The sequence below is a fragment of the Hyperoodon ampullatus genome, assembly GCF_949752795.1.
Source record: "Hyperoodon ampullatus genome assembly, chromosome: 3".
Classification (NCBI taxonomy): domain Eukaryota; kingdom Metazoa; phylum Chordata; class Mammalia; order Artiodactyla; family Ziphiidae; genus Hyperoodon; species Hyperoodon ampullatus.
Genome location: NC_136916.1, coordinates 56,457,705 through 56,729,157, shown reverse-complemented (window position 1 = coordinate 56,729,157; position 271,453 = coordinate 56,457,705). Strand labels below are relative to the sequence as shown.

General features: G+C 45.9%; 6 protein-coding genes across 9 annotated transcripts; 3 read left to right on the top strand and 3 right to left on the bottom strand.

Annotated features, from left to right (window-relative positions):
• Positions 1-120,513: 120,513 nt before the first annotated feature.
• Positions 120,514-132,666, top strand: LCTL (lactase like; the record flags this gene model as incomplete). 3 transcript variants are annotated; one of them, XM_079700498.1, is made up of 13 exons in its annotated part: positions 120,514-120,667; positions 121,078-121,241; positions 121,842-121,929; positions 122,239-122,348; positions 122,999-123,127; positions 123,231-123,326; positions 124,698-124,752; positions 124,848-125,009; positions 128,213-128,487; positions 129,171-129,297; positions 129,471-129,670; positions 130,546-130,609; positions 132,540-132,666. In XM_079700498.1, 13 exons carry the CDS (start codon positions 120,514-120,516, stop codon positions 132,653-132,655), a joined length of 1,740 nt encoding a protein of 579 aa, XP_079556624.1. In that variant the 3' UTR covers positions 132,656-132,666. The 3 variants fall into 3 exon arrangements, with proteins under 3 accessions (XP_079556624.1, XP_079556625.1, XP_079556626.1); XM_079700499.1 differs by lacking the exons at positions 120,514-120,667; positions 121,078-121,241; positions 121,842-121,929; ... (1 more) ...; positions 129,471-129,670; positions 130,546-130,609 and having other exon boundaries at positions 123,038-123,127; XM_079700500.1 differs by lacking the exons at positions 120,514-120,667; positions 121,078-121,241; positions 121,842-121,929; ... (2 more) ...; positions 129,471-129,670; positions 130,546-130,609 and having other exon boundaries at positions 123,038-123,127.
• A 25-nt stretch (positions 132,667-132,691) lies between these two features.
• On the bottom strand, positions 132,692-171,281 carry ZWILCH (zwilch kinetochore protein; the record flags this gene model as incomplete). Its single annotated transcript, XM_079700497.1, has 19 exons — positions 132,692-132,827; positions 133,939-134,053; positions 137,171-137,283; positions 141,546-141,641; positions 142,672-142,808; positions 146,935-146,963; positions 147,476-147,632; positions 148,823-148,902; positions 149,433-149,538; positions 150,194-150,243; positions 150,755-150,848; positions 155,182-155,253; positions 156,543-156,698; positions 157,363-157,433; positions 157,959-158,158; positions 161,757-161,875; positions 164,693-164,788; positions 167,969-168,020; positions 171,229-171,281. 18 exons carry the CDS (start codon positions 171,279-171,281, stop codon positions 133,965-133,967), a joined length of 1,770 nt encoding a protein of 589 aa, XP_079556623.1. The 3' UTR covers positions 132,692-132,827; positions 133,939-133,964.
• Positions 171,282-171,807: 526 nt separating this feature from the next.
• RPL4 (ribosomal protein L4) lies at positions 171,808-176,651 on the top strand. The gene is made up of 10 exons (XM_079700405.1): positions 171,808-171,832; positions 173,214-173,385; positions 173,577-173,683; positions 174,045-174,183; positions 174,656-174,780; positions 175,055-175,184; positions 175,441-175,597; positions 175,888-175,971; positions 176,081-176,201; positions 176,286-176,651. The coding sequence occupies exons 1-10, from the start codon at positions 171,830-171,832 to the stop codon at positions 176,559-176,561; spliced, it is 1,314 nt and encodes a 437-aa protein (XP_079556531.1). The 5' UTR covers positions 171,808-171,829; the 3' UTR covers positions 176,562-176,651.
• Positions 176,652-177,871: 1,220 nt separating this feature from the next.
• On the top strand, positions 177,872-185,265 carry SNAPC5 (small nuclear RNA activating complex polypeptide 5; the record flags this gene model as incomplete). Its single annotated transcript, XM_079700320.1, has 4 exons — positions 177,872-177,961; positions 179,241-179,330; positions 180,093-180,226; positions 185,054-185,265. 3 exons carry the CDS (start codon positions 177,872-177,874, stop codon positions 180,207-180,209), a joined length of 297 nt encoding a protein of 98 aa, XP_079556446.1. The 3' UTR covers positions 180,210-180,226; positions 185,054-185,265.
• On the bottom strand, positions 183,801-260,317 carry MAP2K1 (mitogen-activated protein kinase kinase 1; the record flags this gene model as incomplete). 2 transcript variants are annotated; one of them, XM_079700318.1, is made up of 12 exons in its annotated part: positions 259,973-260,317; positions 236,560-236,631; positions 226,706-226,916; positions 224,945-225,091; positions 217,344-217,421; positions 216,712-216,763; positions 192,276-192,400; positions 189,393-189,594; positions 188,073-188,137; positions 185,025-185,086; positions 184,574-184,619; positions 183,801-183,914 (listed from the first exon to the last, which is right to left on the bottom strand). In XM_079700318.1, exons 1-12 carry the CDS (start codon positions 260,050-260,052, stop codon positions 183,801-183,803), a joined length of 1,254 nt encoding a protein of 417 aa, XP_079556444.1. In that variant the 5' UTR covers positions 260,053-260,317. The 2 variants fall into 2 exon arrangements, with proteins under 2 accessions (XP_079556444.1, XP_079556445.1); XM_079700319.1 differs by lacking the exon at positions 236,560-236,631.
• Positions 260,318-266,959: 6,642 nt separating this feature from the next.
• On the bottom strand, positions 266,960-267,515 carry LOC307050875 (peptidyl-prolyl cis-trans isomerase A). Its single transcript, XM_079701121.1, has one exon. The coding sequence runs from the start codon at positions 267,481-267,483 to the stop codon at positions 266,989-266,991; it is 495 nt and encodes a 164-aa protein (XP_079557247.1). The 5' UTR covers positions 267,484-267,515; the 3' UTR covers positions 266,960-266,988.
• Positions 267,516-271,453: the final 3,938 nt, after the last annotated feature.

The following is a 271,453-nucleotide window of genomic DNA, read 5'->3' as shown; positions in this document are numbered from 1 at the left end:
CCCGGGCAGCTCAGCAACTCCAGCCCCGGCTCTTTAGAGGGACTGCAGACTGCGCGCCGCCAGCAAGACCCCGCATGGGCCAGAGAGCCTTCAAAAGTTATGGGGCTGGTCCATGAGCACAAAGCGCTCGCGCCGAACCCCCCAAATGTGTCTGGGAAGCCCTGCCTTTAAAACCCAAGCACTTCACTACATGGGCTTTTCCTGCAGGATCCGAAAGGCAGGCTTGTTGATACCCTCGGCTTCCTTCTTACTCCCTGCAGAAAGATAAAAAGAGAAAGAAAAAAAGGAAAGAAAGAAAAAGAAACCCCAAACAAAACCAAAATCCCTGGAATTGCATGCATGAAAAGCCAACTCCGTCTCAGGTCCCAGGCGCTAGATGCACTTGGAGCGAATTTCTCCTGAACGCGGGTGTCAACACATGAGTGGAAACTGTAAAAATCCCAAAGAGCTGCTGGGAATCCTTAATTAAAAATGCAATCCACCGAGGCAGAGGTCGTAGCCCGCCCCACGCTGCGCTCGGACGCCCCGGACGCTGCGGCTGCAGAGGTCGCCCCCCTCCCCCCTCCACAAAAAGTGCCTCCCGGTGGCCCCGTGGTCCCGGCGAGGTCTGGCGAGGCAGCGCCCGGCGGCTCTTTCTCTCGGCTCGTCTCCCTCGCTCGCTCCCCCGCTCGGCTCTCTCTTTTTTGTTCTCCTCAAACGCACACTGAGGGCCCCCGGAGGAGCGCCGCGGAGTCATTGGCTGCCTCCCATCATATGCCAGTCTAGACACTTTGGCGGCTCCGCGGCGCTGATTGTTGCGCAAACAAGGTTTCAAGTTTCTTAACTCTTAAAGGAGAACACGTCCCATTGCAGGGCCCGAGGCTCCGAGGGGCCGGCTCCCGGGGCGGGCCGAGCCCCGGCCCCCGCCCCACGCTTGCCCCAGCCCCCCCGCCCCGGGCCTGACAGCGCCCACGGCCTGCTCTCTGGCTCGCGTGCGCCGCGGGCACGGATGCGAGCGCGCGCTCGCGCACACACACACACACACACACACACACACACACGCGGTTACACAAACCACGGGCGGGCTGCTCGAGGGCTCGGCGGACTCACTAAGACTAGGACGCAAACGGGGCGCTTTGCCTCTCCCTGGCTTGTGCACAAACTTACAAACACACATTGCACTTTAGAATTGGTACAAACCCCCATCCCAGGGAAGGCTAATAAAAATGGGTGTGCGTGTATGCTTTCCTGGCTTGCGTCTCTTGGGAGCAGGGGGCGGCTGATTTGTTGGAGTAGCGGGAGCTAGCGTGATAGCACGAGGTTTCCACACCCCCTGCGCAAAGTCAGGGGTTGGCCGCCGGGCCAACCGGGGGCCGTGGAATGCCTCGCGCAGCGGGACTCTAGGCTTACTCGAGGTAGGGGAGTTTCAGAGGGTGGGGTAGAGGCGGGGAAGGTCTTCTCTCGGGCCCCTCTCGGTCGCCAAGTCTCTTTACCTCGGAGCTAGGCGGGCCGCCAGCCGTCCCGGGGTTGGGGGACTCCTCCACCCCCTTCCCTTCCCCAGTTTATTCTCTGCACCACGGAGAGGGATGTGGGTAGGGCTCGTGATTTCCCCAGCGACGTTTCACCATGGCAATGGGGGTGGGTTGGGGGCCGGGTCCCGCCTGATCCGGGGCGAGCTGGTGGGAGCGCGGCGGCAGCAGCGAGCCGCCCGGCGAGGTAAGGGTTAAGGCCGCTCTTGCCCCTGGAGCCGGCGCGGCGGGGTACCTCCTCGGGCGCTCTTGCTAGTCCGAGGGTGGCAAAAGTTCAAGCTTGTAAAGTCAGGATTGGCCCCGCGCGGAGGGAAAAAAGGCCTGGTCCCCCCTCCCACCCCGGGCGCGGCGCCGATTGGCCGGGCCACTGAGCGGGCACCGCCCTCTCCCCGGCGCTTGGCGGCCCCGCCCCCGGCGTGGTGTCCCGCCCCTTTCCGGGCAAGAACTAGACCCGCACTGAATGAAAGAAATTCCGCTACTCTCATTGGCCCAGGGCTGGACGCCATTCCCCCCCGCCCGGGCCGAGGGGTTGCAGGCGCGCGGGTCTCCCTCGGGAGTTCCCACGTGTGGGACTGGCCTTGTGAGCGTGCTGCGGTGCTAGTCCCCGGGCGGGCCCGAGTTGTGTGTGCGCTGGCGGAAGGCCGGTGTTTGCAGGAAGGACTTAGAACCCTTTGCTGAGCTTTACCTGGAGCCAGGTACCGTTCGCTCTGCTCCCTCTGGGAGAGGCGGTTACTCTCGCGAATGGTGGGCCGGGCTTAGAAGCTTCCCATCCTTCATCCCCTTCTTCTTTGGCCCAATCAAAATAGATGTCTTGGCCTCCGTTTGAAAAACGGAGATGATGATGCCTGCCCTGCGTTCTTCACAGAAACATGAGGATCCTAGGAGACAGTGCCTTTTAAGTGCACAAATCGTAAGCAAACAGGGTGAATTTTCACAAGTGAACAAAACACCTGTGTAAGCAACACCTAGAGGACAACGGATCTTGTGGCCCCTTTTCAGTCACTTCTGACCCCTGGGGAAATGAATGCATCTTAAAATGCAAGGAGAAACTTAATGTGATGTAAAGTGTTTTCTTTCATCAGGGTATCTGCTGGTTTGGCTGTGGATTACAATAGCTTGTGCTTACTATGGGCAAGGCCATGTTCCAAGCAAGCATTACAAGCAAGCATTACAAAGATTTAGTCATTCTCACAACAATCCTATTAGTATTATTACCTCCATTTCACAGATGAGGAAACTGAGGAACAGGAACTTACTTATTTAATTTGCCACTGAAATGAAGATAGTCTTGAAACTGCTAAGATACTAAAACCAGAGAGGCATAAACCAGTATGTACTCTCACCCCAACAGCTAGAAAGTGGTGTGGGTCTGTGTTGCCAGAGCACACCCTTCAGGACAGTGCTTTCCAAAATGTGGTCCACTGGACCTGCTGAATCAAAGTGTTGTGGGGTGAGGCCCCAGACTCCATATAACAACACTTTGGGGGTAGGCATGGTTATTCACCACTACTTTACATTAAAGGACACTGAGGCACAAAGACCTTAAGTAACTTGCACAAGCTTGTAGTTAGTGGCAGAGGTTGGATTTGAACCCAGCCAATTTGGCTGGGGGAAGAGGTATGTGTGTGTGAGGGGAAGCAAAAGGAAAAGGATAGCAGGTGGATGGATTACCCCTCAGGGCTTCCACAAATGCTCAGCACCCCGGATGCAAATCTGTGAACTGTGACTCCTTCCCCCTCCATTCCCCCATACCTCCCTAAGGTACCAGGGCATCCCTTTCTGCAGGGTTCCTGGTGCAGCACCCTGAGGGATGTCAGGCCTGTGCTTGGGGCCTCAGGCTGAGGAGAGACTGAAGTAGGAACCTTCCTGAGGAGGGCTGCCTTCTTCCCTGGGCAGTAATTTGGACAAAGTTTGCCTTCTGCTCCTGCTCACCCAGAGATGTGGCATTGAGGGTGGGGTGCCATTAGGTGCCAGCTGGATGACACCTGAAGAGCATGGAAACCAGAGTCTAGTACGCCTGAGTTCAGTACTGACCCTACTTAACCTCCCTCACCTCTATAAGCCTCGGGGTTCTCATCTGTAAAATGGGAATAGGAATCATGCTACAGGTGGTTACCAAAGTTAAATGACATGAGGTCCCGGAGTCATCCCTCATTCCAGGAAGACCAAGTCTCAATGGAGATAGTATCAGGAAGAGAAGGATGGTGACAGTCAGTCCCACTCTCCTTGGATTCCAGGGCCCATCCAGCCTAGCGCCTGCCTGTGCTGTGACCACTAGAGGGTGTGTGTGGCAGTGCCCAGAGGGCAGGGCCTCAGAGCTTCAGCCTAGGGCACCCTCCTAAACTGCCCCTCTGGAGAACAAGCTCAAATTCCCTGAGGGTGCAGGAAAGGAGAAAGGTAGGGTCCCAGCTGCTGCTCCTCAGGTCTCTGCAGCCAGGTTATTCACAAAGTAACTCACAAAGAAATAACTCTAACCCCTGAGATTTAAATCTGCCCCCTCCCCATTATTCTAATATTCCCCAAAGTACCTTGTGTTTTCTCACAGTTCATAAACCCATGCAACCCCGTGTCCATTCTCCTCTGCCTCTGGAATGTAAGCCCCACGTGGTTAGAGATGGTGAAACTGTCAGGCACAGGCCACCCACAGACCCACTGAGCGAGTCAGAAACAGGCCATTTGATGCCACTCTGTCTGCACCATCAAAGAAGCTAATTCACACAAGACAGCACCTGCCCCATTTCTTCTCCCCAGTCCCTAGCATAACACCTGTCACATAGCAGGCACTTAATATTTGTGACATGATTGGACTAAAACCCCTCACTTCACCAAGCTCCATGCTCATCATCATCCCATACCAAACACTTATATGCACTATCTCATCAAATCCCCCCAACAGCATAATGAGGAAGTTCTTATTCTTAAAAAATCCCTTTTTTTAGAGAAGGAAACAGAGAGGTTAAGTAATTTGTCTTTGGTCACACAGCCAACAAGTGGCAGAGATGGGACTTTAACCCCGGGCTGCTTGAGTTGAATGTTCATCTTCTGAATATCTGGCCCTAGAAAAGAAAACATGGTCTTTTGCCCTTGGGATGTTTCCACATTAGCTGGGAATTCACAAGGCATGAAACAGCAGAAATAATACAAGGCAGAACTTGCTTCTTGGTGGTGGGAAGAGGCAGGCTCTAGGGGCCACTGCTTATGAACAGAGGCTTTACAGAGGGAGTCTGGGCCACCTCTTGCTATGGTGAGATGAACTGGCAGGGAGACTGACTCATCCTAGCCCACTTCACAGAAAACTAATGGATAAACCATTATCACTTATTAACTCTCAGGAGAAAAACTATAGGCCCAACTGGCTAAGTGGTATTGTCTGCCCCTTTAGAAAGTAAATCTAATTGGCCAACATGGTCCCAAATGGGGGAGCTGGGGTACCCTTTGGTGGTAGACAACCCGTCTGAGACTTTGATGAATGCTTTGGACCCTTTCTCTCTTGAAAAATGCACATGTGCACGAATGGAACTTTGAATTCACCCACATGACATGTACTCATCGAGCTCCTACTGGGTGCCAAGCCATGTTCTAGGTGCTAGGGATCCTGCAGTAATCAAAACACAAAAATTCCCGAACTCAAGGAGTCTAGTGGGAGGACAGACAGACCATAAACAAAATAATCAGGTATCCAGCATCTTGGAAGATAAAGATGCCAAGGTTAGAAATGGAACAGAGAAGAGGAGACAGAAATGCCAGGAGAGGGTAGATGTGGTTCAGAAAAAGTGGTCAGGGAATGCTTCTCTGGGAAGGTGACATTTGAGCAAGGTCTTGATGGTGAAGGGAACCTCTCTGACACTATCTGGGGGAAGAATGTTCCAGGCTCAGAGAACAGCAAGTGCAAGGGTCCTGAGGTGGTAGCATGCTTGGCATGTCCCAGGACCATCAAAGAGGTGATGAGATGGGAGAAATACTAGGGGGAGGGGGCGTGCAGATTATAGGGTCACACAGGCCATTGGTGGGTCTTTGGCTTGTTCTCTGAGCTGGGAGGCCCTGGAGGTTCTGAGAGCGGGAGGGACATATCTGCCTTCTGTTTTAACTGGCTCCCCCTAGTTGCCATATGGAAAACAGACTGTAGGGGCAGGGCGGGGAGCGGGGTCTGGTGGGAGACTGTTGCAGTGGCCCAGGAGCGGCCATGCTGGCGTGGGGAGAAGAGGTCAGATCCTGGACATATTGAAGATAGAACCAGCATGACTAGCATTACATATTTGAGAGTGCGAAAGAACATCTGAACAGTGTAGACATGTTATTGACGCTTATTTGCTTAATTTTTAAAATCAGTTCACCACTTTTATTTAGCCTTGTCATAACCAGTAATAGCCATGGAGTCACAGATGTGCTAGTTATATTTATCACTTTTAAATAAATACATAAAATAGGAAGTTTTTCTGTGTATCGCCTGAAATTATCCTAATATCCACCTGGATACATGCAATGTTGGGAACACCAGTTTAACCAATACCTACCCTCACCCACTTTTAGGCTTTTTTGTTTGTTTGCTTTTTCCTACACTCTCTCAGAGACAAGGATTTTTCCTGGTTCTGTCTATAATTATGGGCCGTATTACCATAGCCCCTATGAATCAAATGCCGATTTTTACTATTGCCACTCCAGGCAGCCTGTGCTTGGGTAGCACAGAGTAATGGTTCTTAACCATCACTTTATTGAACCAAACAGACCTTGGTGCAAATCCTGTTCAGCTACCTCTTAGCTGTGTGACCTTGGGCAACTTCCTTAATTTCCTACAACAACCCCCAATAGGGGCCTATTATTATTCCCAGGTTATGGGGAGCCTGAGACTTAACTGGTAATAATAATATTGGGAGACTGTTCTGAAGATTCAAATGCTTAGCCCAGTGTCTGGCACCTAATAAGTGCTCAGTAAATGGGAGCTATTATTGGTGAAATAAGCAAGGAGTTAGTTGTTACCAGGTTAAGCCACTCAAACAACAACCAACTATTTAACCTCAGGGAGACTCAGTTTCCTCATCCATAAAATGGACCTGCTTGGGGACTTGCCTGGCGGTCCGGTGGTTAAGACTCTGCGCTTCCAATGCAGGGGGTGTGAGTTCAATCCCTGGCTTGGGAACTAAGATCCCACATGCTGCACAGCCAAAGTTTTTAAAATAAATAAATAATTTAAAAATTAAAAATAAAAAAGGACCTGCTCGACCCTGGTGGGAGTTAAATGAGTAAGGTCCTGGCACACTGTAGGACTCAGCAGCTCCAGAGAATCGAGAGAAACTTCCCTGCTCAATGCTATTGGTCACACCCCTTGGGCTGCACTTAACCCTCCACTATCTAAATAGCCTAAATAGCTCAAAGCAGAATAGGGCAGGGAGGGGGGCCAGGGCAGATTCTAGAACCAGGAAAGGAGGGTGATTTGCCCAAGATCACAGTGCCGCTTGGAGGGAGCCGGAAGTTGATCTGAGGTTTTCCAGCTCCCAGGGCTCTTTGCCTCTTATCCCAGTGCTTAAGGCTTCTCAGCCCAACTGCGCAGTGTACACAGTACAGGAGGTAAAAGGGCAGCCTTGGGGTCAGACTGCCTAGTCTTAATCCTGGCTCTGCTGCTTCTAGGGTGGCCTCTGTCACTTTACCTTTAACTCCTCTCTGAGTTTCAGTTTCCCCGTCTGTAAAATGGGTTTAATAACAATAGTACGTACCTCAAAGGGTCATTGTATTGATTGAGATCATATATGCAAAGCATTTAGAGCTGCTACTGTTATTCTGCTCCTTGTGGATGTCATAGGAGAGGGCAACGCCCTGCACATTATCAGGTTTCAGAAATACCAGGTGAATGAATGAACAGAGGCGTGAATGAGTGAAGTGCAGCAAGTCTTCTGGTTGTTAAGAGGGCCGAAGGCAGTTACACAGAGACCAGGGTGAGGACTGTAGCTTTGCTGCAGTGAAACTGGATTGCCTGCATCCATCCTTCTCAAACTGGGCAGACCCCTCGAAATCAAAGGATTTTTCTGGAGGGCTAATTTGACTCAAAGATGTTAGAAAAACTTACTTTAAAAAAAAAATTAGGGCTTCCCTGGTGGCGCAGTGGTTGAGAGCCCGCCTGCCGATGCAGGGGACACGGGTTCGTGCCCCGGTCCGGGAAGATCCCACGTGCCGCGGAGCGGCTGGGCCCGTGAGCCATGGCCGTTGAGCCTGCGCGTCCAGAGCCTGTGCTCCACAACGGGAGAAGGCCACCACAGCGCGAGGCCCACATACCGAAAAAAAAAAAATTTTTTTAATATTTATTTATTTATTTATTTTTGGCTGCGTTGGGTCTTCGTTGCTGCGTGCGGGCTTTCTCTAGTTGCGGCGAGTGAGGGCTACTCTTCGTTGCGGTGCACGGGCTTCTCATTGCAGTGGCTTCTCTTTGTTGCGGAGCACAGGCCCTAGAGCACATGGGCTTCAGTAGTTGTGGCACACGGGCTCAGTTGCTCCGCAGCGTGTGGGATCTTCCCGTGTCCCCTGCATTAGCAGGCGGATTCTTTTTTTTTTTTTTTTTTTTTTTTTTTTGCGGTATGCGGGCCTCTGTTGTGGCCTCTCCCGTTTCGGAGCACAGGATCCGGACGCGCAGACTCAGCAGCCATGGCTCACGGGCCCAGCCACTCCACAGCATGTGGGATCTTCCCGGACCGGGGCACGAACCCGTGTCCCCTGCATCGGCAGGCGGATTCTCAACCACTGCGCCACTAGGGAAGTCCCGAGAAACTTACTTTATATTATATTTGTAATACATCCCATTTTAATGTTAAAGCTAACCTAGATATATCAGGGAATAGTATGCAAAATGGAGGCTTTTTTTTTTTTTTTTTTTGCGGTACGTGGGCCTCTCACTGTTGTGGCCTCTCCCGTTGCGGAGCACAGCCTCCGGACGCGCAGGCTCAGCAGCCATGGCTCATGGGCCCAGCCACTCCGCGGCATGGGGGATCTTCCCGGACTGGGGCACGAACCCACGTCCCCTGCATCGGCAGGCGGACTCTCAACCACTGCGCCACCAGGGAAGCCCGGAGGCATTTTTTTGAACACAGATGAGAGACTTCTAAAGAATGTCACAGTCATTGTGAGCAGCATCAGATCATGAGCCCAGACCTGAGCCCCGGCCTGAGCCCAGGCCTCCTGGAGGAAGCTCACAACCCTCAGCCTTCAGGGGAATACAGGAGCCCTCACTTCAGAGACAATGCCAGGGAATATGGCTCAGTTTGGTTCTTGGCTATAATTCAACTGCCTGTTTCTACACTTGCTATGGGCTAAAGGCTTTTAGTGCAGGGAGCCTGTCCTTCAGGGACTGGGAGTTTACTGGAAGAAACATTGGCATTCAATCATTCTTCCACACCACAGCCAGAGAGAGGCTTCTAGCATTTCTCTCACCATGAGGCTACCAGATTGAGAACCCTTCAATGGAGCCCCATGACCAACAGATTAAAGGGTCACTTCCCAGCCCTGTTAGGTGCAGGTTCCATCTCATTTCCCCTCCCACCACATGGACCCTGAACAAGAAAAGGCCTGCTCCCCAGAACACCCCCAAAGTTCCCCTGTGATACCTGGCCTTTGCACATGCTGGTTCACCTACCTTCAGTGCCCTTCCTTCTTTTCCTCCCAGCAAACATTTTTTTCCTCTCTCCTGAGTGACAGGCTCATGGCTGTCTTCCTTGCACTGCCCTGGCATCTTAACAGCCCTCCTTCTCAGGGCTGCAAGTGATCTGTCCCAATCTGAGAGCCCCCGAAGAGAAAAGCCTGAGTGCTCCTCACCTCTGTACCCCTAGCCCAGCACCCAGGAGGTGGTCCAGAAATTGTTTGGGGAGGAGGAATTTAATTTAGATAAATATGGCCACATTGGCCTCCCCATGGAGGTTGTACCAACTTCCCCTCCCTGCACAATGCCCACATCTCTTGACGCTGTGATTCCATTCTAAACAGACATACAGATGTGCTTGCACATAGTGAAAAAAGTATACATACAGTTACTTAATGCACAACTGGAGGAGTGGGGAGTTATGCTCCATAAGGTTACTTTATAACAGAGATTGGAAACAAACTTATCAATAGAGGATCTAGTTAAATCAATTATGGTATATCATCCAGCTGTTGAAAAAGAATGAGGCAGCCCTCAGTATGAAAAGATCAAAATATTGAAGTGACTAAAAACAACTCAGTGAAAAAATGGGCAGAAGACCTAAATACACATTTCTCCAAAGAAGACATCCAGATGGCCAACAGGCACACGAAAAGATGCTCAACGTCGCAAGTTATTAGAGAAATGCAAATCAAAACCACAAAGAGGCTATCGTCAAATGGCCATCATCAAAAAATCTACAAATAATAAATGCTGGAGAGGGTCTGGAGAAAAGGGAGCCCTCCTACACTGTTGGTGGGAATGTAAATTGGTACAGACACTATGGAGGACAGTATGAAGGTTCCTTAAAAAACTATAAATAGAACTACCATATGATCCAACAATCCCACTCCTGGGCATATATTTGGAAAAGATGAAAACTCTAATTCAAAAAGATACATGCACCCCAATGTTCATAGCAGCACTATTTACGATAGCCAAGACATGGGAACAACCCAAGTGCCCATCAACAGATGACTGGTTTAAGATGTGATGTATGTACACACACACACACACACACACACACACACACACACACACACACACAATGGAATATTACTCAGCCATAAAAAAGAAAGAAATATTGCCATTTATATCAACATGTATAGACCTAGAGAATATCATACTAAGTGCGGTCAGACAGAGAAAGACAAATTTTATATGATATCACTTACATGTGGAGTCTAAAAAATAACACAAATGAATCTATATACAAAACAGAAACAGACTCACAGACATAGAAAACAAACATGGTTACCAAAGGGGAAAGGGAGAGGGGAGGGATAAATTAGGAGTCTGGGATTAACAGATACAAACTACTGTACATAAAAGAGATAAGCAACAGGATTTACTGTATAGCACAGGGAACTATCAATATATTAAATATCTTATAATAAAGGGAAATAATCTCAAAAACATATATATATATGTTATATATATATAAAACTGGGAAGGGCTTCCCTGGTGGCGCAGTGGTTGAGAGTCCGCCTGCCGATGCAGGGGACGCGGGTTCGTGCCCCGATCCGGGAGGATCCCACATGCTGCGGAGCGTCTGGGTCCGTGAGCCATGGCCGCTGAGCCTGCGCGTCCGGAGCCTGTGCTCCGCAACGGGAGAGGCCACAACAGTGAGGGGCCCGCGTAAAAGCAAAAAAAAAAAAAAAAAAAAAACTGGGAAAAACAACCTTAAGTGACTAACAACGTGTACAGTGTGCTACAATTTGGGTAAATGTTTTAAAAAACATATATGCTTGTATATGCATAAAATGTCTTTGGAAAGATACATGGTAAGCTGGGAAAGTTGGTTGTCTCTGGGGTGGTGGGAGTGACAGGGAAGCTGGAAACTGGGTAAGAGGGAGATTAACTTTTCAACACATACCTGTTTGGAGTTTTGTTTGCTTGTTTGTTTTCAGCCATTCTATTAGATAGGTAATGCTTGCACATGGCACAAACTAAACAGGACCAAAGGTTCAGCACAAAAGAAACCTCCCTCTCTCCCCTGCCTTCAGCCTTCTTCAGTACCTTCTGAATTTCTGCACCATGGGCTGAATTACCCATTCAATTAAATTGGACAATTACATCCAATATTTTAAAATAAGAAATATATTATTAAAATAGTAATTTTTTGTTGAAGAAAGGAAAAAAATCCACAAAAGAATAGTTGATTGAAGCATTAAATAGATGAAACAGTTCAATAACCTGCAAAGCAGGACATAACTAAGTGACGAATAAAATGACAAAAATAAGAAGAGATAGAAGGGACTTCCCTGGTGGCGCAGTGGTTGGGAGTCCGCCTGCCAATGTAGGGGACATGGGTTCGAGCCCTGGTCCGAGAGGATCCCACATGCTGTGGAGCAGCTAAGCCCGTGTGCCACAACTACTGAGCCTGCACTCTAGAGCTCGCGAGCCACAACTACTGAGCCCACGTGCTGCAACTACAAAAGCCCACGTGCCTAGAACCCATGCTCCGCAACAAGAGAAGCCACCGCAATGAGAAGCCCGAGCACTGCAATGAAGAGGAGCCCCGACTCGCCACAACTAGAGAAAGTCCACGTGCAGCAACCAAGACCCAACGCAGCCAAAAAGAATAAGAAGAAGAGATAGAAGTAAGAACTGGCCACACTGGGAAAAAGCGTGCTGTCTTGTCCTGCTCTTGGTTTCCTGTGTGTACGTCGTCTCTTCCCAGCCAGACCAGGACACACCTGTTGCTCGTTTACTTCCCAGAGCTCCCAGCATGCAGAGGTGTGTAATAAACATTTCTTGCCTCAATCCCCACTAGCACTGGCTGTGCTCTGGGAAGGGCTGGGGGACACAATGGTCAGTGCCTTCCAGGGCCCAGGACTGTGTGCAGGGCTGCATTGCGAATTCCATAGTCCCTAGACACTTTTGTCTTCATGGGTCCCTTCTTCCATTAAAAAAAATATTAAATAATATATTTTACAAGTATATTAGCATAAAGACAAGTGTAATCCAGGCTGGATTCATTGTTGTATGTTTATCATTATTATTTCTTTTCTTCTGATTTCAAACAAAATGAAAATTAAAGCATTTTGTAGGCCCCCTAAAATTACCGTGGGCCTTAGACACTGTGTCTGCTGTGCCTAATGGATAAATGGGCCCCAGGCCTGTGCCCTGGGCATGGCTGGTGCTCAGTAAAAAGGCACTGCTTCCAGGAGAAGCCTGGCCAGGGAAATGCATGTGGGCTTTGAAGCCCTAAAGGCCTGGGTGTGATCCCAGCTCCAGCACTTACCCACTGAGGCTCTGAAGGCAATTACTAAGGCTTCCTGAGTTCTGTTTCCCTCCCTCCTGCTAAAATGCAGTGTTGCCATGAGGATTAGAAATAACATTAGATGCTTAATAAATGCCCAATATTATTAGTTGATTTGTCCCCGGGATGGAGCGGGTGCTGTGAAGGTGGACCAGGGACATGGCTGGCGTGGATGCCACCAACCCCAGCCAGGAGTCCTGGCCCCTTCAGAAGAAAAGGCAGAAGGAAGGCAGTGGGAGGAGGTGCAGCCACCTGGCCTTATGTATACTCTTAGTATATATGTACTCTTAGTATAAGTCTGGAGCAGATAAAGAAAGATTCAAATTCAGAGCCAGGCCTCTGCTCAGGTATTCTCGGCCTTGACTGTGCATTAGAATCACCTGGGAGCTTAAAAAAATACTAAATCTCAATCCCTACCCCAGATCAATTAAATCAGAATATCTGATGTGGGGCTGGGTATTTTTTTTTAAGCATCCCCAGGTGATTCTAATCCGGAGCAGGGCTGAGCATCCCCGTGGCCATTTCTGCGGAATGAAGGAGTGAGCTGGGGAATGATGTCCCGTCCAGCAGACGACTTCTCACCCTGACAACATCTAAGGCCATGAACTCTTAGTGGTTGCCAGAGGTGGATTGAAAGTAGGGTAAAATTCACTTGTAGGAGGTCCTTCCAAGGCCCCTCACCCAACAGAGTGTTCTTTTTCTCTGGGACAGCCTCCCAAATCGCCTAGCTTCAGGCTGCACCAGCCTGGATCCACCCCTGTGGATGCCACTCTCGGCCCAGAACCTTGCTGGGTACTGAGACGAAGGGAGCAGAGCATGCCCCCATCTGACAGGGGGATAACAAAGGAGACAGGGGACCTACCCCAGCAAGCACTGAGTGCATTTCTCCAAGGGTGGGCTGCAGACCTCCTCCACCTGAAGACCTGAGTGCTGTTCATCTGCCATCCTGGGCCACCCAAGACCCACTGAATCAGCATCTCTGGGTTAGGCCAGAGGCTGCATTTTTCACATTCTCCAGAGGGGATTCGCATGCACAGGAACGCTTCTGAGTTAAGAGAGGACCTATATTCCATATCTTGATTTGGGAGAGGGTTACACAGTGCACACATAGGTAAAAAATCACCAAGTTTGGGCTTTCCTGGTGGCGCAGTGGTTGAGAGTCCACCTGCCGATGCAGGGGACATGGGTTCGTGCCCCGGTCCGGGAAGATCCCACATGCCGCAGAGCAGCTGGGCCCGTGAGCCATGGCCGCTGAGCCTGCGCGTCCGGAGCCTGTGCTACGCGACGGGAGAGGCCACAACAGTGAGAGGCCCGCGTACAACAACAACAACAACAAATCACCGAGCTTTACACTTAAGATGTGTACTTTATGTGCCCAACTCAAGAACAAAAACAAAAGAGAACTAACCTACCATGTGCCTGGAGCTTTAGGAAGAAAAATCAGGGGAGGCTGCCTGGAAGAGGGCCTCTTTGAGGTAGGCCTAGACAGGGAGAAGAACAGGGAACAGGGCAGAGGGAGTTGGGAGGCCCACTGGGGAAGAGACTCTTGTAGCCACAGCAGTGGGGGAGGCAGGTAGGAATGGGAAAAGGGTTGTTTCTGAGGCCTTTTCAGGCAGCTGCCTCATCCCCACCCAGCAACAGGGTGTCCTTAGAGGCCCACAGGCTGCTGTGGTCAGCATAGGTAGCCCATGTAAACTCCCAACTTGCCTCCAAGTGCATCCAGGTCTTTCTCCCCAACAAGACAGCATTGTTTGGGGTTCCAATGGAGGGCAAGGAAAACAGAGAGCCCAACTGTCCCTGTCATAATGGTATATAATTTATAATAATGTCAGCTATTAAAGGATTTTTAGTAATTAACTGACAGTGGTGTGCTATTTCACTGCATTTTTGCCTGTCATAATGATCTTGAACTTTGCAAGACGGTTTTGAACTTGCTCAAAATAAGTCCTGAATACAAAGAAGGGCGAGATCATTCCAAATAAGGGGTAAGAGACATTGGACAAAATGGGGCTGTTCTCTCCCCAGGAAGAGGGGTGAGCTGTACAGAACCAGGAAGATCTCAGGCCCACTGTCTTCCCAGGGAGCTATACAACCAGTAAAACGCCTGCCAGGCCACAGTGGTGAGTAAAGCAAGTCAGCTGTTTCAAAAGAGTGTATTAAGTTGCATTTTTTTCAATATACCTTGTTTGCATGATACACAGCTAAGAATATTTTCCTCTTCCCCAGAGAAATATGCTTCCACTCTCATTTTTCTTGAAGCGCATGATTCTCTTGGTGTATTTTTTACTCTTTTGATTTTTAACAGAGACATAGTATAGGAAATATTTCTTTCTCCTCTTAATTCCACTAAGAAAAATAAAAAAGTCAACACAAGCCCAGTGATAATTGACATGGAGTGCTGGAGAGGCATCAGGGAGTGGTGGGGTCTGTGGGAAACTCATGAGCTCAGGCCCAGTGTGAGTGAGGCATCTGCTACTCCACTCCAGACAATCAGGACTGCAGGCCCCTGGCAGAGGCTGTTAAGTGCCAATGGCAACCTCGATTCTTCCCCTTTCTCTTTAATAGCAGAAAGATGATTTAATTTTAGCTGGGCAAATTTCATCCTGGGGAAAAAGGCTACTTTGGCTTGAGCATAGTCACATGACTATGTCTATCCTCCCTTGCTCTTGGTATAGCCATGTGACTATCTAGACAATAAGTTGTAAGTAGAAGCTTTGTGCAGGAATTCTGGGAAGGCTGCATAAAGAGAGCTGACTCCCTTTTTGCCTTCAACTTTTCCTTCTCTGGCCTAGAGTGTGAATGTGATGGCTGGAGCCCTGGAAGCCACCATGGGCCACGAAGCAACCTTTGCAAATGAGAGCTATACACTGAAAACAACAGAGCCAAGAGAGAAGCCTAAGCCCCTGATGGCTTTTTGAACCTATCTACCCAGTCCTGGGCTGCCTACTTACCTCCTGGCTCCTTTTTTTGTTTGTTTGGTTTTTTTTGTTTGGTTGGTTTTTTTTTTTTTGCAGTACACGGGCCTCTCACTATTGCGGCCTCTCCCATTGCGGAGCACAGGCTCCGGACGCGCAGGCTCCGGACGCGCAGGCTCAGCGGCCATGGCTCACCGGCTCAGCCGCTCCACGGCATGTGGGATCTTCCCAGACCGGGGCACGAACCCATGTCCTCTGCAACGGCAGGCGGACTCTCAACCACTGCGCCACCAGGGAAGCCCCTCCTGGCTCCTTTTATATGAGAAAGAAACATGTATCTTATTTAAGCTACTGTTATTTTGACATTTTCTGTTATAATCTGCCCAACTTAATCCTAATTAATACACCTGGGCTCACTGTCACCAGATAGTTCAACCTTTCAAATTTAGCCAGATTATACAGATTTGTATATGGCATAGATTGATGTCATACCTGTTGGAAACCTTATAAAATTATTTAAAATACTGAACAGGCTAAACAAATCATGTCTGAGCTGCATTCAGCCCAAGCCCTGCTCTGGCCTATACCATTGATGGTAGGTATTAACATGGAGCTTCCTACACAGCTGGATGGTTGAGTGACTTTGAAGAACAGACCACCCTGATAACTCACCATGTAGTACCTAAACATGGTTGTTGTAAAGCCACTGGAATTTGGGGGATGTTTGTTACCACAGCATTATTTAGCTTATCCTGACTGATCTGCCATCTGCACCATAGATATTGATCAGTGGAATTTTACGAAGCCCTCCTTCAACCTTTTTTCTCTGTGGCTGAAATTTCCCCATTTTTTTAGCCCTCTTACTCATTCTTTTTCTTTCATTTATTCTTTCATTCATTCATACATTTATACATCAAACACTGGGGGGGGGGGGATGCCCTCTATGTGGCAAGTCAAGTCACTGCTATCTGGGAGCTCACATTCTTCCTTTGATTGGGTTGCTCCTCTTGCCAATATCCCTTTGGACCCTTCCCAACCTCCCTCACACACAATCCAGAGGTGGAAAGGGATAGGAAGGGAGAGAGATGAAGTCCTTTGAGGGCAGCCTCTCAGGTCTAGGATTTGCATTAGTGTTTTCTGTTTTCCTTTTATCTAATTCAAACCTTAACACATCCAGTGAGAAAACCAAGTCTCAGAGAGGTTAATTAACTTGCCCAAAGTCACACAGTTAGAAAGCAGCAGACCTAGACCTGAAGCCAGTTCTGACAACCTGCAAGGCCTATGCCATCCAGCTACCCTATACCACCTGCCTCCATGGAAGTCTCTCTACTGTGGTCATTGCTACCACCAGGAGCCATCTGTAGCTACAGGGCAGCATAGCAGATAACAGCCCATTCCCCACTTCTGACTCTTTCTTTCATCACAGACTGAAAAGCATTTGAGGGCTTCCCTAGTGGCGCAGTGGTTAAGAATCCGCCTGCCAATGTAGGGGACACAGGTTTGAGCCCTGGTCCGGGAAGATCCCACATGCCACGGAGCAACTAAGCCTGTGCACCACAACTACTGAGCCTGCACTCTAGAGCCTGCAAGCCCCAACTACTGAGCCCGTGTGCCACAACTACTGAAGCCCACACCTAAAGCCCGTGCTCCACAACAAGAGAAGACACCGCAATGAGAAGCCCGTGCACCACAACAAAGAGTAGCCCCTGGGGCTTCCCTGGTGGCGCAGTGGTTGAGAGTCTGCCTGCCGATGCAGGGGACACGGGTTCGTGCCCCGGTCTGGGAAGATCCCACATGCCGCGGAGCAACTGGGCCCGTGAGCCAAAATTACTGAGCCTGCGCGTCTGGAGCCTGTGCTCCGCAACAAGAGAGGCCGCGATAGTGAGAGGCCCGCGCACCGCCATGAAGAGTGGCCCCCGCTCTCCACAACTAGAGAAAGCCCTCGCACAGAAACGAAGACCCAACACAGCCCAAAATAAATAAATAAATAAAGCAAACTGTCAACAAGTAAAAATAAACACTATAAAAAAAAAAAAAAAAAAGAGTAGCCCCTGCTTGCCACAACTAGAGAAAGCCTGTGCGCAGCAATGAAGACCCAATGCAGCCAAAAATAAATAAATAAATAAATAAATAAGATTTATTTAACAAAAAAAGAAAAGCATTTGAAACTCTATTGAATCTGATGCACACAGTATAAGCCTGTGGTCAGCAGAGGAAAACAGGAGGGTTTGTCCTGCAGTCTGTGGGAGCCAAGAATGCTTGCACACAGGCTTGGAGATGGTAGATGGCAGCTGTGTCTATTAGGAAGCCTTGGGCTGCAAGTAACTGGAAAGCCAACTAAAAGTGGTTCAAACAATAAGAATCCTTATTATTTCATTAAAAAAAAAAACAGAGATAGAACAGATTCTCACAGCAGCTCTGCAATGTCATCAAGGACCCACTTCTTTCCATCTCTTTTCTCTTCTACCCTCTGTAGGTCAGTTTTGCCTTAGACTGGTTTCCCTCACAGTTGCAAGATAGCTGCTGCAGTTCCAGGCATCATGTCAGACACAGTGAGAAACAGCTCTCTTCTTGTCTTCTTCCTAAAATTAAGGAACCTTTCTCCAGAAATTCCCTAGCAGATTCCCCTCAAATTTCATTTGCCAGAACGGAGTCACTGATTGACTTAAAGTAGAGAAATTTCATTTGCTATACTTCAACAAATTTTTTTTAAAAAGAAAGAAATTTCAACTGATAGGTGGCTGGATATCTTCCATTCATCCTTCCCCTTCTCCACCTGCTCTGTGTCCTGGGAGGTTGATGTGTCTGGGCTGCATCGACAGGCAACCTTGCTCTCTGACTTCAGGTTGGACCCAGCCAATAATGGACACCAGAAAGTGCTCCCAGAACAGGAAGAGGGAGTAGTCCGGGTATTTAATCCCCTGTGTCCTCCTTTCTCGGTCATCTGCATCTTCTACCAGAGCCCACAGCTCCTGCAATGCAGCCCTCTCCATACCACACACTCTCCTGGTTCTGGTTCCTGCTCCCTCCCTTGGGGTCTTCTCAGTCCTAGGGGGTGATAACAGCTCCCCACCATTGCTAGCCTCAGGCTACTTCACTACTCCTCTCACAATACCAAACCCTTCATGCACCTTTGTAAATAGTCCTTTATCCATCTCTCTTGATTGCCCAGTCTGAATGTGCTATCCTCTACCTTTCCCTAGAGTTGATGATACACTGGGCTGGGGATAAATCTCCCTTTGCAGTATTGAATCACTGTCTCTGGGCCTCTTACCAGAAGGTCTTTTTAGCACTTGACCCTCTGTTCATCCCAAATAGCATGCATCTCCTTACCCCCCATGCTGACTTCCCCATCTCTGTCAATAGCACCACCAACCATTCAGTCACCCAGGATCAAAACCTGGGTGTTGACTCCCACTTTCCCATTGCCCTGCCCCCAACCTAATCCAGAACAGGTTCCATTGATTCTACCTCTGCTGTCTCCCATTCCTCACCCCTACCCAATTTCAGGCCTATCGCTGCTCATCTGCTCACTGACAGCAGCCTCCTAATGACCCCCTGCCTCCGATTCATGCCATTCCCTGCTGCCACAGGAAACTTCCTTAACCACAGCTCTGATCGTCTTAATCTTCTGCTCAGAAACCTGCTCCTGTTGCCTGCAAATTAACATCAAATCCCTCCTCATTCAGGCCCCTACCCAGCTTCTCAGCCTCAGTTCCTACTACATCCATAACCCACTGGCAATACAGGTTACATCAGTCAGCTATTGCTGGGTAAAAAAAAAAAAAAAAAAAAATCACCCCAAGACTCAGTAGCTTAAAACAACAATGTCTATTATTGCTAACAAGTCTAAGGTCAGCAGAACTTCTTCTGATCTGGACCAGGGTCGGCTGATCTTGGCTTGGCTCACTCACATGTCTGCAAGCAGCAAACAGGTTGGCTGGGGACTAGCTGATCTGGGACAGCCTCGCTCACATGCCTGGTGGTTGTATGGCTGTTGGCTGGGTGAAAGGAGGTGACTGGGCCTGATGTCACTCAATCCAGCAGACTAGCCTAGTGGTATATTAGTTATCTGTTGCGGCATAACAAATTACACAGCTAAAACCAACAAACCTTTATTTTCTCAGTTTCTGTGGGTCAGGAATCCAAGTGCCACTTAGCTGGGTGTCTTTGACCCAGGGCCTCTCACAAGGCTACAGGCAAGGTATCAACTAGGACTTCAGTCATCTCAAGGCTCAAATAGGGGAGGATCTGCTTCTCAGCTCACTCACGTGACTTTGGCTGGTCTCGGGTCCTCGCTGGCTATTGACCAGAGACATCATATCCATGCCGTGTGGGCTCCTCCACAGGGCACTCACAGCATGGTGGCTGGATTCCCTCAAAGCAAGCCAGCAGGAGAGTAAGAAAAGGAGAGCAAGATGGAAGTCACACAGTCTTTTCATAACCTAATAGCAGAAGTGCCAACCCATCTCTTTTGCTGTATTCTACTCATTAGAAGCAAGGCACTAGGCCCAGCCAACACTGTGGAATTACACAGGGCATTAATCCCAGGAGGTGGAGATTCTTGGGAGCCATTTTAGGGGCTGCCTGTCACACCTGGGCTTGGTCATAAACTGGTGGCAGGGTTCCAAGGACAGCAAGGTGAGTCCAGAAGTGTGCAAGGCTTCTTGAGGCCCAGGCTTGGAACCTGCATATGTTTGATCAAAGCAAGTCATAAGGCCAAGCGCAGATTCAAGGGATGGGGAAGTAGACTCCAACTCTTGATGGGGAGAGCTGCCTAGTTACACTTCCAAGGGGATATGGGCTAGGATGGAGAACTGTGTCTGTTTTTGCAAAGAACCACACAGGTTTTCCCACTGAACACAAAAATGCCTTGTGCTTTCTAGGCTAAAGGCCACTGGGTGTAGTTTCCTCTTCCTGTGTGTCCTAGCCCCACCTCTGCCTATAACATCCTGCCAGTCTTCAAGGACCAACTCACTGTATCAGTTTCCTTTTGCTGCTATAACAAATTACCACAAACTTAGTGGCTTAAAACAACTCAAATTTTATTACCTTCTAGTTCAGGACGTCTGAACCAGAACGGGTGTCACTGGGCTAAAATTAGAGCACTGGCAGGGCTGCATACCTTCTGGAAGCTCTAAGGGAGAATCCATTTTCTTGCCTTTTCCAGCTTCTAGAGGCAGCCCACATTCCTTGGTTCATGGCCCCTTCATCCATCTTCAAAGCCAAGAATGGCTGGTGGAGTCTTTGTCACTCACATCACTCTGACAATGACTCTCTCTCCCTCCTTCCTCCACTTATAAGGACTCTTGCGATGACATTGGCCCTACTGTGATAATCCAGGATAATCTCCCCATCTCAAGGTCAGCTGATTAGCAACCTTAATTCCACCAGCAACCTGAATTCCCCTGTGTCACGTAATCTAACACAGTCACAGGTTGCAGGGATTAGGACATGGACATCTTTGGTCTGGGGGAGCATTATTCTGTCTACCACTCCCTCTCCCACCCCCAGGAGCAATAATGGCAGCAGTATTTATTGAGCACTTACCATGTACCTGTCAGTGCACCCACCGCTTCTTTTCCTGAACAATCTCATCCACTCTTTACAACCCTATAAGGAAAGTTCTATTAGTGGTCTCATTTTACAGACTCAAAGAAGTTAAGCAATTCTACAAGTCTACCCAGCAAGTAAGGGCTGGATACTGGAATTTGAACTCAAGTCTGTCCAACTCTGAAGCCAGAGTCCCAACCATATGTGCGTCCTGTGAAGCCACCCAATCCCCTCCTCTGTGTTCCCATAGCTGAGTGGTCGGGCCTCTCTTTTTAAATTATACTCCGCTAAAGTTTCAACTTTGGGCAGGCCACCTCCCCACCTCAGCTGTCACAGTAATAAGAGTAGTTATTTAACGAAAATCTACCATGTCTCAGACCCTTCACATACAACATCTCTGACACCCACTGCTAAGGCCGGTCCTGTTTCCACTTTCCACAGAAGGAAGCTGAGACTCAGAGACGCGAGGGTCAGCCTCAGGGATCATTAATGTCTGTTCTGGAAGTTGAACACAGGCCTAATTCCAAAGCCAGTTCCTGCCTCAGCCAGGCCACCTTTGCAGTTGTAAATGCCTGCTGCCTTTGTAAGCAGGGTAGAGACATATACATATCATTAGCTGGCTTTAAGCTGGCAGTGTAGTCCAGTGGTTAAATTGGAGATGCTGGAGTCATACTGCTGGGGTTCCCAGCCCTCCCACTTTCTGCCTGTGTGACTTATGCAAGTCACTTAACCTGTGTCTGCCTCAATTTCCTCATCTGTAAAATGTATAATGATAGTACCTACCTCATAAGGGCTGTTGTGAAGATTAAATGAGTTAACATATCTCAAGTGCTTTTGAGAGTCACTGCCACACAGCAAGCGCTATGTAAGTGGTGGCTTTTACTGTGGGGTGACCTGGTCAGCTGAGGGTCATGCAGAGCCCCTGCCCCAATGTCTGGTCATGTCATTGGCCCTCTGCTCCAGTCTTGTTAGGCATCTTTCTTCTGTGAAACTTTATGACCCCAAACTACCTAAATGGAAGGTTATCTGGAAGACCAAAAAAGATAAATGTTGAGAAAATACTTTATAAACTGTAGAGAGAAATGCCCATGTTGGCTATCATTGACCTTTATGAAGTGCTCAACAATCAGACCAGGAAACCATAGACCCACCGGAAGACCCAGTGTCAGCCTTCTCAGCGTGGGCCCCAGGGGAACAGAGGGCCAGCAGCTGTCATATGTCCTCCTCCCTCCCATCTCCACACCCCATCCCGCCCTCATCCATCCTGGGGCTGTAGGAATGCGATGGTATCTCAGCAAACAGACAGTCTGTTCCCAGAGGAGATGGGGCCGCCCCCAGGAGGCCCCACTCTCCCAGCCACTGTAAACACAAGGGTCTGTCCTCTTTATCAGCTTGGCTCAGCAGCAGCGGAGACAGTCTGCCCACTGGAGAGTCACTGCGCAGCGATAAGCCGCCGGGCCCCTTGTTGGCTGCCCTCCTGGGGCTGCAGCCGAGCTGTGCCAGAATAGGAATCTTGGGGCTGTCCTGGCTTGGGGCCTAAACACCTCGTCCAGGGCTGGGGGCTAAGGATGGGGGGCTGGATGCCTGTGCTCTGAGGATGTTAGCCACTCAGAGGAAGGAAGCAAAGGCCCAGAGTTGCCAAGGGGCCAGGGCACACAGTCTGCAAAGCCCCCAGGAGCTCCAAGACTGCTGACTCTGTTAATTACATTGCTTTGCAAGATATCTTTATCCTCCTCCTCCCTCATCACTGTCATCTTTACAGACCATACATATTGATGATAGTTTTCCCCATGTTTTCCAATCCACACTCCAGTCAAAGAATTAATGCACATGAAGCACTTAGCACTGGGCTTGGTAAGGGCTCAGAGAAAGTCACCTTGCCTAGGCACAGTGTAGTAGCGTTCTTGTGGTTCAGGCAACCCCCGGTCCCTTAAAATAATAACAGCTAATTTTTTTTTTTTTTTTTTTTGCAGTACGCGGGCCTCTCACTGTCGTGGCCTTTCCTGTTGCGGAGCACAGGCTCCAGATGCGCAGGCTCAGTGGCCATGGCTCACAGGCCCAGCTGCTCCGTGTCATGTGGGATCTTCCCGGACCGGGGCACGAACCCGTGTCCCCTGCATCAGCAGGCAGACTCTCAACCACTGCGCCACCAGGGAAGCCCATAACAGCTAATTTTATCCGGGACAGTCATACCCATTATTCCTCAGTTTCTCCACTGACTGGATGTAGGGAATACTGGTATGAACATCATTCCCATATGACAAAGGAGGGAACTAAAGGGCCCAGAGAGGTGAAGTGATTTGCCTAAGCTGCACAGTCAGGACATGGCACAGCTGGGACCAGCCCCAAGCCCAGTCCAAGGAGTCAGGGTAGAATCCTGGGAGCCCCAGGGGCTGGGGGCTGGGGGCTAAGGCCGCTCTCACTGAGTCTACAATCCAGCCACCACCATCACCATCACAGGGACTTCTGCTGCCTTCTCCCTTCTAAAGGCACCCACTGCACCCCAACAGGTACCCTCTCCTAGCCAAGGGACCTCCAGGTGGCCTTTGATTCTCATGAATGGGTCCACCATCACCTTCTCCACAAACCAGCTGGGCCCTCGAACCTCCCCTCCCCCACACCAACAGGCTCTGATTCTCAGGGTGACAGAGGAAAGGGATGGACACTGAGCTGGAAGTTGGGACATACAGAATGGCCCCCCATGGGCTTCCCTGGTGGCGCAGTGGTTGAGAGTCCTCCTGCCGATGCAGGGGACACGGGTTCGTGCCCTGGTCTGGGAGGATCCTACATGCCGCGTGGAGTGGCTGGGCCCGTGAGCCATGGCCGCTGGGCCTGCACGTCCGGAGCCTGTGCTCCGCAACGGGAGAGGCCACAGCAGTGAGAGGCCCATGTATGGCAAAAAAAACCACACACACACACAATACCAGAATGGCTCCCCAGATGTCTCAAGTTTCCTCCAGGCCATGTCTTCTCCCTGTGCCCGCCGGAGTGTCCCGCCTCCACCACCGACATGTCCACCAGATCCCACATCACAAGGTGGCCCTTTAGTCCACTGCTGTAGCCTCAGACATCCGGCTACTGCCCCAGGCAAGGCCATGGCCCCTCTGCCACCTCCCCCAAACACCCAGCCTATCACCACCTTACTCACGGATACTTACTGAGTGTCTTCTCTGCACCAAGTACTCTTCCAGGCACTGGGGGGACAGCAGTGAACAAAACAGACAGGGTCCCTTCCCTCACAGAGCTTTCACTCTAATGAAGGAAGTGAGGGAAACAGACAGTTAAACAAAACAAATGAGTAAACTATAGGGCATTTTAAGTAAGTTTTATTATAGATAACTTTACTATCATTGAAAATAAGGGGGCTTCCCTGGTGGCGCAGTGGTTGGGAGTCCGCCTGCCGATGCAGGGGATGCGGGTTCGTGCCCCGGTCTGGGAGGATCCCACATGCCGCGGAGCGGTTGGGCCCGTGGGCCATGGCCGTTGAGCCTGCGCGTCCGGAGCCTGTGCTCCGCAGCGGGAGAGGCCACAACAGTGAGAGGCCCACGTACAGCAAAAAAAAAAAAAAAAAAAGAAAGAAAATAAGGGCTTTGGTTAAAGAAAAAAAAGAGATGGGTTTGGGGAGTGTGGGGTGGAGTTGCTGTTTAAATGGGGTGGTCGGGCTTCCCTGGTGGCGCAGTGGTTGAGAGTCCGCCTGCCGATGCAGGGGACACGGGTTCGTGCCCCGGTCCGGGAAGATCCCACATTCTGCGGAGCGGCTGGGCCTGTGAGACATGGCCGCTTAGCCTGCGCGTCTGGAGCCTGCGCTACACAACGGGAGAGGCCACAACAGTGAGAGGCCCACGTACCGCAAAAAAAAAAAAAAAAAAGATAATGGGGTGGTCATGTAGGCCCCCTTGAGAAGGTGACATTTGCTCAAAAAGTTGAAGGAGGTAAGGGGGTCGACCTTAAGGATTCCGAGGAAGAGCATTCCAAGCGAAGGGAACAGCCAGGGTGAAGGCCCCTGTTTGAATTCATGTTGCCTTTTCTGTGCACCTACATTTTTCATCCCTTTATTTGGCCCTGAGCAGAGTTCAGGAGCATCAAAGGAAGTTGTTCACTTGGCCACCCGTCCTGCTGTACCAGGAGCTCCTTGGGGCAGGGACCCTGTAACGGTCAAGTTCACAGTCACCTCAGACCCCACCCTGATATGTCCAGACACACGCACACACCCAGACCCAGACCCTCATGCCCAGACATACACACCCGAATTTGTATACAGAGATCCACACACTATGCCAATAGAGAAGGCCTCAGTGATTGTCTATTGAGATGAAATGAGTGAAGAGGAAATCATAATTAAGTACACCCAGCCCCATCTAGTTTACAAAGGTCTCCCTTGTGCCTACTCTTTGAGCTTGAGAACTGGGTGGTTAAATAAAGTGAGGCTCAGAGAGACCAAGGTGAACGGGCTTCTCACTGGTATTTGCAATACTGGAACCCAGCTCTTCTGATTACCATCTAATATGTTTTCATTAAAAAAACAAAAAACAGGGCTTCCCTGGTGGCGCAGTGGTTGAGAGTCCGCCTGCCGATGCAGGGGAAACGGGTTCGTGCCCCGGTCCGGGAAGATCCCACATGCCGCGGAGTGGCTGGGCCCATGAGCCATGGCTGCTGAGCCTGCGCGTCCGGAGGCTGTGCTCCGCAACGGGAGAGGCCACAACAGTGAGAGGCCTGCGTACAGCAAAAAAAACAAAAAAAAACAAAAAAATAGGTCAGATGTGAACATAGTACAAAATTCAAAATGTCCATAGAGGCAAGTGTCCCTCTTCTCCCTGCCATCCCCACACCCCCGCTTGGCACACAGCTTCCTCCCTATAGAGTCAGAGTGCACTTACCAATTTACTTCCAAGGGAGACTTTGGCTCTCCTCTCTCTGTGAAGAGAATCTGCTTTGCACATACATCTGACATTATGAAAACAGGCCAGGAGTTCCCACTCTGGAAGCATCTCCTCTTTGCTCCTAGAACTTAGGTTGTCTGGAGCCAGGCTTGGCATCCACTTGGTTTCCCCAAACCCACAAGCCTCTTGGATCCATGACATGGTCACTGAATAGTTCACATCTTCGTCCCTGGGGATGATCCACTCATCATGAGGAACGCTTTGTCCGCAGAGAGAGGAAACAGGGACTGAGGGAGAAGAGGGAAGGAGTAGGAAGGGGCTTGGGAGGGGGATGTTGGGCACTGCAGGAAATCACACTGTGCTGCAGTTTCTTTAAAAGTAGGCCCCCATTTAAGGACCTCTGGATTCTTCCCCAGAGGTTTCAAAGCTGATGGACCCTAAGTTCCCCATGAAAAGCATGGGGCTGGAGTCACTGGATGACCACCCCAACTGAACCCTAGCACAGGGCCCCAAACGCACTCAACTACAACTGTGGTGTCCAGTGCATGCCTTGCCTTTACTAGGAGCAGATGAAAATGCATCAGCCGTGGGCCTGCTGCTAGGAGCTTATGGCCTAGGGGAGACACACACATACATCCCAGTGGGACAGTGCTCAGCGAGCCTTGGGGGACCAAAGGATGCTGCTTCTCCTGGAATGAGTGAAGGAGAGAGAAGAAGGAATACACAGGAACCCCAGCAGAGGGGCCGACATATACAAAGAGCAGGGACACTTAAGAAATGCTAAGGGGAATTCTGGTTTTGGGTGGCAGAGTTCAAACAGGAAGGCTCAGTGGGGGCGGGTCAGAAGCAAAGGGCCTGGATGTCAAGCAGATGTGTTTGATTTTATTTTCTTAAGTGGAGGTTTTCAAGCAGGGTTATGGCAGGATCTGACTTGTGTATTATCTGGATCTCTCACAAACTGTGAGCAGTGTAGAGGATGGGGTGGAGGCTTCCAGGGCATGGGATATGAAGGTATGATTAAAGTTGAGCAGAGAAAATGTATTTATAATGCTTTATTTCTTAAATAGGGTGATGGAGACATTGTTTCTACTTGTTTATATGTCTGAAATAGTTCACAATGAAAAGGAAATTTTAAATTAAAAAGTGGATTTTAAAAAGTCAGTGAATAAGCTCCAAGAGGGTGCAGATAACAACAGCTAATAATGAAGCTTGTTATGCTCTTAATAAGAGTGCTTAATAGGCACAATTTCCAGGACTTTCTAAGTATACAGTCATTTAACCCTCACAACCCTAGGAGGTGGGTGTTTTACTCCCCAGTTACAGATGAGGATAGGGAAATATAAAGAAGCCGAGTATCTTGTCCAAAGTCACCCAGTCAGTAGGATGGAAAGCAGCAATTCAGGGATCCATCACACTCTTCACCAAGGCTTGTATTACCACATGGCTCCTGGTCACTACCACATCCCCAGCACCTGGCACCTGGTCTGTAGTAAATTTTCGTTGAATGCATGCAGCCCAGAGAGGTTCAGCAAGTTGCCTTAGACCACACAGCAGAGCCCTTCAAGATTATGCCCCCATGGGGAGCCCGGTTGTCCGGCTTCTGGTCCAGCGATCCTTCCCCGACCTGGCCGCACCCCTTTCTCCCTCTCCTGTTCCTCCTCGCAGTCTCCAGCCCCAGCCATCCTGGGTCAGTATACCGGCGGCAGCCTAAGCCTGGCTCAGCCAGACCAGCGGAGCGGGAGCCGCGTAGGACGAAGCTGCGGGGGGGCGGGGCCATCAGTGGGCGGGGCTACGTGGGGGCAGGACCTGGGTGGGCGGGGTTAGGAGGGCTGTGCCGACGCCGGGCAGGGGCAGAACAATCCTGAGCAGACAGGAAAGCGCGGTCCTCTTATTCTGTCGGCAGTGCCTAGCTGTCACTCGCTCGCTCTAAGAGACCCCATTATGTGGAGCCTGTCTTCCAACCCCAAATGGCTGTGCTCTCTCAAGGTTCTAGGCCGGGTGGACCGGGAGGAGGTACCCAAGGAACCTTTAGGTGCAGAGCGCTGGGTGCCATGGAAATGGAGGGCCAACTGGGGAGCCATGGCAGGCTTCTGAGCAGTAAGGGGGTCGACAAACTTGAACCTGGACGATGACCGGCCGTGGAGGGACGGCAGGAAGCTGCCTCAGCCTACCCATACCCCTGCCTTCATAACTCCATCCCTTGCCACACTTCCCTTGTTTACTCCTGACCTTCTTGCTCTTCTTGGAATATTACAAGCCCTTTCCCACCTCACGGCCTTTACCCTTGCTGTTCTCTTTGCTGGAAAAGTAGAAGGAGAAGAAGCAAACACTTGCAGCCCTTACTAACGTGCCAGGCACTTTCTAGGCACTTCACATGTATTAACTCATTTAATCCTCTCCACAACCCTATAGGTAGATACTATTCTTATCCCTATTGTGCAGGTGAGCAAACTGAGGCATAGAGAGAAGTGGCTTGTTCAAGGCCTCATGGTAGTGGCAGAGCTAGGACATGAAACTCTGGGATTCAACTCTTATTCCATTCGAATGGTTTGCCCGTCCCTTCACCATCCAGTATAAAAAAGCTTTCTGTGCAAACCTCCCACCAATGCTTACCCTCTGTGGTTTTCATCATGGCATTTGTGTCCCCTTGACATTCTGCATTTCTTTCTTGGTCTCTGTTATCTGAGTTGTCCATCAGATTGTGAGGTCTGCTGTGTGAAGGCAGGACTTTGTCTCATTCACAGCTGTAACCCTCGCTCCCAGCACAGTGCCTGGGACATAGAGGAATTCATTAAAGGTTTGTTGAATGACTGAAGGAACAGGAGTGTGGATGTGAGATGGAGAAACTCAGCTCAAACCTCCGTGGACCTCTATCCTTTCCTGAACCCCCGATCCCAAGAGAAAGGATCCCTCCTTCCTGCTTTGTGTTCCCCATCCCATCCTTGCACTTGTTAGCTCACACAAGTGTGTCTTCCCACTGGATTGTTCACCACCTAAAGACAGCAACTATGTCATAATCATCTGAACAAAAATAATACTAATGATAACTCGCATTTTCTTTTTTTTTTTTTTGGTTGCACCGGGTCTTAGTTGTGGCAGGCGGGCTCCTTAGTTGTGGCATGCATGTGGGATCTAGTTCCCTGACCAGGGATCGAACCCAGGCCCCCTGCATTGGGAGGGCAGAGTCCTATCCACTGCGCTACAAGGAAAGTCCCAATAACTCACATTTTTTTGAGCTTTTATTAGGTGTCAGGCACTGTTCTAAGCATTTTACCTGTGTGAACTCATTTAATCTTTCTAATAATCTTATAAGGCATGTACCACTCTCCCCATTTTACAGATAAGGAAACTGAAGCAGCAGAAGGTTACGTGTCTTGCCCACAGTCACACACTTAGTAAAAGGCAAATTCAGGATTTGGATTCAGGTCCTCCAGACTCCAAAGCCAGTGCTCTTTTCCCCATGCAGCAGCTGGCAGGCCTGCTCCCCACTAGGCCCTGAGTAGAACTCTGGCCTCCCCATGGGCTGGCCAGAAATCTCTTCCCAATTACCCACAGGCCTACAGGGCCTCAGAGTGAGCACACGGAGCACTAGTGGACTTGAAGCCTGGCATATGGAGTCCGTGCCTCTGAATCCGCTGGGGTTTCCAGTACAGGGGAGAGAACTGGCAGGGCAGGAGCTTCTGGGATATATTAGTTTCCTGTTGCTGCCATGACAAATTGCTGCAAACTTAGTGGCTTTAAATAACACAAATTATTATGTTACAGTAGGTCAGGAGTCTGACACAGGTCTCTAAAATCAAGGTGTTCCTTCTGGGCACACTGGGGGAGAAGTCACTTCCATACCTTTCCTAGCTTCTAGAGGCCTCCTGTATTCCTTGGCTGATGTCCTCTTCCTCCATCTTCAAAGCCAGCAACAGCAGACCCAGTCCTCCGGCACTGCACCACCCTGACTCTGCTTCCTTCTTCGTATCTCTTTCTCTGACTCTCTTCTGCCTCCCTCCTCCCCTTGTAAGGACTCTTGTGACGACACTGGGCCCATCCAGATAATTGAGAATAATCTTCCCATCTTAAAGTTAGCTGCTAGTAACCATAATTCCATCTGCAACCTTGATTCCCCATTTCCTTGTAACCCAACAGATTAATAGGTCCTGGGGATCAGGACATGGACATTTTGTGGGAGAGGGGGTTTTATTCTGCCTACCTCACAGATGTTTCTCAGATTGTTCCTCAAAATTTCTCATCCCTGGAGCCCGTGCACCGCTCGCCGCAACTAGAGAAAAGCCCACCCGCAGCAATGAAGACCCAATGCAGCCAAATAAATAAATAAACAAATAATTAACAAAACAAAACAAAACATGTTGTAAACCGATGTGCTCTCATGGCTTTCTTTTTCCATTTATAAAGCACAGACAGGGTAGGAAAAAAAAAAACTTCTCATCCCTAAATATCTGTAAAATTATTGGAGCAGCCCCCAAAGTCTGCACAGCGGGACAGCCTGAGCCCCAGTTCCTTCAAAGTCTCCAGTGATGGGGCGGGGGGCCTGGGCCTCCCTAAGAGAAGCCCCTCACAACCCACAAAGAGGAGACACATGGGGGTCAGCTGAGGGCTTGCTAGTGGACCACGTGACAGGAAGAGAGCCGCCCCTCAGAGCATTTCCACCTGTTATCAATCGCTCACTAATCCCCAGTGGGAGGCCATGAAGAGATTCACATCCCCATTTTAAAGTGCAGGAAAGTGAGGCTTGAAAAGTAAGGTGGCTGGCCCAGCATCTCACATGCAACCTACATGCACGTGCTCTGAGTCTGTGCTCATTCTCCTGCAACCTTGCTTCTCACAGTGGGGTATCTGCCTCATCCAGGTGGCCACAATTCTGGAAATCAGATAAATATGACCCTTCTCCCCCACTATAATGCTTTGTTGAGCATAAGTTACCTAAAATAGGCCTTCTTTATTAAAATAGCACAAATATTATTAGGTAAAATCAATAAAATAAAATAAATAAAATTAAGGAAAAGCCATTTGAATTATTTTTAAAAAGATAGACCAAGAGAGACTACGGGGTTTGCATGGGTCAATTCTGCCAAATCTTGGTGTTTGCTTTTCGGCTTCCCAGTCTTGAGGGGTATTTCAGAGAAGCAAGGTGCTACATGTGCCAACACAACACTATATGTACACACACACACACACACACACATATTGCCACCCTCCCAAGAGACACGGAAAAGTCTGTGGTCCACTGCAGCCAACTGGATTCTTCCTTTCCAATATGGATGCTTTTTATTTCTTTTTCTTGCGTGACAACACTAGCTAGAACCTCTAGTACAATAGTGAATAGAAATGGTGACAGCAGACAGCCTCATCCTGACTTAGGGATCTTAGGGAGAAAGCATTCAGTCTTTCACTATTAAGATATTAGCTGTGGATTTTTCATAGATGCCCTTTATCAGGATGAGAAGTTCCCATCTATTCCTAATTTATTTAGAGTTTTTATCAGGAGAGGATGTCAGATTTTGTCAAATGCTTTTTCTGCACTTATTAAGATGATCACATGATTTTTTACTTTTAGTCTGTTAATATGGTGAATTACATTGATTTCTTAATAGTACACCAACGTTGCATTCCTGGGATTAAACTGCCCTTGATATAATGTATTATCATTTCCATATATTGCTACATTCAATTGCTAAAATTTTGCTATTAATTTTTACATCTATGTTCATGAGGAATATTGGTCTGTAGTTTTCTTTTTCTTGTAATGTCTTGGGTTTTTGTAAGACAGTAATACTGGCCTAATAGAATGGGTTAGGAAGTAAGCCCTCCTCTTCAGTTTCCTAGGAGACTTTGTGTATAATTATATGCTTTCTTCCTTAAATGTCTGGTAGAATTCATCAGTGAAGCCACCTGGGCCTAGAGTTTTCTTTGTGAGAAGGTTTTTCGCTACAAATTCAATGTCTTTAATACATACTGGGCTATTAAGATTATCTATTTCTTCTTGAATGAGTTTTGGAAGTTTGTGTCTCTCAAAAAAATTTGTCCATTTCATCTAAGTTGTCAAGTGTATTGTCACATATTGTACATAACATTCCCTTATTATCCTTTTAATATGTGTAGAATTTGTGATGCTCATTTCTAGTATTGATCATTTTTAATCTATTGTTTTTCTGTTTATTTCATTGGTTTTTGTTCCAATCCTTATTATTTTCCTTCTTCTACTTTGAGTTTCATTTGTTCTTCTCTTCTAGTTCTTTAAGGTAAACACTGAGGTAATAGATTGAGGGCATTTTCTTCCTAATAGAGGCATTTTAGTGCTATAAAATTTCCTCTGTATACTGCCTTAGATACATCCCACAAATTTGGATATGTTGTGTTTTCATTTACATTCAGTTCAAAATACTTTTTAATTTCCCTTTGCTTTCTTCTTTGACCCATGGTTCATTTAGAAGTATGTTACTTAGTTTCTAATAATTGGATTTTCCAGAGATCTTTCTGTTGTTGATTTCTAATTACAGTTAACCCTTGAACAATGCAGGGGTAAGGGGTGACAATCCTCTACATAGTCAAAAATCTACATGTAACTATACAGTCAGCTCTCTGTATCCACAATTCTGCATCCACAGATTCAACCGACCACAGATCATGTAGTACTTTAGCATTTACAATTGAAAAACATCCATTTATAAGTGGACTTGCACAATTCAAATCCCTGCGGTCCAAGGGTCAACTGTACTTCCACTGTGATCAGAGAACATACTTGGTATGACTTGAGTCATTTTAAATTCATTGAGTCTTGTTTAATGGCTAAGAGTGTGGTGTGTCTGGATAAATGTCCTGTATGTACTTGAAACGAATGTGTATTCTGCAGTTGTTGGATATATTGCTTTAGAAATTTCAATTAGGTCAAGTTAGTCGGTAGTGCTGTTAAAAACTTCTGTATCATTCTATATCACTGATTTTCTGTCAACTTGTTCTATGAATTATTGAAAGAGGAGTGTTGGCATCTGTTTATAACTGTGGATTTGTCTTTATCTTCTTGCAGTTCTACTATTTCCTTCATGTATTTTGAAATGTGGTTATTAGATGCCTAAACATTTAAGACTGTTATGTTACTGTGATGAATTGACCTCTTTATCATTATGAAGTGAACTTCCTTATCCCTCGTATTTGTTTTGCTCTGATATCTACTTTGTTTGATATTAACATAGCCACTTCAGTTTTCTTTGGATTAGAATTAGCATGGTGTGTGTGTGTGTGTGTGTGTGTTTTGGCCACACAGCATGTGGGATCTTAGTTCCCCAACCAGGGATCAAACCCATGCTCTTGCAGTGGAAGCGCAGAGTCTTAACCACTGGACCGCAAGGGAAGTCCCAGTATATATTTTTCTATCCTTTTACTTTAAAAAAAAAAAAAAAAATTTATTTATTTATTTATTTGGTTGTGCTGGTCTTAGTTGCAGCAGGCAGGCTCCTTAGTTGCAGCTCACAGGCAGGCTTCTTAGTTGTGGTTTGTCAGCTCCTTAGTTGTGGCATGCAAACTCTTAGTTGCAGCATGCATGTGGGATCTAGTTCCCTGATTAGGGATTGAAACCGGGCCCCCTGCATTGGGAGTGCAGAGTCTTAACCACTGCACCACCAGGGAAGTTTCTACCCTTTTACTTTTAAGCTATTTTTTTCTTTATATTTAAAGTGGGTTTCTTGTAGGCAGCAGATGGTTGGGTCTTGCTCTTTCTTTTCTTATTTTTAAAAAATTTAAACAGGGCTTCCCTGGTGGCGCAGTGGTTGAGAATCTGCCTGCTAATGCAGGGGACACGGGTTCGAGCCCTGGTCTGGGAGGATCCCACATGCCGCGGAGCAACTAGGCCCGTGAGCCACAACTACTGAGCCTGCGCGTCTGGAGCCTGTGCTCCTGCAACAAGAGAGGCCGCAATAGTGAGAGGGCTGCGCACCACGATGAAGAGTGGCCCCCACTTGCCACAACTAGAGAAAGCCCTCGCACAGAAACGAAGACCCAACACAGCAAAAATAAATAAATTAATTAATAAACTCCTACCAACAACATCTTCTTTAAAAAAAAAAAAAAAAAATTTAAACAGTGATATTTTATGTTAAAATTAAATAATAAAAGTAGTTGGGGTAACAAACATAGTTTGGGGGGTCTTTCTCTTTTATCCAATCTCTAGTTTTATTTGGGGTGTTCACATTTAATCACATTCAATGTGACTATTGATAGGGTTGGGTTTAAACCTGTCATTTTGCTATTTGTTTTCTAATTGTCCCAACTCTTACTTCTTCCCCTTTTTCCCCTTTTCTGTTTGTTTGCTTTTTTTTTTTGTATTAACTAAGTAGTTTTTTATGGTTCTATTTTATCTCCTTTGCTAGCTTATTAGATGTAACTCTTTCTGTGTGACGTTTCAGTGGTTTCTTTGGTGTACCTCTTATTTATCACAGTCTACCTTCAAATAATACTGTACCACTTTAGAGTACACAAGTCTTATAATAGTATAATTACATTTGTCCAAGCCTTTGTGCTACTGTTGTCAGATATTTTGTTTAAATTTGTTACAAATTCAACAATACGTTGTAATTATTTTTCCTCTTAATATTCAATTATATTTTAAATATATTAAGCAGTAATAATTGTAGTTACCATTTACAGTGTTCTTTATCCTTTGTGTAGATCTAGGTATCCGTCAGGCATCATTTTCCGTCTCTTGAAAAATTCTTGTAGGACAGATATAACTGGTGATGAATTCTTTTTACTTTTATATGTCATAAAAAGTCTTCCCTTCATTTTTATTTTTGAAAGATGTTTCTGCTGGGTAGAGTTTTTTTTCTTTTTTCTTTTGATACTTTGAGGATGCTCCTCTGTTTTCTATCTTGCATCATTCATAATTTAATATCTGCTGTAATCCTTAGCTTTGTTTCTCTGCATGTAATATGTCTTTTTTTCCTCTGGCTGCTTATAAATTTTTCCCTAATCACTGGTTTTAAGGAATTTGATTCTGATGTGCTTTGGTTCAGTTTTCTTTATGTTTCTTTTGCTGGACTTTCTTGAACTTCTTGGATCTCTAGGTTTAGAGTTTTCATCATATTTGGAAATTTTTCAGACTTTTTTTTTTGCGGTACACGAGCCTCTCACTGTTGTGGCCTCTCCCGTTGTGGAGCACAGGCTCCGGACACACAGGCTCAGCGGCCATGGCTCACGGGCCCAGCTGCTCCACGACATGTGGGATCTTCCTGGACCGGGGCACAAACCCATGTCCCCTGCATCGGCAGGCGGACTCTCAACCACTGCGCCACCAGGGAGGCCCTCAGACATTATTTTTAAAAATCAGTTATCAGTCTCCTTCTCTATTCTCCTTCAGAAATTTCAGTTGCATGTATATCTGGCTTCTTGAAATCACCCCCACAGTTCACTGATGCTCCATTTATTGTTCTTAATTCTTTTTCTTGCTGTGTTTCATTTTGGATAGTTTCCTTAACTATGTCTTCAAATTCACTATTCTATAACATCCATCTAATCTATCCTTAATCTTACGCAGTACTTTTCTCATCTCACACATTGTGGTTTTCATCTTTAGAAATTTGATTTGGATTTTTTTTGTCCTATATGTCTCTAATTAACATGTTCAATCGTTAGCTTCTTGAACTTATGGTATATCAGTATAATACCTGTTTTTATATGCTTTCTTCATTATGCATTAATGACCCTCTCTTTGTTTTTGTTTTTTTGTGGTTTTGTTTTGTTTGGGGTTTTTTTTGTTTGTTTGGTTGGTTTTTTTGCCACACCGTGCAGCATGCAGGATCTTAGATCATGCATGGATCAAACCCATGCCCCCTGCATTGGGAGTGTGCAGTCTTAACTACTGGACTTCCAGGGAAGTCCCGTGACCTTCTCTTCATTGTGTGTTGGATTTTCCTTCTTTGTATGCCTGGTAATTTTGATGAGATGTTAAGCATTGTGACTTTTACCTTTTGGGGTAAAATCCTTTTGTATTTCTAAAATTATTCTTGAGATTAGTTCTGGGACATGGTTAAGTTACTTGGAAAGTTACTTGTGGCATGAGGGCTTAGTTGCCCCGCGGCATGTGGGATCTTAGTTCCCCGGCCAAGGATCAAACCCGTGTCCCCTGCATTGGAAGGTGGATTCTTTACCACTGGACCACCAGGGAAGTCCCCGGTAAAAGTCTGAAGAGTTTTGGGCTTCCCTGGTGGCGTAGTGGTTGAGAGTCCGCCTGCCGATGCAGGGGACGCGGGTTCGTGCCCCGGTCCGGGAAGATCCCACATGCCGCGGAGCGGCTGAGCCCGTGAGCCATGGCCGCTGAGCCTGCGCGTCCGGAGCCTGTGCTCCGCAACGGGAGAGGCCGCAACAATGAGAGGCCCGCATACCGCCAAAAAAAAAAAAAAAAAGTCTGAAGAGTTTTTAGGTTTTGATTTTAAGCTTCATTAGGCAGGACAGAAGTAGCATTTAGTCCAGGGTTAAGTGTCCCCACTACTGAGATGCCACCTTCCACAGCACTCTAACTGATGTCCGGTTATGGGCATCTCATGATCTTTTATACTCTGAATTTTGGAAACAGGCACTATTCTGAGCCCTGTAGAGCTCCAGGTACTGCTCTCTCTAACCTTTTGGGGTTCTTTTCTGGCCTTGGGTAGCTTTCTCACACTGAATACTACAGGGAACTCTGACTTCTCTCCCTATGTAGCTTTCTCCTCTCTAGTATTTTTCCCTGCGAATTCTAGCTACCTTGGCTTTTTTGGACTCTCAGCTCCATCTTCTCAAGATGACTTCTGGGCTCTACATGAGTCACTCTCCCTTTGCTGTGGATGGAAATGCTCTCCAGGAAGTAAGCTAGGGCAATCATAGCTCATCTCATTTGTTTTCCATCACTGTTCTCTATTGCCTTATATCCAACATCTTGAGAGTCATTGTTTTCTATACTTTGTCTGGTTTTTTGGTTGTTTCAGATGGCAGGGTAAATTCAGTTCCTGGATTTTTTTTTTTTTTTAAGTGAAAGTGTCAATAATTGGAATTTAAAATTGAAAACAAAAACAATACTACTTAAAATAGCGTTTAAGGGAATTCCCTGGCAGTCCAGTGGTTAGGACTCTTTGCTCTCACTGCTGAGGGCCCAGGTTCAATCCCTAGTTGAGGAACTAACGATAAAATCCCACAAGCTGCGCAGCGCGGCCAAGAAAGAAAGAAAGAAATATAAATAAAATAAAATAGTGTTTAAACATTCTCTGACATAAATCGTGCCAATGTTTTCTTAGGTCAGTCTCCCAAGGCAACAGAAATAAAAACAAAAATAAACAAATAGGACCTAATCAAACTTACAAGCTTTTGCACAGCAAAGGAAACCATAAAAAAATGAAAAGGCAACCTATGGAATGGGAGAAAATATTTGCAAATGATGAGACAGACAAGGGCTTAATCTCCAAAATATCCAAACAGCTCATACAACTTAACAACAAAAAAAACAAAAAAACCCAATCGAAAAATGGTCAGAAGACCTAAATAGACATTTCTCCAAAGAAGACATACAGATGGACAGTAGGCACATGAAAAGAGGCTCAACATCACTAATTATTAGAGAAATACAAATCAAAACTACAATGAGGTATCACCTCACGCCAGTCAGAATGGCCATCATTAAAAAGTCTACAAATAACAAATGCTGGAGAGGGTGTGGAGAAAAGGGAACCCTCCTACATTGTTGGTAGGAATGTAAGTTGGTGCAGCCACTGTGGAAAACAGTATGGAGGTTCCTCAGAAAACTAAAAATAGAATTACCATATGATCCAGCAATCCCACTCCTGGGCACACACCTGGACAAAACTATAATTCAAAAAGATACGTGCACCCCAATGTTCATAGCAGCATTATTCACAATAGCCAAGATATGGAAACAACCTAAACGTCCATCAACTGATGAATGGATAAAGAAGTTGTGGTACATATATACAATGGAATACTACTCAGCCATAAAAAAGAACAAAATAATGGCATTTGCAGCAACATGGATGCAACTAGAAGCTATCATACTAAGTGAAGTAAGTCAGAAAGAGAAAGACAAATACCATATGACATTACTTATATGTGGAATCTAAAATATGGTACAAATGAACCTATCTACAAAACAGAAACAGACTCACAGACATAGAGAACAGACTTGTGGTTGTCAAGGGGGAAGGGAGTAGGGGAGGGAAGGACTGGGAGTTTGGGATTAGCAGATGTAAACTATTATATACATAGGATGGATAAACAACAAGGTCCTACTGTATAGCACAGGGAACTATATTCAGTATCCTGAGATAAACCATAACGGAAAGAATATTAAAAAAAAGAACGTGGGGCTTCCCTGGTGGCGCAGTGGTTGAGAGTCCGCCTGCCGGTGCGGGGGACACGGGTTCGTGCCCCGATCCCGGAAGATCCCACATGCCGCGGAGCGGCTGGGCCCGCGAGCCATGGCCGCGGAGCCTGTGTGTGTCCGGAGCCTGTGCTCCGCAACGGGAGAGGCCACAGCAGTGAGAGGCCCACGTACAGAAAAAAAAAAAAAAAAAAAAAAAAAAAAAAAAAAAAAAAGAACGTCTGTATGTGTATAACTGAGTTGCTTTGCTGTAGGGCAGAGACTGGCACAACACTATAAATCAATTAAACTTCAATTAAAATTTTTTTTAATTAAACATAAAACAGCATTTAAAAATATGAAATACAGATAAATCTGACAAAATCTGTGCAAGATCCGTAGAGTGAAAAATGCAAAACATTGCTAAGAGGAAATTAAAGCATATATAAACAAATGGAGAGCTATACCATCTTCATGCATCAGAAGACTCAACATTTCTAAGATGTCAATTCTATCCAAATTGACATATATTCAATGCAATCCCAATCAAAATTCTAGCAGGCATTTTTTTGTTGAAATTGACAAGCTGATTCTAAAATTCATACGGAAATGCAAAGGATCTAAAATAGCCAAGACAATTTTGAAAAAGAAAACAAAGTTGGAGGATTTACACTGCCTTCCCTCAAGACTTATTGCACAGTAATCAATACAGTGTAGCATTGCCCTCAAGATAGAGATCAGTGAAACAGAATAGAATCCAGAAATAGACCTCATGTAAACAATCAACTGATCTTTTGACAAATGTTCCAAGATAATTCAATGGGGAAACAAGAGTCTTTTCAACAAATGGTACCGGAATAAATGGATATCTATATGCCAAAATAAAAACAGAACTTTAATCCATACCTTGCACCATATATAAAAACTAACTCAAAATGGATCATAGACCTAAATGTAAAACTTAATACTATAAAACTTTAGAAGAAAACATACGAGAAAATCTTTGCGACCTTAGATTAGGCATAGATTTCTTAGATACTCATTAAAAACACAATTGATACAAGAAAAAATGATAAGTGGAACTTCATCAATGTAAGAACTTCTGCTCTTTGAAAGGCACTGGTAAGAGAATGAAAAGATAAGCCACAGCCTGGGAGAAAACACTTGCAAATCAGATATTTGATAAAAGACTTATACCCAGAACATATATAGAACTCTCAAAACTCAATAATGAGAACATAAACAACCCAATTTAAAAATTGGCAAATGATCTTAACAGACAGTTCACCAAAGAAGATATGCAGATAGCAAATAAGCAAGTGAAAAGATGCTCAATATCATTAGTCACTAGGGAAATGTAAATTAAAACCACAATGAGATATCACTACACACCTATTAGAAAGTCTAAAACAAAAAAGACAAAGTGTTGGCAAGGATGTGGAACAACTGGGATTCTCTTTACACTGCTGGTTGGAATGAAAATTGTACAACCTCAGTGGAAAATAGTTAGGCAGTTTCTTTAAAAAGTTGAACATACATCTACTGTATGACTTAGCTTTCCATTCCTTGGGTATTTACCCAAGAGTAATGAAAGCTTATGTTCATACAAAGACTTGAACACAAATGTTCACAGAAGTTTTATTTATAAGAGTAAAAACGTGGAAACATCCCAAATGCCCATCAGCAGATGGATTAACAAATTGTGGGAATGGAACACTCAACAATAAAAAGGAATGAACGACTGGTATACACACAATATAGATGAGTCTCAAAATACTTGTGCTGAGTGGAAGAAGCCTTACACACAAGAATACATACTGTCTGACTCCATTTACATACAATTCTTGAAAATGCAAACTAATGTAAGTGACTTGAAGCAGATCAGTGGTTGCCTGGGGACTGAGGTAGGGGGTGGGGAGAGAGGGAGAGTGGGAAGGATTACCAAGTGGCAGGAGGAAACATTTGGCAGTGATGGACATGTTCATTTTCTTGATTATGGTGATGGTTTCATGACTGTAAACATATGTCAAAACTTATCACGTTGTACCCTGTAAGTACATGCAATTTCTTGCATGTGAACCACATCTCAACAGAGCTGTTTTTAAAACATGAAAGAAAGAAACACAGAGATAAGTCTGACCTGGACTCTGCTTCTAGCACCCTGATGGGGAGGGGGAGGAGGGCTGTGCATTGTAACCTAATCAAAGCCTGAGGCTGGAGGGTGAAGCTGGAAGGGCGGAGTTTAAGCACAGAGCAAGGGCGGGAATCTGAGCTGGAGACACAGAGCCTTCTGAGTTCCTGAAGTCACCCTCCCATGTGAGAGGCTGGCTCTGCCTTATCTCGAATGCCTTCTCCTCCAACATTCTTTCATCCTAAGATGTTTCCAGCCAAGAAAGACTTCCTGGAATTGGGCAGGGCAGCCTGAGGAGGCAGAAACAATAGCGGAGCCCCAACTATGTGGCCAGGCTCTCTTGCACACTTTATCGTGTTTAGCCCTCCCATCACCCCAGTATGAGCTAGTTATCGCAGTCCTATTTTACTAATAAAGAAACTGGGGCGGGGTGGGGATGGGAAGCAGAGGCTGAGAAAGGTGAAATGACTACTGCTCTGAGGATAAGAGCTGACATCATCCCCCTCCCCCGAGGCACAGCACGCTCGTGGGTGTTACACACACACACATACACACACGAGGACCAGTGGTTGAGGGGCTCTTTGAAGCCTTTTCTCAACCCCAGGCACTCTTATTTTGGAAATCCCACCCCACTCCATATAAGGCACAGTAAATCAATAGATCCTATAGTGATTATGATTTTTAGTGTGCTTATTTATTTTATTTGCAGTGTTTTGTTGCATTTGAGAGCCAAGATATGTTCTTTTCCCCAGTTTCTAACATTTTCTTAAGCTCTAAGTTCTAAGGGTAAAGTGGCCCTATTTGTTGGGGGCGTGATGAGGGCAGTAGCTTTGTGGAGGTGAAGACCCAGGAAGAGGCCCTGGGCTCCAGTACAGGCGTGCCTGGCTCCTGGGGACAGCGGGGGCAGTGGGGGCAGTGCTGCCAGGAAGCCTGGCTTGGCACGCAAGCTCTGGAGTCAGTTGTCTGGTGCACATCCTGGCTCCACTGCCACTCCTGTGTGACCTGGGCAATGTCATCTTACCTCTCTGAGCCTCACTTTCTTCTTCTGTGAAGTTGTGATCCTAATACCTACCCAACAGGGTCAATGACTGTAACATGTCTGGTTGGATGGTATTCAAGGTCCTTTGCTGTGTGGAGACATGTGAGGACTCAAGAACTAATGTCTGAACAGGTGCCAGAAATCTTGTTCTCTCGGCCATTTAGGCACCCCCTGGACTCCGGCTGATTTCCTTTGGAGTCATCTTACCTTATCAAGTCACAAGTCCCTGACTCACCCCCAGCCCTGCGGCCAGCTCCCCGGCTGTCCCTGCCATGCTTCCTGTGGCTCTCCTCCGCCCACCCCATATTGTTCCTTGCCCCACCACATTCAGGGACGTTTTGTCTCCCTGGGCCTGGCGACTGTGAGCCGCTGGGAACAGGAACTGCTTAGAGGCCCCTGGTCATTCCCAGGAAGTCCACGTGGAATGCAAGTGGACGTGTCCAGCGGCAGGCCTGTCTGCTCAGCCTGGCCTCCAGCTTCTAGCCACTGCCTCCCCACCCCTGGCCCCCATGCCAGAGGGTGGTTACAAGATCAGAACAAGGGACACCAGCCTGGCCTTGGGCCCCCCTCTGAGACTTTAGAGTCACAATGTCACCCACCATTCTATCAGGGTCCTGGATGTGCCATTAAGGTTTCTGGATCTGAGAGGTCTAAGGGCTGGGGGAGGGGCCAGGCAGCCTGAGCACTGGAGGGAAGGGGACCATATGTATTTGCAACACATATATAAGTGCATCAAAATTTTAACCACTGGTATGGCCATGCCCACACAAGGCAGCTGAAGGTCAGCCCTGCAGGTTCAATCCCCTCTGCCTACTCAAGGTGACACCCCTTCCAGGAAGTCCTCTCTGACTACACCAGCCAGTATTAGGGGCCCTTTCCAATGGCCGTGCTTACCCCTATTGTGGCACTTGTCACATCATGACCCCCAACACCTATTCCCTTATCTGTCTGTCCCTTGAGATATCCTGGGGAGAGGGGTTCAGGCTGTCTTTCCCATCTTTACCTCAATGAAAAGGGCTGCACTTTTATGTTAAATGAATAAAAGGCATTATATATGTCCAGAACCGGTCAGGGCTGGGTTTACATCCCTGCCGCCCCCTCATAGTTATGTGCTCTTTGGTCTCTGTAAACCACCTTGTGCCTCAATTTCCTCCTCTGACAAATGGGGTTACCAGTGGCTGCCTAAAGCATCAGTTGGAACCATTTGGGTAAGGTGTCCATCTTTCTCTTTTTACTAACCCTTAGATGAAGCTTGAGCGGCTACCTGTCACAGGCCCAGACAGAGAGGTAGCTTTGGCTTTCTGGTTAGAGGTCTCCTGAGAGACCTCACCTGAACTTGGCTGCTGCCCAACCCCCTCTCCCTCTGCTAAATGCAAGACCCATGCCCCCTTTGTGAACTCCCAGGCCTTGAATTGTGCCACTGACGTATGTGCTACACTGTCATCATCATGGGAACAACTTACATTTACAAGAGCTTTGGGAGTCACAAATCCGATCTTTATCTCCACAAGCACCTTGTAACATCAATCATAGGAGTCTCCCATTGTACAGATGAGAAAACTGAGGATCCCAGAGTCCCACAGCACGAACTACGTGTAGATAACTAAGAGTGCTCAAAGACCCTGCTCACACGCCTTTGCATTTTGACCTGACGGAAAGCCCAAAGTAAATGGAATGATTCGCTAATGGCAGGATTTCAGGCCAAAAAGGTGGGAGAGGAAATTGAGGGATGGCAAGGGGGTTTTCCCAGGCTTTTGAAACCCTATCCCACAGGTGATCCCGCCCTCTCTACCTGTAGTTAGACCTGGAAAAGCAAACAAACATCTCTCCCTTGCTGCCTCCCTGGCCACGGCAGGATGCAGGGAGAAACTTGGCCCTGGGTCTGTACCGAGCTGGCTCTCCACCCTTCGTTTTTATAAGTTCAGGCAGAAGAAGGGGCTGGGAGAAAAATCTGCTACTAATAAGGAAATCAATTAGCTGGTGTGCGTGTCACGAAATGCTTCAATAAAAATCTGCCTTTCGGGGATTTTTTCCTCCCCCTTTAGTTTTTTCCCCCAAAGAGACCTGGCTGGGGCCAGAATGTGTTTCCAGTGCCCTCCCATCAGAGGTCGGTGACGCTGCTGCGTCTGGAGCTGATTACAAGAGGGATATGCTCTGGTGCCACGCTGGCATCATGGGTGCCTATGGGGTCCCCTCCTCTACCTGGCCCGACTACACCCATGGGCGGTCAAGGAGGAGGTGTCGTACCCACCCCGCGTGCTGATCAACCAGGCTTAGTAGAGGCTTCATGGCCCTCCAATACACACAATGACACACACACAGTCATTCCAGATCTCTCACACATACACACACACACACACACGTCCACATACACACATAAATCTCTCACAGTAACATACTCACAGACACACAAATTGCACCCAGACCCACGTATCACAACCCACATACATGCACACACACAATTACACACATCCACTCACCCCCGAATACACATATACACATACATAATCCCACACAGACACACACACTCCAATCACACACACCCACAGACACAATCATGCACACATAATCCATCTACTCTCACACATGCAGTTATACCCACATACTCACCATCCCCCACATCCAGTCACACACCTAACCACACACAGCCACTCACATAATCACACACACACACACCTAATTGCCTACAGTCATGCACACAATCACATGCATATACTTGACGTGAGAATCCAAGAATATCTGAGCTAGGATGGAACGTCCAAGTCCTCATTTCCAACCTCCCCTCACATTACCAGTGGGGAAACTGAGGCCCAGAGAGAAAGCATGAATTGCACAAATGTGCCTCTCTATGCTTTCCCACCTGGTGAAAGATGTCTTGGGATGAGAAATATTGACCAGGGGATCCAAGGCTGAGAGAAGGCAGGAAAGAGAAACTCATAGGGAGCCCAGCCCCCAAAGAACATCAGCCAAATCTTCTAATAAGGAAATGTAAAAATAATAATCAGGAAGGAATCCACACAGCCCCATCATTCCCCTGAGCCCTGCCCAGCCTGGAGAATAGCAAGTGCTAAGATCGCGGGCTTACTGGGGAGACAGATCAGGCTTCCTGAAACAGTCTCTAAATGGCTGTGCCATTCATTTGCTAGGTGGCCTAGGGCAAGATAATTCACCTCTCTGAGCCTCAGTTTTCTCAATTATAAAATGGGAATAAAACTGACCTCAAAGAGTTGGAGGAAGGAATAATAAGTTAATGTCTCCAGAGCATCGAGCACTGTGCCTGGCAGGTAGCAGGTACTCAATCCATCCTACTTCCTTTACTCAGACCACATTACTGCCATGTGATCTGTGTGAGTCCCTTCCCTTTCTAGCCTCCCCATCTAAAGGGATCTCTAAGGCCAAATAGTAATGAGCTTCTTGGCTGAGCAGAGCAGGCCTAGGTGGTAACCCAGGCGATGGTCTGGAACTTGCCCCTGAGACCCCCGGCCTCCAGGTTCGAGGGGAGCAGGACTATTGCCCTTCAGACAGAAGGCTCTGAGGGGAACTCAGCCTTTGTCAGACCCTGCCTGGGGAGGCTGGTATTTGAAATATTCTTCTGAACAGTTGAGAGACGCTGGGAGGTCTCAGGGTAAGCTGGGAGGAGGGATGCAGTTGCCTAGGAAACCATGTGTTTTCACTTTTCTGAGAGAGGGGGCGCCGAAGAGGAAGGGCCTGGGGTGCACACAAGTGGAGGGGAATGGGGGGTAAGCTGAGGGGGAAGGGAGGAAGCCAGCCGACAAGGGGCTCAGTGAGAGGCTTGAGGGAAACATTTATGGGTCCCAAATGCCTGTGGGCAAACGGCAGACCCAGAACCACCAAAATGATCGCCAAAAATACAGATTCCTAGGCCCTGCCTAGGACTCACTAAGTAGGAGGGCAGGAAGTTGGACAGGGAGATGAAAGTCTGCCTTATTAACCAGCTCCTGGATTGGGAACATCAGGAGGATATCAGGGGTGTCAAAATAGGAAGAAGGACCACGGGGCTAAGCCTGGCCCCTCTAGGACCTGGGTGTTCTCATTCATAAAAATAGGGCGGGAGGAGAGCAGGACAAACAGAATCAAAGGCCTCTCCATAACTCCAATCCCTGGAGGCTCTGGCGGGAAGGCAGCAGCCTAGGCTTTTGCAACGGATGGTCTGGGTTCAAATTCCGGTTCTCCCAGTTACTGATGCGGTCTTGCCCCAGTCATTTGCCTGAGCTGCTGTTTGCTTGACTATAAGATGGGTATAAACCTACTATTATTATTTATCTTTTTTGTGTGTGGTAATGTAACAGTCGTGTAATATGAAACCTGTTCTTCTGTCCTTGCCTTGGGGTGTAAGAACCTCCTCAATCTGGCTCCTTTCATCTCTACCTCCCCCAGCCCCCCTCCATCTTTCCACTGCTGGGCCTCCAGGTCTTTGCCTGTGCTGGGACCTCTGCCTTCCTCCTCTCTACTGTCTTCCTTTTAACCACCCCAGGTGTTCCCTAGCTTCTCTCCCCCCACCCACCCACCCCAGACTCCACAATGCCTGCTCCATCCCTGCTCGAATTCTTCACCACTGCCTCTCAGCTCTGCATGCCCCTGGTTGACACATGGCGTTGGCAGTGGGCAGGGGGTCCGTTGTTGGCTGCATGGAATCTGTACTCAGACTCTCCTTCAGGTGTCCCCTGCAGGGCTGACCTCACTTACAGCCCCAGAGAGCAGGTTAGACCACCTGCCCCCATCCCAAGTGTCTTTACCTGCAACCTCCTGGGTTACTTCGGATGCCTGCAGCAGGGAGGGGGCAGAGAGGTGCCTTCTTGTTCTGCTTTCATGTGTAAGGTTCCAGTCCCCCCATCACCTAGGGACCAAAGGTGGTCTTGGGTGGCACCTTAGAGAGACAGGAGGATTTCTGTAAGCTAAGATGAAGAGGGCATTCTAAGCAGAGGAAGCAACCGGAGCAAGAGGGTGGGTGTGCTGAGAACAGAAAGACCTGCTAGGAGAGGGGACCCAGCTGTCTCCATCCCCACTGCTGAAAGAACCCAGCCATTTTTGCTGTCAGGGCCTGGGCCCCCGCAGACCTCACTGGCGGTTGGCACACTGCGGGGCTCAGCTGGCCCTGCCTCTTTGCCATTGGCACCCAGCCACTGGGAGAGGAATGACTTTCTAGACCCGGTATGGGGAAGATCGTGATGGGGGTCGTGGGAGTGGCTTTGGCCAGTTGTGTTCTCTGGGCCCCAAGTATCTCTTCTATAAAATGGGGATGGGGCAATCTCCCAAAAAGCCCCTCCCGGCTCCAAGTTGGCCAGTTCCTCCCACATCCGCTGCCAAGGGGGCGTTTAGGGCCTCCCTGCCCGCTCAGAGGCCCCTCCACCCAGCAGCAGCCCCATCTCCCATACCCTCCCCAGGCCCAAGGGGCTGGGGGCAGGCCGGGCCCCCTGCTCTGCTCTGCGGGACACCGCCACCCCAGCTTTGCCCTCGGGGAGCCCAAAGGGACCGGCCCGCCAGTGTGGAGCCGGGAGAGCGGGAGCCGGTGGGGGGGAGAGGCCGGCCAGCCCGGGGCCGACGGCGGGAGACAGCGCGGAGACAGGGCGCGATAAAGCGGCGGCTCCGCGGGCGGCCCCTCCCCGGCCCCGCCGGGTCAAGAAAACCGAACTCCAGCGTCCGGCGGCGGCGGCGGGCAGGCGGGCAGGCGGGCAGGCGGGCAGGCAGGCGCGGGGAGGGCCGGCAGGGCGGGAGGCTGGGCGGGTGCGGTGCACAGGATTCCCTCAGTGGTCTCACCCTGTTAGGACCCTGCCCCTGCCTCTGAGGCTGGGGGGTCCACCCTACAGCATCCCACTGGGACAGGCCGGGGACAGGGGTCTCACTCTTGCGGAGGGTGGGGTCCAGGAACTAGGGCGGGCAGGGGTCGCAGGGAACTTTGAATGGAGGGGCCCGAAGCCAGGAGGCCCTAGCACCCCACGGCCAGCAGGCTGTCCTCAACTGGGGGAAGGAGGGACTGGGGTCGAGAGAGCAGTCAGATTGGGGTGGGAGTCGGGAGTGGACTCCTTCTGCCCTGGGGGACTCCCCATCCTGAAATGATGCTCGATGGGACCTCCCCCAACCCAGTAGGGGTGCACTTTAAGACTGTGGAGGTTGGCAAATGTCTGGTTATCAGCACTCACTGACCACACACTGTGGCCAGCAGTTATTATCATCATTAACCTTTGAAACAGACTGAGAGACATGGCTTGACGAAGGCCCCTGTCCCCTCCAAGGATCACGCTCCATCCTTGTACAAGTTCTTGATCAATAGGCTGCTCTTGCTTCATATCTTTCTTTTCATCCTTTTGTATGTATTTTCATTCATTAATACACATTCATTCAAATTTACCAGGCACTTACTCCATGCCAGGCACTGTGCCTGGTGTCGCAATTTATGGAGGACACAGCAGAACTGGCCTCTGCCCCCCACAGTACTTCACATTCTAAAGAGAAAGACAGATAAAGAGCACAATTAAGAACGTATTTGGAGCTGTGAGGAGTATTTCGCAGTGGGGTACAGTGTATACAAAACAGGAGAACTGCCCTACTTTGGAGCGGGGTGAGGGTGTCAGGGACACTTCCTTTAGAAAGCAGTTTGCCCAGAGATCTGACGACTGGGCAGACCCAGGAGAAGAGGGCAAGGGTGTGGGCCGTGGGGGTCTCCCGTGTGGAGGTGCTGAAGCTGGGGTGGGGGACCTCAAAGGTCGGAGAAACTTGAACCATGCCCCCTTTTCAGAGCAGGGGCCCCAAACATGAATGGGGAGGGGGCAGAGGCCAAAAGGCATCAAAGACTGGTGGTCCGTGGTCAGGACGGTGATGGGACGGCAGAGAGCATTAGAAACCTGGGAGCGCCATGGCTTGGGTGTGTTTTTAAGAGTGCTTTGGCCACCGTGTGGTGAATGAACTCGAGGGGCGAGGACAGAGGAGGGAGACCAGACAGGAGGCTGCGGTAGGTGCCCATGAAAGAGATGCCAGGGGCTTGGCCTCAGCTGGTCCATCCAGCTTCTGCCTCATCTCTCCACTGAATTGCTTTTGACAGGTTCATAGGTGACCTCGACATAGCCAAACCCTACATGGTCCTCTGTGCTGGCCACTCCCTCCCTGAATGCTTCCCCTGGGCATCCTGACACGCTGGCTTCAGGCTCACCTCCCTCTCCCCGCTCTGTCAGGGTCACCGCACCCATGCTCACGGACTCAACCACCCCCTGGACACAAATGACTTTCATACATTTTCCCCCTCAGCTCCAGATACCTTAGTCTGCTGCACAGTAGACACCCCACCTGGCTTTCCTTGGTCTCCCTGAAGGCATCCTGCCCCCAGAGGACCTGTTTCAATTCTCCTGCATCCCCCCCAGACAGACAGCCAGAAACTGAGTCCTCCTTGACCCCTCTCTCTCTCAATATCTCTCTCTCTCTCTCTCTCTCAGACACACACACACACACACACACACACACACACGACCCCACCCATCCCCCTCCTATCTCAAATTCATCCACTCCTCTCCTTCTCCGTAGTAACTGCTTTTCTAAAACACAGATCTGTCCCCAGCTCTCCTCTCTGTGCAGGTTCTCTGGTTCCCCATCAGCCTCAGAACAAGCCCAGGTTTCCTGGCACAGCTTCCATGGTCTCCAAGGTCCAGAACTTACAGTCCCATCTCCGGCCAGCCCTCCACATCCCTCACACTGCCATTCTCTAGACACACATTTGCACAAGCTCTTTCTTCTGCGTGGTGATTGGCAGACTTTGCTCAGAGACCCCCTCCTCCAGGAAGCTTCCTCTGACTCCTGGCTCTGCTTGCTCCCTGTATTTCTCCAACTTGGTGTTGGTGGTGGATGGGAAAGACAGAACTTTCCCCTTCCTATATGGTCAGGACTACCATGAGGAAGAGGGAGTCATGGTCACAGAAAGATGGGACATCAGGGACAGACAGAGAATAAGTAGCATAGCCCTAGGCTAGACCAGCAGGATGATTGCAATGGGAGCCTGTTTAAAGATGGAGACATCCCCATTGGCCCAGACCCCTTCATGCCAGCTGGACTGGCTTACACGGAGGTGCTGTGGGAAACACAAGAAGACATCCTGCATTGCCTGTCCCTCATCCCGAAAATCCCCTTAGATCTCCACTCCTTTCTGATAAGCATTGTCCTCCTACATTCCCTGATCAACTGCAAACCATCCAAGAAGGGATATATACATGGAACAGCCACTTCGTGCTAGATCCCCCTTAGAGATCAACCCCCCAAGACATAGCATCGAAACCCGATAAGCTGGTGAGCAGTCTAGGGCTGTATTGTAGGAGGGTATTCATGTTTCAATCTTCTATGTACACAAAGCAGGACCCTGAGGAACTCTGCATTCACAAACACACATTAAAGGGATTACCTAGTGGGCTGTTACCCAGGGCAAGTGGCCTGCTTTGCTCTGCGGGTAGCTTGGCGGAGAAAGTTATTTGAAATTCCTACTGTTAGAGAGACTGGGATAACTCAGGGTGCCTGAGTCTCTGCCTTGGCTCTGGGGTTGACAGGACACTCCTCCAACAGGGCTGTAGGGGCGTGAAGGTCCTCAGAGCTCACTTGGCACTTTGACAGATGGAGAAACTGAGGCCCAGAACTGGATAAGGGCTTGCTCAGGGCTACAGAGCAGGGTGATGGGCCAGAGCTCAGGATCCTGGGTTCCCAGGCCAGGGTTCTCCCTATTGCCTTGGCACCCGGGTGTGAAAACTTTCAGAATTAAGTGGGAGCTGTGTTTTCAAAAGGCACCAGTGACTTTACAGATGGTTAAGTTGTGGGGAGGGAAGACTGAAGGGCCTCTCTCTAATAACTTTTGGAGGGGGGCTGCTACTTAAAGGATGATACATCTGGCCTGGAGGAGGGTTTACAGAGATGCCCACAGACACTCAGAACTGCAGAAATTCCCTGTTATTAGTTTAAAATCACTAAAACACACTTAAACACACACACATACACAACTGCTGTTTTCATTTAGCTGATTATTATACAAGTATTTCATAGTCATTGAAGCAAAATTAGAAAATACATATCAACAAAAATCAAGCAATGTAATTCAGCCACAAGTTCACCTTGAGCAACAAAGAGGCAATATTGCCAAGTGGTCAGGGGTGCAAGCACATGAGTCTACCTAGATCTGAATTCAGTCCTGGTTGTACTGCTTAGCAGCTGTGTGACCTTCAGCAGGTTTCTGAACTTCTCTGAGCCACAGTTTCCTCACTTATAAAATAGACTCTATTCTAGAAGTGGGGCACTTAGCCTCATGCCTGACATGTAACAACCACAAGACAAAAGGCAGTTATGATGATACTCTCCTGATGTGCGGTTTTCCAGACACCATCCTCATTTTTTGAGACAAATGTTGAGAGAAAGAATTCATAGAATTGGACCAAGTAACCTTTGAGATCCTGTGCCTTTCAGTTTCTATGATTCCAACATGTCAATGGGTTCTGGGGCAGGGAACTTCTTGCCTCCAGGCCTCAGTTTCCATGTCTGTATTCTAAGCTCAGGGCTGAAGCAGTTGCTCTCAGAGTCATTTTTGTCTGCAGGCGAGGCCTGGTGGCCTCCAGCATCAGCTAGACCATCTCTGTGCCCTGGCCCCCAGAGACATGCGGGATGGCCAGGAGGCCAGCCCAGGTTGCTGGTGACCCGGGCAGCTGAGCGCAGTCAGAATCTCTAGACCATGGTAAGCCTTTCCCATCCCACTTCCCCAGGCCCCCATGAGCTTTTCTAGACTAAGGCAGCATTGTGCACCGCAGCAGGCTAGCCAAGCCAAATAAACGGGTGCACCCAGCCCTCCCAGCTGAGCCACATCAAATACCAACTATAGGCCAATTACACCAAGATGCTGAGACACAGGCAGTGGGGGAGGCTTTCCAGGCCACAGACCCTTAGGGGCTGGGGAAGGAGGTACATAGGGATTCATCCACTTACTGAGTCACTCACTCATTCACTGCTTCACTCATTCAGTAAACTCACAGAGCATTGTCTAAATGTCAGGCATTGTGCTAGTGCTGGAGATTCAGACTGAGCAAAACAGCCCCTGCTTTCAGTTTGCTCCTGGGTTGGCAAGGGCATAAATCCCAGAGGTGCTGTCAAGATTCCAGCACTGCAAGGTGAGATCCAGAATAAAGCATGAACCCTTCTAGCTTGGGAGATCAGGGAAGACTTCCCCAAAGCAGTGGCCTTTGAAGAAGGCTATGAAGGGTGGGTAGGAGCCGGTCAGACAGAAAAGACAGGTGGGGCATCCGTGGCAGAGGGTACAGCATGAACAAAAGCTGTGATTGGTGAGTTGATCACTGAAATCACAGAGTGAGCACTGGAAAAAGACAAAGAGATAAATTAGTCCCATCCCCTCATGTTACAGGGGGAGACTGAGGCCTGGGCAGAGCCCAAGTGCAGCTGGCAATGCTTTGCAGGGGGGAGGGACCTGAAACCTTTGCTATGGATGATGTGAATCATCAGGCTTAGCTGTCCAGAGGTTTGAGGTTCAGGGGCAACTGAAGATAGGTGTCCCAGGCAAAGCCTGGCTCTTCCCAAGGGACCTGCAAGGAATCATTGGTGTGTCTGGTTTTTTTATGCCCCCTTTATTTGGTTAGTTAGTTATCTTTACTAATATAATAAGTACCCAGAAACCTGGAGCTCTATTCTACTTTTAGGTGGCACAGAGGGCAGGAGAAAAATATGCTCGAGCTTCCACAAGAGAGCTTTAGGGCAGATGTGAGGAAGAACTTCCTGAGGGTGGACTAAGTCAGGCAGTGGAACTAAGACCAGAGAAGAGGCCCCCACAGGACCCAATTCTCTCCCCACCCTGAGCTCCCTCTGCAGGCCCACCATGGTGCCCACCCTGCTACCCCTAAGGGAGCTCTGTGTCCGTGTCAATCATGAGAAGGGCTCTGACCTCTGGGGGCTCTTCTGGGGCCCACAGTGGTACAGATTTGGGACATGGACCTGTTTGGGAGTCTAATAAAGGCTGTCGACCCTGTCCCAGAAACTCTCCACCTGTCCAGATTTCATCTGCAGTGTCAGCCATTCCTGGAGCCCCGAGACCTGTCTGTGGACCCTCGTGCAGAGGGAGGAAGTTCAGAGGCCTGAGTTCCAACAAGGGGTCCCACCACTCACCAGCTGTGTGACCTTGAGTCACTTGACAGCTCTGGGCCTCAGTTTCCCCGTTGTGAAAAGGGGAAGTAAGACCACCCTCCCCACAGTGTGTGGCAGGAAATTGATTAATGCATGGAAAGCACTGGACACAGAGAGGCAGAGGGTGCCTGTGTGTGTCCTCCCCTCCCTACTGAAGGGCAGGCTCTTCAGAGATAGCAAGAGACATAAAGAAAGAAGAAACACCTGCAAAAATTCCCTCCAAAGTGGAAGACCGGGGCTTCTGTTCACTCTTCAAGGCTTTCCAACCTTTCTACAAAGAACACATGTCACTCGTATATAGAAAGGATATTGCAGGGGAGAAGAAGAACCAAAGAGGAATTATGAATAAGGTTGCCGCATGAAGCCACACTAGGTGTGGTGGTTCCCCAACCCCTGACACCTCTTTGTGATGGCTCCTGTCCCATGCACAGCCCTCACTCTCACTTTTGTATCTTTGTTCAGGTTGTTTCCTCTACCTGGCACTTCCTTCTGCTCTTTTCCTCTTGAGAAACTCCTACACATCCATCAAAGCCCACCCCAAATGCCCCCTCTTCTCTTAGTTGGACAAGTTTGCCACCCTAGCTAGCCTGCCCACAGGGCTTTGGTCTCCCTTCAGTCCAGGCTATACATTGCCCTGCCATTTGCCCTGTTTGTTGAGAGCCGAAACCAGGGTCATTGCCACCTTGCACCCTGCTCTGAGGTGCAGCTTTGTGACCTCGGGCAAATGTCAAATGGATGAATGAATGGGCAAATGAGTGAGTTTTCAATGTCAAAACTTGGGTGAGGGCTTCCCTGGTGGCGCAGTGGTTGAGAGTCCGCCTGCCAATGCAGGGGACGCGGGTTCGTGCCCCGGTCTGGGAGGATCCCACGTGCTGCGGAGCGGCTGGGCCCGTGAGCCATGGCCGCTGGGCCTGTGCGTCCGGAGCCTGTGCTCCGCGGCGGGAGAGGCCACGGCAGTGAGAGGCCCGCGTACCGCAAAAAAAAAAAAAAAAAAAAAAAAAAAAAAAAAAAAAAAAAAAAAAAACTTGGGTGATCCCACTGCTCATTCTCAGGAGTTTTTGAGAAGATGAGCATAACCTGATTCCTTATCTTACTGTAAAGCCTGTGCTGGGCAGCACCAGCGAAAGAAGAGAGGAAGAGGCTGAGCAGAGGGACAAACTAACTAACTCAATTCTAACTGGAAGTGGCAGTGCTTCTGAACCTTTATTTCATTATCGCTCCCACCCTCCAGGATCCTTTATAGACAGTTTTTCCCAATCCCTTCCCACGAAAACATTGTAATACCCCAGATATACTGTATGTCTGTTTAAGTACTGCACGTATATCCATAATTCAAGATTTTTTCATATGTTCTCCCTGAGCCAGTTTTTATCCCCTGGAGGGCAATATGGCCCCTATGGGAATGCCTGCTCTAGGGTGGGCAGTTATCTGTATTATCGCCTCTAGCCTTTAAAACAGCCTGTGGGGCCGGCACCACTATCCCCATTGTACAGACTTGTAAACTGAGGCACAGGTGTTAGTTGTGAGTGGCGGGGCTGGGATGCCCAGCCAGGACTTTCAGGACACAGATTCCTTGACTTGCCTGTTGCCTTGAGGGAGATGACCGGCAGCTGCGTGCTGGTTGGAGCCCTAAGCTGGGAGTCAGATCCTCCAGGCACTTCCTGCTTCTGGGCCTCAGTTTCCTCCTTCTAAAGTAAGGAGGAGGGGCCTCAGTGTATCCTAAGCACCCCTGAGGCTTCAAGCCTCTGAAAGGGAGGCTTTGGAAGCCAGGGACACTGGGTGGCCTCCCCCATGCTGGGAGAGGTCCTATCTGCCAGGTGGGAGCTGCTGGGGTCAGGCAGAGGGAGGGGATGGCTGAGCTGCCGGCCCCAGAGACAGAGCCGTCTGCTGTGCTCCCGGCTGGCGGCTTCCCAGGGGGTGCACGGCTGGGAGCCTGGCTGGCCCCAGCTTTCCCCAGGGCCTGATAAACCAGAAAAAAGAAAGCATGCTGTGAAGGGAAGGAAGCACCAGCAGACAAAGGAGGGAAGGGCACGCTGATTCCATCGGCTCCAAACCCTCAGCCACCCTGGCGGGCTGGGCAGGGCAGGACGTGCAGACAGGGGGCCTGGGGAGCTGGCGGCAGGATGCTGGGAGCCGGCTGCCTGGTGATCACTGTGCCTGCCTCTCCTAGTGTCCAAGCTGGCTGGGGTGGGGACTGGGGCCAGGCCAGTGGGGACAGGCCCCAGCACACTGGGCCTTCCGTCTCACTGGAGCCTCCCCACAATTATCCCCATGCACGAGTGGTATCTTGAAGCCTCTGACAGGGGCCAAAGCCAGTCAGTGGAAAGCCAGGCTGGGATCTGGTTCTCTGGCTCTGAGCTCCAGGCCCTCTTCCACCCCATTCCTCACCCAAGTCTGCCAAAACCTGATGCTGTTTTCTGAGGAGGGAGGGAACCACTCAGAACACAGAAATCCAATAGACCCAGCTCACGATGTACCAGGCATTTTCTCTGTTATCTGAGAATCTTCGCAGGGCCCTCTGAGGTTGACTGGGTTATCATTCCTCCTTTACCGATGAGGAAACTGAAACCTAGGGAGGTTAAGTAACAAGTCCATGCTCGTAACAGCTGGGCCTCTGCAAGGTCCTCTAGGGAGCCAGCTGTCCCCTTGTCCACGGGCTCCAGGGCTGAGAGGTGGAGCCCCCTGCCCCTGAGCTAGGCAGCCTTCCCTGACGGTTCAAAGGGGAAGGGCTGAGAGGTGGAGAAGAATAGCTAGCATTTTTTTTCTAAAATCAGTAACCAGAAAAGATATCCTAAAACCTGCCAACAGGAGGAGAAAAGGAGTGCAGCCTGGCCTGGCTCTGGCCCTTCCTCAGGGACCCAGGGGGATGAATGACACCTGGATGGACTGGGAATCTGCAGGTAGGGGCACGGCGCCCCCCTCTGCCACTTACATGCAGCTGCTCCATCCACAAGGCAGGGCAACGCACCCAAGCTCGCCTGGCCGGGGAGAGGAGGAGCGGAGAGAATCTGGGCAGGACTGGTCTCGGGCTGGGTTCAGTGTGAAGTTTCAGCCTGAGGCTATGCCGGCTGCAGCTCACACACCCACCAACCTCGGTCCCTGGGGACCTTCCTCAAGGCCTCTGGCCTCTCCCAGATGCCTCCCAAAGTCAGAAATGTTTCACTCACTGGGATGAGTGAAACAGGGGAGGAAGGAGAGTCAACCTAAGGGGCATTAACAAGCTAGTCAAGTTGTTGGCAACTGGGCTCTACCCTGCTGGGGCCCTCAGAGGGAAGAAGGTAGCTCAGGTTGGAAGGGGAATATTATCCATTTATTCTCATCACCTGGGGACAAAGGCAAGTGCTCAGTGGGCTGCAAGGCAAGGGGCCGTCACTTGACACCGGTGCAGAGCTAGTTTCCCTGGCAGGAGCTGGAATACAGAGGTAAGCCGAGGGGATGTGAGGTTGGGCTCGAGAGGTGCCTGACACCATGTACCCTGAGGGACCCCCTTTCTCAGTCAGTGGTCCCTGGGCCAGGGGGACCCAAGGACGGGTCAGATCTGACGCCCCCCCTCTAGGAACTCATAGCTCCTCACCTACATTCTCCTCAGACCCCTCATTCACACAGCATCTCCTGTGTGCTGGGAGTCATCAGCAGCCCTAGAAGACAGACATCATCTCCATTGAACGGAGGGGCACACTGAGGCTCAGGGAGGTTACGAACCTTCCCGCACTCTCACTGCAAGCCTGAAGCCTTCCGGAGGTTTCTGGTGGGGGCAGGAAGTACTGGAGAGCCTTAGAGAAGGGAGGCTGCTTGGAGGAGGTGGTGCTGGGTCTGCTCCTTGGAGGCCATGCACACCTCACCCCTGACTGCCGTCTGTGCCCCGTGTCTTCCCACAGTCACGCCACATGGAGTCCCTAGGAGCATCTCATGAAGCCCTAAAATCACAGCTCTCAGGCTGGAAGACCTTCAGGGGCCAGCTGACTCAAGTCATCAGCCACCTTCCTGTGACAAAGCTGAGGTCCAGAGAAGAACTTGATGTGCCCAAGCTCACACAGCATGAGGTGGAAAGCAAGGGTAGGAACCCAGGGCTCCTGACTCCCGGTTCAGTGCTCCCTCCCATACAGCTAGCACGGGCCGGGTTCCCCAGGGCCCTGTCTCCACTCTCAGGAGTAGAGCTCATCAGGGCATCTCACATCTGTACGTTTTTTTCTTGTTCTATGGCTGAATCTCCTTCCTGGAGTGCGTTGGACTCAAAGCAGAACGTTGCAGGGAGCCCAGAGACCCTCGGCGTGGTTTGGGGTACAGGAGGGGCCGTGGGTGAGAAGGGGGCAGCAAGGCAGGGCTGTCGGACCCTGCATATTACAGATGGGGAAAAAGTGACAGGTTCCTCCCTCCTCCCCTGCCACCCAAATGCCCCCAGTCAGGGCACTGGGTAGAAGACCCCCATTCACTGGGACCCTGGGATACTGAAAACGGGGTTGGTGACCTAAAATGCCAGAGATAGGGGCTGGGGGAGAATCCAAAACACAGAACAAACACACAACCACCCCCAAAGGAAAAGTCCAGGGTCTGAATTTTAAACAGGAAGAACTAGGCGTCAGACTCAGAGGAAGATAACAGGGCCCGGCTGAGCAAAGAAACAACAGAAACAGACTGAGCAAAGCTGGGGGAGGGCATTCCTGCCTGGAGCCTGGGACCTTCCCAGCTCTCCCTTGTCCCCAGAGTGCAGGGATGCTGGGGTCCCAGCTGCCACACAGTGACAGGGGCACAGGCCCACCGAGAGCGCTGTGGGAGGCCTTCTTGGAGAAGTGCTAGGGTATGCAGGAAAGATCATGGATTGGGGGCCAGGCAGACCAAGACGGGAATCCTGCGGTAGGTGACTTTCTGAGTCTCTGTTTCTCCTTTTGGAAAATGTGACTAAGAATACATACCCTGACGACATAGACTAAGGGAGACAGGAATGGCCAGGGCTGGCCACACAGTAGGGCTATTTTTTAATCACTGCAGAGATCCCAGGGCCCACTGGCCCAACAATGAAGTACTCTCTCCTCTTTTGGAAGCAACAAAGCTCCCAGGTCCTTGCCCTCTATGGGTCCTGGCAGCCCAGTGAATCAAAGACAGTCCTTATGGGGCCAGACAGACAACCTCTAACCTATTCGTTTGTTAGAACTACCATAATAAAGAACGAAAGACTGGGTGGCTTAAACAACAAAAATTTAAGCCTCTCACAGTTCTGGAGGCTAGAAGTCCAAGATCAAGGTGTCAACAGGGTTGATTTCTTCTGAGACCTCCCTCCTTGCCTTGTAGGTGGCTGTCTTCTCCCTCTGTTTTCCTGTGGCCTTCAATGTGTGTCTGTCCTACCGAATCTCTTCTCATAAGGACACCAGTCATATTGGATTAGGGCCCACCCTAATGACCTCCTTTTAACCCAATTACCTCTTTAGAGACCCTCTCCCCAAATACAGTCTCATTCAGAGACACTGGGTGTTAGCACTTCAACATATGAATGGGGGCCGGGGTGGGGGGGTGGGACACAATTCAGCCCATAACACCCACCAACTTCCCATCTGCCACGCCACCCCACTCTGCTCCAGGCTCCATCCCAGAGCCCTCCGCCCTGGCACTGGATGGGGCTGTAACCGTCCTGAAGTCCAACTCCTCTTTCTCCAGAGAGGGTAAGTGATTATCCCAGGTGACACAGCAAAGGAAAACATCCAGGTCCCTGGAGGAGGGCACATCCAGAGAGAAGGCAATCGAAAGAGGACAGTCTCCAGTCCCTCAGCTGAGGGCACCCACAGTTGAAGCTGTCACATTGCTGTGTTCTGCCGGCTCAGAATACTGTGGGATGGAAGACTTTGGTGAGGGCAGGGAGGGGACATACGTCAGCCTACCCCTTCTCTGTGGAGCCAGAAAGCAAGCAGCTTGTGCTGATGTGCGCCTCCTGCGTGCGGGCGCTTCTCAAAGCGCTTCACGTGGGTTGACTTGTTGAAGTCTCACAGCAGTCCTATGGAGTATGTGACAAGTCTTATAAGCATTTGCAAGAAGGGAAAACTGAGACCCAGAGAAGTTAAGTAACGGGCCCATTGTCACACAGGCTGACAGTGAGTGTGCGTGGACTCAAGCCCAGGCAGTCTGCCTCCAGGGATTGTGATCTCGGTGGCAAAGCTTTACGGCGGGGGAGGTGGCATGGGACAACCCCTAGGCTGGTCATCTGGCCTGGCACTTCCATCATTTGCCGGGGGGCCTTGGGCCTCAGTGTCCCCAACCGTCATAGAACAGGTAAGATCAGATGCCTTGCGTCCAATGCAAACTACCCCCTTCCCTCTTCCCTGCCCCTTTGAGGCCCTCCTCAGATCCAGAAGAGTAGTCTTGAGCCTCGCTGCCATGGAACAAAGTTGCCTCTTGGGGACTCGGGGTCTAGAGGGCAGAGCAGGAATGAGGCCAGCCCTAGCCACAGGTGCCTCTGTGCACCCTCCCCCACTGCATGGCCCACACTGAGGTGGCCCCAGCAGGAGGAGCAGCACTCTACAGACTCAGCAAAGTGGTAGTCTTTTTTGGGGAAAGCCATCCCCAGATCACGGGGCAGGAGGCCTCATGAGCTGGCAGAGGAGGGCTTGGGTGCAGCTTCTCCCCCATGGCCCTGCCCCGAGTTTCCCCCTAGCTGGCGTTTTCAGGGAACAGACTTCACCTCCGGAAGGCCTCCTACACGTCTGGCTCCATTCCCAGCCTCCCACCCAGGGAAGAGGCCTGGAGGTAGGAACCTCGGGGTGTTACACTGTCACTTAAACTGCTCGGACCTATAGTGGCTGCCTCACCAAACCACAGTATCCTCCAGATTCTCCACAGCCGTGAGGGGTGAAAGGGTGCTGCACATAAACCTTTGGTGACAAGGTGAAATGTTACTGAAATATTGGCAAATGAAGAAAAGAGAAAACTGTATAAAACAATATATAGGGGCTTCCCTGGTGGCGCAGTGGTTAAGAATCCACGTGCCAATGCAGGGGACATGGGTTCGAACCCTGGTGCAGGAAGACCCCACATGCCACGGAGCAACTAAGCCCGTGCACCACAACTACTGAGCCTGCACTCTAGAGCCCACATGCCACAACTACTGAGACCGTGTGCCACAACTACTGAAGCCCACGCGCCTAGAGCCCATGCTCCGCAGCAAGAGAAGCCACGACAATGAGAAGCCCGTGCACCGCAACGAAGAGTAATCCCCGCTCGCCTCAACTAGAGAAAGCCCGTGCGCAGCAACGAAGACCCAACACAGCCAAAAATAAATAAATACAAAACAAACAAAAAACAATATATAAAATATTATTCTATAGTCTTCAGCACACGTGTACATGTAGATATTTTGATACACATGCATAGAAAAAAGGAGCTCCACCAAAATGTTAACTATGAATTCCTTCCCTCCCTCCCTCCCTCCCTTCCTTCCTTCCTTCCTTCCTTCCTTCTTCTCTTACTCCTTCTCACTCTCTCTTTCTTTCTTCCTTTTTTTTTCTGCTTCTATTTCCTTACACTTGTGGTAAAGTCTGCGGGGGGCAATAGAAAGATAAATTAATTTTATAAGAAAATATGAACAATAGAGTGATGTTAAAAATATACAGAGTTCGGACACCTCCCATAATAACTTTTCTCCTTAGATGATTGTAACCACCCTCCACCCTCTAGTTTTTTTGAGTGTTCCTCATGAACCTCACACATGCCCTTCACTTTATAATTTTCAAAGAAAAGTCACACACGTTATGTTGGTCCTCATGTGATGGGTGAGGCCAACGATGACCACTGATACATTGTGCAGATGAGGAAACTGAGGCCCAGAGAAGGGCTGTGGCTTTTTCCAAAGTCACCCTGCAAGTGAGAGGCAGAGTGGGCTTCACCCCCTTCTTCTAGATCCCTCTGGTCTGGGGGTGCCCTAGGGTACCTGGGTGCCTGGGCTGGAGCTTTGGAAGTCAGGGGGCTGAGAGCAGAAGGCACAGTTGTGGACTCTTCTGGACCTGATGAATCTCTATCTTGCTCTGAAGCTCTCTGCCTCAGTTTCCCTGACTGCAAAAGAACAAGGAGTTCTCAACTGCAGAAGCACAAGCCTGGCCTTCTCCACCATCCTCCACCCCTCCATCCTAAGGTGGAAGGAGGGACCCGCTCCTGGAATATGGTCTGGGCCTGAGGCATGTCCTGTTCTCCGTCCTTGCTTCAGGCCTGGCCCCTCTTCTTGGTGCCCACACACTCCCCACAGGGCCCTGGCTTCTTTGTGGACATGCTTAGCCAGTGCACTGACTGGACGGAAGAGTGGGGCTGGGAAGAAGGCACAGCACTGGCTCAGGCTCCGGGAGCCTTGGGCTCTGGCGGCCCCCCATCCCGGCTCACTGTGTGATCCAGAGCCGTCAACCAATCTCCCTCTCTGAGCCTCAGTTTCCTCCTCTGTAGCACAAGAGGGTGAGAGAGGCACCTCCACAGTCCTGCAGAGCAAGTATTAGCTGAGCACAGAGCTGCTTTAACAGAGATTCAAGCTAAGTTCAGACAGCATCATGACTGCCTCGTGGACACAGAGAGGAGTCTGGACAGATTACCACCCAGGGCCTGGAAAAGAGCTCCTAGTCTGCACTTGGAGGCTCACTCACCACTGAACAGCGGGTGACAGTACTTCACTTCTCTGGGCCTCGGGTTTCCTCTATGTGAAATGGGAGGTCACTGAGAGGGCCCCAGATAGCCAGTTTTTATAAAACAACCACCACAAGAACAACAGTTTCTCTGGCTCTGCTTCTGGCCTAGGGGATGGAAAGTCAGAGGTAGCCAAGAACAACAGTGGGCTTACGTGCGCCCAAATACCCAATGTGATTGCTGCCCCCGCAAACCTTGCTAAAGGCTGGGAGCTCTCAGTGAATGAGATCCAGAGAGGGCAAGTTTCAAGGAGGGAGGGCAGGGCCATTTGGGAGCCTAGAGCAACTGGCCCGAGGCCAGTGTGGCCCCCGGGAGGGCCGGAGCTGCCTGCTGGCTCCACAGACTGAGAAATGTGGCCATAGAATAATAAGGGTGACATTAATAACAACCACCACTTATGAATCATTCACCTGTGCCAGCAATGTTAAGTGCTTTATTTGAATTAACTCATTTAAACTTCAGGCAACCCTATAAGGGAGGTTCTATTATGATCCCCTGGTTTGCAAATGAGGAAACTGAGGCACAGGGAGGTCAAGGAACATGCCCAAGTTCAGGCAGCCAGCAAGGGCAAAGCTGGGATGTGAACCCAGGCAGCCTGGTGCCAGTATTAACTATTTTTTTTTTTTTTTAGATGTTGGGGGTAGGAGTTTATTAATTAATTTATTTATTTTTGCTGTGTTGGGTCTTCGTTTCTGTGCGAGGGCTCTCTCTAGTTGTGGCAAGCGGGGGCCACTCTTCATCATGGTGCGCGGGCCTCTCACTATCGCAGCCTCTCTTGTTGCGGAGCACAGGCTCCAGACGCGCAGGCTCAGTAGTTGTGGCTCACGGGCCTAGTTGCTCCGCGGCATGTGGGATCCTCCCAGACCAAGGCTCGAACCCGTGTCCCCTGCATTAGCAGGCAGATTCTCAACCACTGCGCCACCAGGGAAGCCCCAGCATTAACTCTTTAACCACTGTGCTGCACTGGATCCCTAGAGAATGGTCCAGGATACATGAGACCCTTGATCCCTGTCCCAGCTGGCAAGCCTTCCTGCTGCTCCTCTCCCTGTACATATGAAGCACTTCCCAGCCCCTGACTGGGACACAACAGATCAAGGAACACATTAAAAATACAAGGTCAGGGAATTCCCTGGAGGTCCAGTGGTGAGGACTCCGCGCTTTCACTGCCGTGGCCTGGGTTCAATCCCTGGTCTGGGAACTAAGATTCCGCAAGCCATGCAGCGTGGCCAGGAAAAAAAAAAAAAGGAATACAAGGTCAGCATCCCGTTGTTAAGACCCACATCGGGCCCCATGATGCAGCGGTGCCGTCTGTCTCCTCTCTACCCCTCTACGGGTGGCTGAATTAGGCAGTTGCCACAACACACCGTGCAAACAGCATCCATCATTTGACCCTGCTTATGGGAAATTGAATAAATGCATACAACTATCTATATAGAGACAGGACAGGAAGGATGCTCCCCAGGGAGTTAACCATGGCTACCTCTGGGTGGTAGAGTTTGTAGTTTTCTCCTTAGACTTTTCTATACTTAAAAAAATTTTTTTGACAATCACTTGTACCATTTCTTCAAAAATTTTTTTTTTTTTTTTTTTTTGCGGTATGTGGGCCTCTCATTGTTGTGGCCTCTCCCGTTGCGAAGCACAGGCTCCGGACGCGCAGGCTCAGCAGCCATGGCTCACGGGCCCAGCCGCTCCGCGGCATGTGGGATCTTCCCAGACCGGGGCACAAACCCGTGTCCCCTGCATCGGCAGGCGGACTCTCAACCACTGCGCCACCAGGGAAGCCCCAAAATGTTTTTTAAAATAATTTTTATAGGGACTTCCCTGGTGGCGCAGTGGTTAGGACTCTGCACTCCTGATGCAGGGGGCCTGGGTTTGATCACTGGTCAGGGAACTAGATCCCTCCCACATGCCTGCTGCAACTAAGAATTCGCATACCACAACTAAGGAGCCCGCCTGCCGCAACTAAGACCCGGTGCAACCAAATAAAAATAAATATATATTAAAAAAAGAAAGAAAGAAATCTGCAAGCATCTCAACAGAAAGAAAGCTTTAAAAAACTTTTTTTATAAAGCATCTTAGGGCCAAAGCCAGGTTGGAACCCAGGTTTGTGGGGCTCCAAACCCTTAATTCTTTGCCCTTTTCAGTCACACATCACTGACATGCTGCTGGGAGGTGGCCTGGGTAGGCCACTCCTTCAGGCTGAGCCTGGTGTCCTCCCAGGGCAGAGTCAGCTTCCGACATCACCAAAGCAAGGGTCAGCCACCCCCGGCTACCTTCCTTTGGGGGAGGGTGGCAGCTTGTACATTCAGCCTAAGCAGAATAATGTGAGACATGCTGAGATTATTTAGGCCATCAGCCCACCTCTGATACCTTAAATCCCACCATTAACACTTAATAGCAATAAATAACAATTATAAATAATAATTGGTGAAGGGATTACCAGTGGCTTTTTTTTCTTATCACTATATACTAATGTTGTGACAATGATCATATATTGTGTTTTGTTTGTTTGTTTGTTTTTTGCGGTACGCGGGCCTCTCACTGTTGTGGCCTCTCCCGTTGCGGAGCACAGGCTCCGGATGCGCAGGCCCAGCGGCCATGGCTTACGGGCCCATCCGCTCCGCGGCATGTGGGATCTACCCAGACCAGGGCACGAACCCGTGTCCCCTGCATCGGCAGGCGGCCTCTCAACCACTGCGCCACCAGGGAAGCCCCATATTGTTTTATAGTATGAAAAATAGTTTTTCAAAATTATAAAATTCACAGAAGTCCAAGCTTTCATTCTTACCCTGGGACATAAAGAGTTTCTTTCTTTACACCTCCCGTGTAAAGGCTCCATGCTAAACACTATACACATTATCTATAGTCTTCATGATATCCTTGCAAGAAAGAGACTATTGTCTCCCTTTTGGAGTTGAGGAGCTGAAACTCTGGGAGGCGACAAACTTCAGTGACTTGCCCAAGGTCACACAGCTGGGAGGTCACCAGCCTAGATTCAAACTCAGGCCTGTCTGCCTCCCAAAGCCGGGCTCTGCCCCTCTTCTCCTCCATATCACGTCACTCCTCACTGCTCTTTGAGAAGGTCTTGCCCCTCCTCCCCGACTTCCCTTCCAATCTGTGAATCCATCTCCCCCACCCCCCGACCAACCACCATGGGAGGAATTGGTTAGCATCCTTTCACTAGGATCCTGTAAAATATTTGGGTCCTGCTGGCCACATTCATCCTGTAATTAGAAACACACTTCCATGGCTCGGTGGTGGCCGCACCAGACCTAGGACTAGCATCACGCTCCCCTGTGCCTGCCAGGAATACTCACCATGTAATTCCTGCCCTATTGACAAAAGGTGTTCTTTGTCCTTCCCAAATCACACAAAAACCCCTTCTAGGGGGCAAGAGTCCAGAGTTCAAGGTCAGCCTCCTGCAAATGGGAGGGATGGGACCGTGGGAAAGAGGCAGAGGCTGGTGACCCAGGACTGGGCTCAGAACCTGGAACAGAGTACATGGGAGCAGAGCTGGCACCCAGACCCTTCCTCAACTGGAAGCCAGAGAGGCCAAGGGAGGCCAAGGGAGGCCAAGGCCACATACCCCTCAGGGCCATGGGGGTCCCCAGCTCTCCTGACCCCAGGACAGGCCCTCTGTCCCAGCCCACCTGATATGATATGGAGTCTTGGAGCCAACTCTGCCACTCCCCTGCCCTGGGTTCGAGGACAAACCTTCACCAGCTGGGCCTCAGTTTGCTCATCTGTAAAATGAGCACGAGGTGCCCACCTCCCCAAAGGCCATGAGGACTGAATGAGGGCGTGGACCTTACAGGTACAGCCCAGACCCGGTACCCAACAGGTCCATTTCCAGAGAGGGGGAATTTGTACTTCATACACTGAAGAACTGTGTGATTATTTTATAAGGAGAATGCATTTTTCTGGATGACCTGTATAATTTTAAGAAAACACCAAAACTTAATTCTTTAACACCCCAGAGTGAGTCGCCAGCAGACCGACTCCTGGGCCCCAGGCCTGTCTCTGCACACTCACGAGATAGCCCCACCACAGACCGACCCCTGGGAAAACATCCTTGCTGGCTCCCCATACTGAGCCAGTGCTGTCCCACACTGGGCAGTGCTGTCCCTGGCAAAGGGCTGGGGGCCACTTTCCCAGCAATGAGCCCAGCTCAACTGGGTGGGACACAGTGGCAACAACTGATAAGCTGTCCGTCTGCAGCAGGCCTGGGGGAGGCCCGGGCGGCAGACAGCGTGGCTGCGGCCTCTTCCCCTTCCTGGGCCGGCTTGGTGCCCCTGGGACTGGGAAAGCCCTTGTCAGGGGGTCCTGCAGCCCTGGTGGCTGGGATGAGCTGGGCCTGGGGATGGGGTGAGCACAGGCACGCATGTGTTGGTTTAGATTATTTTATCTTTTGGTGTAGGTATTACATTCTCGCAGTTCAAAAAGCTCTAGAGGGCTTCTAACCCTTATCTCCAGCGCCCCCTCCCCCAGTGCTCTCCCTAGATGTGACCACGTATACAAGCAAACGTATGTGCGTATATCCCTGCCACACCGTCCCTCGCAGCCTCCCCCAGCTCCCATGCAGGGTTGTCTTGAGGGCCTGTGCCCATGTCTCTGGGCACGTCTTGGTCCACACGAGCCACAATCTCACTGGCCTCCAGCTCTGCCTGCATGCATTCCTCTGCCTGGCACACTCTCCTCCACTGCCCACTCCAGCCCACTCCCGCACCCCTCCTTTCCTTCTTCGCTCAGCTCATTCTTTCTCATCCTCCAGGTCTCAGCTTAAAAGCCCTCCCTTTGGAAGCTCTCCCTGATCCCAGGCTTCACTCCTCCCTGGCTCAGTGCTTCCGTGACACCTGAACTTCTCTGCCAGGCCAACCTGGATGGCCTGTTAATTATTTGTGCCCCACTAAACAGTAGGGTGCCCAACCAGTCCAGCTCACCACTGACTTTCCCAGTTTGTGCACTAATAATCCCACTTGCCAGGAAAGGCCTCAAACAAACAGGACAGCTGGTCACCCTAGTAGACGTTGAGCTCCATGAGGGCCAGGGAGAGCTCAGCCTTGTCCACCCCCGTCTCCCCAACACCCAGAGGCTCCATAGTATTTGTGGCATTATAAGAATGATAGCCCAGGGACTTCCCTGGTGGCGCAGTGGTTAATAATCTGACTGCCAGTGCAGGGGACATGGGTTCGAGCCCTGGTCCAGGAAGATCCTGCATGCCGCGGAGCAACTAAGTCTGTGCATCACAACTACTGAGCCTGAGCTCTAGAGCCCACGTGCCACAACTACTGAAGCCCACACACCTAGAGCCCATGCTCCGCAACAAGAGAAGCCACTGCAACGAGAAGCCCGCGCACCGCAACAAAGAGTTACCCCTGCTCACCGCAACTAGAGAAAGCCCGTGCAGCAACGAAGACCCAATGCAGCCAAAAATAAATAAATAAATAAATTTATTTTTAAAAATAAAAATAATAGCCCACTTATGTAGCAATTACTCTGTGCTGGGCGCTGTTCTGAGCACCCTACACGTATAAACTCATTTAATCTCATAACAACCCAGTGAAGCCAACAAAGGTTCCAGGAGGTTAAGACACTTGCCCAAGGTCACATGGCGAGTGAGGGGTGGAGCCAGGGATTCAAGGGTCTTTACCTCGGCTGCTCTGGGTATATGGCTATTCTTGGGTCTCCCTGTCTGACCTGCACAGGCTCCTGCAGAGGGAGAGCTGCAGTGGGCAGCACTGCCAGAGACACACGCTAGCAGGGCCTAAGGGGAGGACTCATTTTAGGCCTGTGCTGCTGGAGTGGGGGTCCTCCTGGGAACAGTACCCCTCATGCCCCAGAGCTTTGCTGCAAAGTTGAGAATTCTCTCTGCTGTCAGAAAAGGGAGAGGCTTGGAAAGGGAAATTAGGGGAGCAATAATCATTGTCCCCGTTTTACAGGAGGGCTTACAGAGGGTTAGCGAAGGCCTAAGAGCTCTGCACAGCTGCCCCTTCCACAAAGGACCCGCTCTTTCTTTAAAGAAGAAAAAAAGAAAAGAAAAAAAGCCTTTCCTACACACACAGCCTCTTCTCTAACATGGAGTCCTGGGGCTTCAGCCCTGGCTCAGTGCCCTCCTCACTCTAGCTGTGTATACTTGGTCAGGTTCCTAAGCCTCTCTGAGCCTCTTTCCTTATCTGTAAAGTAAGACTAATAATAGTACCTACCTCACAGAATGGTTTGTGGATTAAATGACTTAATATATACAGAGCACTTAGAATAGTCATGGGTACAGAGTATATATACAGAGTAAATGCTGGGTAGGTGTTGATTGATGGTATTATTTCATGTTCATGTTCTTCTATCTTCCTAAAATGCCCTTGCCCACAACTTGGTGAAACACTCTTCAGGGCTTTCCTGCCCCTGAGACTCACACCTGCCCCTTTGTGTCTGAGATTAGGGGATACTCTGCACCTTAGAAGCTGTAGCCTCAACTATCATTCATAGTGAAAGGACAACGAGAACACAATCAACCCTTAACCTAATCAGTTACAATAAAATGGCTATTGGGAACACAATGACAACGATTGTGGAGACCTGGCTGAGTGGCTTCTGTCAGGAGGTGGGGGGAGGGTGCACCTGAGCGGAGTCCAGAGCAGTGTATGGTGATGAGAAGAATGGCGTCAAGGGTCTAACTCTGGGTTTGTGAACTTTGTGAACTTCCTGGGTGACCCTGGGCTCAGAGCCACCTGTTCCTCAACTGGAAAATAGGGAAACAAGCACCGTCCTCAGAGTGCTGTTAGGAAGACATATTTAGGTGATCCACATGAAGGGCAATGAAACTACAGCTGTGAAACCTCAGGCAGAGTACTAGCCAGCTAAGCATCAGGTTCCTCATCTGCAGATCTACAGATGAAGAAATGGACCCAATAAACCTACCTCACACTGTGCTTTAGAGCAAAGTATCTAGCATGAAGCCCAGACAATGGTAGGTGTTACAGACATGGTACTTCCCTTCCTCTCTTCCCTGAGGAGAGCGACAAAGGTCAGAAGGATTGGGCCTTGTGTACTCCTGAGTTGCTTTAAGCAAGTCACCCAATGCAGCTGGGCTAAGAAAAGGAAGGAAGGAGAGGGAAAGAAATAAGGAAATGAGGAAGAGGAAAGAGAGAAGGAAGGAAGAGGGGAAGGGAGACAGGAAGAACAGGAGGAAATAAAAGAAGAAAAAGAAAGTAACATTCCCCCCACCAGCCAATCAGTGTGGGCTGGCGCAGGCTGAGCAGACCAAGAGAGATAGTGGCAGATGGCTGGGTGGGCAAACAATCAGTGGTCATCCACTCTGTCTGTGCTTACAGGAGTTTCCTCAGATGAGAATCCAATCCCATGTCCTCCCCTGGATCTTCCCAGCCTGCCACCCAGGGATAATAGTTCAAAATTTACTTGATGGAAATCTGCCACATTAAAATACAGGGGCAAAGAAGAACAAAGCTGGAGGTCTCATACTTCCTGATTTCAAAACATATTACAAAGCTACAGTAACCAAAACAATATGGTAATGGGGCATACAGACAGACGTATAGACCAATGGAACAGAATAGAGAGCCCAGAAATAAACCCTTGTGTACATGGTCAAATGATCTTCGACAAAGATGCCAAGACTACATAATGGGGAAAGGATAGTCTCCTCAACAACTGGTGTTGGGAAAACTGGGTATCTGGCTGCAAAAGAATGAAGTTAGATCCTTATCTTACACTATATACAAAAGTCAAAATAGATCAAAAACCTAAATGTAAGACCTGAAACTATAAAACTACTAGTAGAAAACAGGGAAGAAGCTTTATAACATTGGATTTGGCAACAATTTCTTGGCTATGACACCAAAAGCACAGGTAACCTAAGCAAAAATAGACATGTGGAATGGCACCAAACTTTAAAACTTCCACACAGCAAAGGAAACAGAGTGAAAACAATCAACAGAGTGAAAAGGCAACGTACAGAATGGCAGAAAATATTTGCAAATCATATATCTGATAAGGGGTTAATATCCATAACAAATCAATGGCAAATAAATAAATAAATAACCCAGTTAAAAAATGGGCAAAGGACTTGAATAGACATTTCTCCAAATAAGATATACAAATGGCCGATAAGCATACGAAAAGATGCTCAATATCACTAACCATGAGAGAAATGCAAATCAAAACACAATGAATATCATCTCAGACCCATTAGGATGGTCACTATCCAAAAACAAACAAACAGAAAATAACAAGTGCTGGCAAAGATGTGGAGAAATTGGAACTCTGGCACACTGTTGGGGGGAATGTAAAATGGTGCAGCTTCTGTGAAAAACAGTATGGCAATTCCTGAAAAAATTAAAAATAGAATTACCATATGATCCAGCAATTCCACTTCTTAGTATATGTCTTAGTCCACTCAGGCTTCTATAACAAAATATCATAAACTGGGTGGCTCAAAAACCACAGAAAATTATTTCTCACCCTTCTGGAGGCTGGAGGGTCCAAGATCAAGTTGTCAGCATGGTCAGGTTCTGGTGAGAGCCCTCTTCTGGGTTGCAGATTGCTGATTTCTCATTGTGTCCTCACATGGCAGAGAGCAGGGAGCTAGTTAGCTCCCTGGCCTCTTTTTATAAGGGCACTAATCCTATTCATGAGGGCTCCACCCTCATGGCCTAATTACCACCCAAAGGCCCCATCTCCAAATACCATCACATTAGGATTAGAGTTTCAACATATGAATTTGGAAGGACACAAACATTCAGCCCATAACAGTATGTATCCAAAAGAATCGAAAACAGAATATTGAAGAGATATTTGCATGTCCATGTTGATTGTAGCATTATTCACAATAGTGAAGAGGTGGAAGCAGCCTAAGTTTCCTTTGAGGAAAAAACAAAATGTAGTTATATATTTTGGGTTGACCAAAAAGTTCATTCGTTTTTTTCTGTAAGATGGCCCTAGTAGCGCTTAGTTGTCTTTAACTTCATTCGAGACAATTTTGTTGGATTGTATTGTAGCAGCTGTCATATCAGGGTGCATTTAAGAAAAAACTTATCAAAATTGGTGAGTTTTTGGATAGCCATTTTAATATTGAAGATGGAAGAAAAAAGCAATATTTTCAGCATATTATGCTTTATTATTTCAAGAAAGGTAAAAACACAACTGAAATGCAAAAAAAGATTTGTGCAGTGTATGGAGAAGGTTCTGTGACTGATCGAACGTGTCAAAAGTGGTTTGCAAGTCTCGTGCTAGAGATTTCTCACTGAACGTTGCTCCATGGTCAGGTAGACCAGTTGAAGTTGAAAGTGATCAAATTGAGATATTAATTGAGAACAATTAACGTTATACCATGTGGGTGATAGCCAACATACTCAAAATATCCAAATCAAGTCTTGAAAATCATTTGCACCAGCTTGGTTATATTAAAGCTTTTGATGTTTGGGTTCCACATAAGTTAAGCCAAAAAAACCTTCTTGACCGTATTTCCGCATGCTATTCTCTACTTAAATGTAATGAAAACGTTTCGTTTTTAAAACAAATTGTGACGGGCGACAAAAAGTGGATACTGTACAACAATGTGGAAGGGAAGAGGTCGTGAGGCAAGTGAAATGAACCACCACCAACCACACCAAAGGCTGGTCTTCATCCAAAGAAGGTGATGTTGTGTATATGGTGGGACTGGAAGGAAGTCCTCTATTATGAGCTCCTTCTGGAAAACCAAAAGATTAATTCCAAAAAGAACTGCTCCCATTTAGACCAACTGAAAGCAGTACTCAAAGAAAAGCGTCAGGAATGAGTCAACAGAAGACGCATAATCTTCCATCAGGATACCGCAAGACCGCATGTTTCTTTGATGACCAGGCAAAAACTGTTACAGCTTGGCTGGGAAGTTCTGATTCATCCACCATATTCACTAGACATTGCACCTTTGGATTTCCATTTATTTCAGTCTTTACAAAATTCTCTTAATGGAAAGAATTTCAATTCCTTGGAAGACTGTAAAAGACACCTGTAACAGTTCTTTGCTCAAAAAGATAAAAAGTTTTGGGAAGATAGAATTGTGAAGTTGACTGAAAAACGGCAGAAGGTAGTGGAACAAAACGATGAATATGCTGTTCAATAAAGTTCTTGGTGAAAATGAAAAATGTGTCTTTTATTTTTACTTTAAACCCAAAGGAACTTTTTGGCCAACCCAATACACAATGAAGAAAATCCTGTCATACGTTATAACATAGACAAACCCTGAGGACATTATGTTAAGTGAAATAGGTCAGTCACAAAAAGACAAATATTGCATGATTCCACTTATATGAGGTTTCTAAAGTAGTCAAATTCATAGAAACAGAAAGTAGAATGTGGTTTCCAGGGGCCGAGGGCCGGGGGAGATGGGGAGATGTTCAATTGGTATACAGCCTCAGTTATGCAAGATGAAAAAGTTCTGGAGATCTGGAGAAAATACTGCACTGTACTTAAAAATGGTTAAGATGGTAATTTTATATTATAAGTTTCTTACCACAATAAAAAAATAAAAGGTACAAATCTAAAAGAAAAAATTCTGGTGGGGGCGGGGGTGTCCCACCATCCTAACCCAATTTCTGGTGCTTGTCCACATTTCCTCCCTGCAGTCACAGTACACAAATACCACTGTCCAGTTCAGGGGAAAAAATACTCCATTGTTTTATCCTTGCAAAAGCAATAATGCTCATTGTAAAAAATGCAAACAAGAGACGTGCAAAAATAAAACCCCCTTCAGCACAGCCCACTGCTCAGAAGTGACCTCCAACAGTCAGCCAGACCCTCTCTCAGCTCTTCCTCTACATATTTACAAACACAGGCTGTTCCTTCTCACAGAAACTGAACTGGGGGTACATATTGCTTTGCAAACTCTCTTCGTTTGTTGTATGTGATCAAATCTATTTAATTGCCATTTTTCCAGACTACAACAACATAGGCTGCTGCAGCAGTCCAAAGGTCACAGAGAGATGGGAACCTGAGAACAACGCCCCTCTCTCCTCCCACCACCAGGAAATGCAGAACAGGCTGGCAGGAGCCTCTCCACAGGCTCACATGCAGGGAAGGAAGGATTCATATCCCTCATGTCCAGAATTCCTACAAACGAAAAGGAAAGTGTCAGTCTAGACAAATGGGCAAACAGAATGGTGGTTGCCAGAGGCGGAGGGTGGGCAGAATGGGTGAGGGTTGTCAAAAGGTACAAACTTACAGTTCTAAGTTCTGGGAATGTACAGCATGGTGACTATAGATAACAATGCTGTGTTGTATATTTGAAAGTGCTTAGAGAGTAGATCTTAAAAGTTCTCATCACAAGAAAAAAAATTGTCATTATGTGAGGTGATGGATGTTAACTAAATTTATTATGGTGATCATATATATATATGTATATATATGTGTGTATATGTGTATATATAAAGTATATATACATAATCATTATGCTGTGCCCCTTAAATGTGTATAATGTTATATGTCAATTATATCTCAATAAAACTGGAAAAAAGAAAACTAGTGAAAACCACTTGCCCCTTTCTTTCAATATATACACCTACTTTTCTATAGGTTTATGCAAACAGAACCAACATTTTACCCTGGTGAAGGCTTGAAAGCTTCTCTCTGTCTCGCTCTCTCACACACACAGACACACACACTTTTTTTAAACACAAAATGGGATCATACTTTACACACTGCTGCACAATTGCCTTTTTTGCCTTGACAGAATAACACAGACAACCCTGCAAGTCACTGCATACAGATTCAAGAAGCTCCTTCTTAGCAGTCTACAGTATCCATTAGCATGGCTGTAACCAAATTCATCCACCCATGCCCCAGACGTGGACACTGGAATTGTCACTATGAAGAATGAAGAACACTACAGTAAACAAAATGTATTTTTTATGGATAGTTCTGAAAATGGGATTGGTGGGGCAAAGGGCATGGCTATTTCTATTTTAATCGTTAGTGCTTGGTAGAAAATGGTATTTTGTTTATGCTTTTATTTGCATTTCCCCAGCAAATGGGGAGGTGGTCTGCCTTTCTCATGATTGCATTTCCTCTTCTGTGAAGTGGTTTTGTCCATTTTTCTATTGTTTGACTTTTCCAATTAGATTGTAGGAATTCCATATGAGAGGTCTTGAGGGGTATGTAGGACATGAAGCTTTTATCTATCTGTATGTAACAAATACGTCTCCTCTCTACGATTGTCTCTAGACTTGTTTATGGGGTCTCCTACCATGTAGACATTTAAATATCTGATATGGTCTAATCTGTCTTTTCCTTTATGGTCTGTCTTTTCCTTATGGTTCCTGGCTTGCTTGAGAAGATCCTCATTACCCGCCCCCCCCCCCCACCAAGATTATATAAGACTTTCCTTAAACTTATATTCTTACTTCTAATTTTTCATATTTAGGTCACTTATTCTGATGGAGGCAACCATCTTTTTTCACTTATCATGTTCATCCTTCCTCATTAGTTTATGTTGATTACCTCACTCTTTTTAAATGCCGCATTCTATTCCACAAAAGATACCCTAACTTATTTAACTTGGAGTACTTTGGGGTATTGAAGTTACTTCCACTTTTAAATGCTATTTAATAATAATATTAACTACCAGTTTTTGAGTGCTTATTACATGCCAGGCACGGACCTAAACACATTCCACATAGTACCTCATTTAACCCTCACCACAGTTACAGGGTAAATTCTATGATCATTTTTTAATAAGTGAGGAGATACATCTTGTCAAGATTGCACAGCTAGGAAGTAAGTGGTGCTAGGATTCTGACCCAATCCATGTTTGAAGGACTCAAAAGTCCCAAGCTCTTAACCACCACATGCACTTTCTCTAGTATTTACAAATTTAACTTAAAATACTCCATATTTTCATTTCTGTAAGGATGAAGAAAGGGGGGAAATAAACATTTCTTACGTTCTTCCTCTACCCTCAAACACTTTACTAGATGCTTTCACAAGCTGTCTCCTGGAATTCTTACAAAAGTCCTCTGAGTGGTGGGGTTATCCATTTCCCAGAAACGAAAAGGGAAATTCGGCAAGGTTAAGACACTTATTCAAGGTTTGTAGGCGGGTTCATGGTGGGACCATGGTGAGTTCGAACCCAGTACCATGCGACTCGTGTATTCCAACTTTTCACTCAGAAAGATGTGCTCACTAGCTTTACAAATAACACATTGATGAACCCATACTTTTCTGTTTTTGTCTTTTTCTTTCGCTGCTGTTGAACTATTTCCTTGGGATACATTCCCAGAGTGAGATTACTGAGTCAAAGGGTATAAATACTTTTATGGCTTTCCATCTATACTGCCAAATTGTTATTACAAAGGGCTGCACCCATGTTTTCTGCCACCAGCACTGTGGGGAGCTTCATGGCCTACAGATGCCCATACTCAGGTGGGGAAACTTCGTTTCCATGGGGTGTCACACCTAACACAGTAAGCCCTGAGGAGAAGAATTTTAGAGCGATCTGATGGATAAGTACTCTGTCCCACCCCGCCCCCGCCCAGCCCTGATGTATAGTGGGTTTTGCTTTTTGTTTTGTTTTGCATAACTTTGCCTCTCTTATGAAATCCTTTAAAACGTGACTAAAATGGGATTAAGCATAGTTAGGCTTGTCTTTTAAGAAGAGGACAAATCTGACACCCTTTTCTGACGCAGTGCCCTTTGGGGAAAGCGCTCCCTGCAGCTTGGCCCCGGAGGGGGCAGCTCTGAGAGGGGCATCTTGGGGAGTGGGCGTGTCGGGGAGGGGGCCGCCCGGGGAGGGGCGGGGGTGAGACGCGGGCCACCCCTAGCCGGCCGCGCAGCCGATGATAAGGCGGGAGCGGCCCGTCGCCACGGCGGCCACGGCCGGGCGGGAAGGCGGGAAGGGGCCCGGCCGGGCGAGAGCAGATAACGCCCGGCGCTCGGGCCGCCGAGACTCGGAGACGCCGCGGCCGCGGGAGATAGAGGCGCCCGGGCTCGGGCGCGGCTCCCGGCCCCCCGGCGCCCACAGCGGGCAGGTCCGGGGACGGCGGGCGCGCCCACGGCCCGGAGGGTTTAGGGCCGCGCAAGGTCCGGGACCGCCCCGCGACCTCAGCGCTCCCGCAGCGCCGGGCCCCCAGCGGGCCCCCATCAGCGCTGGGACCCTGGCCTCGGCCCAGATCGGCCCCGTGACCCCAGACAACAGTCTCCCCTTGGACTTCGGTTCCCTCCTCTGTAAAACGAGGGCATTGGGGAATCGTTAATAACCTCTCAACACAGGGCGTGTGACAGGCTCTTTACAGTGTACAAGGGCCACTCTCTGTTACCGAGCTTGGCTCTCCAACAGCTCCAGAGGAGAGTTCTGGTGACACTGCCTGCTTCTCACACATGGGGGTTAAGGAACTGGCCCTGGCCACCTGGCCCCTGAGCATCCCAACAGGGTCCAGGACCCAGAGCTCCACACTTCCTTACCCCACAAAGAGGGGCCTTCCCCCTGCTCCGAGGCTGACAAGGAAATCTCCAACAGTGGCATTTGCATTCTGCCTTTTCAAATTCCTCAGATTCCCCACATAAAATTCAGTTGGCTGCCAGACAGCCAGGGAGGAGGAGGGCTGGGAGAGGCCTCACAGGGGCAGCCAGGAGCCATAAACTGGCCCCAGCTCTCCAGCAGAGAAACAACTTTGGGAGTGGGTGGAAATTCACACACACACACAGGGAACCTCCCTTTAATCACCCCACTGCCAAAATTAAACATCTCCTGACAGCAGCAAGCCGGCGCTGACTTCTCCCCCTGGCATTCAAAGCCCTGCCCATCCTGGCACGGACCCTCCTGTACCTGCCAGGGCTCCACGGCACACTTTCCACTGTATGCAGTTTGCCTGCCTCAATGTCTCACTCACCCTCTTGGCTCCTTGGCAATCCTAAAGCCTTCCTCTTTCTCCCCCACTCACCCCCAGCAAGAATTTAACTCTTCATGGTGCCGTCCTAAAGGATTTTCAAGGGTTTGGTTTTTATTTTTTGTTTCGTTTTGTGCTTTGCATTAAATAACCTTCAGAACCGTGCCCCGAGTAAGATTTGACTCCTCTGTAATACAGCCGCCGCTGATTGCATGCCGACTGTGTGCCAGGTCGTTTCATACAGTAACAAATGCTGTCAACGACCCCAGGAGATAAGAGATATCGCTCCCATTTTACAGATGAGGAAAACTGAGCTTGGAGTGGTCCAAGAGGTCACAGGGCCAGGAACTGGTTTGGCCTAACTCCAGATTCAGGCAGAACGTGAGTAAAAAGCAACTGACTAGGAGACCTTGGTTCTTCTAGGCATTTTGTCACTAACTCAGCGCTTGGGCAAGCCCCTCTCTTTTTCTGGGCCTCAGTCTACTGGGTTACAATGGAGATGGCAGCTCCTGCTTCTCAGGGCAGTTGAGGGGCTCTGCAGAGAGCTGGACATGAGGCTGGACCTGCAGGCCAGCCCCTCCTCCAGAGGAAACTGCAGGTTACAGGTATCCCCCCTTTCTCCCCCAGGAGAAAGCACCGCCTCATGGAAACTGAATTATCTGTGCCCCGCCCCCACCCAGGTGGGCCTCTCCTGAAAGTCAGTGTTCCATTTCCCTCTGGCACGTGGGCAATACTGTCAGTCTCAGGGGCCCGAAGCCTCTCTGCACGTGCCCCCGACCTTCTGCCCCGTTCCTCATCATCCCACTCCCAGGCTCTCATGACCCATCTCTCCTCCCTCATTCAAACTTGCTGAAGAAAAAGCCACTCCATCAGTCTCTTACAGTTGAATATGAATGAGGTCAAGTTGGTAGCATGTTCTTCCCAAAATATGCATGTTATCAGCCTGGGATTCTGGACGGTTACTAATTTGGGGTAATACGTCGCTCCCTCTCCGCAGGCAGGAAGGCTGGTCCTGCCCAGTGCATCTGGAGTTCCATATTTTTATATTTTTATTGGTTTTTTTCCCCCTGCCCTCCACATCCTGAGCTGGGGGAGAGAGTTTATAGGAGCCCACTAATAAACAGAGAACAGAAGCCTTGTTTCATAAATAAAAGCATAGATACACTGTAGGAATAGAAATGCAGAATGCTCCCTGGAGAGTGTTTAAACTTTTAAAAATATCCCCCCCAGGGTCTGGGCAGGTGAACCCTGAGGGCTTTCCCCTGGGGGCCAGGGCACTGGCTGTCCCTCAGGAGAAGGGAGGTTCCTTGGGCTCTGAGCTGGGCTCTTTTGCAGCGTGGCCTCCAGCTCATGGTGGCCCCCTCTGTGCCCATTCCTAACCCAGCTGTACCAGCCCTTCCCAACGTGGGTCTCTGGGCAGAGGGGAGAGAAGAGTTAATGACAGCTGTCCCCAGGGTTAGTGGATCTGGGTTCCAGTGTGGTCAGGTGGGGCTCTGAGACCTTAGGCAAGTCACTGGCCCTCTCTGGACTTTCCTCTGAGGAATGGAAGGTACCGGTGAAATGAGCCCTGAGGTCTCCTCCCACTCTGAAGTCCTGCACTGCACTTTATAAACAAGGCAGTTCTGGGAGCTGTAGGCAGACCCAGAGCTCACATGTAGGTGGCTGGACTTTGGCCTGCAGGCTTAACCCTCAAATCACTTCAGATGTGGGCAGCTCTTCATCCTCATGACAGCACAAAACAGCCTCTACTGTTATACCAATTTCACAGATGTGGAACCGGAGGCTCCGTGTTTGACCTGCCATACAGACCCCGTGAAGAAAGCTAGGCAGAAGGGATTTGCACCTTTCTGCAAATGTGGAAACTGAGGTCTAGAGAAATCCAGCAACTGTCACAGTCCCAGGGCCTTGCTTAACCAGGGTAAGAACCCCTGGGAAGCACAAAGTGCGGGCTGAGCGACCGTGGTGAGTTTCTGCCCTTCCTGGGCTGTTTCCCTGCGACCCGAAACTAAAGGGATGGTGGTGTGGACGCTCTCACTCGGGAGCAACCACGCTAAAACAGCCCCTGGATGGAGACACACCTCCTCTTCCCTGAGAGCGCAGTGGTCTCTGTGCAGCCATCTGGTGGCCAGGCCTCATCACTGCAGAAGCTCCAGAGGCTGGGAGGCTCAGGGCCTTCTGGTCCAATTTCCCAGTTTCCAGAGACAATCTGCAAGAGAGGTTTGAGCCTGGATCATAAGGCGACCTGAAGAATTCAGGGAAGCTGGTTTGTTTGCTGGAGCAGCTTCCACTCTGGCCCTGACACGAGAAGTGCTTCTTCCAGGGACCTGGGGAGCTGGGCCGCTTGCAGAAGCATCTTGCATTCTCCCCTGCCTCACCCCCACCCCACCCCTGCCGCCATCCCCTGCCTTGAGATCCCTGTGCCCACAGCACAAGGGGAGACCAAGGCCTAGGAAGCCAGCCCTTGATTACAATCATACAGCAAATAAGGATGAGGACAGGCTCCAGGATTATTTCAGTGCTTACTGTGTACATCAAAGCCTAGCTTGCTGTGTGACTTTGGACAAATTACACACCATCTCTGAGCCTGTTTTTTCTATGCAGGTCAAATGTCATAATGTATGCAAGCTGCTTTGCACATAATAATGAGCTGTGCTTATCATTACTGTTCTGGCAGATGTTTCCATTGTTACTTCTCCTGATCCTCTCCATGGTAAGGGGTCCTCGCAGCCCTGCTTCACGGAGGAGGATGCAGGACCTGAACAACTTGCCCTGGAATACATTTAGTAAGTGGTCAGTCAGGAATCCAAACACTGGCTATTTCAGGAAATGCACACTGAAGGCAAAAGGGGCACAGAGGTGTGATGCTAGAAGCCTACTTTTACTATTTTTATACAATTTTTAAAGGTTACGCTCCATATACAGTTATTACAAAATACTGGCTATATTTGTCATGTTGTACAGTACATCCTTGAGCCTATCTTATACCCAATAGCTTGTACCCTCCCCCACCCCTATATTGTCCCCCTCTGCCACTGGTAACCATTAGTTTGTTCTCTATATTTGTGAGTCTGCTTCTTTTTTGTTATATGCACTTATTTGTTATATTTTTTAGTTTCCACATAGAAGTGATATCATATAGTATTTGTCTTTCTCTGTCTGACTTATTTCATTTAGCATAATGCCCTCCAAGTCCATTCATGTTGCTGCAAATGGCAAAATTTCATTCTTTTTTTATGGCTGAGTAGTACTCCATTGTGTTTATATATATACCACCTCTTCTTTATCCATTCATCTGTTGATGGACAACTTAGGTTGCTTCCATATCTTGGCTATTGTAAGTAATGTTGCTATGAACATTGGGGTGCATGTATCTTTTTGAATTAGTGGTTTTGTTTTTTTCTAATATATACCCAGGAACGAAATTGCTGGGTCATATGGTAGTGCTATTTTTAGTTTTTGAGAAACCTCCATACTGTTTTCCACAATTGGAAGCCTACTTTTAGATGGTTCCGAAAAAAGAAAATATGGGAGACAGAGAATGATGCAGCAAAATGGGACAAAATGTAAACAATTGATGAATCTGGCTACAGGTTATACAGGAGTTCTCTGTTCTATGTTTTTTATTATTAGTTTATTTATTTATTTTTGGCTGCACTGGGTCTTCGTTGCTGCGCGCGGACTTTCTCTAGCTGCGGCGAGTGGGGGCTACTCTTGGTTTTGGTGCACAGGCTTCTCATTGCGGTGGCTTCTCTTGTTGCAGAGCACGGGCTCTAGGCGCACGGGCTTCAGTAGTTGTGGCACACGGGCTCAGTAGTTGTGGCTTGTGGGCTCTAGAGCGCAGGCTCAGTAGTTGTGGTGCACGGACATAGTTGCTCCGTGGCATGTGGGATTTTCCCGAACCAGGGCTCGAACCCATGTTCCCTGCATTGACAGGCGGATTCTTAACCACTGCACTACCAGGGAAGTCCCCTCTGTTCTATATTTTTGCAACTTTTCCATGAATTTGAAATTATATCCAAAAAAATGTTTTAAAGGCCAGCTATTTCAAAATTCTACCTAGTCTCATCTACCACACTCCTGGGGAGCAGATGAAAATCCCAGCCTCTCAGCATTCTTTGCTCCCGACTGGTGGTCCCATGCTTGAGTCCTCAGTGGGATGTGATTGCTGGCAACAGCCCTGCAGTCCCTCCATAGGAAGCCAGAAGTGCCCCTGCCCAGCAGCCAGCATCACCCCGGTCCCCCAAGCCTCCTCAGGGCCTCTCCTCAGCTTCCCTGTTTCCCAACCCCCCACCTCGCTCCCGCCCAGGTCTCAGCCAGGCTGTGGTGCGAGGCTGAGGTGGGGTTTATTTATAAGTTCCCGCTGATTATGAATCACTGGAGGAACTGCCTGCAGACTGGAGACAAAAGTCTGGGGCCGGCTGGCCGGGAGGAAACGCTCTTTACATTTGACTTTCCCCTCTGGCACGGGCCACCCCGAGCCTGGCCAGGCTCTGCCAGCCCCTTCTGTTCTCAGAGGCAGAAGTGCATTGGCCGCCAAATCTCATCGGCCTGTCCGCCTTGCTGTGTAAACAGGACCTGGAGCTGGCGGCCCGGCCCCTCACTGGAAACGAGCCTGCCTTCCGCAGCCTGGCCACTTCCTCCTCACATCTGGAGACTCCTCAGAGTTCAGATGAGGGCTGGTGGTCAGGAGCGAGGAGAAGCTGGGGTTTTGCTCTGCTGTGGTCTTCATCAGCCTTGATGGAGGATCAATGGACAAACGGAGGAGCAAAGGACTCTTAGGCAGCCGTCAAAGCCCAATATAAATGACCCCTCCTCAGAGTCTGCCCTCCATTGTAGTTTGTAGTTTTGTTACATTCAATTAACATGTACGCAGCACCTACTATGTACCAGGTTCTGTGCAAGGTGCCTGTGAGACAGGGTGCATGGAGATAGCTTATTCATATCATCATTAATTCTTTTGACTCAACTATAATATTCTTAAGGGCAGACAGAGTTAATGTCTGATTCATGATCCACCTGATCTTACAAAGTGCCTAGCTTGGTTCCTGCACATAGTGGAAGCTCAAAGTTTCTGTTGCATTGACCTGGATTAAACTAGGGCAGGAAAACTACAAGGAGCCCAGGGTTCAGCCCACTCCCCTTTCAGGGCCTCTGTCCCCATCTGCATTGGCATTCTGTGATCTGGGAGCCACGTTCCTTCTTGGAGCAACTTGGTTTTCCTTTATGAATATCTGAACCAGGTTTTCTATCTGAGTAACTAATAATGTAGGTGATTTGATTTCAGGAGGTGCTAGAAACCCTCCTCCAAACCTCACCCCGAAACATCTTCCCCACTCCTCTGAGAGGTCACCAACTTTGAGGCATTCTCCTCGGTTAAGCATTGCCCTCTCTACCTCCAGGTGAATGAAAGGAGTTCCCTCTGGAGGGTTGACATTATATCCCCATTTTACAGATGAGAAAACTGCAGCTCAGAGAAGCGACACACTTGATCAGGGCTGGTACAAGGAGAGACAGGTTTTGATTTTTTGTTTTGTTTTGTTTGGCTGCGCCAAGCCACATGGTTTGCGGGATCTTAGTTGCTGCAATGGAAGCGCGGAGTCCTAATCACTGGACCACCAGGGAATTCCCGAGAGATGGGTTTTGAACTCAGCCATCCGCAACTAATGCCTAGGATTCTTCACACAGAGTTGTACTAACTCCCCTTTATCTGATGCCATCTCCCAGAAGAAGAAAAAGGGAGGGAAGAATGGAAGTCAACTTCAGAAGCTTGCTGTGCCAGCCGTTCCAGGCCGTGCCCCGTGCAATCTTCCTATCACAACATTCATTAAAGTCCCCATTTAACAGATGGCAAAATTGAGGCTTGGAGAGGTTGTGATGGGCTCAAGGTCATCAAGCTAATGGTGGCAGCCAGGACCCTTGTCAGACCCCCAGCACTATCTAGACAGCCTGGGGTTGGTATAGTTCCACAGAACAGCCAGGCTGTCAGCCCAGGCGTGGCTGTGAGAACTGCAGCCAGAGGCCTTTCTTATAATGAAAGGCACAGGAGAGGGACAAACATCTGAAGGGCTTTTTGTTTTGTTTTGTTTTGTTTATTTATTTTGGCTGCACCGGGTCTTAGTTGCAGCACACGGGATCTTTCATTGTAGCATGCGGGATCTGTTAGTTGCGACATGCATGCAGGATCTAGTTCCCTGACCAGGGGTCGAACCCAGGCCCTCTGCATTGGGAGTGGGGAGTCTTACCCACCGGACACCAGGGAAGTCCTCTGAAGGGTTTTTTATTCCAGTGGCTCCTATCTCACCTGTCTCAAGGCTTTTGCAAGACTTCTGCACAGCTGTAAAAAGCAAGGCCTTCTCCTTTTCTCTATTGAGAAACTTCCCCTCCACTGCCTGGCTCTGGAAGCCTCAGCAGAGGAGTCAGTGTTACCAGCAGAGGCTAAAATCCCACTGGCCTACTAACTCAGGGGCTCGGGTAAATCTGTCCAAGAGTCAGTTTCCTTGTCTGCTCATCTACAAAAGGGGGATAATATTAGCAATTCACAGAGCCGTCTTCGGGCTGAAATGACTTAAGACATGAAATATCTTCATAGAGTGAAATGGGAGCGGAGAGACGGTCATTATCGTGGCTTGTACTGGTCTCATTATTTCACAGAACAGTCCTTCCTCACCCCCAAGATCCTCAAGTCCCTGAGGGAGAAGAGGAAGGGGACGGAGCCACGGCGTCCTGTTCTTCATCTGGACCTTCTTCTCCTCTTATTCCTCTGCATCTGTCCCTGCGCACTACACCTAGCAAACTGGGATGTACTCCGACAATTCTGACTGATGACTCAGAGTGATTAGACCTGGAAGCAGAGGAAGGGGCTTGGGATTTCTCCAAATCCTCCGTGGCTGGAGAATTCTGGGAGACGAAACCCCTGAACGAGGTCTCCCACAGCCTCTTGCCTCAGCCAGTGAGAAGGTTGTTTCACATCCACTGTCCCAATTAAACTTCACAGCCATCCTACAAATTAGACGCCCTGAGCCCCATTTGACAGATAAGAAAACCAAGGCTCAGAGAGGCCAAGTGACTTGCCCAAAGCCACTAGACTAGTGGGTGGTTTCCAAAAGAGGATCCAAACTGACACCAGGGGCTCAGAGGTACTAGTTTCAGTATCTGAGGGCTTGGTGCTCAGGAAAGACCCAGGTCTGAATCCTGGCTCAAACTCCCATGAACTGTGTGACCTGGAGCAAGGTCACTCACCTGAGGCTATGTCTCTATAAATGAGGATAATGACATCTATTCGTTGTTGGGAAACCTAAAGGAGACAATAGATGCATACCCCCCCTCCATGCGGTGCTTGGCATGAGTAGAGCCAAGTCACCGTTCAGGGGTCATCTCCCCGCTGTCCCCAAGGTTCACGCACTCTAGGGAGTCTTCCTCATCAATGATGACCTCAGAGTCCCAACTAGAAGAGCATGCAAGGAGATTGGCGCCCGCTCCAGGTACAGGGGGCCCAGCTGGAAAATGTGAGCCCACTGGCCCTGAGCTCCGAAGTCTCTCTCTGTGTGCTGGTGTCTGGCATGGTGCCTGCCCAAAGTGCATGGTGCCTGCTCGGTAAACATTGTTGAATGAATGGATGTTGTTTGGATGCTGGGAGTTTGGCGCTGCCGCCCGTTTGCTGTTCCAGGGGACAATGGGACAGCCTCTGAGGACTGGGGGGGCTGTCCCGGAATGTCTGAGGGGTGAGGTCCCCAGGCTCGTGTGCACTGCTGACAGGAAGCACGCTAGCTCAAGCGTGCCTGATGCCAGCCAGCAGACACTTCCTGGCTGGCAACAGTCTCCTGCCTCCTCTTCCTCCCCACCTCAGACCTGCATGCCTGCAAACTGGGCTTTTCTCCCTGCCTTGGTTCCCACCCTGGGATGGTCGGCTGGGATTCTCACCTCCCTCCTCACCTCCTAAGGACCCAGGACCACCTTGTCCAGAGCAGAGTCAGAGGAGCCAAGTGATGCACACACGCTTCAGAAGGAAAACACTCCCAGCAGTTCCCCTGTGTGACCGGCACAGGAGGAAACTGAGGCCCAGAGAGGTTACAGCAGTTTCCCAGGGTTGCACAGCAGTCTAGACTGGGGACTCCCACCAAGAGCTGGGATCAACCCTACTTCTCCAGTCTTTGGGCAAAACCCTCCTCTGGGCCCCTTTTTCCTCCTCTGAAAAATGAGCAGCCTTCTGCCCCCTCCAGCCTTCTGATGAGGAGTACATGCCCTCTTGTGTGACTCACCAAAGACCCCCATCCATTCTCTCCTGTGCTTTATTTCAGTGTCAGAGACGGGGGTTTTAGCTCAGGAGTGCTAATAACCCCTCACTTGCATAAACAGTACAGTTTTAAGAATTGCTTTTCACACACAATACTTTAATTTTCCCTACACCCCGTTTTACAGATGAGGAAACTGAGGCCCAGAGGGGCTGTCCCTCGAGCTGGCCAGTGGCAGAGCTGGGATTTGAACCTGTGCCTCTGAGGGGCTGTGTCTTATACATCCTCCTGGCTCCCTTAGCCAGCCACAGGGCCAGGCATGAATCAGATGCCCAGTAAACCTGTGTGGGGCCTGACATGCGCATTTAAACAGCGGGTGCGGGGGGGTCTTCTGGTGACCAAGCCCCTCTCAGGGAATGGGTTGGACCTTCAGACCCACAGCAAATCAGGGCACATGGGGATACCCACCCATGCACCCTAGTGGTCACCAGAGCTGGGGAGTAATTCCCTCAGTTTCCCCATCTATAAAATGGATACCCATGTCTTAGGGATGCTGTGAGGACCCACTGGTGTCCAGTCGCCTCCCTCCAACAGCCCGAGGCAGCAGGGCTCTGCCAGGCTCTGGGGTAAAGACTAGGAGCTGGCCCTGAGCCACCAAGGCAGGCTGGGATCCCCACACCCCCATCTCCCAGCTTCAGCGCAGCTCACATCAAAGCCGAGCCACTCACCTTGCCCACCAACCCAAACCTGGCTGGCCAGAGTGGCAGCGGCCAAGAAAAAGGCTGGGCTGACAGGGGTTATTTGCTCTCCAGCGCTCAGTGACTGTGGTATGGTGACTGCGGTGGCTGGCAGAGTCAAAGGGGACACTGTTCTCTGAAGCCAGGGCTCCCCCAGGGTGGGAGGGAGGTGGCTACCCACAGCCTGAACTCAGGCTGGCTCCGGGCCTGGCACAGGCCTCCACACTTTAACCCTGCCAAAGTGGTTCGACAGTCTGCACTGAACAAGCAAACTGAGGTGCAGGGAGATGAAATGACCCATCTAAGCTCCTACAACTAGTGAGGGGCAAACCAGGTCTGTCTGACCGCACTAAGGGCAACGCATGACTCCAGCACCAAGATCCGGCCATTATCTGTTTCATGGTAAGCCCCCACTGAGAGCTGGACTGGATTGACTTGAGTACCTACTATGTGCCAGGCCAGCTGCTTTTTGAATGTCATTTGACCTAAAACTGAATAACTCAGAGAAGGAGGCATCACTAGCCCCATCGTACAGATGAGGAAACTGAGGCTCACCCAAGATCCACTTTAAATACCCATAGGCCCAGGATACTCTTTAGTAGCTGAGCAGGGCCCTCTCAGGGATGTATTGTACAGCATGGGCAATATAGCCAATATTTTATAATAACTCTAAATGGAGTATAACCTTTAAAAATTGTGAATCACTATATTATACACCCATAACTTATATAATATTGTACAACTATACTTCAATTCAAAAAGAAAAAGAAAGAGAGCAAAAGCACCCAATGGCATCCTCTCGACTCCCAAATAATGCCCCTATGTGTGCTGCCTATACTGCTATCTTACCGATCCACAGCCAGTTGGATTGGAACCTGTCAAAATGTGTACAATAAGTAATTTAGGGTAACTGACTGTGTTGTGAAAATTTTGGATATTTTATATTTTAGAACCCACTTTTTATTTTGATCTGTTGATTTCCACTAGATTAAATTTGGGGGGCTTCCCTGGTGGCACAGTGGTTGAGAGTCCGCCTGCCGATGCAGGGGACACGGGTTCGTGCCCCGGTCCAGGAAGATACCACATGCCGCGGAGCGGCTGGGCCCGTGAGCCATGGCCGCTGAGCCTGCGCGTCCGGAGCCTGTGCTCCGCAACAGCAGAGGCCACAGCAGTGAGAGGCCCGCGTACCGCAAAAAAAAAAAAAAAAAAAAAAAAAAATAGCTATCAAGAGCCCACCTCCAGGGGTTCTAATTTAATTGTCCTGGGGGTGGGGCCTGGGCATCCGTGTTCTTGACTACGTTGCAGGTGCCTCTGAGGCACAGTGAAGGTTGGAGCTCCACAAGTGAACACCCATGGAGTCATGAGTCCTTAGTGCTGGAAAGACCTGACTCATTACCCTGTTCTACTGCCACCTTTTATGGAAGACCAGAAATAATTCCCAAAAGGGACAGCAACCTGAGGGCACATCATGTATGAACAGACCATCAATTATTAAAACAGGAAGTGATCTTTTTTTTTTTGGCTACGCCATGGGATCTTTGTTCCCCAACCAGGAATTGAACCTGGGCTCTTGGCAGTGATAGTGTGGAGTCCTAACCACTGCACCGCCAGGGAATTCCCAACAGGAAGTGATCTTGGAGTTCAACCAGTTCAACCCCCTCATTTTGCATTGAGAAAAACTGAGGCTGAGGGAGGACAGGACAGCTGGGAGGGGCACTAAAGCCTAGGACTTCTCTCCATCACAGCAAGCTGTCTCTCGGCTGCCCTCGTCTCCCTCCAAATGTCAGATTCAAACCTAGCAAAGGACAAGCTCTCTGCACTGTTCACTTTTCAGCTGCAAATGGCAGAACTCTTTCTCCCCTAAATTTCAGAACGTGGATTGAAGACCTTCTCAGTCACTGGGGTTATAGTATTAAAAATGCAGCTCGGCAAGAAACCAGAACTCCATGAAGAGGATACTGATAACTGTTACTATATAGATGCTGGAAATGAACCCTAAACTGATAAAACATAAATAAATTATGAAAAAATATTTGCCAGTAATTATGACATGCCAAAGATTCATTTGATGATGTCCTTCATATGTAAAGCACTTTTACAATTAGTAGAAACAGACAACTTAGAAGTGGGCAGTGGATATCAGGAAAAGTATAAAAGGCCCATAAATGTAAGAGGAGGTGTCCAACTTCACTTGCGGTTGGAAAAAACACAAATTTTAAACACTGGGATACAGCACTCACCTATCAGATAAATAAAGATTGAAAAAACGGCCTGGCCATAATGTGGGAAAATAAGCAATTGCCCACACAGTGTATGAACATGTAAATGTGCAAAAATTTCACTTTGTATATTCTTTGACTCAGTACATTCCACTTCTAGAAAGTTACCTTGCAGATAAATTCATACAAGTGCACAAAGATTAGGTACAAAGTGTCATATCAGCACTGTTTGCAATAATGGAAAACTGGAAAGGACCCAAATGTCTATTAATGTGGTCATGCAAACAATGACAAAGCCTCACGTGTTCCCACTTGGAAGGGTCTACGTGTTGCACAACAGTACGTAGATTACGATTTTATTTGTATAAAAACTTACACAAACGCTCATGTGTGTAGCTCATATATGCACAGAAATGTCTGGACTTAAACACTGCTAGTATTAGACAATGAGGTGGAGGGGGACAGATTTCATTTTTTAAAAAATCTCATATAATTCTGCAATATTCACTCAAAAGCACATACTACGTTTGTTACAAGTAATTTTTCATGCAATTGGGCTGTGCTTCCTATGAATTCAGTGGTTGCTGGAGACCATGCAGTTCTGGGGGCGGGGGAGCAACACAGTGGAACTTCTTAGAAGGACGCAGGGAAGGCTCATTTTAATAGTCATCAGCCACAAGTACGATAAAATACATGCTCTATTGCCGATGAAATCCATTGTTTAAATTAGACAATAAAACACATCTAATTATATTCGTAGATATGTCTTTATATCAGGCTATAGGCTAAAAGTAATCATCAGCTCACTCCCAGAAGAAATTCAGGGAGAGAAGACAAAAGGGAAGTGATAGCACGGAGCTGTATGAAAGCTCTACCGTGTCCACCTGCTATCTTCCCAGGGTCCAGGGGCTGTGAAGGGCCCAAGGGGTGGAGGAGGGTCCCAGCTAGAGACAGGACCTCTTCTCCCCAGAGATTCAAGCAGGGCAGCAGGAAGTGTTGGCCTTAATTTACAAACTGAGAAAGGAGTGCCTGTAGCGCCTCCTTTTGCTGAGCAGGTGAAAGTCCCTTCAGGAGGAAGGGCTGGGGACAGGAGCAGGGACACTTCCTCCTGTGGGTAGCAGCAGAAAGTTGCCCACAGTCCCCAGCTGCCGAGCCCTGGATCTGGTTTTGCCATAGGATGAGTGCCTGCTGCCATGCCCCCATGACATAGCAGCCCCTCCTGGTCCCTCTCTGCTCTCTAGACACATCCTGTCTTCAAGACACAGTGGGTTATTCTTCCCACCAATGCACAGGGCATCAGAGCTGGATGGAACCTGGAGAACCCCTGGGCCAATCCCCTCATTTTATAGATGGGAAAACAGGTCCAGAGAGGAGAAGGGATTTGCCCAGTGTCACCCAGAAAGTTGGTGGCAGAGTTGAAGCTGGGCCTTTGAGTGAGAAAATGTCACAGCCTCTCCCCACACTTTTCTGGATTATGCCTGGCTGCCCCCTCCCCATGGCCCCGTCTGTCATTCAACAAATACTTACTGAATACTTGCTATTTGCCAGATAATGTTCTAGGCCCTGAGGACACAGCAGTGTGCAAAACAGACAAAACTTCTACTCCCGTGGAGCTGACGTTCTACCTTAATCCCACTACCTACCTGTTATATCTGAGGGGGAGAGACATGCTGTCCTGCTGCAGCCCGGAAGGCCTGGTCAGCAAAAAACGCTCTGCCCAGGTCTGTGCTCTGCATGCCAGAGGGCCTTGCCCCTGGAGGAAAAAGAGCATCAGTCTAGAATGGCCCAAAAGGCTCCTGAGTGCCCAGTTCTGCAGGGGTAACAGCCCCCCATCCATGAGAATCCCCTCCTTTGATTCTAAGAACCACCCCACTGAGCAGATACTCCTGTACCCATTTTACAAGTGAGGAAACTGAGACCCAGAAGGTGAAGACACCAGGCAAGTAAGCATCAGGACTGGGCTTTCTCCTGCCCTCAGGCCAGGGTCCTGGACACCATGCAGGCAGGGAGAGGCTGGGCGGGGCAACGGGAACAGGGTGCACTTTCTGCAGGCTCCCACATTTGGAGAGGAGAGAGGGGGCTCCCCTGACTTTTTCTCAGGGTGCTCAGAGAAATTCACGTTGCCTGCCCTGTCTGGGGGATGCCAAAAGGACCAGCCCTGGTTCAGGAGGTAGCACCCCTGTCCTGGGACTCTGGTACCCAGAGCAGAGTTCATAACCATGAAGGGGTACCAGGCTTTTTTGTGATCCTGAATGGAACCCATGGACCCTCTAAGAATAGTAAGACCCCTACATACGAACCTTCAAGTCGCAAACTTTCAAAGGTGTGAACGTGTGTGCAAGGCCCTGTATGCCAGCTGTTGTACCGTACTACTATATTTTTTAAGGTACTGTACTGCTGGATTTAAAATTTTTTCTTTATTTTTTGTGTTTTTTTTAATGTACTTATTATTTGTGTGAAAAGTATTATAAACCTATTACAGAACAGTACTATATAGCCGATTGTGTTAGTTGAGTACCTAGGCTAACTTTGTTGGACTTACGAACAAATTGGACTTACAAACGTGCTCTCAGAATAGAACTCGTTCATATATAGGGGACTTACTCTACCCTATTTGTCCCCCTCACATCATTTTGCACATAAATTCCTTGAAGCCCATCCTTCACCATGCTGGGCAGTGGTAGACCCTCCCAAGGAGCCTCCTTTAAAAGGCGAGGAATCACACTATGGAGTTGAAAGTTCAGTGCCCCCCAGGGTATCTCCTGCCCCTCCAGAGAATCTCTAGTTGAGGGGCCTGCAGACCATCCTGGGAGGCATCTCTGGCCAGACAGTGCTGCCCAGATGGCACGTGAGTGCCCCCTGGGGGCAGCTCATCCAAGAGTCCCAGGAAATATAGAGCCACCCCCTTCACTAGCATTTAATTTGATGCCAAAATTTAGTGAAGAAGAGTTGTCATTTAACATACTGTTTTTAAATTAAAATTGTCAAAGATGGGTGTTACAGTGTTCTAAAATGGCTGTTACTCTGCCCTAAATTTTAGGACAAAACCTTTCAAGCTACTTCAGTCTCCTGACAATAGGGGTGTGTTTACCCTGACTTCAGGGGGGTGACCATGTAATAGTATTGACCTCCCTCTGCCAGGTTTTCTCGGCTATAAAATGGTCATAATGTTACTTCCTCTCCCTTAGGACTGTTGTTAGGGTTAAATACATGTAAAGCACTCAGAACAGAGTCAGCGCCCAACGAATGGAATCTTTTATTACTATTACTACTGTCATTATTATTATTGAAGGCCTTAGGTGTTACCATCTGAGAACCTCTGCTGGTGCCAAGCCTCTACTAAACAAAAGGACCTGGGTTCAAGCCCCACACCCATCAGGAACCCAGGCTCTACACACACACCCAAGTCCCCCAGTCACTCCCCAGCTCCCACACTCTATGGGGGCACCAGGGCCCACAAGTGCCTCCAGCAGCTCAGAGGTGAGCCACAGCCGAACACTCCCTCTCTGTGTTTGTGGGGTCCTGCCAGATCTGAGGGGCTCAGTGCTGCTGGATCAGAACGCCAAAGGGTGAGATGTGCTGGGTAAGGGAGGGCGGGGAGGGGGAGACAATCCCCATGAAGAAATCTTAGTCATATGAGTGACCCTGAGAAGGGGCGAGACACCCTGGCGAGGAGCCAGGAGACCAGGCATCTAATGCCCGCTGGGTCACTACTTGCTGTGTTACCTTGGACAATCTACTTTCCCTCTCTGGGCCTCAGTTTTCCTCTGGCAGTGAGGTGGATGGGTCTCACGGGTTGAGTCCAAGTCCTCAGGGGCCCTGGCTCTAACTGCTGCCCTCTTGGTACAGGACCAACATATTTCCTTTGTCCAGACCTACAGGCAGTGTCCTTTCCAAAGTGTAACAGCTCAAGACTTTGTCCCCTCCAGACTTTCCAGGGCTCACATGGGCAGCAGCAGGCATTCTCACCCGTGTGGGTGCAAACAGCAGTTTTGAGAGTTGGAAGGAGCTCAACAGACCCTCTAAAGCCAGCCCTCTATTGCACAGCAAGGTGACTGGGGCAAGAGGGAAGGGAAGTGACCTGCCTAAGGCCACAGAGACAGGATGGGCCCAGGGGCTCTGCCTCCTGGCCCTGTTGATCCATAAGCCCCTAGGACCAACTACCACCTTCAACGAAGGCCAGTCTTGGCAGACTCCCAGCTTGGGGGTAGGAGGTGCCAAAAACAAAACTTACTCTTTTTTTTTTTTTTTTTTTTTTATGGTACGCGGGCCTCTCACTGCTGTGGCCTCTCCCACTGCGGAGCACAGGCTCCGGATGCGCAGGCTCAGCAGCCATGGCTCACGGGCCCAGCCGCTCCGCGGCATGTGGGATCTTCCCCGACCGGGGCACGAACCCGTGTCCCCTGCATCGGCAGGCAGACTCCCAACCACTGCGCCACCAGGGAAGCCAAAAACTTACTCTTTTACTGGGGGTGGGGAGGGCTGGAGCTGGCCTCACCCAGGAGTCTTATCCCCACAAATCAACTTCCAAGGTCTGGTCTGCCTGGCACCCCATCCCGAATATAGAGCACAGAAATGGAGGGCCTTTGACCCTGTCCCCTTGTCTCACCTGCCAGTAATACCAGGCTGAGGGAGGGGAAGGGAGGGAGGGAGAGAGGGAGGGAAAAAATAGGGTAACAGTTCATCCTGGTTTACCCAGGACTGGCCCAGTTTTAGAATCGAGAGGGCTTCATCCCAGGAAACAACCCTCTCCAGTCTGGGCAAACAAGGGAAGCCAGCCAGCCCCACCTCCCTGGGCTTGATCAGGTCTTCCTGAGCAGAGCTGGGCCACCAACCCCCATGGCTCTGGGGACACACAGTTGACTAATGATATCAGAGCAGTATGTGACCTGCTCCCCAAGAAAGAGAATGGAAGGCCACATTGACCCTCGAGGACCCTCAGATCACTGCTGCCTTACCCTGTCAGCAGAGCGGCCCACACTGGTGGTCAGTCCCCAGGATTCCAGAGGACAGCATCCCTTGCTGCCCACCCAGCCCCCAGCCCCTGGGCCACAGGGAAGAAAGACAATGGAAACCAATGATGAAATCCAAGATGTCCCGGGAAAGCTGTTAAGCACACAGGCACCAAGGGGAGCCCCCCCTAACAGGGGAATTTCTGGGGGAGCACATCTAGACAGAGCCGTAAGCACCTCACAGAAGTTTCTGGGCCCCAGCGAGGCCTCAGAATCAGCAAAATGATTCTCAGGCCCCCGACAGAGGCACTGAAGTCAGGAGATTGTTGCTTGATGGAAGTGAGACCACCCCTTGAGGAAAAAAGGAAGAACTCAAACCACCTGAGATCACATTTGTACCACTCCCCTCTCCTGCTTCCCCTCCGCAAGGAGGGCTTCCAACAGAGAGCAAGTGGAATCATAGAAAAACACATTTCTATCTCTTGCCCAACTGAACCACTAGCCTGAGACTTACTCCAGACACATTGCCCGACTCACTCCCTGAAATCCTCCCTTCCGGTCCCCAAATGCCATCAAACAAAGCTCTGAAGGAAGGATAGAGAAGCCAAGAAGGCACATCAGCATCACTGTCTTGGGGTTGGAATACCAGCTGCCACTGACCCGCCAAGAGCCTGCACCAGGCTCATCAAGCTTCTGAGTTACAAAAGTGCTCACTCCCATAGACTGACCCTAATCTGAATCCATTTCCTCCTTCCACCAGGGCCCTCGGTACCTGAGCAGGCTGCACTAGCTGGTCACCCAGGTGACCTCTGGCTCTACGGTCAGGCTGGCTATCTGTACCCACATGGGGCTCATGAAACAGCAACCTCTGATAGAACACAACTCCAGCTTTCAGGAGGGCCCACTCAGCCCTGATTAAATCCTGCTGAAAGCTCTGGCTGGCCCTGGCCAGGCCCCATGCCCCACACACACCTGTCAGGAATGAATGACCCTTTATACCAGACCTGTCCTGGAGACCCCAGCCGTCAGCCCTGCACCCCCAGACAGCCCCCAGTGCCACCCTCAGTCTGGGAGTCCCCCTTCACACACTCACACACATTTTGAGTGACCCTGAGTGTTTGAAGCCATAGAGAGGTGGGCTGGGTCACCTGCCCAGTCACAAGGCACGGATGGGGGTGGGGCCGCCCTCAGGTGCAGCCAGGCCTCCAGGTGGAGGGAATCTAGCATCTGCCAGCACTTCTTGCGGGATGCTCCTCCAGAGCCAACCAGAGCCTGGGTATTCAGGGAGAAACAGGCTTCTTCACTGGGGCACTCACCTTCGCTCTGGGGCCAGGACAGGGAGGGGACATGAGAGAGAAAAGGATGGACAGAGGTGCTGACAGGAGCAGGAAAGAGACCCAGCTCAGGCACTCTTCTTCTAGAAACATTCCCTGCTGCCCGTCACAGGAAGTCGCTGACCTCAGCTGGCACTCCACAGGGATGCAGAGCTTGGTTCAAAGCTGGGTCCTGCCACGAGCGCACGGCCCTGTCCTCCTGGGTCATGAATAGCCCACAGCAACCCCTCCCCCCGTGAAGCCACCTGGTCTCTTCTGGGGACCCACATTGCAGCTTCTCGTTTTTGTTTTTTTTTTTGCGGTACGCGGGCTTCTCACTGTTGTGGCCTCTCCCGTTGCGTAGCACAGGCTCCGGACACACAGGCTCAGGGGCCATGGCTCACAGGCCCAGCCGCTCCGTGGCACGTGGGATCTTCCTGGACCGGGGCACGAACCTGTGTCCCCTGCAACGGCAGGTGGACTCTCAACCACTGCACCACCAGGGAAGCCCTCTTTATTTCTTTATGGCTGCGTTGGGTCTTCATTGCTGTGCGCGGGCTTTCTCTAGTTGTGGCGAACGGGAGCTACTCTTCGTTGTGGTGCGCGGGCTTCTCATTGTGGTGGCTTCTCTTGGTAGAGCACAGGATCTAGGCACACGGGCCTCAGTAGTTGTGGTTTGCGGGCTCTAGAGCGCAGGCTAAGTAGTTGTGGCGCACAGGCTTAGTTGCTCCATGGCATGTGGGATCTTCCCGGACCAGGGCTTGAACCCCCATCCCCTGCATTGGCAGGCAGATGCTTAACCGCTGTGCCACCAGGGAATTCCCTACTCATGCAGTTTTTCAGGTTAAGGGTTAGGGGTGAGGGTTAGGTTAGGCCTGAGCTATCTAACATAGGGACCACCTGCCATGTGTGGCTTTGGAGAACGTGAAATGTGGCCAGCCTGAACTGAGATGTGCTGTTTGTGTAAAATGCCCATGAGATCCGAAAGATGTGGTAGATAAAAAAGTATATAAGGGGCTTCCCTAGTGGCTCAGTGGTTGAGAGTCTACCTGCCGATGCAGGGGACACGGGTTCGTGCCCCGGTCCGGGAAGAACCCACATGCCGCGGAGTGGCTGGGCCCGTGAGACATGGCTGCTGAGCCTGAGCGTCCGGAGCCTGTGCTCCGCAACGGGAGAGGCCACGACAGTGAGAGGCCCGCATACCGAAAAAAAAAAGTATATAAGATATCTCATTAATCATTTTTATATTGATTATATGTTGAAATGATAACATTTTGGAAATAATGGGTTAAAGAAAAAATATTTTTAAAATTAACTCTACCTATTTCATTTTACTTTTATAATGTGGCTATAAAGCAATTAAAATGACACTTGTAGCTTAAATTATATTTCTATTGGACAGCATTGGATTCAAGCATTCCCTCCCCTACTAGGTTATAAGCTCTCTGAGAGCAGCAAGGGCAGCTTGGGTGAGAACAAAGCCTGAGACAGATCATGAAAGGTCTTGAATGCCAGGCCGAGGGGTCTGGAGTTGGCCTCTGGGCAGCACTGAATCTGGGAAGCGGTTCTTATAAAGTCACTCCATGCACGTGCCACCTAGGAAGATGCACTCCCAGAGCCAACTCTGGCCCCACGAGGGAGAGGAGGAGGTGGTATCTGAAAAGAGAGCGTTGTTCAGGTGGGAAAAGGGGGACAGGACATCCAGGTGGAGGCAGCTGTCTGAGCAAAGACTCAGGAGCAGCAGAGTCAGGGCTTGTTTGGGAGGGGACCAGAGAGAAGGCCAAGAGAGGAGGGGAAGGAAAAAGGGTTAGGAAGAGGAGACCAGCCAGAAACAGAGAACAGTGAGAAGACACACACACACTCTGGAGCTGGTTTTCAGAGAAAATCTCCCAGCCCTCTTCCTCCCAGAGGAAGGGAGGCCCCAGGTGACACTGCTGGCCTCCCCAGCAGCCCAGTCTCCCCGCCACCCCTCCCTGAGCCCGAGCCCCTGACACCACCTGAGCTGGCCCTGTCTGCACTGGCCCAGAGGCAGGCTTGGAACTGGTGGAGAACAGGACAGAAGAGGGGCAGCCTTGGGGGCCAACATTTGCCCCTGCTTCCTGCCCCAAGACAGATGCTGGACTTGGTAGGGTCAGGCCCTTGAGAGGGCCTGTTTCTCATTTAAGAAGGAGCTGGGTCTTCAAAGGGCCTGGACTTATCAGGGAACAGGACCCAGGTCCTATCTCTGCCTCCTCTATTCTAGTGACAAGCATCCAGACAGAGAGGGGCGGTTCTTAGCATCATGGCTACTGGCCTCCACAAGGCAAGACTCAGACCAAAGAAGGCATTGGGGCCAAGGGGGCTTCTTTTTGGTTATCAGAGGATTTATAGAGGTGGGGTGGGGGGAGTGTCAGTAAACTACAGCTCAAGGCTCACACCGCCTGTTTGTACAGCCCATGAGCTAAGAATAATTTTACATTTTTAAATGGTTGGGGGAATAAAATCAAAAGATGAATAAGTTTATGACACATGAGAATTCTATCAAATTCAAATTTCAGTGTCCCTAAATAAAGTTTTATTGAGACACAGCCATGCTCATTCATTTATGGATTGTCTGTGGCTACTTTTAGCACAGAGTTAAGAAGTTAGGACAGATGCTGTGTGGCCCACAAACCCTAAAATATTATTTATAAAAACATTTGCCAACCCAAAAGTTACTGATTTTGAGGAACTACTCTAAATCTGGGTCCCAGGTTCTGGTCAGATAGACCTGGGTGGGAATCCAGCCCACCGTTTCCTAACTGGGTAGCTTTGGAGATAATAATAGGATCAACCTTGAAGGGTGGCTGAGGGTGAGATAATGTATGTACATGCTTGACAAATGTTAGCAATTAACCTTACTACAATTATTATGCCTTGTAAGTGGAAGAGTCTGGAGACCCTCAGATCTCCATCACCAGCCTAGACGTTGAGCGCCTGCAGATATGCCAGTATTTGGCCTGACCAGAACTGGCCTCAGGCTCTGCCCTCCCAAACCTGCTCTTCCTCTTGAGCCCCCCATCTTGTCCGGGGACATTGGCAAGTGCCCCTCACCATAACTTCCAAACACCAGTGAGTCTGGGGTGGCAGCTCATGAATGTAAGCAGGTGAACCAGGCAAGACTTAGCAGCCAGACAGTGAAAGAAGAGATGGGAGCGATGTGTGTGGCATTGCCCTTGTGCCAGGCAACCCTGATGATCCTTATGAGGCCAACGGTGTTATTGCCATTTCACGGAAGAGGAAACTAAGGCTCAGAGAAGCCAAGTAACTTGCCTAAAGTCAAACAGCTACAAAATGGCAGAAATGGGAGGTATATATAATACATTTCACATAATTTGAAATTCCAAATGTATAAAAGAGTGCAGTAAAAAGTCAGTCTCTCAACCCTGACTCCCAGCCACCTAGTTCTCTGTCCTGGAAGCAACTGGCCTTGTTTGTCCTTCCAAAGGTATTCTGTGCATATTCAAGCAAATATGAAAAAATACATATACACATATTTAGATAGATATAGGTAGCCATCCTTCCCTCCCTGTCTTTGTTCTTTACCCAAATGGTAGTAAACCATATACACTTATCTGTGTCTTGCTTTTATCACTTACAATATAGTTTAGAGATCTTTCCATATGAATACATAGAGAGTAACGTCATTCTTTTTCACATGGTATTCCATTGCATAAATATATCATGATTTATTTACCCAAGCCTATATTAATGGACATTTGGGCTGTTTCCAGTCTTTTGCCATTAAAAAAATAATGCTGCATGGAACTTCCCTGGTGGTCCAGCGGCTAGGGCTCTGCGCTCCCAGTGCATGGGGCCCGGGTTCCATCCCTGGTTGGGGAACTAGATCCCACATGCCACAACTAAGAGTTTGCATGCCACAACTAAAGACCCCATGTGCCACAACTAAGAGCAAGCACAGCTAAATAAATATTAAAAAAAATAATACTGTAATGGATAGCCTTGTATTGATATATTTGTTGCTTCACACATATGTAAGTATATCTGTAGGATAAGTTCCTACAAGTAGAATTGCTGTGTCTGTAGTTTTGAAACATAATGACAGTCTACGATAGAGATTGATCCAGGTTACAATTCCACCTGTAACACGTGAGCAGAGAGCCAGGATTTGAATTCAGGTCCATCTGGCTCCAATGCCAGGGCTTGTTCTGCTACACCATGACCATCATTGCCATCTCGAGAAAGGCCACCTCCGCGTCTTGGGTCCTCCTGCTCACTCACCTGGAAGGCCTGCCTCCTCTTCCAGGAGACCTCAACCCTGCCAAATGCCCCATGGACAAAGGTGAACTACGCTTCCCTTAAAACCCTGTCCACCCACTGTTGGTCCTACCTTGCTTCCAAGCATCTAACAGCTCTCTCCATGTTTCCTGGGGGTTACTCTTTCCCCTCCAATGTCCCTGTGAGGACAGAGATGGTGCCATCCATCTGCAGGCATGGTACCTGCCATGCGGGATCAACTCAATAAACGTTTGCTGAATAAATGTGCCCAGTTTTCAGGCCAGATACATAGATGTTGTCCCTGATTTCTCCTTCCCCTTCACCCTCCAGATTGAACTGATAACAAATACTGTAGGTTCTACCTCCAACAAGATTTGGTATTACCAAATTGGTACTACATTGGTATTTCTTGAATCCTCCCACTTGCCTCATCCCAACTGCCACCTCCTAGTCCAAACCACTATGATCTCCCACTTGGTTTCTTACAATGGCCTCTTACCTGGTGCTCCTGCCTCCACGCTCAGGCCTTCCAATCCACTCTCCACATCTCATGCTTTGTGGACAAAACTGTTAACTGTTCTTCCAATATCCATTCCCAACCTTTGCATTTTGTCTGGGCACCTTTCCCAGCCTGCCCTGTAGCCACGTGGGACCACGGGACTGAGATCTGGCTTCACAGGTGTGAGCACTTGTGATAGGCGTGGCTTCCATCTGCCCTTAACAGCTAAGGGCACAACCTCTACCCCCCTCTACCCTTCCCACTGCTGGGACATGATGAACAGTCAACTTCGAGATGGAGACTGGGCACTGAGAATGGCAGAACCACAAACTAGGAGGAGCCTCAGGAGGCCTCTGGGCAAAGGGCAGGGTACCTGTCAGGGACACTCTAAACAGGAGTCCTGACAGCACTGCCCACCCTGTCCCAATACCTGAGAGCCAGCCAGCCAGAGAGTGGGAATACAGCAGGAAGCAAGACCAAGTGTCTTTGAATTTAAAGATTTCTTGAGAGTTGACTTGGAGCTCAGCCATTGAAATGTCATTCTCCTGGATTCCTACTACTACTACTACTACTACACACACACACACACACACACACACACATACACACACACACGTGTGTGCTCCCTCCTGGAAGCTCTCTGCTAGGAAAGAATGCAACTTTTTCCTTTCTGTCCATCATCACTTGCTTTTCAGACAGCCTGCATTCCTCCTCCCTGAAGTCAGCAGCCTCTTGTCCTGGCCAGTTACAGAGAAACTACACATACTCAATGATCCATTCTATTGAGTGAGCTCTCTACTATCTGGGCTGAAGGAAAAGCAGCAGAGAAACGGTCCCCCAAAATGTGATCAGCACACACACAAAGTATATATGTACATATATCCCCTTTATCTATAACCATGAGTGTCCACTATGGGCTGAGCACTTAGCTGGGTCTTACAGGACCCACAAACAGGGAGAAGCAGCAGCCCCTGCTCTCAGGAAAGGAGGCCAGTATTGGTGACCTCATGTCATTCAGAGCTCAGATCTGTGTATAATCCATACATGTTTCACAAGCTATCTTCCCCACCTGCCAAGGCCACCTGTCCAATCCCTCGGCAACTTCTCCTATGTCTTAGTTTTTCAAAGCTATTTCATATGCTCTCACAGGAAAGAAAAGCTAATAAACATCAGTTTTTTACCCTCTCTTTTTTTTCCTACTGTAGCTTTATAGTAAGTTTTGAAAACAGGTAGTATAAATCTTCCAACTTTGTTCTTTTCCAAATTGTTTTGGCTTTTCTAGTTCTTTGCTTTTCTATATAAATTTTAGAATCAACTTTTTAATTTCTACTGAAAACATCCTGCTGGAACTTTCATTGGAATTGTATTTAATCAATAGATCAGTTTGGGAATATTTGACACCTTGCCAATCTTGAGTCCTTCAATCCATGAAAATAGTATATCTCTCCATTTGTTTAGGTTCTCTTTGATTTCTTTCATCATATTGTAGTTTTCAGCATGCATATCTGGCACCTAGTATTACATTTCATGGGTTTTGGTGCTGTTGTAGATGGTGCTTTTTAAAAATTTATTTCAATTTCCAATTGTTATTGCTAGTATACAGCAATAGGATAATTTTTTTTTGTACAGTGACCCTGTATCCTGTGATCATGCTAAACTTATTAGTACTAGTAGCTTTTCTGTAGATATGGGGGGAATTTTCTATGTAGACAATCTTATATGTGAATAGTGATTCGATCTGTGAGTCTTTATTTTTTCTTGCCTTGTTGCATTGCCTGAAACAACCACCGTAATGTTGAAGAGAACAGCAAGAATGGGTATCTTTGTTTTAGGTCTTCCCTTTGTCCTTCATCTCAGAATGTCTCTCCTCCAGCAATTTACTGCTGACATTGGTTATTTATTGCTTGCTAGCTTGGTGATGAGGAGTGGAGGTGTTCACTTTTTTGTGTGTGTGTGTGGTACGTGGGCCTCTCACTGTTGCGGCCTCTCCTGTTGCGGAGCACAGGCTCCGGATGTGCAGGCTCAGTGGCCATGGCTCACGGGTCCAGCCGCTCCGCGGCACGTGGGATCCTCCCAGACCCGGCCACGAACCGGCATCCCCTGCATCAGCAGGCAGACTCTCAACCACTGCACCACCAGGGAAGCCCCACATTTTTTATTCTCAGTGATCCTGTCCATCCCTCAGCAGTAAGAAATCTGTAATGATCTGGATCCACTACTTTTTCTGTGTCTCCTCCATGGATTCAGGAGCCTTTTTCTATTCCCTTCCTCCTAGTTGCAATAGATCTTTCCCCGTGCCCTGAACACTGCCCTTTGTTCCCTAAGCATCTTCTGTTTGGTGGTAGAGAAAGGGTGGAAGCATCTGGGGCAGGGCTTTGCTCCTTTCCTGAAGTGGCTACTGGATATCTACCACAGGCCTTCCTTTTAAAAAGGGTTTTCTATCCTTTTAAGAGCATACCATTCTTCCATGGCTTCCATTGGCCAGAATTAAGAAGCCCTCTGATCCAATGACAATCTAAGGATTCTCGTTGTGCCCAGGTGACCCCTCCTCTCTGAGAGCCAAGCTTTGTCCTGGACTATGTCCCTCAGCCCGACTCCTGTCCAGGAGCCTTCTCTGACCCAGTGCCCATTCCACAGCTCTGCACCCCAACACGTCTGCATCTCAGGGCAGCACCAGCTCACTCTAGGGCCCGCACAACAATGAACATAACCTTCCCCCATTTTAACCATGAGGAAACAGGCTCAGAGCAACTGAGTGATGCCCCCACAGTCACACAGCCAGGCAGTGCCAAAGCCAGGATTCAAGCTGGCCCTCTCCCCACAGTGCTCATCAACCACCGTCAGTTATTCAGTCAGATATCTGTGAGGCGGGGTGGAGGCAGGATTTTTTTTAGGACTGAGGAAATGAAGAAGGTCTTTGAGTTTGTGTGATAGCAGGCAGTGGAATAGGACTAAGACTGAAGATTCAGAAGAGAAGGGGATCCAAGGGGAGGGAGGTAGATGTGGATTAAGGAGCCATTTCAATTGGATTAGCAGTGGAGAAAGGGAAGAGTTTAGGGCCTTAGAACTACAACTCCAAAGCAGATGCCTCTCTCTTGGCTTCCATTTTCTCCAGTGCTGGGAGGCACAGGGACCAAGGCTAGAATTTGCAGGACTCCAATCAGTGGCCTCCAAAGGCAACTTTCCCTAGCAGCCCTCCCAGCCAGGGAACAGGAATGGAGATAAGATATGGACCCCCAGTGGGGTGGGGCAGAGGGATTAAAGTGCTGCCAGAAAGAGGCAGGTCAGACTGTGGTTGCCCAGAGGGATCATGCCCTGCTGCAGGCAGTCTAGGAAGGCTACCTGAAGGAATTAGACCCAGTACATAGTAGTCAGTCGATACATATTTTTCATAATTGCTTTAAATGTCCCAGGAGACATCTGTGGATGAATTCTCTGAATCCCTGGCTGGAGCTGATGGTGGAGACACTGCTACTGCCATCACTTCGTGTGCCTGAGCTCAGGGGAGGCAACTATGTCCTCCCAGTGACAGGGAGATGTCTGCTCCTGGGTTTGGGGGAAGGCACTGGAGGCTATCTGTGCCAGGTGGCAGGAGGAAGAGGGATGGTGAAGGCATGGAGACCAGGGGAGAGAAATGGTCTCAGCATGAGGGCCTTAAATGTCAGTGTAAAGCCAGAGACTCTGTGACCACTGCCCGAGCACAGACGGGGATGTCAGATATGCTGCTAGGGTCTTTCATGCACATGCCATCTTTGCCTGTCATGTTTGCAGCTGTATTTCCAGTGCGCAGAACTGCACCTGGTACAGAGTAGGTGCTTGACAAATACCTAAGTATATGAATACATTTAATCCTCATAATATCTACATTGCAAAGGAAGAAGCTAGGATCAAAAGGCATTCAGACCCAGCCCTTGTGGGAAGCAGAATTCTAAGAATGACACCCAATGACCCTGACCTTGTAGGATTCCCCCAACCTTTGAGTGTGGGTGGTATCTGTGAATATGATGAGATATCATTCCCATGATTATGTTATGTTATATGACAAAATTGAGATTATTAGGTGGATCTAATCTAATCATTCAAGCCTTTTAAAAGCAGAATTTTCGCCAGCTGGTGGCAGAAGGGGAAATCAAACAGGTTTGAAGTACCAGAAGGATTCAATTCACTATCACTGGCTTTGAAGGTGGAGGGGTCACATACAAGGACCAAAGAGTGGTTTCTAGGAGCTTAGAGTGACCCCAGATGACAGACAGCAAGGAAATGGGATCTTAGTCCTATAACGGCGAGGAACTGAAAACTGCCAACAACCTGAATGAGCCTGGAAGTGCATTCTTCCCCAGAGCCACCAGATAAGGGCCCAGCCATGCCTTCATTTTGGCCTTGCAAGACCCTAAGCAGAGAACTCAACCATCCTCACCTGGATTTCTGACTTGCAGAACTGTGAGCTGATCAATACATGTGGATTTAGCTGCTAAGTTTGTGATCATTTGCTACACAGCCACAGAAAACTAATACAGCCCTCATATACAACACAGAGAGCCCACAAGTGCCAGCCCCCAAGTGCCACATCACCCTTGGAGCATACAGGGTTCATGATCCATGCACACCACAACCCCCCAGTCTATTGCAGGCCCATCCCACCCACAGGTGCCTCAAAGTGCCCTCAACACTCACTGTGTAAAGTGTTTCGAGAAGCCTGCTGGAGACTGAGGGCATTTCCTGCTGTCAGGTCCGCTCCCAACTGGGCCAAAGGTGGCTACCTGTCAACCAAACAGTCATGCTCTCTCTCTTCAAGGCACAGTTGTCACTGGGACGTGGCTGCCTTGCCCCGAACTACATTTCCCAGCTCTTCTTTCATCTAGTATGGCCCCATGATTGGTTCTCACCAGTGGAATGTGAGCAGAAGTGGTGTGCCATGTCCCAGTCAAGGTTGTTAAGAAGAGGGTGTATCCCTCTCTTTCCCCATCCATCCACTGAGTGCATGGAACACCAAGGCCCTTAGAGGCTCCTAGAGCCACAAGCTAGAAGGAGCCTTGGTCACCATGGAGAAGAACCACCTGAAAATCAGGAACACCTGCATTGGACAGTTATGAGAATGAACATTGTTATTGGGTTAAGCCACTTAAATGGGGTATGGGGTGTTGGAGGGTGTTCTGTGTTATATTAGCTCGTGTTACCTTGTTACACCAGCCCTTGTTCTCCTGGCCCCTCCTGTCAGGTCAACCATAGAGAGAGGCTGGGGTCTCAGGTCTGATGGGTCTCCTGGACAGGGTAAGCTCCCCTCCTCCCCTGACTAAGGAAAACCATGGAGGTCCCTGTAGCTGCCCACATTTGCCCAGTGGCATCCTCCACATGCTCAGTTCTGGGTTGGGGCCGGGCTTGGGGCCACCTCTGACCCTTGCTTTTCTCTCACCTCCACGCCCAGTCATCTCCCGTGTGCATCCCCACGGTCACTGCTCTGGGCAGGCCTCATAGGATCTCACTTGGAAGTCAGGAATAGCCTCACACTTTTCTAACACACCATGCATTTGTACCTCGGAGACCTTTCTGAAAATGCCGATCCCGTAACACCTCTCCCTGCTCTACAGCCTTCAGTGGCTCCCCATTGCCTTCCAAATAAAGCCCATTTTCCCACTCAGTCCAGCCTTCTCTTCCATCAGAGCCCCTCAGGGCCTCAGTAGTGCTCCACACCTCACCATTCCCCCACAGGCCTCCCTGCTCAGGTGAAATGTGTAAATAAAGCGCCTACCACAAAGGCACATTATTAGCAATGATGACAATCGTGATCAGCTGAAACAACCTCTCCTCCAGTCTAAGACTACGTCCTACCTGTCCTTCCAGATGGCCCAAATCCCACCTCCTCTGGGGGCCTGTGAGGGTTAACTTTATGTGTCAATTTGATTAGGCTAAAGGATGCCCAGATCTCTGGTAAAACATTATTTCAGGGAGTTTCCAAAAGAGGTTAGCCTTTGAATCGGAGGCTGAGTGGAGAAGATGCTCTCACCAATGCAGTGGGCATCATCTAATTTATTAAGGGTCAGAATAGAAAAAAAAAACGCAGAGGATGGTGAATTTGCTCTCTGCTTAAGCTGGGACAGCCATCTCCTCCTGCCCTTGGATATCGGTGCTCCTGGTTCTCGGGCCTTTGGACTCAAACTGGGACTTACACCACTTGCTCCCCTGGTTCTCAGGCCTCGGGGTTTGGACTGGAACGTCACCACTGGATCTCCTGCGCCTGCAACTTGCAGGCGGCAGACTGTGGGACCTCTCAGCCTCCGTAACTGCATAAACCAATCCCTCATAATAAACCTTTCTATATATCTACTTGTACATCCTATTGGTTCTGTTTCTCTGGAGAACCCTGACTAATAATACAAGGCCCTCCCAGATGCTCCCAGCAGGCACGAGCCCCCCATTCTTCTGCTCACCTTCTAGGACTTGGGTCACACAATTCATCAACACTGCTCATTACCAGGTGTCACAGGTTGGGTCCTCTGAGAAGACCTTAAGATGGAGCTTTAGGGCTTCCCTGGTGGCGCAGTGGTTTAGGGTTCGACTGCTGATGCGGGGGACGCGGGTTCGTGCCCCGGTCCGGGAGGATCTCACGTGCCACGGAGCGGCTGGGCCCGTGAGCCATGGCCGCTGAGCCTGCGCGTCTGGAGCCTGTGCTCCGCAACGGAAGAGGCCACAACAGTGAGAGGCCCGCGTACTGCCAAAAAAAAAAAAAAGATGGAGCTTTAGGTGCAGAGTGTTTATTAAGGAGGCCCTTGGATCAACACCTGTGGAAGGGAGAGGAAGAACCAGGTGTGGGCAGAGGGAGAAGTTGAGCTGCGGTGCAGATCCAACCCCATGGGCGCTCTGGAGAATATGTGCCCTTGAGGGGTGTCCTGAGTGGGGCTGAGATGGACAGGCCTTTATATTCCTGCCTCAGTGAGTCAGGCGATGTGGGCCACCTGGGAAGGGCTGTAACCTTAGTGAAGCAGCTCTTGGCAGCTGGAGCCATCCCAGGTCTGACAGTACTCCCAACCGCTGGGGCAGCAAGTCCTTCCTAGAAGGAGGATCTGGGTGCTGCATCTCCCGGTCCACCACAATTTGACACATGGCTGTCACCTCCCCCACCCACTCCAGGCACAATCCCTGGAGGCAAGCGAACCTAGAGGCTGAGTCAGCCCTGTACCTTTGCCTCCCTTCTCCCACCCCAAACAACCTCCAAAGCCACCATCTTCAGCACAGACCCCAGGGCTAGCTGAGTTCAGAGGGTGTCTGTAAGCTGGGGGTGGGGTAAGCCCAGGCTGGGGTACAGGGGGATCTAGCTGGAAGCCGGGGCTCTGGGTTCCCTGCGTGGCCTCCTGATGCTGGTCCTCAGAGAGCAAATACTGCCCCCAGGACAGGTTTTATAGAGCTGTAGGTTTGTGTGTTGGTTGTCACACTGTTGGGGCATGGGGCACCGTTAGTGGGTAGGGGAATTGTCCTGCAACAAAAAACTGTCCCTGGTCCCCAGCTGGTGAAAAACCTTTCTAAATCTCCAAGTTGAGAACTTAACTCTGTTTTACATACAAACACAAAGTGTTTTGTTGTACGGCTTTAAAAGCATACACCTAATTTTCTAGGAATGCAACTACTACATACATCAAAGGAAGATGTGTACTTTGCTTAGTTTGGAATTTTATCAAGAAATATCCTCTTTCAGAAAATTGTGTCAGGTATTCACCTGCGTTTCACCTGTCACCTTCTTAATGCTTCTATTTATAGCTAAAGCCAGGGGTCATTAAACATGCCAAGGTCTTCCTAGTGTAGTGATGCTTAAACATTACAGACTGAAAAAAATTTTATTTTATTGTCAATGACTTTCTTTTAATTTCTCCTTTACTTTACAATTAAGGCAGTATATTTGTTTTTTAATTATGTGTCTGGATTGGTTGTAGTATCTGTGACTTTCTTTTCAAGATGATAAAAGGGGCTTCCACAATACTTTATGTTAGAAGGAGAGTGATGGGTCTCACAGGTTAAGAACCTCAGACCTGGGTGAGCGTCCTCCTCTTGGGCCTGACCTATCTCCCAAACTCACCCCCGACCACTGCCACCACCGCCACCAGGGAGAGGTGGGCTCTAGGACCTGTGGGGGGAGGGTGCCCTCTGCAGGCTGTCAGCCTTTCTTTCTGGAAAACAGGGCCAAAGGAAGCCCTGGATTTGATGATTCTATCTGGGACAGAGCCAACTGGAGTGATCCTTATCTCACCATGTCTGTTTCCAAAACACCCTCCAGATTCACCATCATTGATCCTGAGCCCTCCTACCATACTAGGGGCCTAGGTGGAGGTGCAGAGGGGTGACGGGGGAGGGGAGGGGTGGAGCTGGCCCCCTCACCCTTCCATGGGAGCGTAATGGACTTTGGAGCCCAGAAGCAGGCCTCTCCCAGCCTGACCTGCTTCCAGGGGGACAGCTTCCAGGCTTAATTCCCACTCTTCAAGGCCATTTCAAGGCCGAAGATTTTTTTCAAGGCCTCCCTGGGTACTTCAGCCAGTGATGCTAGGCTCAGGCCGGGCATCTCCCAGGGCAGAGGCAGAGAGATGTGCCCACCACCTAACTGAGCTTACAGCATCAGTGTGTGTCTCCAGGGGGCGTGAGTGTGTCTGAAAAACCAGGAAGGTGCCTCAGGGCTAAGGAGTAGGGCCACGAGTAAAACACAGGATGCCCAGGTCATTTCTATTTCAGATAAACAGCAAATGATATTTTTAGTATAAATATGTCCTATGCAATCCTTGGAACATACTGATGCTAAAAAAGTATAAGTTGCTCATCTGAAATTGAAATTTAACTGGGTGTTCTACATTTTTATTTGCTAATTCTGGCAGCCCTCCTTAGAAAACAAGTCCATGTGTCTGTGTGACATAGCATTGTTAATGTGACTGTGTGAGTGTGTAGGGGCCATGCACATACCCCGAAGTCACCGTGGGAGGGCACACATGGAAAATGCTACCACAATGAAGGCCAGGCATGAGGCGCGTGCCTGTCAGTGAAAGGGGGTGGGTCAGCCCATGTGGACCCAGCCTCGAATCCTGGGCCTGTAACCCAGAGATTCTCAACCTTAGTGGGGCTCCAGGGTCCTCTAGGGTTCAGATTCCCAGAGCTACCCCTCCACACACATGCACACCCCACTCCCAGATTCTGGCTCATCCAGCTGGGGCTGGCAGCTGGCTCCTATTTCTCACATACCATTCACTGGGTCGCCAGTTTTGTCATCAATGCCAGTTAAGGCCTGAATCTGGGCCTTGAGGAGTAGGAAGCAGGCAGGGGACTTCCTCAAAGGCGAGTGGTGGGCTCAGACCCCCAGTGGCTGCACTGGCTGGGGCCCGGCTTATCTTCTGAAGTTGGCAGTCCAGCCTCCTGGACAAAGGCCATCCTCCATCCTCCTGGTGGTCTCCTGCCTCCCTGTGGAGAGGAAGAGTCTAGCATGAATGACACTGTTCTGATGAAGAAACTGAGGTCACAAGACAGGGCCAGGACTGGAACCCAGCTTACCTGAGTGCAAGCTGGTGGAAGGACCAGGCTCCAGCGTGATGTCCACCAGCCCCAGCCTGGGTCTCCTCACCCACCTCCCCTCCTCACTGAGGAAATGACGGCCATTGGTTCTGTGTCTCCCAGCCTGGCCAGGCCCGATTTCAAACAGCCTGTGTGCTGTCCCTCCTCAGCCCATGTGTTCCAAGCCCCTGACCACCTCCTCCTCCCCCCCCATCGGTGCTACGTAATGTTCTGCACAATGGCTGTCCCTGCTCTGACCGCACCACATCAGGATGACTGTCTGCGTCTCCCTCTACAGCTGAGTGCTTTAAGGGTCCAGACCCGGTCCCCTGCACCACCGTGTCCCTCGGCACGGTGTTCCGGGAGTGTTTGAGGAATGAATGGGGGGAACTGGTCTCATCAAATGGCCACCAGAACTGACTTCTCACACTGTCCTCAGGTGCCTGAATATCAAGAAGCCCAGGAGCGGCAGACACCATCTTCCAGGAACCTAGGACTATCAGCTGCAGGATGCGAACGCCTTCTGATTAGAAATGAACCAAAATAATCACACGTCAGTACGCGCTTACGTGGCCACACTGAACGAGGCAAAGTCCTTAAAGTTCAATGGAATGGATATTTAAACATCTTAGGGTCACATAGAATTCAGAGGCCTTAGGGCTAAATGAAAAATTCTATTTGTATAGAGTTATTAGCTTCCTATTGCTGCTGTAACAAATTATCGCAAACTTAGTGGCTTACAACAAAACCAATTTATTAACTTACAGTCCCAGATAACACAAATCCTAAATGGGTCTCACAGGGCTAAAATCAAGGTGTTGCAGAGCTGCATTCCTGCTGGAGGCTCTAGGATAGAATCTGCTTCCTTACCTCCTCCAGCTTCTAGAGCCATGCTGGCTCATGGCTCCCTGCCAGCCAGCAATCACATCACTCCAACCTCTGCTTCTGTTATCACCACTCTCCCTCTGACTCTCCCGCCTCCCTGTTTCTCTTATAAGGACCTGTGATTACATTGGACCCACCTGGATAATGCAGGCTAATCTCCCATCTCAAGATCCTTAATTTAATCATGTCTGTAAAGTCCCTTTTGCCATGTAAGTTATATATTCACAGGTTCTGGGTGAATATGGTTAGGATATGGACAACTTTGGGGCAGTGGTATTATTCCGCCCACCACACCCAGTTTGAGTCAAAATGCAATCAGGTTATCAGCCTGAGAGGGGAGTTGCACCACAACTGGGAAGTGTGTATAAAATTTGGCACCAAGGATACGGGCTACTTGGGACTTCCCTGGTGGTCCAGCGGTTGGCAGTCCGCCTTCCAGTGCAGGGGCCGCAGGTTCGATCCCTGGTTGGGCAACCCGGATCGCACATGCCGCGGGGCAACTGAGCCTGTGCTCGGCAACTACAGAGCCCGAGCGCCACAGCTAGAGAGAAGCCCGAGTGCCGCAATGAAAGATCCTGCATGCAGCAACTAAGACATTATGCAGCCAAAAATAAAATAAATAAATAAATATTTTAAAAAAAGAAAAGGATACGAGCTACTTGACCATGACATTGATATTAAGAAGTAATCTGTATATGTTCAGCATTTATAATGCTTGTAATGTATAAGATAATTTGGTCTTTTAGAGTGACGGCCTTTAACCACTGAAAGTGTAAAACTGAGTAATTTAAACTGAGGGTTTTAAGTTGAAGGCTTAACGAGTTTATATACAATACTAGAACCTATAAGAGAACTTTAAATTCACCATATTTTAACTTTTACTATTATTTAATTTAGATTTTTTTAATGAGTTTAACAATTGATTTTGTAAGGATTACTTAGTACTCAGGAAGTAGGCTCTTCTTGGTTAAGTTAGAAATGGAGTACTGAAATAGGAAGTCTCTTTTTTTTTTTTTTTTTTTTTTTTGTGGTACGCGGGCCTCTCACTGTTGTGGCCTCTCCCGTTGCGGAGCACAGGCTCCAGACGCACAGGCTCAGTGGCCACGGCTCACGGGCCCAGCCGCTGTGCGGCATGTGGGATCCTCCCGGACCGGGGCACAAACCCATGTCCCCTGCATTGGCAGGTGGACTCAACCACTGCGCCACCAGGGAAGCCCAGAAGTCTCATTTTTAAACAAAGTTTAAAATACTTTAAGATATCTGATTGAGTTTATACACTGGACCAAACATTACTGCAAGACCTCTCAAAGGAGGTTGTTAAAATTTGCTGCACATAAAGAGAATATCAAGATTTGCAAGCTGACCCTAAAGTCTAGAAGGAAACCCCTAGTTTCACTTGCCCTTTAGCTAGAGGGGAGAGGTGTTGCACTGGGACAGCCACAAGAGCCTGAGGAAAGACTATAGTGAGGTCCCAAAGAACTGCATAGACTCAGGCCGTCAGGTCAGGCAATACTGGATGGATGCCTCTGGCTGCATTTGTTTTTAAATTCATATTGGTATTGTTGTTTTGAATTTTTTTTTATTTCAGAAAAAGCAAATAAGTACTTTTTTACGTACATTTTAAAAATCTTTTCAGTTAAAAAAAATGGGATACAGTTATTGGATCAAAAAATTTAGTAGGAACACTATCATGTTAGAATTGAATTGGAGAGGAACTTTACTTTCCGTAAAGGCGGATTTAGGTGACTCAGACCCACCTTGTTAATGAAGGCAACTTAAAAAAACTGGCCATGGCCCTTCCCTCCCTGGTGGCGCAGTGGCTAAGAATCCGCCTGCCAGGGCAGGGGACACAGGTTTGAGCCCTGGTCCAGGAATATCCCACATGCCGCAGAGCAGCTCAGCCCGTGTGCCACAACTACTGAGCCCATGAGCCACAACTCCTGAAGCCTGCACGCCTAGAGCCCATGCTCCACAACAAGAGAAGCCACCGCAATGAGAAGCCCGTGCACCACAACGAAGAGTAGCCTGCAGGCAGCAACGAAGAACAGCCAAAAATAAATTTAAATAAAAAAGAGTAAGGGTGGGAATTCCCTGGCGGTCCAGTGGTTAGGACTCGGCACCTTCACTGTCAAGGGCCAGGGTTCAATCCCTGGTTGGGGAACTAAGATCCCACAAGCTGTGCAGCGCGAAGAACAAGAAAAAAAAAAAAGAAAGGATAAGGGTGAACCAGAAACTAACTGACCTTCACAAGTTCTACAGAATTCTGGCTTTGATTATCTGGGTAAGTCATGAGCTCTTCAGCCTTGAAACTGGACTAAGGTGATCCTGGATGCCTGGCAGAAGCTCACTAAAATCCTAACCGAAGGACAATGACATCCTTTTAGGCCTCAAGTAATTTTTTTTTTTTTTTTGTCTGAATCGCTGGGGGTTGAGCTCAGGTGATTCTAATATATAACCAAGCTTAAGAACCATCAGACAAGCCCATGGCCCACAGCTGGTGGGAAGCAGAGCCAACACAAGAATTCCATGTCTTAAGGGAGTGTGCTTTCTGTCATCCCAAGAATTAAGGAGTCCCTCGACAACTGGCTCTTTGGGGGTCCCACAAGCTGCAAGGCAGTGCTGGATGCGTGGGCTCCACAGACAGTCTTGGCTTCTGTGAGGCCAACATGCTTCCTCCTTGTCCTTCTTTGACTCCAGAACTCGGGCCCAGACAGCTAAAGCCCAGGGGACAGCGGGTGACTCAGACACTTCCTGTTTTCTTGGCTACAATGACAAGGGGATGGAGACAGCCCGGGCAGGGGTTCATGGCCTAAGAGAGGGGTCCTGGAGAGAGGAGGAGGTGGGAGCGAGCCGGGCAGAGCCACATGGGGTGGAGATGTGGTTGGCTGGGTGGCCAGGTCAGCAAAAGAAGGAGGATTTGGGGCCAGCTTTTCTTAAAATGTGCAGATTTTCTGAGTCCTGAGGGGTTGAAGGAGAGACCTCCGCTTCTGTCTGGATGTTTGGTTCAGACAAGCTGGGAGACTGAGTAAGTCAGGAGGAGCTCTACACAGGGAGGCAAAGGACCTGGGCTGTCCTGTCCCTGCCCTGCCGTGAATTACCATGGGACCCCGAGCACAGCCCTGGCCATTCTGAGTCCCTGCTTCCTCTTCTATGAAATGGAAAGGGGCTGAGCTCTGAGAGATCCTGAGATTCTAAGAAAAACCCTAACCTCTCTCAGCCTTCAGAGCACTGTGCAGGCTCTGGGGGACTTTTCATGTACGTGATTTTGATGTCAAGTTGCCTACCCTGAGAGGTAGGAGGGGAAAGTGCTATCATTACCTGATGGCTACTGGAGACATAGATGACCAGGAAGACCAAGAAAGATGTGGCCAAGGGCGTGTGGGAACAGGGACCTGGATGCTCCTGGTGGCCCAACTTGGTCACTCCCTTCCTTACATGACAGCAATTTGGGGATGCTTATGAAAAACCATACATATTGGAATCTTGGCCTCAACTATCTCCCTGCTGGGGTCACCCTCGGAAGTGATCCTAAATTCAGAAAAGGCATGTTGGACAGGCAGATATTCACTAATGTGGATTTTGTATTAATGAGAAGTTAAACACAGCCCAGACATCCAGCAATAGGAAACTATAGACCGTAGAATGTGTATTAGCTACCTATTTCTGAGTAGCAAGTTACCCTCAAATTTAGTGGCTTAATTAACAAGTTATTATCTCAGAGTCTCTGTGGCTCAGGCATCCAGGCACAGCTTGGCTGGGTGCCTCTGGGTCAGGGTCTCTCAGGAGGCTGCAATCTAGGAGTTGCCTGGGGCTGCAGTCATCCCAAAGCTTGGCTGGGAGAAGATCCACTTCCAAGTTCACGCACATGGCTGTTGGCAATCTCAGGTCCTTGCTGGCTCTTGAGGGAGACATCAGTTCCTTAGCTTGTGGGCCCCCCTGTGGCACATCTCACAACATGGCAGCTGGCTTTCCTCAGAGCAAGTGAGCGACCTGGGAAGCACTCAGTCCTCCTGTGACCTGACCTTGGAAGTGACCTCCCTTCATTTCTGCTGTATTCTCTTCCTTAGAAGTGAGTCACTAGGTCTAGCCCAAGTTCAAGGGGAAACAAAAATTATACAAGTGTGTGAATACCAGGGGACTGTAGGGGAGGGAAGAATTCTCCTGACCCTCTTAGGGTCCCTGTATGGATCTGAAAATTAAACTGACAAAAGCAGATTAACAGGAGAAAAGCATGCAAATGTATTTAAGTTTTACGTGACACAGGAGCCTGCATAAGGAAATGAAGACCTGAAAAAAGTCCTGAGTGTTTTTACGTTGGGTTTAATGAAGAGTGGGCACCTTTATAAACTAGATCTTTTGCTTTTCTACACATGAATTCATTTATGCATCTTTTTCCTCCCAGTTATTTATCCTCTAAACTTAAGTAACTAATTTTCTGCCCCTGAGGGCTGAGGGGGCTGGGTAGGAAGGAGTCCAGGCCTCACATCTGTCCTTGAGCCTCTCTGAGCAATAAGAAGGTATAAATTCTCCCACTGGGACAGCCTCAGGGATGTGTTCCAGGCCAATTGGAACCACTTCTAATCTCATTGCATATTCCTGGGTTTATTGGAACCTGAGGAGTTGTGTTTGGGGGTGATCCTAAGGGCAGCATTGTCTGGGGAGGATTTGGTGTATAGGGGGTGGTAAGGATTGGAGAGGCAGAGGAAGGGACCCAGAGAAAAAGGGGAAAGCTGTTGACACAGTGGAAAAACACCTGAAAGTTGGAGTCTCAGACCCTGGTCATGCCGGTCACTTGAGTGTGACTCTTTCGAGCCTCAGTTTTCTCATCTGTAGAATGGGATGAAAATGAGTAAATGGCCCTACCTCATTCAGTAGGGTTAAGTGAGATTGATTATGCACAGAAATCTACTCTGTAAACTGTAAAGCTCTTGACCAGTGATGGTTTCCTCAGAGATTATCTAGAGCAAACATACACCCCTCTTGCCACTGAGCTCCCAGCAGGAGTCAAGTCCTTCCCCAACCACGGGCAGAAGGCAGTGTTGGCTTCCACATACTGAGCCACGGTTCCATCTCATCTCTAACTGGTTATGTTGGTTAAATGTTGGTGTTGAATATACTTCAGTTAAAAAGAATGAGGTTACCTCTAAAGAAAAACGACTTGGCAACATCCATCGAAAGATCAATTGACTCAGCAATTTCTCATTTAGGAATACACACACGGGTATGAAATTACATGAACAGGCATATTCATTGCAGCATTCTTTGTGAGAGCAAAGCATTGTAAAAAAAAAAAAAATGTCCATCCACAGGCAACTGGTTAGATCAGTTATGGAACATCTATACAATGGAATGCTGTGAAGGCATTAAAATGAATGAGGCAGTGCTGGGTGCACTGATCCAGAAAGATCTCCAACATATATTATAAAATGAAAAAAAAAAAAGCATGTTGCCAAACAATATTACCAATCTAGCTCTGCTAATGTAGAGCATCAAACAAAACCTCTTCTATGTACCCAATTTCCATGAAAATACAGAGAAAATGCAGGGAGGGACGGTGGCCAGTTGTCACAAGTGGCCACCTGAGGGAGGGATGGTGGGAGACGGGAACAAGGAAAAGGGCCTTACCCTTTTTTACTCCATATATTTCAGAGATGGTTGCCATTTCTTTGCAATGTGAATATATTCATATATTTTCTGTATGGTTTTTTAAACTTAAAATATATATATAGGGCTTCCCTGGCGGCGCAGTGGTTGAGAGTCCGCCTGCCGATGCAGGGGACACAGGTTTGTGCCCCGGTCCGGGAGGATCTCACATGCGCGGCGCGGCTGGGCCCGTGAGCCATGGCCGCTGAGCCTGTGCGTCCGGAGCCTGTGCTCCGCAACGGGAGAGGCCACAACGGTGAGAGGCCCGCGTACCGAAAAAAAAAAAAACAGACAAGATTAGAGTCTAGTGAAGAGACAGACTCCAATCAGTCTCCTAAATAGGAGTGAAATGAGGTCTGCCACAGATGCTCTGGAAGACAGACTCAGAGAATGTTCTGAGGAGAGAAAAGCTGCGGAGGCTTCTCCTCCATTTTTACTAAGACTCCTCCCCTCTCCCCACACCACATCCTCACCCTTGCCACCCTCCATGACCTGGAACTTGAAGACTTGTCTGGGAGGTCTTCAGCAGCTGGCCCAGGGGCTCCCCACGAGCGAAAATGAGGGGAGAAAATGCAAGGCGGGACCTGGGAAATCACCGGCAGATGAGCCCAGACCAAAGAGCTCCGGTGGGGAAGCGCTGGCTGGCTGGGAAGCTTGGTTCCGGACACGTCACCATCATCACGGCTTGTTCCGGCCCTCCATTCAGACCACCATCCCCTCCCCAACTTCCGCCTGCAGGGGTCCTGGGCAGCAAGGCCACTGGTGAGTGGGCTCTTTGGGTTTGGAATTGATGGTTTCACTGACAATGCCAGTGTCTGGACCAAGAAAAGAATTCTTCGTATGTGTGCCCTCCAACACTGTGTGTGTCTCTACACACAGGTTCATACTCTGTGGATAGGGTATCAATTCATTACAGATTTACTGGAACAGCCTCAATTTCACATATTTGGTCACCACAAACCATTGAAATATCTTGAAAATTCCACTATGATTATGCAGAACTCCTTCAGTCTTGTTCCAAAAAAAGGATTTGAGAACCAGCTTGTAGAGTTGTATATACCTCAGCAGGATTTAAAAATAACAGACAAGGAAATCGCAGAGAAGGGAGAGTAAGATGACACAGAAATGCATAACATGTCCTGTACCCATGCTGGAAGCAGGCCACAAACATATCTCAGAATTTCCAAGCAGCCAGAAATCAGAGGGAAAGAAGATGACATGGATTCCTGCTTCTGAGACCCATGGGAATTTCCCCCAAAGTCCTCAGAAAGATGCAGCATGACTCAGTTTGAAAGAAACAAATTCATGTTCCATATCTTAACAGTGGTTTGGTTACACGTGACTGCATTTGTCAAAACTCACAGAAGAGTGCATTTAAGACTTGTGAGTTTCACTGCAAGCAAATTTTACCTCGAAAACAAAAGAACCATAATATAGTTAATGATATGCCTACCGAAGGGTTTAGGGGTGAAGTGAACTGACACTCGCAGCTTACTTTTGAAATGCATCCAAAAAGTAAGATGAATTGCTGGGTGGAGAGAGGAAAAGAGGGATGGACGTGTGATAAAGCAAGTATAGTCTCAGTGGTGGGCACAGAGTGTGGGCAGTATAAACTTTCCATTTTTCTGTGTGTTTGCACATTTTTATAATACAGGGTAGGGGCTCAGAGAAATGAAGTGGACCTCGGAAGTTACCATCAACACTCAGAAAGTAAAAGGCCCTGGGTTTTGTTCAGAGAGCCAGAACTAGCAGCAGCCCTCAAAATCTGCTGACACCCTAGGCACCTTGCCCTCAGGCAGTGACTGGTGTTCTGGGGAGCAGAGCTTTGGCCTGGCTCCTGCAGCGCCCACAGCACAGAGGGATTTTGGCATCTCCCAGACAAAGCTCTCCGATCATGGAAACCCCTTGTCAGAACATCAGGGAGCGTCTACCCTCTGAGGCTCTGTGCCTCGCCCAGAGAGCCCTTGTGAGTGGCAGAGCTGGATTTCAGCCTTCACAATATGATGGCATTGATGATGGAGATAGTGTTTTGTTTTTGTTTTTTGGCCACACCACGTGGCTTGCAGGATCTCAGTCCCGGGACCAGGGATAGAACCTGGGCCATGGCAGTGAAAGCACTGAATCTTAACCACTAGACCACCAGGGAACTCCCACGGAGATAGTTTATTGGGGCTTTTCTCTCTGCCAGGCACTGCATGAAGCATTTACATCTATCATGTCATTTAATGCTTAAATGACCCTATGAAGCAGATACTATTGTCATCCCCATTTTCTTTTCCAAGCATGTATTTATTTATTTATTCATTTATTTAGTTTTGGCCGTGTTGGGTCTTCATTGCTGTGCGTGGGCTTTCTCTAGTTGCAGCGAGCGGGGGGCTACTCTTCTTTGTGGTGTGTGGGCTTCTCACTGCGGTGGCTTCTCTTGTTGCAGAGCACGGGCTCTAGGCGCGCGGGCTTCAGTAGTTGTAGCACGCAGGCTCAGTAGTTGTAGCTCACGGGCTCTAGAGCACAGGCTCAGTAGTTGTGGCGTACGGGTTTAGTTGCTCCGCGACAGGTGGGATCTTCCTGGACCAGGGATCAAACTCGTGTCCCCTGCGTTGGCAGGTGGATTCTTAACCACTGTACCACCAGGGAAGTCCCTGTCATCCCCTTTTATATATGAAAAATGGCTCAGAGAAATTCAGTAACTTGTATGGAACACTCAGCTGGCAGATGCTGGGCTGGGATTCAAAGATATACTTGACTCCAGAGACTCTGATCCTAACCACCGCCCTCTTCTGCTCCACAGACCACTCTCCTCATCCCTCCCACCTTTCCCCCCACTCTTCTCCCAGTGGTTTGTCACAGAGGCCTTGTCTGCTCCATCCTCAGAAGAAAACTCAGGAGAAAGTCTGACTCAGGCCCATAGTGTTCCTTATAAACCAAGCACCCCACTCCTGCCCCTGTACTCCTGCTTCCCAGGACAGCTCTGCACCCCAGGATGGGCTCCTTTCCCCAAGAGAAAGGAGACACACACACACATAACACCAACCAAATAACACCAACCAACACCCTGATGGGCTCAACCAGCCCCACTCTCATCCCTGCAAATCCCCTGCCTCCAGCCCAGCCCGGCTCCCGCAGAGACAAGACAACCTGAAAACAGCCTGTCACCTCTTTAATGAACCCAGAGCTGAGGAAGACTCCAGACAGCTGGTAGCCAGCCTCCTTAGAGGAGGAAATGAAGGCCCAGAGAGGGGCAGTGGCTGGCCCAATGTCACACGGCACTAAACTTTGTCTCCTGGGACTTGTCCGCTTAGCTCCGGGCTGGGCAGGGCTGAGTGGGGCTGCAGAGCTGGTGGGAAGAAGTGAGGGTTGGATGGGGCCTAGAGCCCCCTTCCTCTCCAGAGAGAGAAAGATTAGCTCCTAGGACCAGGGAATAGAATGGCTGGGCCCTGCAGTGCCAGCAGGGATAGTAGCTCTCATTCTAGATAGGGAGCCTCAGTCCCAGAGAGAGGAAGTGCCTGTCACTGGAGCCCACGGCCAGTTCCTGGCGACGTGGATCCCCAGTGTCCTTCCCACGCCAGCCCCTTGATTCCCTCGGAAGAATCCAGAGGTACAGAGCGGGCTGAGCTAAGCCTCTCCCATACCCACACCCACTGTGCCCCTGTGCCTTGGACCCATCAGTGCTCCCCAGGATGGAAGACCAGACATTTTGCTTTTACCAAGTCCCTTCCTAAAAGTCATAGAGCTTAGACTCTGGCCTGGGCCCTACAGAGGCTGCTGGCAGAGGGCCCCCCACTCTGCAGCCCCTTGCGGGGAGGGAAGAGGGAGAAGATAAAGAGGCCCACCCATCCCCCAACACACCTGCTCTTCAGCCAGGCCTGGCCTCCAGGGACTTTAGAACACCCCACCCACCCAAGGGAAGGGTTCTACCCTGGTTGCTCCAAGCCTCCAGCAGGGCCCAAGCAGCCCTGGAGTGGGATGGGGTTGGGAGGAGTGAGGGTGGGTGGTGGTGGTCACCCAGCTGTGAGGCCCACGTCCTTCCAGCTTGGAGCCTGTGGAGGAGAACGGGTGGAGACTGGGTCTGCAGTCAGACCCCAAGCAGCCCCTGGCCAGGCGGGGCTGACTAGCCCCTCCCTCATCACAAACACTAGGCCCCTGGCTCTGGGAAAAGGGGGCATTTTTCAGAGATGACATCAGGTCTTAAAGTTTTATGTTTCCTGCCAACCTCAGCCTGGAGAGCAGAGTCCCCAGGGCCCACAGGCCTGGCGGGGCAGGTAGCAGCACCAGTGCAAATAGCGCACCACTGGCCTTGGACTCTCACGGCAGTCCAACCACAGAAGAGATGGCCGCGAGGGTGACGTCCAGTGGTCTGCTCACCTGAGGACACAGCCCTGCGGTCACTGTAGGACAGATGCAAGAGGAGAGAAGATACCAAGCTGCCGGGTCCCCAAACACACCTCAGAGCCTTTGCTCATGCTGTTCCCTCTGTCAGTTCCCATGCCCTACGTGCTCCACGCCATCTAGCGAGTGCTTCCACATCCTTCATTATCTTGTCCAATGTCCCCTCCCTCTGAAGCCAGCCCTACCTCCCTGCGCCTCTATCGTGTTCTGTCCATCCTTCCATTAGAGCCCTGATCCCTGGCACAGTGTTTATTTTTATTTATTGACTGATTTGATTTGATTTTTGCACAGCGCTTAAAACCACCTTGCTTTCACATTCCCTCTGGCCTCCCTGTCCCGCAAGATCCCCAAACCCTAGAGGACTCAGACCGGGTCCCACCTCACTCTGGCAGAAAGAAATTAATCCACCACAAACGGGTAATAAGACCTGCCCCGTTAAGGAGTTACGGCGGGCTTAGCTGAAGGCAGGGAGGCTGGAGGTTGAGTGAGATGCAGGGAGCCGCAAGTGGGGGGATAGAGGGGAGGGATATGGAGAGGTGAGGGCACCGTAGTGAAGGAAACACAGTGGGGGCTTCCTTGGCAGCCTGGGTGGAGAGCAGGAGGCGCTGAGCTTCCAGAGAGGGTGTGATCTAGCTGCCACTTGTGATTTTTTTTTTTAATATAACTTCTTTTTTTTTTTTGGCCATGCGGGGAGGCTTGTGGGTTATTAGCTCCCGGACCAGGGCTCTATCGACCCAGGCCCACAGCAGTGAAAGCGCCGAGTCCTAACCACTGGACCGCCAGGGAATTCCCCAGACAGTCGTGATTCAATGAGTGAGTGAGTAAAGGAATGAATGAGGGATCCAAAGAGAGGAGGGTGATGTGGGAAAACCAAATTTACCTTCTACAGTGAACTTTCTCTGGCAGCAGGAAGGGGTGGACACAGAGACAGATGCCCACACACACTACTCCCCGCCCGGCCACCACCTGGAGTTTCATAGGCTAAGATGGGCTGAAGGTGGCACACTGGGCCCAGAAGGGACCAGGGGACTGGGTCACTGCTCCTCTACCCTGGGAGGGGGCTGACTGGATGCCCCGGGCCCCGGGCCAAGCTGCCTGGCTGCTGACTCAGACCCCGCTGGCCAGCTCAGCATTCCTGCCCTCCCCACTGAATTGGGGCTATTGAAGCTCTTTGTAGGGGGGTTAGGCCACTGGTCACGCCCCCAACCAGAGCCTTCGCTGGGCTGAGGGCTCTGCTCTTGGGGGGGGCGCACAGGCCCTGAGGGGGTCAGTCTGACAGTGCTCTGGCCATCAGCTGCTACTCTGGGGGTGTCTGGGACCGAGGACAATCCTGGGTAAGCTGGCTAGGCTGGCATCAGAGAGGGGGCCCCAGGGGAAGGGAATTGCCCTGACCCTTTGGACAGAAGACCCTGGGATGGTGACCCTGCTCATGACCCCCGGCTTGGGGAGGGGTCTGTCTCTTTGCATAGGCCACAGTGTGTAGGTGGGGTGCTGCAGGAGCTCTGTGGGTTGTCCTGCCAGCCCCATCAGACTGGAGCATCCCTAAGGCAGAGTGGATTCCCCATCAGACTGAGGCCATCACAGGGTATAGGCTAGGTCTCCCCCATAAGACAGGGACAGGGGTGGTTTGAAGCGTTGCCTATGAGACCCAGAGCTCCCCATGCCTGGTCTTTGTCCTCCTTAGTGTTTAACTTGGGAATCGTATCTGGAGCCCAGCCTCAGCCTGTGCTGGTGGGTCCCAGCAAAGCCAGGGACTAGCTGACCCCAGAAGAGCCAATGCTTCTCTAGATAAAGCGCCTCCACCTCGTCCCACCTCCTTTTTCCCCCGAGCCAGGATCTTCCCCCCAAGTCCTGGCTGTATGGGCCTACACCTGTCAGATGTGCTTTTTCAGGTATGGGGGAGAGCCGGATGCCATGAAGCCAGTGAGGGCTGTCACTCTTTGGTGGATGCTACTGCTGGTGTCCAGGCTGGAGGCCACCAGGAAGGAATCCCTAGAAGAGGCCTCCTTCTATTATGGAACCTTCCCACTTGGTATGTCCACTCCTCCATTGGTCTGTCCATCTGTCCATTTGTCTGGCAGCTTGCCTACCTTGGCTGACTTGTCAAGGAGTTTGGTGTTTTAGCTTCCTTATAGGTAGGACAGGGAAAATAACTCCATGTAGTTGTTCCGAAATAAAAGAAGTTCCTAACAGATTTTTTTTTAAGTTACTGTATAGATAGTAAATGCAAATCAGAGCTAAAATGGTGCAGATAAATGCTTTTAACGTATTATGTCTCCTCCCTCCCCCTGCCCTACCACACATGCTCCCACTCCTAGGGAGACAGGGCAGGCTGCGGGGAAGGGGGCTTGCCTTGTGGCCTGGGAGGCACAGCTCAGGGTCCCAGTACTGGGTGGGGAGTTAGAGGGGACTCAGAGCCCAGCTTGGGGTCTCCATTTGCAGGCTTCTCCTGGGGCGTGGGCAGTTCCGCCTTCCAGACTGAGGGCGCCTGGGACCAGGACGGGAAAGGGCCCAGCATCTGGGACACCTTCACACACAGTGGGAAGGGGAATGTGCTTGGGGAGGAGACTGCAGACGTGGCCTGTAACAGCTACTACAAGGTCCAGGTGAGTGATGGGTGTGCATGTGTGTGTATGATTGAACATCACCTAGGGAGAGTTGGGAGGTGACAGACATATTGGGGGAACCCGAGTGACGATGTCAACCAAGTGCTCTGCTAAACATCCCCAATCCCAGTGCAGCCGAGCGGGGAAGGGTCGGTGGTGACTGGGGCTTGGGGAGGGAGTGCCAGGATGTGGGAAGGTGGATGAAGGAGGAAAGGAAAGCTGGGCCCCACCTGAGCCAGTGCCTTAGTCTAAGCGATGGGCAGCTGAAGGGCTGAGGCCATGACCCCAGGGCCTACAGGCCACACGAGCCTGAACCCCTGGTCCCTGCATGGGAATGGGCCCCCTGTGGAGATAGCGGGACCAGCTCATCCTCTGTCCCTTTGTTCAGCACCCACTTTCCTCTCTGGATTGGGAATCCACCAGCCTGATGGATTTCTCAAAGCATCCTCATATCCTGCATTTTACTTGACTCCTGGCATAGCCCCAGGAGGAAGCGGGGGCAGGTGGCGTCATGCCTGTGGCGTAGATGCGGAGTACGTACAGGAGGGACCTCAGTGGGGTCCAGCTGACCCTGCCCTGCACCCACTCCTGTCTGCACAGGAGGACGTCGCTCTGCTGAGGGAGCTGCACGTCAGCCACTACCGGTTCTCCCTGTCCTGGCCCCGGCTCCTGCCCACGGGTATGCGAGGTGAGCTAAGGCCACACTGCCCCAGCCCAGGAGTGGCCCCTTTTGGCCATGTTGGCTTTGTGGGGACACCACAGAGTCCTGGGTGGGGAGAACAGCCCATGAGCACAGTTTCCCCAGCAGCAGCTCTCACGGGTTCTGCAGGTAGCTGGGCTCCCAGCAGTAGCTATTCCACCATCTGAAACCCGAGTGCTGGTGGGCTGAGGGCGCCTTCAGGCCTACAGAAAGCTCCAGGGCCCAGGAAGAGTGCACTTCAGAAGGTCAAGGCCAAGGTCCTTTCTCATCACGTCCCCCCTTTTATTTCGCCTTCAGCTGACGGAGTGAACAAGAAGGGAATCCAATTCTACAGTGACTTCATTGACTCCCTTCTGAAGAGCAACATCACCCCCATCGTGACGCTGCACCACTGGGATCTCCCACAAGTGAGGCTGCGCAGGCTCAGAGGCCCAAGGGGAGCTCAGCTCAGCAGGAGGGAGCCTGATCTGGGCACTTGGGGTTGCCAAGGTGGGGGCAAAGGCTGGGGTCTGGGCTCTGGCTCGGGACAGGAAGATGGCAGGGAGTGAAGAAGAAATCTCCCAACTTACCCATGGCAGGGAGGTCCCACTGGTTTAACTGATGTTTGTAATAAGTGGTAAGTGCAGATTTTGATGTTTTCCAAAACGTTTGGCCTGGAAACGACAACTCAGACTATAAAGAAAGACGCATCTTTTGAGTAAGAGTTGATGGAATAATGAGCAAGTTTGTTTAGCCTTTTCTCCCCCAGGTTTTTAGAACTGTATGTGCTCAAATACGAGCGCCCCCTCCCAAGCGATTTCCATAAAGCCTCACATGCTTAAATCCCTCACAGTTAGACATCACTATTCAAGCAGTTTTTTCATTCGTTCAACAAGGCTCTGTGGTATCACGGCCCAGCTGGCAGAGGAGCTGCTTATGTACCTCTCTGTGACACAGGGTGGTGGGAGGTCAGAGGACAAGACATTGGCTTCAGGGAGGTGATGGGGAGAAGATGGAGTACTATCCATGCTTTAGAGGGTTGGGGCCCCTGCTTCTCTCTGCACGCCTCTGTTTGCAGCTGCTCCAGGTCAAGTATGGCGGGTGGCAGAATGTGAGCATGGCCAACTACTTCAGTGATTACGCCAGCCTATGCTTCGAGGCCTTTGGGGACCGGGTGAAGCACTGGGTCACTTTCAGTGATCCTCGGGTAAGCAAGGCCCCCCTCCAGGTGGGAAAACCCACTTTCCAGGCAGGAGTGTACCCTGTCACTTCTCATGGGTCCTGTGGTTCCCCACTTGCCATCCCTGCAGACAATGGCAGAAAAAGGCTACGAGACGGGCCACCACGCACCTGGCCTGAAGCTCCATGGCACGGGCCTGTACAAGGTGGCACATCACGTCATTAAGGTGAAGTGGGTCCTTCCGGGAGTGAAGGCTGGGTTCAGGGTGGAAGGGTGAGTCCCAGTGACAGCTGAGCCCACCCCAGGGCCCGAGTCTGAGCCCAGTCCTCTGCCACCTCACCTGAACATGGTCCCCTTCCCTTCCATGAGGATCTATGAGGTAGAGTCCTGCCATCCAGGACTCTGCTGGACACTGCAGCCCAGACGACACCGTGACTGCTCCCTATAAAGCTTGCAATCTAGCCAAGGGGCTGGAGCACATGCATGTGAAAACTTGTCACCTACAGTTCTAAACTCTTGTGAGGAATGGTGACAGGAGGAAGTTGGGGGATGACAGTGAGCTAGGGGCTAACATCTTCAGTGACTGAACAGAAGTAACTGGAGGTTGGTGAAGGACAGCAGCAGGAAGGGGTTAGGAGTGCTTGTCTGATAGCATGGACTTCAAAGGACCTGGAGTTTTTGAAGGAGGAAGGAGAAATTGTTTGGAAGCAGCAACAAAGAGCAAGGCACACTCTCCTAAGGTATGTGAGGTGTGAGGGGAAAAATGGCGTCTGCTGGAAAGAGCTGCCGTGGCTGCGGTCTTTAGGGGCAGTCAGGCTCGAGGGCAGAAATTGAGGGGGACATTGAGAGGAGATAATGACGGGCGAATTACAACGCTATTGGAAAGGCTTGAGAAGCAGGGGAGGGGATTGGTCACATTCCAGGACATATAGGAGGGTCCAGGTGATGATGACTGAGGAACAGGGGTGCGAGGCATGACGGCCCCAACAGACTCTCAATAGAAGGTGGACAATCTGATCAAGCAGGCAGGCAAGGGATCACTGGGGACATACCAGACCCTCAAGTTCATGTCAGCAAGAGAACTTTCTCATCTCTCCCTATTTGGCTTAGGATTTCTTAAACTGTGAATATTTAAAGGGCAGGGCTCTGAAGATATCAGTGGGTCCCTGGGAGAGAATATGGAGAGAAGGCAGGTTGGCACATTTTGGATTCTGTTTCTCAACACTGTTCCAGATGCTTGGTATTATATTTTCCTAACTTCCTGAGCACCTATGCTGAAAGCACTGCCTAGTTACTACAGAGGACAACCAGGAATAAAACAAGACACGTCAGCAAAAATCTTAGAAACAATAAATAACACAGAGTGGTGACTTACGTGTTTATGCCAGATTTAGAGCAAGTTTCCTCCACAGCACAAACAAAATGGAGGTCAGAGGAAGGGAGACTATGGATTAGGCTAATGAAGGCTGGACTCATGGAAAGGATAGGACTTAAAATGATCTCTAGAGTTAGGAAGGAGAGAAAGGCCACCTTGGGTTGAAAGGGAGGAGAGAAATGAATGAGGCAGGCACCTCCGACGGACTCCTTTCTCTTCCAGGCCCATGCCCAAGCCTGGCACTCCTACAACAACATATGGCGCAGCAAGCAGCAAGGTGAGCCCCGCCACCATGTGCGCTGAGAACAGACAGGTGACCAGAGGAACAATGTCACTCTGCCTGCCACCCCCTTTTCTTTCTCTTCTTATAAGGTCTGGTGGGGATTTCATTAAACTGCGACTGGGGAGAACCTGTGGACATTAGTAACCCCAAGGACATAGAGGCTACCGAGAGATACCTACAGTTCTGCCTGGGCTGGTTTGCCAACCCCATTTACGCCGGTGACTACCCACAAGTCATGAAGGACCATATTGGTGAGCCACGTCACGTTTTTAAGACTCCAGATACCACAGCAACAGTATTGAGCTCAAGTGAAGTGACCAAAAGGCAGGGGGATAGAAGAACACACTGGGTCAGTTTGGGTGAGGCACTCGATGGATAACCCAGCTCCCAAAGAATTTAGAACTGGTTATTCAAACTGGGAGGGTGGGGGACATCCAAACAAATTCCTAGACCTGGAAACTGAGAATTTCAGAATCCAGGGGAGAAAACTTAGCAATTCTCTAGGCTGCTCTCTTTTGTGTTCTGTTCTCCTGTCTCCTCCCCATTCCACTCCATCCAACTGTAGTGAAGTAGGAGTGAGAAGTCAAAGACACAGTCGTGGGTGGAGTCAGTCCTATTGTTGGTTCTTTCTGCCACTTGAGAAATACTTTCCAAGCTCTAGTTTCCACAGTGTCAGAGAAGAGAATAAAGACAGAACTCACAAGGCTGTATTAATTTCGATGCTTTTAACTGCCACATAACAGAAAACTCCAAACAAAATGGCTTGAAAAGTAGGGGATTTATCATCTCACCTGAAATCCAGAAAAGGATAATCCACAGCTAATTAATCTAGCCCTCAGGGTTGTCTTTGAGAACCCAGACTCATTCCATCTTTCCACTCTGGCACTTTTAGCTAGCTCATCAGCCACTCTCCAAGGCCACAAGATGGCTGTAGCAGCTCCAGGAATCACCTTTACACATCAACACCCTGAGGCAGAAAAAAAGGGATAGTACTATTGTATCTGTTTTTAAGAACAAGGAAAATCTTCCCAGGAAACAGCGTCTACTCCCAGCTGACTTCCCGCTGTGCCTCAAGGGACAGAATTGTCAAATGCCCCAAGGTGCCCTAGACCACCAGGGATAGAGCCTCAGAGCCTGGGGAGGGATCAAGACTCCCAGAAAGGATGTGGCCCTTTGGAAGGGGATGAGAAAAGAGGGCATGGAAGAAGGCAGGCATGGGTCTATTGGGTAGGCAACCAGCAGTGTCTGGCCATAGGAATCTAAACATATAACTGTGATTTAGAGGTATCAGCCCACACCTCCCTAAAAAAGACAAGGATGACAGTGAAATAGGCTATATCTCACACATCAAGGCTATTTTAGATGTTTGACTAAGAATGTTTCAACATTTCAAAAATTTCCCTTTCTAAAGCATCATTTATCAAGACTTGTCTGGAATAGGAGGCAGCAAGTTCTAATTCCAACCCTGCCACTAACCAGTGAGTGATTCTGGGCAAGGTGCTTCACCTCATCCTGTCTCAGTCTTATCACCTAAAAATGAAGGGATTAGACAAAATAATCTTTAAAAATCTTTTGACAATAACCAGTTCTGTGACATGTTCTGTACACATACACTCAAAGTCTTGAGAATGATTTCCTCAAGATGAGTAAGGAAAAAGCCCTCACGATGGGACAGTGCCCATATGGAACATTCCTGCAGACACACCCCATCATTCACATGCTGTTTGTTCTCTTGGGACCCTCAGAGGCCACTGCAGGTGCTACAAGATTGTACTAAAAAGCCAAATTGATTACCTATCATAGAACAATTCTTGGGCTTAAAGCCAATAATCCCAGACCCCGCCAACTCCAACTCTATGATAATTCAAGTGGGAACAGGGCTCAATTTTTCCCTTATACAATGTGGAAAGAAGGATCCTCTAAGTAGCTTTTTCTTTTTCTTTTTTTTTCTTTTGTTTCAGCATTATTAAGTATAACTGACAAATAAAACAGTTAATATTTTCTTTAGTAGTGAAAGCATTCTGCCTGAAATCTCATTCACAAATTACTTCCAGGCATCTCAGAAGCACCCCTTCATTCACAATAAATATATGAAGAAAGGTAATTCTAGATGAGTGCTGTTCAATAGAACTTTTGGTGATCATGGAAATGTTCTGTATGTCCTATATCTGTGCTGTTCAATATGATAGTCTGTAGCCATTTGTGTCTATTCAAATTCAAATTAAACAAAATTAAAAATTCAATCCTTCAGTGTGACTGAGTTGAAGCTGCAGTCACATTAGCCATATTCCAGTAGCCACATATGGTGAGTGTCTCCACATAGGAGACACTACAGTGACAATTCCTGTGGTTTTTCTCGTTACTACATGTAACTGAAATAACATGCTAATAATTTAAAGGAATTTAATAATGCAATCTTTTCACTCATTTAATCTAAGCCAGCAGTCTCTTTGGAAACATTTTTATGACTACATTTTAGATCAACTCATAAAAATGTTACTTTTCTTTATACATTGATTTAAAACTTTTTTTGCATAGATGATACAAGGACATGTTTCACATGTTTTGAAGTACAAAAAAGTGAAAAAAGTTAAGCTTCCTTCCCTCCCCCACCCACTGCTCCTATCCTCCCCAGAAGGAAGTACACTTCCAGAGATGCATTGTGCACGTGTGAGCAAGAACACTGCTGCTCGGTATGTGTATACACTTGCATGTACTGTATGTACGCAACACTCTGCATCTTTGTTTCACTTGAGCATCCGTCTTGGCACTCGTCCTTGTTGTGTATGAAGCACTGCCTCATTCATTCTCATGGCCGCATACTGTGGTACTGATGGATATCCCATCATGTTTTTAACCAGTCTCTCCTGACAGACCTTCAGGTTGCTTCTAATCTTTTGCTACTCAATCTGTAATGAAGATCCTTGTACATACATCCTTTTACATGAGTAAAGTGTAGGATAAGCAGATTTAGAATTGGTTGGTGAAAGGACACACACTTTTACAATTCTGAAAGATAGGACAACATTGCCCAACACAGAGGTGATGTTAGCTTACACTACAACAAGGCCTGAACGTGACCGTGTCTCTCCCGACGCTACCACTGGCCTCCAGTTCCCTTCCCAGAGGCAAGCAAAATTACCAATTTTTGATGTAAGGAATAACCTAGTTCTTTTTTCCAGATAGCTACATAATTGTCCACACACAAGTTACTGAGTAATCTGTGAAAATATTACTTTTAAGCAATATAAACTTAAAAATTTTTGGCTAGCATTCAAATGTCAAAATTCCAGTTTGAAAGGCTAAGGTCATAATTTCCACACAGGTGAATTCCAAAGCCCAGGATCTGGATAACAGCTTTCATGTCAACATGCCAGTATCATCGTGGTACATGACAAGAGAATGATTGTGAGAAAATAAAACTTGGTTAAATTCTATTTTCTTCTCTCATTAGGAAGAAAGAGTGCAGAGCAAGGCCTGGATATGTCGAGGTTACCGGTGTTCTCACTCCAGGAAAAGATCTACATTAAAGGCACATCTGATTTCTTGGGATTAGGTCATTTTACGACTCGGTACATCACAGAAAGGAACTACCCCTCTCGCCAGGGGCCCAGCTACCAGAACGATCGTGACCTAGTTGAACTGGTTGACCCAAACTGGCCTGATATGGGGTCTAAATGGCTACATTCTGTGCCATGGGGATTTAGGAGGCTTCTCAACTTTGCTCAGGTGATTATTACATTAAGCTAAAGGACATTTTTTACCTGAATTCATGTTCTTATAGTATAAGCTCAGGTGCCTACATTTTAAAGTTAATTTAAAAACTAGTTACTTATACTTCAGAAGCTACTCGATATAGGCCTTAAAGAAAGACAACAACAAAAAAGACTAAAGTGGACTTCTCTAGGGGTCCAGTGGTTAAGACTCGGTGCTTCCATTGCAAGGGGCACGGGTTCGATCCCTGGTTAGGGAAGTAAGATCCTGCATGCCGCACGGCATGGCCAAAAAAAAAAATCAATGCCTACTATGAATAATCATATATATAGATCATATACATGGTTGTTATACATTATATAAATTATATTCATGTAATATAATATGCACATATTTCATGATTATATATATGTATATATATTATATACATATTTATATATAAAACTTTAAAATTCTTATCTCATATTTAGTTATTTTGCTGCTCTTCTCACCTGTACTGGAATATGTGGGCAAGAACAAGACCTGAAGCATATTTTCTCTAAAATGATGCTTTGTCAAGAAATATATTCTTCTATATGAACTTGCCTCCTGCCTACATTCATCTCTAAATAAACATGTTAACTGGCATCTACTAAACGCTAAACACACCCAATTAGAATATGGCAGCCTTCAATATGTGTTCCCATGATTCCTTTCAGACTCAATATGGCAATCCACCCATATATGTGACAGAAAATGGAGCATCTCAAAAATTACACTGTACCCAATTATGTGATGAGTGGAGAATTCAATACCTTAAAGGATACACAAATGAAATGCTAAAAGGTGAGATACAAACCGTCTTCACATATCTTTCTATTTAACTTGGGCAAAATTTGATAATACACGATTAACTAAAACGTGTTTCTAAATCTCATAGATGAAAACACTTAAGATTATCTTCGCAATACTATTTTTCCAAGAAAATGAAATATATTAAAAATGGAATGTCTTTGCAGCTATCAAAGATGGTGCTAATATAAAAGGGTACACTTCCTGGTCTCTGTTGGATAAGTTTGAATGGGAGAGAGGATACTCAGATAGATATGGATTCTACTATGTCGATTTCAACAAGAAAAATAGGCCGCGCTATCCAAAGGCTTCAGTTGAATATTACAAGAAGATTATCACTGCCAATGGGTTTCCCAATCCTCGAGAGGTAGGAATAATTATCAGTGTTACTCATTCTGGATTTTAGAAGAGCTAGGCAGCTGGGGTGCAGAGTTTGGCAAGTGGGCCCATTGTTTCTTCCCCTTTCACTACCTCTCTGCTTATTTGCTTAGAATGGGGTAAGGACACTGTAAAATGCAATCCTAGCACACAGAGCATTAAGGGCACACTAGGGTTATGCAGGAGTCCTGTTTACTTTAGGTTATGACAGTCAACAGAAACTGATTTAAATGTTATCCTAAATGTTGTATCTTAATGCAAACAAATACTACCTATTCTTCAATATACATGAAAAGTTAAGTAAATTGAATATATAATGACCGTATAATCTTCACTTCTTTTCCCACCAAATTGTACAGTGATACAAATGCACTGGTTCCAAAATGAGATTAAAAGTAATAATTAAAAAAATCCTTTAAAACCTCCCATTTTCAATAACCTACAAATTTTTCTATCAGCTCTCTATTCTGTATGCTGCTGCACCTAATGGCAGGAAATATAAGTTGTAATTTAGAGTGTCTTAATTAAAAAAAAACTCATTTGTTTATCAACATTCTTTAGAGTGAGCCTAGTGGGACTATAAATAGAAGCAGTGACTGATAACTATCAGATATTCACTAGTTTTGCATTACTAGAAAAGACAGTAATTGCATTATTAGAAAAAGATAGCTGGATTATAAGCTCAAGAATAAAAACTGTTCTTTGGCTCCCTCACAATGATGCACATAGGCATTCAATAACTATTAACTGATTTAAACTACGAGCAGATTAAAAAAATATATTTCTTACCCCATATTATTCCAAACATGATTTCAAACAGCAAAAAACTAGTTTAAGACAACTTATCAAGTGGGTTTTTATTAGGTGGAAAGTTGGTACCTCAAAGCCTTGGAAACTTGCTCTATCAACAACCAGATGCTTGCTGCAGGTGAGTTTAATTCTTTGATAATTGAACCATGTAATTACGTATGTAATGGTATTACCAAAATCTCAAAATGTGGACCCACCTTAAGTCAATCTTCCAAAACCACATGATTAGAAATGGACTTTCCTTTACTTTGAAGCAATGTCAAATTTCTATCAGCACTTAAAATATGTTTTAAAAATCTACCATGAAAAAGAAATATCTACTCTAGTTTGATTCTGAATCATACTGTAAATTTATAAATCTACTATTTATAAATTTATCTACTCTAGTTTGATTCTGAATCATACTGTAAATTTATAAATCTACTATGTGTTATAGTGGGCTTTGTTGGAAGGAGGGAGAAATTCAACCATTATACCAAATGGAATGAAGAAAAATCAAACACTCTAGATATTATATTCACTCATTCAGCAAGTAATTATGAAGCAGTCACTATTGACTCAAGGATGTTTTAAGCCCTGGGGACATAGCAATAAACAACAAGGTCCCTGCTCTCACAGAAGGCATTTCTAATGCAATAGGATCTAAAAGGATCAGAGATGTAGAATAACCAGGATGTAACCATGCATCAAGAAATGCCAACGCATATCATTTGTTTCTTTGAATTTTGTGTTTCTCTCTATATAAGGGCAACCAGAGAAATACACTTCCTGTTTTAATGAATTCATCTTCCATGTGGTATCAGAGGTGGAAAATGCTAGAGCAAATCCTCTCAATTCAACTATCTTTACAGGCCAATATACCACTGTCCCCTCCCCCCCTCATCTAAATAATCAGGCGAATATTAAAGATTTATATTCCATTAAACTAAAATAAACTTAATGTAGAGACATGATATAGAATTTACTGTTGAGCCCATGAGCTCCATGAGAATTGGGCCTGTGCCTTATTTATCTCGGTAACCAAGGGTGCCTGGCACAAAACTTAAAAGCAGGTATTTCGTAAATGTCCACTACAATGTTAACGCACATGAAATATGCTTATCATTTAACTCTTAAAGACTGCTTAGCTGTGTTAAGAATGACCGTAAAAATTTTCAATGCAGAAATTCCTATACCTCTTAAGATATACCATAAACATTTTTTTTTTTTTTTTTTTTTTTTTTTTTTTTGCGGTACGCGGGCCTCTCACCGTTGTGGCCTCTCCCGTTGCGGAGCACAGGCTCCGGACGCGCAGGCTCAGCGGCCATGGCTCACGGGCCCAGCCGCTCCGCGGCATATGGGATCCTCCCAGACCGGGGCACGAACCCGTATCCCCTGCATCAGCAGGCGGACTCTCAACCACTGCGCCACCAGGGAGGCCCTACCATAAACATTTTTGAAGGTATGCAAATGTTTTCCAAGGAATTTTCTTTCCTAAATCCCCCCAAAGAGAATTATAGAAACTGAGGAATATGGCTGCTAATATTCTGAGTAAGCACTAGCATTGACATACATTTAGACTTTATTACAGTACCTATGGAAGAACCAAATTTAAGCATTCTTTTTTTTTTTTTTTTTTTTTTTTTTTTTTTTTTTTTGCAGTACGCGGGCCTCTCACTGTTGTGGCCTCTCCCGTTGAGGAGCACAGGCTCCGGACGCGCAGGCTCAGTGGCCATGGCTCACGGGCCCAGCCGCTCTGCGGCATGTGGGATCTTCCCGGACCGGGACACAAACCCGTGTCCCCTGCATCAGCAGGCGGACTCGCAACCACTGCGCCACCAGGGAAGCCCTTAATCCATATTTTCTGAAATATCTTACAAAGCCCTCACATAATTTTTTTTATAACATTTAATTTACCAGGTTCTCTTTTATAGCAAATGAGAATAATTAGCAAGTGTGATGATGCCATTTTCCAAGTTTATCCAGACAACTGAAGCTTTCAGGATGAAGCTGCATTCGCCAAAATGACCACATTCTCATCTGCCATGTTGCTCTCTCCCCCTCCGCAGAGCCTTTTCTAAGTTACATGCAGATCATGACGGAGATCATGGTACCTACAGTCTGCACCCTCTGTATACTAATCGCTGCAGTTCTCCTGATGCTTCTGCTGCGGAGCCTGAGCTGAGACAGGGTCATCCATTTTGTAGCTGCATCTTTCACAGAGAACCTTTGGGATCTTCTTCAGGATCTTCCTCCTTTTTCTCCTTCAAAGGTTTACATACATCTGTTTTCCGGTTCTGTGATAATTACCTTCCGACCACCTCTCTCTCTCTCTCTCTCTCTCTTTTTGGCTTGAGCTGGGATTGAAGAATTAGAAAATAAAAATAAGCATAAATGAAATAAAAATCACCTGTAATCTCACCCCTCTCAAAGACAATGTTAATATTTTGCTGTATATTATGCATTGATTTTCATTTTGCAAAAAGGGATCACAGTGCACAAACTGTTTTGTAACTTATCTCATTTAAAAATCTGTCTGGAAATATTATTTTAATGTAGAAATGATTGCCACATTAGCACTGCCCTACACATGACGGATAAAGTCAATCCTTTAGATATAACAGTCCTTTCAGGCTGTAAATCCTATCAGGCAACCATGAAAAAGCATTAGGTGGGTACCAAGTAAATGAGCATATATATATTTCTAAAATAAATTTTCTTATGCTAAATTAATATCTTTTACTCAATGAAATACCTCAAAGAAATATTATATATTGATTATTTAATTTATATATTTTCTCTGTAACTAAATATTCTGTTTTTTCTAAGTCCATTTTATTCTTAACTATGCTAAAATGCTAAAATTAATATCCATCTATTTGGGTACAAAACACGGCTTAAGAGAAAGAATGATATTAGGCATTTTATTCATTATCTGATTCTACTTAATGTTGTTTGTGAAACACAAAAACAGTAAGATCGTAGAAAAGGCTATTCCATTAATTCTTTTGGTTAATACTACCTCAAGTTAAACATTTTAAAAAGGGTATTTACATCTGGGACTTAGTCCTACAATTGGGCTGGGTTACAACTGTTTTTAACAAAACTTTGCTTTCAATGTCAAATTGGCATGCCTGTTTAGGGTTTTTCTCTTCCATCAATGGTTCTGAGACCAAACTCTCCTTCTACTATATATACAGATTTCAAATGCAAAGACATTACCACTCAAAAATTTTTTTTTCATTTCTCCGGTTTTAGGATTAAACTGTCAGTTGACTACAGAAGGTAGAAAGGAAATTAAAGATTTGCACTGCTCAGTAACACCTGGTAAGCCTTTTATGTGATTACTAATAATCCATATTCCAAATGTATTAAATCAGCATTTATGTTGTAGAAAGAAAAACGAAAAAAGTAAGGTATTTAAGACATTATAAAGTATCTGCAGAGAACAAAAAGTGAACATACTACCTTATAGAGGGCCCCATCAGCACACTTCACTTGAAATGCACCTGGCTGCAGGTAACCATGTTAGTAAAGGATATCCTTTCTTCCAGGCTACCGTTTAATGTCAATTCAGAAAAATCTATAACCAGAGAGAGAGAGATCAGAATTGAACTCATCAACAATTCATTGAATTGTTTTCCTGCTAAGTTACTGCTGAATTTTACAACAATCAAGAGGTAGTCTGAATGATGTGTCTTCTACTTTAAAAGAACTTGTTAGATAAAAATCAGCAAAGACAATTCCTTTTAATAGTCAAACCTCTTGATGCATTGAAAACATGACTAAACAAACTAAAGTAGATTTTTAAAAATTATATATTCGGGGGGAATTCCCTGGCAGTCCAGTGGTTAAGACTCCACATTTCCACTGCTGGGGGCCCAGGTTGGATCCCTGGTCCAGGGAACTAAAATCCCACAGGCTGTACAGTGCAGAACCCCCCCACCAAATTATATATTTTTAATTTGGTAAGCTACTGCTTTATTTTTTAATGCCTCCTCCACTACAGTTAAATATAACTGTCTTCTTCCAATCGTAATATATATTTCAGAAAACATTTTCTACTTAGGATTTATAGTCTTAGGGCTAGACACATATCCATTTTTTTCTCCTGAAGATTGCTGTATTTCAAAATCAAATGATACAATTAACATTTAGATGAGATCATGTCCACTTCCTTGTGGGTCATTTTGGTTTCCATATTCCCACCATTACCAGCAATCATTTGCCGAGCACCCACTGGGTGAGCAGCACTCTACTGGACACTGTTTTTCTCCCCCATTAACTCCAAGTCATTATTCTCTTTTCCCAGGGCAGTTAAAAGTACACTTTTCTCTCTTCAGTCTTCCTGCTTTTGATGTCAACTGTTTTACTCAAGAGCATCATACCGTTAGGTATCTTGAAAAGCTAGTATTTGACCTAAGTGCTCAGTCCAATGAAATAGAAAGTCTAATTTTGTAAATGCCTATGATCTTTGGCCAAAAATAAATGATTATTGGACTTGAATATCTATCTACAACTGAGGCTTTGTTTGAATAATCTATGACTTTTACAAATGAAGTCCTCCTTTAACAGTGGGTCTTGGTTTGGGCCAAAGGTCACTGAATAATTTCTAGACAAACACATCAAGAATACATAATGGGTAGAAGAGGTTATGAAGTTCAAGTCAAAATGGAGTGTGAGTGTGTTTCCAAGCACGTAAATATATGATTTCATAAAAATTCCTTATTTTCATAAAAGGAGTAACTGGACCAATACAATAGCAAATAGTTTTAACTCTAACATGCTAAACAACTTTCATTCTTTTTTGAAGCAGCCTGCATTAAAAACTCTAGAAGACAGGTTCCGTATACTTCACTTATTCAGCATCATTGGAAAAGGTGTTTAATCTTGTATTAATCTCCTAACAGGTTTAATCTTAATGTAATAAAATTTATTTTAAAATGGCATTTTTGAAAAATGTATCACATTTATTCATGTCTTTTAAACTTTTAAAATCATAAAACACATGTCTTTAAGAAAAAAAACCTAAAACAACAGATATAGATAAAATAAAATGTTTAAACTGGTGGTCTTCAACCTTTGTTGCACAATGAAATCACCTGGAGAACTTTAAAAATTCTGATGTCTAGGCTCTACCTCCAGCGATTCTGATTCACTTGGTCTGGGTAATAGGACTTTAAAGGCTCCCCAGATGCTTCTAATGATCAAAGCTGAGACCCACCCCTGCCCTCATCATTCCACACCTCAGGGTTGAGCTTTAGTTTTCTCCTTTCAGAGGTTTTTCTATGCCCCAGGCCCATGTTTTTGCTACTGTAAACAGTACTGCAATTAGTGATCTGGTCCACAGGCCTTTTTGCACGTCTGGTTATATATGTGGAATAGATTCCTATTAATGGAACTTGTGGTCCAAAGAATGTATTCTTTAAAATTTTGGTGAATAGCACCCTCCACAAAAGCCATACAACTTTACACTCCATCCAGCAGTGCGTGAGGTTCCCCCAAATCCCAGCCAGCACTGTGACACCAAACATGTTGATCTCTGCTAATGTGACAGGTGAAAGATGGTATCTACAGAATATAAATTTGCATTTCTCTTATTATAGGTGGGGTTGATCACCTTTTGCTTTTAAGATGACATTTAAATTTCCTTTTTGGTAAATGGTTCATATTACTTGCCCATTTTTTCTACTGAGTTATTAATACTTTTCTTACAGATCTGAAAGTTCTTTATATACTAGAGAATGTAGCCCCTTTTCTGAACATGAGCTGCAAATTTCTTTTCCTAGTTTATCATTTGTCTGTTGCTTCGCCTCTGGTATTTTTTGCCACGCAGAAATTTTTTTATTTTATACAGTTCATTTTCAATCTTTTATAGGCTCCAGCTTTTATATCACACTTAGAAAAGATAGCACGATCTTAACTGATGGTTCTTAGGAAAATTTGATTTCTTTAGGACTTTTACAGTTCAGCCATATGAATAGAGAAGTTCCCATTATGCCTGAATCAAAACATACTCGGGGGGTGGGGAGAATAAACAATTTCTGGAAATAATTTTGCAAAATATCAATCACTACAATAGGACTATTTGTATTCCCAGCTTTCAAATACCCTTGAATTCTGTCTTAAAACTATCAGATTTTATTTTGGATAATCCTTGCAATATTTGAATCAGCCATTTAAGACTTATACAAATAAGAGATGACAGCCCCACACAATCCATGTGCCTAAAGATAACAGTTTTATAGGTACTTACGGAAGGAGGTATAATTAACTGGTGGGTCAGCTAATTATACCAGGGGCAAAAAGACATTCTTTGACACACATAATCTTTGATACAATACTAGAAATCTCAACCCTTATTCCTGCCACAGAGAAGGTATTAGAGCAGAAATATCATCACTGTTTTAAATGGTGCACAAAAGTGTGAAGTATGAGCTGGCATTTCCATTTTATAACCTATTTTCACACCTATGTCCCTATTGCTTGGTGCCTTTTAATAAAATTTCCTCTAGCTAGGATAATGAGAAAAAGCACTCTTTCATGTTTTTTTCCCCCCCAGAATAAATAGGTTTATACCTAGAGTTCAGGAAAATTATTTAAAACTAGGCGCAAGAGCTCTAATAATAATCTCTACTAGTAAACTTAGTTTATTTTCTATTGGAATAATTTACGTGAATAGATTACAAACCATCTCTACCAGGTTTGTGAAAATTCAGATGATCTACAGGTGGGCTCCCACTCAGTTGCCAAACTGTTTTCACCTTCTTTTGACCACTGTTTATTTCCACTCTCCATTTCTGTGGCTTCTCACTAAGGAAAGAAAAAAAAGCAAAGAAAAAAAACCAATCCAATTCCTTCTTTCTATAGTTATATAGTGCAGTCCTTCTGTGGTAAGCACTGAGGAAGAAGAGGTGGAGAGGTCACAATTCCCACCCTCAAGAAGCACAGTCAAAAGAGGGAGAGAAACAAGAATGTAAATGATAACAAATTGGTGCAGCCACTATGGAAAACAATATGGAGGTTCCTTAAAAAATACTAAAAATAGAACTACCATATGATCCAGCAATCCCACTCCTGGGCATATACACAGAAAAGATGAAAACTCTAATTCAAAAAGATACATGTGGGCTTCCCTGGTGGCGCAGTGGTTGGGAGTCCGCCTGCCGATGCAGGGGATGCGGGTTCGTGCCCCGGTCCGGGGAGATCCCACATGCCGCGGAGCGGCTGGGCCTGTGAGCCATGGCCGCTGAGCCTGCGCGTCCGGAGCCTGTGCTCCGCAACAGGAGAGGCCACAACAGTGAGAGGCCCGCGTACCGCAAAAAAAAAAAAAAAAAAAAGATACATGCATCCCAATGTTCACAGCAGCACTATTTACAACAGCCAAGACATGGAAGCAACCTAAATGTCCATCAACAGATAATGGATAAAGATGTGGTGTGCCTATATATATATATACATACACATATATATGTATGTGTGTATACACACACACACACACACACACACACACACACACACACACACACACACACACACACAATGGAATACTACTTAGCCATAACAGTATGGGCACAGTATGTATCACTGATGATAGATGATACTGACATATCTCTCAGATACCCTGGGCCAGGGCTCTGGATTCCTTGACCTAGAGAATAGGATTCAGTGAGGCAGACCTTTGAGCCCATGTGACTACAGAATTTGCTGATGACATAATTTTACACAATACCAGCAGGAAATTTTATCTCTCTTTTCAGTAGTTTAATATTGTTTCATACTGTGTACGTAAGTGTTCACTCACCCAGTTAAAAACACCGGGTAAACCAAATTTTTATATAGACTACCCTTGCCATATGTTGCTTTTCTCCCCCTTAAAATATACAGTTTAAATCCTTAAAAATTCATGCATAATACTTTGACATGTCTGGGGTCTCTCTGTTCTTCTCTCATCCACAAGGGATAAACAAACCTACCAGAGCTTGAATGTGATTTATTTTAGGGATCAACCCAGGGAAGGGAAAGCCCTTGTGATTTTTTTCTTTTTAAACTATTCACCAGTTAGGTAAATTAGTTCACTAAGGTAAAAAGCATTCAGAAATACAAAGATAGGAAGCTAAAGGAAATATAGCACTGTGCCACTTGGGGCTCTGAAATTGGATTGGGTGAACTGAGTAAAGAAAACAACATGACCTAGGCTTGAGCTCCCTCATTTCTCATGCACAGTTCCTGGTCCCCTTTGTGACTCCTTTCCTAAAATAACCAAGTGCTGATGTCATTGGGTCACTTACTGACAAGTTCACAGCTTTTAGGAAAAAGAGGGAGTTGGGAAACACCTACTTTTGAATTAGATATAAATCTTGAAAGTTTTGAACTATTGGCAGCTCTTAAATCAGATGGAACCACAAACCATAAGAATTCTCTCTTGTTGAGCAAGACCAGTAAGTTAGAATAGAATAATTTAACAATTCCATAGTTTTCTCCCTTTCTTCTCCTCTTCATGAAATCAAGAGTGATGAGAAACAGCTCTTTCAAATACCTCTAAAGGTATTGTACTGTACCTCTTTCCCCTCCAAGCAGCCCTCTTTATGCATTTTTGCTCAGGCAACCAAGAACATAGAGTATTGGCAGAAACATGGAGTGCTTTTGTACAGGCCATCTGTACATAAATGTGTAATTAATTTATTTAATTTTCCCATTTGTGTCACAGTAAAGCTTTGTACAGTGTTTTAAGTTCTGTTTTAGAATTACTGTATTTTATTTTTATAATCTAGTAATAAAATATTCATTCCGTGTGCAAAAAAAAAGAATGAAATAATGCTATTTGCAGCAACATGGATGGACCTAGAGATTATCATGCTGAGTGAATTAAGTCAGACAGAGAAAGACAAAGATTATATGATATCACTTAAATGTGGAATATAAAAAATAATACAAATGAATTTATTTATGAAACAGAGTCACAGACATAGAAAACAAACTTATATGGTTACCAAAGGAGAAAGGGGTGTGGAGGGATAAATTAGGTGTACGGGATTAACAGATACACACCATTATATATAAAAGAGATAAACAACAAGGATTTACTATATAGCACAGGGAACTATATTCAATATCTTGTTAAAAACCTATAATGAAAAAGAACCTGAAAAAAAAATAGTATGTATAACTGAATCACTTTGTTGTATACCTGAAAATAATACAATATGGTAAATCAACTATATTTCAATAAAATTAAATAAACAATAACAACTAAATTTTGAAAAATGTTGTAATAGAGAAATATCAGACATGGGAGGGGACAATACACAAGGGGTAATTTAACTCAGATTGGGATTGTAGAGTTGGAAAAGAATCCTCAGATATTGTGGTCTTTGAGCTGAGCTTATAATGAAATTAGAAGGAGGAGTTAGTTAAGCGGACAAGATCCAGGATGAAAGAAGGACACGGGTGAAGGCACTGTCAGGTAAGCATGTGCGGTGTCTGAGGAAATGCAGTAACATAGGGTCTCTGACTCAAAAGGAGAGTGGGAAGGCGTGGTAGCACATGAACCAGAAAGGCACAGCGGCCGGGCACAGAAGGTCTCACAGACCACACGGAGGCGGATGGAACACTGTCCTAAAGGTAAGGGAGCCATTTAAACAGAAGGAAGTCATGATGGGATCTGAATTTTAGGAAGATCACTTTGGCGGTCACAGAGAAGGAAGTTAATGGAGGCAGATAGAGCAGCTAGGAAAAAGGATTTTACTGCACTCAGCCCAGGTACGAGATGAGCAGATATGAAATAGATGCGAAGATGTAGAGAAAGGAACAGATTCAAGAGCTTCCAAGGAGGTCAGGACTTGGAAACCATTTCAAGGAGGAAGGAAGTGACAGCAATAAGTGGAAGATAAGTCCTAGGTTTCTGTTTTGGGCATTAGGTGGAGATTAATCATGGCCGCTTGAGAGGTCAGATGGGAGGAGGAAACGTGTTAGGAAGGGGAGTGAAGAGTTGGGATTTAGAGTCTGAACTACCTACAGGATGTTAAAGTTGAGAATTCATGTCTAACAGACAGCTAGAAACATGGGTGTGAAGCTCAGGAGAAGCTGGAGATATGGGTTATGAATTATCATTAGCCCAGAGGAATTGAAGATTGGGGTGTGAACGAAATCACCCAGGGAAGACAGGAAGTAAGAAAAGAGGGCAGAGGGTAGAGTTCTGGTGGAAACTCACATATGAATGAGGCAGAGGGAGAAGAATTTGAAAAGAGGACCATTCTCAGTCTTGGAGGTGGGCCAGAGAGGTAGAGTTAAAATTAAGACAGAATGTTATGCCATGAAAACAAAGGAAGGGGATGGGTTCAAGAAAGCAATAGTATTAAATGCCACAGAGCCTTACAAGTGCTTACGGAAGGAGAAAGAATTAGTGGGCTAGCTAATTACACAAGGGGCCAAAAAACTCTTCTCCTGGAAAGTGTCCTCTGGATTGATTTGCCAATTAGAAGGCCACTGGCAACTTCTGCTAAACAATTTCAGGGGAGTGATGAGGTTTGGCTAAGAGGGAACTATATAGAGGGAGGGTATAAATGGAGTGGCTTCAGTGTGAGAGAAATTTCAAGTCTATTATATGCTGAGAGAAGAGTAAGTGGAGACCATGATTTGAGGCAACCTCGGTGTCCCGCATGGATGGCCGATCTATCGTCTTAGCCTCAGCTCCATACCTCTGCAATCCCCAATCCCAGATCCTTCTCTCACTCCCACAGCCATACCTCTGACTTCGCTGTCATTACCCCGATCACGTTCTTCCCAACCTGTCACTTCCCTTCTGGCTAAAGTTTCTGCCCTATTCTGTGAAGAAATTACAAATTGAGAGGAAAATGAAAGTAGAGGACCGACAGTCTAAAGAGAGGAGACCACAGGTCTGGGAGAAGGAAGAGGGAGGACTCTATCAGACTATGTTCAGGGGATGGGAATCAGATGATTATGGTTTCAGAGGTGAAGCAGCTCTGGGTCATGAGGTCCCCATGGAGCAGACACTGAAACTGCCTAGAATCATGGCTGGACTTGAAGTATAATTTAATTATTAAATTGCTTACTTTTGATATAAGTCTTTTATAGCAGTTGGTCTGACTGGCAGCTGGAAAATGTGTTGCTCATCAAGAGGATTTTGTTCATAAAATTTTATGCAGGATCTAAAAAGAAAAAAAAAAGAAAAAAGAATTGCTTTTGGAAAAAAATGCCACTTGGAGATAAAGGCTTTCTGTTCATCTAAAGCTCATAAAGGAAACATTAAACCCCCATCCCAACAACACTTAGGTTATTATTATTTTTTTTGAAAGAAAATTTCATTCACTTTAAAAAAATTAATAGTGGACATATTTCTCATAAATATAAAATATATTTATGTTGAGCTCAAGTAAAGGTGTAAGTGGGGAGAAAGAGGTATCAGAAAGAGAAAAACAAAAAGGCAAAAGAGAGACAAAGATATTGTTTTCCAAGTATGGAGAATTAAACAGTTAACTCACATATACTACTGATCTTTAATGGAAAAAAAAACAAAAACCAAAAAAACCCAGTAACAATTTCAAACTTTTCTCTTTACAAGTAAGTCAAATTCTAATTTTGGAAAAGGAAATGGTACATTTTCTTCCACAGGGAAAAATAAACCCCATTCTTCCACTGGATGGTTCACTTATTTCCAGTTTGAAGCCTCAAAAAATACACCAGCGATCCATGTGTAAGGATTATTCCAAACTGTTTTTAGTCAAACTGATTGACAAACTCTCTAAAATTTCAGCAACACTATTGACAGAGGTCTGATAATAAAATTCGATTCCATTCAGTTACCATATAGATGGTTGGCAATGATTAGCTTGACCCAAATTTATAAGGATATAAAGAAAAGAGAAGAAACTAATATTTATTAAGCACCTCAAGTGTCAAGTACTTTATACACATCACACCGTTTTTATAGATGAAAAACAAGATGCAGTGAAAGGAAACTTCCTTAGAAAGGAAGTGCTAGATCCAAGTGTCCAACCTGATTCCTCCTGAATCCAAAGCCTTTCCTTCTCATGGCAGTGACTTAGAACCTTTCTGTTACTGTGAAGACAGGGTACACAGATTCTATCCTAACTGATAGTAAAAAAAGGCAGTTATTTTGGCTGCAACTATTTTAGAAGATAGTACATTTCTATGTAAGTAAACAACAGAAACACTTACTGTGTTAAAGAAAAGAGGAGTTCATGTTGAGGTTTAATGAAAAGCATGCAACTGACTACTATTTCGAGAATATGGTGGAGTTTTTGAACACGATGAACCTGCTCTTGTGTATCTACTGATGGAGAAATGAAATATTCCTGGAATGAAAAAAAGGACAAGGAAAATAGGGAGTCAAAGAACAAGAGGAATCTCTGCAAAGAATTAACCGTGCCTACTAAACCTCAGTGTGGATGCCTGATTAATAGGGAGGGAAAAAAGAAGACAGGAGGCAGCTAGATAGCCTTCCTCCTTTCAATACTATTCCTCAAACTAAACTCCAAGTCTTCACTGAGAATGTTCTGAGCAAACCATTATACACATTCTCTGGTAAAGGCAAATCACAGAACTGCTTCACCAAGGAGGTCCAAGTAGGTAACTAGTACCACCCATCAAACTCTCCAGATGGAAAGAATGGCAAATCCACAAGATAATTCTTAACTTCAACAAACTTGCTAGGTTGATGGGAGTACTCATGTCTAAAAATAGATAGTAAACCTGAAGTAGCAAGAAATTAAGCAAGTGTAGTGATAAGCTTCCACTAACATATATCACTGGTAAACTGGTATGAGGTTTTGGAAAAGAAAGTTGGCAATATTATGTCAAGCCATCATAATATGCTCAGATCTATTTCTGAGACCCAATCCTAAGGAAATAATCCATGGTAAATACAGTGGGTGGAATTCTCCAATGACCCCCAAGATTCCACTGGAATACACATCTTGTATAATTCATTCTCCCTGAGCGAAGCCAGAATCTATAAATATGGTGGGTTGTTACTCCCATGATTAGGTTACTGATTGACTTTGAACTAATCAAAAGGAAGAGCATCGCCTGGTCATTACTATGACCTAGTCAGTGAGCTCTTGAAGCATTAGAGATGCTCTCCTGCTGGCTTTGAAGAAACAAACTGCCACGTTGTGGAGAAGGCCACATGGTAAGAACCCACAAGTAACCTCTAGGACCTGAGGCCAGTACTGGACCAACAGTTAGCAAGAAAATGGGGACCTTCATCAAAGGGCCACAAGTAAATGAATTCTGCCAACAATAAGCGAGGGAACTTAAAAGTGGATCTTTCCCTCATCAAGCCTCCAGATGACACCTTGATTTCAGCCTTGTGAAACCCTGAGCAGAGGACGCAGGTAAAATGTGCCCAACTCCCAACTCCTGGAAACTGTGAGATAATCCATTTGTGTTCATTTAAGCTTCTAAATTTTGTTAGGTGGCAACTGAAAACTAATACAGTAAGGGAAAAGTTATGGTCATCTTTTAATTGAGTGGAGGTAATGGCAAGGGAGTAGGAGAGATCCATGGGTAGTCCTAAATTACAGTTTAAAGGAAGCTACGCAAAATGTGATAAACTAATTTAATGCAAAATCATTTATAATTAAATCCAAAATATAGGGACATATTAATTGTCTTACACAGGTTATTCCAAAATGTGAAAATAACACAAGTAGGAAAATAGGCATGGTCCCAGGCAGAGAGTACCCCAAAGCAGCCCCACTCACCACAGGCTACAGATTACAACATTCCCCACACCTGCCACCCATATTCCCTGTGGTCCTCTGACAGCTCTGGACGTGGCCCACCCAGGTCTTTTTCACAAAGGAACAGACCCAGATTGCCTTTCCCCTTTCTCTCTGCCTGTGCTACAACCCCGCCTGGTCTACCTCGGTCTGTCCCCAAGACCCTGCGCAGAGAAGAGGTGACATAGCCTGATGTTACTGATTACTTGGAGGCAGTACAGCCTAGTGAGGGCTTCTCAAGGTGTGGCCTGCTGTGACAGGCAGAAAACCACCCTCAAAAGATGTTCATGGGGCTTCCCTGGTGGCGCAGTTGTTGAGAGTCCGCCTGCCGATGCAGGGGACACGGGTTCGTGCCCCAGTCCGGGAAGATCCCACATGCCGCGGAGCGGCTAGGCCGGGAGCCATGGCCGCTGAGCCTGCGCGTCTGGAGCCTGTGCTCCGCAACGGGAGAGGCCCCAACAGTGAGAGGCCCGTGTACCGCAAAAAAAAAAAAAAAAAAAAAAAAGATGTTCATGTCCTAATCCCAGAACCTGTGAATATGTTACATTTATGGCAAAAGGAATTAAGGTTGCAGATGTATACGGTCATTTGACCTTAAAATTGGGAAAGTATCCTGGATTATGCATGTGAGCCCAATCTAATCATATGAACCCTTAAAACTGGATGAGGGAGGCAGAGACACAGCATGAGAAGGACTTGACCCACTATAGCTGCCTTTGGAGATGGAAGAAGGGGGCCAGGAGCCAAGGTATGGGTTGGCCCTTGGAAGTCCTCAGTTTATAGCCAGCAAGAAAAAGGTACCTCTGTCCTATAATTATGAGGAATTGAATTCTGCTAATAACTCAAATGAGCAGGAAATGGATCCTCCCCTACAGGCAGGCTCCAGACAGGAACACAGCCTGCCAACACCCTAATTTTAGCCTAGTGAGACCCAGACTAGACTTCCGAACTAGAGAACTACAGAGTAATACATTTGTGTGTGTTGCTTTAAGACACTAAGTGTGTGGTAATTTGTTATGGCAGCAATAGAAATCTAATATATCTGCAAACCACCTGCATCAGAATCATCTGGAGATGGAGATGGTTTGTTTAAAATGACATATTCCAGGGAGTTCCCTGGTGGCCTAGTGATTAGGATTCTGGGCTTTCAGTGCCACGGCCCGGGTTCAATCCCTGGTCAGGGAACTGAGATCCCACAAGCTGTGCAGTGTGGCCAAAAAAAAAAAGACATATTCCAGAGCCCCTAGACCTACTGAGTCACTGGGGCTCAGGAATTAGCATTTTAACAAGCCTTCTAGGAGATTCTCAAAGTTTAAGAACTATTGTGTCAAAAGTCTGGAGTTGGGGGCTTCCCTGGTGGCGCAGTGGTTAAGAATCCGCCTGCCAATGCAGGGGACACGGGTTCGAGCCCTGGTCCGGGAAGATCTCAAATGCTGGGGAGCAACTAAGCTTGTCAGCCACAACTACTGAAGCCCACGCGCCTAGAGTCCGTGCTCTGCAACAAGAGAAGCTGCCGCAATGAGAAGCCCGCGCACTGCAATGAACTGTAGCTCCCGCTAACCACAACTAGAGAAAGCCCGCACGCAGCAACAAAGACCCAATGCAGCCAAAAAAAAAAAAAAAAGTCTGGAGTCAAACCATATTTTAAAAAACAGGCATATTAAATGACTTGAGGGGAATTCATAAAAATAAGGGTACTCATATTTGAGTGCTGAGATTAAGGGGGTATTTGCATTATATTCTAATTTTCAAAATGTTATTACTTTTCTAAGTATAAAAAATGTATTAAAAGTTTCCACTAAAAATATACACCCTTAAAAAATGTTTAAACTCTGAATAGCAAAACTTAACCTCAAAAGAATCCAGCTGAGTCTTACTTTGCATAATAGATAAAACTAGAGTTTTCCTATCTTGGCATTTTTATAAGAGACCAGATGTCATTTGAAGATCCATTTTCTTAAAGAATCTTACAACAAATGTCAAGGGTCCTCATGGATGCTCTTTAATCTCCTTAACTTTCTAAATCAAGACACTAGGAAAATAAAAAAGTTCATAATCATGACCCTTAAATCCAGAAGCATCTTTTTTTAAATTTAATTTATTTTTTATACAGCAGGTTCTTATTAGTCATCCATTTTATACACATCAGTGTATACATGTCAATCTCAATCTCCCAATTCATCACACCACCACCACCCACCGCTTTCCCCCCTTGGTGTCCATGTTTGTTCTCTACATCTGTGTCTCAATTTCTGCCCTGCAAACCGGTTCATCTGTACCATTTTTCTAGGTTCCACATATATCAGAAGCATCTTTTGAATCAATATGTTAAGGAACATAACAAATTCTTTGGAAGTAATCCTTCACGTGTAAAAGAAATGGGTCAAGAGAATATAAAGCAAATATTCCCTTATAAGGCCTATCAAAGAAAGGCATTCCTTAACCGTTTTAGATAAATGGAAGTTGTGGGAGTACACTGGTTTAATAAGCAGGATACAACTTTATGCAGTATCATACATTTATAAAGAATGAGAAGTGACATTGAATGGGCTACCTTTTTGTCTGTCATATTAGACAGTGTAATTGCTCGTCTTAATCTGTCTGTTTCCTAGAACAGAGGCTGGCACAGAATAGACACTTAATAACTGTATGCAGAATGACTGAAGAAAGAAAAACCAACTTTAGAATAAAAACTCACCAAATGATTCAAAGATGCAAGTTCTTGGCCTATCAAGAGAAAACACATATATGCAAATAAGTCTTAGGTATTATCTATTACAAATTAAGCAACTTAAGAAAAATATTTCATAGTTCATATATAAAAGAAATGCTCAAGCTAAACAGTTTCTCACAAAAAGCCAAATTTTCTGGTATATTACACCATAAATATAAATTAATACTTGTTCTAAAAATGATCAAAGTTTGCCCCTAATAAAAACAACCAAGTAATGTGTATTAAAATAAAAAGCATTTTTTATTTACTACATTAACCTCAAAGAATCTCAAAACATTTGAATTAAAGACAAACAAAAACTATAGTTATCTTTAATATAATATCTTTATCGAGCAGGAAACTAAGGCTCAAAAAATGGGAGTGCTTGTCTCACAGTGAACCAGGGGCAAAGCCAGGACTACAAACAATTAGGGACAAGTACAAAGATAAAATCTGAGAATACCTATGCAGCTTTTAATTTTTTGTGATGCAGCTTTTAATTTTTTGAGCTGGGAAATGGACTTACCTATGAAAAAACAGATATAATCTTTCTTCAGTTTATCCAAACCAATTTCCAAAAGCATCTGAACTGGAACAATCCCACTGAGAGAAACCGTGTCCATGGTTCCATGGTAGGACTGATGAATGAGCTTACTTAGTAAACTGTTACTCCCACTATGAAGCTAGAAATTGAGAAAAGTTTATAAAGCCACAAATACAAATATAAAAAGTCCAGTAAGCAAGAGAAACAAACTGCATTAGCTAAAAGCTAAAACTTAGAAGCTTACGTTTTTCATCACCTAAAACATTTGACATTTTCTCATTACTGTCTTTCTGTTATCTCTAATTTCCAACACAATCTTCTGCATTTTCTTTTTTTTTAATACTATTTTCACTTTGCACTTGTTGTACATGGTAGCGATATACTTGTAAATATCTCACAAACACAGAAACTCTCAAGAGAAAAATTCGATGGGCAAGACTAAAATGCATAGAATGACTAATGCCAAATAGGGGTAGGGTTTGCATGCTTCTGCTCTGCAGTGTATCTCCGTTCACACCTAGGAAAGTTTCTGTCATTGTCATGAATTGGCAGTTGTGTTATTTAAAATAATTCCTATTAGATGAAGAATCTTTTTGTTTCTAGCTTTTACCCTAGATTTTTCTTCATTATAAAACCACAAATTCATTACGGAAAATCCATGAAGTACAGAAATGTATAATACAGTTGGAGAAACTCATTTATAACCTTACCACCAGAGGTGACTATCATATTTTAGTGTATTTGTTTCCGGGTTTTTCTCTCCAAAATTTATATTTTTTATACAATAGTGTATAATCCTTTCTTTTTACTGAACACTATAAGCATTTCTCCACATCATCTGTAGCAAGTATTACATGTGCCATTATGTGGCTATATCATTATTTACTTAGGCATTCCATTAATAGTGAAAATTCAGGTCATTTACAATTTTTGCTACTGTAAATGAGGCTGTAATGATTATTATGATACATAAAATCTTGATACATATTCCTGTGTATGGCCTTAGGATGGATACATTTCGAGGATCTCAATACATTATCATAATTGCTTTTTAGAGAGTGTTTCAGTTTGTACTCTCATAAGTAGTAATATGAGAACAATCATTCATAGCAACAGTAACGACAATATTAGTAGCTTACAAATACTGTGCACTTAACTATGAACTAGGTGCTAAGTGCTTCACATGAATTAAGGAACCTGTCCAAGTTTACACAGCTAGAAAGTGGCAGAGCTAGAATTCAAACTCAGGCAGTCTGCTCCAGACCTTATGTCCTTAACCAGTTTGCTATGCTGCTGAGAAAAGGTTCTCACACACACTACTAAACCTACCCATGGCTGTATATCACCACGCTGTAGACTCTGGATGATCAACGTGAAACACTTCACCAAGTCTTGATAAGAAATCACACCTTGGAAAGCAAGTCAGTCTAACATTACTTTCATGGTTATTTCTGCAGATCAAATATGTCATTCATTTCAAGGATACACAAATGAAGTGGAAGACAAGTATCTGAACTTTATGGATGGGGAAGGGGGAAAGAAATTAAAGCCCCCCTCCCCCCAAAAAAAGCATTTTTAAAGAAAGAAATTAAACCCATTGCCATAAAATAACATACTTAGTAAAATATTATGGAATATCTTTTCCTAATAATTATAATTTCACTAAGGTATATGTTTTGGTTCATATAAATACAGCATAAAAACCACCTAGGTCTTATACTTCCGGCAAGAGAAAAGAAGAGGTTCTACGAATTGCCTTGTCTTAGGAAAATTCTTGAGTAAAATGTGCCAATGCATTATTAGAAATGAGTTTGATAAAACAGGAACCAGATGTCCACACAAGACTAGCAGTAAACACTGTATTATTTTCAAAAGACTTAAAAGTAAACCTAAAAAATAACCAGAAAAATTTTATTGCACAATCCTGATGGACACCTACTACTACTCATTTTGCACCACAGCTGCTCAGCAAAATCGAGATCACCCCGTACTGTGAGAAGACACTCCATGGACCGATCAACTGCAGCAGAGTCATGTTTCACTGTCTGGAAAAGAAGTGAGTGCCAAAGAATACTCAGTTTATTTTTTAAAAAGTGCAACAGTTTAAGGCCAATAAGCTTTCTAATGCTACTCTGAGAAAAGGTGGGGTCATGAACACATGCAAAGAGAGACGTGAATGCATCTTCTACAATTTCGTCCACTAATGAGGAGATACAAATAAATAGACAGTGAAAAACGGGACCTCTAAAATTGTTTTTAAACTCTGATGCCTAAAAACAAGCATTCAACTTTCCTCCCATGGAAAAATATTTAATTAAATACCTTTGTCTCCATTTTCCTATTTGTCAAATGACAACATATTAAGTGCAATTTAATAGTACCACCTGTGGCATATTAACATGCCATCTCATAACATATTAATATACTATAATAATATCACCCCACAGTATAGTAACATATTCATTTCCATTTCTCTGCAGTTAAGTGATTAATAAATATGTACTAGCTCTCTTTAAAAATATTCATCGGTTCTCGAGGAAAATAATCACTAGTGCTGACATTAAAGACCAACAAAAAACTACTCTCAAAATGCTACCTTGGCTGTAGCAGATCCATTTGAGATTGTATGATGTGAAAGACAACAGTACAACCAAATTTTACAAGCTCTTTCGGTGTGCATTTCTGATAATAATCACTTACCTCTGTGGTTTTTTTTGTAGAATCATCAAATTCATCCAGCTTATTTAAGTCTAGAAAGTGGCAAAAGCTTATTAACTCTGGATTTTATTTATTTTCCTTCATTCCAAATTATTTCCATTCTAATCCCATTTTCAAATGGCAAATGAAGATAGTAGAAGTATAACCAGGTATTTTAGCAAATTACTTAGCTCTCCAATGGAGGTTAAAATAGATACCTACTAGGTAGGGGTGTAAAGATGAACTAAGATACAATGAAAGACCCTGACACACAATGTCAAGCACATGGTAGGTGCTCAAAGGTTACAATCTCAAATATGATTGCAGTATATAAAATGTAAATTAAATAAGTATTATAATTCTTAAAATCACTGAGACCTTTACAGTTAGCAATTCAGAATGGAAGCTGCCCCTCTCACCATGACAGACCTCATAGCTTTAGATATATCCCAACCAAAAAGAATATCAAGCATAAGAAGACAGTTTACATTTAAATATAGCAAGCATAAATTCCCAATTAAGAAAAATAAACAAAAAACAAGCATGAGTTAGGAAAACAAACACCATTCAGAAATTCCTGCACAAGTTCAACAGCAGATTTTGCTTCCAGAGACTCAGGCCATTCAGTTACACCAGTCCTCAAACCATCAGCTAAAACCTGTGAGATTAAAAAAAAAACAAACCCAAAAAACTTGTTAGCAAAAAACATAGTTTAATCAGTAAAATGTATTTAGTAATAATATTAGTGTGTGTGTGTATATATACATATATATATACATATATATATATATATATATATATATATATATATGTATATATACACACACACACACTTTTTTTTAAATTTTTACTTGGCCATACCACGTTGCTTGTGGGATTTTAATTCTCTGACCAGGGATCAAACCCGGGCCCTCGGCAGTGACAGCATGGAGTCCTAATCACTGGACTGCCAGGGAATTCCTAGTACCTTGAATTCTTCAATGTTTAATGAGATGCCAGGAACTGTTCTAAATGTTTCATATGCAGTAGGTTATTTAATCCTCACAAAAACCCTATGAGGCAGATACTACTAGCACTCCTATTTTACTGAGACTAAGAGGTTAATTAACTTGCTTAAGGTCACACAGTTAGTAACTGACAGTGCCAGGACATATATCCAGCAGTCTTATGCTAAAGATGGTATTTTGAACTCTCATTATGTGTGCATAGGTGTTATAAAGGATTCAAGACCTATGAGCCTGCCTTGAAGACACTTCTAATTTTGGTGAAGAAGGACCGATAATACAGATGAAATAACTGGGGAACAACAAATATGAGACTGAGTGGAAGTTTACATAAAAATACCATGAATGTGTATGCCTATACCTACAATATCTAAACTGAACTAAGGAAAGAGGTCGAGGGCAAGATAGGCTGGAATGGCCAGAGGAACGGTGTGAAACATTAGCTCAACTCAAATGCAGGAACCACTGGCTACAGAGCAGGGGATAAGATGAAGAAGGTGGGATGATTCCGCCAAGGGTGGCGAAAACACCCAGGAAACGGCGGCAAATAAGAGTACAAGGAATAGGGATTAGACAGGAATAGTGGTGTTAAAACTTGAAAAGATTTTTTATTTCATTTGGAAGACAACAGCCATTGTTGATTTTTTGACAGGAAAATGACATGGTCAAGCAGCTAAGAATTCTCCCGTCAGAAATACTCAGGATAGAGTCTAAGGAAAAAAGAAAGTACAGTGTTTCTCAATAGGAGTGAGATCATCCTCCATCCCCAGGGAGTCTTTGGAAAAACGTGAAGATAAATTTTGGCGTCACAGTGACTGTGTGTACAGGAGCACTTTGAGCATTTAGTTTGGTGGGGGCCAAGGATGCTACACAGCTTGCAATGTGTACAATGGTCCCAAACCACAAAGAATGATCCTGCCCAAGATGCCCAGAATGTGTGTCCCTGTTGAGAACAATGAAGGATCATTAGAGTGGTCCAGAAGGGAGGTAATAAGGGCTTTAACTAAGATGGGCACAGTGATATACCTCAAAGCGAAAAAAACAAAAACCAAACAGTACATTCGAGAGAAAGAGAGAGACAGACAGACAGAAATATGTAAGGAATAGAAGAAAAGAAAAAAATCCTACTTATTTGTAAAAATACAGGGGACTGAACTTGGAGAGATGATGGCCACGTGCACATCTAAGAGTCTGTGAATTTCTAAGGAAGATTATAACATGGACTTCCAAGTCAGACAGACAGACATGTATTCGAATGAGTTTTAAACCAGCTCTTCCACTTACCAGTTGCTGACACCTCAGGCAAAATAACCGAACCATCTAGCACCACATGCTGGGCACACAGTAGAGTGGCAGCTTCTAGCTGTGGCAGTAACTAGAGATAGTTCTTACTAAAGTAAAAGACAGGGTTTCTAGCCTGTGAAACTGAAGGAATGATGAAATCACAGAAATAAATGGGGGGTTTATTAAGGGGATCTAGTCTGGAGATTTCAAGTTTCATTTTGGACATACTGAATTGGAGGGAAGAGCCCTCTACTCAAGTGGGAACTAATTTGATGGAAGTGGGAAAGATCAGAAGTGGTAGCAGCTTAAAGATGGGAGTCTGGAGTTCCCTCGTAAAGGCGTTAGTCAAATCACTAAATGGATAAGCCCTCTGCCGGGTGGAGAAAGGAGGGCAGAGGCAGGAAGGTAGAAGTATGACGGAAGCCCACAGGAAGGGTCCTGAAAGAGGAGCTCTCAAGAAAGAAGAAAGGTGAGAAAGGTAGAAAAAGTACCAAGTTTTTTACAAATGGGGAAATAATGAGAGGAGGTAAAAGTATGAAAAACACCTGGTACTGTGCTAGAAGCTGAAGGCACAATGGGGTACTTGGCACTCAAACCTAGTAGGGGAGACAGAGAAGTAAACAAGTTACTGTTTGATAAACCGTCTGACAAGGGGGGTGCGTAAGGTTCTACGGCAGCATGAAGCACAAGCAGCATAAGCTATTCTGGGGGATCAGGGCAATCATCTGAGGTGAAGATGTCACAGACAGCTAACCCAGCAAAGAGGTGGAAGAAGGGCACACTAGGCAGAACAACACACACACACACACACACACACACACACACACACACCAGAAAGTGACAGTGTGATGGGACTGGTGCTGCTACAAGCAGGGAGCTCAGTATGGCAAAGCAGGGAGTGAGATTAAGCTAAAGAAATAAGTAGGAGCCAATAAGAACATGAAAAGATGCTCAATGTTATTAGCCATCATGGAAATGCAAATCAAAACCATAATGAGGGACTTCCCTGGCAGTCCAGTAGTTAAAACTCCATGCTTCTACTGCAGGGGGCACCAGTTCAATCCCTAGTTGGGGAACTAAGATCCCACATGCCTAGCGGCACGGCCCCAAAAAACAAAACAAAAAACCCCCATAAACAAACCATAATGAGATACCACTTCACCCCCACTAGGATGGCTGTAACAATAATAAAAAAGACAGTATCAAGCATTGGCAAAGATACAGAGAAAATGGAACCCTCATACACTGCTGGTGGGAATGTAAAATGATTCAGCCACTTTGGAAAAGATACAGTTTGGCAGTTCCTCAAAAAGTTAAACATAGCGGCTTCCCTGGTGGCGCAGTGGTTGAGAGTCCGCCTGCCGATGCAGGGGACACGGGTTTGTGCCCCGGTCCGGGAAGATCCCACATGCCGCGGAGCGGCTGGGCCTGTGAGCCATGGCCGCTGAGCCTGCGCGTCCGGAGCCTGTGCTCCGCAACGGGAGAGGCCACGACAGTGAGAGGCCTGCGTACCACACACACAAAAAAATAAATAAAAATAAAGTGAAACATAGAGTTACCGTATGACCCAGCAACTCCACCCAAGAGATGTGTAAACATATGCCACATAAAAACTTATACACGACTATTCATGGCAGCATTATTCATAAATAGCCAAAAAGTAGAAACAACCAAAACATATATCAACTGATGAATGGATAAACAAAAATGTAGTACATATGCACACTGGAATGTTATTTAGTAATAAAAAGGAACAAAGTACTACAGAAAGTAGATTAGTGGCTGCCAGGGGCTGGCAGGGGTGGGAGGTTTCTGCTAATGGGTATGGGGTTTCTTTTTGGGGTGATGAAAATACCCTAAAATTAAATATGGTCATGGTTGCACAACTCTGTCAGTATACTAAAGACTATTGAATTATATACTTAAAATGAGTGAATTTTATGGGATGTAATTTCTATCTCAATAAAGCTGTTAAAAAAAAGAAAAGAAAAAAGAAGTAAGTAGGGCAGTGACTGGATATAACTGGCTTTGTACACCAAGCTAAGACATTTGGAATTTCTACTGCATTAAAATGACTCCCCGCAACGCCCCACCAGGACCTCCCTGGTGGTCCAGTGGTTAAGAATCCGCCTTCCAATGAACTAAGATCCCACATGCCACGGGGTAACTAAGCCCGCCCACCTCAACTAGAGAGGAGCCATAAGGAAAGATCCCGCATTCCACAACTAAGACCCGACGCAGCCAAAAGTAAATAAATAAACACATAAATAAACAAAATGAGCTCCCCCCCCACACCCCTGAGATTGAATTTGTAGAGTGGAGCTTAAATTACTGAAACATAAAAACACATGCTCATTAATCTTCAGCATCAATCAAAATCCCAATTAGTAACAAGCAGATTATACACACATTTGGAATTAACTGGCAACTGACTCACCTGGAAAGAGGGGAATCCATCATATGAATAAAACTCAAATACTTCGCAGAAAAGGCAAAAGAACTGTTACCCATTAACTACTAACCGATGAATGTTCCCTTTAACTGCAAGGACAATTACCACACAGAACGCTGCCCCAATTGCCAAGCACATAACATTTGGAACAAATTTCGAAGAACACAAAACTAAATAACAATGACACTAGTAAACATTTTAATGAAAACATGAGATTTAATACAAGTTACAAATTCCAGAAGGATACTCACAAGGAGAAATTTCAGTTGTCTGTGAAGATGATTCAGAGGACCTCTGGGCTCTCCCAATTCCACCTTAATATTCTAAAAAGTTCCCAGAGTCAGTTTTAACTGGTAATCCCATCTTCTCTGCATCAGGGTCACAGTTATTTGCATTTCAAACTACCCACACATTTAAAAATATATTTCATAAAGCACTAGTGAATTGAAAAAGTAGGTCAATACTGCATTTAGAACACCTTCCCCAGCACACCACAGACCCCGCCCATCCCAATACAGTACCCTAAATTCAGGCCACCAGAGCCCCTCTCTGTACCACAACTGCAGCTACATGGAACACATGCTCTCCTACTCCGTCCCACTGAATTTCCAAAAGGACAAGGAGTAGAAATATAAATAAATACATCTCAAGACTCGGTGACAAACTTAGCATTACCACACACCAAAAACAACACCCTCCCTCCCCCAATAAATATGCTCATTAGACTTCTAACTGTTAAATCTACAATGTGCTGTCTTAGCCAGAGGTCAAAGTTTTATAAACCTAAAACCTTAAAAAAAAAAATGCGGGGGGGATGGTTTGAAAGAGAAGAAAATAGTAAATGCCAGTATGTAAATTCCTATTGCAGGAAAAGAAAAGCGCTAAAAATATAATTATCCATGAGCCACCACTCTGAGGAAACCACTTGTAACGCTATCCAGGCCTTTGTGTACACATTTTTAAAAACCATAGTTGAGATCCTACTGTACATATAATTTTGTACTTTTGGGGTCTTTTCTTTTTTCCTTTAATAATAAGCATTTTCTCTCATTATTAAAGATATTTTAAATCATGATTTTAAAAATATATATACACTATTTCATCATGAAAACCTATTTAAATCATTTTCCTACTGACGATTCAGGTTTTGTTTTTAATGTTTTCTAAACACAGCTATGTGACTGCATTGAATATCTTTGTCCATATATTTTTGTTACCAATTCTGATTAATTTCTTAAGAGAGATTCTAGAAATGTAAATATAGGGTGAAAGGTCTGAATAGAATAATGATTCTTGATGTGGTGCCAATATCTGCACTCTTTTAAGAACAGCAGAGACTATAAGTCACTGTGATGATTCCGTTTGAGTCCCCACACAAGAGACTTTATTAATCATAATTGCAGCACTGTGGATAACTGATAGATCAGATCACCTAGCAAAACCTCCACTGGCTGCTCTGGTGAGACTCTTTCAGGGGCAAGCTGAGCCTTTCAGAGCTGCCCAGGGAGAGCTAAGCCTGGGGCTGGGCTGGAAGCATGGAGCACTAGCAACAGGCAAGTTCAAAGTAAATCCACACTGAGTAAACTCAACAGAAAGAAGGGTTTGCTCCTACCAGAGTCGCAGTTGAAGAGAGTGGAGGGATTTGAAGAATCTCATCCACAGGACTCCAGGAAATATCCAAAGTGATCGTAGTTTGTGAGGCAGCAACTGTATCATCCAAGGCAGTGGACTTAAAGAGCTCATACTGGGCAAAGCCGCTGGCTGTTAACTGAAAGAGTGCATCCAGCAGACCATTAGCTGTGCTTTCACAAGGCCAAAGGCCCATTATCAAAATGAGTTTGACTCTTTTCCCAAAAGAAAAAGTGTCGAGGACTTCCCTGGTGGTACAGTGGTTAAGAATCCACCTGCCAATGCAGGGGACACGGGATCAAGCCCTAGTCCAGGAAGATCCCATATGCTGCAGAGCAACTAAGTCCGTGAGCCACAACTACTGAGCCCACATGCCGCAACTACTGAAGCCCGCGAGCCCTAGAGCCCATGCTCCACAACAAGAGAAGCCACTGCAATGAGAAGGCTGTGCACCGCAACGAAGAGTAACCCCTGCTCGCCACAACTAGAGAAAGCCCGTGCGCAGCAACAAAGACCCAACGCAGCCAAAAATAAATAAATAAATATATAAAATAAATAAAATTTGTTTAAAAAAAAAAAGTGCCGTGCTTTTATCCCAAATGGAAAAATAAGACAATTCTTTTTCATCACAAAGATTAGCTAAAAGGCAAGGCATATATTTTCAGTTATTAGTTGATGAAAATAAACATTTTGATACTACAGAAAAATATCTAGTCATATTAGGAGTGAAAAAACCTTTACACTAGGAAGGCAGATTGTTAGCAGTTTGAAGAAAATAATATGAACAGAAGAGAAATACTTACAGTAGACAAGTGATGTCTTTTCTTGTGTGAATTTCTGAGGTCTTCAAGATTTACAGAATAATTTTTATCAGCTATAGGACATGAAAGAAAGAAAAAACTTTACAGGTACAATTCAAAATTACATCATTAGAGCTAGAAAATTATAATCCCTCAAATTCTGAGGGTATCACAACTTAACACTAATAACTGTTGAAATTAAATTTTAAATCACAGATGAAATGTTTTTAAAAGAAGGAAAGTGGAACAGAGGTCAATAATACTACCAAAAGTAGAATTAAAGGCCCACTATGAAATTGGAATTATAGTCAACTTTTTTATCCTCCAACGAAAACTTCCAAAAATACACACATATAAATGAAATGAAACCCAAATAAACAGCCATAAACTCCTGTTTGGACTTCTGAAAATCTGTTTCTGGACTATCTCCTACATGCTGCAAGTTACACACTGCAGTAGATTCATGGTGGCTAACACAAGTTCCACTGTGTGCACTTCCCTCCTAACAATATCAAGTTTCAGTAAAAACCACAAAGCAATAACTATACAAATAAATATATACACACACCCCCACAAAAGCAAGAGAAGTGAGCTCTCACCTTTACAGGTGACCATGCACAAGACAATTCCTGTGATGATGTTACTGGTTATGATAAGCTCAGCTCCCAGCCAACAGGTACCTTCAGGATCTGAACCATCACACCTTACCCAAAGGGGAGGAAGGGCAGTAACTGGCCGATTAATCTTCAAATGGGTCATATTAGGATTGTGAGCCATGGTGTAAAGTCCAATTAACTGCCTTGGAAACAACAGTAGGAAGAATAAATTAGACGTAGAGACTGTCAATCAGTCAAAAGTTTTCTTTTCCAAAGATACCATGAACAGTAGCTACGATTCTGACTCTGATCCCACTTCTGATCACCATCTAAGATTTTATACGCAATTCCAATGTGTGGGGTTTTTCCTTACACCAAGCAATTCTGACACCTGCTGGGTATCCTACAATTCAACTCAATTCTGACACTATCTACCCAAAGATAGCATCAGCTCCCACAGGTTAAAGCCTCAGTCCTACAAGACTGCCTCCCCGCAACTTCCAATTGCCAAATTCCAAGTCAAGGTTGTCATCTGTGTGTCTATAGATCGCAGGTCCCAACAACCCCCTCCTTGGGTTAAATTAACATGCTAGAGCTGCTCACAGAACTCAGAGAAACATTTTCCTTGCTAGATTACCAGTTTATTATAAAAGGGTAGAACTCAGAAACAGCCAGATGGAAGAGATGCAAAGGGAAAAGTATGAGGAAAAGGGCACAGAGCTTCCAGGGCCTCTCCTAGCAAGCCACTCTCCCAGCACCTCCATGTGTTCACCAACCCAGAAGCTCCCCAAACCCTCTCCTTTTGGTTTGTTTTTTTTTTTGCGGTACGCGGGCCTCTCACTGTTGCGGCCTCTCCCGCTGCGGAGCACAGGCTCCGGACGCGCAGGCCCAGCGGCCATGGCTCACGGGCCCAGCCGCTCCGCGGCATGTGGGATCTTCCCGGACCGGGGCACGAACCCGCGTCCCCTGCATCGGCAGGCGGACCCCCAACCACTGCACCACCAGGGAAGCCCACCTTTTGGGTTTTTATGGAGGTTTCATTACATAGTCACAATTGATTAAATCACTGGCCACTGGTGACTGAACTTAACCTCCAGCCCCTCTCCCCACCAGAGGTTGGGTGGGACTCAAAGTTCCAACCCTCCAGTCACATGCTTGGTTCCCCTGGCAAGAAGCCCCCATTCTTAGGTTACCTGGGGTGGAGTCCAAAAGTCACCTCATTAACATAACAAAAGACACCTTTATAGTTCTCCACACCTAGGAAATTCCAAAGGTTTCAGGAGCTGGGCACCAGGAACAGCAGAAAAAGACCAAATATGTTTCTTATTATACATCACAATATCACAGAATCCCAGAAACAAAAATCTGGAAAGAAGTGGCAAAATACATAAAAGTTTCACCAAGTGAAGAAGTGGGAGAAAGGCACACGAGGCAGATCGAGAAGTGACAAAAAAAAAAAAAAAAAAAAAAGACAAAGTGGGTTTCCCTAGTGGCGCAGTGGTTGAGAGTCCGCCTGCCGATGCAGGGGACACAGGTTCGTGCCCCGGTCCGGGAAGATCCCACATGCCGCGTGGAGTGGCTGGGCCCGTGAGCCATGGCCGCTGAGCCTGCGCGTCCGGAGCCTGTGCTGCGCAACGGGAGAGGCCACAACAGTGAGAGGCCCGCGTACAGCAAAAAAAAAAAACAAAACAAAAAAAAAACAAAGTGTAGCTACTACAAGCAGGGAGTTCAATATGGCAGGGATAGAGGGTCATTGGGAGTGGAAGTAGGCTGTGAGATTAAGCAAAAGAAATAACAGACTATGTCAATTACATCTCAGTAAACCTGGGGGGTGGGAAAAAGTAGAAGCCAATAAATATATGAAGATGCTTGAGGTCATTAGTCAGGGAACACTTAAGGAAATCTGAATATAGTCTGTGGATTAGATGGTAATATTGTAACAATGTTAAATTTCCAGATTGTGATGACTGTTCTGTGGTTATATAAGAGAAGGTACTAGATTCTAGGAAATACATAGTGAAGTATTTAAGGGGGAAGGAGCATGATGTCTCCAACATACTGTTAATATTTCATTTAAAAAACTGTGTGTGTGTGACCCGTGTCTGTTATACAGATGGGGGAGTGGGCAGGAGTGGGAGGAGCAGAGGAGGAGGAACAGGCGACAGAATCACAAAGCAAAGACAGCAAAATGTAAATAATGGTCAACCTGGTTAAGGGTACACAGAAGTTCCTGAACTATTCTTTTAATTTTTCTGTAAATTTGAGTGTATCAGAATTAAAAGTTACCAAAAATACGGCTTAAAATTTTTTTCAAAGAGATGAAAACTAAATTTATTACCAACAGATGTTCAGAAAAGGCATTTCTAAGGGATTGTACTTCAATAAAGAAATACAATAATCCCAGAAGGAAGGTCTGAAATGCAAGAAGAAATGGAGAGCAAAGAAATGATAAGCCTATGGATAAATCCAAACAAACACTGGCTGGAGAAAACAATGCAAATAAATAAGTTCAAGTTGTGGGACAGAAAAGAAAAAAAAGGCCAAACATGACTTAAAATCAAGAAGCCAAGAAAGAAAAGACTGATTAACTACAAAAGATTTTAAAAGCTTCTACACAGCAAAACAAAACAAAACAAAAAAACCCCACCATGGGGGCTTCCCTGGTGGTGCAGTGGTTAAGAGTCTGCCTGACAATGCAGGGGACACGGGTTCGAGCCCTGGTCCAGGAAGATCCCACATGCCACAGAGCAACTAAGCCCATGAGCCACAACTACTGAGCCCGCGTGCCACAACTACTGAAGCTCTTGTGCCTAGATCCCATGCTCCACAACAAGGGAAGCCACCTCATTGAGAAGCCCGCGCACCACAACTAAGATTAGCCCGCGCTCTCTGCAACTAGAGAAAGCCTGTGCACAGCAACGAAGAACCAACACAGCCAAAAATAAAAAAAATAAAAAAACCCACATGAAGGAAAGTCACTTTGTGAATATTGTTATTATGGTCCTTATTCTCTAATATTGTTATATATATAACCAGATCCTCCAGGACTCCTTGAAAGCAAAGACTTCTTGGTTTTGGAGTTGAGGGAGGCCGGGCAGACAGAAAGTCGTATGTTGGGGGTTGGGTAGTGAAACTGGCAAAGCAGACAGAGGCGGTAGGATTTCTAACAGGGGCACTACTGGCATCTGGGTGGGATAATTCCTCGTTGGACAGGAGAGCCCCATGCATTGCAGGACATTTACCATCCATGGCCCAGGCCAAAAGCTCCCCTGAATCACTGTGACGATCAAAAAGTATCCCTGCATATTTCCAATTGCCTGCTGAGTATGGCACCCCTCATGGAGGACCACTGGATTGGATGCTGAAGGCTCCTATGTGTCACTCATAAGGAATTTGGATTTTATCATGAGGCAAAAGAACCACTGAAGGATTTTTAAGCAGGGAAGCAATACAATCAGGCTTTCATTTTATAAAGATCACTCTGGCAGCAGTGAGGAAAAAAGATTGGCGAGGAGCCAGATTAGAAATAAGGAAAACAATTAAAAGCAACAACAGTAAACAGTATAGGGGAATGGAGAAAGGGAAGATCACCGCAGTTGTCTTAGTTAGGCTTGGGATACCTATGGTACAGTCAAGGGACAGTCAAGTAGAGCTATCCTTAGAGAATTGAGTATACACATCAAGAGGGAGGCGAAAGGAAAGAGGGAGGGATCTAGCTAGATACATACTTTTTTCCCAGTGTTTATAAGAACACTTCTATTTAAATCCTACCCTCCACCCCTACACTAAGAAAAAACTTACCTGGCTCTCCCAACTGGTAAAGCAAGTGGTCCAACATTTTCACCAGTAGAGAAATCAGAAATAGCAGTTTCTTCAGATTGTAGTTCTTCAACATGACTTGTTTCTTCCTTTTCTAAAGGCTTTAAAAATGTTTAATTATTTAACCAGGTAAAAGAACACTTAAGGTAACAGTCAACTCTTCACTATGCTAGAACATAACGTACTGATTTCTAAACGCTTAAGCACAAAATGATTGGGTTATGACAAGAATCATAGCTACAAACCAATTTGGTACCCATAAATCTCACCGTCAGAAGCATTTCCACAGTCCTATAAAGATATTGATCTAAGTTGGTACTGATAAAGGAAGTACCTGATACCATCAGAAAAGGAAGTGCTCTACCACGTACAAAGTGATGTACAAACACCAAGGGAAACCCACGGAAGACTCCCTGATTTTGTCACTCCACAAAACTTGAAGGTTCACAGCCCTTACTCCTTAAGTCTATTCCTCTTAGGGCTATCAGCTCTCACTTGTGTTTCTGATATCCATGTGTTGTTAAATAGCTCAGTTCTGCCAATAGTAACAATAATTTTACGAATTAACATTTCCTGAGCATGTACTATGTACCAGTACTGTTCCAAGCTTTCTTTCATTTTTCATAAAAACCCTGAGATAGATACTATTATTAACCCTGTTTTATTGACAGGAAAACTGAGCTAGTGAATGGCTGAATAGCTTGCCTAGAATAACACAGCTGCTGAGCGGCAAAACTAACATTTGAATCTAGGTAGTCTGACTTCAAAACTCAAGCTCTTATCCACTAAGCTCTTCTAGCAGTAAATACTTAATAGGTATCTGACCTAGATGTTTCCTCAACTTTGAATTTCTTCTGTCAGATTCCAGATTTTATTCCCTTCCAGGCCTGGGTTTCCAAATAGTTCCTAGAAGTATCCAAGAAATGTCATTTTCCCGTCCGTTCTACTTTTCAATATCCATCTACCTAAAACTCATGCTTTAAGCTCTACTGATCTTTGTAGAAATAAAGCCCATTTTAATTGTTCCCCAACCAAAAATGCCAGGTAACTCCTCACAACTCCAAGCTGCATCCTCACTAGTATCCCAACCAATTTCCACAAATCCCTCTGCTCATCTTTACCTTTTCCCAGATAACTCATCTTCATCCGACCAACTTCATTTTTTCAGCTTTTGCTCAACAAACATTTTCCCTTCTATGGGAAAAGTCTAAATTCAACCACATAATTCACCTATAATTATTTTCCAAGCATCTGTCCACCACTGATAAGCATCATTAATACAAAAGACAAATAAATATGTCCCGTCCTCAGAAAGAAGTTTGTGTGTATTTAAAATAAAGAGCTCTTTGTTCATTCATCTCAGTCCCGGTCCAGACAGCATGTGGGCCCTAAAGCCGACAAAGATACTCCTTCTAAAGGAACATCCACTTTCCCCTGTTAGATCCTGTTCCTATCTACTTCGGGAAACAACATACCCAAGAATGAGTCCTGGCCCCAAAGCAACTGTGTAATGTGACAGCATTATCAGTACTCAGTTAACATCACTGTTACTGCTCTGCCAAAACAGTTCCCGAACTTCAAACACAAAGGTGCGGTGTGCAGGGCAGAACTAGAGATGCACATGTAGAGAACAAACATATGGACACCAAGCGGGGAAAGCGGCGGGGGTTGGGGGAGTGGGATGAATTGGGAGATTGGGATTGACATGTATACACTAATATGTATAAAATAGATAACTAATAAGAACAATAAATAAAATAAAATTCAAAAATTCAAGAAAAAAAAGAGAAAAAAAAACCCCACGAAGGTGTAAGCCTGTAATTATAAAGTGATGCAAAAAATAAGAAGTCCCCTCTTGTTACATTTAACAAGCAAAAATTAAAGTAGAAATTTACGAGTCATAGCTACTTATGCTGTTCAAAACAGTAGCCACCCACCAGCCACATGTGGCTTTTGAGCACCTGAAATATGGCCAGATCAAATTGAGATTTAAGTGTAAAATACATACCAGATTTTGAAGACGTAGTATGGAAAAAAAACCTTAAAATCTCATTAATGATTTTTATATGAATTAGGTATTGAAATAACATTAAATAAATTAGATTAAATAAAAGCATTATTAAACATAATTTCAGAGCCAGCAATCCTACTCCTAGCCATTTACAGTAAACTGTGCTCACATAAAATTCTGTATAAAAATGATTATAGTAGCTCTATTAGTGATCATTGAACACTGAAAACAACCCAAATGTCCTTCAAAGGATGAATGGGTAAAGAAACTGTGGTACATCCATACCACAGAATACTACTCAGTAGTTAAAAGAAATGAACCATTAATACACACACAACTTGAATGAATCTCAAAGGCATTATTACACTGAGTGAAAGAAGCCAGACTCAAAAGGTTACACACTTTTGTATGATTCCATTCATGACATTCTTAAGAAGATAAAGCTACAGTGAGGGAGAAGAGGGAATGATTTTTTTTTTGAATTTTACTTTATTTTTTTATACAGCAGGTTCTTATTAGTTATTCATTTTATAGAGGGAATGATTTTAAAGGGATAGCACGAGGGAGTTTTTTTGGGGTGATGGAACTGTTTTGTGTTCTCATTATGATGGTGATTACCAGATTGTAGACATGTGTTAAAATTCACACAACTGAACAACAAAAGAAAAAGTCAATTTTACAGTATGAAAATTAATTACCTTTTTTTGCAATGAGGCTACCAGAAAATTTTTAATTACATATGTGGTTCACATTATCTCTCTGTTGGATAGCACTGTACTTACTACTAAAAGATATTAGAATCCACTGTCACTAACATGCTGATAAGAAAATGTGTACATTTGAGATTATCCACAAGAAACCAAATTTGGCTGTTAAGAACTAACCACAAAGCCCAAGCACTACTTACCACTTTTTCCACGATGAATACTGTGTCATTTTCATTTAGAATATTTTTCAAAGGGTTTGGTTGGCCTTTGCTGATCAACTGCACTTGAACATCAGCCTATTAAAAATGGATTAAGGTCCAGCAATGTTATAGATACACACATATATATGTACAAATATTTAAACACATAAAGACCAGTTCTATGCAAGTAACTGGAAAAGAGAATTTGAACAAGAAGTAATGTTTTCAAAATATAATTTCATTTATTCTTTGCCCATGTTGTTTTTCATGTTGAGAAAATCTAGCTGGGGAATTCTCTGGTGGTCGAGTGGTTAGGACTCTGCACTTTCACTGCCGAGGGCGCGGGTTCAATCCCTGGTCGGAGAACTAAGATCCCTGCAAGCTGTGGCATGGCCAAAAAAAAAAAAAAAAAAAAATTCTAGCTCTTATATCTGTTATCTATGTGTTTCAAGGCCCACCTAAAGAGCACCCTGCCTTGTAAGACCTTTTGATTAGGATCACACTGACATCCTCTTCCCCTAATCATATTGGATTTACTGTTATGAACCATAAAATTAGCTCTTTACTAAATATTATCTTTTTTCTGATCATACTATGGAATTTAGAACTTTATCAGTTTATAGGAACTGCTTATTTCTTCATTCCAATTGCAATAAACATTTATTGTAGAAAAGTTTGAAAACAGGTAGCTAAAAGAGATTTTTAAAAACTCATCTATAATTCTACTAGCCAGAGTAGTCACTACTATTATTAGTCTTTTTGGTGTATACTTTGCCTGATCTTTTTCCAGATATATAAATAAATCTATCTAAAGAGAAACATATCAGGACTTCCCTGGTGGTGCAGTGGTTAAGAATCTGCCTGCCAATGTAGGGGACACAGGTTCGATCCCTTGTTGGGGAAGATCCCACAGGCCGCAGAGCACCTAAGCCTGCGCGAGCCACAACTACTGAGCCCTCATGCCACAACTACTGAAGCCTGCGTGCCTAGAGCCCATGCTCCGCAACAAGAGAAGCCACCACAGTGAGAAGACCGCGCAGAGTAGCCCTGCAGAAGCTACTCTTCTGCAATGAAGAGTAGCCCAGGCTCGCCGCAATTAGAGAAAGCCTGCGCGCAGCAACAAAGACCCAACTCAGCCAAAATAAATAATAAATAAATAAATAAAATAAAATAATAGAAATATATCTGTTATTTTGATAACTCAATAGGATTTTGCTTAAAAAATAAATAGAACATTCTAATGGTTTCATATCATGAACTTCTTTCCATGCCATTAAATGTTCTTAGGCTGTCTAGTACCATGGATCTACCATCACATAATTCCATATTATTCAATATTTGGGTATTTTCAAGTTATATGCTATAACAAACAATTGATAATGGACATCCTTTAAGTACTTTAAGATGAATATCTAAAATCACATTGATATTGTCAAATTGCCTTTCAAATATGTCATACCCACATATTTGCATTCCCATCACTTAGGTCAACACATTATTTTCATTGTTTATTTTTACCTTTATCTTGTTATTGTTTTAATTTTCATTTATTTGATCACTAATGAGAGTGAACAGCCTCTAATATTATTATTATTGACAAATATCTCTCACTATTTGAACCTATTTCTTAGTTTGGATATTGAAGCATTTAGATACCAAGTTCAGAGAGCAAAGGATGCTTTGTTATTCTGATCTACTAAGTTCCTGATCAAGTACTGTTGTGGGTAGAATTACATCCTCCCAAAAGATAAGTTGAAGTCCTAACCTCTGGTTCCTCTGAACGTGACCTTATTTGGAAATAGGATCTTTGCAAATGTAATCAAATTAAGAAGATTAACTAGGTTGGGGGGGTGGCCCTAAACCCAATGACTGGTATATTTACAAGGAGAGAGAGATTTAGAGACATTGACACACAGGGAGAATGCCATGTGCTGACAAAGGCAGGTGTTTCAACAAGTCAGGAAACACCAAGGATTGTTGGAAACTACCAGAAGCTAGGAGGAGGCAAGGAAGGATCCTTTCATAGAGGCTTCAGCTGGAACACAGCCCTGCTGACACCTTGATTTCAGACTCCTAGTCCCCAGAACTGTGAGAGAATACATTTCTCATGTTTTAAGAAAACTAATGTGTAGTACATTGTTACAGCAGCCGTAGGAAACTAATATAAGTACCAACTGGTAATAATTCAGATAGGGAGGGATTAATAATACATTTACTTGGATATATTTGATTTTTGAGTTTGGTTAGTGAGAATTCAGATAGTAAGAGATAACTATACAGTTGGCCATTGAAGAACACAGGTTTTAACTGTATGGGTCCACTTATACACAAATTTTTTTCAACAGTAAATGCTATAGTACTACATGACCCACTGTCGGTTGAATCCACAGATGTAGAACCTCGGATATGGAGGAACCACATATAGGGAGAGTCCACTATAAAGTTATACTCAGATTTTTGACTGTAGAGGGCCAGCACCCTTAACCCCTTTGTTGTTCAAGGGTCAACAGTATTTGTATTTTTCTTTCTGTGGTTACTTATTTGTATCCTTTGCCTATTCTTCTATTATGATTGTCTTTTTTTCTTATTGATTTTAAGAGCTTTTTATATATTTTACACACATGGATATTAGCCCATTTATGACTATTTCTCCTCAGCTCGTCTTTTAGAATATAAATTTTAGTTTGCTAATTGTTTTAAGGGATTAAGTTCTATGGGGAGTTTACCTATGGAACACTTGGCATATATTAGATGCTTAAACTTAATAAATTCATGAATGTTTATAGCAGCTTTATTCATAATTATCAAAAACTGGAAACAATCCAAGTGTCCATCAACTGGCGAAACAGTGGAATACTACTCAACAATAAAAAGGAATGAACTACTGATACACACAACAACACAGTTGAATCTCAAATGCATTACATACACATTGAGAGAAGCCTGACCCAAAAGGCTACAAACTGTATGGTTTTATTTATATGACATTCTGGAAAAGGCAATACAGAAGACAGAAAACAGAGATATAAAACAGATTAGTAGTTACCAGGGAACAGGGGAAATGGCTGACTATAAAGGGACATGAGGGGATTTTTTGGAGGCGATAGTAATGTTCTTGATTCTTATTATATGATCTAATGCATTTGTAAAAATTCATAGAACTGTACTCTAAAAGGGTGAAATTTAGTCTACGTAAATTAACTTCAGTAAACTCAACTTTTAAAAACTCAAAATTTTAGGATTGAGTTGTTTAAAAACCAAATAAAATGTTCATACCTCATAGATAAATGGATCTTTACAGATTCCTTTCTTTTCTTCATCAAATTCCCTGAAATGCAGAACCACATGTGAAAAATAGAGCTATAGTATTCTGTCATTTAAACTCAGGAGTTAGTCATTACTTTCTCCAAGAGAAAAACAAAATGCAAAGTATTCATGGCAGTCCTAAGGCATAGTTGAGAAGGGAGAAAAAAGCAGAAAAAGAGGATTAGGTTAACAAGGAAAAAAAAAGAGATGTGATAGAGATTAAAAGACAGCTGCCCCAAAGTGGGTACTACTGCTTCTCAGAGGCAGCAGGAAATTAGGTTGCCTACCTCTACTCTTGTAACTTTTAAAACACAGTACCAATTACTATTAAAGTGTAAGTTACTACATGACTTTTGGGAAGTAAAAATGACTGGATTCTGACCTGCCACTGAATCAGCGGGTAACCATGGAGAAGTTATTTAAGGGTCCCAGGCCTTGGATTTCTATTGCTAAAATGGAAGCATCTATCCTCCCTGTTTTCATGAGCTGTCACTAAACAATTAGTAAATTTGATAATACGAAAGTATTTCCTTTTTAAAATGTAAGCACAAAACTCTAAGATACTTCATAATTATCACTTTATTCAAGAAAGTTGATCCCAAAGCATGTAAACTATTAACCATTAACATACCAAAATGTACATCAGCCTGATCTACACTCTGAAAGAGAAAAGAATCTTTAGAGTCCTAAAGGAACCCAACAGAATGGTTTCAGGATACCATTTATTGTTTGATCCACTCTATAACTCACTGAAATAAAAACTATGACTTACATTTTGGACAAGATTGTGACTTATTCTCAAAGAAGTTTAACTTCTATGTATGCATAACTCAGGGATGTTATTCAATCAATCATTCAAGAATCATGTCACCAGTATGTGTATTATGGGCAGGCACTCTGTGGACAAAAAAGTTGCCTGCCGTTCTGGTAAACACCGAATGCTGCCTGCCATAAAACCATCAGCCACTGCAGCCACCCTGGTGCACCCTGAGGGGAATTCAGGATGCAGAAAAACAGGATACTGGCCCTAGACAGTTAAGATGCGTATCAAAGGAATAATTTCAATGAGTCCAGACTCTTACATTTTCCCATACATGGAAAAGCACTAAAATCATTAACTTGAGATGTCTGTTCTTGTGATTAGTAGTAAACTTTTGATGTTCAACTACTTTTTTGTTTTGTTTTGCTTTGTTTTTGTTTGTTTATTCCCCCAGCAAAAACTCCCATATACTCTGGCTACTCCCTTACCTCTTTGGAACAGTTCTTCAGAGCTATCTGAGAAGCTGATTCCCAGGCTATAGTCCTCAGTAAGGTCCCCGAATAACATAACTTTTGGGTTTAGTTTTTTTTTAGTCAACAATTCTTTTTTTCACACACACACACACACACACACACACACACACACACACACACATACACACACTGTATTTTATTTTTACAAGAGATAAACAGACTGACACCAAGCATTGTAAATGGATGACCACAACAAAAGCAACAATGACTGCAATTACCAAACATGAAACACACTAATACTATGTCATAATATTTAGTCAACAATTCTTACTAAATGTCCAAGATATAAAACAAATGCATAGCACCTGGTTCATAGTCTTGACTGCAGTCCAACTAGCAAACCAACAATTGCAATACAGGGTGATGAGTCCCAACAGAGGGGAGTGCGGGGTACTGTTGTGGCACAGAGGAAGAGGTTTTGCTAGAGGGCTTGAACTGTATGCTGAAAGCCAAGAGGAGCGCACTACAAGATTTTAAATGAGAAAGATCTCCCTGACCTCCTGATGTGGAGGCTATAAACTTAGAGGCCAGGAAAATAGCTGTGAATAACTTGTAGTACTTCAAAAAAGTGATGATGGTGAACAAAAGCAGTAGGGACGAAGGGAGAACAAGGGCACCTGGTGACTTGACTAGATGGAACAGGGGTGGGTGGTAGTGGAAAAGAGAACCAAGTGACAGTCTTGGACTTGGAACTCTTAACTCATAGACAGAATTCAGGAGAATGTCAGGTTGTGGGGAATAGATGAATTCAGTTTCACAGACGTTGAGTTTGAGGTCTCATTTGGAAATTTCCAGTAGGCAGGTGGCTACAAAGGCATTGTGAGGGATACAGGTGGAGAGAAAGACTAACACCTATGAAATAATTAGGAAATGCAAAACGTCTAAATAAAGTTGTATCAACAAGGGACTGGTTAAATAAACATAAAACAGCCATACAATGAAATACTATATAGCCGTTAAAAACAATGAGATGTATAGGCTCTCATATTTAAAGCTATCCAAGACATTGTTTAAAAAAAAAGAAAGAAAGAAAGGAAAAGCTAGTGATCTTTCTATAATGTTGAAAAACCTGACAAGCATTACCACTTTTGTAAGCAGGAAATAAAAGCAATGAAGACAAATAATGAAAAAGTATGTCATTTAGAAAAGAAGGGGTTAGATTACAACAGTTATCAAAGTGTCAGGCCCGCAGCATCTGTTTCACCTGAAATTGGTTAGAAAGGGAAATTCTTTAGCCCCACCCCAGACCTACCAAATGAGAAACCCTGGAAGGGGGCCCAGCAATCTGTTTTGGCAACCTGCCAGGTGATAGTGATTCATGCTCAAATTTGAGAACTACTGGATTCGATTTTTATGTAGGAGACAGAACTGGATGGAATCCCCTTTAGTACTAGTATTCATTACACGAATAAAACGAAGTCTTAGAGCACTGTGAAACAAAGGTGCTTTAAAGAGCCGACACACCATCACGTTATCATTATAACTGTTGCTCATATAACTATCTTGAATAGACTATAACAACACGTTTCACGCCAGCCAGGCTTTAAACAGGTGAAGGATGTCAACATCTAGTTTTCTCTATCCTGGTAGGTACCCCTAACATATCACAAGTTGTGTGCATTATCAGAGTGAATAATGTGCCTCTTGGAAAACTTGTCACCTTCCACCTCGGGTGACAATGTACACATGTTTTCTCCTAAACGAGACTACAAGCAACAAGGCCTACAGCGCCAACCCCACACTGGAGCAGGTAACCGGCGTCTCCCCAGCTCCCAGCTCCCGAGAAAGCGGACTTTGTCTACAACATTCGCGCCGCTGGAAACTGGCAAGGAGCTAATCCCCAAGGCTGTGGAAAGAGGCTTGGGGAGGGGATCGAGATACCCCGAGGGAGAAGAGCTGTCCTCACAGCCAAGACAAAAGCAGGGGCTACTACTCACTGAAGGAGACGAGCGTAAAACTCCTCAGCAGCTCGGTTGGTTCGCGACCACATCCCGGACCAGTTTGACTGCAGATCCGAAACCGCCAAACTGAAACGCGCGCCAGACGCTGACTTCCGGGGTTATGACCCCCCGCCGGGACTACTTTTACCACCACCACCCCCAACAGGTCCCGTTTGTCCACAAAATTAAACTTTTGTTTTATAGCACACAGCTGTTTTTCCTGTCCCAATAGTTTTCCATTCCCGTAAGAAAAAGTTAAAATAAGTTGTAACGGTTGAGGAGGAAAAGACACTCGTCTCGCGAGAGTTGGCCTCGCCCCCTTATGGATTACTCCGCGAAAAGGAGTTCCTTGTTTCTAAGTGCTCTTTTTGGCTTTGGAAGTCAATAGATACGGTAATTTGACATATATGAAGAAATAATACGCTATTTTTATTTTTGTAGAGTGGTAGATATATATTTTGTGTCCCTGTATTGGTTTTGAGACGGGGCAGGGTGGTGGACGAGTTGAAGGTTACATACAGAGTGGGAGTGGTAAGTACTTCCTTTTCCTGTGGGAGCCGCCGGGTTGAGAGGAGCGTGGCCTTCTCATCTCCCCGCCATGGTTAGTGAAAGTTCTCTCGGTTGGACCTTCCTCTGCTCTTGGGGCCTGGCAGGAATGGGCTTGGGGGTTCAGGGCATAAAATCTTCATGAGGGGAAGCGAGGAGAAGAAGATGGGGACCAAAGGGCGTCTGTGGCTGGGATCTGGGAAGGGAGGCTCTCTGGCAGCCATCTTAGAGGCAACGTGTGCGAGCCGGCGCAGGGCGCGTTTGGAAGCGACACAGGGGGACCCCCAGTTCGTTCTCGGGCGCAGAAGGACCTTTGGAATTCTGGCTTCCCTTGGATATTGAAAGAATGGGTTCCACTTAAGACTTGGAAATTTGCAGGGTCTAAGACTGAGTCTGGGTGAGAGTCAGTTTGGGGTCTTGTATCTCCGTGCCCGGCTTAGTAAGGAATATTTCTGTCTTTTGAGAGATTTCTTTAAAGAAAAAACCTGTATTTCCACTTTTTTCCTGAATTATTGTGTGTTCATCTTAAGAATTGCCTCTGAAAGCATTCTAGTCCTCTTGCTTTAAAATTTAATTGTTGTATAGGTACTGCATAAATAACGTCTGTATATGTGCCTTGGGGAGTTGAGTGAACAAAATAGGGAAAAAGCACTATCCTTATGAAGCTTCGATCGTAATTGAGCTGGTCAAAATGCATCGTAATGTTCGATGGTAGTAAGTGCTGTAGACATAGGAAGTTGGAGAGGAAGCAGTAATTGGGCTCTATAAACAGTGATCAGAGAAACCCGAAGGAGGTGAGGAAGGGTATCTTTAGGTAGGAGACTCGTTACATCTGAGGCAGGACAGGGATGGCCCTGAGTGTAGGCCTGAGCATCTGGAAGAAAGTATGGGAAGCGAGGTTGTGTAGATCCTGCTTGGGATGTTTTCCTTTCAGGTGGTAAGTCTTTGGAGAAGACTGAGCAAGAAGTAACAGCGTTGTTGTTTTTACTAGTAATTTTTGGAACCTGTGTTTGGAATGGGATGAAGGGGGCAAGGATGGATGTTTGGAGGAGTGGAGCCCTGGTAGATTTGCTGACATTTGGGATGAAAGAGTTTGGATGATGGCATTAAATTGCATTTTCAAACCTTACAGTATGGTTTTGATTATTTTGCTTTCTAAGGCCTGATTTAAAAGTTTAATCATAAAGCGTTCTCTTTGAAAATGATGAAAATTCTGTGGCAGAACTTGAGAATCATAAGTGTCCTTCAAGTATTTACTGATGTTAATAGACCTGATGGTGTGTTGGTAACTTAATCTTTGTTTTTGGTTTAAGCGTTACCTACCTCATCAAACTCTAGTCTCTTCTGGAACTGAACCGTTAATGCTTTTGTTGGCACGTGAGAAGAGTGCCTCTGACATTGCTTGTCAATATAAATATTTTTTTCCTTTTTCCCAGGCGTGTGCTCGTCCACTGATATCAGTGTACTCTGAAAAGGGGGAGTCATCTGGCAAAAATGTCACTTTGCCTGCTGTGTTCAAGGCTCCCATTCGACCAGATATTGTGAACTTTGTTCACACCAACTTGCGCAAAAACAACAGACAGCCCTATGCTGTCAGTGAATTAGCAGGTATGGATTTAGATCTTTCCTGGGTTGACTTTTTAAGAGGTACTTAACAGCAGTGATGAAATTTCACTCCATTGGTCCGTGTTTCTGAACCACATGATTTTCCTGGATGTTCTGATGCTGTTTGCTACCGTGCATGGTAGTCAGAATGGTGTGGTTGGGTAGCTAAAACTTGGGTTTCTTCGCAATTTCAGGTCATCAAACCAGTGCTGAGTCTTGGGGTACTGGCAGAGCTGTGGCTCGAATTCCCAGGGTTCGAGGTGGCGGCACTCACCGTTCTGGCCAGGGTGCTTTTGGAAATGTATCCTTTGTTTCACCACCTAGACTAGTCAGCTGTGGCATTTAGCAGGCTGGACCTGTCTTTTTCATGTTAGTAGTTGCAGAATAATTCATGCTGAAGATGCTAGTGTCCAGGTTAAACATTTCTCTAGACAGATTTGAAATCTGGAAGATTTTTCCATCATAATTTTTAAAGTCAACAGGTTTGACAGGAGGTTTTGCTTGCAGTGATGTTGTAATTTGCGCCTTACTCTGTTCTCAGTGACAGTTGCCTGCTGTCAGTAAGCTGGTTCAGAAGGGTGACGAAAATTCTTACTGAGCAAGGCATAACCTGTTTTTAATTCCTAAAATTTGAGAAATATGATTCTTAACTGGGAAAACAGATGTGTCGTGGGGGCCGCATGTTTGCACCAACCAAGACCTGGCGACGTTGGCACCGCAGAGTGAATACAACGCAGAAGCGATATGCCATCTGCTCTGCGTTGGCTGCCTCGGCTTTACCAGCGCTGGTCATGTCTAAAGGTTTGTGATATTTTATATTCTAGGAGTCGTATAAAATACCCCTTTTTTCTCTACCTGACCCTTTTCATTGGTGTTAGTGGTTAATAGCCTGTGTACATTCACCTCATCCTAGAGTGTGTGGCTAAATTTCCGTCTGCTAAATACTAGTTATAATCACTTCAGTCTCAGTCATCAGTAAATACTATGTATTCAACTAAATCATCAGTGAATACTATGTAACTGGGGGAACTAATTCAAATAAAGTGATGTAGTATATTGTTAGAAAACTTTTCCACTTTGTCACGTTGCTTCCTCTTTTTATTTAACTGTCAAAATGATGAGATTCCACTTCATTGGTCCGTGTTTCTGAAACACATGATATTTGTGGAAATTCTGATTTGGCAAATTGTATACACCATTTTTAGTTTGTGGGTTCGATTCAGTTTTTCAAAGGGTGCAGGGTAACCAGGTCACTGTTAATTGGCTTTGTCAGGTCATCGTATAGAGGAAGTTCCTGAACTTCCTTTGGTGGTTGAAGATAAAGTTGAAGGCTACAAGAAGACCAAGGAGGCTGTTTTGCTCCTGAAGAAACTTAAGGCTTGGAATGATATCAAAAAGGTAGATTTTGTGGTCCTTCACACAAATTTGTTGCCAGATTTTAAATTTCAAAAGATTACTGAAGGGGACAGTATAACTAAACCATAGTGGATGTGAGAGCAAGGACTCTGGAACCATATTACCTGAGTTTGAAACCTGAAATCATTGCTGTGTTAAATTTAGGCAAGTCATTTTTGCCTCTAGTTTGATCATCTGTAAAATGAAGTTTTTTAAACTATGAAGATCTATTGCAGGGATCATATCTCAATCAAAATACCAAACCTCACTTTGTTAGGTCTACGCCTCGCAGCGAATGAGAGCTGGCAAAGGCAAAATGAGAAACCGTCGCCGTATCCAGCGCAGGGGACCCTGCATCATTTATAATGAGGACAATGGTATCATCAAGGCCTTCAGAAACATCCCTGGTAATTCTTGTACTGCTTACATGTTTTAATTACCCATGCTCTGCAAGCTTACTCAGCTTTTATTATGATGAGATTCCACTTTATGGTCTGTGTTTCTGAAACTTCATGATTTTGTGGAACTTCTGATTCTTGGCTGAATGAGTGAGCCATTGATGGTTGAAATTCATGATTAAAATACTTCTTGGGTGCTATAAAGATGATTTGTGTTTCTTCTGTTGAAATACAGGCTCCCTAATTCTTGTTTTCCCTTTAAAAGGAATTACTCTGCTTAATGTAAGCAAACTGAACATTTTGAAACTTGCTCCTGGTGGACATGTGGGACGTTTTTGCATTTGGACTGAAAGTGCTTTCCGCAAGTTAGATGAGCTGTATGGCACTTGGCGTAAAGCTGCCTCCCTCAAGAGTAACTACAAGTGAGTGTAATTCATATACTGAACGTGGTGTTTATGCTGTGGATAGTGTTCAAAATTGGTTTGCCTATTTTCTAAATAACGGATTGTGTTGCCATTTCCTCCTTGTATACAGATGCAATATGTGGAAATGGTGAGATTCTGAGAAATGATAGTATAGTGGAAATTCTGATTGTATTCTGTCGAGCTTAAATGATTAAAAATAATCTTTTGTTGAGGTTCATGTTCTTTAGTCAGTTACATGAAAAATAGGAGTTGAGCCTCTATAGTCAATGTTTTCTTTTTTCATTCAGCCTCCCCATGCACAAGATGCTCAATACAGACCTTAGCAGAATCTTGAAAAGCCCAGAGATCCAAAGAGCCCTCCGAGCACCACGGTAAAGTTGTGATATTCACTGTAATTCTTGCCTAGCCTCATACTATTGAGTATTTCAGAAATATGGGTAATGTAAATAAACTATAAATATAGTCTCTACCTTTTTATAGCAAGAAGATTCATCGCAGAGTCTTGAAGAAGAATCCACTGAAAAACCTGAGAATCATGTTGAAGCTAAACCCATATGCAAAGACCATGCGCCGGAACACCATTCTTCGCCAGGCCAGGAACGTAAGCAATAATTTGGATTTTGCTGATATATGTTGAGTTTTTAGAGAGATTTGATTCTTAGATTTTCTTCCTAATTTGTTGCAGCACAAAATCCGGATGGATAGGGCAGCAGCAGCGCTAGAAGCCAAATCAGATGAGAAGGGGATTCCAGGCAAGAAGCCTGTGGTGGGAAAGAAGAGAAAGGAGGCTGTTCGCGTTAAGAAGCTGAAGAAGCCGAAGAAGCCAAAGAAGCCTTTGGTGGGAAAAAAGGCTGCAGTGACCAAGAAACCAGCAGCTGAAAAGAAGCCTGCTGAAAAGAAGCCTGCTAAAAAGCCCACAGAAAAGAAACCCACCACAGAGGAAAAGAAGGCTGCTGCATAAACTTAAATTTGTTTATTCGGTAAAGGTCAAATCATTTTGGACAGCTAATTTTGAATAAAGACCTGATCAAAGAGGCAGTGAGAAACATGACTTGGATGTGTTGTGTGAATCTTGGTTAGAATTTTTTTTACTGACACTTTGTTCTTCATAATTCAAGCCTTTTGGTCTATAATTCAAGCCTTTTAAGTCTGGTATAAAATGGAGCCTTGGATTTAGTATAAAATCCATGAAGTTGAATGAGAAGTGGGATGTTCCATAAATCTAGATATAAAATCCACTTTGTAAGTAACAATGTTTTGAGAAACAGATGGTTAAAAGACTTGTCCCAGAAATACACAGAAACTCTTTAGCTCCGCTCTCCCATAAAAAAACCACCTTGGAAAATGGGTGAAGATCCGTAAAGATCTGACATTTTTAGTAACCACAGGAGGGCAGAATCAGAATACATTTTTTAAAGTATAGCAGTAAGAAACTGACGTTTCCTTCAGAGGTGTTATAACCTGGTGTTAGAAAACAGTTGATGGAGGGAATGCTTGCCACCTTTTTGATACTTGGACCCTTGGTATGAAAAGTGCTAAGAGCTTTTTTCGCAACCACTTGTGCGTTTTTAGTAGGCATGAATATGTTGACCGAGCATGGTAATGCAGGGAATGTACCCAAACGTTCTCCTTCCCGAACTTTGTCATGTCAGGGTCTTGTTTTGCATCTGGCTTTGTTCCCTCTGGCAGTCTATCCTTGTATCAAGAAATCTCAGTTCCTTAGCATGAAAAAACACCGTCCAATTTGTTGAAACGCCGCTCTGTCTTCCGCGCTTTAATTTGCGCAGGCCTCCTGGGAAATCCCTTTCATGTGACTGGGAATCTTCGCCTGTCCAGACCTTCAACACAGTAGGGCTCCTGTACCATGCACTATACGCTGGCAATAGTCCCTGCCTTCAAACGCGTCTGCAGGTTTGGGGGAGCGAAAGCAGCCGCCTGACGCAACACCAGTGGAACGGTGCTAACTGCTGTTCAGCTGAAGCACTTGACACATGCTATCTGACCATTTTTATCTCTAGGTCCTTTACAGCTCCAACGCACTTTACCTTAGGAATCATCATTGGAGTCTAGGTTTTTGGTTTAAAACCCCACTTCGTCCGTGGGCCGAGCTCCTCAGCGGAGGAGCGGCGACCCCAGCCGCCAGCAGGAAGCGGCCGCCACGCCCCAAAGTGCCGCCAGCCCCGCCCGACCCACTCTTCCGTTTCCGGTAGCGCGGCGCGGAGGTGGCGTCATCGGCGAGTGCCCGGCCGGCCGCCGGCGCGAGGACGCGCGATGCTGAGCCGGCTTCAGGAGCTGCGCAAGGAGGAGGAGACGCTGCTCCGCTTGAAAGCGGCCCTGCACGACCAGCTGAACCGGCTCAAGGTGACACTGCTCCCCCCACTCCGCTCCTCCGTTCCGTCGCCTCGGCGCCCCGGGCCGCCTGCCTCTCCGCGGAGCCCGCCTGCTGCCGCCGGTTAACCCTTCCTCACCCGGCCGTCGCGGCTGGACCTGGTGGCTTACCGGCGCCTGGGGGGCTGGATTTGAGATTGTGGGTCCACCCCTCTAAGAATCTTGATCCCGCAGGTCTGGGCTGAGACTCAGCCATCAGTTTGGTTAGTACACCCTCCCCCCCCCCCCCCACGCACACACCGGACCCCTGTAGCCCCGGAAACGCGGGCGGCCGCACCACGCGCTGAGGAAGGGAGACCTCCCGCAGGCTCGCCTAGGCCGCCCCTGCCCCCCACCGGCCTCCCCTCACGAGCCCCTACTCTCTTTACTACCTAGTATGGTCGCTCGATACAGCTCTCGTCTCGCAAAGCCGACCGGCTGGCGGATGCGCCCACTCTGCGAAGGGAGACGGTGAGGCCCTGCGAGAAGAGACCGGCCACAAAGTAGTTCCCGGTAGCTCTTCTCCCCGGAGCTGTTACCGACTCCACGGCCTTGACGAGGAGTCGAGATTGACACCCATCAGCGCCAGTTCCCAGGCCTCTGCGGAAGTCACCCCCTTCAGCCTCAGTGAGATGCTCCTGCTAATTCCTGCTCGGTACTTCCAGGCTCTCTAAATCCAAGTGAGATGAGGGTTATGAAGGCTCTTTGTAAACTGAGAAGTATTGTCCACCTGCGACCTATGAAAACAGTGCGCTTTCCCTTAGGGTACATGTAATGGCCTGCACTTCTTTATGTTCCGACATCACCGCAGTGCCTGTACCAGTGCCTAACGTGAGCGTGCTGACGATGGCCGCGGCCAAGCCTAGATTCCTTTGTGCTCCGGGGAACGCTCCCATTTTCCAGTCTTCCTGCCTTCACTTTCTCATTACGGGGTAGACAAGTTTCGGGTGTGTGGAATCAGAAGACACCTGGCTTTTTTAAGCGCATGCTTGTGTTTTCTCCCCTGGGCTGCTAGGTCTGGGGGAGTGGAAGCCTCTGCTCAGCTGGAACACCTGTTCACCTAGGAGAAGGGGGCTGGAAGCTTTCTGTGCTGTTTCCTTAAAAGGCGGGGAAAGCTCGAGGAGCCCACCCTTCCCTCTGGAGCTTCACAGAGCTTACACTGTTTTCACTTCCTCTCATGATGCCCACCGCTTACAGCGTGCTCAGTACATCTCACCTACATCAGTAGCCCAATGACATAGTAAGGAAAGTGTCCTTGACTCTTCTTTTCTAGGTTGAAGAAATGGCCCTCCAGTCAATGATTAGTTCTAGAAGAGAAGATGAGGTGCTGTCTTCTCAACCTGCACCTGAACAGTCACATGATGTAAGCTTAATCAAGTGTGGGCCTGGGGAGTACATTCTGCTCTTATTGCTGCTTAGCCATCAAAAATTGTAAATTACATTATCAAGCCTAAAGGACTCTGGGAAGTGCTGTTAAGAACTTTCTAGTTTGATGAACTGGATTGTTTATATGTTTTAAACAGGGAACATCTACCAGCTAGCTACACTGTGGTTGACTGTACTTTTATATTGCCTCGACCTTCCTATTCATCCACTTTCTCTAGTCACTCCAGTGAACCGGGGAGAGAGTGAAGATCTTTGCAGGAAGATGTCAAAACTCTTGCTGTTCTGTGAATAAGCAAGCTTGGGATTTAAAAATAGAGTGTAGCTTCAGCTACAAAGCCTAGTGCTAAAAAATGAGTTCTTGCCCTCATATCCTTCTCTCACCAAATGCCCTCAGGAAGATCATCTTCTAAATATACCGTATTTGAACAGTTCTCCCAGATGCGTATTAAGCATGTAAGACTATTGGAAAGCAGCACATCTAAGCCAGCATAATTCTTACGTAAAAACCATGTTTGTATATCAGGTAATATTCTATCAAATGTAGGGCATTCACTCTGCTCCCATTTTGGCAGTGGGGGTTGGGGGGGTCAGGGTAGAACTTGGAGAAATAGGAAACTGGCCACAGTTCTTAGTGATAAATATTGCAGATGAATATGCAATTGAGATTTTATTTGAAAACATTAATTTGTTTTGAGGCCAGTGTTCTTACTAATCCATAATGTGTCCTTGACTAAAGCAGATGTTGGTGCATGTAGACAATGAAGCATCCATCAACCAGACTGCACTGGAGTTGAGCACAAGGAGCCATGTGCCAGAAGAGGAGGAGGAGGAGGAGGAGGAAGAATCAGATTCCTGAAGGGGAGAAGAGCCAGGGTTAGTCATAGGAGTTAAGTTCTAAGCCTCAGGAACTTTCTCTCTTCAAAGAATTCTTGCCATGGGCCCTGTGGCCTCCTTTAAAAGGAAGCAAGAACTTTAGGAAGATGAGTAGTTGTAAAAATGGTTCCATCAATAACTCAAGTTTCAGAGTGCTTTAACCAAAATTAGTGACATACAGAAAAGCAGAGATGCAGTGTTTCAATACTGAGCAGTATGGGTGGTGCTGTGTTTATATTCTGGTCAGATTCAGTAATTGTGTTCAAAACCAAAAACTTACTCTGAACTGCTATTGAGAAGGTCTGGCATTTGCACAAAGGGTAGAGTTTAAATACAAGCCAGCCTTTCCAATCGACAATGCCTCTTTTAAGAAAACCAATTATAAAGACTGTTTGCATGCCATTGGACCCTTGTGAGCAGAGCAAGGCCACAGTGTGGGAGAGAAGGAGGACAGAGGAGGACAGAGGAGAGCAGGAGCTGTTGCCACCTCTCAGTGACATCATAAAACTGCCTACTAACATGCTTTGTATGGCTGTCATCACATCTAGGTTGAGACATCACTATGGTAAAATGTGCTTAGAAATAAAGATAAATAGTCGTCATGCAGCTTGCTGCTTTCCAGACAGAAACAGAGAAAAGGGTCAGTTCCTCTGGGGCGAACAATACAGTAGGATGGTTGAAAACCCATTTCTGGACTTAGGAAACGTGCCATTGAAGGATCACTAGGCTTGGGAGGTTGGGTTTTGCAATAAAGAGATGATAGTTACAGAGTAAGAGTTGTTAAACTTCGTATTTGAAGTTGAGACTCATTTCTGCGTACTGTCCCTTTTCCACTGAATATACAGACAAGTAGTTGTTTAATTTTGTGAAAGTAATTGGCCCTGCCCAGAAAAGCCAAACAAAACACAACCTCCTCAATCACAGCTCCTTACAAAACTGTTCCAGAAGAGAGCACAGACATATTTGTTAATATTTCATTAAAGTTATTTTGAGCTACTCTTACAGGAAGTAGCCAGAAGTTTAACTGAGCATGTTTCTTGGAAAACACAGTGTGAAAATTATTTTGCAACAAAAAGCATCAAGGTACACATTTTGGGGGCTAACTTAAAATATGAGCATGGGTTTCCAAGAGCTAGAAAAGTTAGGTATGAATTCTAGCTTGACCACCAACTGGTTGCTTGCTTTTCACCTTTGCAGCTCACTTTCCCATGTATAAAATGAGAGTACTCATATCTGCTCTAGCAGTTTCACAGGTCCTTGTGAGACACTCACAAGGCATCCTTTAAAAGTCCAACTATTGGCAATTCCCTGGCGGTCCAGTGGTTAGGACTCCGGGCTTTCACTGCCGAGGGCCCGGGTTCAATCCCTGGTGGGGGAACTAAGATCCTGCAAGCCTTGCGGCGGCTGGGGAAAAAAACAAATCCAACTATTATTGGCGTCTCAGGAAGTTTGAGTAAGGAATTTGGCCTGAGGAACTCAAAAAACACAGCAAGAGTGATGTAGGGAACATTCTTGAGAATTAGATCATTCTTGGTGAAAAGTACTAGGAAGAAATCTTTTTGACTCTCAAAATGAAATACCTTTGGATGTGAATAGAGGATATAAAACACCCCTCAAAAGACATTGACCTTGGAAGTGTTCAGATCCAGGTTTTAGACACCAGGTTACCCCATTCATTAGCTGGCACACTTTGAGACATTCTCAGTGGCGGTGACATCCTCTCTGTTAGGAGAAGACCCTGGGTGTGAGTAGGGTGTGGGTCTTAAACCTCGTCTGAATGTTTGTGTATTGAAAACATGTAAGTTAGGCTGTTGACTTAGAACGGATGTTAGCCTTGCAGTGAGAGAAAATAAATGACTGACTGGCTGAGGCAGCTGTGTATATATAGCACTGACCAGTTTTTAAAATCCTGGTTGTATCTCAGGCTCTGGTAGATCTAGAGTGGAACTACCTACTCAGGAGATTTACCTAAGTTCTGTTTTTTAATTTGAAAATGAAATAGGCCTTTTATTGTTAAATACATATTTATTTTGGTTTTCTGTCACCTGCCCTCGAAGAAAATGAGGGAAGGCAGCCTCACATATAACCTAAATCTCAAAAGTTACTGTTCAAAGAAAGAAGGGTGGCCAATTGGCACACAGCTTCATTTTCTGTGGCTTCACTGCCGCCCCACAGTCACGACAAACCCAGTGCCAGGCACTTGTTTCCTCTCCAGGAAAGTGTCTCAGGTGTAACTGGAGAGAGAAGGGAAGCCATTGCTCAGTGGAGCAAAGCAGCACAGCACAGTCCAGGTGGAGGCTCCAGTGCCAGTCAGGCACCAGCCGCCCCCCAATCCTACCCCCATCTACTGTTTTTCCCTTGTATAAAAAGATGGAAGGAATCAGTGGCATCTTTTCACAGGTCCACAGGAAAAGTGGTTGAAAGATAAGGGTGCTTGCTGAGAAGAACTGGACAAAGTCCAAAGATTAGAATTACAGGAAGCCCCATTAGTCCAAAGCACTGAACTTGTCCTCAGTGTGGTATTTCCGCCTTCCAGCCTCCTTCCTGTCTTTGCCTTTCCCTCTCAGTAATGTGTGGCTGCTAAATCTCTTGATTTCTTATGTACTACAGACATTGAAAATCCCTCCACAAAAGCAGAAATATCTTTCACCCTTTGAATTTGATAGTATATTTATTAGAATAAGAGATTAGATTTGTTAAACATCTGGATTAAAATGGTAAAAGGATTTCCATACAGTTTTTAGGCACTATACACACTGTTGTTTACAATAGCATCAGTACTTGAACTTGGGGAAAGATAAATCTCATACATGTTAATGCCTTGATCCATTTGTAACATTCAGAGTAACTCCACCATTTTAGAAACACTAATCCAAACTTAAAGAGACATAGCACTAAATATCCCACAGGGTATATTTAAAAATAAATACAGAAATACAACCAGAAGTCTACAGATCATCACAGTAGACAGACTGGTGAAGCCCCAGCTATCATGGCAGTGAAGGGCTCTGGCTAGATTGTGATGGAAACTGCTGAATTCTACACCAAAAGCAAAAACATAATGAAATAACATGATATACTCTTTCTGATGCTCATTTTCATAGCAGCAAAGCATGCTTCACATGCACTGCCTGTGAAGGATCTTACAAGGCCCCTTCCTACTCAACTGGAAAGAAGGTAAGCCTGGCAAGAGTGAAGTACCACCAAGTGTCAAAGAATCCCGAAGATACAGGCAGCCAGCCAGTCACGGTGTGGGAGAGCAGTGCAGTTTTCAGTAAGAATGACTACCCACAGTCACCAAAGTTTCACTGTAGTTCAACATTGCACGTTTTGATCATCAGCATACACAAAAATAGCCCCAAGCACAAAGCCAGTCCACTTAGGGGAATAACAATAGTAATAAGAATAAAGATGGTAATATTGAAAATGACACGAGTAGAATTTTGGCACATGCTGTGTTCTTCATCCTTTGTCATAGGTAAAATGCACATCTGAACAGAGACAGGCATGGGAAGGAGGCCCAGAAGCAACATGGCATGCTGCTGGGCAGGGGACTCGGCTGCTTCCCCAGTGCTTAGATGCCAGCCGCGTGGGTGGGTGTGCTGGGCTGGTTAAGGCCGACGGTGGAGCAGAGCCAACCTGCAAAATCCACTTCCTCAGCATCAGATCTCTTGATAAAAGCATGAACCTGTGTGTGAGGAGGTGGACAGAGAGTGTATGTAAAAACCAAGGAGGAGGATTCAAGAGTCCTGGCTCTGGAGGTTGTGCTGCATTTGGAAGGTGCTCTGGGAGCCTGCCCTTGGCCAGTTGCAGGCCTAACCCCCTGGCTCTGCTGGTCTTACCCCTTCCTCAAGCCCACTCTCTCTGAAATGGAGACAGCAGCTCTGCCTGCAGTGCCTTGCAGCATTGTTAAAGGAACAAAGGAACTGATGAACTTGAAAGCACATGTTACGCTGACCAGGCTCTACATGGCATGTGAGTTCAGACATTTACAGTATCCCATTCCTACCACCGCCACCATGTAGGAGACAAAGTTACTTGGTGAGGGGACTGAATCTAAGATAAGCCAGTCAGTACTACAAAAAGGCCCTGTCCCCTTGCAGGGGCGGGCTGGCCCTTTCTTTTCCCTGGACTCCCTCTGGCTGCAGGGTCATCCCGGCTTTTCCATTAAACTGATAGGAGGACAGGGGAGATATGTTGGGTATCCTGCAGGCCCCTGATCAGCTGGACTACAGTGGTCAAGGCAGAGCAGGGTGTCGGCTCCGGAAGTACTGGACAGATGACTGACAAGAGGAGAACAAATGAGTAAGCAGGTGGCAGTGTAAGAATCTGAAATAAACGACTTACCATGAGTTGCTTCAAATCTGCTCTCTCTGCAGGGTTTTTTATTAAGCTTAAAGGAAGAAAGACAGTGTGAGAGCTCTTGCTTGGCACTGGTTCTAACTCAGATCACTTACGTGTGCATGCATGCCCGTCCTCTCCACACCCCATAGGCTCTGAGGAAGAGTGCCTAAGCCTTACCCACCTTCCTGTTCTTAGCAGAGTGTCACACCCACAGCAGGTTAATAAACGCTTGTTGAATTAAACTAAGGCCAAAAGGCAATATGCCAGTCCCTTTACACTAAGTGCTGAGCACAGCAGCTGTTTTGCCCGCTGCTACAGTCAGATAGTTCCCCCAAGTCCTAGCACTCTGGACGAAGGGCAGCAGCTAAAGGGTAGAAGGCAAAGCTGTGCTCTCCAAGATGGATGGGGAGCCGGACAAAACCAGAGTACTTTCAGAGAACAGGAGGTGACTTACCATTTATTCACAAAATCTTGAAATTCCAGACTGAATACTCCACTGGGCAACTTTGGAGGAGGCTGCAAGTACATGTGAAGACGTAAGAAATGCCCAATGTCCTGCTCCACCCATCTCTCCCTTCCCCACTACCACCTCTGGGCAGTGCTGCCCTTATCCAGTCAAGAAAAGGCAGGGGTGAGAGGCCAGTGGCTGCTACCGGGTTACCCTGTTGGAACCATCAATCTCAAACCAGTCAGAACTGGGGCCAGTTCAGTGTTCTGAACACTCACTTGTCTAGTGACTGAATAAATCACTGTTTCTCTCTGAGCCTCAGATGACCCTTCTGTGAAACGAGGAGGTTGGGCTTAACAATCCCTGGGACCCTTTTTAGCTCGGAGGCTCTACCACTGTACATCTTGGAGTGTGGCAGGGAAACAGAACCATCAATTACCAGGAGCAGCAGCTAGGGGGTGTGCAAACCACTAGGCATAGCCCAGCCCGGACAGCACCTATAAGGCTGGCTAAATAATAAAATGTTTACCCCTCCGGAGCTCTGAAGGAGCACACAAAGGTTAAAAAAACATTAACTGGCGGAGAGCTGGGTCTGGAAGAATGTTACCTACACACTCACTGCAGGAATGAGGGTGTTTGCAGGCATCAGAGCAAGCACACTGGCAGTAGCCCTCGTCTTTCCAGGGTGTATGGTGGAGATCACACAGGGCAAGGCCCTGGGGCACGGCCCTGGGGCACCCTGCTCATGCCCCACACAGCCCCAGGAAATGTCACCCACCCTTCTTGTGACCCGTGCTGGGGTTCTGTGCAGCTTCCTTGTGAGCTGACTCCCAGACACTGCTCTGATGTATAACCCAAGTCAACAGGTGATTGGAGACTAAAAATCAAACCCTAACATTACCAGAGGAGTCCAGCCTAGTCCTCTTCCCCTGAACGCCTTATCAGAACAGCAGGTGAATAAGCCTGATCCCAGGTCATGGACTAAAGGCCAGCTTTTGGGGCCCACGGTGCTGAGGGGGTATGAAGGGACTATGCAAGGGAGAGGCCAGGCAAGGGAGGGGCTGTGTGCCAGCAGAGTGTGAGGTGCAGGCCACCTGTCACCACCGTGCAGCCCAGCCTCCTGGGAGGTAGGATGGGGGCTGAGAGGAGTAGGCGGGAAGGAAGGAAAAGCGCTAGGTGGGGCAGGCCTGAGCTGCCTTTCATCTTGGAGCCTGTTTCCTTAGCTGTATGAAAAGGATAACAAAACCAGCCTGGCCCACCTGAGCAGTGCTTGGAGCACTCAGTAGGAAAATGAATGTGAAAATATCTAAGAAACTGGTGCACACTAGGTGACTGGCAACTATTTGACCTCAGCCACCCCTTCTCTTAATGTGGCTCCCACCCAGCACGACCCAGTTTAGGTCCCAGCAGGAGAGGATGGCTTTCCTAACACAAATGCAACACATTCTGCCTTCCTTGAGTCCTTAAGCAGCCTAGATCAGATCCCGAACTTCCTGTGTCCCACAGTGCTTAGCATAAAGCTGTGCAGCCAGGCAGTAAAGAGAGCTGAACTAAGCTCTCCAGTAGACTGTGAACCAGTGACAGTGATTTTTTAACTGCTGGGGTGAGCCAGGATTTTCCCCGCTGAGTTTGTAATGAACAAGGGGACCTATCTGAGCCTTCGGGGGTCTGGTTTTAGAGAGCAGTAAGAAAGCATGAAACTCCACTAGTCTCAAGGAAGAAGAAAATGGGGTGATGCCCTTTACATGCACTTCAGCCGAGTGGGAGGCCTCCAGCTGCCTCCCAAACAGGTCAGAGCTAGACCATTCTCTTCCTCTACCCATGCTGCTCCGGAGGACGCCAAGAGTGCTGGCCTTTCTTAATCATCTGAAATCCTGTCCTGCCCTCAAGCTCCTCCAGCCCTGCCCCACCCTCCTCTGAGCAGCCATGGTGCTAGTCCCTAGCTTCCCACTCCCCCAAACCCTAACTGATGAATACTTGTCAGTCCCTTCCTTGATCCTTTTTACATTTAAACATACTGGTATATATATTTCACAAATAATATATCTTCTTTGTATTAAAGTTAGCCAACAGCAATTGAATCACCTGTTATTCCATCACTTCAAGATAATCACTATATCATATTACTTTCCAGGCTTTATGTGCACATACATGCGTACATAGATTTCTTTAAAGAACCAATCATAGTATACATACTATTTTATAATCTGTGCACATACATGCGTACATAGATTTCTTTTTTTTTTTTTTTTTTTTTTTTTGCGTTACATGGGCCTCTCACTGTTGTGGCCTCTCCCGTTGCGAAGCACAGGCTCCGGACGCGCAGGCTCAACGGCCATGGCTCACGGGCCCAGCCGCTCCGCGGCACGTGGGATCTTCCCAGACCGGGGCATGAACCCGCGTCCCCTGCATCGGCAGGCGGACTCTCAACCACTGCGCCACCAGGGAAGCCCCATAGATTTCTTTAAAGAACCAATCATAGTATACATACTATTTTATAATCTGCTTTTTTCACACAACTAATAGTGAATATTTTCCATATCTCTTTCTGCAATGTCACTTTTTATGTTCATTGCTTTATATGGAGAAAACCATATATTGCAGTTACACATGCGTTTGCCTTGCCTCCCCTACACAATCTAACAGTCTTTAAGACCTGAGACTGTTTTTCCATTTGTAGATCCCCATCTCACTCCTACCGCCACCCCACAGTGCTTAGCACATAGTAAGTGCACAAGAAATGCTAGGTGAAAAAAAGGAAATGCCTGGTGAATGAAGGATGAGAATGTCAATGGGCAGGTGGAGGCTCCTGAATCTGAGAGAGGAGGAGGGACTCAGAGCTGCATGAAGATGATGTTCCTGGGGAAGGGACTTCTGCAGCCTCTAAACCAGCCACTCAATTCCAGGATCATAATGCACAAACCAGGACACACGAATCTTGGAGCCCAGGCAGCCCATACTGTGGGAACAGTTCAGAGGTTTCCCAGACACATCAACTGTGAGTTTTTTTCTTAAGAGGAGCAAATAAATCCCAAAAGCCATGCAGTACCTTACCTCATTGACTATGTAATCCAACAACTCAAAAATTGCCATGGGAGGTCGGCTGTCCATTCCATAAGCTACAGATTTTATAAAAAGAGAAAAGAAAACACTTCTCAGAAACAGAAGGTTATTTGCCAGTATGAGGCTAGGGGTGGGCACGGACCCTAGTGACTGGAACAGAGTCGTGGACAATAAAGAGAGACAGAAGAGCCACAGGTAAGGCCTGAACACAGAGGGGACCAGCCAAAGCCACGGAGTCAGCTGACCAGGGTCGGAGTCGGGGCTCTGCCGCATCCAAGATTTGTGACCTTAGGTAAATCAGCTGACCACTGAGCCTCGTTTTGAGTTTTGTAGAGATGGGTAAAAATTATGTCCGCCTTTCTCCCCTTCCTTACACTGAAAGAGGAGCAAATGAGATAATAACTAAATCCTTTAGAGTTATTTAGTTTTCATTTTCCCTGAACTTGGGTCTCTTCCTCTTGGCTCTCCAGGGCCACAGCCACCAGCCCCTGCAACAACTCGCCATCGGCTACCCCTGCCCCCTCCTGTTTCTCCTTTCATACATGCCCTCTCCCATGTGGGCCTCATGGAGGTAAAGACCAGGTCTCCCTGGTCAGACAGGAATGTCCTAGCAGGAGCTACATCAGAAGATGATAGCTGGGCCAGGATCTTCCAATACCAGGTTTCCTTCACAGTTCAGAAAGGCAGGCAGTGCTACACAGTGCTTTACCACCTCAGAGTCAGGCTTGGCCACTTACAAATAAATGCATGTGGCGAGTCAAGCACTCTGTGCCTCAGTTTCCTCACATTTAAAATGGAAATTAGAGTAGTGCTCACACACGACTGCTATTAAAATTAGACAATGTTAGGCAAGTCTATGGAGATAGAAAGTAGACTGGTGATTGCCCGGGGGTCAGGGTGAGGCATCTGGGAGTGACTGCTAATGGAGATGGTTTCTTTCTGGGGTGATGGAAATGTTCTTGAATTACACAGTGGTGATGGTTGTACAACATGGAGGAATATACTAAAATCCACTGAACTGTACATTTTAAAATGTGCGTTTTATGTTAATTTTATCTCAATTTTTAAAAAATCTACCTAAAACAAAGTCATGATTTTTAAAATTAGATAATACATATAAAATACTAGGCACAGTACCAGGAACACAGTGGGCACTCAACAAATGGTAGGAAGTTGTTGGTAATAATAATTTCCTACACCTGGAGAGCCATGCCCCAGCCTGGCTCCAGAGACAGAGAATCAGCCCTCCAGAAACCCCTGACAGCAAAAGACCACCCACAGGCCAAGCTGGGGCCACACCAGGCCACTCACAGCTGAGGGGCCTTCCGGGAGTCCTTGGCCGGGGCGGTGTCTCAGCCGCATCTCCCTCCACCTGGCACCCAAACATCAGCTCCAGCTCCTTGGCATCTGGAGGAGGGATGGGATACCTCCCGACCGCCATCTCAACCAGAGAGAGCCCCATGCTCCAGATGTCCGACTGCACCGAGTAATGAGTCCCCTGGAGTCTTTCTGGCTGCAGGAGAGACAGACACATTTATCACCTGTGAGCTAGCTTGGCCCACGCAGGAGAGGGATGGGTGAGTCCTCATGAATACCTGGGGCTTCCTGCCCCTTTGAGGCTTGCTTGCACTGCAAGAGAGGGCAAGGCTGCCCTGCTTGGTCCCAGCCCTGGGTCTACTGATGCATTTTATCTTCTTCTGCCCCTTCCTCTCCAGAGCTCACATCCTGTTTCAGGACCTCCACTAACCTCTTTAATTTGGCTTCCCACCTGCCCCCAAATACTGTATCTACTAAATCCTAGCTGGCTCCCGTGGGTCTGACCCCTAACTACTGTCTCCCCTATAACCTGCCCTGAACTAACAGCATCCTACCCAGCTGGGCCCTGGCTAAGCTTCAGCTGTGGCTCCAGCTTTGCTCAACCATGTCACTGTCTTGCATGTGCAGGACAGCTTATCCAAAGCCCAGCATGAGAGGTTCATCTTGAGTCCTGAGTCCAAAAACATGAAGCTTCTGGAACATGGGTCATGAATGAGGTATCAGTGGGTAGAAAGAACACTGGCCTTGAGAGTAAGGAAAGCTGAGTTCTAAGACCAGCTTTGCCACTAACTCACTGTTCTTGGGCAACATCGAAGAGTAGAAAAGGCAAAGGATCTGGGTTCAAGTCCCAAGTCTGGGACTTACAAGCTGGGTGATCCTGAGCCTCAGTTTCCTGGGGCTAATGAAATGGGGCTAACAACATAACAAAATGGGGCTAATGATGATAGTAACAACATAACAAAATACCTGCTCTACTAACTAGGGCACTGGAAAGGTCAAATCAAATGAAAATGTATGTTAGATGTTGCAAAATGTTATGCAAATATGAGTTGTTATTGGTGAGAATAGTCAAAGAGAAAGAAATATATATAGTGCTATACAAAGCATTATTTTTATTGAGCATTAATTGAAATAGTACATGTATTTCAAGAACCCTACCAAAAAAAAAAAAAATCTTTATTCTGACCATCGTGCACTTATTTAGACATCAAATTCATTTCACCCATAGGATTTTTCACTAACCCCAACACTGAACTATTTTGGAACTGACTATGTAACCACAGAAACCCAAACCACTGAACCCTGGATCAATATAAGTTCCAGGGCCTTTTAATCGATTTTGAACTTGATAGTTGGCAGTTGAGTAGCCCAGGGTGCTAGCTGCTCAGTTTTTAGACATTTAGGGAAGAAGCTGAAGAGCTGATGGGCTTCATGCCTTTAGCCACTGGAATGGAGGGGGTGGCGATGTGGGTCAGCGCCAGGTGAGTCATGTCACCCGTGGCTGGAGTCACAGTGTGGGGAGGGGACAGACAAGAAGGAATGAGGGTGTGAGCAGGACCTTCCACACAGGGAGGCCAGGAACAGCTGCCAAATCTTACCTAAGAGGCAAGTGAGAGCCTGCAGTGCAAAGGGGGACTGACCGGCAAGGAAGCCTGGCTTTCAACGCCAGCTCTGCAAGGTGAAGTGGGCAGGTCACTTCACCTCCCTGAGTCTAGATTTCCTCATCTCTAAAATGGGTACACTAATCTTTACTTCATGGGACAACCATATAGATCAAAGAGGATCATCACTCCAGGATGTGAAAGTCCTTGAAGAGTGTACATAAAACACAACGTGCTAAGATGCCCTGAGCCCCCGTGCCGGCCCCTCCTTCCACCTCCGCGAAGGCCTCCCACTCCTCCAACTAACGCTCCTCCACTCTGCCCTGGTCAGCACTCATCCAGAGCCACGTTTCCCCTTTCTGAATCCTTCTCACGAGCGTGTTAGCCATTTACTCACCCATTCCGTCAACCAAACATTCACTCACTTGCCAACAATTCCCTGAACATCTACAGTGTACCAGGAGCCAAACCAGACCCTTGGGACAACAGAGACACCTCCGGCCCTATCCCTGCCCCCCAGGGAGCTGGTTGTATGGGGGAAGCAAGAGAACGTGCCAATGTCACCCCTGGGCGCGGTGGAAGCCAGCAGGGCTGGAAGCAGGAAACACCTCAGTGACCTCAGGCTGTCAGCTGAACTAGACTCCAGCCAGGGGACCAGGTAGGTGTGCCGTGGTGAGAGACGGGCAGGTAACTGGGAGACATGCAGTGAGGAGGGAGAGAAGAGGCTGGAATGGGGAGACAATTCTGAATACTCACAGGAGATGGGGGTTGCTAGATGCTAAAAGGATGGGGAGCTGGGAAGAAAGGTTAAAGGCTGATGCTCAGGTTTCTACCTTGAAAAACTAAGGAAACAGTGATGCTACTTACTGCTAATGGAAATGGTGGGGCAATGTGGGGTGGGGGCATGTCTGGGCATGTCAGTCAGAGGGTCTGAAGACGATCAGGCAGAGGTCCTGAGGGTAGCTGGAGCTCAATGTCATCAGAATGGAAGCCAAGCTCTGGGAAACATCCAAGTGCCAGTGAGCTGAAGCTGCGATCCTACTATCTCTTCCACTGAGTCAGGGCCCCAGAGCCCCAACCATGCTCCACGGCCTGTGAAAGGCCAAGACCATCTCCCCATCAGACTTTGATCTCCTCAGGGAGGGGACCACAATGCCTCATCCCTCGTTCTTTCTCACCCACCCCCATCACCCAAGCACAAGGGTCTGGCTCCACCCACTTGGCTCCTATTCCTGATCAGATAAGAAGCTGGAAAAATGGAACAAGCTGCTCATACCGACATGTAGGACCTTGTGCCCACGAAGGAGTTGGCCATGGAGTCGATGAGCTGCCCACTGACCCCAAAGTCACAGAGCTTGATCTCCCCACGGGAGTTCACTAGGATGTTGGAAGGCTTGACATCTGTAGGGAAAAGAAAACAGAAAAGTAGAGAATTGACACAGGTAGGTTGGGAAGGGGAAGGTCAGCGCTCCCCAGACAGACCAGCCCTGACCACGAATGCCACGACACACCCCAGCCCCCATCACAGAGCCAGCCCTTGGCTTAGGAGCACTGGACACCAAGGCCCCTTATTGCCCTTCGTTCAGGGTTCGAGGAAGGGCTGTCAGCAGAGGAATGACAAGCTGCTGTAGAAGCGGGACAGAAAGCCAGTGTTTTCCACTCTTTGAGAATCCAGACTGAGCCAGATGACCCACAAGAGGAGTCAGTTACCATGAATAATCAAGATTTCAAGGTCTGTTGTTTCAACTGCCCCTGTTGGCAAGACACAATATCTGCCGCCAGATCATAAGGTAGGAAGACCTGGATGCTTGCTGAGGCTACAGACCAAAGACTAAAGGAAGATGGGATGGAGGCAGGAACTCCTATTATTGACCTCATGCACAGAGCATGTGGGTTTTATAAATGTGTGTGCCAGGAGCTGAGAGCCAACGTTTGATTCTCCTTCACTGAAGTCACATCCCTAACAGCCTGCTCAACTGCATCTACCTGTTAGTCAGGGAGAGTCTCTTGCTACCGGGGCCAGAGAACTAGGGAGGCCTGAAAGCTGCTCTTCAGGGTGAGGCAGTGCCCCCAGCACCAGCCGCATTCCCCTTCCCTGCACTCGGACCATCCCCGCGGCCCGCCCTGGCTCCCATCACCAATATTAGTCCACTGGCTCTTCCCTTTGCCAAGAGGTGAATTTCCAAATGTTTTTCTTCTACCATCTCCTCTGATTCAAACAACTGCCCCGTGAAGCAGGCAGAGCAGAGCCAAGAATTCTCACTTACTGAGGCTGGGACTTGGTAAAGGTCCCCAGGGCTTTGTGGACAGACATCAGCAAAGCAAACAATGAGACCCGCTCAAGAGCAGGCCAAACCCAGGAGCAAAATCGTAAACCCTGACAGGGAATCTTTGACGGAAGTAATACAGACACTATATAGGACATCTGGAGAACCAGAGGAAAAAAATGAAACCCCCATAATTCCAACCTACCAGAGCCACTATTAACATTTTATTATTTTCCCCTTCAATACTCATATGTGTTTATTTATCCTTAAACAGATTCTAACAGATCCATTTAAGTATCTTTCCAAGGGTAAACTGAAAAAAAAAAAAATCACCCTCTCATATCCCAGTAAGTCCTTCACCTGCCTACCTCCACCCAGCCCCTCATCATCCCCAGCCTGGGTCAGGTCCTAACCACAGCCCCCAGCCAGCTCTAGCCTCTCTCCACCCACCGCAGGCTCCACCAGGGCAGGGATGTTGGCTATCTGCCTCGCCCCTGTAACTGCAGAGCCAGGACAATACCTGGCACATAGGAGGTGCTCCAAAATGCCTGTGAATGAATGGAGATAAACTCACCATATACACATGCACACACTCAGCACCATGGGTGCTGTCTTTCTAAGACCCAGCCCTCAACATGTCACAAGACACGACAGCACAGGATACGAGATCTTTCCAAACCCCTTGGCAACCTCCCGTGTCTCTCACATAGAGACTCTCAGAACACAGGCGTCAGAAACAGCCTTACAGGGCATCTGGTTCCTCCCCTTCATGGTGGAGACGAAAAGCCTACGGCCCAAAGGGATCCAGGGACTTGACTGAGGTCACACAGCAAAAACTGGATAGAGCAGGAACCAGAACTCAGACCTTGTGATGCCTGGACCTGTCCTCTCCCCACCCTCCCTGCTGCCACATCACTCATTCCTGTGTCCACTGAGCTCCTGCTACATGCCGGCACCACGCATGTACCTGGACACAACAGCCAGCAAACTAACCCTGTTCCCACTGTCACAAAGCTTACACTTTAGTGTGAGGAGACAGACTAAACAAACCAACAAACCAATGTGCAGCATCAGGTGGTCTCAAGTCCATGAAGAAAATAATAACAAAACCTGGTAAGAGCCCAGACAGTGAGGGGGCTGCTGCTGCGACAGGGTGATGAGGGAAGGCTTGTGTGCAGGGACGGCCCTGGAGCACTGACCTGGGTGAAGTCACGCGGTGAACCGTTCGGCCTCCTGGAGAATTATCTCAAACACACGGGGAGGTTATAACCTTCAGGAGCTCAGGAACCAACTTTTCCTTTGTTTCTTCCCAAGCCTAGTGTTAGGACCGGCCCCGACCAACACTTCCTGCCGAGGAGCCCCTGGTCCTCGTCTCCACAGCACCGTGACCCTTCTCCAACAGAGGACAGATGCCTGACCCTGGAGGCCGGTGTTCAGTGTGTGCGAAGTGAGGCTGAGTGACAGGCCGGAGCCGGGAGAGCTGGGCACAGGGAGGCGCCCCAACATGAGTCCCTCCCTCCACCGAAGAACGTCCCGGCCTTTCCTTCCTGCAACCGGACCACGAAGCCCTGAGCTCCCTCACCTTCCAATGTTCCCATGGCCTGTTTAGAAATGACCTGCTAGGCCTTGTTATAAAGCAAAGAGTGGCACTGGCTACAGAGACAGGGGACCTGTGTTCAAATCCTGGCCCTGCCGCCTGCTCTAAGTGCAGCCTTCAGCAAGTTCCTTTGCTTCTGTAGTCTGTGGTCTGCGTATCAGTAAAGCAGTGATAACAATCCCAGCTCTCGCAACCTCACCAGATGGAGACCAGGATCAATCGAATGAACTGTGGGCATTTAAATAGCACACACGTTACAGGATCACAAAAAATGATTCTTTCACGGGTTGCCCTCTAAGACAGGCAGTTCACAGCACCAGACACCCACTCCCTCACCCCGCCCTGCTGCTCAGACACCACTCTCCAGGCCACAACTGCTGCTCAGGAGCGGCTGCACTGCCTCTGTGACTGTCCTTGTATCTGATTTCTAGTCACATGGCAAGCCAGCCTCCTTTTTTGCAGACTTATATAACGCCACTTTCCTCCCTCCCTGGCTGTGGCTCCTGCTTCTGCCACCTGCCCAGGGAACTTCGCTGCCTGGGAGGCTGCAGAGATCCATGCGGGTGGGGGCCAGAGTGGAGCAGGGGGAACCCTCAGGGGGGTCTCCCTGCTTGGACCACATCCATCCTGGAAGCCAGATGCACACACAGGGCCCCTCCTGGTGACCCTGAAGGCCTGACAAGAAGTTGCTTGGAGACCTGGGCACTCCACTCAAGAGCGTGTGGCCGGAGCAGCCAGGCCAGGACATGCTCCTTCCCGGCAGCCCTGGCCAAGTCGGGCTCTTCTCTACAGGCAGAAAAGAGGTCAGATAAGGCCAGAGAGATTGTTTCCTCCAACTGTCAGCCTCCCGCATTTGCTTCCCACAGTCACTGCCTCTCCTTCCTCTGCTCCCGTGCCCAGGAACTCCTCCCCCAGCCTGTCTTGCACGGTGACCGGCACTTCTCCCTCCTCCCATGGGGCAGCCCCCGCACAGAGCCTGCCTCGCAGTACAGTCCAGGCCCCTCGGCCTGCCCTTCCAAGCCCACTGTCCAGCTCACTTCTGCAACTTCTTGCTGCAGCACGTCTCTGTGTCCACCTTCCCCAGGCTGGGGCTCACCTGCCTCTCTGTGCTGGTCCCCACCCCTAAAACCTCCTCCTTTGCCACCCACCTGTTCACCTCTACATCCAGGTGCCTGGTTCTTTTGAGTGCCCTTCCCAGCATGGAATACTGCCCTGCTTTGGAGCCCTGGGAGGTTTAATCGGGCTTTTCCTCCCACATCTTCCCTAGCAGCAACCTCAAACATTGTTCACATCACAGGCGCAAGCCCTCTCTACTCCCCAAGGCCTCTTCAGGCCTTGGGTTCTCTTTCTGACCCTCCAATATTAGGAGAATGAGGCTGGGAGGAGCCTCAGCGTGTGGTGGGACACTCTATTCCGCAGCAAGCATCCACCGCTCTCCAAGCTCCCAGGCTGACAAGCTTCCCTAGGAAGACAAGCTTCCCTAGGAAACCTACAAGATGCTAAGGTCCGATACCCAGATCCTGCCCTGGCTCTGCAACAGTGAAGATGGATAAACCCTCCTTCTTCAAAAATGATTACGGAGATGTTATGAAAAAACTAAGTGGAAGAAAGTATTTTCTTCTCTGATATTTTCTGCACCAGAAATAACCACTGTTCAAAGCCTCCTGATATTTCCCCCATGAGCACATGATATTAACTTGACTTCTGAGCATTTTCTTTCTTTTTTAAATTAATTAATTAATTTATTTTTGGCTGTGTTGGGTCTTTGTTGCTGCACGCGGGCTTTCTCTAGTTGCAGCGAGCGGGGGCTGCTCTTCGTCGCGGTGCACGGTCTTCTCATTGCAGTGGCTTCTTGTTGCAGAGCACGGGCTCTAGGCGCGTGGGCTTCAGTAGTTGTGGCTCACAGGCTCTAGAGCACAGGCTCAGTAGTGGCCACAGGCTTAGTTGCTCCGCGGCATGTGGGATCTTCCCGGACCAGGGCTCGAACCCGTGTCCCCTGCACTGGCAGGCGGATTCTTAACCACTGAGCCACTAGGGAAGCCCCGACTTCTAAGCATTTTCTACTCCTCTTTGGATTAAAGAATTCAGCGGGGTCACTTGTTTATTCTATAAACACTAATAAAGTGCCTGCACTGAGCTATGAGTAAAAAGAACAGGTCCCTGTCCCTGTCCAGGCTGTCACCACCAGGGGAGACAGAATTCAACAAATTAGAAGCCAGCCAACCTCGGAAGACACAACAGCTCTGGTTCATTGAGCACCTACTATGCCAGGCCTTTTAAATATATTGTCTTCTTTAATCCTCACGACAATGGTGTGAAGTAAGCATTATTAAACCCTGTGCACAGACGAGAAACACTGAGGTCCAGAGTCTGGGAGTTATCTATAAAAGTTACAAAGTGAGGTAATGGCAGAGGCTAGAGTAGAAGCCATAGATTGTTTATCCAGAGGCTAGCTAATCTGGGTCTAAACAACAGAGCAAATGGCGAACCATAGTGGGTTGTACTCCAAAGTTTCAGAAAAGCCATTACTAAGTTGTGGGTGAAGGTGGTCAAAAGGCACAAACCTCCAGTTATAAGATGAATAAGTCCTAGAGACGCAATGCACAGCATGGTGACTACAGTTAACAATACTGTATTGTATATTTGGAAGTTGCTAAGAGAGTATATCTTAAAAGTTCTCATCACAAGAAAAAAATTGTAACTATGCAAGGTGATGGATGTTAACTAGACTTATTGTGGCCAATCACTTCACAATATACACGTATATCAAACCATTATGTTCTATATCTGAAACTAATACAATGTTATATGTCAACTGTATCTCAATTTTTAAAGAAGGTTGTGGTTGGGAAGCAGGGGGGGTCACTCACATTACCAATGAAACAAGCTTTATCTGGGAATAGGAGCTGACTTGGGGTAGGTTGAAATCCTTAAAATCTGGTTGTGAGAGAAAATAATTCTGAGCTCCAGTTTAGTGAGCAAAGTGCTTCCTTCTCAGCTCCAGCTCATTATCCTCCTCCTTGACAAGTTTAACTGCAAGAGACGTGCTGACAGCAGGAACTAGAGGCTGTTTCCCACCTCCTGATTAACAAGTGAGTTCAAACAGTGAGCCTTCGGAGCACGTGTGCCAGGTCCTAACAAGCAGCTATTTTTATCTCTCCATTTTCAAGAGTTTTGCAACCACGTCCAGCAACTGCATTTCAATTTCTGCTTCCCTCCCGAGATTCAGTAGTGTTTTTTTTGTTTTTTCTTTTTAATTTTTAATTTTTGGCTGCGTTGGGTCTTTGTTGCCGCATGCGGGCTTTCTCTAGATGCGGCAAGTGGGGAGTAGTCTGTGTTGCGGTGCACGGGCTTCTCATTGCGGTGGTTTCTCTTGTTGCGGTGCATGGGCTCAAGGGTGCGCAGGCTTCAGTAGTTGTGGCATGCGGGCTCAGTAGTCGTGGCTCACGGGCTCTAGAGCACAGGCTCAGTAGTTGTGGCGCACAGGCTTAGCTGCTCCGAGACATGTGGGATCTTCCCGGACCAGGGATCGAACCCGTGTCCCCTGCATTGGCAGGCAGATTCTTAACCACTGCGCCACCAGGGAAGTCCCTGATTCATTAGCTTTGAAATGCTTTCATTTTCTACCTTAGTGCACCCCTCTCTGCAAATGCAGTGCTCATCCCTGACCCAAAAGGCACACAAATGCTGACCATTAAACAAGAGATGATGTTGCAAGAGTTCAGGATTTGGCTTTCATCAGCACAAATTTGAAATCAGGTAGTAACAACAGCTACAGCAAAAGGTATAGGGGTTACAGTAAAGGGAGAGGGAGAGAAGGGAGAGAGAAAAAGAAAAGGGAAAAGGGGGCAGTAAAGGCAAGAGTTTATGGATCCTGGATTCCCTGATCTCTCATTTCTAATGAACCCATACTAATGCATGGCACAGCAGCCCCATATTATAGATATGGAAATTAAGGCTCAAGTAGAAGCCACTTGCCAAAGACCACAGAGTAACCTTCCCATTAAAAGAGCATGCCTTATAGCAGCAGTATACTTCCCCTTCCAGACTATCTGGGCGACTTCAGAAGACAAGCAGATATTCAATCTATCACAAAGCCAATCAACCACCTGTGGGCAGAAAAAAAACACTGGCTAACTTGGATGCTTATCACCTGTACTTCAAGAAAGAGAAATTAGCTAAAAACCTGTTTTGACCTGCTGAGAGCTAATTTTGCTCAGCAGGAGGAGAGGAAATTTTTAAAAAAAGATGGAAAAAGGAAAGGTAGAGGTAGGTCGGAAATCTGTTCATTTTTAAATGGAAAGTGGGAGAGAATTTCTAATAATATCACCATAGTTATGGTGACCCAAGCTGCACCAAAGTAAGGCATTGCCATTTGTGCCTGGGTCACGGTCAGCATGATTCACCCGTGAAGTCAAGGTCACTCACCAGTCGTTCCTAGCTTAGCTTGAGACAGGCCCTAAAGGAAATGCCTAGGAAGTCATTCGCTCTTGCCAGGTAAGGACAAACGTAAGCTAAGTGGAGCGGGAACATCCTGTGTAACCTACTGAGAAGGACCCTCCCCACCACATACACTTACTGGGAGAAGTGCTCCTCCCTGACTCCAACCGACTGCTCCAGGTGGAGACTGACAATCGGAACCCTGTCCCCTGACGCAGGCTGGGCCACTCCCAGTTCCCCCATCCCCTGGCATGGTGATCTGGCGGGTCTGGGTATGCGACCAGTATTAGTCCAATTAGAGCCCTTCCTTGGAATTTTCTATCAGAAGCTGGGAAAAGCTCTTGCCTCCCTGATAATGAGACTAAAGCCAGAGGCAGTGGTTCCCATGTGGTAGCGACGGCTGGCCTGAGAGAATAAAGCCAACATCAGAAGAGAAACAAATGAGAGAGAATTAGCAGGTTCCAGGACATGCCCCCCGCCACCGCCCACCCCTGCCCACCCCCGGGGATACCGAAATCTGCAGATGCTCAAGTCCCTTATATAAAATGATGCAGTATTTGCACATAACGTATGCACGTCCTCTTGAATGCTTTAAATCATCTCTAGATTACTTACAATACCCAATACAAGGTAAATAGTTATAAATACAATGTAAATGCTGTGTAAATGAAGTTTTGCCTTTTGGAACTTTCTGGAATTATTTTTTCCCAAATATTTTCGATCTGCAGGTTGGTTGAATCCAAGGATGCAGGTATAGAGAACCGACTACACACCATAATTGAAGTATAACAGCTAATGGCATTTGAGTGCTTGGACACAATTTTCCCTAAGGCCAGGCTGCTTATTCTTCCTGAGGTTTAGTGGCTAAGCCAAAAAACAAAAACAAAAACAAAAAACCTCTTTTATTGTTTGAGCTAATTCGTGTTCACCAACAACCAAGAATCCTAACATCCACTGATTCTTATCATCAATTGGCATCAAAAATTACATTAAGTAGGTATACAGTGTGGTGTGGAAATGGTAGCACCAACTTTGGAGTTAGGCAGATCTGGATTTGAATCCTAGCTCTACCAGCACAAGCTGTGTGACCCTGCAGGAGGCCAAATTACAGAGCCTCCTGAAGCCTGTTTCCTTGGCTGTCAGGTGGGAACAGTAATTCCTACTTGATGGTAGGTACTAAGGGCTCATAAATAAGAGGAACTACATATGAGATACACAGAATGTAGAGTTCAATGTCTCTGAAGCTTGGGGGGAAAATAAGAGCTAACATTTGTTTGAGAAAAAACACAAGCAACAGAGAGAATCAGGTCCTGCTGGGTGGGGTTCCTACCTATGTGGGCCCTTCCCAACCCCCCACCCCACCCCGTCAGTGCCAAGAGGATCCATGCTGTTCCCCAATAGTCTCTGAATCATTCACTCTTGTAGTCTCTAATCCAGATGCCTTCTGTATTCATATTCATTCTACCATCCTTCTAGTCTTTTCTGTTTGTTGGAGGGGGTGGGAAAAAAGGGTTACCTCAAAAGTAACCCCTTAATTACCTCCCTTCACCTACAGGAGGGAGCTCCACCAACTATTTGCTCCAGATAGGTTTTGCTAGAATACTCAGGGACTTGGGCCTGGGCTCTGTCTGGGATGGACTTGATGCTCGCTGGGAGCTGGGGTTGGGGTGGGAGCCCTTCCTCCTGACCCTGGACAAAGCAGAGAAAGCCAAGCTTCAGAGCATGCAGGACAAGGCAGCCCAACATGGAGACAGGTGGCCTGGGATCCCAGTGGTCTTCCATCCCTGCCCTGTCCCTTCCTGAGCACTGGCAACATCTGGCCCTTGGGCTGCCCAAGGGCCCCCAGATCCTTATAAGGAAGTCCTCTGTTCTGTTTACACTGACTCAAGTTGGTTTCTGTTAGTTGTAACAAAGAATCCTCACCGGGAGGCTCCCACCTCCTCCGGGAAGCCTCGCCTGACCCCTCTCCACCCACAAGGCTCCCTTCTCCCTGGAGCTCTTACCATGTATGTCACTTGTCATGTTAGTAGGTTTGCCACCTTCTTTTAGTCACATTTTTTCCTCTTAAAAAATCCAAACATTCACAAAAGTAGAGAGTGTGTAACCATGTATCCAACATCAGCTTCAACAATTATCTACGCATTGCCAGTCTTGTTTCAACCAAAACCCTCAGTTTTTCCTTTGTGGGGTGGGAGGGAACAAATATTTTAAGCCGAATTCCAGACCTTATGTCAATTCATTCATAAATCTTTTATCCAATTTTTAAGGTACAGTCTTGCTTCTTTGATTAGGACTACAAGCTTCTTAGGAGCCCAGCATTATATGTTCAATGTGCTTTCTTTTTCTTTTTTTTTTTTTTTGCGCTATGTGGGCCTCTCACTGTTGTGGCCTCTCCCGTTGCGGAGCACAGGCTCCGGACGCACAGGCTCAGCGGCCATGGCTCAAGGGCCCAGCCGCTCCGTGGCATGTGGGATCTTCCCGGACCGGGGCATGAACCCGCGTCCCCTGCACTGGCAGGCAGACTCTCAACCACTGCGCCACCAGGGAAGCCCCTCAATGTGCTTTTAAATGCCACAAACTTGACTCTGTTACACACACATGGTCCATGAGTTTCCTCTTCATCTGGTCCTGAGGACAGTTCCAGGAGATGGAGAAGGAAGCAAGATTGCAAGATTACCACTAAATGAATGAAGGTAAGGCTCAGAAGTGATGAGGGACTCTGACAGGATCACTCAGGGAGCCAATGGCTGAGCCTGAGGGAACCTTCCATGAGGTTCTGTCCACAGCCAGGACACTAAAGGGAAAGGGAAGCAGTGGCTCTGAGGCCACTTGGCAGGTAGCAGCTTTCTGAGGACTCACTGCCTGCCACTACCAGCCAATGACAGCACCGCACACACTTCATAAGGCGGCAGGCACTTACCTCCAACAATAAATTCTGAAACATGTTGTTTCCAAACGGAAAAAGCAAATCCCACCATGTTTGTTTCTAATTAACTCGGTGCCGTTAAGCCTAATGCTGGTTCCCACCCTCAAGCTGAGATGCTCCGCTAGACTACGTTGTCACTCTGTAGCGCTGGGCATGGTGAGCTGGGCTCCACCTTGCTAGGGTAGTGGTTAACAAAATCTGCCCCTTCTTTGGTCACCAGGTCACCAGACTTCCAAGTCAAACCGGCTCTCCTGGGCCCACAGTCCTCCTCAGGAAGTTAACTGTAACTGAGGAGAGCGGCAGTACCCCCAGCCCCGAGTTTCCCTTAGAAATGAGGCTTTGTGATGTGAGAAGGAACAGGACACAGCTCTGCCAGGATCACCTCTCAGGCTAGGGTAACAGGTCTTTCCTAGAGGGAGGAGGCACAGCCTTAGGCCTTGGGTCCCTTCCACCACCTGCCTTGGGGAGGGCCACAGGGCAAACCTTGTGGCTTCCTTCCCTTGACTTCCCCATCCGTCCACACCAGCACCTGGCCTCTGCTCTCAGGGGCTTTGTAGGATAATCTCTCCCAACCTGTGTCCTCTTCACCCCTCCACTCGGTGACTAACCCTGACTCAGACCCACGTTCTTTCTTCCGGAACCATGGCAACAGCCTCCTAACTGACCTCTCTCCCCTCTCGCCTCACCTTAGCTGCAGCAGCCAGAGGCCTCGTCCTCCAAGGACAGCTTGCCTCCCTTCCCTGTGCAGGAGTGCCCCTCAGCTCCCCACTGTCCAGGCTAAAATACAGTCCCTGCGCGTGGCGGGGAAGACCCTCCTCAATCGCTTCAACTAATTCTCACTTAACTCCCACCAATTACCACCAGGAATCCTTTGTTCTAAACACCCCAAATGACCTGCTATTTCCTGCGAGGACATATATCTATGTTTCCCTGCCTGTGTGTCATCATGACTCATGTGTTTCCCTCTACCTGGAATTCCTTTCACTGACACTGTCACTTGCGTAACTTCTCCCTATGCTTCAGAGCTCAGCCCAAATACCACCTCCTCCACGATGCTTCCAGAAAGGGATCTGAGGAAGCGCTTTCCCTCCTCCAGCGTCCCATCTGCCTCACTTGAGATGCTAAGAAACAAACTTGTCTGGAGGCATAATCCATCGCTGTGGGTCTAGCACTGAGGTAATTCTAGAGAACATGACTCACATTTCTTTTTTTTTTTTTTTTTTTTTTGCGGTATGCGGGCCTCTCACTGCTGTGGCCTCTGCTGTTGCGGAGCACAGGCTCCGGACGCGCAGGCTCAGCGGCCATGGCTCACGGGCCCAGCTGCTCCGCGGCATGTGGGATCCTCCCGGACCGGGGCACGAACCCGTGTCCCCTGCATCGGTAGGCGGACTCTCAACCACTGCACCACCAGGGAAGCCCCATGACTCACATTTCTAACCAGAGACCACATACTGGATTCCAGCTACCAATCAGCCACTCTCTGTTTCTCTCCATCTGTAAGGTGGGGCAGTCTAGACAGAGTCCAAAGAAATCTGTTCTCCCTATAAATTCACTGCCCCCTTGAGGCTGTCACCACACGGCTGGTGGATGAGAGTAGCAGGCAAAGGAAGCAGAGGTGTAGCCAAGGCCACCCCCCGAACACCACGGGCAACCTATGGGTTGAGGCTCAGATGACACTCCCCTGCCACACACGGACAGGGACTGTGCTCAGGACAGAGCCCTGTGCGCAGCCTCAGGGGCCACCCTGACTCTCCTCAGGCAAGCCTGGCTGGCAGGATGCCAGGAAAGCTCTGGCAGGGAGACAGTGCCTTGCAAGGGTCACTGAAGCAGCCACTCAGAAACTCATTACATGCGTATCTGCCACCAACAGCTTGTAAAACAACAAAACAAAAACAAACTTGGGCCACTTCAAATGCCTATCGGCGCCAATGGCAAGTCTGACTGAAGGGAGAGAAAGACTTTAGAGGTTGAAATCCTGACTGTTGTGAGGACCCTGTTCCTCTGGAGGCTGTTGCTGGGGTCCCTCGAAGTGCCTTGGAGATTCCCAGCTGTCCCCAGGACTAGGATCCAAAAACACTCTCATAGTCTCTGCAGAGGGCTTAAATCTCATCCTGACCTGAGAGCTCCCTGTTTTCACAAAACTCCTCATCCCGGGCAATTAGGAACTCTTTTGGGGGGTCCTCTGAGCCGGAAGGTCCCAAGGTACAAACGACTCTAGCTCTGCAGAGAACCATCGCAGCTTGCTCCAATCACAGTCTGGCTGGGTGTCCCCTCAGGCCAGCTTTCTCAGTACACTGCAGCCCAGGCCACTAATTCAGTGCTGGGCATAAAGATCAGGGAGATTACACACTGCTTCATCTGACAAAAGTTAGAGAAAAATAAGCTGAGACTTAATTTAACACGGTTCTCAGCATTTATTGACGTTCATCTGCCAGCAACTCCAAGGCAGAAATTATTCACCAGCTAAGTTGTATGAACTCTGCATTGATCTAAATCACGTAATCCTTCTTCAGGGTCTTAATCAAAACAAGATTTTTTGTTTGTTTGTTTATTTTGGTTGCACCGGGTCTTAGTTGCGGCACCTGGGATCTTTCAGTTGCGGCATGAGGGAATCTTTTTTAGTTGCGGCACGTGGACTCTTAATTGTGGCACGTGGACTTCTTAGTTGCAGTATGCGGGCTTCTTAGTTGGGGCATGAGGACTGTTAGTTGCGGCATGCAAACATTAGTTGCAGCATGCATGCGGGATCTAGTTCCCTGACCAGGGATCAAACCCGGGCCCCCTGCATTGGGAGCATGGAGTCTTACCCACTGGACCACCAGGGAAGTCCCAAAACAAGATCTTGATAATGACAGGGGGCTAAGAAGCATGGTGGGCTGGCAGTGCAAATCACAGCTTTAAATGGCATGAAGCACAGCTGCATCTGAGCACCCCCATACACACCTTAACTCATAGCCTAACTACTTAGGTCAGCTTTGGTTGAACTAGACCTCTGACCTCCTGCCACAGTAAGTGGAAAGACTACCCAGAAACCTTTGGAGCTAAGCCCTCTCAGAGCTCCAGGATCGGGGAAATACCCTTTTCTCCTACCCATGTCATACACTGTTTTCATGAAGCACCTCAAGTGAATCAACTTACAGCTGACCTTTGTGCTTAAATTCTAAAGCTTTCTCAGTTGGGGGATTCTTCTTCCCCTTAACTCAGTGGTCAGGAAGATTTTTCTGTAAAAGGACCAGAGAGCAAATATTTTAAGGCTTTGAGGGCCACACAATCTCTTTCACAAGCAACTATTCAACTCTGCCATTACAGCACAAAAGCAGCCACAGACAGCACTTAAATAAGCCTGGCTGTGTTCCAATAAAATGTCTTTATGGACACCGAAATTTGAATTTCACATAATTATCATGTGTCACAAAATTCTGAAAAACAAATCTTAGCTTGCAGGCCATACAAAAATAGCCAGCAGGCTGTGAGCTGCCAATTTTGCCCACCCCTGCCTTAAATGCTTAATTATTGTTTTGATCCTGTGTTAGCAGTTTTCTGTCTTTCAGACCCAATGCTTAATATTATCTATAGTGGAACAACTTTTTTCACCGTAATTTGCTTGCTTTCAGAATCTGTTCCTCCCATCTTCTAGTTACAGAACTCCTCTTTTTCATTTGGGATATGCTCCTCCACAATAGCGAGTGTTCCTGCTAGGGTGCCAATGAAGGGACCCCATCAATCTGCCCCAGAGGTGGTTTCATAACTCAGGATGGCCCACCACACTACTCTAGTCCCCTGGACACAACAAATGGTCCAGGACTGGGCAGGGTCTCCAAGCAGAGCCAACTAGTGATTCAAGCGCTGACCTAGATGCTGAGGAGGCTGGGCGGAGCTTTCTCTGGGATACGGAGCACTAAGGACTAGAAGTATCGGGCTAGTGAGGTCCGTGCTGCCCCCAGTGAAGAGAATCTGACTGAAAAGGAAGCCCACATAAGGAGGAGTAAAGCCAAGAGGTGACCAGAGCCCTGAGGCTATCATTTCAACCCCATATTCATCCCTGCCTTTGGACCTCCTGGTAACTCTAGCCAATGCACTCCCTCTTTTGATTAAGTAATCTTGAGTTAGGTGTCTGACACAGCCAAAGAATCCTGACTAATTATATCACATCAGATTCTATTTGACAATTGGCAGCATGGCGATTCATGCACAAAACAATGACACTGGTTGTGCTCCACCACATATTAGAATCACTTATAGATATGTCTCTTTTCCCCTGTTAGACTCTAAGCCCCCAGAGGACACAAGTCATTTATGAGCCATCTTTATGCCCTCTGCAGTGATTCACCCAGTACCTTGCACTTGGTAGGTATTCAGTGAATATTTTACAATACGAATTAACTTTTCTTTGATGGGGGAAACGTCTACGAGAAGGGCAAGTAAACACAGAGGAACATGTGTGTGTACCTACCCACGACTATCCACCAGCATGTCACCCAGAGATTTCAGAGAAAACGTACACTCCCAGAAGGACCACAGATCGAATCCCCACCTCCCAACCAACAGCCCATGAACCACACACACCAGACTGAGCCGCACAGACCGCTGCTCCCTTTGTACACCCGGAGGAAACAGAATACGATGTCCGCACGACACCAAAGCAGATCACAGTGCACCGCTTCACCGTGGATGAAATCCAGAATAGCTGGCCACAACTTCAGACACGGGGAATACTGCCTCTACTTGTCCTGCCCAAGAAGTCCTGTTCCGCAGTGGCAGAGACCAAGCACTTCAGGAACCACAGTGAGAACCTGCTGATCTCCGGGTTCCCATACAGCATGGACACATCAGAAACATAGGAAAGGCAGCCACAGGCACAACCACAGCAGTGCAGCTCACTAGCACCAGGACATGCTCACCCGGTCGGAGAAAGGAAACTGCAAAACTTTCAAGAGGCTGCTACCTAGCTGGAAAAACAGGACCTAAACGGTACCTGAAAACAGTTGTTTACCCCCCAAATACCATTATTGTACTTCCTCTCACTTAAAAAGTAATCTGTAAGTGCAGGTATGCCTAATTTTGTATCACCGACATATTCCCACCCCCTAAAAAAAAAGTTTGAATCAAACTGATATAATTTGCTTGCCTTCTTGAAGAGTCTGTGAGAAATTGGATTTGAAAAATCCTCTAGTGGGCCTCCCTGGTGGCGCAGTGGTTGAGAGTCCGCCTGCCGGTGCAGGGGATACGGGTTCGTGCCCCGGTCTGGGAGGATCCCATATGCCGCGGAGCGGCTGGGCCCGTGAGCCATGGCCGCTGAGCCTGCGCATCCGGAGCCTGTGCTCCGCAACGGGAGAGACCACAACAGTGAGAGGCCCGCGTACCGCAAAAAAAAAAAAAAAAAAAAAAAAAAAAAAAAAAAAAAAATCCTCTAGTGAATGTTTTGAGAAAGCAAATAAGTGCTCCTAGGGCAACTTGTGCTATAAATTACTTTTGTACATTAGTTTTACTTAAAGCAGGGCACACCTAGACATCACTTTCAACCTAATAATTTAAAATCCTGTCACCTTTGCCCACGGATGTGCCAACCACACTCAGTAGGAAGGGATGGTCGCTTGATACTTGCGTGACTGTCGCGGGAGCGTACGCTTAGAGGCAGTCACGGCGGCCCCCCTGTGGGAGGTGACTGAGCCTGCAGCCCCCCCCCACCCAGTGAGGCGAAGAAGGGCCCGCTGGCCCAGCAGCAGCATCCCTGTGGGAGCCGTGGACTCAGGCAGCTGCTTTTCTGCCTGAGTGACTCAGCCACCCAAACCAGAGCAGCCCTCCCTGGTCCCTATCCCAACACAGTCTGGGGGTTCAGCTTTTCAAAGGCTTCTCTATACTTTTCCAGGCTCCTTCCAGTGAATATGTTTTGAGAAGCTTAAACCAAGTTAGGCTGGTTTCTGTTGTTGGCAATCATAAAAACCTACTAATTCATCTGCTAAGCAGCAGCTAACATATATTAAGTGTCTACCATGTGTCAAGCAATATTCTAAGTGCTTTGCAGGCATTATCTCAATCCTCACAACCTTTAAGTAGGCTCTGTTTTCTCCACTTTTCTGAGGTCTTGAGAAGTTAAATTACTTGCCCAAGGTTACACAGTAAGTAGCACAGTCAGCATTAGAACCCTGTGCTTCTATCACTGTGACAGAGTGAAAAAACTGGCCATAATATTTTGTAGCTCCTCCCAACAAGAGATAAAGTGCATCCCTCTACTTTCTGAATCTTGGCTTGGCCACGTGACATGCTTTAGCCAATAAGACATTATAAGAAAACCTGACACAAGCACATGCTTAAATGGTCCTTGAGTACTGGGGTTACCCCCTCTTGCTACTGAAACCCTAAGACCATCATGGGAAGAAGCCAAGGGTTTAGCCTCCCAGAGGATGACTGAAAACGTGGGGAAGAAGGCCCTGCCATCCCACAGAACTGTACAAGGTAATAAGCTGTTGTTGTTTTAAAACTACTAAGTGTTGGTGTGGTTTATTACACAGCAAAAACTAACTGAAATAATCACTGAGCTATCCCCACCAAGTCAGTATCAACAAGTAAAGAATTTTAAAAAACATAAGGCAGAGAAAAAGCCTTTTTATTTTTCCCCTTTTTTCCTCAAGGACAGAATGAGAAGAAATGGAGTTTAAATTTCATCAGGAAAGAATATATTTAGAGCAGAGGAGGAACTTACTGGCAGTGAGAAAGCCTAAAGACAGAGGCAGAGAGTCTCTCTCTCTCATTCTCACCCTAACTCAGCTTCCAGGAATCGTTCACTCATTGCGCTTCTGGTGAAGGAATCGAGTTGTGTAAGAGTACCATTTCCAGGCCAGGCCTTCCAGTGAATTCTTTCAGGATTCTTTCTGGAGAAGACCCACAAACAGCAGGAGGCTGAAAAGCTGAGCGGCCAGGCCAGGGCTGCCTGCACACACACTGCTCACTGGAGCAGAAGTCCTTCTAGTGACTCCCCCTTCTCGGCTGGGCAGGGAGTGAACCCTCCACCAAGACATCTGTCCAGAGACGCGTCTGGCGCACAAAGCAGCTCTGCATGCCAAACAGCAATAAATAGTGGAGCCAGAAAAGAAATTCCTGGGAGAGTGGGGGCAGCAGCACCAGGCAGAAGGGGAAAGCAAGCTGGTTATTCCAGGAATGAGCCGAAACCTTCCTCTCTTTGGAACGAAAATAAAGTGAGCCCTCCATCAGCAAAGCGGAGCATGGCACATACTAGGCACATGGTAGAGAAAAAACCAGGACTAGATTCATGACTGGGTTAAAAGCAGAAGACATGGGTTCTTAGCCCAGCTTCACTGTTGATTCCTGTGTGTTCTGGCACAAGTCAGTCACACACCCACCCATTTAACAGATCTTTCAGGAGGAGCTAGTCTGCTATCATGTTGGGAACTAGGGATACAAAGATGAATTCGACGTGTTCCCTGATTTGAAGAAATTCACAGACTCGCGAGAGAGACATATAAACTCTCTGAGCTTTGGTTTCTACATCTATAAAACAGGAAAAACGCCTATTTCAGAAGGTTTTTTGGAATAATAAGTGAGATAAGTTGCATAAAGCACCTAATACAGCACTTGGCACATAACAGGTCCTCAGTAAACAATGATCATTATTTATTACAAGAAAGGGACGGACACTGTGTCAAAGGAATACAGAGGCAGAACACTTAATCCACTTTGGGAAGGGGCTGGTTCATGGGAAAGCTTCTTGTAAGAAGAGATGTTTGAGCTAAACAGTAACATTATTACAATTAGCTATCATTCATTAACGACTTTGACTAATTTTCACGACTATATGAAATAAGTATATAATTTGCAATTATTGCTCTTTGGCATGAATTATCCTCATTTTACAGATGCATAAATAACTCAGAGAGTTTATACACCCTATCTGTAAGAGAGTTAGGATTTCAACTTTAACTGGCTAACTCCCAAGCCTCCGTGCCATAGTACTTAAAAAAGGATTAGCATATAGAATGGATAAACAACAAAGTCCTACTGTATAGCACAGGGAACTACATTCAATATCCTGTGATAAACCATAATGGAAAAGAATTTAAAAAAAGAATGCATATGTACATATAACTGAATCACTTTGCTGTGTAGCAGAAATTAACACGACATTGTAAGTCAACTATACTTCAATAAAAAAAACATAGACATGATATATTGATATATTAAAAAAAAAAAAAAAAGGATGAGCAGACTTAGTCTAACAAAGGTATGAGTGTGAGGGGGTGGGGTGGGAATTAGAAAGTCAGCATTGCCAGGAAAGGCAATAATAGGAGCAAAGGTGCAGCCCCAAAAAGGAATTCAATCTCACTGGATCTCAGTTTCCTCACAATTTATATAAAGGAATAAGAAGGGCAATTAGCATTTGTTAGGCCCTTCTATATGCAAAACACCTTGCCAGATGCTTTCCATATGTAATTTCATTAATCCTCACAGCAACCTAGGAGCAGGCAAGAGGATTCCATTTTATAGATGGAATGGAACGGAACACCTTTACTCCACCAGATCCTTCTACAACACTGACCTCATGGGTCCCTCTAAGTGAGATTACACATATTATTCGCAGCCCCAGAACACAGCCCCATACTCAAGAAATGTTGATTCCTCCTCTCCTCTCAGCTACTCCTATATCCTAGAAATTGACACACTAAAATATTCTAACATAAAACACAGAGGTCTTTAAAAAAACACAGATTAAGGTCCACAAACTGCTGGAAAACTGTTCCCCGCCTCAAGCCATACCATACCTCCTACTGACACTTTCTTTTTTTTTTTTTTTTTGCGGTACGCGGGCCTCTCACTGTTGTAGCCTCTCCCGTTGCAGAGCACAGGCTCCGGACGCGCAGGCCCAGCGGCCATGGCTCACAGGCCCAGCCGCTCCGCGGCATGTGGGATCTTCCCGGACCAGGGCACGAACCCGTGTCCCCTGCATCAGCAGGCGGACTCTCAACAACTGTGCCACCAGGGAAGCCCCTGACACTTTCTTAATTTTCAGTGGAAAGAAGACAAAATGTAGCCAGTGCAGTTAGAAAGCAGAAGGCTTTCTACAGTTTTGCATTTTAAGTGTATAGTTTGATGCATTTTGAAGAAATGTATACACCTGTGAACCCAACACCAAATCAAAATTTAATATTTTGATTACTCCAGAGGGTTCTGTCATGACACTTTGAAGTTCACCCTCACTCCAGCGCCTCAGATCCCCAGGCAACCACTGATCTACTTTATTACTGTGTTACTGTGGATTAAATCTGACAGTTCTAGTAGAATCATGCAGTGTGGACTATTTTCTATAAGGCTTCTTTCACTTAGCATAATGTTTTTGAGATTTGTCCAAGTTGTGTGTATCAACAATTTGTTCATTTTTATTGTTGAGCTGTATTCCGCTGTTTGAATATATTAAATTTTGTTTACTTGCTCAGCTGGTGAAATATTTTGGTTGTTTCTAGTTTGGGGCTATCATGAATAAAGATGCTTATGACATTTGTGCACAAGTCTTTGTGCGGACAAATGTTTTCATTTTTCTTAGGTCAATACTGAGAAATGGAGTTGGTGGGTTATACGGTTTAATTTTAAAAGAAACTACCAAACTGTTTTCCAAAGTGACTGTCCCTTTCCCTGGCTGTATTTAAGAATTTGTCTTTATCACTGATTTTCAACAATTTGACTTTTTTTTTTTTTTTTTTTTTTTGCTTCTTGCTTTTTTACAGCTTTATTGGTGTATAATTTTCATACAATAAACTCCATATACTTAAAGTGTATCACTTGATGAGTACATATATGACCATGCCCACAATCAAGATTATAAACACATCTATCACCCCCCAAAGTTTCCTCATGCTCCTTTGCAATTCTTCCCTTCCTCCCCTTCCTTCATTCTCCAGGCAACCACTGATTTGTATTTTGTCATTACAGATTAGTCTGCAATTTCTAGAATTATGTAAATAGATTCACACAGTATGTGACACAGCTCTTTGTCTCTTTCATGCAGCATCACTCTTTTAAGATTCATCCATACTGCTGCAAGTTATCAATGGTTTATTCTTTTTATTGCTAAGCAGTATACTATTGTATGGATATACCACAATTTGTTTATGCATTCAACTGTTGATGGACATTTGGGTTGTGTCTAGTTTTCGGCTATTACAAATAAAACTACTATGAACATTCAGGTACAAGGGCCTGATTGGACCTATGCTTTCTTTTTTTCTTTAGGGAAAATCCTAGGAGTGAAATGGTTGAATGTATCATAGATACATGCTTAACATTTTATGAAACTGATAAGCTGTTTTCCGGCACAACTGCACTGTTTCACATTCCTGTCAGCAGTGACTGAGAGTTCCTGTGGCTCCACGTCCTCAATAACATAGAGTTACTCTCTACAGACATTCTAGTGGGTGTGTGGCAGTAACTTATTGTGGCTTTAACTTACATTTCCCTAATGATGTTGAATATCTTCTCATGTGCTTATTTGCCATTCGCATATCTTTTTTAGTAAAGTGTCTGTTCAAATCTTTTACCCATTTTTTTTTCAGAAGTCACAACTAGTTCTGATATTTTATTGTTCCAAGGATATCACAGTTTTTTTTTTTTCAGGTATTGTTGACATATAACATTATGGTAGTTTGAGCTGTGCAACATAAGGATTCGTTATTTGTATATATTGTGAAATAATCACCACAATAAGTCTAAATGAGATCTGTCACCATATATAAGTACATTTTTTTTTCTTTCATGAGAATTTTTAAGGTCGACTCTCTTACCAACTTTCACGTATTCAATATAATATTATTATCTATGATCAGCATGCTGTTTCTGACATCTCATGACTTATTTATATCTGAAAGTTTGTACCTTTTCACCTTCAGGCATTTCACCCCAAACACCTCCTGCCTCTGGCATCCGCCAGTCTGTTCTATCTATGAGCTGGGATTTTTCTTTTTTTTAAAAAAGATTCCACGTGTAAGGGAGATCATGCAGTATTTGTCTTTCTCTGTCTGAGTTATTTCACTTAGCATAATGCCCTCAAGGTCCTTTCATGTTATCACATGGCAAGATTTCATTTTTTATTTGGCTGAATAATATTCCATTGTATATCTGTACCACAGTTTCTTTATCCAGTCATCTGTCATTGGACAATGGGTTGTTTCCCTATCTTGGCTATTGTAAATAGTGCTGCCGTGAGTATAGGGGTGCATATATCTTTTCAAATTAGTGTTTTCCTTTTCTTCAGAAGTGGGATATACCCCAATACCAGAAGTGGGATTGCTGGGCCATATGGTAGTTCCCCTCCTAATTTTCTGAGGAAATGCTATACTCTTTTCCATAGTGACTGCACCAATTTCCATTCCCACCAACACTTCACAAGGGTTCCCTTTTCTCAACATCCTCTCCAAAATTTGTTATTTCTTGTCTTTTTTTTTGAATTTTTGAATTTTATTTATTTTTTATACAGCAGGCTCTTATTAGTTATCTATTTTATACATATTAGTGTATACATGTCAATCCCACAATTCATCACACCACCACCCCCGCCACTTTCCCCCCTTGGTGTCTCTATTTCTGTGTCTCTACATCTGTGTCTCTATTTCTGCCCTGCAAACCAGTTCATCTGTACCATTTTTCTAGGTTCCACATATATGCGTTAATATACGATATTTGTTTTTCTCTTTCTGACTTACTTCACTCTGTATGACAGTCTCTAGATCCATCCACGTCTCTACAAATGACCCAATTTTGTTCCTTTTTATGGCTGAGTAATATTCCATTCTATATATGTACCACATCTTCTTTATCCATTCCTCTGTCGATGGACATTTAGGTTGCTTCCGTGACCTGGCTATTGTAATAGTGCTGCAGTGAACATTGGGGTGCATGTATCTTTTTGAATTATGGTTTTCTCTGGGTATATGCCCAGTAGTGGGATTGCTGGGTCATATGGTAATTCTATTTTTAGTTTTTTAAGGAACCTCCATACTGTTCTCCAGCTTTCTTTTGATTTCCATTTGCATGAAATATCTTTTTCCATCCTGTCACTTTCCGTCTGTATGTGTCCCTTGGTCTGAAGTGGGTCTCTTGTAGACAGCATATATATTTTTACCCATTTTTTTAAAATTGCATTGTTTATCTTTTTATTATTAGGTTGTCAGAGGTCTTTATATATTCTAGATAAAGTCCTTTGATGGATATATGTTTTGCCTATATTTTCTCTTAGTCCATGGCTTGCCTTTTCATCTTTGTCACAGCGTCTTTGGAAAAGCAAATGTTATTAATTTAGATGAAGCTCAATTTATTGGTTTTTCCTTTATAGTTTGTGCTTCTTTTTTTTAAACTTCATTGTTTTTTTTTAAATTAATTTATTTTATTTTTATTTATTTTTGGCTGCGTTGGGTCTTTGTTGCTGCAGGTGGGCTTTCTCTAGTTGCGGCAAGCGGGGGCTACTCTTCATTGCGGTGGCTTCTCTTGTTGCGGGGCACGGGCTCCAGAGCGCAGGCTCAGTAGTTGTGGCGCACGGGCTTAGTTGCTCCGTGGCATGTGGGACCTTCGCGACCAGGGCTCGAACCCTTGTCCCCTGCACTGGCAGGCGGATTCTTAACTGCTGCGCCACCAGGGAAGCCCTATAGTTTGTGCTTTTTATGTCCCATTTTAAAACTCTTTGCTAAAACACAGTCACTAAGATAGTCTCCTATGTTTTCTTTTAGAAGTTTTATGATCCACTGAGAGTTAATTTTTGTACATAGAGTGAGGTAATGGTAGAGGTTCATTTTTGTGCATATGGATATCCAATTGTTCAGCATCATTTGTTGAATAGATTCTTCTTCCCCTATTGAACTACTTTGGAATCTTTGCCAAAACTCAATTGACTCTAAATGTATGTGTCTGTTTCTGAACTCTTCATTATGTTCTATTTGATCTATTATGCTTAGCTTCACACCAATGCAACACTCTATTGATTACTGTAGCTTTCTAATAAACCTTGAAGTCAGGTAGTCTAAGTCCCCCAACTTCGTTTTTCCTTTTTAAAGTTGTTTGGTCTATTCTAGGTTCTTTGCATTTCCCTATAAATTTTAGACAAAATTTGTCAACTCTACAAAGGCTACTGGGATTTTCAGTGGGATGGCTTTGAATCTACAGATCAAATACAGCAAAACTGACATCTTAAGAATACTGATGGTGGTTGTGGTTGCATAACAACGTGAATGTACTTAATGCCACTGAACTGTATATTTTATTTCTTTTTTTAAAATTCTACTTGAACTGTACATTTTAAAATGGTTAAAATGATAAATTTTATGTTATGTATATTTTACAAGTTTAAAATTTTAATTTAAAAAATACCTATTCTAAAATTTAGAATGTATTACCTAATATATAGTGGCTCATAAGCTGGGCAGTCAGTTTCACCAGTCCACTCCTCTCTTCCTCCACCATCCCTCCCTAGACCTGTCACTATTAGCACACTGTAGCTAAAGGGACATGGCCAAGAGCACTGTGTTTTTCCATTTGTCTTTCCTCTGGCTTCTTCATCTTTTTTTTAAAAATAAACTTTATTGAGGTATAACTTATATACTGTAAAATGCAACCACTTTAGCGGAAAGTTTGACTTTTGATAAACGCATATACCCACGTATCTACCACCACAATCTAGATATAACATTTCAACACCCCAGAAAGTTCCATCATGCCTCATTGATGTTAATCTCTCCCTAAACCCTCAGGTAACCACTGATCTACTTTCTGTCCCTATAGATCTGTGTTGTTTTCTCTATAATTTTATATACATAGAAACAGTTTGTACTGTTTTGGGTCAGGCTTCTTTCATCCAGCAGAAGTGTTTTTGATATTCATCAAAACTACATGTGTCAATAGCCTGTTATTTTTATTACTGAATAATACTCTCTTGTATGGATATATTGTAATTTGTTTATCTCTTTGCCTGTTGAAGAACATTTTAGTTATTTCTACTATGAATATAGCTGCTTTAAGCATGTGTATACGAGTCTGTATGGACATATGTTTTCATTTATCTTGAATAAATATCTAAGAGTGGTATGGTTATATGACAAGTGTATGTGTACCTTTATTAAAAGGACCCAGAGTTTCTTTTAGAGTCAAACTCACATCCAGTTAGTCATGGTTTGGGCCTACGCACAGTCTAGTGCAGTGGGCAGCCAGGGACACTGGGGGTTGGGTAACTAAGTCCTAGCTGGGCATCTGGCCTGTGCATACTGGGTGACCATGTGTGTCACAGCCTCAGGTAACAGGTATAACACATACTAAAAAGAGGATGGTTCTTGCTGCTCTAGATATCAAACTAAATAGTCAAAGAGTGGTAGTAAAAATCAAAAATACTAGCAAATGGCTTTTATACCAAAACAAAACACAAAAGAGGCTGCAACAACTTTTAGACTTCAGCAAAAATCCAAAACATAACAACTAGCAAATAAATTCTTACCTCTGTGCATAATCTTGTGCTTCTCCCTCAGGTATGTCAGGCCTTTTATTACCTAGGGGAAAGGAAACGTAAAAAGATGGAAACTGAAATAGTGGTGTTTAGAAAATACTCAACCTTTCTATTTTAAAATGATCTAGGAAATATTTCATCTAACATCACAAATTTGCCTTCTTCCCTTATTTTTCTTCTCTCTTTTGATTTTTTAACCTGTCTTATCAAGAAACCATCTTTTTACATGGTATATAGAGTATGATTTTTAAGCAAAATTGATTTTTGCAAGTTTAGACAACTGTAAAAAAAACCACTTTGCTTGAATTCATTTATTTCCAAATCTGCAATCTAAAAACGAGGCTTTCTGATTCCACAAATGGGAATTCTTTTGGATACCCTGTCCTATTTTTCAAGATATTTTAATATACAGAAATCTACTTTGCTAGTTTTAGCAAGAAAGAGCAGGGGGTTGGGGGGGAGATATTGTATCTAGAATCTAGATAGAGAAAACTCTGGTGAAAAACCTAACTTTTCTTACAAACCTTCCCTTTGTTGACTTCCTACCTTCCTCCTTGTCCCTTTCCTACCAACTCAACTTATCAGTGAGGGAACCTGGAAGAAAAACTTCTCAATATACTCACAGCAATGCTAACTTTTCCTAAAATTTGTTCAGGAATTCTTCCAGCTTTCTTCAGGACTTGATCCAAGGAACCCCCATCCTAAGAACAAGAATACCAGCCCATTTAGTGACAATGTTTCTAACTATTCTTTCAAGTGTTAAACTTCAGCAGGAAAGTAAATCTCACACATGACAAATCTTCCTAGAAGGGCACCCTTCAGTCTGTTCAGATATCAAGTAAGACATGAATGCAAAACATTGTGGGAGCTGCCAAACAACTAATAACTCAAATCCTATGAATAATCATTAAATAAATTACTAATTTAGTGGTCAAAAATTACTAATTCAGTGGTCAAATTACTAATTCTACTGAACTGACAGAATAGAGTAGCAGTTAGGAGTGCAGGCTCTAGTGGCAAACTGTCTAAATTTGCATCCCAACTCTTACTATCTAGTGGACATTGAACAAGTTACTCCACTTGTAAAATGTGGATGATAATAATTATAAGGCTATTATGATATTCATAGGGCTATTATAAGTATTAAACAAGCTCATATATATATAAAGCCCTTAGAACAATGTCTAGCCCATAGTAAGTGCTCAATAAATGTTTGCCATTTTGTCACCATTGTGTAAGTCACAACTTGCATTTGGCATTATCTTAACAAATTATATTTAATAAAATCCAAAGAAAAATGTCATAGAAAGCAATCATTCATGCCACAAGTCCTACAAAATGCCATGCACTGTGTTAGGTTCTATGGGGAATAAAGATACAAAAAAGACCTAGCTCTTGTCCTCAATAAATTTACAAACTAGTAGGAGAAATATAAGACTCAATAAAATATAACAAAACAGAATAAATGTATAGTAAAAGTGCTACACACACACACACACACACACACACAGAAGGAGGGAGAATTCTACCTTCACTTAGAAGATAGCATTTGAGCTGAACTCTTACTCAAAGAATGAGCATGATTTCCATACCTGGAAAAGGAGAGGGGCAAGGGGACAACAGAACAGAGCGGGAGCACGCTCCTAACCACTGGAGTGCCAGGGAATGCCCAAGAACAGGGTATCTCAACAAGATCAAAAGCAGAGAAGCATTAAATTGCTTAGTACTCCTGGGATGACATGCAGTTCACTCACTGTAGGCGTATGAACAAATGCAGCGATGGATCAGGCTGGAAATGGCCATCTGTGGCCATATCATGGAGCCCCACCAAGGAACTAAGACCTGAGTTTACGGAGGCAGAAGGAAAGGTACCCAAACCATAGCAGCTGAGAGAAAGAGACAGGGCAATTAGCAAGCAGCTGATCAGGCGGAGATGACATGAGCAGGACCCAGGGCAGAGGCGGTGGAAAGGGAGTACGCAAGAGGGGATACACATGTGGAGTGAAGCTGGCTTCTGTAGGGCTCACATACAAGGGCCTTCCCATCCGTGGAGGCTACATTTTAACCTAAGATCTTGAAAAAATGCTCATTCAAGGAACCCTCACGTGTTGAGACAGAAATATGTTCCTGCCTCTATGGCTTCGGGTGTAGACAATTATCAGTCACAACATAAAACTACCCTAGAAGTAGGGATAATTCCTACAAACTCAGATTGATTTTCTAAAGTATACTGTCTACACTGGGCAGGTACCATCGTCAACTATCATCTCTTAATCACCTCTGTGTAAGGCAGAGGGATACATGAGGAACTAGGAATGGGAAAAACTGTAAGTACAGGAAAAAATACCCTCTGCCTGTGGAGACAGAACATATTCATAAAGAGGCAAGGCACCTTACATCCTCCTCTGAACAAGGCAGGGAACAAACAATTGAATGAAGAGAACACACACGGCTACAGGTGCCCAGAGGAGGAAGCGATTCCTGGACAAAGCGGCCAAGGGAAGGGCTCACGACAAGAGTGACACACGGAAGCTGAGCCTTGGAGGTGGGCGACATCTGGGTAGGAGAAGCAGAGAGGTGTTCCCACTGACATCCTGCCTCCAAAACCACCCATCCTTTAAGATGCAGCATGCAATGTAAGGTCACAGAACACTGCATAACATAATAAAGAAAAGAAGGACAGAGAATAATCCCATTTTTATAAAAATAAAAAAGTGTGCATATACTCACACAAAACCAGAATATCAAAAATGTTACCAAAATGTTCCAGTCTAGATAGTAAGATTACCAGGGGTCTTTGTTGTGCGATAGTTTCTTCTTTGTGCTTTTCTATGGTTTATACATTTTCTACAATAAATAAATGTCTTACCTTTTAAAATTACTGACCTCATTTATGAAAGTGGAGAATTAAATCTATAAATCAATTAACAGATACTCACTGAGCACCCATTTTGTACAAAGGCATCATTAGGTAGCTACAACACTACCTAAAGGAGGTGAGAAAATAGGTAAAACTCGTTCAGGGATACAGAGCTCTCAGGAAATGTTACCTAAAACAATGCTAAAAATAGATTATCAACTTAAAAATTCTATGCTTATAAAAAGGATAGTTTGGACCAATGACTTTCTATCACAGATCAACTCTGGATCATGGATGCTGATAGAAAAAGAAAACAGTACAGGTGTATACTCAAACGCACACTAACACCCCTGAATACGTTAAACTTCTCATCATCATAAACTCCCTAGCACAACTACCTAATGGTGGGTCAGACAACCAAGGAGCACAGGGGAGGATTTCAAACTTCAACCTAAAATTCAAATGGGCCATAATCTCCACACGGATATGAGCATGGAATTATCAATCTAGAGTCAAAGAGAACTCCTTTGTAAACACACATTTTCCAAGAGCCCTTGGAAGAGCCCTACCCAGGTGGTGAGCCAGGGTGGGGTTTGAGTCATCCTTTGAGCCTGGCTGCCTTCACAATGCCACAGGCCCCTGTTGGCCAAATCAGGACAGCGCCACAGCCCAGGTAAACACACCCAAGTCAGCAGGCTCCTAGAAATGCCACAGCGCCTCTCAATTTCCCTTACTGACAGGAACAGGGACTCCAGTGCAGAAAGTTTCCAGCCATTTCTGTTTTGCTTTCAGTTGAATGTGGTTTCAGACTCTTTGTTTGAACGACTTTGCCTAATTATCAGGGAGGACTATACACTTAAAACTAGGTAACAGAGCAATTCTGTCCAAATCAGATGCAAACGAGGCAGAAGAGCTAGCCTGTGGTTCTCAGGTTCCACAGCCAGGACAGGGCGGCCCAGCTAACTGTCTTGGTTTACACTTTCCCTGGGGGTTGTGGTAAACATTTCTGTCAAAAAGGAGGAAACGCTGGCTCTCCTCCCTTTAACCTCCTCTGCGCTACAAGCAGAGTTACAGAGTGAACAATGGGATTAGCAGGATTTAAGAAGCATGAACCACATCAGGATCAGCCAGTGTTGCCTGCGACTCACCTCACAACCTTTCAATTCTACTGCATTGTTGCCAAGGACTTGCCTTCGCTGACTAAAGCTGCTGAAACTGCTTATTTTTAGAAACCAATTATTAACTAAGTCAGTGGTGCTTTTGTGAAGGTTTTCTACAGAAGAGACAAATGCTTTATGGGAAAAAAAAGAGCTCAAAAGCTTTTACTCCTGCATGAGAAACATCAATCCTGAGTCCCCAGTTCTCTGGTTGCTCAGCTACCACCTGAGTAGGAATCTACTTCCCCAAAGACAAGAATATTCCTGTTCTGATCAGGCAGCATCCATGTACCCCTTGGGTCTCAAAACTCAGACTGGGCAGTGCAAACACAGCTTATGTCTAGGAAAGGTCAGCCCCTAGCCAGGTGCATTCAGAAGATGGGGCTCCATGCACGATGATGACAAATTTACTTTAAACTGCGTCCAAAAAACAATCTGAGCAGTGCGTAAGTAGCCAGTACGTGGTAAAGCAAATATGGCAAAATGTTAACGGTAGAATCTAGGTGGTGGCTTTAGAGTGTACATTACTCAATTCCTTCAACTTTCTGTACTTTTGAAATTTTTCATAGTAAAATGTTGGGGGAAAATGCCAATGACAAGGAACATCATGCAAAGACTGTGACACGGAGAGAACCAAAGAATCTTAGAAGCTGGGATATGGCTAATGAACAGAGCTCTATATGACACCACCTTTGAAATGTGGAAGCTGAGACAAAGGAGAAATCCCTAAAGAGAAGTGGCAGCCAGTGGTCAGAGAATTTTCCTATCACAACAGCCAGTGCAGGAGTTCTCCTGCAGGAGGGCTTGCTCAGGGACCAAGGAAGGGGTGAGAGGGCCCAGCCTAGAGCAAAAAGCTACTCTGGGGCATGGCTACTTGAACTTCAGGCCACAACTGCTTCCTTACAGGGTCCCGTACCTGGCAACTCTGAGCCTCTCCACTAGTGTTAACAGACAGTTCCAGCTGCCCTCTGAGCCTATGTATACCCAGGAACAGAAGGCCCTAACTCTCTCTTGAGCCCTAACTCTCTCTTGAGCTCTGACCATGTGCTCTCCCATCCTGCTTCCCTTATCCAGTCATTCAACACATACCACCTAATAGGTGCCCTACACTCTGCTTGGCCCTCAGAAAGGTTTTGACCCTCTCAGTCTCTGACAGCCAGTTTTCCACACTCAGGCCTCCCACGGTAATTCCAGAGATATCTTCTGCTTCAGGGACTTACGTGGGAGGATCTCAATATCCCCAGAGAGCTAAATCCATGGGGGAAAACAACTGACCTGCAGGTACTAGAAATGGGCCAAGAGAATGGGAAAGCAATCCTTGTGACGTCCTGTGTCATCTCCTCCTCCAGGAGGGAAAGGCTAGATGAGGGAAAGGCTGGACAAGGATAAGGAGCACGAGGCTGTGATCAATGTCTATGAATACAGAGTGAAGAAAGGATTCCAGAATGAGGAAGCCTCAACACAGGTCAATTTAAGACAGACAGAAAGACTGAACTCCACATGGCAAGAGGTCACATAAGGCCAGTAAAAGAGGTTCCAGCAGGATCTGAATAAATGAATAGGGCACTGACTATCAACGTTTAGGGCCTGATCTTAACCTCTGAAGCAAGCACCCTGGAGTTCAACCATGCTCAAACCTACAGATAGCCTCCTGGTTCCTCTATTAAAGGGAGAGGAACAGAACCTGGAGGTTACTTAAGAAAGAATTCTGATAGTTCAGAAGACAGCAGGCATGAGGTGATGCATACCTGGTGCTCAGAAGCCCTCACGTCCACACTGATACTCCTCACTTGAGAAGGCCCTAGAACACAGCCATGCGGCCTGTGAACAGCTCTGGGGGCAGAGACGCTGCTCTCAGTGGTTCCATCCCCTCAGCAGCTCATGTGGCACTTTGCCCTAACAGGCACTAAAATAAGTGTTTGTGAAGCTGAACCCATGTTGATTAACTAATGTAATCAAGTGACTGGCTACAAGTGCCAAAAACCATAGAAACACAGAATGTTAGCATGGGGAGGGGTCCCTAGAGAACATCCAGTCCAAACATTTCTCTGCAGAAATGAGAAAATCTTGAGAGAGTATATGACTTACATTATGTAATGGAGAGACTATGAAATTTAAAGAAAGCGGACCTGGTTAGAGACCCTGGTTACAGCTCAGCTCTGACACTTACTGGTTATATAACTTAGACTAATTACTAAACCTCTCAAGGCCTTGTTCTCTCCATCTACAAGCTGGGGGTGGGGGTGGGGGTCAATCCATGTCATATGACAGGGCTGATGTGATTAAGAAGTCACATAACGTGAAAAGGACCCAACAAGTGGTAGAAGATGGAAAAGCTAGTTACTATTATGTCCAGCCATGCCACCACCCATCTTCCGTTATTTTGGCAAGACCCAAGAGGAAAAAAGGCTACTCTGGCCTCTCCTGTTTTATCACTGGTTGACCACCATCACCTCTACCCTCTTCCCCTTCTAGTTTCCAAGGACCTCCAGTGCCATTTACACATCTTCATCCAACTCTTGGGCTAAAGCTGGAAAACCAACCATCATCAGCACAAAGAGCACAAGAAACCCGAAGGATAAGGAGCAGCCCCCTCCCCCTGCCCTACCCCGCCCCACCAAAGGGAGGTTAAAACCCAAGTGGACAATAATCAGCACCCCAGGCCTGGGCTAGGACCAAGCCAGAAACATTCACATGCTTCCCACAGAGACTGCTTCACTCTCCTTGAAGCAAGAAGGAACGAGAGCTTTCTCAGTGACCTTCAGACGCACAGGAGACATTTTCAGAATCTACGTGCCATATGGCGCCACAGAAGTCAGCACATGACTGCAACACTGTGTATGGCACTTCTTGATCATTGAAATGAAGAGATGTTCAAAATAATGGGGGCACCAGCAAGGGACAAACTTCTCAGGAGGGTTCTCCTGGAGTTCATTAAGACCAGGCCCTGGGGCTCTCACTCCAGAGGTGAAGGCAGGTCTACAGAGTCAGGAAGGAAGTGGAGAAGCTGCTGAGGGACACTAGGCTGGACTGAAAGCAGAGCAACCACGAAGCATGTAGACTCAATCATGTCAGCCCTTGTCTCTGAACTGTCAGCCCCAGTGAGAATAAAGCAAAAGCTAAAGTTGGCAGAAGGCATGCTCTGAGTCACACAGTGTGCTGGAAGACTTACAACTCTTATTTTAATCAATCCTCACTACAACGAGGCAGGTATAATGATGGCCATTTTATAGATGAGGAAACTGAGAATCAGAAAGATAAAGAAACTTGCCCAAGGTCATGACAAGAAGGTGACAATCTGCAAACAAATAATTACTGAGCACCTGCTGTGGCTTTGGAGACACAATGGCAAACAACACAAGGTGTCCACTTGGATTTTTGTGGAGAGGGGAGATATGAATAAACATCTTAGATTCCAAAGTTCCCTGTGCCATGCTGCCTATTGGGGACAGAAAAGCATTAGCAACCATGAAGCCAGCCTCTTTGAAATTCTGGCCATCAAGGATGGAAACAGAGCCCCAGTCACTATCCGGTAGATTCAACAAAGTACACTGGGGTCAGACAGCCTTGGTTTAAATTCTACCAATTCCACTTACCAGCTGTATGACCTTGGGTAAGTTATTCCATTTCTCTGCGCCTCAGTTTCCTCATTTGTAAAATGTAGATAATGTACCCAACTCAATAGGTGTTATAAAAATGTAATAAAATATTAATTTGCTTAGGGTAGTGCTTGATATGATATACACCCAATAAATACTAGCTTATCAGTAATAGTTTTGCTAACCCTGCTCTTAAAGCCAGTTATAAACTCTCTGAAAACAGGGACTGTTTCACTTATCTTCATAACCCCAGAACATGTACCTAGCACACAGCATGGCATGTAATAAATGGATTTAAACTATATTAAGCAGATTTTACCCATATCAAAATCTTGGGGTCAAGAAAACTGGGAGATGTGCTCTTGGTACAACCACCAGGGACACCTGATTGCTGCCACCTCTCTTTGAAGAGACAGGGACCTAGGAAGGAGGCCTGTCATCTTCTTGGCTATTCCAACTTCTACAGCCAGGCTTCCCACATGCCCAAGACAGTGATCTGGATCCAGGGAGGAACAAGGAAGCAGCCGGTCACATCTCAGACCAAAGATTAGACCAGAGCCACCCACTTTCCAGGCCGCTGCTTCAGAGGCTGACAGGTTGCCACATACCATGTGCTCCATGCAGATACTGATCTCGCCATCACTGTAGAATGCACCGTAGAAGCCCACAATGTAAGGGGAGTTGCACTCATGTAGAACCTGCAGCTCCCGTATGATCTGGTTCCGGATTGCAGGTTTGATCTCCAGATGAATTAGCTGGGAAAAGAAAGGTAGAAGGAAGAGAAGCTTTAAAAATATATGGATGGGGCTCCCCTGGTGGCACAGTGGTGGGGAGTCCACCTGCCGGTGCAGGGGACACGGGTTTGTGCCCCGATCCGGGAAAATCCCGCATGCCGCGGAGTGGCTGGGCTCGTGAGCCATGGCCGACGGGCCTGCACGTCCGGAGCCTGTGCTCCGCAGCGGGAGAGGCCACAGCAGTGGGAGGCCTGCATATCGCAAAAAAAAAATATATATATATATAGATAGATAGATAGATAGATAGATGGATGATGGATGGGTGGATCGATGGATAGGAGCTTTCTTAAATGCTTAAACTCTTAAAGGTAGGAAGAGAGGAAACAGGCAAGTTTTAACAAACAAGTTTCTGCCCAACCAGAGCACTGAGTGCCAACACACCAAGGCAGGTGTTGGCACTGGAGGAGTGGCCAGCTGTGCCTCTACTCCTGGGAGGCAAGACTGAGGAAGAGGGGGCTCACCCCTCCCAAGAACAAAAGGACCTGTGAAACTGGGAGATATGGGGAAAGTGGCCTTAAGGACTTGGTTGATACTCAAGGGTTGTAGGACCAGAAAGGTATGAGGAACTGGGTCTGCCAATCTAAGCTGCCCTAGAGATTTACCCTTGACTTTAGGGGTCTGATGTGGTTGAGATTTAGCCAAGGCCTTAGAGGCCACCTTATGTTCCCCGCCCCCCCACCCCCAATGTTGTCCCTTGTTTCAGCTGGGGAGACAGGTGACAGATACATGAAATGGTTACCGGATAAGGCTGAGCTTCTAAAAAGAGCCATTGACAATGAGTGTCAGAGGACATGGAAGCAGTGGTTACCAGCATGGGTGGGAGCAGCTAGTGAGGGCTAGACAGGAGGTGGGCCTTGAAGATGGGCAGTGTTTGAAAAGATGGAAGGAGTAGCATGAGCAAAAATATGTGGACAGAAATGAACATGGTGTGCTGTGAAACACGGAAGAGTCCAACCTCGCTGTCCAGAAAGAGGAGGACCCAGGGTCACCAGGAAGGGAAGTTCAGCTCAAAGACCACATGCCATGTTGGGGAGCCAAGACGTTATACTGCAGGGAGATGACGGGGAACCGCTGGCAGGGGTGGAACTCGAAGAAACAACATGAAATCAGTGTTTTTTCTGTGTCCCTGGGGCTGGGTAAATGAAAGCAGCTTCTGCTCTTGATAAATGGCAAACGAGCATCTCAGATTTCTTTCCAGGGCACACAGAAAACTAACAAATGGTCACTTGCTGTTATTTTCCAGTCTGGGCAGCAGGATAAATACCCGAACACATCATGAGTGTGTTTATCTATAATCTAATAGATAACATGAGTTCAAAATTCAAACAGCACAAAAGGGTACTGAATGAAGTCAGTTTTCCTTCCACCCTTGTCTCCAGGCCCCCAGGTCTTCTAAAAGGTAATCCAATTACCTGTTCACCAAGGCAAGCTTGATTCAGTCCTTTTTTTTTTTTTTTTTTTAAAGTGGCCTCACCTTTCTGGCCATAACCAGACCGGATGGCTTGTGGGAGACCTTGAACACCAAGGCAAGCTTGATTCAGTCCTTTTTTTTTTTTTTTTTTAAAGTGGCCTCACCTTTCTGGCCATAACCAGACCGGACGGCTTGTGGGAGACCTTGAACACCACACCTCCATTGCCAGCACCCAGCTCACTGATCTTCTCAAAGTCATCATCCTTCAGTTCTCCCACCTTCTGTTTCTGGGTTAGGAACGCCTCAAGGCGCTTCCGCTGCTGTTCATCGAGCTCCAGCTCCTCCAGCTTCTTTTGCAAGGCCTCCAGGTTGGTCCTGTCCCAAAGTAGGAAGCACGGGTCAACACTGTCATCAGAGAAGTCCACCCAGAGGAGCACCCTTGCTGTGGAGAGCTCCAGCTCTGGGGCCAGAGGGAGAACTGATCGAGGCAGCTCGGGGGAAGGTCCCATCTGCTGTGGCTCTATCCCCTGCACTCCGCCACCCCACACAACTCACCACAGACACACTTCCCCTCTCAAGGCCTGCTCTCCTCATTTCTAAAATAGGGGAATTAGTTCTCTCTCAGTATGCTATGAGCCTACGAGACGAACTGCAGAATCTACTAAAATCCAGAGTAAGCCACCTTAATTTGTTTTAAAACCCCAGTATCAAAAGACCCACTAGGGGCTTCCCCGGTGGCGCAGTGGTTGAGAGTCCGCCTGCCGATGCAGGGGACACGGGTTCGTGTCCCGGTCTGGGAAGATCCCACATGCCACGGAGTGGCTAGGCCCGTGAGCCATGGCCGCTGAGCCTGCGCGTCCAGAGCCTGTGCTCCGCAACAGGAGAGGCCGCAACAGTGAGAGGCCCACGTATGGGAAAAAAAAAAAAAAAAAAAGACCCACTAGTGTTGGTTTTAACAACACCATATACAAAATAAAATCTATTTCCTAAAACCACTAAATTGAAACCAAAGCACATTATCAAAACAGGCTCTAAACTGAATCACAATAGAAACCCTCCCTTCCAATGTGATCAGATCAGGAACAAGGTCAATCAAAATAGAGCAAAAAGGATACACCTAAATTTTTATTTTTGCAAAACATATGAAAGTGCATTCATTCACCCACGGGCTAACACAAGGCGAGGCCCTCTCTTTAAGAGCCCCACATCGTCTTTCTTACATGAACCAGAAGAGAATACAATGTCTATAATTTCCAAATACTGATTCTTTAGCATAAAAATGTAGACACAGTAATCTCAGAATAAAACTTTAAGAGGGGTTTCCCTGGTGGCGCAGTGGTTGAGAGTCCTCCTGCCGATGCAGGGGGCGCGGGTTCGTGCCCCGATCTGGGAGGATCCCACGTGCTGTGGAGCGGCTGGGCCCATGAGCCATTGCCGCTGGGCCTGCATGTCCAGGGTGTGTGCTCCGCAATGGGAGAGGCCACAACAGTGAGAGGCCCGCATACCGCAAAAAAACAAAACAAACAAAAAAAACCTTTAATTTTAAGAGTTTGATGACTTCCCCCAATTTTAATGCTCACTTAATTTAACAGTATTTTTTTAAATTACCATTTCTTATTTATTTATTTGTGGCTGCGTTGGGTCTTTGTTGCTGTGCGTGGGCTTCTCTAGTTGCAGTGAGAGGGGGCTACCCTTCATTGCAGTGCACGGCTTCTCATTGCGGTGGCCTCTCTCATTGCGGAGCACGGGCTCTAGGTGCGCAGGCTTCAGTAGTTGTGGCACGCGGGCTCAGTAGTTGTGGCTCAGGGGCTCTAGAGCACAGGCTCAGTAGTTGTGGTGCACGGGCTTAGCTGCTCCGCGGCATGTGGGATCTTCCTGGACCAGGGATCGAGCCCATGTCCCCTGCATTGGCAGGCGGATTCTTAACCACTGCGCCACCAGGGAAGTTCCTGACAGTAAGTTTTTTAGTGACCTGGACTCACTGAGTATTTCCACAGCTTTTAACTAGTATTCATAGGTGGGGGGGGGGAGGGGAGAAAGAAAACCACTTCGTTTGCAGTCATATTTCATCAGTTTCTCTGATATTTAAATACATACATTACTTAATTACAATACCAGCTACAACTGTACAAATGACTTTCGGAACAAACCGGCTCTTGGTAAGCACATAATTCAACCAGTGGGTGCCGGAGTGAGTGGGTATGGCAGACAGCAGCCTACTAGTGTGTTTTACATAAAGAACTGAAGTGTTCATTATTCCTGGGAGCTTGTTAAGAGAAGGGTGGTAAAGAGAGATTCCACCGTGTTTCATTTGACATTTGTCCCTAGTCTAAACAAATAACACAGGTGACAAGACAGGCAGTCATTACACATCAGAATGTTGGTGACCCCCTTCCCTCAATATACACACCATTTCTGAGCTTGGGGGTAGGAGCAAGCATAATCTTCCACTCTTCATTCACACTCGAAACCTTAAGAAGGCAAGGAGATGGAGACCCAATGCCTCCCCGGGATATGGGAGGATCCAATACTGCCTTACAAATAACACAGTACGTGGGGCCAAAGAGGACACAAGGCTGACTTTCCCAATCTTCCTCACTGGGTAACTCTGGGGGGAAGAAGCCTGGTGCCTGGTCCCCCCCAAAATTTGTAAGTTGAAACCCTAACCCCCAATGTAACTACGTTTAGAGATAGGATTTTTAGAAGGTAATTAAGGTTAAATAAGGTCATATGGGTAGAGTCCTAATCAGATAGGATTGATAGCCTTTTAAGAGAGGTGGTCTTCCCCTTACACACGCCAAGGAAAGGCCATGTGAGGACACAGCAAGAAGGCAGCTGCCTGCAAGCCAGGAAGAGAGGCCTCACCAAAACCCAACCATGCTGGCAACCCAATCAGTCCTCATCTTGGATTTCAAGCCTCCAGAGCTATGAGAAAATTAATTTCTGTTGTTTAAGCCACCCAGTCTATGGCATTTTGTTATGTAGCCTGAGCAGACTAAGACAGCTGGTCAATATTCTCATCCTGATAAAAGGTTCAACTCAGTCTCACTGCTACCCACAGTCCCTCAGGTGTGGGGACTGGAACCAGTGTGGCTGGGAGTGCACAGTGCACACCCTCTGGTTTCCTTTCTCTAAGGTCTCTCCACAAAGGAGCCCATTGATGACAACATTTAGAAACACATGTCAAATACAGACAGACCCTACAGCTAAAACTTGGATGAGGTTACAGCCGCCGGGAGGGCTCAGCAGTCTGACTGGAAATGCAGACTCCAAAAGCTGCTGTCAAGAACACACACACACACACACACATCACACATCACACTGACTGTGTACGAGAGAGAGAGGGAAGGAGGGCTAGATGAAAGGACAATCACTCTCCTTATAACACTGTACTTTTTAAAGTGTTTTACGTGCATTAATGCATTTAATCCACAACCTTACGATTACAACACATAGCAAACTCAAGCACAGACAGGTGAAGTAACTTATCCAAGGTTGCACATCTAAGTGGCAGAGCCAGGATTCAAACCTGGGCAGAGAGAATCTCTAACCTTAATCATGATGCTATATTACCTCTTCAAAAAGTTCAATACGTCCAAGGGAGGCAACTTGCAAACATGGGTAGGATCCTAGTGTGGAGCACGTAACACACCAGGGCTCAATCAGACATGAAAATGGTGTACCCACAGGAAGAGTCCTTTGCCCCAGATGCAATCCTGTCTCCCCTGTACATCAATCTGAACAACTGCCTGCAAGTAACACTGGCCGCAAGAAACCACACCCACTTGGGGGTGGTGGGGGGTTGGGATGGTGGGAGGGATGCTGACTCTGCTCATTTTCCTGACTCTGCAGAAATAAGGAATTCTCCCACCTTCGGGGGAAAAAAACCCTAAGTCTGGGCTTTGTGCCACCTTCCTCCCCACCCCTCTCCTATGCTCCATGGTCCAACCGCCTACCCCATCAGCTAAGGAACTGGCTTCTAATTTGTGCTTTCAGAGGGTGGAGCCAGGGAGAGAAGAGACACTTATGGTGGCAAGACTTTCCTAATGCGGGGGGGGGACAGAGTTGCCAAATTAACAAGTCATTAGTAATCAGGAATCCCGGATTCTTATCCCAAATTGGAAAACAACTAGCTGTGTGACCATGAACAAGTCATTTAACTCGACACATCTGTTTTCTCTTCTGTAAAATGGGGTAACAAGATGCTTACTTCACCAGGAGAGGATCAAAATAAAAAACTAATGGGACGAAACACTGGAATTTTGACACATTTCTACACAAATGTTAAGGCAGGTGGGAGTGGGTTGGAAGATGAGGAGGAGCCACAGCAGCAACAGCAGGATTCAAAAATTACTGTTTTTCCTGTAATTTAATAATTATTAAAAGCCCCTAAAAGTTTTTCAGAGAATGAAAGACAAAAGATTTTATCTGAAGGTGAAAGGAAAATTCTGGCATCAAAATGACTTTCATGACTCATTAAAAAGAAATCCATCAATGAGGTATCAGTATTCAGTACTGCTTCCTCTCACCCAGGGAGCGGATGGTGTTCAACAAGGCTCACTTGTACCCTCCCAAGGTGAAAGGCTTCAAGCAAAGGAAACAGGAAGAGTGGCCCTTCACCCCTCAACCACACCACAAATCTCCAACACTCAGAGGACAAGAACCGGCCTCCTTCACAATCTTTGGTTTTAACTGAAATCAGCAAAATCAGAAGTAGGGATTGAGAAAAGAAACTGCAGCCCAGCACAATACATCTCTGACACACACAGCCCTCTCCAGGGACCAGCTGTGATGGCTCCGACCCCCATCACATTCCCCACAGCAGAAAGGAAACGACACGCTGTAACATGAATTCTGCACCAGGGCTGTCTTACAGTCAACACAAGTTCATCCAGATACAAGATCATAGGCTTGAAATGGGAACGCAGAGGAAAAACAAGGAACTTGGAGAAAAACACAGGTTGTCATTTGTGTTCTGAAAACACCAGGAAGGCACAATGAAATGGGTGGGGAAAGGATGATCCTGGGCAAGAACTTCTCCTTCCCTCTCATCTCACCCATCTGCTCAGCCTAATTACACTACCACAGCAGGAATCTTTCATTCGTGGCTCAATGGCTCAAATCAAGAAGCAGTATAAAATGTAGCACAGAGAGGGACCTTAAAGACCACCCCATCCAACCTATTTTACAAGTGAGGAAACGGAGGTCCAGAAAGGACAAAGTCACACAGCTTATTGGTGGCCGGTCTCCCGACTCCTGAAATAGAGCTCCTTTCAAGGTGCCACACTGCCACCTCCAACTCTGATGGTCACTGCAACGGGAAGCTGACCTAAAGGAATGACTGAAGGGGGAGAGAGGCAATGTCCAGACCAAGGAATGGGGTCTTCAAACTGCCACACACCAAACAGAAATGGGCCACAAATGCATGCCAAACACCAGCCAGCTGTCTGTCACCAACCTGAGCAAGGCTGCTACAGGTGGCAGGCCCCACCTCCACCGGGAGGAAGCACAGAGGGAAGAGCAGGGGATGACAACAAATCACTGTGCTGGAAGGAGAGAAAGGGTCCCAGTGCAGCTGGGTCTCCTCACCAGAGAGCCCAAGGAGTTGTGAAGTTCTCCCTTCCCTGTGGCATTTGGCAAGAGGGCAGGGAAGAAAGAGGGAAGGAAAGGCAGAAAGACCCAAGCTAAGAGGGAACAGCACCCAGAGACTAAGGCTGCAACCCTCTGATCTACACCCTATACCATTCCCATCTGAGATATCTTGGGAGTTACCTCCTTTTCTGGTCCTTAGTTTCCATACCCATAAAAAAAAAGTATATGGGGAGTAGGGTGGGGAGTTTGTCTAGATGTCTCTAAGGAAGTCTGTTAACGTGACAGCCAGCTGAGGAAGTGCAGAATAAGGCTGAGGACGTAATCAGGTTGAGGAGCTTCAACCGGGTAGGCGAGGGGAGAGGAGGAGAATGTGAGGAAAAGAGAAGAACTGGCAACAGGGGTCTCTATACAGTCAAACCACGGACAGCAGGAGATGGGAGGGGTTACAAAGAGTAACAAGAAAGGAAAGGAGAACATGGGCCTGAATGAGGAAGGCAAGGGGGCCAAAGGTGTAGCTTACCAACTTCCAGACTCCAACTAAACTAGCCCATCTGTGTTAGAGTGTAGGTGCGCCAACCAGGAACAGCCCCAGACAACATGGTGGAGAGCGGCTTATACCCTCACACACCTCAATCCTGTAGGCCACTCAGCGAAGGGCTGGTTAACTAACTAGGCAATAAAATTCTAGGATTATGTATACAGGCTCTGTGAAAGAGGCCAGATGCAAAAGAATACATATGGTGTCATTCCATCTATATAAAATTTAAAACTAATCTAGGCTATTATAAAGTAAAAAAGTGATGCAAACTATCACATACAGAATGGATAAACAACAAGGTCCTACTGTAGAGCACAGGGAACTATATTCAATATGCTGTGATAAACCATAATGGAAAAGAATATGAAAAACAATGTATATAACTGAATCACTTTGCTGTATAGCAGAAATTAACACAACATTGTAAATCAACTATACTTCAATATTTTAAAAAATCCAAGAACAAAAAAACAAAAACAAATAAAAATAAAGTAAAAAAGAGATCACACTTTGGTGGGGGAGGGTAGTAACTAGAAGGGGGCATATGATGCTTAATTTTATGTGTCAACACTGCTGGGCCACAGTGCCTAAGATATTTCGTCAAACATTTTTCTGGATGTCTCTATGAAAATGGTTTTTGGGTGTTTTTTTTTTCGGGGGCGGGGAATGAGATTAAAATTTAAATTGGTAGACTTTGAGTAAAGCAGATTACCCTCCATAATATGAGTGGGCCTCATGCAGTCAGTTGAAGGCCTTAATGGAACAAAGACTGACCTCCCGGGCTTCCCTGGTGGCACAGTGGTTGAGAGTCCGCCTGCCGATGCAGGGGACACGGGTTCGTGCCCCGGTCTGGGAAGATCCCACATGCCGCGGAGCGGCTGGGCCCGTGAGCCATGGCCGTTGAGCCTGCGCGTCTGGAGCCTGTGCTCCACAACGGGAGAGGCCACAACAGTGAGAGGCCCACATACCGCAAAAAAAAAAAGACTGACCTCCCTGAAGAAGGAATTCTTCCAGCAGATTGCCTTTGGACTCAAGGTGCAACTCTTCCAGGGGTCTCTAGCATGCCAACCTAACCTGACTTAACAGGCTTCCACAATCGCATAAGCCAATTCCTTTAAAAGTTCCAGTCAGTGTCTGTCTGTCTCCTCTCTCTCTCTCAATCTCAGTATCTCTCGATAAGGCAGATCAATCTATCAGTCTTGGAAGCTGTGCTCTGATCTCCTTTTATTCTTTTTTCTCCTCTAGGTGTTTCAGCTTGGATAGTCTTTACTGACCCATCTTCAAGGTCACTGATTCTTTCCTCCGTTCTGTCCCGTCTGCTGATGAGCCTGTTGACCTTTGATGTCATATTCTTTGAAATTTCTATTTGAATCTATTTTTAGTTTCCACCTCCTCTGAAATTCCTCATTTGTTCATTCATGTATGCTGTGTAACTTTAAGATATTGATCATGGTTATTTTAAAGCCCCTGGCTGATAAACCCAACATCTGGGTCATCTCTAAGTCTGGTTCTGCTGATTACCTTCTCTCTTGATAATAGGTTGGTTTTTTTCTCTCGTGATTTTTGATTAAACACTGGACACTGTGATGGAACAGAGACTGAGGTAATCTTTATACTTGGTAATGGACATACTCTTCTGTCATACTGTTAGTGTGTGTTAGGCTATTAGTCAAAGTTGAGCTGAGTTGGGGTTTTCTTGTTAATGTTAACACCACAGGCTACAAATTTCTCCAGTGATGGGTCGTATCTTGTGCTTAGAGTGAAGCCTGAGCTGCATAGGTTTTTTTCTCAGTGTTCCTACTCCTCCCTCAGCTTTGAATTGTCCTTAATGCCTGGCCACAGAATGGGGTCTTTCTCCATGCTCTTGGCCCCCTTCCAGGGGTAGACTGCAATTACTTTAATTTAGTGCTAGGCTTATGGTAGGGGTAAAGAAATTCTCTCTTGTCCAGCGTTAGTCTTAAGCAAGCCCTGTGAGCATATACTTCCCCTCCTCTCCATGGCAGCCAAACTCTATCACATGTCTGTGGCAGTTCTTGGGTAGAACAAAGTTTTCTATACCTCCTCCAGCAATAGTAGACCTTTGTAGATCTCTGCTTGTTGGTGCTGAGCCTGGCTTTGGGCTTATATTCTAAAGCAGCTATGGGAAGCAATGCTTCAGTGCAGCCATTCTCTTGTATCGTTTATAATGTGCTTCACTGAATTTAGCAGAGGTATTTTTTTCTTTTTCCTTGATGCTGGCTGCTCACATCTTGGGCACTTACTCTTCTAAGCTTACTGGCAGATGTGTAGATGAGAAAAACTTCAAAGTCATTGTTCTTGAAAGTAGCCCCCAGACCCACTTCTAGGACCAGAAATATATACAGGAAATCTGCTGCTTCTGGGTCAGTAAAGAGCTGGTCTTTCACAATGGCACATGAAACTACTTGAAAGGAAAAAAACATGCATGTGGCTGCCAGACACTCTATGCTTGGGAAATAGGTGTGAAGGCTTTGGGAGTCAGAAGACCTGGGTTCAACCCTGATGGTAACTTGGTCTGTGAACTTGTGCAAGTCACTTTCCCTCAAGTTTTCTCATAGGTAAAATAGGGGAGTTAAGCTAAGTGGTGTTTAAAGTCCATTTCAGGGTTAAAATTCTCCAATCCTAATATCAGATTCTTCCTGTAGTATTCCAAGGATAGAACTCTGCAGCTAGGTACCAAGGCCATAGACATCTGCAAGCACAGCGGTTGGCTTCCTGTGTTGTATGGTTAGAGACCCTAGTCATTACTTCTTGTCCACATATAAACCCCACTGACAGCTATCCCATCCTCGTTGCTTTTTCCTTTGATACTAAATCAATTGTTTCGTCTTGCCAGGTCTTCTGTGAGAATGCATGCATTTTGACACTACAAGGCCCTTAGTGAAATAGTGAAAGGAATACAGACAGCTAAGGGCAGTTTAAGACAATGGTGTGATGGTAAATAAAAGTGACTGCAGAGATTAAATGAGAGTGCAATGTAAAAAAAAAAAATGCTGGAATCACCAAAAATGATATTTAATATTTTATGTTGTTGTCAAGTAATTATTGGTGAATAAGATTTGATTTGATAGTACCTACTACTGATTTACTGTATACCTGCTGTATGCCACGTATTCTGCTAAATATGGATGAGCTCCTAAATGCCTAATACCACCATGACGTAATTCCCACTGTTAGCCCCATTTTACTGAGATTCCTGCATTTTCATGCAATAATTAAGTAATCTAGAAAAAATGCACAATGTAATTAAATACTACCTTTATTGTCTTTAATTGGTTTTACCACCACTCCCAAAAAAGACTGGAGCGATGACTGTCCCACAGTTCCCCTAATTCTCACAAAGGGCTTCGGACACAGATGGCTCTGTAGTTCAGGATATACTGAGCAATCAGGGTAAATTTTATAGGATTTTGAGACCTAAATTGGTCTAGAACAACATATAAAATTTAGATAGCAAAAAAGGAGAAAGGGCATTCCAATAGGGTCTACAATGTAGACAGTGGTATAGACCTGGGAGTAAGAATATTATAAGTAAAGAGTATTGGGAGAATAAAACTTAAAAGTAAAAAAATCAGGAAATTCCCTGGCGGTCCAGTGGTTAGGACTCCACGCTTTCACTGCCAGGGGTCCTGGTCCAATCCCTGGTCAGGGAACTAAGATCCCACAAGCCAGCGCGGCCAAATTAAAAATAAAAAAAAAAAGTCAGAAAATGAGAGTTGGGACAGATGTTTATCTTTGATTTCATTTTAAATCAACTAGCTTCCAAGCCAATAAACAAATGAAAAGTGGAGAGGATGAGTTCAATTAAAAAGAGATAAGAATCCCGTATTCCTATCCTTTAAGAAAACAAACAAAAAAAACCCCACTTAGCCCTTGGAATCAAACTGCCTTCTGGAATCATATAAATTACCTTCCCAGGGCACGTTTCCGCAGACAGACACGCTGAAAAACACACACATACACAAGCACACACACAGACACACACAAAGGAACCTCTGGAGTGACAGGACCACCCACTCACATAGACTCTTCTTAAATACTGAACAACATCCTGAATCAGAGAGGGGGTGTCATACTGTTGCTTGAAAGAACTGACAGCCTATGTTCCTTCCACCCCAGTGGGCAAAATTTGTTTCATATTAGCCACATGTGAATTAATTCCTGAAGGACCAGTCTTCCGTAGAAGCACAAAAAGGAAAGGAAAAAGTGATGGAGTTTGGAGAGAGAGAAAAAAAGATAAGACAGAGGACAAAAAGTGATGCATCACCTTTACTTAATAGGGACAAAAGAGGGATATAACAGTCTGATAAAGAATGAAAATTTAGATGCAGTTAAAAGATGAGCTTCCTAAATGCTAGCCATGGTACACTCATTAACTCATTTACTCCTCACAACATTTAAAAATAGGTATGTTGGGACTTCCCTGGTGGTCCAGTGGTTAAGAATCTGCCTTCCAATGCAGGGGACGTGGGTTCAATCCCTGGTTGGGGAACTAAGATCCCACATGCCACAGGGCAACTAAGCCCTCGTGTGCCACAACTAGAGAGCCCACGCACTGCAACTACTGAGCCCACGCCACACGCCACAACTAGAGAGAAGCCGGCACACCACAAGTAAAGATCCTGCATGCCACAACTAAGATCCCATGTGCTGCAACTAAGACCCAATGCAGCCAAATAAATAAATAAATAGTTTAAAAAACAACAACAGCAAAAAATAGACATGTTGTTCCCATTTTACAGATATGGAAATGGAGGCCAGGTGTAGTTAAGTAACTTACCCAAGGCTAGAGTTGGAATTCCAAAGTTTGATCTTTTCTCCACATCAGCTTAAGAGCTCATGTCCTTCAAACAAATCTCCCACTTAGCTCATCCCTAACACCAGGTAATTACCCATTAGTGACCTATTCCTTTGAGGTAAGAACTGTGTTCTGCTAAAAGGTAAAATCCCTGAAAGGACAACAAATTAAATCTACCCAAAAAGGAAATTCTTTCAGCGGAACATCCAAGGCTGATACTTTTTTTAAAAATAAATTTATTTATTTTCTTTATTTATTTTTGGCTGTGTTGGGTCTTTGTTGCTGCGCTCGGGCTTTATCTAGTTGCAGCGAGCGGGGGCTACTCTTCGTTGTAGTGCATGGGTTTCTCATTGAAGTGGCTTCTCTTGTTGCAGAGCACGGACTCCAGGTGCGCGGGCTTCAGCAGTTGTGGCTCGCGGGCTCTGGAGCGCAGGCTCAGTAGTTGTGGCGCACGGGCTCAGTTGCTCCGCAGCATGTGGGATCTTCCCGGACCAGGGCTCGAACCCGTGTCCCCTGCACTGGCAGGCAGATTCTTAACCACTGCACGACCAGGGAAGCCCGGCTGATACATTTTGATTGGGGAGGGAAGGGAAGCAATAGGACACTGCCCAGGTGAAGCACACGGGACAAGCAGTAAACAGTCTGGTGGCATAAGAGAGCTGGCAGGGATGCGGCAGGAAGTGCTGAAAGGAAGAAAGCACCAAGGATAACCCAGGTAGAAAATTCAATAAACGTGTGGTCACCATCAGAAAAACAAAGGCAGTGCTGGGTCTGGTGGTAGCCACAGAATGGGAGTGGCTGACTGTTCCTGAAAGGACAAGGTGGTGTACTGTGGCCTTATTAAGATGATGTATTTGACCCTACCCATTACCTGCTCTAGAGAAAGACCTTTTAGAGACTCCCTGTGTAGTAATGGTCCATGCTGCTCTGTGAATGAGAGGTGCAGCTTGCTCTTCAGGAAGAAAGGACCCAACGTGACCACAGTCTTACCCAGACCATGAGGACAGCTGAGTCCCCAGGGCAAAAAGACCAACAGCTAGTGCCCAGAAGCACAACTAAGAGCAGTAAGATGCAGTCAGAAGAAACACAGCACTCAAAACACGTCTCCAGTGCTAGTCCATGTTGAGAAATTTTCAATTCTCCAGAGCTGTTTCCCTCCTTAAATACACGACCAACATGTTTGTTACAGCTAGGCCCTTCTCCTTGTCCAAAGTACACACAAGAGAGGTCAGCAAACCTCTCCTCTGAGCACCCATCACCTCTGGGGAAAATCCCACTCCCCAGGTGACTTTCTAGCAACTCCCAGGGAATCCTGAGATCAGGATCAGGGCTAGAAGTCCAACCAAGTGCTCAGTTAGGCACTCAACTTCTTAAACTAGAGTGTGGAAAACTACTAGTCAGGCTCTCCAATTAAGAGCAGTTGGCCTCGTGGGGTCAAAACGTAGCTGGGAGAAGTAACATCATGGACCAGAGAGAATGAAATTTAATTAAAACTAAAACTGATAGTGCTTGCTTCCGTCTTATAAAAGAAGGTGGAGGGCAGGGAAATAAGTGTTTGTGCGAACAAACACCCTCAGAGCAGAGGATACCAGAGGACCAGAAGGCTGGCCCATAGTTTAAAAGGGCCTGCTCCTGAGCCTTGGCAAAGGCAGAAGCAGGCCTGAACAGCACACAGGGGTGGAGGGGAGAGCTGAATCACGTTGCAGAATAAAATGGGAGAGACTTCTTTTGGGAGTGGCTGTGAAGCAGCAAGAAAGGAAGAAAAGGCTGCACCATGGCAGAGTGGCAAAGGTCATTTAAGCCCTAAGATACCTAATACCACTAGATTTTAAGTTGTCTTTATTGCTATAATACATCCTCCCCACCCCAGACCTTCAGTCCAATCTGCCATGCACACAAATAGCTTTGTGTATATTTTGTTCTTACTGTTGTTGATGGAAACCAGAGAAAGGGGGCCAAATTCCAAGTTTGTTCAACACAGAGCAAAAAGAAGAGAAAAATCACAGGAAGGGAAATGTGAGTCCCAAAGCAGCAGAAGTGACCATGAGAATGTAAGTCTCCAAGACTGCTCTAATCTAGAGGAGTGCAGGGGATAAGGAACTGGAGTAGACATCTAGCTTATAGCTGTGATGTCTACAGATGTGAAAATGCAATGCACATTCATTATGGAGTATCCACAGTGTGACAGGCACCATCTACGCTAGAGGCTAGGGAGGTACAGATGAGGAAGACAAGGTCCCTGCCCTCACCAGGCAGTGTGTGGTGTGTGTGTGTGTGTGTGTGTAAGAGACAGGGAGACAGAGATGTAGAGATGATAGATAGATAGTCTGTGCTCCGCAATGGGAGAGGCCACAACAGGGAGAGGCCCGTGTACCGCAAAAAAAAAAAAAAATTCTAGTTTGGAACCTTCATAGAAATAGAGTCAAGAGCTGCACAACTCAGGAGATATTGGCTTCCTTGAGAGAAAGAGTGTGTAGAAACCTGAAGTCTAACAACTGCTGAGTTCAGCTTTCCAGGTCCTTGAAAGTCCACCGGGGAGTTCTCTTTTAGATAATTAACCTCTCATTACCTGGTCCAAAGACCGGCTCATAGAAGCCTTTGACAGTAAAGTCAAATCCAGTCCATCATGCATACCAACTCATTGTAAGGACAGAAGTGTTTCTCTCATAACAAACCACAGTCCTGGAGCCAATTCCTGAACCCAACACTGATTTACATTATTGCTATCTATGCAATACATTTATAAATGATGGTTGCTTTTCCAGTGATGCTTGAAACTCAACAAATTCAGTTCACCTATTTCATTTCATATATGCATTACTGAATTCCTGAGGGCTATTTTTATTTGCAAAACTGTACCCTCTGTCAATAATTTGTCTCCAACCTATAACCATGCTCTTTAACAAAAGACACCAAGATTGTGGAACTAACCCGGGTCTGGAGCCCTCCATCCTTGAATGAGATCTCTCACCTGCATTAAATGGAAGTATCCTCTTGTCCTGTGTTACAAAAGACTGTTACGCACTCAGTGAGAGTGTGTTCTGAAACAAATAGCTGAACACATTAACAAGACACTTTTCTAAAACAAACAAACAAAAATACCTTTCTTCTAACTTATTCTTGGTTAAAAAAGAGTGTGACTGTGGATGACACCTCACATTAACTGTGAATCCTCAAAGAGCATTAAAGAATACGCCAATGACTAAGATTAGAAAACAAAATCTACTAAGATGGTACTCCACTGCACATTAAACTTGAGTTATTAGCTGTGGAGAAAAACAAGACAACTGCAAAAACAGCCTTGTCAAGCATTCTTTGGACCTTGGTCACTTTAGGTTAAAATTCTGCAGGCTCTGCCTGGCATTCAAAAGAGAAACATGTTCTTACAGCAGAAGATAAAAAAGATTTGTCCACCAGGCTCTTCCTCTTCACTTCTTCCCACCCACTTCCTTTTCTTCCAAAGGAGAATGGCTCTCATTTACTCACTGGTTTGCCACATCCTGCCTCAGAAGCTACTTCCTAGGAGCTGCCTGGGCTATTCTGAGAGGAGCTTTAACTCCTTCAGGCCCCCTGACCCTAGGACATTTATGACATCCCTGCCCACCATCATCATTTACAGTCTAGTAACTAGACTCTATTTGATCAGATAATTAATACTCCCAACTTTCTTTGTGCTGGCTTGGAATTAAGCACTTTACCTACAACAGAGTCAGGCAGAGGCCACATCTCTTGGTCCTATCTGGGGGCTCCAACTAGCCCAGCTTTGCTTAATCAGTTAAAAAGGACAAAAAGTAGAAATGATTCAAGCACAGGTATCAAGAAACTCAATGCACATAACACTGCATTTGATATCAGTGAAAGCCCAGTGGAGCCAATCTCCTGTCACCCATGAGCTCTGTAAGCTAACCCCAATGTTCATTCATTCCATGTTTAGAGACTACCTACTACACACCAGGCCTGGGCTAAAGATGGGGCATCAAGACTGAACTCCTGATCTCCAGAAGCTCACGGTGCAAGTGGTAAAACACAACAGACATGTGCGAAGATCACCACACATAATACACACACCCCCAAGTGGTCTGTCTCCAGAGTAGTTCATGGACAGTCTCACTGGAGCTTTTCCAAGGGAGACCATGCAAACTTTCACGGTCGGAATAATATCTGACTTCAGCCTTCAAGGAGGGGTAGCCTCCCAAACATTGGCAATAAAATTGAGCGAGAGAGGTTAAGTAATGAGCCCAATCGACACAACAATTTAGGGGTGGAGCCAGGACTCCAACCCCAGCTGTCTGCCTCTGCAGATCACACTCCTGCAGAGCAAGGAGCACCCACTAAGAGCCAGAACAGAGTTTGTATCTGTGGGGGAGCGCGTCATGGTATCAAAAGAGGAGCAGGGCATCATTAGCTCCTTTTTCCCCCTAAATTAAAGAGACTTGAGATCTTCGTAGTAAAGAAAATAGAGGAAGATATAGATATATTTTTAAATCAAGAAATCAATAGGGCTTCCCTGGTGGCGCAGTGGTTGAGAGTCCGCCTGCCGATGCAGGGGGACACGGGTTGGTGCCCCGGTCCGGGAGGATCCCACGTGCCGCGGAGCGGCTAGGCCTGTGAGCCATGGCCGCTGAGCCTGCGCGTCCGGAGCCTGTGCTCCGCAGCAGGAGAGGCCACAGCAGTGAGAGGCCCGCGTACCGCAAAAAAAAAAAAAAAAGAAATCAATAAACACTGACCACCTACTACAAGTGAATCCTATGCAGAGAACTGTTATCTTCTGCTGTCACAGCTGGGCTTCCTGCTAGACACATCATCCAGTGCAGGTCAACTGGCCCCTCTGCCTGGCCAGGCATGTGTGCCCCTCCCAAAAATACCCACTCAGACAATAGGCCCACCCCTAACAAGGGAGGACCAGGGACCAGTTGACGGCACACCAATTGCTGAGCTCCCAAGCATCCCTGAGTCCGCTGGCAGGAGATGTAGAACACTGAAGCTTCTAAGATAAATGAGGAGTATTATTTTTTCACGATCCAGACTTGGACCTACTGTTACATTTTACTAATCTTCAGCAGTCTGAACACCTGACTTTGGATGATGTATCTATTCACCATATTTGAAACATCAAAATCAGATGATTTCTAGAGCCAAAGAGCCAAAAGGTATACCATGAAGAGAAAAATTAACAATAGTTTTTTCTCTCCCTCCACATATACTTACCATCCTTCCCTCTTTTTCTTTTTTTCCTGAAAGTTAAATCCTATTAGTCAAAACCACACAGGGTTACCCCTAGGCTGCACTGACTCTACAGAAATCTGTCAAGACTTTAGCTGCCATTATCAAAGATATGTCAAGAGAGGCTGTGAGGGTCAACAGGAAATGAACTCACTCTGTGCTGGGGGCCTTTAACAATGAGCAACTGATCACCTTTATTCATTTTAAACTGAACATACAGACTCTGCCCTACTTGTAAGACAGGTCAAAGCACAGGCATTGGGACAGGGCAGAAAACAGCCCCACTCTCAAGAGTGGTCAGGGGCCTCGGACCTCAATTCAGGTCTTCGCCAGCTGTACAACACCAAGTAAGCTTCCCAGCCTCTCTGGACCTCAATCTCTTCACAACACATCCAGGAGACTGAACTATCAAAATCTTTTCCACGTTTAACATATAAGGACAGACAGGTGGCTGTGCTTGGGGGAGAAGGAATGAAAGGTGTTGATGGTGAAAAGGATGATTAATGTAACATAATGCTATCCTGGGTCTGGAAATAGCCTGGCCTAGTGCTGCGTTCACCTTATCAGCCTAGATTTATTAGGGGGGCGCAGGAGGGCTGGTGGGTGGGGATCACAGCCACCTACAGTGAAATTAAACTCTTTTCCCAAATGAGTTCTGCTGAAGTGTGATTTATCCAGAGTGTTAAAGTACTTACCAGCAGTATGAAACCATGTTACTGAAATTGTATTACTGCACAAACTTAACTTTTCCCCAAATGTGATTTGCAGAGAGGATGCAGAGCTGAGAATCTTGCGTCTGTGGCCATCTGTCCTATCCCAATCCCTGGAGAGGCGTGGGGGGAGAGTGTGAAAAGCCACAGGTGCCGTGTATATTCAGTCACCGATGTCACATATCCATCAAAGAGCCCAGCAGTTGCTGGGGATAAGTGTTCAGCTCAGCATGCAAAAGAGGCTTGCCAATTCATCCGGCCCCATACATTCCCTGAGCCTTCCTCTGTGCCAGGCATGGGGCTGAGGAAACACCACAGAATGTCACCGCCAGTTTCCCCACTGGGCTAGGAAGGGACTATTGACTGAAAAGGCAGTACAAAGAACTACAGGCACTTAACTGCCCGTGTGACATACATGGCCCTTAACCAGGATCAGTTTCCTCATCTACTGGGTAGAGATAACACACATCCCGCCTGCCTCATGTGGTTGAGTGAGGAAATAAATAGAAAACAATAAAGAGTACACAGAGCCTCGCAGAACAAATGCTATGATTACCACCAACACTGCGACCCTCTTGTGCCAAGATATTATAAAGTGAAAATAGTCAACCACTAATTAAGTCAAAGTCAGACTTCGCAGGGATCAGCAGAGTCTCAACCTTGGGAGAGGAGCATCTTCTGCCCTCTGCCATCTCAAGGCTTAAGTCGTTCAACACAAGTTTACCAAACCAGATGCTAGGGAACATGATGTGCACTGGAGATAATGATGAACAGGACCCGGTCCCAGGCTTCCTCAAGTCCAGTCCAACTGGACAGAGTTATGCAAACAACTAACACGTGACAGGATATGTACAGACTGCTCTGGAAGGCGGAGTAGATGACCGCCACCTGGCGTGGGGTGGGAGACACGTCTGTGGTGGATTTACCGAAGAGCTGACCTATAAATTGAACAAGATTAGGATTTCAACATGTGCTGAAGGTGGAGAAGGGAATCCCCAGTATAAGACGCAGTCTGAGCAGAGGCCAGGGCCCACTGAGGAAGGTGTTTGGAAGAAATATGAAGAAGTTGAACCTTAGATCTACCTGGAACTGACCCTCAACATCTGGTTTGTGCCACAGGAAGGGAGTGTTACCTTCCCTTTGTATCAGTGACTATCCCTCCCTATTCCTACACACACACACACACACACACACACACACACACACAGCCCAGGAAATCCTCTTTAAACTCTTGGAGAAGAAAGCTGAGCTTCCTGGGTGGTGCCTGCCAGGCAGATGGCGGCCTAGAGAAGCTGGGAGGAGTCTATATTAGGCTGTACTGCGGCAGTTGTTTCCTAGGCACCTTTTGCAGCCTCCTGTTTCACTGAAAATAATTCTTTTGCTTCCTGCACATCCCCAGAAATTGCAAGTATGCCCGGCGTTGTCTCTATTCTAAGTCTGTGTGGATAAAGAACAGCTGAAGAGCCTCATCACTGGAAGTTCTCTGGGAGGTGGGAATTTTCTCTCCTTCTCGCCTGATAGAAAATAAGGCACCCTGGGCTGGGAATCTAGTCCTGCCCTTATCATGAGTCCAGTTAATCATCAAAAGCAGTTTACACACACATATGAATCCTTTCTGCTGGGTAGGGGTTGTTGTGCCCATTTTACAGATGTGGAGACAGACTCAAGGATATGAAAACTTTCCAGAAACTAGGCCCTACTCTAAAAAACAATACAGGAAGACCTCTGGGTGCTCTGCCTCCCCCGCCCGTCTGCCCCTATGATCTCAGACAGAAAGACCAGATGTCAAAGCCCCCTGGGATCCCTTCCAGCTGTCCCCACCATCTTTAAAGTCCTCGCTGCCCCTACCTTTGCACTCTCAGGGAAGACAGGCACTCTCCTGGACACCTTGCCAACATTCAGATTTGCTTTTAATCTGAGCATACTCATGCACGTGACTTTAACACTTCTATAGGAAAAAGCCCAAAACTTTCATTTCTCAGTTTCTGAAAGACAACTTTCTAAGCCATGAGTCAGACTGAAATCAAACATCACATTTAGGCTTCCTAAAAATATTACCCCAGCACAATGCCTTGGTTTTGTTCCCATATGCCCACCCCCCAAGCACACACACATATACTTTAGACTATCATTTAAACAGTGGACTGTATAATTTAAATGTCTTTAATAGCATCTACTAAAAGGACATTCCCATGTGATTCTTCACTTTACTTCAAAGCTATTATCCAAACTGGAGCTTTTTACTGAATTTTAGGACTAAATAGTAGATATGTGGATAGCAAATACTGACAATAAAACTCAGAAAATTTAAAATGCATTCAACTGAGTCATAATAACATTGGCATCTTTTCCAATTTTCAGCAAAACTTCTTTTTGTCCATCTCTCAGCCCAGTGCCTGGTATATATTAGATATGTACTAAGTATCAGTTAAATGAATGTTAATACATCTTAATCTTCTAAACATACAAGTTAGAAATCTATGGTTGTAATTCTGGTCATAATCTAAATCTATCTGACCCTAACACAAATGTCATTGGAATAAACAGCAAATAACAAGCAGCTGCTGGCATTCAAAGTATATATACCTCTGTCATTTGAACTGTTTTGAAGTTGGCCTTGTTTGGAAGACAAATGGTTGGCAGCTGCAAGTTCAATTACAAAGTTCTTGGTAGGAAGGCAGAGAAAGAACCAGGGGAATCAAAGTGCTATTTCATACATTAAGCATGGAATTCCTTTCCAACAAACATCCTTCATTTCCCTGGGGGAAATTAATCATAACATGCCCTTTGAACTTGGGAAAACTCAGGACTGTACTTTGGGAGGAAGAATTAAGTTTGAAGGCCAGGCAAAGCTCAGAGAGTAAGAGTCACTCCTTTTGCACATCTCTATTCTGCTAATTTTGTTTAAGGAAGAGGGTGGAACATAGGAAAAGCCACCAGGCAACAAGTCCAAAGGCCTGGATTAATTAAATATATGACACTGAACAAGTTACTTCCTTCCTTTGTCCTTCATATTCTCCTTTGCAAAATAAAGGGGCAAAAATAATACAAGAGTAAAACTGGATGACTTCTAGATGCTAATAGAATTTTCTGCAATGATGAAAATGCTGTAATCTGCTCTGTCCAATACAGTAAACACTAGCCACACATGGCCACTGAGTCCTCAAAGTGTGGCTAGTGTAAATGAGGAACTGATTCTTAACTTTATTTAATTTTAATTCATTAAAATTTAAATAGCTACATGTGGCTAGTGGCTATAGTTCTGGTGAGTGTAGCTCTAAGAAGACCTTCAGCATTTGATGCAATCTTTGGAGGGCTATGTGGGAAAAGCATGGGTGTTAGAGAAGGACAGACCTGGGTTCTAAACTTAGTTCCACCACTTACTAGTTATGCAACCTTGTGCAAATTACTTAACTTCCCTAAACTTCATTTTCCTTATCTGTACAATAGAATATTATGAACTTTCTCACAGATTTTTAGTGCAAATTCAAGACAATGGATGAAAATAGATCAGATACGCCCTCAATAAACAGTAATTTTTCCAGTTATGATGTCCTTCAGGGATAAGTTTCATGTCTTTTGTCTTCATCCTACTGTTCCTTCCTGATCTAGGACCCATACTTTATTACCCCACGCCTGGGTCCTACAGATGAAGTGCTTATCTTTCAAGAAAGCCACTTGCTCGGGAATTGTTCCAGATCCTCAGCTAGGGGCATGCCTCCAGTACCCAAGTCCTCTGTGCCTCCGGAACTGCTGACTTACCCTGTGTCCCCTCCACCTCACATTTCAGGAATTCACGAAACCCTTCCCCCTCATTGCCTATCAAGCTGAAACTTTGTTCAGTGCAGCCAAAACACCTGTTAGTGGTTTCTGGTACTTTCCTCGCTAACTCTCCCCTTGACTTCCCCTAATCAATATTTTATAGCTTTTTATTTGTAAATGCTTTAAGACTTTTTTTTAATAATTGCTCAGTGATTTAGAATACTCAGAAATAAAAATGCAGCAAGCTACATTTATGGCTAACCCAGCGTTAGTTTAGTTACCAAAATAAAACAAGGCAAAAGACTATATTTTAGAAAGAGTGTTTTAGTAAAATAATAAAAGTGTTGCACTGTCTATCTAAACTAATATAATGTGCTATGAACCTGGTCCAAATGTTCCACTGGTCCTTCCTTTGGTGAACAGAACTTTTCCGTGGCTCCAATGTCCAAGTTTTATCAGTGGACACAAATGGATGCCTAAGATAAGCAGGATATATTTTCTATTGTTAATAATTATTGGGATGTTAAACTACCCTCTTCTTCTTGTTTTTCTAGCATTCCACAGACTCAGAGAGAGAGACAGAGAAGAGCTGAAATACAGGCTAGCATTTTGGTAGGATTTCGATCTGGATTTGAGTAAGCCATTAGACAAAAGGTTTACAGTTAGCTTGGAATTCCTGCTAACTTCTGAGGCCTCCCCCAACAAGGACATTCTTGAAGGATTATTTACTGAAGGATGATATGAAATCAAACAGGGCAAATAATTTCGACTCTGAACTCTCAAATGTGGTGAGGGTCTAATCTAATTTTTAAAAAATAACCTGGATATGTAAGTTATAACTCAATAAAGAAACGTAATGAACCTGGATCCAGACAACCTGTAAGTACGACAATGTGGCTGATTAGTCTTGTCTTCTCCTCACAACTCCCCAGATTTCAAGATTTGACTGGAATCTGCAACTCATGTGGATCATTCACTCAACTCAATTGTTCCATTTTTTCTGAAAGTAAATGCACTTAATAGCATTTGAAATTCTGAACCTTTCTTGGTAACAGGTAAACTCAAAACAGGTCAAGTCTAGAAAGGTGATCATTTCACAGGGACTTTTGTCTGTGGTTATTTTGAAAACCACTGCTTTAAAAACTGACATTATGAAGCTTAAAAATAGGCCCTCCTACTAAGGATCCTGGACTAAAATAAAATACCCTTTCCTTCCCCCATTTCCTCATTCCCTTTTCCCTCAAACACCTTAGGAGAGTGGTGATATAGAGGGATAGCCTTTTCCAGTGTTTCAGATTATTACTTGAAAAGAGGTTTTAAAAAATTTTTAAGAGTACTAGGTAAAGTTACCAAAATTCAGTGTCAGGTAAACTTGGAAAATTTTCAAACCAAGTAAGCGTCCCAAGTGAAAATATGTCTGAGTTGGGATAAAAGTTCAAGCACCTTCTTCCACTCCAGCTGTGTGAACTCCCAGCAAGTTCTCCCCGCTGCTCCCCCCACCCCCCCGTCTGGTTTCCTCATCTTGCAAAAGGAGTCAGAGGGCTGGAGGACCCGTAAGGTCCCATCCCGCCCTAATAGGCTCTGCTTCTATAAAGCTGGGGGGCTGCTTCCTATTTTCATGACTCCTTGGAGAGAGCAGAAAAGCCCCTGGCCCAGAAGGTCCCTGGGAAGCCTCATTATACTTAAAAGTGGTCCCCTGGGACATGAGAACTGCTATTGAGAGCAATGCAAGCTGAGATGGCTATAAAATAGAAATGGTATTGAGAGGGAAGAATTAAGTTATGTTTTGCAGATGACACTAGTAAATCTAGAAATACTGATATTCAATCAAAAAATTACTAGATATATGGGACTTCCCTGGCGGTCCAGTGGTTAAGACTCTGTGTTTCCACTGCAGGGGGCATGGGTTCCATCCCTGGTCGGGGAACTAAGATCCTGCGTGCCGCGCAGTGCAGCCAAAAAAAAAAAAATTACTAGATGTAATAGGTGAATTTTAAAAAGCTGCAGGATATAAACAATTCATACAAATCAAACCACAGTCAAGATGGAAAACACAAATTTAAAAATGTTCAATCACAACAGCATCAAAACGTTAGGTATTTGAAATATTAACTTAGGACACAAGAGAGTTATTCAAAAGAAACTATAAAACCATAACAGGAAAAGAGGAGGAGACATTAATAAATGGAAAGATAAACCATGACAATTCTTAAAGTTTTCTTTAACCCTACCCAATTTAAGAAAAGGGAAGGGCTTCCCTGGTGGCACAGTGGTTGAGAGTCCACCTGCCGATGCAGGGGACACAGGTTCGGGCCCCGGTCCGGGAAGATCCCACATGCCGCGGAGCGGCTGGGCCTGTGAGCCATGGCCGCTGAGCCTGCGCGTCCGGAGCCTGTGCTCCGCAACGGGAGAGGCCACAACAGTGAGAGGCCCACGTACCGCAAAAAAAAAAAGAAAAGGGAAAAAAAAAGACTATCAAAACTACATAAGAGTTAAAAAGAAATTTTGGAAAGAGATAAAAATACCATAAAGACCAAATAAAAGTAAACCTGAAAATACAACAGATAAAAATCCTATTTAATAAACTGCATGAAGATATTAGAACTCACTATGTAGAAAAATTAACATAGACCCATACCTCACACCAAGAACATAATTAATCCTAGATGGGACCATATAAGGGGCAGAAAAGTCTAGAAGAAAATGAAGCCCCATATTCCTATTAGTTATGAAGTGATGATAGATGTCTTAATACTAAAGAAAAGTAGCCTACACCATACAAAAGGCATGCTTTGCAAAATAAAAAAATATTTTTTCCTAGGTAATACAATATAAAAGGAAAACATTGCAGTGGGACAATGTAGTAGCCACATAATTTATAAAACTTTAAAATACAAAGCACACTGATCTATTGCTTCAACAAACCAGAAGACAAGTAACTGTGTACTGGCTAATAAAAGACATGAACTAACAAAAAATAAATAAAATACAAAGCACATCAAAGCTATATAGACGTATCTATTAAAGAACAGTCAGAGGAGAAGAAAAGTTTGCATGAAACTTTTCAAAATGTTCAGCTGATACCACAAAACCATCCCACCTACCTCTCCAGCTTCATCTCCTGCTACCCACAGCGATGCACCCAGCACACTAAACTACTTGCCGGCTCCTCCACACATCCCAAGCTTTCCCACTTGTGTGAAGTTGCTCATCCTGAGCTCTCTTCCTGCCATGCCCCCCCTCCCCCATTCCCATGGAAATCCTAGCCATCCTTCAAGACCCAGCTCAAATGTCATCTCCTCTGTGAAGGCTCTCCTAATCTTCCCCACTGGATGTGCGTTCTTCCTCCTCTCAATGATCTCTGACAGTATTTTTTTTGTACCTCTTCTCCTGGGACACTTTTCTTACTCTGCAGCCATCTGTTTCCTTCTTCTTGTGTCCTTGCAACCTCTCCCTCCCCTCCCATACGAGATTTTAAGATCCTTGGAGGCAAAGACAATCTTACCACCTACAGCATCCAGCATAGCAAATTACATTTGGTAAGCATTCATTAAATGTTAGTTTAGATTGAATCGATGAAATACAGAAAATAATCCCATTTCAGAAATACAGACTGGCAAACAATTAAAGTAAAGCAGACTGAGGAGGAGTCCTATTAAACTATCAAAAAAATATCACTAAGGCTTCCCTGGTGGTGCAGTGGTTAAGAATATGCCTGCCAATGCAGGGCACATGGGTTCAAGCCCTGGCCCAGGAAGATCCCACATGCCGCGGAGCAACTAAGCCGGTGTGTCACAACTACTGAGCCTGAGCTCTAGAGCCCACGAGCCACAACAACCGAGTCCACGTGCCACAATTACTGAAGCCCGCGCGCCTAGAGCCCGTGCTCCACAACAAGAGAAGCCACAATGGGAAGCCCGCGCATCGCAACAGAGTAGCCCCCGCTCACCACAACTAGAGAAAGCCCGCGCACAGCAACAAAGACCCAACACAGCCAAAAATAAATAAATAAATTTATTTAGGAAAAAAAAGAAAGAAAAAGAAGGAACTGAAATGAGGATCATTTGCTTGTACTATGTCCTCCCCCTCTTAAAAAAAAAAATCACTAAACTTCAAAAAAACAAAAAGCCAACTTCCTGAAGCTTGAGGGACCAGTTCAAACATACATTGTAAATTGGTTCTGTCTCTTTATGGAACATATTCAGTTAATATGTAACAAAAGCCGTAACATGGTTCATTGCCTCTGATTCTGTGTATGAATTAATCTCAAAGAACAAAACAAATGGGTTTAAAACATTCATAAGAGTAACAATAAATAATAAAATTTTGAAAGCCACCTAAATAATCAACAAAGTGTCATTTGTGAAGCCAAATCCTATTCTTTAGCCAAAAATAAATGATAAGCATTAGAATTATGTCTATGTGTAAAAATGGGGGGGGAGGAGAGACCCATCAACTGATCACAGCTATCTATATATGCATATAATGGAATAACCAAAAGTTAAACTGGAAAATTTAATGTCTGAGGTTCTTTCTTTAAAGAGGTGTTGATACATTCAATTTTCTTTTAAAGTTGTACTTGAGCAGGCGAATATGCAAAAAGGAGTTGGGGGGAAAAGAAATCACTCTACCTTTGTCCGATTTTTCTTCAACCCCCATGTAACCTCTTCTTAATCTGACTCAAAGCAGGATACCCCTGGGAGCTTCACCAAGAAATGAGAGGCAGAGATCAGCATTTTTAGCAGTAGGCCCTGCACCAGGATTCAGAAAACACCTGCTCTTTTAAAAACAAAAATGCAATTCATTCTGGGAGGTGTTAACTTAGCAAACAGGTATGTGAGCCTTCAAACAGCTCTCATGGGCTTTCAGGCAAAGAACAGGACATGAAGAAAAAACACAATCAAGTGGCCAAAAGAGACCAAGATGATTTTTTCAAAACTGGCAACTTCTGGAAGGGAATAAAAGAAACAAAACTGGGACGCTAAGCTTTCTTCTCAGGCTCACCTCATCTTCTTCCCAGTCTGTGGGTTCTCCAGGTTTTCTCAACATGTCAGAAAGATTCACCATTGCTTGACCTGTGCTTCCTATGGATGTGGTAGAAATAACTACCAATTCAGACTGCGGGAAGCTCGCAAGGAAGGGTTTTTTGTTGGTGGTGGTTTGTTTTGTTTAAACATTATTTTGTTTTTTTCCAATCTACCAATAATGATTTACTATATTAAGAGTGTAGTGATGTAGACCCAGGGGTTCAAAAAGGTATGGTCCCACATAAGCAAATTAATGAAAGAAAGACACATAAGGAACATTTAGAGAATAAGAAAGCGTATGACTTCAAAATGATATTGCATTTCATGTGATGTTTGTTACACAATATAGGCCAGAATACAAAAGGGGAGAGAGAAAATGTGAGTTAACATTAAAAGGGGCATAAGGCTTAGGCTGAATTTTAATCCTTGGGTACTTTTAAAAAATGTATTATGAATTTTTTCAAACACAGAAATATGGAAAGAATAGAACAGTGAAACTCATACACTAGCCAACTAAACGACTGTGAACAATTTTGCCCTGTTTGCTTTATCTACCATGTGGGTGTGTGTATTTTTTTCCTGAACCATTTCAAAGTAAGTTTCACATATCAACTATAAACAACAACATTCTCCTACATAATCATACCATTATTACATCTAAAAAATTAACCATAATTCTCTACTCAAAGTTCCCTAATTGTCCCAAGAATTCATTTTACAGCTATCGCATTTTTTGATTCAGTACCCAACCAAGGTTCATGCATTACATTTGGTTGACATGTCTCCTTAGTCTCTTAGTTCTCAAACAGCACCACTTCCCTACTTTTCCCCCATGACATTGACTTTTTAAAGAGACTGGGTCAGTTGTCTTAGAGAATGTTCCACATCCTGAATTTGTATGCTTGTTTCCTCCTGGTATCATTTAATTTGTTTCTCCGTCCCTGTATTTGCTGTAAACAGGAAGTTAGATCTCAAGGCTTGATTAGATGCAGGTTTGGGTTAAACTTTAAATAACAGGCAGCATATAAAATGTCCAAATCAACATGATTTATCAACATTTGCAATTTGGTATTAAGAACAAAAGGCAATAGCTGAGAAGGAAGAAAACCAAAGCGGGCACCACTAACTACACTTCCCATTTGGACAGCATTCCAACAATCATAAAGTGCTTTCATACACATTATTTTGGATGATGCTCACCTGCCCGCCTTCCCACACAGGTTTGTTATATTATCATCCTTCCTTTACTAATGAGGAAAACCAAGGCTCAGTGAAGTTAAATGACATGCCAAAGGTCAACAATTAAGAAGTGGCATAACTAAGTCTCGAACTCAGGTCCTAGAATAGCATGGAGTTACTCAGAAAAGGTTACATGGGAGATGAACTCTATGCTAAGTCTTGAAAGGTGGGCAGCATTCATTCATTCCAGGCACTGGGCTAGACGCTGGGGAAATATCAGTATACAAGATAGTCATGGTCCCTCCCCTCACCGAAAGTGTGGTGGCAAATACAAGACAAAAATAAGATCACACAGGAAAGTGGAGGAGGGCATTCCAGACAAAGGAAACCACGTGAGCAAGACCGGACAGAGGTAAGAAGCAGTATGCTGGGGCAATGGGAGGACAATAAAGGGATCAGGCAGAGAAAAATCGAGCTGGATGGGTAGCTCTACTGAAGTACTCTCTCCCTTTCTTTCAAAGATGCATAAGTAAGTGAAAGTAAAATGTTGTACGTGTTTATGTTCAAACAAGCACCCCACACATCTCCTTGCCCTAGGCTAAGTCATCTTTATGAAACTTTTTGCCATTTCTGTATCTGCTGCAACAACAGCAGAGACATTCTTCCCAAGGACACGGGCTTCAGCTGGCCCTACTTTTCTCCTGAAGTTGTTCTCAAAAGACTGTGCCAGTATTAGTTATTGCAGCAACAAACCAGAAGCATCCAAGTTCAGAACTACAAAATCAGTTAAAACCACTTCAAAAGCTTCTAGTTATCACGGTGTACATCCCAGGTAAGGCCATAAGAGATCCCCCAAAAGCACAACAACCTGTCTCAATGTTTCTGTCCCCTTCCTTAAGGACCTTCACACTAACAGATGTGTGTCCCTACAAACCTGGCAGAAACTGCTGATGCTATGAACGATGCTCTGAATGCAATAATTAAGTCTGGGGGTTTCAGCCCCAAATCCAAAAGCTGTAGATGCTGCCAAGGCCAAGCAATGCACCTTCTTGTTTATTCAGCACCATATGGCCTTCAAAGCACTTCTGTATGTGTTATCTTATTTAATCTTCATGATACTCCTTCAAGGTAGGAATGGTTCAATCATTTAATCAACAGATATCTACTGAGTACCTTCTATGGGCCAGATACTGATCTACTCACTGAGCAAGGAACAAATCAAGCCCTCACCTTCACGAAGCATACATTTCAGTGGGGGCGGGGTGAGTGCAGATAAATATTTATGGACAATGCAACATTAATTAGTGATAAGTGCTATGAAGAAAAATAGGGCAAGATGAAGGTGTAGAGAATGACAGAGAGTGCTATAATTAGAGTGACCAGGGATGGTCTCTGTGAAGAGACATTTGAGCAGAGGGCTGAAGGAAGTGAGGGAGCAAGTCATGTGGGTATTTGGCAGAAGAGAATTCTAGGCAGAGGGAATAGCAAACAGCTCTGAGATAGGAATGTGCCCAACCGACTGTGGAACAGCACAGAGAACAGCATGGCTGGAGCACATACGTGAAGGGGACAGTGGAGGAAAACTAAGAACCTGATCAGGCAGGGCCTTGTAGGCCACTAAGGCAAAGATTTGGTAGACCATTCTCATCCTCACTCTACAGATAAGGAAACTAAAAGAGAGAAAGTACAAAGGACTTGCCTAAGGTCAAAGAAAAAGTGAGGACTCAGGAAGTACCCTGCATTGCCACCACGAATTCTACTCAGGGCTCACACTTCTCCTTGTGGAGATTAAAAGCGTTCTTTAAAACACAAAGAAAGAGATTAAGTATGTACCTTATCATGGAAGGAGAGGCAAGGTACCCTAAGACTCAGCAATCCCATTTCTGAGTACATTCCACAGGGAACTCTTACAAGAGTCCAAAAGGAGTCGCGTACAAGGATGGCGATGGCTGCACTGTTTGAGGCAGCAAGGGGTTGGAAACAACACAACTGTCTTCTCTAGGGGAATAATAAGTAAAATGTGGTACATGCACAAGACTGACTGCTCTGCAACCAAGAGAAATAATGAACGAGATACACGTATAACAGCATGAACAGAGCACAGAAACATGGTGTTTGGTTAAAAAAAAAGAAACTGAAATAAAAGTTTAGGGTGGTCATTACTTCTGTTCAAATATTGTTGATTATCCTCCTTCCAAGAAGGCCCCTGCCCCCTTTGAAGGTCGACATGGCCATGTGACTTGCTTTACAAAAATGGGAGCAAAAGTGACATGTATCACTCCTGGGCAGAAACTTTAAAAGCCAGAAAGTGGTTCACAAGATTCCCTTTTCATTAAGCATATTTCAGACATGGTGTGTCCGTCAGCCTGAGTCCCTGATGGAATCCAATCAACAGAGCCTCCCACTGACCTGCAAGCATGTCAAACTACTGAGATTTTCTAGTCTATCCCAACTGATGTAGATTTATAGCACAATAGGATTTTTAATAAAAAATGAATATAATTAAGGTGCACAACATGATGATTCAATATACACACACAGTGAAATGATTATTTCAGACACGCTAATTAACATACACACCTCCTCACAAAGTTACTATTTTGTGTGTGTGTGACAAGAGCACCTGAAATCTACTCTCTTAGCGAATGTCCAGTATTCAATACAGTATTATTAACTGTAGTAATCATGCTAAGCATTAGATCTCTAGACTTATTCTTCCTATTAACTGCAACTTTGTATCCTCTGACGAACATCTCCCCATTTCCCCCACCTCCCCACCCCTGGTTAACCACCTATCTACTCTCTGCTTCTATGTATTCCACTTTTTTAGGTTCCACATATAAATTGAGATCATGCAGTATTTTTCTTTCTGTGTCTGGCTTATTTCATTTAGCATACTGTCCTCCAGGTCCATCCATGGTGTCACAAATGGCAGGATTCCCTTCTCTTTTAAGGCTGAATAATAGTACAATATCATTCAGCACTCTAAGCACACAAAACGATGCTATCTATTGAATACCTCCCAAAGGCACACATATAGCCAACAAACGGGTGGAATTATAAGACCATATATTAAATAACCTAGAGTGGGTGAGATGGTGCCTGTGAAAAAAAGGGAAATGGGGAAGGGGGAATGAGAGTAAAGGGGAAAGTAAGAGAAAAAAATGAAAAGATATTAAAAGGTTTGTTAAACACGTGCAAATATCAGAAATTTCATTCACTCACTGATTCACTCCACAAACATTTGTGCACTTATTATGTGCCAGGTACTATTCTAGGTACTACTTACAGAACAGTGAATCCAAAAAGGGCAGTCCTATGCTTATAGTTTATGGTGTACAGAAGAGAGAAATATTTAAAATACCCTAAAAAAGATTATGGACAGTGAAGAAATATCATTAAAAAATCAGGTGACATGAGAAAGAGAGACCTACTTTAGATTAGGTGGTCTGTGAACAACTCAGAGGAAATGACATTTATGCAGAGAGGTGAAGATTGCTTCCTTCCTAGCTTGGGAACAGGAAGAGATGATTCATTCCAGGCAAAGGGAACAGCATGTGCAAGGGTCTGTAGGGAGTATGGACCATCCCGTGGAGGAAGTGAAAGAGGACCAGTGTAACAGAGGAAAGGAGCAGCAGGAAATGTGGTTAAAGAGATGGAGTGGGGGGCAGGCAGGAGGGGGAGAGCAGCAGGCTCATAGCCCAATATAAGGAGTTTGGATTTTATTCTAACTGCAATGAAACCATGAGAACATTTTAAACAGGGAAATGATATGATCTTATTTCCAATTTATTTCATTCTAACTTGGCACCCTTGCAATATGCTCATATATTTTTACAAACTTGCAGAAGAAATATTTTTGCATTCTTTTTCTTCAAGGACCCCCAGAACTTGCATAGACATCAGGTCCCACATAACCCAGCACTGTCTGAAAGGGGTAAGTGCTATGTTAGAGACCAGTCTCAAGGTGCCAAAAGCCACAGAGAAGCAACCTTGCCAATTTAGTACCAAGAGTTCTTTAATGTCAATGGATTTTTATCTTTCGTTTACACTGTATGATAATGTTCAAAATTGTGCCCTGGTCTAATCACAGAAATCATGAGTACATCAGCTTTGCTTGAAAAAGGTGAAAGATGTAGATGTATACAGCTTTCCCCCCATTAGTGGCAGGAAACGTAGGGGAACAGTCCCTGTTTGTCTCAGGCAGCCTACACAGAGATGCCTCCTATTGTAACACAGCAATGAGTCACGGAGGTAGGTGCACATGGCACAGAAAACTGAGCAAGGGAGAGTCGTTTATCCAGAAGCTAAGGCACCTTAACACACATATCCACCCCCACGACTGGAAACTACCTTCTAGCTTCCTTCAGCCTTCTCTACCGAGTAACAAAGGTACCAGCAGCTAACATTCATGGAAGGTTTCCTACTATTAGCTCATTTAATCTTCACAACTACTCTAAATAGGTTCTATCATTAGACCCATTTTCACAGATGAGAAAACTAAACCTAAGCCTGAGAGAGATTTGTCCCAGGTCACAAAACCACAAACTTAGCCTGACTCTAGAATCCAACCTCTTGCGGTACGCGGGCCCCTCACTGTTGTGGCCTCCCCCGTTGCAGAGCACAGGCTCCGGACGCGCAGGCTCAGTGTCGATGGCTCACGGGCCTAGCCGCTCCGCGGCATGTGGGATCTTCCCGGACCGGGGCACGAACCCGTGTGTCCTGCATCGACAGGCGGACTCTCGGCAGGCGGACTCTCAACCACTGCGCCACCAGGGAAGCCGTAGAATCCAACCTCTTAACCACTGTTTAGAATCTCCCAGTCCCACCCAAGCGTATCTGCCACCAACTCCAGGAGAGTTTCTTCTTTTCCTCCCTGTATTGTTGTCTTATAACGAAACTCCTCCCCTTTGCAAGAACACAGCAGTGGTGTCACAATTAACAACAGAAAGTACTTCCACTCAGTACCCTCCTCCAAATCAAACGGGAGCACGATGACCAGGCCACAACATTAAAAATTTGTCTGTCCTTCCCTGCCCTGGGGGGCTTTCATACTATATTAAGGGGATAAAATTCTGTACACTAAAACTGAACCAATCTTTGCAAAGTAATCCACTAACCTGTACAAGTTAATATCATGCAAAACAGACACTACAGTATTGAAAGGAGTTCGGGGACTTCCCTGGTGGCAGTGGTTAAGAATCCGCCTGCCAATGCAGGAGACAAGGGTTCAAGCCCTGGTCTGGGAAGATCCCACATGCAGCGGAGCAAATAAGCCGGAGCGCCTAGAGCCTGTGCTCTGCAATGAAGAGTAGCCCCCGCTCACCGCAACTAGAGAAAGCCTGTGCGCAGCAACAAAGACCCAATGCAGCCAAAAATTAATTAATTAAATTTTTTTAAAAAAAGAAAGGCGTTTGTCTGAGGAATGTGGTTGAGCTCACATCACAGGTCTGTCCACCACTGGCCTTGTGATCATTACAGGGATGGACAGAGCCACCAAGGCAACAGGTCACCAGGCTATTAAAATTGAAAGAGTCAAAGGAAGGTTACAGAAATCACCAAAGGGCAGAAGATCAAGCCTAATCTATTCATTTCATCAGCTGGCTTCCTAAAGTCTCCAGTGTGCAGGTAAGAGATTAAGAACTAAATCTTTTCTGGTTATTTCTCCAGCTCGCCGGGTCTTTCTCCCTCAGGTAGTCTTGTCCCTTACCCAGGACGCAAAAGAGTTGTGGGAACTCAGAAACATCCATGAAACAGCCGCATCATTGTTTAATGAAACAAAGTACTGGTTTGTGAGCAACACTGTAAGCTGCAGAGATGGAGCACCTTGTGTGTGATTTCCAAGACCATGGTGTCATGTCTCAGATCGGAAGTCAGGGCTTATGGTCAAGTAAGGAACAGCCAGGAGAGACAATGATGAGATTTAATGAATGAATGAATAAAAAGTCAGATGAATAAAAGAAAAACCGCTCCCTTCGAGACAAGAGAGTTTCCAGGAAGGCCAAGGAATGAGAGCCCCCAAAGTCGACAAGCGAAAATCCACTGTGATGTCGGTGTACACATGCCCCCGCTGCCGCAACTAGGCACTCCCAGCCCACAGGTGTCAGGTACGAAGGTGAGGACTGCTCACAGGTCCCAACTCCACACTCTATATCGAGTTGGTCTCAAAGACGCAGATGCGATCTTAATTTTTCCAAGACATCTGCTCCCTTCTCCCGGTTACAGGCCAGAATTGCAGAGGATCTGGGGGGAAAGAGCTGGGTAGGGGGCGGGCGATGAACCGGTTTTTACTTTTTAGGGAGAAGGAAGATGACCAGAGATCAGGGATGGCTGAAAGGGTCGGGAAAGGGGTGGGGATGGGGGCATCGCGACTCGTTGGGTCCACTGACTGGTCTTGAGTTAGGCGCACTATCAGTGCTTAGTCACCGATACCTCTGCGGCCGGGAGTTCCTCGCGCCTGGCAGCCCAAGACGTACGTGACGACCCGAGCGGAGCCCCGCGCGCCGCGCACACCCGACTCGGCTCCTGTGCCAGGACCCCGGCCTCCCCAGCTCGGCCCGGTGCTCGCCTCCCCCCAGACTTACTCCGCTGAGCTGGTCCCGTTAACCGCGGAGCCGTCGGGGGCCGGGTTCAGCTGGATGGGCGTCGGCTTCTTCTTGGGCATTTTGGACCCGGGGAAGGCGCTCGCAACTCCGAGGGGAGGGCGGCCCCTCTTGCTTCCTCCCTCTGAGCTGCCCCGCGCCCGCCGCGCGGGGCCAAGTCAGGGCCGCGGGCCCGGGGGCTGCCTTCGGGGGGCGCGCTCTGCGCGGTCCCGTCAGGGCCGAGGGGCCAGTGGCGGTCTCGGGAGACCCCCGCTCCACTTGCTCGGCTCACAGGGAACCGAAGGGCTTCCCCGCCGGCGCAGCACCGCAGCCCCGGGATTCCCTCCCGCTCTCCCTCAGTCCACCGGTCCCCGGGGCTCGAGGGGCCCCGCCGCGCGCGCACCACAGCGCTGCTCCAGCCACAGCCCGGGAAAGTGCGCCGCCGCCACTGCCGCGTTCCAAGCCACTCGGCGAAGTAGTCCCAGAGGGACTGGAGGGCGGGGGAGGGGTGGGGAGGGATAGGGAAGGTGGAAGCCTTGCCCCCCCCCGCCCCACCCCCGGGCAGCTACGTTTTCCACACTCCCACTCGGCTCCGCCCCTTTTGCCTCGGCGGCAGCCAATGAGAACACGCCTCGGCGGCAGATGACGCGGAAATACGTCACGGGGCGCGGCGTGCTACCCTGGGGGTGGGGTCCGGCGCTGGCTCCACAGCGCCCTCTGCCGCACAGAGGCACCCAGGTGGACCCACCGGGAAAGGAGGTGACCTGGACCCAGTTGGTCGCCATGCGGTCTCCTCCGCTGGGGTGACTGTAGCCCACGGGCCGAGTCACGTTGATGAAGATGAAGTAATAAAACGAATAAAGAAAAGGACCCCTTCTTATTTCTAGAGGCAGCGTCGAGGAATAGACAACTTGTCAAGAGACTCCTTGCGCCTGAGGAACAGGCAAATAGAAAGGTACATATAAAACGGTAATACACAGTACTAGTCTACTGACGAGGGTACAGGGAGATGGGTGTTCAGTGCTGATGAGACTTTAAGTTGGGCAACCTTTTCTGAGAGCAGATTGGGAATGTATTTTTAAAGCCTTTGAAAAAAAAAGCCCTTTTGACCAATAATTCCAGTTCTATAAAACTTGAAGAAATAAGATGTGAATAAAGAGCTTAATGAGATAAAAGATGATTCAGGTGATTCAGAATACACATTCAGTCCATCTCTTCCCCTTTGCCCTTCCTAAAGTATTCAGTCCTAAAGGCATTAGGTGTGTAAAACAATGTAAGCCTCTGCACCTGGTGGTCCAGAGCAGGGTGTCAGCCACCCAGCTGTTTGCAATATATAGAGAGTAAGGTTCCCTTTTCATTTTGTAGCCCTTGGTACTGTTTGAATGTTTTGTTATTATGTATATAAAGTGTTCGATTTAAAACATTTTTTATAAATTGTTTAAAGATTAACATGAGAATGTAAAATGGTGCAGATAGTTTGGAAAACAATCTGGCAGTTCCTCAAACAGTTAAATATAGTTACCATATGACCCAGCAATTCCACTCCTATGTGCTCAAGAGAAATGAAAAACATATATCCATACAACACTTGTACACAAATGTTTATGCAAATGTATGGCAGCATTTTTCATAACAGCCAAAAAGTGAAACAACCCAAATGTCCATCAACTGATGAACGGATAAACAAAATGTGGTACATCCATACAATGGAATATAACTTGGCCATAAAAAGGAATGAAGTGCTGATCCATGCTATAGCATGCATGAACCTTGAAAACGTTATGCTAAGTGAAAGAAGCAAGTCACAAAAACCCACATATTTTATGATTTCTTTTATATAAAATGTCCACAACAGGCACATCTATAAAGACAGAAAGTAGATTAGTGATTGTTTAGAGTTTGGTGGGACAGTTGAGCAAGGAATAGTATAATAGAATGATAGCTAAAGGGTAAAGAATTTCTCTAGGAGGTGATGCAAATATCCTAAAATTGACAGTGGTGATAGTTTCACATCTCTGTGAATTTATTAAAACCATTGAATTGTACACTTTAAATGGGTGAATTGTATGGTATGTGAATTGTCTCTCAATAAAGCTGTTATTAAAACAACCACCACATCAACAAGGAAATTCAGGGGAAAAATAAAATAGCTAACAGAGTCTTGAAGAACAAAGCTGGAGGATTTACACTACCATATATCAAGATTCATCTAAGACTGAGTATTTAAGACAGTATTTAAGGCACTGGCACAAGAACAGACAAATAGACCAATGGAGTAGCATAGAGTCTGGAAACAAACCCATCTGTATTTGATCACCTGATTTATGACAAAGATGTCAATACAATGCAGTGGGGGAAAGGGTAGCCTTTTGGATAAATAGTGCTGGGTCAATTGAATATCCGTGTGGGAAAAAAAATGAGTCTTGACCACTATATCACATCATACATATCAAATCAACTCTACATGGATTATAGAACTAAACACAAATTTTTTTTTTTTTTTGCGGTACGCGGGCCTCTCACTGCTGTGGCCTCTCCTGTTGCGGAGCACAGGCTCCGGACGTGCAGGCCCAGCGGCCATGGCTCACGGGCCCAGCCGCTCAGCGGCATGTGGGATCTTCCCGGATGGGGGCACGAACCCGTGTCCCCTGCATCGGCAGGCGGACTCTCAACCACTGCGCCACCAGGGAAGCCTAAACACAACTTTTAAAAGAAAATATTGGAGAATATCTTCATGACATTAGGGTAGGCAAAGATTTCTTAAACAAGACATACATGCACACACACACAAACACAAATCATAAAGGAAAAATATGATAAATTAGACTACATTAAAGTTAATTATTTTGACCTTCAAAAAGGGTAAAAAGACGGCAGTCCAGTGGTTAGAACTCGCTGCTTTCACTGCCGTGGCCCAGGTTCAATCTTTAGTCAGGGATCTAAGATCCTGCAAGTCACGCTGCATGGCCAAAAAAAAGGGGGCTGAGGGGTAAAAAGAAAGAAGACATTTGCAACATATATTGGAAAAAGAACGCATATGTATAATGTATAAAGAACTCCTACACCTTAACTAGAAAAAGACATGGAAAGAGGCTGAATTTCTTTAGTTATCAGGAAAATGCAACTTAAAACCACAATGTGAGTACCTAATGCCACTAAAGTATACACTTGATAATGGTCAAAATGGTAAAATTTTTATGTATATTTTACCACAATAATAATAAAAAAACACTATAATACTACACTTACTATTCTGGCTAAACTGAAAAGGATAAATAATATCAAATGTTGGTAAGATGTGGAGCAACTAGGACAGGATCCCCTTACACTGATGGTGGGAGTATAAATTTGAGCAACCACTTTGAAAAACTGTTTGGTAGTATGTACTATAAGGTTGAACATCTATTCTATGACCCAGAGATTCTGATCCTGGACATATACCTACAGAAATCAATATATATGTTCACCAAAAAAAATGTATAAGACTATTCATAGCACCACTATTCATAATAGTTATTAGGGAAACAACCCAAATGTCCATCAACAGTAAATGGATAAATTGTGGTAAATTCATGCAATGGAATACAGCATTGTGAAAATAGACTACAACTACCTGCAACAATATGAATTAATCTCACTAACATCCTGTTGAGTAGAAGATAAGACACAAGAAATATATATATATATATATATATATATATATATATATATATATATATATGCTCAAAACTGACAAATCGATTCTATGGTGGTAGAAGTTGGGATAGTCATTATCCTTGAGGAGGAAAGTAACAGGAAGATGAGTTGAAGTAGGCTTTTAGAGTACTGGTAATGTTTGCTTTCTTGATCTGGGGGGAGATCACAGGAAAGAGTGTTCCAGTTATGATTTATGTTATCTTTCAGTAAAACAATCTATGTTCTGGATCTATGTTACCCTTCAATAAAACAATTACTAGAGGAAAAAAAATTTACTCAACATCACTAATCATCAAGGAAATGGAAATCAAAACCACAATGAGTTACCACCTCACACCTGTTAGAATGGCTATCATCAAAAAGACAAGCCAGGGGCTTCCCTGGTGGCACAGTGGTTGAGAGTCCGCCTGCCGATGCAGGACACATGGGTTCGAGCCCTGGTCTGGGAGGATCCCACATGCCACGGAGCAGCTGGCCCTGTGAGCCACAATTGCTGAGCCTGCGTGTCTGGAGCCTGTGCTCCGCAGCAAGAGAGGCCGCGATAGTGAGAGGCCCGCACACCGCGATGAGGAGTGGCCCCTACTTGCCACAACTAGAGAAAGCCCTTGCACAGAAACGAAGACCCAACACAGCCATAAATAAATAAATTAATTAATTAAAAAGACGAGCCATAAGTGTTGGCAGAGCATGGAGAGAAGGGAACCCTTGGCTATTTTTGGTGGGAATGCAAATTGATACATCAAAAAACCATAAAATTTTGGAGGTTTCTCAAAAAAACATAAAATTAAAAATAGATCTACCAGGGCTTCCCTGGTGGCGCAGTGGTTGAGAATCCACCTGCCAATGCAGTGGACAAGGGTTCGATCCCTGGTCCGGGAAGATCCCACATGTCACGGAGCAACTAAGCCCGTGCGCCACAACTACTGAGCCCACGTGCCTAGAGCCCGTGCTCCACAATGAGAGAAGCCACTGCAATGAGAAGCCCGTGCACTGCAACGAAGAGTAACCCCTGCTCGCCACAACTAGTGAAAGCCCACGCGCAGCAACGAAGACCCAACGCAGCCAAAAATTAAAAAAAAAAAAGATCTACAAGATCTATCTGCTAGAGATATCTGCACTCTTGTGTTCATTGCAGCATTATTCACAAGAGCCAAGATATGGCAACAGCCTAAGTGTTGGTCAACAGATGAATAGACAAAGAAGACCTGGTATATAGACAAAATGGAATATTATTCAGCCATGAGATAGAAGGAAATCCTGCCATTTGCAACAACGTGGATGGCCCTTATGTTAAGGGAGATGAGTCAGACAGAGAAAAACAAATACTATATGATCTCAGTTGTATGTGAGATCTAAAAAGCCAAACTCAGGGAAATAGAGAGTAGAGTAGAGGTTACCAGGGACTGTGGTGGAGGAAATGGGGAGATATTGGTCAAAGGGTACAAATTTCCAGTTATAATTAATAAGTTCTGGGGATCTAATGTACAGTATGGTGATTGATTATAGCTAATAATATTGTATTATATATTTAACAGAACATTGCTAAGAGTAGATTTTAAATGTTCTCACACAAAACAGAAATGGTAATTAGGGGACGATATGGAAGGCTTAGCTAATGCTATGGTGATAATCATTTTGCAATATATAGCTGTGTCAATTCAGCATATTGTACACCTTAAACTTACACAATGTTATATGTCAATTATATCTCAATAAAGCAGGTGGAAAAAAGAAATCATGAGAAAACTTTTTTTCCCTCAAAAAATAGGTCAGACTGACTGAAATGTATTTTTATGTATCTTTTGTTTTTTAGATTGAAAGAAAATATCAGCCTTTCTCACATTAAAGCATTTATGTCTTCTGATTTTATGTTTTTTTGATGTATTTTGTGGGTTATTTATTTATTTATTTATTTAGGCTGTGCGGGGTCTTAGTTTTGGCACGCAGGATCTTTAGTTGCGGCATGGGACTTCTTAGTTGCAGCATGCGAACTCTTAGTTGGGGCATGCATGTGGGATCTAGTTCCCCGACCAGGGATCAAACCCCAGCCCCCTGCATGGGGAGCACAGAGTCTTACCCACTGGACCACCAGGGAAGTCCCTGTGGGTTTTATTTCAAATTTTGTGGGTTTTTAAAAAATTATGTAACTAATATCAGCTTATTATGTGGGGAAAAAAACTAGAATAGTATAAAAAAGATAATAAGAACCATTCACGATACACTACTCAGTGATAATTTCTCTTTACATTATGGAGTTCATTCATCTTAGCCATACACAGTTAATATTATAGGATCAGTGAACTTTATGATATTATCAATTTTTGAGTTTCATTTTAGAGGCAAGCCCATATTTTCTTCTTACAAATTAAGATCTTTTATTCTCTTATTATGACAAATTCAGTTGGGAAATTCAAAATAAAAAAAAGTCATTATTGTAAACAGAAGTTAATCCATATGAAGCAATTCTACCTTACATTTTTTCTTCATTTTAATACCACATTTTTCTATTCTCGAGTCATGAGAGAACTCTGACTCTTTATTAGAGGCTTTTACTGCCATTAACTCCCTTTGCCTGTAATTCATTCTGTTCAGGGTGGGGCTGATTTTTTTTAATGTTTAAATAAATAGTTAAGGAATATAATCCATTGTCTAGATTTTTAAGCTCCTGCGAGCGAGTTTGGCAGCTGTTCCTATTGAGTAACTGAGTGAAGGGTCACAGTGGGAAGGGTAACACTGCCCTTTCCTCCCCCTTCAGAGGAGTTACATCCGCTTCCCCTATTCTGGATGTCAGACGCTCCAAATGCAACGAAACCACTGGGTTATTTTGGGAGCCAATTTTAATGGTCACTTGCCCTTCATTTAAAGGAAAAGGTGCCTCAACAAGGTGAGGGCTGATGCAATTTCAATTGCTCTCTAAGGATGTGGCTTCAACCAGACAGGATGTCAGATCTGGCACCTTTTTTTGGAGGGGAGTGGGTGTAGGGACTTCGCCCTGGCTTGGCATCCGAGAGAGGAGATGTGGTACTTTGCTTTTCACCCTTGGGGAACGCAGTGAAAGAAGATACACTTGGGACATACTAGCTTCCTAGATGGCAGCTGTGGAGAAGGAAGTCTTGACTTCCTTTGGAATCACAGTCTAGGATCCCGGACATTCTTTTTTTTTTTTTTTTTTTTTTTTTTTTTTTTTTTTTTTTTTTTTTTTTTTTGCAATGAGAGCACAAAGATTATAGTATATTTTGAGCAGATGGGGATGAAGGGGTGCTCTCCTGAGCTACAGAAGGAATGGTCTGGTGGTTAAGATAAAACACAAGTCAAATTTATTATTAGATTTGTCCACAGTCAGCAATGGTGATCTTCTTGCTGGTCTTGCCATTCCTGGACCCAAAGCGCTCCATGGCTTCCACAATATTCATGCCCTCTTTCACCTTGCCAAAGACCACATGCTTGCCATCCAACCACTCAGTCTTGGCAGTGCAGATGAAAAACTGGGAACCGTTTGTGTTGGGGCCAGCATTTGCCATGGACAAGATGCCAGGACCCGTATGCTTCAGGAGGAAATTCTCATCATCAAATTTCTCCCCATAAATGGACTTGCCACCAGTGCCATTATGGCGTGTGAAGTCGCCACCCTGGCACATAAATCCCGGAATTATTCTGTGAAAGCAGGAACCTTTATAACCAAAGCCTTTCTCCCCAGTGCTCAGAGCACGGAAGTTTTCTGCTGTCTTTGGAACTTTGTCTGCAAACAGCTCGAAGGAGACGCGGCCCAAGGGCTCGCCGTCGACGGCGATGTCAAAGAACACGGTAGGGTTGACCATGGTTGGGCTGCGCGGGAGATCCCGATGTGGCGGCGTCTGCAAAGCCTCCCGGACATTCTTAATCTCTAATCTGGTTTGAGATGAAACAAATCTTTCCCAGCACATTTATTTGAATGCTTATCATCACTGGACTTTTTTTTTTTTTCCATGCTTTCTTCTACTCAATGGAAAACCCCTGAGTCATCCTTTTCCTGCCAAGTGCTATGCAAAGATTACAAACAGGAAACTTAAAATGAAAGTGACCATTTAATCTACAGAGATTTGGGAGCTGTGATAAGAGCATATATGGCCTACATGGGTAGAGCCATCATAACATCTGATTGTCAATCTTTTTATAACTCACACTCTTGCTCAGAGGTCAGGTCACCTTATAGAGAGTTTAGAATTTGCCTTAAAAAGTGTCATTTCCAGCAATGAACTGTGCATGACATGTAATCTGGGTTTATGTATATTTTAAGATATTTTAAATTATATTGATTGATACATCAACGTGTTTTGGAGTTTTATATACTCCCAGGGAGCAAGGAGTCTCTTCTCCGCGATGTGCCAGATTGTTTTAACTGTACAGTCTCATAAAATATAAAGTATTGTTACTGTCATTATAATGATAGCACTGCTGTGTCATTAGAATTACTACTGAGCCATACAGCTATTTATTCTTGCTTCTGCATGTGCTTTCTCTGAATAGATAGACCTTTATAACTAGATCCTAGTCTAGTATCTGATATGGGGCTTCTGTGTAAAGAGAATGGGAGACTGAGTTCATTTTAGAATTTTAGAGCTAGACCATAGGGGTCAGGGTATCCAATCACCCCATCTTATAAATAGCAAAACTGGGCCTCAGTGTGTTTAGTGGTGTCCTTTATGGTTACATAGCTAGTTAGGGGTAGAACAGGGACACATCTTCTTTTTTTTTTTTTTTTTTTTTGCGGTACGCGGGCCTCTCTCTGTTGTGGCCTCTCCCGTTGCGGAGCACAGACTCCGGAGGCGCAGGCTCAGCGACCATGGCTCACGGGCTCAGCCGCTCCGCAGCATGTGGGATCCTCCCGGACCGGGGCACGAACCCGCGTCCCCTGCATCGGCAGGCGGACTCTCAACCACTGCGCCATCAGGGAAGCCCTGCTTCCCTTTTTTGAATTTCTCTCTGTGTTAAAAAAGTAATAAATTATATTATCTTAAAATATTAATGTCCAAAAATAGAGGATTTTATGATACATGTACATGATGAAATTTAATGCATCAGTTTAAAAATCTCTCTTTAAAAGAGTAATGTAATGGCGTAGGAAAATGTTCCAAAAATAATGACAAAAGCACTTATAAAAATTATATACATACGAGCACCATTTTATTACTAAAATACAGTGTAAATGTATATGATGGAGAGAGAGGGAGAGATTGAGAGAGAGAAGACAAAGGAAATATCTCAAGATGTTAACAGTGTTTATTTTTAGGAGGTAAAAGTATGGGTGAGACTATTTTCTTTTTTATTTTGTGCTTTTCAGTATTTTCCAGATTTTGCTGGTGAGCATTTATTAGTTGATAGTGCCTCAGACTCAGTCCCTTTTTTTGTCTACATTCTCTGCTTACATGACCTCCACCATCTATATGTTGATGAGCTCCCAATTTTATTATTGCTGGTCTAGACCTCTCCTCCTGAGTTTCAGACACACAGCCAACTGCCTCCTTGGAATTTCTACTTGGATGTCTCAGTGGGCATCACAAACTCAAAATATCTCAACTGGAGCACTTGATTCCACTCCCTCACCCCACTCTAATCATCTTGATTTCTCTCTTCCCAGCACCACCCACATCCAAACTGTCAGAAAACTCTGAAGAGTCCTGCTCTGGCCCTGGGCTTCAGAGCCTCCACTCTGGCCCTGTTTTTTGTTTTAAAATATTTATTTATTTATTTATTTGGTTGTGCTGGGTCTTAGTTGCGGCAGGCAGGATCCTTAGTTGTGGCACGCATGTGGGATCTAGTTCCCTCACCAGGGATCAAACAGGGGCCCCCTGCATTGGGAGCAGAGTCTTATCCACTGTGCCACCAGGGAATTCCCCCCACTCTGGCCCTTGTCTGTCCACACCCCTCACCACACCATGAGGAGTCCTCAGGGCCAAAGGGTCATGCCTGCACAGAGCCTGTGCCCCAGCTTCTAGACCATTCTCTGGTCACCCAAGACTCCATAATTCCCTGTCTAAACAGTGCAGGGCCTGCAGGGCTTCTTTCCCTGGTCCATCCTCCTGAGAACAAAGTGGCACACTACGCCCAAGCGTGGACTCCCCTAGGCCCAAGTGTGGCTAAGGAACTATTTGAAAGAGGTGTGGACAAAGCTTGGCTCATGGGTTGGAAGTCCATGCACCTGTGGGTGAAAACCCTTGCAGTGTGGGATGGCCTTGAAGGGGAGATGAGAACAGGGAGCAGAGGAGGAAGGCTGGGGGGCCAGCTCTCCCCGAAGTGCATTATGGCATTCCAGGGAATCTGAGAAATCTCCATTCCATCTTAGACTTCCATGTTGTTGTGAAAGTATATTTTTCAAGATAGGAGGATAGAACATATTTTATTTAATGAACTGCAGCTTAGTTTATCACTTTTGCATAGGTAAGCATTTTGTATTTGGCCTCCATTTGACCTTTTGCCCTGGGTCCCACAAACATCAGGAGTGGGGCTGCCTTTAAGTTCTATCTTCCAAACATAAGAATCCTAACTGGGCCTCTGCTTTCCCTCTGGCTGCCTAATAGTCCATTCTCCATAGAGCAGCTAAAGGATCTTCAAGAACAAACAAACATTAATCTCCCACTTAAGGCCCAGCAGTGGCTCCATCTCTAAAACCTACATCAGAACTTACCAGCTCTGGAACTTCCTTGGTGGCCCAGTGGTTAAGACTCTGTGCTCCAAATACAGAGGGCCTGGGTTTGATCCCTGGTCAGGGAACTAGATCCCACATGCATGCCGCAACTAAGAGTTTGCATGCCACAACTAAGGAGCCCATGTGCCACAACTAAGGAGCCCGCCTGCCGCAACTAAGACCCGGTGCAACCAATTAAATAAATAAATAAATATTTTTTAAAAAAGAAAAAAAAGAACTTTCCAGCTCTGCCTGCACCAGACCTCACCTCATCCTACTTTCCCCCTTAGTCACCAAACTCTGGCCACCGTGACCTTCTTTCCTCCTTCTGAACACACCTGCTTGTTCCTGTTTACTCAGTGTAGAGCAGTCTTCACCCTTTGCTTGGCTGCCTACTTCTTTCTGTAGACTGTGCCCAGGTGTCACTTCCTCATCCTCAGTACATTGTCCCTCTAGTCACTCTTTGTCACAATACCACTTTGTTTTCTCCCTTCGTTATATTCTTTGTTTATTTACTTGTTTATTTTTTGGTTCCCTGTTGGTTCACCTCATCTGTCACGCTTGCCATTTCATCACTAGCTCTGAGAACCATACCTGGCATATAGACAATCAATAAATATTTGTTGAATAGATAAACCTTCTCTTTCTGGCCAGACCCTGTAAACAACGTCCCAGGGCATATAAATTAAGCAGCATGATCCAGTGTGATCTCTGTTTTTAGAAGATATTGGTAACCAGAAAAGTTTGGTTTACACTATAAACCAGTGGCAAATTAGTTGTGGCACGGGCTCCTTAGTTGTGGCATGTGGGCTCCTTAGTTGTGGCATGCAAACTCTTAGTTGCAGCATGCATGTGGGATCTAGTGTCTCACCTGCCCAGGCTCTTTCCATAGCAATATGTTACCTGCCTGAGAGCTCCCTGAACCCAAAGAATCCTTCCTCCTCATGTGTTTTTCTATACTCTGTAAAACTATCTGTTAAATCATCCTGTTTTAGAAAAGGAAAAATCCTTGGCGAGTTTCTAAAAAAACTCCATCTGTAATGTACTACAGTGCCTTCTTATAAAAAAGAAATATTTCTTGGCTTTTACTCAAAACTTTTTGTCCTAACTTTTCTGCCCTCATA

Coding starts and splice junctions, on each gene's coding strand:
- RPL4 (XM_079700405.1), top strand. Junction 173,386..173,576: donor TGCTGTCAGTGAATTAGCAG/GTATGGATTTAG, acceptor TCGCAATTTCAG/GTCATCAAACCAGTGCTGAG. Junction 176,202..176,285: donor TTCTTCGCCAGGCCAGGAAC/GTAAGCAATAAT, acceptor AATTTGTTGCAG/CACAAAATCCGGATGGATAG.
- LOC307050875 (XM_079701121.1), bottom strand. CDS start 267,483: ATGGTCAACCCTACCGTGTTCTTTGACATCGCCGTCGACGGCGAGCCC.